The following is a 225,587-nucleotide window of genomic DNA, read 5'->3' as shown; positions in this document are numbered from 1 at the left end:
TTTTGGGCTCCAAAATCACTGCAGATGGTGACTGCAGCCATGAAATTAAAAGATGCTTACTCCTTGGAAGGAAAGTTATGACCAACCTAGACAGCATATTAAAAAGCAGAGACATTACTTTGCCAACAAAGGTCTGTCTAGTCAAGGCTATGGTTTTTCCAATAGTCATGTATGGATGTGAGAGTTGGACTGTGAAGAAATTTGAGCGCCGAAGAATTGATGCTTTTGAACTATGGTGCTGGAGAAGACTCTTGAGAGTCCCTTGGACTGCAAGGAGATCTCACCAGTCCATCCTAAAGGAAATCAGTCCTGAATATTCATTGGAAGGACTGATGCTAAAGCTGAAGCTCCAAACTTTGGCCACCTGATGCAAAGAAGTGACTCATTGGAAAAGATCCTGATGCTGGGAAAGATTGAAGGCGGGTGGAGAAGGGGACAACAGAGGATGAGATGGTTGGATGGCATCCCCAACTCGAGTATGCTCTGGGAGTTGGTGATGGACAGGGAAGCCTGGCGTGCTGCAGTCTGTGGGGTCGCAAAGTGTCAGACACGACTGAGCAACTGAACTGAACTGAACTGAGGACATAAAACTGAAAAATTCCTTTCTCCTAAGGAAGATTTAAGGGTAAATACACTAAATGATCTGCAAAATGGCTTTTAGCTCAAGGGGTTGCCCAATATCAGCATCTGCTCAACTAGAATGCAATTAACACATAAGCCTAATCTAAGAAATTGGGAACGTTCTCTCCCAGCATTGCTCTGTCTTTCTGGATGGGGGTGCAGCTTCAGCAAGAGCTAAAGATGAGGTTTCTTCTTACCTGAAACAGGAATCTTAGCAGGTCAGGTGTCCTCAGGTTGTTGTGATCTTCACAAACCCCAGGCACTTGCTCCCCAACCAGTGTTATGTGTCCCATCCATGTTGTCATTCATCTATTCCTCCACATGTGACAGGCCAGACCATTTCCCCTGTCATCTCTTTCTTTACATACTCCTTAGAGTATGCATGTATTTCTAACTATATATGATTGATATATACATTAGTCAGGATAAGATCAGCTATGAGACAATAACAAATAGACTCTGGCACAATGACTTGGCACAACTAAAGTTCATTTCATATGGACATAAAATCTGATGAGAGTCATCAGGCACGCTTCTCCAACTTGGGCAACTTGAGAATCCAAGCTCTTTCCATTTTGTGATGGCAACATCTCAACATGAGTCCCCAAGCTCACTGTGACAGGGGAAGAGAGAGCTGAAGATTGCCGTGAAATAGTTTAAGGACCAGTCTAGTGAGCAGTTTCCATCATTTCTTCTATATCCATTGACAAAAAAAAAGCAGTCCCATGGGTCCCATCTAACTGCAGGAAGGGTTGGAGATGTAACCTTCCTGTGAGCCCCAAAAGAGGAAAATTAAACAGGATTTGGTAAATACACAACATTGTCTCTGCCAGTGTTTATGTCTGTAGTTTTGTGCCTCATTATTCTTGGGGCTTCTCTGGTAGCTCCCCTGGTAAAGAATCTGCCTGCAATGCAGCAGACCCCAGTTTGATTCCTGGGTCAGGAAGATCCCCTGGAAAACGGATAGGCTACCCACTCCAGTATTCTTGGGCTTCCCTAGTGGCTCAGAAGGTAAAGAATCCAACTGCAATGTGGGAGACCTGGGTTTGATCCCTGGGTTGGGAAGATCCCCTGGAGAAGGGCACTGCACCCACTCCAGTATTCTTGCCTAGAGAATCCCCATGGACAGAGGAGCCTGGTGGGCTACAGTCCATGGGGTCACAAAGAGTGAAACACAACTGAGTGACTAAGCACAGCACAGCAAAGCAAAGCATTCATCTTGGAGCTTGGCTCATAGGGAAGTACCTTACTTCCTGATCCCCACACACAGAAGGGTGGATATAACTAGATACATTGGACATGAACCTTACCGCAAAGCTAATGTAATAGGTAGAGCATGGCATCGCTAAGGTCACAGTAGCATATGAAACTAATCTGCGCCTCTTTCTGTAATGGTAAACTGAGGATGTAATGCTTATCTTACAGTACTGTCAGGACTAAAAATATTCCATATTTGAAAGTTGCTGAGAGTAGATCTTAAAAGTTCTCATCACAAGAAAAAATTCTGTGACTGTGTATGCTGATGGATGTTAACTAGATTTATTGTGGTGATCACTTCATAATACATGCAAATATTGATCATTATGTTGTATACCTGAAACTAATATAATGTATGACAATTATACCCTGATATAAAATTAATTATTTTTTAAAACACCATATGCCAGACATAGGTAGGAAACAGATACACTTGCGATCTTCACTTTGCCCTGGTGAAGATGCGTGTTCCCCAGAGTGGTTCCAGAAGCTTTCAGCCTGGCTTCCCCAGGATGCAGTGCAGCCTAGAGCATCTTACAGTGAGCTCTTCTCTATGTAGGCTGTAGATGGCTGCCTGCCTGTCATTGGCAGCCTGGGTATATATATTTCACCTCCCTAAAGAGACTGGCTTGTTTTCTGATAGGCATGCCCAGCTAAGAAGATTATCCAACTATGCCCAACAGGGCAGTAAGGGTTTCATTAAATAGCAATAGAGAGCTCAACAGAGTTACTTTAAGGAATTGTAATATGTTTGCGCATGCTCAGTTGCTTCAGCCGTGTCCGACTCTTTGCGACCCTATGGACTGCAGCCTGGCAGGCTCCTCTGTCCATGGAGATTCTCCAGGCAAGAATAGTCGAGTGGGTTGCCATACCCTCCTCCAGGGGATCTTCCCAAACCAGGGATCAAACCCGTGTCTCCTGCATCGCAGGCGAATTCTTTACCACGGAGCCACCAGGGAAGCCCAAGGGATTGCAATAACTACCATTTATTGAATGCTACTTTATATGTATATTCTCATCTAATGTACATAAGCATCCTCCCAACTTTAAAACTGTGGGGAACCAAAGTTCAAAAGGGTTAAGAAAATTGCTCAAAGGTCATGCAACTAATAAGTGACAGATATGAAGTGTGAATTCAGGTCTGTCTAGCCTACAGTGCCCCTTGGTGGGGGTAAAAAGTGAGGGGGAAAGAATGCTTGTGCAAGAGTGGGCCCTTCTGCATCAACCACGTTTTTCCCTTCCTATGCTCTGGCTCTTTCCTCTGTTTGAACTCCCCCTTTCTCTCCTCCTTTTGGCCTTGATACTGCAGCTCCAGCAATATCTAATGGAGGACAGCAATTATGTTTAGAAGCAGTCTCCGGACCATAGGTACATCCACTTTGAAAGGGTTTCTGGATCAAGGGCAATCTTGTTTATGACAAATGGACAAATTGGTCTATTAGAGAAAAAGCATGTAGCTAGAGAGACATGGACAATCAGTGAAGTGACCTAGGGTTCTCGCTAACAGACCCCAGCATGAAGCACTCCTTGGTGATATTAATGTAATATAATGCACAGTTGTAGGGAAATGTAGTCCTGAGCTAATCTTGCTGAACCAGTGACCAGACAGGGAAGAGGGAACAGGGTGAACTGGAACAGAGTGAGACCTCCACCACCAATAAACTTGCTGGTAAAAGAGGAATGAGCTACCAGAAAAGACTTCATCAACCTCAGATGAAGCAGCAGCCATAGAATAAACAGAGACCCTCTTGGGTGAGGGGTGGGGTTGTGTGGGGAGGATGACAGAGTTACATGGGCCTATAGACATGTCTGGGCTTCCTAGGTGGTTCTACTGGTGAAGAATTTGCCTGCCAATGTATGTGACAGGTTCAATCCCTGAGCCAGGAAGATCTCCTGGAGAAGGGCATGGCAACCCATTTCAGTATTCTTGCCTTGAGAATCCCCATGGACAGAGGAGCCTGGGGGGTTACAGTCCATAGGATCACAAAGAATCAGACACAACTGAGTGACTGAGCACACACGCATGCATGCCCCAAAAAGATACTGAAAGATACCATCCTTCTGGGACTTCCCTGGTGGTCCAATGGCATGGCTAAGACTCTGCACTCCCAATGCAGGGGGCCTGGGTTCCATCCCTGGTGGGGGAACTAGATCCTGCATACCACAACTAAGATCTTGCATAGCTAAATATGATAAAATAAAAATAAATATTAAAAGAAAAGAATCATCCTTCCATCTTCCTACTTATCTGGCCCAGAACTTTGCTACCCTTCCTCATATCTGTCTGTTCTTCTGGAAAACTAACCAGTGTCTCTCCACACTGGCATGTAGGTGCCTCCATAAGGCTGAGATTGTTAGCTTTCACACGGACCAGAATTTTCCAAAAGCCAATGTGCGGACCACTTCCAGATCATGTTTCTACCAGGCTGTGCTGAAGTGAGATGAATCAAGGCAATGCAGTGAGTTCTTCATGAATTGAATTTAGTCTAAATGTATTCTGTTCTTCCTACCTTTTTGGAGTTCAAGTGTCACTGTTTAATGAAGTAGTAGAGATTTTTGCATGTAGAGGTGTTTTTTTCTTTTTAACAAAATAAAAGCTGACCACCCTATGCCATTCGCAAATTAAATGATTTGTACTCTTCTATGAAATTCTAAATTCTGGACAACACTGATATAAGCAACTCAAACTGTTTCTAATAATACATCTAGCCCCTCTCTGGGCCTTATTATCTCTGCTTGTTGCATATTTTCTTGACTTTGCTTCCTGCCCTGAAAGGTAAATCTTCAGATGCCAGGAACACAGCCAGTGTCAGGTATTAGTAATATCAGTGCTAATCACAGCTCTATCAAATGCTTAATGAGATGCCTAGAGGAAGGCACACACACCAGGCCTGTTTGTTAATGGCACTGAGGGGAGCCAAGGTGTTATTAATAAATTAATTGCCTCATGATGTGAAACTTACACACACTCAGGCTCATCTTCTTAGCAATTGACAAGATTAAAATAATTTGTTCCACTGGGGACACATCAAAAGGGAATTTGATGATGGCAAAGGGTGCAGTTAGAAAGTTGCTCAGGTTTTCTACTCCCACCTCAATGTTGTAGTCTGAATAAAAATAATTTCTTCTCATGATAGAACTGGGAAGCAAGACAAATACAAAACTCCTAGAGGAATGGAAACCTGAAAGCTGCAAGGCAAGAGAAGGACCCTTTTTAATGACTCAAAGTCTTCTGATCTCTGATAGGCCAGTGGTAGCCACAGGAGCTAAAGAGCCTCTTGATTGAGGGTGAAAGAAGACAGTAAAGAAGCTGGCTTGAAAATCAACATTAAAAAAAAATAACATCAATTGCATCCAGTCCCATCACATCATGGCAAATAGAAGAGGAAAAAGTGGAAGCAGTGATAGATATTATTTTCTTGGACTCCAAAAATCACTGTGGATGATGACTGCAGCCAGGAAATTAAAAGACACTTGCTCTTTGAAAGGAAAGCTATGACAAACTTAGACAGCATATTAAAAAGCAGAGACATCACTTTGCCAGCAAAGGTCCATATAGTCAAAGCTATCATTTTTCCAGTAGTATTGTACGAATGTGAGTTGGTCCATAAAGAAGACTGAGCACTGAAGAATTGATGCTCTCAAACTGTGGTGCTGGAGAAGACTCTCAAGAGTCCCTCGGACTGCAAGCAGATCAAACCAGTCAATCCTAAAGCAAATCAATCCTGAATATTCACTGGAAAGACTGATGCTAAAGCTGAAGCTCCAATACTTTGGCCAGCTGATTGGAAAAAACCCTGATGCTGGGAAAGATCGAAGGCAGGAGGAGAAGGGGGCAACAGAGGATGAGATGGTTGGATGGCATCACTGATTCAATGGACGTGAGTTTGAGCAAGCTCCAGGAGATGGTGAAGGACAGGGAAGCCTGGGGTACTGCAGTCCATGGGGTCACAAAGAGTTGGACACAACTGAGTGAATGAACAACAACAACAATAAGCCACAGGAGGAGATGGATACATGCCTGTGGTCTGACAAGACCATGTGCTTTGGTGTTCTCAGGTATAGGGTAAAATTAGGGATATTATATTATTTTTGGCTCCTTCCAGCTCTGCCAGTCAGTGGATCTATACATTATCAACTGCAACCTGCAGTGATCCTTGGACCTTCTGACTAGACTAGGACTTCCAGAAACAATTCCAGGAAAATTTGTACAATACTACTGGAAAAATGATAACTTTGACTATATGGACCTTTGCTGGCAAAGCAATGTCTCTGCTTTTAATCTGTTTGCAGGTCAAGAAACAATTAGAACTGGACATGGAACAACAGACTGGTTCTAAACTGGGAAAGGAGTACGTCAAGGCTGTATACTGTCACCCTGCTTATTTAACTTATATGCAGTGTACATCATGTGAAATACCGGGCTGGATGAAGCACAAGCCAGGATCAAGATTGCTGGCAGAAATATCAATACTTCAGATATGCAGATGACACCACCCTTATCACAGAAAGCAAAGAGGAACTAAAGAGCCTCTTGATGAAAGTGAAAGAGGAGAGTGAAAAAACTGGCTTAAAACTCAACATTCAAAAAACTAAGATCATGGCATCTGGTCCCATCAGTTCATAGCAAATAGATGGGGAAACAATGGAAACAGTGACAGACTTTATTTTCTTAGACTCCAAAATCACTGTAGATGGTGACTGCAGCCATGAAATTAAAAGATGCTTACTCCTTAGAAGAAAAGCTATAACCAACCTAGACAGCATAGTAAAAAGCAGAGACATTACTTTGCCAACAAAAGTCCGTCTGGTCAAGGTTATGGTTTTTCCAGTGGTCATGTATGGATGTGAGAGTTGGACCATAAAGAAAGCTGAGTGCTGAAGAATTGATGCTTTTCAACTGTGGTGTTGGGGAAGACTCCTGAGAGTCCCTTGGACTGCAAGGACTTCAAATCAGTCAATCCTAGAGATCAGTCCTGAATATTCATTGGAAGGACTGATGCTGAAGCTGAAACTCCAATACTTTGGCCACCTGATGCAAAGAACTGACTCATTAGAAAAGACCCTGCTGCTAGAAGAGATTAAAGGCAGGAGGAGAAGGGGATGACAGAGAATGAGATGGTTGGATGACGGGGAAGCCTGGCGTGCCGAATTCCATGGGATCACAAGGAGTCGGATATGACTGCATGACTGAACTAAATGAACTCCCTGAACAAGGCAACATACTTTTTAAAGCAGTGAGTTTTCTAACCTGAGTTTTACAAACCCTAAGCCCAACCCTACCGGGCTGCTTGGTGGCTATTCAGATTGGAGAAAGAGGTGTCACTTCCTATTGTGCAGAATTTTTAAGATAGAACAGTTGTCATAATTAACTTCCTCAGGTCCTTGGTAAAATGAAGTGGGGAGTGAACAAGTGAATGCTGGAAAGCAAGCTAAAAGTCTGACTCTACTGAACAGAGTTCTGAGAAGCACACATCAGGGTGTGCAACTCTTGGCTTCCACTATTTCTCCCATCGCTGAGGTTTCCTTACCGCAGGCTAAGTACCTGACCTCTACCCTTTCTCTGCTTCTTCACTGGTGACTCAAAGAGGACAACAGCTTGCGACATCTGTGAAGAGGTGGCAGGGCAAAGAGCTTAATGGTGAAAGGCTGTAGGATACTCTGAAAGATCTTGCTGCTACTACTGCGAAGTCACTTCAGTCGTGTCTGACTCTGTGCGACCCCATCATTCCAAAAATCTCTGACTCACGTATCTTCATCCCTTCCACAGTAAAAACTCTTAGTTAACCCCTAACCATGAACCCATTATGTAGGCATGTCACTTTTCTTGGTTGCATCTGAGGCTCGTCTACTAAGAGCTTTCTCTTGACTAAGTTGACTAACTTGACTAAGGCTTTTTATTTCTGGGAGAGGGGCCAAAGTAGAGTAAGTAGCAGTGTAGGAGGCACCCATTTAAAAAAATCAATATTTCACTAAAGACATTGGCCTTTTATATTTACCAAGACATCTTCTCTCTCAGGCTGGCGTGGATGTGGCTTCACCACAACCCAGAGTTTGCCAAATAAGCTAAGAATACTCAGCCTAGGCTCTAGGCTGCTTCAGTACAGCTTCCTGAGGTATAGGTGCCATATATGTCTCAGTATGTGTGTGTGCCCAGTTGTGTTCAACTCTTTGTGACCCCCATGGACTGTAGCCTGCTAGGCTCCTCTGTCCATGGAATTTTTCTGGCAAGAATACCAGAGCAGGTTGCCATTTCCTACTCCAGGGGGTCTTCCTGACCCAGGGATTGAACCCATGACTCTTGCATCTCGTGCATTAACAGGTGGATTCTTTTTTTTTTTTTTTTTGTCTTGCACTTTAAATGGATTTTTTATTTTTATTTATTTATTTTTTTAATTTTTATTTTATTTTATTTTATTTTTTTTTTAATTTATTTTTTTTTTGGTCATACTATGTCTTAGTAAGAACCTCATTCATGAACAACCAATTAGCTATCCAACACATGCGTTGCCACTCACCAGTAGGGATCTCAAAGCCATGACATGCCATCCAGGACTTTTTCACCTCCCCTAATTATCCTGTGGTCTGTAGCATCTGACATTACCAGAATTCAAAATTGAATTTCCCCGGAAATTTTAATGATCTGGTTGAATTGCTTGGACATCGAGTACATAGAAAATTGTCTGGAACTAAACATATCAAACCACTTATGGCATTAACTCATGAGGCAGTGACTGGGGAATTAAAGGGAACATTTTCCATTCTAGATTATACAGTCAGTATTGGTTGACGATTTGTCAACAAGCATGCTTGTCTTTTGTAATTTAAAATATTTAAAGCAACCTAATCTGTGAATGTAAATTTGGTGCCAATTTAAACTGGGGTTGAAGGAGGAGGGCAGGCTTAGGCCATAAGACTCCTGAGAGGGAGAGGTGCCAAAAGTATTTAGATCCCTGAGCCAGGCATGAGTGTGGTCAGCCAGAAGCAGAGCAATAAGGGCCCCTCCCAGGCTTAGCAGGGGCTAAGAGTTGCAGTTGACTCCTAGGGACAGTAATGGACTTGTTTCTTCACTGCCCTACTCCCACCATCCCCAGAAACAAAAGATCAAAGGGATGAATGGTTGAAGCAGAGATGGAATGGAGTGGGTTGTAAGCAGAGAAAATGAGGAGGTCTATTTCCTGTCCCCTGTCCTCTATCTCAGAACTTACCCTTAAATTATCACAGAGGCCTCAGGAATCGGAAAACTCTTTAGATGTCCCTTTTTCTCTTTTATTTAGAAGTCAGTCTCAGCTTTTACTCACCTTGTCCCCCCCCCACTGCCTTTAAAATCTCTCGCAGCATGAAGTTTTAAGTCTCATTTGGGGCATTAGCCAATGGCTGTGTAGTCGATTCATTTGAAACTTTGGGGGAAAGCAGATTTGTTTTCCTACTTCATCAAAGTAGCCATGCCAGCCTGCAGTCCCTAAAGGCATGCCCAGGTGATGGATGGGAAATGAATAAGAATCTTTGTATGTACAGACTATAGCACCTTTCACATGAATTTAATTCAGAGACTTCATCAACAGCTTGTTGTTTAGCTGTATTGGATTTGGGCTTGGAGCTGGCGAAAACCTGCCAGGACACCAAGATATCTGGTGACTTCTGATGACTTTTTCAGTGTATGTCCATGGCAAGCCAGAGGAGGGCAGAACAGGATGCCAGGAAAGAGGTCAACTGCTTACTTCCTTGGGTCTGGTCGTCACAGGCCATTTGAGAGACTGATAATTGCCTAAATCCTGAAGGATTAAGGGGCCTCCAGCCTGGTCCACGAGCTGGCTGAACCAAATAGGTCCTTGCTTTGAGTCCCTGTTTCAAATGTGCAGCTCATTTCAGGACCAGTGCAAGTTTTGGCAGAGAGAATCCATTTGGATTCTGGCTTCAGTTAGACTGGATTTTAGGCACACTCTGCCAAGGAGTAAGCCTGGCCAGGCCCACTGACTAGAAAGTTATTTTCTTTTCGTCCCCTGGAACTTAGTTCAGGAATATAAGAAGACAGCATGACAATTACAAGAGGTTAAACAAGTGAAAGAGCTTCCCAGTTGATGCTAACAGTAAAGAACCCACCTGCCAATGCAGAAAACATGAGATGTGGGTTCGATCCCTGGGTTGGGAGGATCCCCTGGAGGAGGGCATTGCAACCCTCTCCAGTATTCTTGCCTGGAGAATCCCATGGACAGAGGAGCCTGGTGGGCTACAGTCCATGGGATCACAAAGAGTTGGACACAACTAAAGTGACTTAGCACAGATGCATGCACAGAAACAAGTGAAAATAGCTTCTTACAGAAGACCTGACCTCAGGAGTCTGAAGAGAAACACACAAATCTAATACCTTATACTTTTCCAAGGACTTGCATATATATTATTTATCTTGAATCTCACAACATCCCCATGAACTATGTAAAGAAGAACCAAACAGTCCCATTCTACCAGTGAGGAAACTCAGCTCCAGAGAGGAAACATGATTCATCCCAGACCATAAGTTAATGACAGAGCTTTAATTAAATCTGAGGTCTTCTGACTCCCAGAATTACGTTCATTGGATTACACCACATTATCTTAGGTCATATTTCCTTTTTCCCCCAAATATTTCTTGAACACCTACCACATTCTAGGCACTATTCAAAGATCTTGGGATAGGGCATTGAACAAAACAGTGTTTGCTCTCTTAGAGTTTACATTCTAGTGGTGGGAGAGAACAAATAAGTAAAAGTTTGTGGCTGTTGTTCAGTCACTAAGTCATGTCTGACTCTTTATGACTCCATTGACTGCAGAAATCCAGGCTTTCCTGTTCTTCACTATCTCCCGGACTTTGCTCAAACTCATGTCCCTTGAGTCAGTGATGCCATCCAACCATTTCATCCTCTGTCACCCCTTTCTCCTCCTGCCCTCAATCTTCCCAGCATCAGAGTCTTTTCCAATGATTTGACTCTTCACATCAGGTGGCCAAAGTATAGGAGCTTCAGCTTTAGCATCAGTCCTTCCAATGAATAATGAGGATTGATTTTCTTCAGGATTAGCTGGTTTGATCTGCTTGCAGTCCAAGGGACTCTCAAGAGTCTTCTCCAGCACCACAATTTGAAAGCATCAGTTCTTCAGTGCCCAGTCTTCTTTATGGACCAACTTTCACATTCATAAATACTACTGGAAAAATGATAGCTTTGACTATATGGACCTTTGCTGGCAAAGTGATGTCTCTGCTTTTTAATACACCGTCTAGGTTTGTCATAGCTTTTCTTCCAAGGAGCACACATCTTTTATTTTCCTGACTGCAGTCCCCATCCATAGTGATTTTGGAGTCTAAGAAAATAAAATCTGCCATAAGTAAAAATAAAAGTATAATTTTTCAAGTGGTGTTGGATGCTATAATAAATAAAGATGAAGAGGAAAAGTATGATGGATGTTATTTTTGATAAGGTAGTCATAGAAAGCATTCTCCATTAAGGTCACATTTGAATAGAGACCTGAAAAAGGGGAGAGAGCAAATTATTTGGAGGTAAAATCTTTCTCTCAGGCAGAGGAAACAGCATGTGCAAAGACCAAGGGAAGTTTATACGTGATGTGTTTAAGAAACAGCATGGTGCGTGCATATATTATAGTGACATCTGTGTACATCCTATTGTATTTGAAAGCAGACAACACTTGTACCTCAGTCTGTTGCTCATGCTCTCTCACATTGTGGGTGAGTTTAGGGGTAATGTGATGCAAGAGTCTTGACTGAATTGCTCAGCCAAAGCAGAGATGAGCTCTCTGAACACAAAGTAGGGCTCTAACTCTGCAACCTCAGTGGCAACATCAATCAAGGCCTGAAACTGACTTGGACTAACATGTATATCAATTAACTTAGGCTTAATAGTAAGATTATATATTTTGAAGTTTGGTGTTAGTTTGGGTTCAATCATTTCAGAAAATATACAACATTGCTTTCAGTTTGAATCAATTCACTGTTTAAGAAAAAAAAAATAACAACAAACTTTGGTTCAGTGAGAATATTTGGCTTCAGTTGGTGAAGTATGGCTTGGCAAATTAATATGGCCAATCTTGGCATTTGGCTCTTGGTTTGGTTTCATCCAAATTCCAGTATTCAACATCCATCAGATGGCCCTTCTATAAGCAAAGGTCTTGAAGCATTGATGGTTTCAGTGATACGAAACTTTTTTTAAAAAAAATTTGATTCAGTAGATAGTTTTTCCTCTGACCAATGTTTTAAAACAAAACCTCTCTAATGGCTGAAGTTTCAGTTAAGAGCAAAGTGATTTAATGGTTTGTATTTGCTTATTTTGTTTCACGTTTTGAAGGAAGTCATTTCTACCTACCCAGCCAGACAAAACACAGGGAGCACACACTCTGAATATGCTTGCCCTCCACCCTTGCGTGTTCTCCAGTAGCTGCCTCATCCATCAAGTGTCTGTTGAACCAAGCCTCAAAGTTAGGAAACTGTTCCCTCAAGTGGGAAATAAATTCCTAGAATTCAGAATTCTAAATAGTCCACTGCCTTGCAAAGTCTGCAGGGAAAATGTTATTTGGTCTCCTTGGATAATTTTGCATCGTTTGAGTACAGTAGAATGTGAATCTGGTTTTGATTCCACTTTCCACGTAGTCTTGGGCAATTTATTTATCCCCTCTGAGCTTCAGTTTCTTCAGGTGAAAATTGGATTTAATAATAGCGCCTGCCTCCCAAGACTGCTGTGAGGATCAGAAAAGATCACGTACGCACAGTTTCTGCCACGAAGTAGGTACACAATGATAGTGCTTATGATGATGATGAGATTTTCTGCCAAAAGGAATAGATGAGCAATTTTCTGATCTGAACATGACATGTTATCTGGCTCATCAGAAATCTAATGATGCCTAGAATTAATAGCCACATTTGACATTTACTCCAAGGATGATGAGCTAAAGCTTTGAAAATTCTTCAGTTATTTGATTTCTCATAGACAACCCAGATCATTTCATCACCACTACCACAAACAAAAATCCACTTTGGGGATCTAGTTTGGCTGTTTCTGCAGACTTGATGAATAGGGTAGTTGCCCAGATCTCTTTGCCATATGTATCATTCTTGCGTTGATTCCTTGGTTCAGAGATGAGATTGGAAAAAGAAGCAGTAAAGAAACTCCAACTATTGCCCATTTGCCAGTACCTCTTTGACACTATGATTTAAAAATGACTGAAGAAACTTCCAAGCATATGCTCAAGATTGCCAGGCTGTATGAATATCCAGTTGATCTCACAGGATGCAGATTAACCAATGAATTAGTTACTTTACTAACGTCTTGGACAGAATCTAGACAACAGCCTATTCCAAATTGGTCTGTTGCAGTCGGGTAAGTGAATTAGACCTCTGAGTAATAATACTAACCTATTTACTGGTTCATATTCAATATATTAAATCATCCTTCTGGAAGCTAAGTTTATATTTATAAAGGACAAGAAGGACAGGTCAGAACTACAGTTCCATTGAAGTTGTGTCCCCATTGCCTACAATTGACTTTGAATTAATTCAATTCTCTCTTTCTCTTATTAGATGATACCACTCTGGTAAGTGCCCTAATTAGGTGAATTAGAACTCACTGGCATAAATACAAGATGGAATCTTAATATCAGTTAATGTAATATCGTGAAAGCATTATTTTAACTAGTCTGAAAAACTGGTATGTGGGAGATCTGGCAGCTCTTAACATATTCTCGTTCTAGTTGTAACCTTTCACAGTCAGAAGATTTGGGTTAGTGGATTTGGAAAATAATTGGTTGATATGTGATCCTAAACTGATCCATAGATTGATAAATTCAAGCCTCTCTCCCATGGGGGAGGAGAGCACTGACTAAATACATTACTCATATAAGCATGATTTACTTCCTTGTAAGGTCTAAAGACTAAGTCCATTTAGAAAGTATAAGTCAGGAAATTCTTAAGAGTGTAGACTAAATAATCAAAGGTTGAGGTCTTTCCTTTCTACTGATGTGATGTAACTAACCAACTGAGCTCATCCAAAAAAATAATTTGTGTAGCTTTTTCAATTGGTGCCAAAGATGAAGGGAGAAAATGCAAGATCATGGAGCAGGTTAGAAATGATAGTGCCACATGAAGATCTAATAATTACTAAGGCTTCATCAGCTTCATAATGGAAAGGGGTCAGAATATATTGGTGCCTTTTCAATAGTGGATACTCTGCCAATAGCCAGTGTTTGAATTTAACAGTAACTATGCACCTGAAACAGAGAAAAAGAAAGTAGTAGTCCCAGTTCTGCCACTAACCAGCTGTGCAAACTTAGAGAGGGTACTTTCTTCTCTAGGAATAGTTTCCCAGTCTTTCTTCTCTAGGAATAGTTTCCCAGTCTATCAAATAAGAAGCTGAACAAACTGATCTTTGAGGTCCCTTCAAATAAGAAGTTGAACAAACTGATCTTTGAGGTCCCTTCCAGCTTTGAAATTCTATGAATCTACTTGCTGGCACTGTAAAAAAAAAAGCAACAAGGTATGAAAACTGTATATGGAGGGGTCTGTAGGTGAGATATTTGGGTAGATGATTAAGGATGAACATCCTTTTCATCACCATTAAGCTTGATCTGCTTTTTCATTAATACATGCCAGAGCCTTTGCTAAGTACTTTAGACATTGTGCCAACACTGGTATGAATCACTGAGTTATTCTCATTGATATGTTTATGCAAACTACTATTTCCCATATCTATAATCAGAAGGCATATCTCATCTGGTATTGGCATCCCATGACTTACATGAAATAGTAAGGTTAGAAGGACCACATAAATGATTTACAGTCTTAATCTGGGTGGGATCTTGAAGAAATTTAGACATACTGTATACTTCCTGGGTCTTTCTAAAATACACAGAAGTTGACATTTCTTTAACTCTATAGCCGGTGTTTTAGAGCCATAAATGAGAGGATGAAAGTGTTTTCTCCACAACATTAAGGGGCTTTCAACTCAGCTTCTGTCTTTTAACCAGAATCTTTGCCAATAGATAACAATGAAAGGTGTGATCAGTTACCAAAATATTTACATTTGGCTTTAGAATTTGGGGTTGGGTTTTTGTTTGAAGAGGTATTCCTAAAGCTTGGGAATTTCATACCACAAGCCAAATATTGAGAAACTGCATCGCAAAGGGAAGACATAGGAAGCACTGGGAGGTTTAGTCCACTCTTCCTTGTTCCTTCTGCACACAAAAGATCATCTTTTAGAATGATATATACAGCCAGTCCAGGAGGAACCCCTGCCTTTCCACCAGGCTTTTACCTTTTCTCACCACATCCATAAGGAGGTTTTGTGATAATTAGCTATTGTTTCCAAGGGTCTTTGTTTCCAACTTTTGTGGGAAAATCTGTTCTATAAGTTGGAGTGAAAAACAAGAGAAATTGAGTTAATAACAAAAGAGTGAAAGTGAGTTATTCTGATGATCCATCTGTCTATAATGAAGAATTGACTAAATTTCCATGTTGTGGTGTGTAATGGGGTGAAAATTATTCATGTGTATATGTTAACAATCTTCTCCCTCTCCCAGTGCAACAAGGAGAAGTTGAGTTTTATTTTATCAGATTCTCAACATTCCAATATCTCTCTCCTATGTTTGACAAAACTAATTTTTGGCCTTTTGTGATACACAACCAAGAAGAGAGAACAGGAATATATCAGAAGCAGAGGGAAAGGATTTAGGCTGCATTCTAAGCCAATACACATAATGAAGTACTTGGAGAGAGGGAAACATTGAGAAAAGAGAACTGTTCTGCCGGGAAGTCCTGGAAAAGTTGGAAGTGTGGGGGACAAATTAAGGAGAGAGACACTGGAGACCTGCGGAATGTGATGCAAAAAAACCACAGGAGACAAAGGGGTATTTAATGAGTTGTTCTGAATCCCCTTCATGGTTTTTGATCAGCCTGAAAATTTGAATTATTTTGAAATTACTTTTGGTTGCTAGCCTATGTCTTTGACTAAGACCTACTCTGATACTGGACAATGAGAGTCCTTACTCTATCAAAGCTTCATTAATTTCTCAAAACCATCTTTCCATGAGGTTGGATGCCTTGCCCCTGTAGATGTGCAATGATACTTCATAGCAAACCTGACCAACTGACTTTTCCCAGTTGCTAACCACCAAAGCCCTACCAGAGGCCTAGGCCCTGGTGAGATGCAGTCTGGTGGCAATAACACTATATCCCTCACGCTTGACATATGGTTAGATATTATAACTTTCTCTTACAGTGCTTTGACATGTATTTTCACTTCTTCCATCCTCAGGGCATCTCTATTGGAGAGGTAGGACCAGGATGCATCTCTCTGTTGTCTTATGCAAAGGTTGCCGCTTGACAAAGTTATGAGCAGTGAACAATGCCAGGATTCTATCCGGGGCCAATGACAAGGCTTGATTGCTCAGAGCTTTTGTGCAATAAAGTTCCATTAAAGTATAAAAGAGATAGAGAAAGCTTCTGACATAGACATAGAGGGGGCCAAAAGAGTGCCCCCTTGCTAGTATTTAGCAAGAAGCTATATATATCAGCAAGCTGCTAATTAGAGAAAGGAAATGTCTCAAAACTCAGAGAGTGGCACCAGGCCCCTCACCCACAACATGCATTTTGAGATAGCATTGACACAAGGTGAGTCCCGGGCCATAAAACAATTGACATGAATCTTGAAGAAAGGCAGATTTCCAAGGAAATACATAGTTTCATAAACATAGCTTAAGAGAACATTTCCATGAGTAAAACATACTGGTTTGTTGAATCATTATTGCTTCTGAGACTTAGACTGAACCAACTTGAAGAAAGACAGGATCTAAGGTAAATACACAGTTCATTAACATAGCTTAAGGAAAACATTTCCATAAGAAAAACACATTGGTTAGCTCAAGGTTTGAGAAAAGTTAAGTTCAGGTGCAACCAGGTGTCGTCATGGCAACACAGAATTTTAAAAGAAACCTCCTTTTAATTTTGTATAGAGAAGGAAAAGAACGTCTGACACTTGCAGTCTATTTCCTCCTCTTCTGCCTGTTACCTTCTCACTTTGCCAGCAGGTAATTAGCAGGGAATATTTCATAAAAAGATGGGCACAATAAAGGACAGAAATGTGACAGACCTAACAGAAGCAGAAGATACTAAGAAGAGGTGGCAAGAATACACAGAAGAACTATACAAAAAAAGATCTTCATCACCCAGATAATCACGATGGTGTGATCACTCACCTAGAGCCAGACATCCTGGAATGCAAAGTCAAGTGGGCCTTAGGAAGCATCACTACAAACAAAGCTAGTGGAGGTGATGGAATTCCTGTTGAGCTATTTCAAATCCTCAAAGATGATGGATGCTGTGAAAGTGCTGCACTCAATATTCCAGCAAATTTGGAAAACTCAGCAGTGGCCACAGGACTGGAAAAGGTCAGTTTTCTTTCCAATCCCAAAGAAAGGCAAATGCCAAAGAATGCTCAAACTACCACACAACTGCACTCATCTCACACGCTAGCAAAGTAATACTCAAAATTCTCCAAGTCAGGCTTCAACAGTATGTGAACCATGAACTTCCAGATGTTCAAGCTGGATTTAGAAAAGGCAGAGGAACCAGAGATCAAATTGCCAACATCAACTTGATCATCGAGAAAGCAAGAGAGTTAGAGAAAAACATATACTTTTGCTTTATTGGCTATGCCAAAGCCTTTGACTATGTGCATCACAACAAACTGTGGAAACTTCTTAAAGAGATGGAAATACCAGACCACCTGACCTGCCTCCTGAGAAATCTGTATGCAGGTCAAGAAGCAACAGCTAGAACCGGACATGGAACAACAGACTGGTTCAAAATCTGGAAAGGAGTACGTCAAGGCTGTATGTTGTCACCCTGCTTATTTAACTTATATGCAGAGCACATCATGCAAAATGCCGGGCTGGATGAAGCACAAGCTGGAATCACGGTTGCTGGGAGAAATATCAATAACCTCAGATACACAGATGACACCACTCTTATGGCAGAAAGTGAAGAAGAACTAAAGAGCCTCTTGATGAAGGTGAAAGAGGAGAGTGAAAAAGTTGGCTTAAAACTCAACATTCAGAAAACTAAGATCATGGCATCCAGCCCTATCACTTCAGAGCAAATAGATGGGAACAGCAAATAGATGGCAAATAAATGGAAACAGTGACAGACTTTATTTTGGGCGGCTCCAAAATCACTGTAGATGGTGACTGCAGCCATGAAATTAAAAGACGCTTACTCCTTGGAAGGAAAGTTATGACCAACCTAGATAGCATATTAAAAAGCAGAGACATTACTTTGCCAACAAAGGTCCGTCTGGTCAAGGTTTATGGTTTTTCCAGTGGTCATGTATGGATGTGAGAGTTGGACTGTGAAGAAAGCTGAGCACCGAAAAATTGATGCTTTTGAACTGTGGTGCTGGAGAAGACTCTTGAGAGTCCCTTGGACTGCAAAAGAGATCCAACCAGTCCATCCTGAAGGAGATAAGTCCTGGGTGTTCATTGGAAGGACTGATGCTGAAGCTGAAACTCCAATACTTTGGCCACCTCATGCGAAGAGTTGACTCGTTGGAAAAGACCCTGATGCTGGGAGGGATTGGGGGCAGGAGGAGAAGGGGACGACAGAGGATGAGATGGCTGGATGGCGTCACCAACTTGATGGACATGAGTTTGAGTAAACTCCGGAAGTTGGTGATGGACAGGGAGGCCTGGCGTGCTGCAATTCACGGGGTCGCAAAGAGTTGGACACAACTGAGCGACTGAAATGAAAGAAAAATGAAAGGTCATGTTAACTATTCATTCTTCTAGTTTCTCTGTACTGGGTCTCCATATTGGGGCAGATCAACAGAAAGCAACTTAATCATAATATCTTAGCTTTCTGAGAGAAAAAAAGTCTTACTGGCTTAAGATTTACTTTTTACACACATTGCCTTTTTTGAAGGGGAAGAAAAGACATTTCCATTTAAAGATTATATTTGTATCTTTTGTAAAACCACACTGTCCATTATAATAAACACTACCTATTATACAAGGAATTACATTTTAAATTCCTCCTAGAATTTAGTGGCAGGAAAAAAATATCTGTCTGGGCAGATGAACTCACAGGCATCTTTTTTTTTTAACTTGACAGAGAACCATGTGACTCAATTTTGTTGATTTCTTCCATTTTTACCTTAACTACCAAGAAACTCAGAGTAAAATTTAGTGGTCAAAGACAGTAATTTATCATAATGCTGTCTGAACTTTCTAGTTCTGTTTCCTATAAACTTTTATTCTGTTTTCAATTTGAATTAATCTGTTCTTATATGTTTCTAAAACTTGAAAACTGCTTAGGTCTATTTTAAGGAGGCATGTTAGGGAATCACAGACCCAAATACTCTCAGAGTGGGAAGAGATCTTAAAGATCATTTATAGCAACCCCCCATACAATCCTAGAAACATCACCTACTTTCTGCCCACCACACAGTCATTCAGCCTCTATTTGAATGCCCCTCATAACAGAGAACTATTTCTAATGCCCAAACATTCATTTTTAGACTGCTCTGATTTCTAGAAAATTCTTCTTTATATTGACCTTATGTCTCTAGCTTTTGTCACCTGATACAGATTCTATCTCCTGAGGGAGAAGGCAATGGCAGCCCACTCCAGTACTCTTGCCTGGAAAATCCCACGGACAGAGGAGCCTGATGGGCTGCAGTCCATGGGGTCGCGAAGAGTCGGACACGACTGAGCGACTTTACTTTCACTTTTCACTTTCATGCATTGGAGAAGGAAATGGCAGCCCACTCCAGTATTCTTGCCTGGAGAATCCCAGGGACGGCGGAGCCTGTGGGCTGCCATCTATGGGGTCGCACAGAGTCAGACACGACTGAAGCGACTTAGCAGCAGCAGCAGCAGCAGCCGCTATCTCCTGAGACCTCATAAAGCAAAGTGAAACTTTGCTCTCCATTGTATCCTTTCACTATATCAAGAGAGCTATAATGACCCCCATTTAGTTCTTTAGTCTTCTTGGCTAAGTATTATAATTCCTAAAACTGGCCCGTCTCAATGCCTTAAGAGAAAACTGTAGTAATCAATAATTAGATTCTTTTCAATGCATGGATGGGAAACATTTTTGCTATTAAAGGTCAGTGGCCATCAAGAAAAAAAAAGTTAACCAATAATGGCATAACAAAAATGTGACTTAATTTATCTCTTGGAAATTTTATGAGGGGAATATGAAAACATGATTACTTTCTAAGTGAAAAGCAAGGTATTTAACCTCAACTTAATAAACACAACAAATACAAAATACATCTTGATTTTTCTTTTCCACAATTTTTCAACATCTTGATTTTTTATAATGGTTAATTAAATTATACATATATATATATTTATATAGAGATACAGAGAGAGAAGGGTGGTAGGAGACAGAAAGACGGATGGGAATACCAGAAAAACATTAAATAAAAAAGGGAAAGAGATTAAAATGCACAGAGGGAAGGTACACAGGGAGGCATAGAAACATTCATTTATTAATTCAACAAATATTTATTGAGTGCCTTTTATATATGTCAAGCACTATGCAGAGTACAAAGATGAATTGAACATGGTTCCTGTCATCAAGAAGCTTGTAACATTTATTTTTTTCTCTTGAGATCAAAGTAGAGACAATAAGTATACAAATAGCTATAAAACAAGTTAATATTATGTAGCCATTAAAGAGGTATAGGTAAAATTATTACAGAAATTGAGAAATAGGGACATATCACCATTGGGAACAAGGAAGGCTTTTTGGAGGAAGTGATATTTGACTAGACTTTGAAAGATTGGCCTCCTGTGGTGGTAGAAGGCCAGAGGGGATTTCAGGTAGAAGAAAAATTATGAATAAAGTCAAGGAATCAGAAAAGGTCAGGAGAAAGAGCTAGCAATAGGTTTGGGCTACAGCAACTATAGAAGGAAGTTAAAGAAAATTATAAGATCTAAACTTTAACCCCAGAAAAGTACAATGAAATTTAGATGGAGATATACACAGAGAGGGAAAAAATTTACTTCTCTAGAGTAACATGATCATCATATGACACACCTTTGGAATACTGTCACCACAACAAACCATTAGTTTTATACTTTATAGACATAAATAAAGGTTTTTCATGTTAACATTTGTCCTTTGGGGTCAGTGACCAAGTCAACTCAAATCTGACCAATGAGACAGGTTCTACAGACTCACAACCATCCCAATGAATTTAATCTGACTGTAGATTGTTCCTGGACCAAGGGATACCTAAAAGAACAGGCAGGTCTTGCTTCTTAATCACACCAAATATGTCCCAGTTAAGTTAATATACTGCCATTTATAAAGAACCTACCTCCATCAGCTAGTTCCCTAGAGGATTCTAAGCAACTGCTCAGGGCAATTGCTTTTCCTTTGATCTTTCATTCCAGAAAAGCATGATCATGAGGAATTTACCTGGGACTGCTGACCATGATGGGGTCAATCTCCCTGAAGCAGCTGGAGCCAGTGAGTGCAGGTCAAAGTCCCTCCCCGGCCAGTCTACTCTCACTGGGTACACAACTATACCCACAACGCAGATTTCACGACTCCGGAGGAGAAAGGTGGTGTCTACAGGAATAATCAGAATTGGATCTTATCTCGCTTTGAAGTTTGCAGGCTTGGTTCTCCTCTGACTTCCTTCATTATATACTGGAGCTCTTAGTTGGATGATCGGCACAGTGAAAATGTCCCTAAGATGTCCTCTGAAGTCAGGCCTCTTCTCAGGTATTTCTGAGACTTTAATTCTATAAATAGAACTAAGACCATGTGCTATCAACTACAAATAAATCCATGAGGCTGGACAGAACTGGAGGTTTGTTTTCTATCCACTCAGACCAAATCAACTTAGGAACATATATGGCTCTGGATGAGATCATATCTGTGTGATGCAGGTGATTTAGTGACCAAGGAATCTGCTATTCTCTCTGTCTGGACTTTGATGTCAATACAGTCAACTAGCTCAAAAACACCCCAAACCAAAGTATTACCACCAAGCTTATGCCCATTTTTACAGTTAAGGGTCTTACCCCAGGAATTCTAAGAGGTGTTCCTAAGGGTCAGGGGTTGTCCTTGATAACTCAGATCTCTTTTTGACTTTGTAAGAATAGGCCCTCTTTTCCTAACTAGAAGGTGAATTTAGGAAGATGGCTTCTCCTCTCTGGACCTTAATATACTCTTCCACATTTCAACAGGGTTGATGGTTTCCAAAGCCCTCCAGCTCTATAACTCTATGTGCACATTCATTTGTTTGGACTTAGGTCACCTTTGAAAAATCTTTAGTGGCATCTAATTTGCAGTGAGCCAAAGTTAGAGTATAGATTAGTGGTCACCTCTGCTGTCAGTGCCTCTTTGAAAGAGATTCACTATTGCTTGGCCAGCAGCAAATCCAAACTGGAAAAGAGGTAAGATAGCAGGGTTTTTACAAACCACTCCAGAGAAACCCAAACAACTCACAAATAACAGATGTATGTTTTTAAAAGGTACCTTGTATCTATGTCTGTGATCTACCTATCAATCATCTTGACCTGAGAAGATGACATGGACCAGAGAAAGGGTAAGAGAGAATCATATTGCAGATTCCATTATTTTAATGGGCTAGAAATAACCAGCCAGGTGGGAAATGTGCTTGATTAGGTCAACCAGCTTTGGCTATAGAGGAGGCTAAAATAAAAGGACCAATCCATTGTGGCCTTTTGTATAATTAATGCTTACTGAGTTTTCAAGTTACATTCAATTGCTTGATGTCACATAGATGTGACCACCCAGTGTACGAAGTATTACCATTTGGCTGTTTGCCACCTCCCACTCCTTGCAAGTAGATTCCACTTGGATTAAGGACAAGAATGTGACGAGATGAGTAGCCTGGTAATAAAATCGTTTATACTAAGACAATGTAGGCAGAATGGGAGTCCTTCGAACAACACTTCTTGGTAGAGTAGCTTTGTGTAGTAAACCGAGTTACAGATGAGGTAGATAGCCATCTGCTATCTCCTCCTGCTTAGCTACACCAAGTGAAATAAGAAACAAGTGGATCACTGAAAGCTGCCCACAATCTAAACAGATTCACTTCTACTGTCGAAAATACGAGTAACACTGCCAGCAATAAAAGTAAAATGGACTAATTTGAGAATCAGACTGACTTCAGGTAGTCTTTGGATGGATGAATATTATAATAACATGCAATAATCTATTAAGTGATCCCAAACAGGAATGATAAAATAGAATAAAGGATCTAAAGGGATTTTGAACAATTTTAATTTCCTTTGTGCCTTTCTGTGTTTTCTAAATTTTCTACAATGAACACGTATTGCTGTTGAGATCAGTAAGGAAAAAAAAACAACCTAAATGGATTTAAATAATCCCCATAGGATGACCATTTTGTTATGTTACATTTGTAGAGTACAGTAAAACCTCAAGTAAGCAGAGCCCAACTTGTAGTTCATCAGCATTTGGCTTTCTTTTTCAAATAATCCATCTTGAGAAGAGGCAAATCACAAGAAAACAAGCAGATATAAGAGATGTGATAAAAAAGTAATTTAAATATCTATTTTAAAACCTTGTCTAAATTGTTTTCCAAGTTGTTTTGTACAAATGAATACATGTTACTTAGAAAAACATCATTTTGAAAAAATCATTTTGGTCCCTCTTAACCACCAACTCAACCTCCTGTGTTATTAGCAACAGACGAATAGAGAAATAATTGGTTGTCTACAAGAATCGGGCTTTACTCCACTAAATAAATCAAATGGTACCTGAAAGTGGAGTGTTTTTCTTCTCCATGAATAATTAAAAACACTAAGGCAAATTGAAGAAAGCTTAGTTTTGGTCAATGCAGAAGGCTTTAATGAAAAAGAATCCAAGAAAGGAGGGAGTGATTTTAGATAGAGGTTCATGATAGAATCAAGCAAAGGAAGATATGATCACAACCAAGACAGGACTAGCAGGCTAGACAAGGTAGGCTTGGCTGGTATGCTGGACTACAGAAATACTAAGGAGGGAACTAAAGGGTAGGCAGGATTAGATCCAGAGCTAGCAATCACACTCTTAATCTTATGGCTCACTAAACACCATGGCTGGTCAGTCCTTACTTTACATGTTCAGCCCAGGGACTAGACAGTTCCTAGAGTTAAAGCACTAGACTATGTCTGGGAGAATCCTGATCCATAGTGCCTACAGGTGCAGCCTCATTGCGCCTCCCTTGCCCTCACTCCCCAAAAAATCTTTCCATATTCATAGAAGAGGGCAGTGCCACCTCCTCTAGAAGTCAAGTCATGTTTTGAGTTGATACCTTTCTTTGAAACTTCCCTCAGGCTTTGCCTCTTCCTAGAAGCCTTAAAAGTTCAGCTTTGGACTGACCCTTCTCACTGGTAGAGGATGATATTTCATGTCTCCTCCTCCTCTTCCATGTCTAGAAAAGGGGATTAGAAACTCAGTTCAGGGAGATTGAAAGGCAACTTGAGCCTTTCCTGCATCCTCTTGAAGAGCTTTAGCATAGTAAATAGACCACCCCAAGGCTGGGAGAAGTGAGCTTCTGTGAAGAAAGAAATAGTCCAAGGGTGCTTTGACTGAAGACTAAGGAAAAACTGCTGGGAAGAGCTTTTGACTCTAACCTCAGATTCAGGGTGAGTTGATAATGGAAAAATTAAATATTAGTGAGAAAGGTATCAAATTATACCTTAGGCATTTCTTTCTTTAAAAAGGTTTGTTCTAAAAGAATTAACTGCTTTACTAGCTGATATGTTTGGGTTCAGCTGTTTTAATAAAGAGATTATTTTTTATAATAAAAGAGAGGAAAAGCTTGCTTAACTATTTTAAACATGCCTGTGACTTAAGCCTTATTGCTTCAGTCCATGTGACTGTGGCAAGCCACTGCCAACAACCCCTTGAAAGTAGACTCTGGAAAACTAAAAGCAGAAAGTAAAAACAAATGTTCAGAGGGATTTATTTTAAGGGCAGGGTGGGCTTGAAAGGCAGGGTGGGCAGGAAAAGGGAGGGAAAGTACCACACTTTAAGGGAATTGCTCAAGTCGGTCTATGACTTCTATATCTTTTACCCTGACAGTATCTCTGCTCTGTCAATGTTCAGAATATGACCATGAGACCCAGTGAGCTACTCACCTAGCAAGGACAATTCAATTATGTTACCTAAATTCTCCTTACTTAGACAAGAAAAGAGACCATGGCAGTTTTGGAAAGATTTTGAGTAATAAGCGATCAGAAAACAAAGGAACTTCTTTTTAGCCCTCAGTTATCCAAACAACACAATCAACCAGATCCTTCTCCCCCCTCCTCCTGCCTATGCATTCCAGCCAACTGAGGTCACAGTGCACTGGGATTCAGATGTATGTTCGCTGGAAGATTTTTTTTCCTGGCACTAATCTCATAGTATCTGAGTTATAAATTATGCTCATTAAATACTTTCTAGAGATTCAAACGAAATGAAAAAGAAAACAAAGTGCCTCCTACTTTTTTCTGTGAAAATAGAGACCTTCTTATCTTAGTCCAAGTAGGGCCTGCTATTTTGGAATGACTAAACTTGGAGGTGGTTCTCTGCCCTTCTTTAGGGTTCACATTCATTGTAGTATACATTCAAATGGTCTTTTGGGAATAGATGTATAGTGAGCAAAGCTTATTAAGGTTATTTCCCAGGGGCCCCTTTTCAGTAGAATTAGGCTTGAGTAACCCTAGAGATTGGTCATCCTCAGAGGTAACATCGTTCACTAATTTCTTGCCCAGGCAGATCAATTTGTTGAACTGAAGCAAGCTTTTCCACTGCTTCACCAAGAGAAGATTCCAATCATGGAGCCCTTCACTCCTGGGTGGGAGAAAGAGGAAACAGTAAGTATACCTTCCCCATCCTAGGCCTTTCATAGGCTTTCAATATGAATGATTCCAACCCTGCAATACCATGCTACTCCACCAGCAGCTTGCAAATTGCTGAACTTACCTGGATTGTTGAACAAATAAACATCATTACATTTGTCAGGACTGCATAATTACAGTTGCATAATGTTGCTATTAACAAGGTTTTTTGTTGTTTGTTTGTTTTTTACCAATTTTAACACAAAAGAGGAGGCATATTAATATATAGCTAATTCTTAATTAACTAATGAGATGTGTCCTAAACATTTGTAAGTCAATGATTTGGAATTTGGAATGCCTTGCTGCATGGAAGCTGTTATATATGTGGTGGTCAAGTTTCTAGGCCAGTCCACAAAGGCTGCCCACACCACATGAAGCAGAGTTGTATTGGCTCTCTCATGGAGGTCCTAGGTCTTGAGAGCAGAAGGAAAAGCATGCTTTCTTCCCATTCTTTGGGTTCAAGGAAAACACAAAGCATAAGTTTTGAAGTAAGGGAATCTAAACAGACTTTCCCACCCTCATACTTGTTTTCACCCTTCTTCCATCTCCTAGGGATTCACTGCTTTTGTCTCGTCCCAAGGCCTCCACTGTGATCCTTCATTCTTCAAAACTGCCAACTTCTTCATTTCTCCTAGTCCACATGAAAATGAAAGTTCCCAGTCCTCCTGAGCATGTAGCTCAGTTCAACTACATTATAATATTAGATGAATTGCCCCTTCCTCTCCAAAAGGTATATCTGTGGTATATCTGGGCTTCCCTGGTGGCTCAGACGGTAAAGAATCTGAAAGCAATGCAGGAGACCCGGGTTTGATCCCTGGGTTGGGAAGATCCCCTGGAGGAGGGACTGGCTCCCCATTCCAATATTCTTGCCTGGAGAATCCCATGGACAGAGCAGCCTGGCAGGCTGCAGTCCATGAGGTTGCAAAGAGTTGGACAAGAATGAGCAACACTTAACTAATGGTATATCTAAGAGGAGGCTTGTCAATCCCACATGAACCACAGCTGATGAAATTTAAGGGAAAGTAAACAGATAAAGTAGTAACCTCGAGGAAGTTTTAGGAAATGGTAGATATTGGAGGACAAGAGGAAGAAGCTATAGTAGACAGCAGGGCACAGACTGAAAGGCAAGTCCTGGAGTCAGCTCACCAAAGTTATACCCCCTTTCTCAGGATCTTTCCTCCCACCCTGTCTGACACCACAGTGCTCTCTAAAGGTTTTTGAGTTTCTCCTCAATGGCTCCCATGGTCTTGCAGGTCTTTCATAAGTTGGCTCTATCTCACTAAGGGTCAACCTGAAAAGTCATAAAAAGTTGGAAACATTCTGGAATAGGTGGTGTTACTGGGTGACAGCAACATAGAACATTTAATGAGAGGTAAGTGAAATGTCTGGGAACTCTTGGATTTAGGTCAAGCCTTCTAAAATTTATTGGGGGTGCTCTTTTTGAGGATTTTTGTGATTTGCACAACCTGCCAAGGCCATTGTGGCCAATTAACATGCTGATTAAAGCCCAAGTGCTAATGACTGCGTGCCTGTTCAGTCACTAAGTTGTGTCCGACTCTTTGCAACCTTGTGGTTGCAAAGCTCACCAAGCTCTTCTGTCCAGGGGATTCTCCAGGCAAGAATACTGGAGTGGGTAGCCATGCCCTTCTCCAAGGGATCTTCCCAACCCAGGGATCAAACCTGTATCTCCTGCATTGCAGGCAGATTCTTTACCGTTAAGCCACCAGGGAAGCCCATGCTAATGAGGCCAGTGGTCAAATTCACTTTTGAGCCAATTGGCTTCAATCTGTCCCATAGACTCACGGCCCACAGCATCTTCCCCTCTAGCAAGGGGACCCAAATGAGTGAGTGTAATTGGCCTCAGTCACACCCAGCTGCAATGCTGGAAAAGTGCTACCCAGCACACAGCCAATGATGGTAAGCCTGCTTCAGTGTTTTCTGCTGCCAACTCCAACACATTCTTAGGAATGCATAGGTTCTTGTACAGTACCTCCAATGCCCATGCTACCCTACCAAAGGGAAAACCCTTCAAGAGCTTCCAAACCCTTTTCTGCTGCGAGAGAGAGTCAGAGAGACAGAGACCAGTTGCTTATTTGCTTGTACTGGTCAACAGAAAAGAACAGAGCCCAGGCCCAGGTAGCAGGGTGGCAGAGGGTGGTGCAGGGGCTGCAGGGCAGCCATGTGCTCAGTACAGGAGATTTCTGAAGCATAAATGTTCTAACTCAGAGAGGATACCTGTGATCATCACAGAAATGAGGATACCTTGGCTTTCTTAGGAGAAAAGCAGTCATCAACAGCAGACAAAGTTAACAGAAGCCACTGGGAAAAGAGGAAGTATATGGCCTTTGGTCGTTGTGTAGCAGCTAGAATTGTGATTATTCTGGAACATGTTAAAAAGACAAGGAAACAGGAGTGTGTGGAGACGCCCGAACGTTTACTTTAGAATCTTGTGATTTCCAAGGCTATGTGGAGGAAGTGATGGTCTGAGGGTCAGTGTCTCCGTGAATGAAGGAATAAGAAAGCAAGATAAGAGAAGAGACACTGACAGGAGCCCAATAAGGCACTGGATTCTTCCGAGAGAGATACATGGGGGAGAATCCTTGATAATTGATCTGTTGTTTTTGCTTGGGAATGATACCCTTCTTGTCAGGGAGGAGAGATGAAGGAAATTGTCCTGAATTCAAGCCAGGCAGTTAAGAAGTTGCCAGTCTTATTTTGGTTGGCAAGACCAACCTCAGAAGCAATCAGGCAGGGCTGCAAGAGGAAATGACATAAGCATCTTGCCGTGTGGCTTAGATAGAAGAATATCTCTAAAGGCCCGAGGTGGCCCACCATGTGGCCCAGGTGCTGGACAATGGGAGAGATGGGTGCACCTGCCTGAGAACTGGATAATGAGGCCAGCCTTTTAACATTCAAACATGTTATCAGTGCAGGAGGCAAGGAGCTCTCTCAGGCTGGGGCAGTCAGCCTCCCTCTGAGGCAGCTCGCTCTGAAACAGGCCTCCACTCAAGGTTTTTGCACAACTCAGTAGACCTTGGAATCTCGCCAACTCCATCACACTCTGCCAACAGAGTGTAGGCGGACACCAGCACCCATGCCAAAGGGAGCCCCAGCTTTGAAAGTTTGGCCAGCTCCTGGGCTCTGTTTCCCTGCCGGCCATTACCTTATGGCTTGTTTCTCACCAGCTGCTTTTCTGCTTTTCTTCTTTGGAAGGCTGCGATCTCTACTGGTTGCAGGCCATGGCCCACTTGCCTGTGGGGCAGGAGCAACGCAAAAATAGTTAGCGAAGAGGATGTGGCAGAGAGGGGCATGGGAAGACGCTAATTAGGTGTGATCTCCACTTACCCATCTTTGCCCACTGGTGGGGGCACAGGAAGGGGCTTCGTGAAGCCCTTTTTCCCAACCAGCCAGAAGGTCTCTTCTGTGCCTCTGCCCTTATTAGAGAAAAGATGGAAAATCTTAAAGGTACTATAATCAATGTTTCTAAAAAAGTCTTTCTGGTCAATAGGAATGGAATGTCTACAAACATTCCATTTGGCTCAGAAACTGCCTCTGCTTTCCCCTTGTCCCCACTCCGTGGCATCTTCCTTCCAATATGCTTCCTTGTCATATATACCTAAGGCTCAGACAAGGAAATGGCAAGTGTTCTTGCCTGGAGAATCCCATGGACAGGGGGGGCCTGGTGGGCTGCAGTCTATGGGGTTGCAAAGAGTTGGACATGACTGAGAAACTAACACACACACACACACACACACACACAGAAAAGCTCCATAAGCTGCCACCACAGCTAGATGAAAAGCGAACAGCATTTCAAGTTGTCATCTAGATGTTTTGCCTACCCGCCGCCACACAGCTCCATCTTTGGGAATATGTGGCTGTTTCGCTTCACTGCTGCCAAAGAGCTGTATGTTCAATCGAAGATTTTGTCTGTCATTTTTGCCCTGATCTTTTGGCATTAGTCAACCTGTTGTCTTTTGTACCCAGAGTACATACGTTCAGAGTCCACCTCCCTGCAGCCCTCCACCATCCAGTGGCTGTCACAAAACCCAAAAAGGGAATAAAAATGGAAAGCACACCATGCAACTTGGTTCTTAAGCCCAGGGCATCCTGGCTGCTTTGAGAAGTCTGCATTTCTGCAGTGTTTCTTTTCTTCCTGCCAAGGTCTTACAGGTAGAGAGAGACCCCAGGGAGGCCTCCGCCTACAGCCCCACTAGTCGACTGTCAAGAACCACAGGTCCGAGAAGAGAAAAAGAATGTAAACTCAAGTTCTTTGCCCCAGAGCCTGAGTGATGACTTCCAAAGAGCCACATTTTCTGCCCCTGCCCTGCCCTCCCCTCTTCTTCAATCAGTCCTCCTCAACAGCATGGTTCTCTCTCCTCCTTTCAATTCTGTTTTGTCTGTCCTCCCATTTCCCCCAATCCATAAGGGGAAAATGTGTTTACCAAGACTGAGAAAACTAATGGGATGTGTTTCCAACTCATTAATCTGAAATATGGTCTCACTCTCAGCAGATCTTATTTGGAACAGTTCTAAATTGCTTAACTTAGAAATTCCAATTTGGTTTGCCCCTTTAAATATCAAATCCATTATATCACATGTATTCATCCCTTAACAATCATGACAACAACCATAATAATTATTAGCATATTTAATTGGAGAATCTTAAAACTTTTCACAAATATTTGGTTCAAGGCTCTGAGTGAGCCCTCTATGAGGAAGAGAACACCACAACAGCCCAACCTCTCTGAACAGACAGCCAACCCACCCTAAGCTCGTATAATTGAACTATTTGGGACCAGAAGAAGTGAGCAACTTGAAAATATGCTCATATCACTCATTCTTAAATTTATTTCACCCTCATTGTGCCTGGGCTGAAAATACAGAGATGGATTTGTCCTCAAGGAGCTCACAGTGTAGTTAAATAAAAACAATTATCAGGCCATATCTTGGGCCCTAAACAGAAGCCCAACTCTTCTGCCTCTTAAGCAGTTTCTTTTCCTCACAGAATCTAGTTCGGCATCTCATATAGAATAGGTGCTCAATAAACAGAGACTATTCCATTCCCTGGCATTCTAATCGCTTGAGTATTTGGAATACTCACTGTGTCATTGGACCTCGCTTTGGTAAAACATACTCTCAAAACTTGACCCCAGGCCCCAGCCATAGTCAACTGTTTTTCTTGAGCTCTAGAAGCTATCAGGACAGCATGCCAATACCCAAGGGAACTTTTGCAGATGCCAGGACTGTCCAGATATTTGGGTGAGTCCTAGGACATGCTGGGATGCCAAAACTAATGGTTGCAAAATGGGATGGGACTGTTATGGACTCAGGCAAGCTTCCAAATCAAAGAATATGCTGGGGAGCTCCAGGGGTGCTCTGAGGTTTTGGAGCCCATCCAGGAGAATTCTTAGAATCCTAGCTCTCTGTTTACCCATCATACTCCAAAATTCTGCTGAAAGGAGAGAGAGAGAGTGGGGAAACAAGTAAGCAACAACTAAAGCCTAAAGCGAACTCTTTGACTCAGTATCAATCCCTAGGCAGTCCCAGAGACCCCCCAAATAATAGCACCTTCCTTTGGCCTGACACATTTAAGACATCTCCTGTCTTATTTAATCCTCATAAAAACTCTGGAAAACAGGTTTATTATTAACTTCATTCTGCAAATGGGGCCCTTGTTTATCATTATAAAATGACGTGGCATAGGTGGGACTTTGATCCCAACTCTGCTAGACTATAAACTTTATTTATTTTTTATTATGACTTTCTATATTTTATGGAGGTGGAATTGACATATAACGTAGTGGAGGACAGGGAAGCTGAGCGTGCTGCAGTCCATGGTGTTACGAAGAGCAACTGAGCAACTGAACAACAAACAAAGAATTATGTTAGTTTCAGGATCACAACAATAAGTCTAGTTAACATGTAGAAGCCAAAGTTTAAATGTTCTTCCCTCTCCACTGCATAACTTTTCCCACACACTGGAGTCAAGGGGCAGGTCTAGCAACCAAAAAGCAGCTGTTGGTAATTTTAAAGCTTGCAATTAATGAGTTTCCTGATAATCACAGGTCAGAAGGGGACTCTATGTTGAGAAATGGAAGCACAGGGAAGATAAAGTTATTTGTCCAATGTCACACGTTGAGTCATCGATGGGACAAGAATTACAGACCAGACCTTCTAACCTTCATGACTCTGTCAGTACAACTTCATTACTGCTTAGCTCAATTGCTGGTGTGTAAATGTCCACCTCTGGCAAAGACAACAGAAACCACCTGAGAACAACCATTTGGGAAAATCTTTTTAGAATGTAAATCTACCTGAGAAGTCCTGGCAAAAGCATGTGATAAGCCTAGATATATACAAAGTCTCAGCAAGGAGCTTCAAACTTGTCAGGAAAATGATAAGTGAAGCAGGACTCATTCATGTAAGAGACGAGGTAATAAGATGACTTATCACCAGGCTACTTGGAGAAAAATACTGCAAAAAAAAGAAATAGCCAGTTAAGCACTGATGATTTTTGTGCCACTGTGGTAGCTCAGCTGGTAAAGAATCTGCCTGCAATGCAGGAGACCCTGGTTTGATTCCTGGGTCAGAAATATCCCCTGAAGAAGTGATAGGCTACCCACTCCAGTATTCCTGGGCTTCCCTGGTGGCTCAGACAGTGAAGAATCTGCCTGCAGTGCGGGGGACCTGGGTTCAATCCCTGAGTTGGGAAGATCCCCTGGAGGAGGGCATGGCAACCCACTCCAGTATTCTTACCTGGAGAATCCCCATGGACAGAGGATCCTAGTAGGCTATAGTTCATGGGGTCGCAAAGAGTTGGACACAACTGAGCGACTAAGCACAGCACAGCACAAGAGGGGGTTGGAGTGGACAGTGGGACAACTTCCTAGAGAGCATGAGCTTCTCATCTCTCAATGTGTCTTCTTCTAAGCTTCCTTATTTTGGTGTCTTTCTTTGTACCCACCCCTCACCCACCCAATTACTCAACTGCTCTGTGTTTTCTTCTCTCAGCCAACCCAACCCACATCTTTGATCCCACTAAGAGAAACAACTTAAAGCGTCATCACTCCAATGGAGAGGGGATGGGGTTGGCGGAGGAGAGTGTTGTTGATGATGGCGCCAAGCCTTGAGCTTAAGAGAAGAGGCTCTGATGGAGGAATTTTAAGCATCAGCCAGCTGGAAGGAGAGGATGCTTTTGGCCATCAACTTTGAAATCACACCTGGCTCCCCATCAAATATGGTCCTTCTGACCCATGTACTAGAGCAATTCATGCTTTCCAGCAGCACAGAGTGGATGAGGGGTGGAAATGTTGAAACAGAGTTTTTGAAGTGTGCTGGAATATATTGCATATCCTCAAGGGACAAGGAATCCTCTGTCCCTCAGTCCCTACTAGGTGATAGTCAATACCTTTCCCTGGTGGGGAGGTGGAGGCTCAGAGACAGAAAAGATCTCCCCTCTTCTTCCTTCCTTCCTTTGGGTCTTACTTCCCATCCTTATCTTTCTTCTCGCTGGTCCTTCCTTTCCCCTGGGGCACCCTCACTTCTCTCTCAGTATCTCCCTCTCAATCTCTCTTCCTCAGGAAGCCCCTGATAACCCAATAACCAAGGCCTGATGTGGCTGGCCTTAGGGGGCAGCCTCTTGCTGCCTCTTCCTCCATATTCCCTGGGATAGGGGAAACTATGACATTGCAAAGGGCCCTTTTGAAGTAGTCCTGCTTTTGTCTGTGAACCACCCAAAGGTGTGATTATTCCTAACCAGTATGGCAGGAGGCAATAAAAATCTGGGGGGGGGGGGCGCGGGTGGTGAAGGCATATTTTTCCTTTTCAGTTGCATAAAGTGGCACCTCTTCAGTCCTTAAGTTCTCTCTTAAATGAGGGAATTTGTGTTTAGTAACATAGGGAGGCAAGTGCTTAAGGAAACTAAGCCACCTTTGTCCTCCTCTGCTGAGAAATGACCAAATATATAGAGGGATCACAAAAGCCTTGGGTGACTTGATTCATTGCCCATGTAATATCACCACTCCATCATATCTTTGTGTTCTCTGCAGAGGTGGGAAAGAAACCTCTGTCCCCTAATAAGTGATCTATTCCCCCTGCTAGAAGACATTAAGGATCTATTGGAAGGGACAATCTAGGATTAGCCATAGAAGGAATTAACTGATCAACTATAATCAGGCTTTTCGATCTCTGACTTCTGAAATTCCTTTATATGTAAAATGCAACCATTTGGGGAAGGCATACCAGTGACAGAAACAAATTATGCATCACTCAGTGCCCAGATTTTGCTTTGCCGGAGATTTGGGCTTCCTTGATGGCTCAAACAGTAAAGAATCCGCCTGCAATGAGGGAGACCTGGGTTTGATCCCTAGGTTGGGAAGATCCCCTGGAGGAAGGAATGGCAGCCCTCTCCAGTATTCTTGCCTGGAGAATCCCCATGGACAGAGGAGCCTGGTGGGCTATAGTCCATAGGGTCACAAAGAGTCAGACTTGACTGAGCAACTACACACAGAGAATAATCACTGAGAAAATAATTTTCATGCACAATGGTATCATAGAAAGACTACTAGGGCTTCCCTGGTGGCTCAGTGGAAAAGAATTTGCCTGCCAATGCAGGAGACATGGGTTCAATCTCTGGTCTGGGAAGATCCCACATGCAGAAGGGCAACTAAGCCCATGTGCCACAACTATTGAGCCTGTGTTCTAGAGCTGGGGAGCCTCAACTACTGAGCCCACATTCCCTAGATCCCATGCTACACAAGAGAAGCCACTGAAATGAAAAGCCCACATGCTGCAATGAAGAGTAGCCCCAACTCGCCACAACTAAAGAAAGTAACAAACACCTAGCACAGACAAAAATAAATAAATAAACATTATTTTAAAAGAGAAAGATTAATGAAGGAGAAGTCAGGCTTCCTGGGTTATGGCTTGACTCTGCTGTCAATTGACTATGTGACCCTGATCAAATTACTTCATCATTTTGGGCCTTGGCTCTTCATCTGAAATTTGAAGGCATTAAATGATCAAATCTCTAGAGTCTCTTACAGCTGGGACCACCAGGGACCCTAGGGCCATCCAGAGGAAGATGAAAAGAATCCAGTGGAAATGGTGAAAAAGAAAGAGAGAGATTAGTCTAACCCTGAATCCTAGATCAATTGATAGTCCTCACAAAGAAAAGGTGCTATGTTTGTCTTTCATCAGAACTGACTTCATTCTTACTGGTCCTTGGGGAAATACATAAAGCTTCTCTGTACACAGGGGATTGATGCTGTGGATGAAAAATGTGAAAGGAAGGCCACCAAGCCAATGGACAGAAAATCCAAACTCCCCAGTAGTGTAGTTTATTGAACAACACCTGGCACTTCCAGATACTAAATGAGATGGAAGTCAGACAATGTAAATAATAATGCAAAATTCTGGGCAATTTTTTAAGAGAGAAAAATGCAACTCACAGTCTGAAAAATGCAGAGGGACTTTTAACAATCCTTCTCACTGCAGCCATATTTTAAAGAGATGAAAACTGAGGCAAAGGGAATGATCTTTGGGGAACCACACATGGAATTGAGAATTCTGCCCGAATTACAGCTCTGAGTCTCAAACACCCAGGTAAACACTTTCAGCAGACCACGACCTCTCCAGAAGCAGGTGTGTCCAAGTGGTTTGACTCAAAAAACAAAAGGACATTATACCTTGAGCTCTGTTCTTCCTCGAAGCTCCACTTCATAGCCTTCACCCAGGGTTCGAAGAATTGTCACTGTGCTATGACTGATGTGAATGCGATAAGCTGCAAAAGCAAGAGAGGCATGACTCTGGGTCCTTTCAGGTAAAATCAGTGACAGAATATTAATGTCATAAATGTTCCCACTTCTAAATGGACGAGACCCTAAGCAGATTCCCTGAGAGAGAGAGTATGCTTCAGTTAGGGTTTCACAGGAGGAGGTAAGGGGAAGGGATGGTCTTCCTCACCAGGCCCAAATAAAGCATTAGCTGTAGCACCTGTCAGCCTCCTGGTCTACTATCTCAGATGAAAGGCCATGCAATAGAAATGGTTGAGATGAAGAAAACAGCAACCACTACTTGCCCTCAGCTGAAATGTGACCTCCTCTGAGGGAAGTTACAGTCTCACAGGCTGCTGCTGGGGCTGAACCCTCAAGGTTGGCATATCCTACTTAAGAGACAAAAGGGTATCTTTTCCATACACATTCATCCAACTATCTTTCAACACTGCTATACTTAAAATGAGACATCAATGAGAAATGTCCCAAGACCTCTGCCAACATTGTGTGGTGACTACATCTATAGCTATCTTTTTGGCAGATGCCTCTAGCTGTGTACACACATAAATGAATGATTTTCCAACTAATACCAACTTAGGATAAGAGACTGGGGAACTATGACTAAAACGTCTATTCAGAAATTAAGTGTAATTCTTTGGTGAAGAGCAATCATTTTACTGAGGTAGGATCCTTAACTGTCCTGAAAACTGTCTTCCTGGGAAGTAAGATCTTGTTCAGGCTGAGTGGTCAATAAAAGTCCAAGACAGTCCCACACACACTTGAGAAAGTATTGAGGCTGGCCAAAAAGTTCGTTTGGGTTTTCGCATAAGATTTAGTGGAAAACTTATCAGCTAACCTAATAATTCTTTTTCTTTCATTTATTATTTTTTGTTGGAGTATATTTGCTTTACAATGTTCCCAATAATTCTTTTAGAATCTGAGTATAATCCGAGTACATGGCATGAGTGAAAAGAACCGCAAGAAATTTTTGCTGTCTTCTACAATGACTTTCCTTCTCTTGACAGCTCAGTATTGTCATTTGTGTCTTCCTCACTACTTCATGGTCATCCCCAAACCTCCACTCCAAATGGTTCTTAAAAGTCACCTAGTGTGTCCCTAGCTAGCCCTATGTGTGACATTCCACCAGCATCTGGTCATGAGGGAATATCTCAATAGAATAATCCTCCTGATGGGGAACACATAGTTCAACACAGAGAGATAGCTGATTCCAACCACCATCCAGTTGTGTGGCAAGGAAGATCACTCCAGGGCTGGGTCACTAGTCACTTCCATTTTAGAATCAGCAGATTCAACTGAGCATAAAAGAGGTGTTGATGAAACTGATTTTTTAAAAATAGACCTATGATGCATCCTAATCTCATATCCAACACGAACTTAGAAGCTACCTCTTTACAGGTCTTCAGTCAGGAGTAGCACTTAATGTTATGTTTCAGTCACAGTCATTAGCTTCCAGAAAAGCACTCTAACCAGTTTCTGTAGTACACAGACTACATATGTATACTTCTCTATATCCCTCACAATGCCTTCCTTACAGAGTCAGTGCTTCATATACATCTGCGGTGCATGATTCACTCCATTTTCTACTTTCTATCTGATCCCTGGACAAGGTGCTGACTGAATCTGAAAATCCACTTTCCGCTCTCAGCTCTGTATTGACAACATAATGTGTGGAGTCTCCCTGGTGCAGACCAGAATATGACTTCACTGTTCTACAGGCTTACATCAGTCCAGACTTCTGTGCCAGTTTCACTTCCTCCTGGGTTGCACTTCCAGAGCAAAGTTATACGCCTGCAGCGGTTCCTGGATGACTACTCCCATGGCCTCTGCCATGTCTGCGGCATTTGAAGACTTTGCCAGATGTCAGAAAATTTATTCTGACAACAGCTTCTAAGTTCCGTGCTGCCTCCTTTATCATGGCTGCTTGGGCTAGATTGACTAAGACTGGACCTATTGTACAGGCCTGTTTCTGCACATGAGTGATGAGATGTGGGGTCAGACAGGGCACCACCCACTGTGATATAAGCCACCATATCATCAGGGACTAGGTTGCATACACTGCTGAAGTTTGAGAAGAGCTTGTCTTGCTTAGTAGCTGCCAGAGCCAGGGCTGCTAAGGGCTTAAGTGATTTTTTTCTAATATGTAATCCATGAAAACTGTATATAAAATCTATTGTTGTCTCTGTTTTTTTATATTAGCTTGAACAAATCACTTTGCCTAACTATGATATAGGTAAAGCACATTGTGATTCTGACATTGCCTTAGGAGTGATAGGAAATAAACAAGAAAGTGTTGTCAGCCACAGACAAATGGCATAATGGTTTGTATAGTTTTCTTCTCAAAGCAATGGGGGAGAAATGGCATCTTTGATACCATACCTGGTTTGATAGAAGCTAAGAGTTTTATATACAGGCAAGTTGAAATTATTTCAGAATTCCAAGCTCCTCAGATTGAAGAATTATTGCTAGCTAAATTTGAGGGTGCTTTGATGAAGCCAGACCTCCTGGGGTCCTAACTAGTTCAAAAGAGGACTGAAGCAGGAAACATCAGCTGGTTGGGAGGTAGTTGACTCTGGGTGTGTCTCTACAAACTAGTTGAAAAACTAAAACTGTCAGTGCCTTTCTTATTTCTTTTTTCAATATGATGCCCACAAACCCACCAGGCTGGCCAATTTTTTCCTTTACCCAAAGGATTTTTTTTGTTGTTTTGATCGAATTGCTGGCTGTTTCAGTGTCACCTAGCTACAGCTTCATTTCTAAAACAAGAAAGGTACATGTTCAGTCCAACATCACCCCCTACTGGTTTGCCATTAGAGACAAAAACCTGTGTGTTACATCCCCTTAAGATTCTCAAATTACCTTTTAATAATTCTTTGAAACATTCAAACATCTCTGTTCTCTTTCCCCTCTCTTGAGAAAGAATCACTTTCCCAGTAGCAGGAGATTACCATCCCATTCATTTCTCTAGAGGTACTCACGTAACCCTGTTGATTCCATCCGAGAAGCTGTGTTCACAGTGTCTCCAAACAAGCAGTATCTGGGCATGGTGAGGCCCACCACTCCAGCAACAACCGGCCCTATAGAGGAGCACAGGTAATCAGGATTATAGTCAACAGGTATGATCCAATGCTAATAGAAGGACACTGCCAAGGGAAGGAATGTAGCTGCAAGAAAGATTAAAGTTGCCACTTGGAATGCATGTAAATCCATGGCTGATTCATGTCAATGTATGACAAAACCCACTACAATATTGTAAAGTAATTAGCCTCCAACTAATAAAAATAAATGGAAAAAAAAAGTTGCCACTAAATAGCTCTGGGACTCTGAAGGAAGTCTTACGGTGAGTAATGAACTCTTTGCCCTACAAGAAAGCAAATTTATGACAATGCAGAAATGATTACCCTTCTAATTGATGCCTTTGTTCCAAGTAACAGTTACACCTAAGATGCTTATATCTGTCAATATGGACAACCAAGCATTAAACCCAATCAGGAAAACCTGGGCAGGGATTCAGAATCCAAGCATGTTTGTTTCAAGGGGAAAATGTGAGTCTTTCTTGTGCCTTAGGGTTGGAAGGAGGTATCCATGGGGTTATATGTCTCCCAAATTGTGTCTATAAAGAGAATTATTGCTAAGACAGTTGGAAAATCTGAAAAGAAGTATAGTTGACATTCAATCATTTGTGTTAGGGGCATGGAAGGGTAGTATATAAAGATAATTTGAGAATATTTTCTATTTGCCCTTAGAATGGTTTTTGCTTTTACGTTTTAATACAACCATGAAAACTGTTCAGAGGATGAACATTACTTGAAAGAAATTTCAGCAACCATACTGAAAATCTAGTTCAAAAAGATCTAGAAATGCCTCCAACCTCACCTTTCTTGTCTCTGTTCTAAGTGAAAATTGTTTAGCATTATCTTTTTGCTGTTTCCTGAGTTAGAGAAGGGCTTCCCTGGTCACTCAGATGGTAAAGAATCCGCCTGCAATGCAAGAGATCTGGGTTTGAGCCCCGGGTTGGGAAGATCCCCTGGAGGAGGGCATGGCAACTCACTCCAGTATTCTTGCCTGGAGAATCCCCATGGACAGAGGAGCCTGGCAGGCTACAGTCCAAGGGGTCGCATAGAGTCAGACATGACTGAGCAACTAAGCATGCACACACAAAATAATTATTTTTGCTCTAAAAAATTCCTTCTGAACATTCATTTGTAAGAATAAAAGTTAAAAAGAAAACTACAAAAGTTATGTTTCTCATTATAATTCATGTCTCACCCATTAAGAAGCATTCACTGAGCAATGACCTAGGCACCAAGGGGAATAAAAAAGAAATGTATCATGTAGCCTCAGTTCTGTAGGAATTTAGAGTTTAATCGAAGAGAGGAGACTACCAAACCAGAAGCAATTAAGCAACAATCCAAGACAATGTATGGCTGAGGCAAGATAAATGGTACAGGCAGAAGTTGCCTAATAGTTTAGAAAATGGGAGAGGGGTTGCTTATTAAGGCATGGTTCAGTCCAAAAAGATCCAATGGAGAAGGTAGGATTTGATTTAGATCTTGATGAGTGAGTTGGATTTGAGTAGGAGAAAAGGGACAAAAATCAAAGGTTTGTGGTTGGGATCGAATTTGGAATTTTGGGAAGCTCTTATAGAAAGCAGTCTGCTTAGTTCAGGTGCCTGGGGAGAAACTAGAGACAAGATTGGCTATTGGGTTGTACAAGATGGTGGACCTTGAACCACTAGAGAATTTTGAGCAGGGAATTACATGATGAAAATTCTTTTTCTTTTTTTTCTCACATCAGTGTATAGAATGCACTGAAAGGGGAGAAAGTAAAACCAGGGAAAACAGTTAAGTGACTATTGCAGTAACTCAAGCACAAAGTTGTAAGTACTGGAAAGGAGGTGATGATAGAGAGGCAAAAAGGAGTGATAAAAGAGAAAGACATTAGAGAAGGAGAACCAACAGACATGTTGACTGTCTGATTGACAACCATGAGAAAATTAGCATGTGGGCTTGTGAACTTATGCTGGTTTGTGGGAAAAGATGACTTGAAGTTTCAGAAATGCAAGATTTGAAGTAATGGTAAATCATCCAAGAAGAGTTGTGCCGAGGGGAGTTGTTAATGTGAAACTGAAGCAGCAATGAGAGATGAAGGCTCCTGTTTAAAAGAAAAGTAATGAAAATCATCTATGTGCTAAGCATTCGGGATATAAACATGAGTAAGATCTGGTTCCTGCCATCAAGGAGCTTATAGTCTAATGGATGGACAGGCAAGCAAAGATAGATTAAGATAATAACTATGAGAAGGATGGATAGAAAGAAGCAAGAGTGGAAGCAAGAAGATGTTATTGCAGTGATCCAGGCAAGAGATGCTGGTGGCCTAGACTTGAGTAGTGATAGTCAGGAAGAAACAAGACAGAATCAAGAAATATTGAAAAGGTAAAATGTAAATACTGAAAAGGTAAGACTTAGTAATTGGTTGAATGGTGAAGATCAGAGTGAGGGCAGAGTCAAGGAGGATGACTCTTAAGACTAACTGGAATAACTAGGTGAATGGTAGTGACACCAACTGAAATAGAAAATAAATACAGGAAGAGGAGATCATTTATATGGGTAGAAAGTCACTCTGTTTTGGATGTGTTGGTCTGATGTCCGTGTGGAACATTCAAATGGAAATGTCAGCAGTAAGCCTGATATACAGGGCTGAAGCTTAAGGGAGAAGACAGGTGTTGAAGTTGTGGAGTTGGAAGTCATCAGTACACAAGTGGTAGTTAAACCACAGACATGGATGAGATCACCCAGAAGAGCATAGTAGGGGAGAGAAACAGTGGATGAAGGACAGAACCCTGGGACGTATCAATATAGACAAAGACAGAAGGTTTTCCAGGTGGCACAGTGGTGAAGAATCTGCCTGCCAATGCAGAAGGTACAAAGGATGCAGGTTTGATCCCTGAATGTGGAAGATCCCCTGGAGAAAGAAATGCCAACCCAGTCCAGTATTCTTGCCTGAAATATTCCATGGACAAAGGTGCCTGGCAGGCTACAGTCCCTGGGGTCGCAAAGAGTCGGACACAACTGAGCATGCACACAGACAAAGACAGATGAGATTATCAGACAACGGTAGAAAATGAAAGCCAGTTTGGAGTGAGTTGAGAAATGAATTCAAGGTCAGGACATACAGAGAGCAAGGAGATCACAGCTCAGAGCTTTGCAGAAAATGTGGGAGCAGTTAGAGAGCAGGGATTGCTAAGGGAGCCAGTAAATGAAATAGACAAGAAGCATTCAGAGAGTGAGGAGCAGGTCATAAAAGCCAATTGGGGGGGAATTGTCAAGAATACCAAATGCTGCAGAGATAGGGGCAGACTAGGGCTGGGGAAAGTGGTGAGGGCTGAAGCCAGATGGCAAAGGGGCTAAAGAGGGAGTGGATAGTGAAGAAATGGCGTGATAAATGTCAATCATTCTTCTACACAATGGTAGGAAAGGGATGAAAATGATGGGAGAAGAAAAGGGGCCTAGAAGAGCAAAGATAAACAGGAGGTGAGTAGAAGCTAATAGATGAGAGACCTGAGAAGATACCTGGGAATGTATAAAGACAGATGGAAAGGGTACAATGAAGGGCCATCCTGAAGATGTTCAAGCAAGTGAGGAGGGAGGTGGGAGAAAAAAATACTCCAGCAGTTGAGACTTCAACAAATTAAAGGAATGATCCTTTAAATACTACATATGCAGGCTGGTCTTGTATCATAAACACGGAGATGTTGGCTCTAACAAGAAAGGTGGACTGGAAGGGTTTGGTACTTAAAACAAGAGCTTCTGCCCACTGGGGTAGGGTAGGTGCTGGAAGGAGAGGAAACTTGGGGAGACAAAAAGGAATGATGTAGCACTAGACACCTGGATAATCCAGCTGCCAATAATCAGGGAAGAACTACCCTCTTCCTCCTGTTTCCAGCCTTTCCTTGAGGTGCATAATGTTTTCTCCCACTTTAGCTGCTGGTTGTTACCTGAGTGCAGGCCTATTCGAATCCGGACTGGCACCTCTGGCATGTGCCGCATCTTGAAGGTACCCACGGAGCTGAGGATGTCTAGGGACATGTTTGCAATCTCGGCTGCATGCCTCATGCCATTCCTCTTTGGGAGGCCTGAGGCCACCATGTAAGCATCTCCAATGGTCTCTACCTGGGAATCAGGGGAAATAGAATTAGCAAGTAAATAATGTGTGTGTGTGTGTGTGAGAGAGAGAGAGAGCGAGCACGCATACATGAATGCACATGTGAGCTTTCATACAGTTAAAGGGTATGATGGACGCTAAGTGTTCTTCTTGTAAAGTGAGGTCAAGTCAGAAAGAGGCTCTCAGTGCCTCACAGGCCTGGCTGCACAGTAGAATCACTTAAGAAACTTATTTTAACAATACTGATGTTTAAGTCTTACACTCATAGATTCTACAGTTACTTCTCAGGTTCCTGTCTGGCCCTAGTGAACTATCTGGCTCCAAATAATTCCTGGGGCAAGGGAAAGGGGAGATTTCTGGGACTGTCCATGATATTCACTGGTGAGCACCCTTGGAGAAGGTGCTTTCCCAGCAAGCATTTCTCTAGACCATTTGGGGTCAAAGAGCCAGGGTAGCTTTAAGGCAAATACAGGGAAAAGGAAAGGAAGGAAGTGAAACAGTCTGTTTCTTCTGCTTTGCCTTGCTAATATGACAGTTTTGCAGCTTCCTCAGATATGAGAACTGTCTTTTCCCGCCAGCTCCCTGTCCTAGCACTGCCTCTCTAAGGAGCAGCAGTACTAGCCCTCTACTGCTTTGCAGGCGGCAGTTAGAGCTGGACACTTGTGAATAAAGGTGACTCAGTGCTCCTCGTCTTCCCCACAGAAGTGTATCCACTCTTTCTAGTGACTAAGGTGAAGTTTTGCAAGTAAATCCAAAAGATAAGTAAGCTGAAGGGATGTCTATGAAATGTGCCAGTCAGACTGCTAGTACAAGTTTCCATTCAGTTAAAACTTTATGTTCTCCTAGATACCCTAAAAAACTAGGAATAAAACTACATCACCCAGCAATCCTGCTACTAAGCATATACCCTGAGGAAAACAAAACTGAAAAAGATACACATACCCCAGTGTTCACTGCAGCACTATTTACAATAGCTAGAACATGGAAGCAACCTAGATGTCCATTGACAGGTGAATGGATAAAGAGGCTGTGGTACATATATATAATGGACTCAGTCATATAAAGGAACACATTTGAGTCAGTTCTAGTAAGGTGGATCAACCTAGAGCCTATTACACAGACTGAAGTAAGTCAGAAAGAAAAACAAATATCATATATTGACATATATATATATATATGGAATATAGAAAGAAGGCACTGATGAACCTATTTTTAGGGCAGCAATGCAGACACAGGCATAGAGAATAGACTTGGGGACACACTGGGGGAAGGAGAGGGTGGGGCAAATGGAGAGAGTAACATGGAAACATATACACTAACATATGTAAAACAGATAGCCAATGGGAATTTTCTGTATGACTCAGGGAACTTAAACCAAGGCTCTTTAGCAACCTAGAGGGGTGGGATGGGGTGGGAGGTGGGAGGGAGGCTCAAGAGGGAGGGGACATAATTATACTTATGGCTGATTCATGTTGATGTGTGGCAGAAATCAACACAATATTGTAAAGCAATTATCCTTTAATTAAAATGAATAAATTTTTTTAAATGGACAAAAAAAAAAAAAAAACCTATGTTCCTATGTTCTCCTAAATAACTGCACTCACAGGGCACCATGGTTAAGAGCATGAAACTCTGGAGTCACACAGCCTTGTTTAGAATCCCAGATGCACCTTTTACAAACTGTGTGGCCTTAGTCACATAACTTTTCCCCTCTGTGCTTCAGTATCCTTATCTGTAAAATAGGGATAATGAGAGCACCCACCTCATAGAGTGTTTTAAGGACAAAATAATATATGTCAAAACAATTAAAACCTGCCTGGGAGATGATAAGTGCCGGCCATTACCATCATCATCGTCACCATCTTCATCATAGCCAAACTGATGTGACTTGAAATAAACCATAGGACTGTGCCTATGACTCAGTTCCAGATAAAATTTAGTACTTGGCAGTAGGCTTCACATTATGACTTTCTATAGTGATCCTTTGCACCTATGGGGCTTTGTACCTCAGGATGCTTCCATTCAGGGCCTCCCTTACCTGATACAATTTGAGAAAAGGATTCCTGCTCTCAGATAAATAAGCATGCCTGCCCACACAGCAGAAGGCAATGGTACAATGCAAATACTATATGTACGGGAGGGAGAAACCCACTGGCTGGCTATTATCATTGACTGGTGGTTGATCCTTCAGCTTTAACGAGTCAGTCACCCAGGAGACCCCAGGGATATGAATGAGAAAATTAGAAGGACAGGGAACATGGGTGCTTCTTGGCCTTGGTGTGACGCTGGTATGGGGAATACGGGTTGCATAAATCAGAATAAGGACACAGAAAGGGTAGATGAGGCATAGAAAAGGTCTGGTTGAGATGCAGTGGTAGTAGGAAAACTGAAACTGAAAATAAATCACCAACTTCATAATTCTGCAGCAGCCTTCTCACTTCCACTTCAGATTATCAAGTGCCAGGGGAGGTGATTCCAATTTTATAGGTAAAGAAAATGAAAATACAAACGGATTTGGTTTGTATTTTATTGGTTCAACTTTTATTTCCTCTGTACTGTGTCGTTTTTATTAAAAAGGACTGAATACTTAGATGTAATTTTTGGATTCATATAGCCCTACTCTGTCCTGAAAACAGCCCACTAGCTTCCTATTGCAGCCACGAAGTATCAAAATACCTAACAGCCTCATTCCCAAGACCCCCAACAATTGTCTGAACAGTATCAGCTGGATTGATTAAACCCGTGGCTGTGTTACTGTCCACACTGAATCATCTTTGATTTTAATTTCAACTGAATTAGCTTTCAGTGATTTGTTTTTCTCTTCAGGCTGCTTGAATTCAACAAGTTAAGACAGGTAGTCTGATTCCATGGATTTTTCCTCCACCATGGTTTCCACGTGTGCTTCTTGATTAGTTTGCAACTCATGCTGATTGACAGGCATGATGCCTGTTTCTGAGCCCTATTTAGGCAGCTTGGCCTAGCCCTGAGGCTCTTTACTTGACCTGAAAGAGCCCTGTCTAATCTGAGATAGACACACTGCCCTGTGTGTGATTTGAGAGTTGGAACCTTTCAGGCTACTGTGAAGGATCCAATGAATGAAGCTACTCATTCTCCAGCTCCAGCTGGGTTCCTGGGACAGAGAAGCTGTCTAAAGTGTGGGATGCCTGGGGCATCTTTTTCCATTACTAAAACAAGTTTCAATGTTGCAGACAACATGGACATGTTCCTACGCAGCTATGAGATTTTTAGTCATTTTTCTGCCTAGAGACAGGGCAACACATAAAATCAAGGGGAAAGAAGCATGGCACTGAAATGAGTGAATATAGTCATCTGTTCTCCACTCATCTTCTGCCACCTTTGATAGAAATAGTGGAAAGTGACACGCTGGAGGGATCGGTGGAAGTGGGAGCAGCAGGTTACAACCTCACAATTAATCACTTCCTGAGACCTCAGACCACTAGGTGGGCTTTAGGTTACCCTGTAGCAATCCCAGAGAGCCTCAGGTCCAATGTTGAGTTTCCTCCTGTATAAAAACAGTACCTAAAGGAGGGAACCAAATTTTAACAGCACATATTATATATACAAACATTTTCCCAAGATGAACTTAGTCATCAACTATGGGCCAGACACTAACACTTCTGTATGCCCTTCCGTGCCTGTCCTGTGGGTACTTGGAAACTGAAGAACAATAATACTTTTTGGTTTCAATCTCTTCTTAGTCCCAGTTCTAGAAAACAGCTCAAAAGAAATCTTACCAGCAATCTCTTGCCATGTTGAGCTTGTTATTTTGAAAAATGTGACATTATATGCATTTTATTTGGCCTTTGTTTTCAAAGGGAGACCAATGGAAGTGGTATACTATTTAAATTTTAATTCCTAAATAACAGCATTCGATAAAATTGCATCCTTCCTTCAATTTTGGAGTACACACAGGTGGGCCTCATATCAAAATTGCTCTCTGGAACATATTGTCCTGATAAGTAACATACCTTATAGACATCATGACTGCCAATGATGGCATCAAAGAGGGTGTACAGGTCATTGAGAAGATCCACCACCTCAATGGGCTCACTCATGGCTGAGATGGTAGTGAAGCCCACAATGTCGCTGAAGTACAAGGTGACCAAGTCAAAGCCCTCTGGTTCGACTGTGCAGCCCTTTTTGAGAGATTCAGCAACTGATCTGAAAAGCAGACACAGATATTCCTCAGAGGACACAGGCCTCCCTCCAGGCCACATCTGCTAGAACACAATTTCTCCAAAATTCACTGCCAAGTAGGTGAGAAGGAAGAAAATGTCACCGGGATGCAAACACTCATTCTTTCATTTATCTTACAAACAGATATTGAGTACTTACAATGTGCCAGGCAATGTGCCAGGTGCTGGAATACATCATTGAGCAGAGAGTCCTGGTTTGTTCCTTTGTGGACTTTTTCCAACTCTCTATCCTTCTTTCTCTGCTTCCCCCTGACCAAACCACTCCACCCCACCTGGGGGCAGGAAATGTTCCCAGGAGGTTGCCTTTGCAGGAGACTAACTTCCCTGATTATCTCCTAGCAGATCATGATAAGGGGACTTGAAAAATTTGGAAATGGTAGCAACACATAAGGCTCTCACTCTAAGGAAGGAAAAGCTTAGAAAAACAACCCAGCTACTTCCCTCTAGGAGCTCAAAAAACTGTCTCCTTTTAATTGGTCAACTTCCAGGCAAAGTCATGAAGTGACAAACAGAAAAACCAAGGCACCAAAAATGTAAATGACTAGCATGATACACAAGAAGTGGAAAATCAGGAAGTGTGCTCTGCTCCCTGGGTTTTCCAATTCTTTGATTTGAAGGTGTGACTCAAACCTACTGGGAGTAGAGGGGGTACAGGACACGTGGAGGGAGCAGTTAGCTGATGGGCACTTTTTTTTTTAGTATTTTTAATAGAACACACTGTTACAAGCATTCACACTCCTCAGGTGTTCACACATACGGTGGTAGCATCTGTGTTAGGAGCTTTTCCGTTTTCTGTTTTTCAATTTCCAGCTCTTCAGTTCGCTCCTGGATCAAATCTTCCAAGTTGCTAGAATATTGCTCCAGCATCCGAAGCATAGAGTCAATAATATTAGTCTTCTTCCCTTTATTGAAAGTTTTAAACTGGAAGTAAAGCAGAAAGAGAGCCAGAGAATTCTTACTCCTTAAACTTAGAGGTGATGGAGCAAGACCCTTTATCACACATTCCTTCCTCTAAAATGCCAGGGCAAGAGATGTAAACCTAGGTATAAATAGGAAAAGTCACTTCTCACTCTACTGTTACCCTGGCCCATTCACAGGGCTCTTTTTCCAGAGTAGTTCTTCCCCTACCCTTCTGGTTCTTTCAAGTCTAAGCAAAGGTGCTCTCTGGTCAGTATCCTTCAGTTCTGAGGTGCTAACACATAAGCAGTAGCCACTTCAAAGGCAAGAGGATTTGGTCTGGAGCTTAGGCCAGTTGTGAAGTGGGATAAGGGAAAGAGGAGGGCTCTTTTACTTTTCTAGATCATCAACCTATAAAACTATACTTATCTTCTAATGCCACCATGTTACCAGTTCTTAGACAGCTGGAGGTTCCTTGACCTCTTAAATGTAACCCAAGATTTACAATTTTTTTAAAATGTTTGTTAGTCACCCAGTCATGTCTGACTCTGTGATCCCATGGATTGTAGCCCTGCAGGCTCCTCTGTCTATGGAATTCTCCAGGCAAGAAGGCTGGAGTGGGTTGCCATTTCCTTCTCCAGGGGATCTTCCCGACCCAGGGATTGAGCCCAGGGCTTCTGCATTGCAGGCAGATTCCTTACCATCTGAGCCACCAGGAAAGCCTGGTAAGATCTACATCATAAGATCTATACTTATTTCTCACCATGGGGCCCAAGAACAACGGTGTCTCCTAACACTTGGCTTTCATGTCAGGGTCATGTGAAAATTCAACTGGTCTTGCCCCTGATCCTTTAGAGGTGGCTGCATGCCACAGATATGCAATATGCCCTCCTGGGACCCTGTTCATCTACAGGGACAAGGAGCTTATCATAACATTGGTTCAGTTCAGTCACTCAGTTGTGTCCGACTCTTTGCAACCCCATGGTGCAGCACACCAGGTTTCCCTGTCTATCACCAACTCCCAGAGCTTGCTCAAACTCATGTCCATTGAGTCGGTGAGGCCATCCAACCATCTCATCCTCTGTCATCCCCTTCTCCTCCTGCCTTCAGTCTTCATGAGGGGTAGCCCCTCCTTACTGCTGTATTCAGCAGGCAAAAGGCTGGGTTGACACCAAGAGAAAACTGGTGGTAATTTTGCTCGACAAACACCTAGGAATCTGTCCCAATGAGCCCTTTAACACACATAAGGGTTCACACGTGTTCTATGTAGCACTCAATGCCCCAAGGCTAACACTATGAGCTTCTTTCTGAGCCTGGTCTGTATCTACCTGTCCACCAAGGTCCTGTTGGTAATCGCAGGAGCAAACTCAGATGCTTTGGTGCTCAGATGCTCAGTTGTATCTGACTCTGTGTGACACCATGGACTGTAGTGCGCCAGGCTCCTCTGTCCATGGGATTCTCCAGGCCAGAATACTGGAGTGGGTTGCTGTGCCTCCCTACAGGGGATCTTTCCAATTCCCCTATTGCCTAACCCAGGGGGCCTCCTCCTCTTCCCATTTCAGTTGGATTAGCTGCACGGATTGGGGAAGCATTTCAGTGAGGGCAGCCCCAAGCCATCCTGTTTGAAGGTCATATGATGTGCACTCCTATCTATCACTGGCTTCTGTGCTGCCTTCTGAAATAACATCTCTAGCATCAACACCAGGGTGAATGCTTTTCTTCCTGCCTCATGGTAAGTTTTCAGAAATTTGACCTCCATGGTTCTGTGTCTTTTCCCTATTACTACTGAACACCTGTTTGAGTGTCCTCAGGAGACTCAGCCAGGCTAATGGAGGCGTTCTGAGCCAGGGACATGGATGACTTAATATTCAAGGCCCCCCAGGCTTTCAATCCAACTGTTACCGTTTTCCACCTCAGATACCTGCCACTCACTGAGCATCTCAGCGCGGTACACCAGCCAGGTTCAAAAGCCTCTCCGCCACCACTGACACAGCACTCCCTCAGTTTCGGTATCCTTTCACTTGAACAAAGCCCTCAAGCGCATGCTCTGACATAGGAACTGCACCCTAGCAGGGCTCCCTTAGCCGGGCTCTCTCTCCCCGCTCCTCATTTTCCCTGTTGAATCCCAAATTCTAGGGAAAGAGTCAAGCTCTTTAGAAACTCAGTATCTTAAGGAGGGAGCTTATCACTTTTCATGTACTTTATTGCCTCAAGCAGGGCTTCCCAGGTGGCTAAATGGTAAAGAAATCACCTGCCAATGCAGGAGACGCAGGCTTGATCCCTGGGTAGGTCCCCTGGAGAAGCAAATGGCAACCCACTCCAGTATTCTTGCCTGGGAAATCCCATGGACAGAGGAGCCTGCAGGTGACAGTCCATGGGGTCACAAAGAGTCAGACACGACTGAGCTCACAGGGCTTATTGCCTCAAGTAGTTCCCTGGGAACCAAAGGAATCTCCTGCTTTTGTACTCCATGTTTGCACTTCCTTCCATCTTGAAAACCCTTTCAAACTCCTCATATTTTTCCATACCCTCCAAAAACAATCTGGCTTCACTTAAACAAGATACTCATCAGAGTTCTCTGGAGTTTCCAAAGCAAACAGGGCTCTATGAGGGTCCCCATCTATTCCAGGATCCACCTACTCCTTCTACTAATGGTCTCAATGACATGGCCTTGCAAATGCTTAGTGGTTCAAGTTCATCTTTGAAAGGTCAGTTAGGTCAGATTGTGGATGGTATGGAGCAGAGGTTCAGATACAAGAGAGACCAAAATGAAGCCTAATGCTCTTGGGGGATATACTGGAGATGATCCAGCACCAAAGGGCCTTCAAATAGCCAGTTCCATGCTTCAACCCCATGATGAATGCTTTTTTCTCTTGCAAGATGTTCCTTCCACAGTATGATGAGAACCCAAGGAGTTCGTTTTGGTAGGCTGGCTTCAGGATGGCTTCTGGGCAGTGCTAAGTTTCACAGAGTCCTTACCTGGTTAAATATTTCATCAAATGTTGGTCGTTGTTCTGCAGCCTCAGCCCAGCACTGCTTCATCAGCTGGAGACATTCTGAGGGTGCATGCTCAGGAGGAACCACTGGTCTGTACACTGGAGGAGGCTTCTTAAGTCTTTCTATGATTTCTGTCAGGAAGCAAAAAAAAAAAAAAAAAAAGTCTACAAATTGTGGGGAAAGTACCAAGATTTGGTAAAGATAATTGAGTTTTAACCAAGAATGACGTTGGGCAAGAGAAACCACAAAAAGGCCATCTATTTCACTTTCTCCTTAGGTGGCCTGAATCTAAATTATATCTGAGCAAAGGCTATATCAATCAGTTGAGAAAGGGAGTGAGAAACTATTAATAATTAACTGAAGTATTTGGTATCATTTAAGCAGGCTTCCCTGGTGGCTCAGTGATAAAGAATCTGCCTGCCAATGCAGGAGATGCAGGTTCGATCCCTGGGTTGGGAAAATCCCTTGGAGGAGGAAATGGCAACCCATTCCAGTATTTTTGCCTGGGAAAGCCCATGGACATAGGGCCCTGGTGGCCTACAGTCCATGGGGTCGCAAAGACATGACTTAATGACTAAACAATAACAAAAATCATTTAAGCACAGCTTTGCTCTGCTTATGCTACATATTATTTATGTTTTTATTGAGATATAGTTGATTTACAATGTTGTGTTAATTTCTGTTATATATCATAATTATATATGAAAGTCCCTCAGTTGTGTCTGACTCTTTGCGACCCCATGGATTGTAGCCCACCAGACTCCTCTGTCCATGGAATTCTACAAGCAAGAATATTGGAGTGGGTGGCCATCCCCTTCTCCAGGGGATCTTCCCGACCCAGGGATCAAACCCATGGAGATAAAATCTCCTGCATTGGCAGGCGGATTCTTTACCACTGAGCTACCAGGGAAGCTTATGCTATACAGTGGGACCTTGATATTTATTCATTGCATCAATGATCTGGCTCCTTTCACCCACCCCAAATATCTAAGCCTTTCAATCCCCACAGGAGACCCAATTAGCCCCCTCTGAAGGCCCAGGTTATGGGCCCTGCCTGGTCTCTAGGGGAAGGGACTTAACACCATTAAATCATTCAGGGCTTCATTGGGATCCTCCTGGCTGCTAGTACTTGACTTCCACTCTGAGTGGAACATTTACTATGTATCAGACTTTGCATGGTCTCTCTGCTTCCAGCCTAGCCTTCTCCAAACCATTCTGAAAACATTAATTTGGCCATGTCACTTCTTTGCTTGAAATCTCTTTATGGATTTTCACTACCCACAGGATAAAATACAAGCCCTGACTATCGCTTCAGCTCATTTCTTATCCCTAGTCCCCTCTTCACACCCTTGACTCTCACATCCTCATCATGAACCAAACCTTGCTGGCACCACCAGTGTGTCTTTCCTACCCTTGACTTGGCTATAACCCTCCAGCAGTATGACTTTATACCACATAAGAAGTATCACCTAGCCTCCATGAAAGAATTTCAGTTGTTGCCTCTGCTCCTTGTGACATGACACCTTCTGCTCTGCTAACTCAGGCTGGCCCATAGAGTGATGGTTTCTCCACCACATCTCTCACCCTGGCCCCAGTGCAATAGATTCCATGGAAATTGACCCTATGGAGTGCAACTGCCCCACCCAACTCACTAGTACAGGGAGTCTCTATTCTCAGAATACCATCAAGTTCCCTTGTCCCTGTATCAGGATACTGACAATGAACTAGGTCACCTCTGTCCTTAGGCCCATCATGGTTCATGTCCTTGAGGAGCTCATAGTTTAGTTGGAAAGATAAACAAGGACCAGAAATATAAGTGCTCTAGCAGACATATGCACAAGAGAGCACAGAGGGGACATCTATCCCACACTTAAACGGTCAGAGAAGGTTTCCCAGTGAAGGTGACATGAGTTAGATGAGGCAAGGTGGGGAGAAGGCACAGGCAACACATGAGGAGGCACCAAGGTGGGAGAGGTGGTGGTGATTTCAAGGCACTGCCAGTCACATAGCTTAGCTGGAGTATGCGGAATGATAGAAGATAAGCCTAGAGACGCGGCTAGGGACCAGACTGTGTGTCTTATGTGAGGAGACTGGGCTTCATTTGACTTGTGATGAGGAACTGTTGGGGTGGGGGTTTAAGTAGAAATAAAACTTTGGTTGGGGCAAAAGACTACTAAGTATTTTAGGTTTGGTTTGATTTTGCATTTTTAAAATCTTGTATTTTGAAATACATATAGACTTCCAGAAAAGTTGTAAAAAAACTAAAAGTACAATAATTGCCTATATCTCCTTTACTCAGCTTCCCCCTAATGTTAGCAACTTATAAAACCACAGTACAGAGGAAGTTAATATCAGTACAATGCTTATTACTAATCGAGAGTCTTTATTTGAATTTCATTATTTTCCCCCAATATCTTTTTTTTTGTTTTGTTTCACAACCCAATTCAAGATCCATATCATATTTCATTGTTATGTCTCAGTCTCCTCCAGTTTGTGATGGTTCCTCATTCTTTCCCTGTCTTTCATGACTTTGATACTTCTGATGAGTACTGACCAGTCAGAATGCCTCTCAGTTGGGCTATGTCTGATGTTTTCTCATGGTAAGATTGAGGTTATGCATTTGGGGGCAAGAAGACCACAAGGGTGGTACTGTGCCCTTCTCAGTGCATTATGGCAGGGGAGACATGATATTGATGTTCCTTGATCACTTGGTTAAAGCAGTGTCGGCAGGGCCGACTATTTTTCCATTCCTAATTAGTTAATATCTAGTGAGTTCATACTTTTAGAATATGTCAGCATCCTGTTTCCCCTCAAACTTCTGCCTGGTAGCCAAAGATTCTGATGGGAGATAAGGATGAAAGACTATGGCGGGTCACAAGGAAAGAAGGGGAGGATTCTGACATCCAGGAGCATCATGGAGGGGGCACTGAAATCTCTGGCAGGGGGTATCTGAAAGGAATTGTAGGGGGCTGCTAAAAAAAACTAACATAAAAGTCCTGTAGGCTCTTGGCTTCTGTCATAGTTCAGAAAAGGACCAGCTTCTTGGGTGGGGGGATCTCCTTCCAAATGCCTAAAGTGTCCTGGCTCCAAGTCCCACCTGCACACAACACAGGCTGTTTGCAGACCAGCAGGCAGTTAGCACAAACATAGGACCGTGTTCACTCTTTTGGCAAATCACAACAGCCAGGTTGGCCTGATGACCTGGATCATGGTGGGGTCCTGGTACCTTTTTCGCATCTCCTGCTTACCTTTGGCAGGCAGATCCATCATGCAGAATGGGGTGCCCCGGACCATCACTTCCTGCATGATGATGGCAAAGCTATAGACGTCTCCTGCAAAAGAACGTAACCTGCTGCCCCTCGGGGCTCTCAACAGTTCAGGGGCTGTCCACAGCAACTCTGAAAAGAAAGCATTGTGTAATGAATCCAGGGAGAATTAACTGACAGCATTTGCAATGCCCTCGAGGGCTCCAAGGGTGCTGTTTTATTGACTGCTTTATATTTTTATTAAGACAGACTGGCATGCTAGTGCTGCCCTCCCGCCCCCAGGGTCTGAATCTATGAATCTAGGAATTACTCACAGCAAAAGCATACTACTTTCCCCACCCCAGGAGCATTCAGGCAGACATAGCAGAGGTGTGGGGAAGGGCACAGAAGCCCGAAATAGAAAAACTATCTAGTGCTCGCTTTCTTGCTCTGTTGAGCCTGCAAGTAGCAGTTGGCCAGCTTCCAGGGAAAGACGAGTGCACTGCCAGACTGGTTGCCATGGATTTGCTGTGTGCTGAGATCTACATGTGTCTGGTAATTTGAATGTGCTTGGGCTCGGGGATTCACAAGTTGATTTCTCCAGGTCTTAACTGAGGATTAGAAGATCCCCAAGCCTCCTCTATTCCTTGCAGAGCAAAAGGGTGCAGCAATTCCTTCAACTCATTTCCGCAATTATTTATTGAGGATTTACTATGTACCAGGCACCGTGCTAGGGATGGGGCAGTGGCAGAGATGAATTAGACCTTGCCTTTGCCAATGCAGAGTTCATAGACCAGTTGGCAAGACATGCATGTGCACCCCTAACTGCAATACAACAGAGATGGTGATGTGGACCACTGTATAGTGTATGCATAGTCACCCAGTCATGTCTGACTCTTTGTGACCCCATGGGCTGTAGCCCATCAGGCTCCTCTGTCCACGGGATTTCCCAGGCCAAGAATACTGGAGTTGGTTGCCATTTCCTTTTCCAAGGGATCTTCCCAACCCAGGGATCAAACCCGTGTCTACTGTGGCTCCTGCATTGGCAGGCAGATTCTTTACTACTGAGACACCTGGGAAGCTCTATAGTGTAAGGAAGGAAATCTATTAAAAGCCAATATTAAGCACCCATTAAAAAAATATAATCTCTGCAGGTGATGCTAGTGGTAAAGAACCTGCCTACCAATGCAGGAGTTATGAGACTCAGGTTTGATACCTGGGTCGGAAAGATCCCTTGGAGGGCACGGCAATCCACCTCCTGTATTCTTGCCTGGAGAATCCCATGGACCGAGGAGCCTGGCGAGCTACAGTCCATAGGGTTGCAGAGTCGGACATGACTGAAGAGACCTAGCACACACACGCATGCTGCTTTCAAAGAGTTATGGCAATCAGAGACTCAGAAATTTGGGGGGAAGGTCCCTTAAGCAATATATAAAGAAATACCGATTAATAATGGGAATGTTTTACATTGAACCATAAGAAATTACTGTTTCTGTAGCTCAAAAAATAGTTCTGTATTGGCAATTCCATGAGATTCGAGCTAATAAAAAAAAAAACTGAGTTGATCAAATTATTCCAGGAAGGCTTCCTGGAAAAGTTAAATCTTAAAGGAGCTTGTTAAGAAGGTCAAGGATGCAGTTTCCTAGAGCTGAGAGGGTAAGGGCTTTGCAGGGAGAGGGAACATTGCGTGCAAAAGAATAAGAGATAGAAAGGAACAAATTGTGGATGTGGGTGATGATAAGCAGATTAGCTTGGCTGAAGAGAAGGGCTCTGTTAAGGAATAATGAGAAATGAGAAATGAGGTTGATGAAGTGGGGAGGGAGGGTCGCTGGAAGAATGAGGGCAGGAGGTGAGAGGCCCCGAGAGCCAAATGAAGGCATTTGGAGTGAATACAAAAGGCAGTAGGGGTGCTGGAGCTGGAGAGGGATTTGATGAAAGTTGTGTTCAGGAAGATTAATCTGGCAACCTGCACAAACTGGATTGAAGAAGGAGAGAGGCTGGAATCAGGGAAACCAGCTAGGAAATTATTGCAGTAAGAGCCAGAGGTGAGGTGCAAGGGGTGACAGCAGCAGGATGAGGACCGAGATATATACGAAAGTTAAAATGGACAAGGAAGGGACAGGGCGCTCCTCCACGGGAGAGAGGTGGAATAAAACAACAGGTTGACAACCAGACAGGGAGGCTGGAGAAGACTGTCTGCTGAGGGTGGGGATGGCAGGGAAAAGCACTGGCTAACTTTTTAGCTTGTCAAGTTTGGGGTTTTGGGAAGACAGTCCAAAGGACAAGGCCCTAGGAAGCAGGGAGGAGGATAAAAGGTCAGATTATTTTGGTTTGTTGCTGAAACCCAGGAAAGAGAAACTCACCCTGGAAATTCTTATTTGGAGCCCATTCTGAATGGCAACCCACTCCAGTACTCTTGCCCGGAAAATGCTATGGACAGAGGGGCCTGGCGGGCTACAGTCCATGGGGTTGCAAAGAGTTGGACACGACTGAGCGACTTCACTTCACTTCACTGATCTAAATGGTGGTCCAGGAAATTCTAGCCTCACCCCAAGCACATACTCATCTCACTTTGTCTTCCAGATGTCCCCAGACTTTGTCCCCCAACTCCCCTGCCCACTCCTGGAGTGTTTTGCCCATCAGTCACCTTGCCTAGGTGAACTGATGCTTGCAAATAAAACTGAAAAGACCGAATAATACTTTAGTCAAAGGAATACATTACTGACCGTGGGATTTCAGGCATATGTTTGCGGGGGGTGGGCAGGGAAAATGGTATGCAGCTGCTTGTTCCTGGCATCCTCTCCCTCTGCACATTTAACAGCACAAGAAGGGAAAAGAGGACACAACTCTCGGTTAAAAAGCTGGGTGATTAAATACAATCATTACCAAACAGTATTTTCAGAGAGCACTTACATGTATGTTGCTAATGACTAAAATGCTTTTTCTGCACTATACTTATGTAATTGAGAGTCGGCAGTAATGAATCCACTTACAACATGCCCCCATCTCCCACTTCCCACTCCAGAGCTCAGTAAGAGCCACTGTCTACCATTAGACTTGAACCCTTAGAAAAAAAAACAAAACTAAAAAAAATCACATTGGCTTGCTTTGTGTTTACTGGAACCAAGGCTAACTCTTAGCCCTGCTATGGTGATAAAATCAACCTTGGAGAGCCAGTGATGTGATACAAGAGAACACAGAGCAAAAGTCAAGAATCCTGGGTTCATGATCTCAACTGGGTCACTAATCAGCTCACCTTCCTAAACCTTGGCTTCCCCGTCTGTAAAATGGAAATTGAGCCAGACGATCTAAAAGGCTTTCCAATTGTAAGATTCAATTAGCCCTGTCGTCTAAGGTAGGGAGCAGCAAGTTTCTTGATTTTATTTCTTCCATTCATTTGTTCAACAAACATTTATTCCACCAGGTATGGTGAAAGGCACTGTGGGAGGCAAACTTATCTCTTGCCTTCACAAGACTTATAGTTTAGGGTGGGAGAGAAGACAGGTAATTAAAAATGTGATGCCAACGAAATGTGGTGTTAAAACAAAGTTCAAAGCCTTAAAGGATCATAAAGAGGATAATTTCACCAAGCCTAAGGGATCATAGGAAGCCTCTTGAATCAGTTGAGCCTTCTGGAAGGAGTAGAATTTAGCCAGACTCAGATGAGTGGGTAACAGTGGGAAGGGAAGAGTGTTCCAAGCAATGAACAAGGTATATGTAAAGTTCTGGAAGTAAGAGAGAACCTAGTGCAAATAAACAACTGGAAGGTGGTCAGCACTGCTGGAATATAGAGACAGCGGTTAAGCACAAGAGGTCCTCACGTCAGACCACGAAGGACTTATAAGCCATGTAAAGGAGTTTGAACTTTATCCTAAGAGCAATGGGAAGCCATTCAACGAGTTCTGGCACAGCTGTAACATGATCAGATTTGCAGTTTAGGAAACTCCCTCTGGTTTCGGTGTGTGAAGAATGGATTGAGCATCCAGATTGCCCTTGCAATTTGGAGAATGGAATGAAAGTGTAAGAGGGAGAAACAGGGAAAGAGACAGACACAGTACGTCAAAAAAACAAAAACAAACAAGAAACCACTGCGGGTACCCTGTCCTTACTCTAAAACTAGAGTTTCTTAAGCTTGAAAGTTGCCAACCTGTGAGTTAAATGGAATTCTAGGAAGCTGGACATTGTGTTTTATTTTATAGGTGAGTAATTTTGACAGGAAGATAAGTACTTCCCACTCAGCAGCTGTCATCCCAACATCCTAGTCCTAACACTGGGCAACTACTCCAAGATTTCAAATTGGGATTAGCCAAATAATAACCACATGACTCAGTTGTCAACAAGAACAGGTCCACAGAGAAAATAGAGGGAAGAAGAGACAGAGACAGAGAGAGACATAAAGAAAGACAATAGCACATGTTTCTATTGTGATTACCAAGAGCTTCAAGTCCTTTAAAGCACTGATGGTCAGAGAAAGAGGAAATTGTTATTAAATGTTTTCATTTAGCTTGGTATAGGAGCTAGTCTTCAGAAGATCTGAACTGATGCTGCTAAGTAGGTACACAATTTGAGCAAATCTTGAGACTCAGTTATCTCATTTGTAAAATGGGTGAGTTGGACCAGATGACTCCCTAAAGGTTCATATTCCACTGGCTTTATTAAGCGCAAAAATGATGTCACTGATGACTGGACTGTGTCTCTATCTGTGCGTGTGTCCCTGTGTGCCCTTCAGTCTTCATTTCTCCTATAAAGTCAGCAATTTTAAAAGTTTTAACACCAAAGATTCTTTTAAGAATATGAGTATATGTTATCATTTTGCATCTCTCTCTGTCTCTTTTGGGTTGTCTGCTTTTTCATTTTTGTGTTATTTCCCCTCTTCCCCCTTGCAATACTGCTTAAAACATTAATGTGCTAATTTCCTGCTAAATAAATGTGCTATTTATTTAACCCTATTCATTTTCTCTCCTTACATCTTTTTCTTTCTTCCTTCCTCCTTTCCATCAGTTCATTCCCTCCTAGCCCTGAAGTCTCAGATTTCTCCTGTTTCTTTGATCTGTTGTGACCCCTACAGGCATTGTCTGGTGCTGCCAAGGGTACACCAAATAGAAGACAAAAACACAATATGGGCATTACAGCCATGCCTACTGATTTCCTAGAAGGCCATAGTTCCGACTGACGCCATCCCACACAACCCATGGAGCATTTACTTGCTGGGGGGCCCCCTCCTTGCTTCTTCTCTCTAGACAGAGACAGTGAGAGTAGGCTTTAGTGACATCCCATTCCAGAACGGGCTTTGTGGGAGTCCAACTACCAAATTACCTTCCATTCAATCTGACAAGTATTTATTGAGCACCTACTGTGTGCCTAGCACTCAGCAAGTTCCTCCAGGGACACCTGGGGTCTCCACACAATATAACCTAATCCTACCACAGCAGGAATTCAACATTATTGCACTGGCTTTGTTCAGAAGGCTGGGCTGTGTGGAGATTACGGCCTGCAGATTTCATTCAACTCCTTTGGCTCGGAAATGAGGCTGATTTTCAACAAAAGTGAGGAGTTGAATCAGCCTGAGGCTTTAATCCAAGGCATGCTCTCTTGTGAACTTCGGAGTACCTTGTGTGCGTCACAAGGGCACAATACATTGCTTACCTTCCACAGAAGGTTCCTCTTGGGAGAGTCTTAGCGTTTCCAAGATGTCATTAAAGCCATAATCTGTCACTTTGAGTACAAAACGCCCATCCACCACACAGTTCCGAGACTTCAGCCTCCCATGAGCAAACTCTCTGTGGTGTAAGTACTTCATGCCCTGCAGATGATACAAACAAGATTTATTTAGCAACTTACTTAACTGTTTTGTGCTTTTAGAGCCACTTTCTGAGATTGTTCACAGCTACTATGTTCTGGAATTCAGTTTTTTTCTCTTATATGCAGGCAAAGTAAAACTTTTGACAAGAATTGTTTCTAGGTCCCTTTTAGCACTAAAATTTTACACTCTGAAGAAGAATCATATTTTGTGGATGTAAAGAACTGTATGTTGTGGCAAGATTTATTGACATTTCAAACACAGGATGGATCTATACACATATAATTGCCAAGAAATGGAAGATTCTGATTTTCCCCCCAAGGTCTAGCCCAACTCTCATCCACTACTGGTAGGAATGGAAACTGACACAGCCTTTTGGGTGGGTAATTTGGAAACAGTAATCAAAATTGAAAGTATGCATATATACCCTGTGACCTGGGAATTTTACTTCTCCAAATGCTTGCACATGTACACAAGGAGACACACACAAGAATGTTCTTTGCATCTCTGCATTATATTATATAATTGGATATATAATAAATAGCTATCAAGAAGGGATGTCCAAATTGTGGTACATCCAAACTATGAAATATTTTGCAACAGCTAAAAAAATAATAAGACAAACCTGTATGTACTAATAGGGAGCCATATCTAAGTCACAAAGTAAGTGAAAAAGAGGAAGTTGCAGAACTATGTGACAGTATGTATTTTAAAGAGCAAACAAAATCTATAATGTATGTAAATACACACAAAATGAATTGCAAGGCTAATCACCAAACTGTGATTAGCAGTGATGAAGTTGGAGGGAGGATATGAAAGAGGGTTGAGTAATTGTCAATACTTTTCCCATATATATTTATATCATTCAACTTTCAAATTTAATTGAATACATTATTTTTATAAATAGAATTATTTTATGTTCATAATTTATATAAAATATATAACTTTCATAAAATATAGAAGTGTATAAAACATATGCAATTTATTTTATGTGTCTTTATAATTTAAAATAGATGATGAAAAAGAAAGCCGAATACTACTTACTTCTGCAGTTTGTTTGGCAATCTTACATAACATTCAAATGTGATGTACCAGGACTTTTTCAGATGACTTTAATCATTCAAAACAAATTCACCCATATTCTAGTGCAGTAATCTCAGGATTGTTTATGCTGAGTCCTTTTCAGTATCTGGCTCTATTTTGCAACTTGACACTCCTTTGTATTTGTACACTTTACATCTTGCACCCTGGAAATTCTGTAGTCCCCAGTACTTCCAAGCAGAGTCTACAGTGGGTGAGATTTCTCCCAAGATGCTTGGGTTTCATTCATCATGGGCCTCAGAGGACTCATTTAGAGGACTCTCCCTTAACTCATGGGACTTTGCTCACGGAGTGAGTGGACAAAGTATTAGAATAGGAATTAGGAGATTTAAATTATATTATCAGCTCTGTCACTGGTTGATAAACCAGCTGGTTGATAAATATTTATTGAGCACCTACTATGTGTGGTAGACACTATATTTTTTAAAAAAACACCTCATTTTGCTTCTCAGAGCCTCCATAAAAGGAGGCTAATGACAATTCTTTTATGCAAAATTGGAACGAGATAATGTCTATAAAGCTACCTTAAAAAGGGTTAGGCCACAATACAAGGGTCAAGACTCTGATTAACATACAGAAAGCTCAACCAGTCATTGATTATCCAGATCAGCTCACTACAGGTGCACACAGACACAATTTTTATATCATTTCAGGGATTTCATGGATTCCACTGGAATCCATGCACACATGGACCCATCTGTGAACCCCACTGACTGTTAACAGTCCTGGCCTCTGAGAATGGAAGTGCTGCCTGATAGAACCAATGGTCTTTTTGGTCTTATAGAGTTCCACATCTATAACTATGGCATAGAACTATGCAAAGACCTATCACCTATTTCTAAACTGAACCACCTTTTAGAAGGTGAAAGCCAGGAGATGGGGCTAAGCAGAACTAAACAGCCCAGGAATGAGCCCATCCCCACGTCCAGAAAGCAGAGAAATGGGATGGAAGAGGTGTGCTTAAGGCAGAAGAGTGCTCAATGGCTATAGCCATGCGTGCTCAGTCACTTCAGTCATATCTGACTCTTTGTGACCCCATGGACTGTAACCTACCAGGCTCCTCTGTCCGGTTCTCCCAGTAAGAATACTGAAATGTATTGCCATGCCCTTATCCAGGGGATACTCTCCACCTATGGATCAAACCCACATCTCTTGCGTCTCCTGCACTGGAGACAGATTCTTTACCCACTGAGCCACCTGAGAAGCCCAATGGCTATAGGAAGTACAGATAAATCTGGCCCTCAAATTGGTAGTGGGGGGAACAAACAAATTTTTTCTTTATCAGGACCTTATAACAGATTATATATAAATAGTTAACAAATAAGAAAGGTGCTGTGAGAAGAGGTGGGGGCCAACACAGGGAAGGAAGGTGGAGGGGTGATCCAAGGAAAATGACCGAAGGAAAATAAAACATCCCAAAATATTGAAGTTCTAATCTATGGGGAAAATCTTGGATTTTCAGTCTTTCCATTAACCTTGATGAGATCCAGCAGGAGTGATGATTTAAACATCCAATCTAGTTTCACATCCTGATTCATCAGTATGTCTTCCAGGCTCCTTCGGGAACAGAATTCTGTCACAATGGCAAACATCCCCGAATCATAGAAGAAACCCACCAAAGGGTTAATATTCTCATGACGCAGGTCCTTCATCTGGAAACAGAGGGAGAGAAGAGAGTCACAGCTGTTCTGTCTCAGTTGGGAGTTGGGGCCTTCTTCCTGTTTCTTTAGGGACTCTGACAGAGTGGAGCTCAGTGACCTAGGAATACTAAAAAGTTAGTACAGTAAGAGGTGGAATAGATTGTCTTTCTGTGAATATTTATCTAGGCAGCATCTATTAAAATAAATAGCTTCTATAAACATCAGGCCAAAGTTCATAAAATTTGTTTCAGAAGAAATATTTAGAATTTGGACAACATTTTGCTTTTGCATTCGTTCATTTTTTTCACTAACATGAGAAACATTTAGGGTGTCCCAACAATGTCCAAGGCATTGGACTGCATGCTAGTGATACAAAGATAAACAAACTGAAATCAATGTCCTGAAAGGGCTCACATTCAAAGAGAGGTGATAGACAAACTGACTGATGCATTTCCATGTGAAATGAGTTCTTATCGAAGGGAGAGCAGGATGCTGGTGGAGCTCAGATGGGAAGTGTTTAATTTAGCCTTGGAGATCAGAGAAGGCTTCCCTGAGGAGGTAATGTCTTAACCATCATGAAGGGCAAGTAAGAGCTGACCACATGAAGGTAACATGGTGGCAGGGGGCGGGGCAGCCAAGAGAAAGAGCATGTCATGCTGAGGAAACTGCAACAGGTTTAGGGTGGCCAGAACACAGTGTAAGGGAAAGAATATGAGGCACGAGGCTGGAGAGATAGACAAGAGCCACATCCTGTGCAGCTTTGAGAACTCTACTATAGAATTTAAAATTAACATTATGGGCACTAAACAATTGTTATCTATTATTATTACTATTTAATGGGGGATGAGAGAGAAAAGGGCTCCATGATTACTTCTAGATTTCTTCTTGGATTCCTGGATAGATGGCTGTGCTATACCTCAATATAAGGAATTCAGGAGGTTTAGTAGTGAATATGTTGGTTCAGTTGAACTCAGTTCAGTTGCTCAGTCGTGTCCGACTCTTTGCAACCCCATGAATCACAGCACACCAGGCCTCCCTGTCCATCACCAATTCCCGGAGTTTACCCAAACTCATGTCCATCGAGTCGGTGATGCCATCCAGCCATCTCATCCTCTGTTGTCCCCTCCCCATATTCCCTTTACCTTACCGTGCATCTCCCAGCTGCTGTAAATGTTAGCTGATCATTCACAGTTGCTCCATTGTCTTGAAAATTGTCCTAGAGCCCAACCCAAAGGGGAGCTATCTTACTTGAAATGTTAGAGCCCACCCACAGATCCCAGGTAATGATTGACTGAGTGGGAGTGGTACAAAAGTTCAACTCCCTAAGCCTCAAAGGGGGACTCATGGTATAACTTGTGTGGCAGTATTTCTCCCATAGGCTCATAGTGAAGCTAGTCTCAAGCTGAGATCACATACTTGCTGAGCTTTTACTTCTGCCTTATTCTGCATTCCACTCCCTTTCTCTTGAGAGCATTCTTTCAATGAGTCATTTGAACAAGAATTCCCATCTCAGGCTCAGCTTTTAGAGAATCTGACCTAAGAGAGTGGGAAAACAAATTTTGGGTGATGAGGAAGACTGATTAATTCAGTTTGAGACATGTTAAGAATAAAGGGCCTGTGGACCATCAAGTTGGAAATATTTCAAAGACGGTTGGAGATAATCAGAGTTTGAAGCTCAGGAGAAAAGTGTGTTCTGGATAAATAGACCTGGGAATTGTAAACATGTAAATGGCAGATGAAATTAATGGGAGTGAATGAGATAACTCAAGGAAGTATATAGAATAAAAAGAAAAGGGGGGAATTTCAACATTTAAAGGATGGGGAAAGGAAGAATATCCCACATTAACACCTAGAAATGAGACTAAAGAGAAAGGCTTATTTAGAACATTATGAACACCACAAGAAGAGTTTCAGGAAGGTGAGATAAATGTTGGAAGGAATTTCAGGAAAATGTGATAAATACCAGAAAGGTCAAGTAAGATGAGAACAACTACACCTAGACACATCATAATCAAACTCTTAAAATCTAAAGATAAACTTTTGCAGGCAGTCAGAGAATATACAGAAACCTCTTCATCATTAAAAAAAAGTTAGAGTCAAAGGGACATGTGAAAAAACCTTCAGGTAATATCAAATTCAACGGTAAAACATTAAATTCTTTCCCTCTAGAGTCAAGAGTAAGACAAGGATGTCTTCCTTCACCATTTCTAGTCAGTATTGTAAATCAGTATCAAAACATTGGTGAGAAGATTTAAAGAAAACTTAAGCAAAGATCTGTACCACATTAATGGACTGGAAGACTCAATATCGTTAAGATATCCATTTTCCCTAAATTGATTTATAAATTCATATAACTCCCCATGAAAAATTCCAGAAGGGTTTATTAAAGTAATAGACTAGTAGATTTAAGAACTTATTGAAAATTAAAATGAACTATTCTAACAAAAACAATCTTACAAAAGAACAATTTGCAGAGCTTACACAACTTAACTACAGGACTTACTCTAGAGCTATGATAATCAAGATAGTGTGATATTGGCAGCAGGATACACTGATGAGTTAATGAAACAGAGTAGAAAAGTCTAAAAACATACCCACACATATATAGTCAGTTAATTTTTCATCAAGTTGAAAAGTTAATTAAATGGAGACAGGAAAGCCTTTTGTAAACAATTGTTACTGGAACACTGGACATCTCTATGGAAAAAAATTAACTGTGACCACTACTCTCAGTCCATATATAAAAACAAATTCAAAATGGATTATAACTCTATATTTAAAATCTTGGAATAGGCAAAGATTTCTGAGCCACAAAATACAATAAAATAATAAATTGAGATTTCCTCAAAATTAAAGTTTGCTTATCAAAAGACACCATTAAATAAACAGGTCACAGATTGAGAAAAAATATTGTAAAACATATATCTGACCAAAAGCAGGATATATAAAAGAATATCTACATGTCAACAATTAAAAGACAAAACTCTCAATTTTTTAAAAATGGGCAAAAACATAAAAAGACAAGTAACAAAAGAAGATATAGAAATGAATTATAAGCACTTGAAAAGGTGCTCAATAACTTTAGTTATCAGGAAAATGCAAATTAAAGTCACAATAATAAAACATTTTCTACACACCGGAAAGTTTTGCAGTATCAGAAATCTGTATCAAAAAGACAAATGTTGCTGAGAATTTAAAGTAACTGGAACATCTGTACATTTCTAACAGGAGAGTAAAATTTTATAACCAATTTGGAGAACTGTTTGTATGTTTCATGTAAGTTATACTTACATCTACTCTATGACTCAGACTATTAAGTATTTACCCAAGAGAAGTGAAAATATATGTTCACAAAAATACTTGTGCAAAAATGTTTACAGTTGCTTATGAAAAGACAACCCAACACACTAATCATCAGAAAAATGCAAATCTAAATTAAACTGCAGTATCATCTCCCACCCACTAGGACGGCTACTATAAAATTTTTTAAAAATAGATAATAAGTGTCAGCAAGGATGTGGAGAAATTAGAACTCATGTGCACTGTTGGTAGGATTGTAAAATGGTGCAACTGCTATGGAAAACAGTATGGAGGTTACTCAAAAAATTAAAATTAGAACTACAATATGATCCAGAAATTCCACTCCCCAGTATGTATACAAAGAATTGAAAGGAGGATTTCAAAGAGATATTTGCATATACATATTCATAGCAACCCAAATGTCCATCAAGAAATGAATGAATAACATAAAATGGAATATTATCCAGCCTTTAAAAGGAAAACTATTCATACGCTACCACATGGATGAATCTTGAAGACATTATGCTAAGTGAAATACATCAGTCACAAAAAGACAAATACCATATTATTCCACTTATATAAGGTGTCTAAAGTAGTCAAATCCATGCAAACAGAAAGTAGAATAATGGCTATCCAGAAATACAAGGAGGGGGAAAAGGTGAGTTGCTGTATAATGGGAACAGAGTTTTATATTTGCAAGATGAAAAAGTTCTAGAGGTGTGTTTCACAGCAATTTGAGTATATTTAACACTGTCAAACTGTACATTTAAAAATTGTTAAGATGGCAAAATTTACATAATGTGTTTTACATAATTAAACAAATATATATGGTTGCCTTAATCATAATGCCAAAAAAACTAGAAACAAGCCAAATTTTCATCAACAAGAAAATTATAAGCAAACTGTGATATATTCATAAAATGAAATACTACTCAGCATTTTTTAAAAATGAGCTGATACTGATGTATGTAAAAACATGCATTTATCTTAAAACGTGCTATGTTGAGAGAAAAAAGGAGTGTACGCTCTATCATTCCATTTACATGAAATTCAAAAACAGAAATAAAACACTAATTCATGGTGATAGATATCAGAACAACTGTTGCCTCCGGGGTAAAAAAAAAATTGACTGATAAGGGAAACAGGGGATTTTCTGGGGTGATGAAAATATTTTGTATCTTGTTTTGAGGAATGGTTACATAGATAAATGCAATTGTCAAAATTCATTGTACAGACCATCTAATTATACCTAAATAAAAAGCATGTTGGAAAAGACCCTGATGCTGGGGAAAACTGAAGGCAAAAGGAGAAGGGGGTGGCAGAGGATGAGACTGTTAGATGGTATCACCAACTGACTCAATGGACGTGAATTTGAGCAAACCCCAGGAGATAGTGGAGAACAAGAAAGCCTGGTGTGCTGCAGTTCATGGAGTCACAAAGAGTCGGACACACTTTAGCAACTGAACAACAAAAAAATGTACTTCCAAAACACACTGAGACATTACAGGAAGTGAAATAAGCCAGTGACACAAACACAAATACTGTATGATTCTGCTTCTGTATAGTATCTAAAGTAGTCATATTCATAGAGACAGAACATAGACTGGTGGTTACCAGGTATTGAGGGTGAGTGGGGAAAAGAAAAGTTTTGTTTAGTGGGTACAGAGTTGCAGTTTTACAAGATGTAAAGTTGTGATGATCTGTTGTAAAATAATGTGAATATACTTAACACCTAGAGACGGTAATTTTTGTTGTTTCTATCTAATTAAAATAAAAATTTTGAAAAACAGGAGATACCCGTAGAAACCAATTATGACTAAAACAAGAAAAACTAACAATATGAAACATTGGTGATGAGGTAGAATAAAGGGGGTTCTCATAACTTGTGTGCAGGAAATGAAAATAGTAAAGGTTTGGTAGTGCCTTATAAAGTTAAACATGTACTATATTATAACATCCCTGGAGGAGGGCACGGCAACCCACTCCATTATTCTTGCGTGGAGAATCCCATGGACAGAGGAGCCTGGCGGGCTACAGTCCATGGGGTCACACAGAGTCGGACTCGACTGAAGCAACTTAGCACACACACACATATTTTAACATAGAAATTCCACTCCTAGGTATTCACCCAAGAGAAATTAAAATATGTGTCCATAAAAAGACTTATCAAAAGCACATTCATATCAGTTTTATTCACAATAGCCCAAATTGGAATCAGCCTAAATGCCCATCAGTAGGAAAAATACATACATTGTGTTATATCCATACAATTGACTACTACTTAGCAATGATGAGAACAAGCTATTTATACTTATAACATGAATGAGTCAGTCAGTATGCTGTGTGATTCCACTTACATAAGGTTATAGGATAAGCAAAATTAATTCAAGATAGGCCAAAAACCCAAAAACCCAGAACAGTGGTTTCCTTTGTGGTGTGGCAGGGGTGGGAGGGAGCATGAAATAATTTATTGATGAACACAAGGGAACTTTCTTGAGAAAAAGAAATGTTTTATATCAGAGGTCAGCGATCTTCTTCTGTAAAGGTAAATATAGTAAATATTTCAGGCTTGGCAGATTATATATGATTTCTGTTGCAACAATCTTTGTTTTCTTTTTTAAATAACCCTTAAAAAATGTAAAACACATTCTTAGCTCCCAGGATGTAATAAACAGGCCAGGGGCCTTATTCTATTTCATAATAGAAGTCTAGATTATATGCACATATCCCTTCATCAAAATTATATATCTATGATATGAGCATTTCAATGTATGTATTTTACCTCAAAGACACAAAACTGAAAAATAACAACAACAATAATAATAACCAAGTTAGAGATGTGGGAAGTGAGTGGAGGTATAGATGAAATAATAATTGTAGAGTGTTGATAATTGTTGAAGTTGGGTGACGGGCATATGGAGTTTAGTTATATTAATCTGTTTACTTTGTATGTGTTTGTTATTTTCCATAATAAACATCTTTAAAAAGAAACACATCTAGGATGTAGCTGAAGCAGTACTTAAATGGAAATTTCTAGCTTTAAGTGACTGTATTAGAAATTAAGAATCAATTATAAAAACTTCCAGCTCAAAAAAAACTAGAAAAAAAACAACAAATTAAAAACAAAGAAACTAAAGGAAATAATCAGAATACAAATCAATGAAATAGAAAGCAGACATGCAAAAGAGAAAAATCAACAAAGCCAAGTTTATTTCTGAGAAAGATTAATAAAATTGATAATCTAGCAAAACTGATCAAGAAAGAGAAAATACAAATTATCAGTATCAGAAATGAAAATGGGAGCATCACTACGGATCTTAAAACTATTTAAAAGATTGCATGAACATATTATATACAACTTTATGCCGGTAAATTTGATAAAATATATGAAATGGACAGCTTCCTTGTAAGCTGTAACTTACTAAAACAGGTACGGGAAGAAATAGAAAGTTTGAATAGTCTAATATCTATTCAAGAAATTGAATCTGTAATTTAAAATCTCCACACAAAAAGAACAATAGGAATATATTTAAAGAGATTTAAGCAGAGAACTGACAAAATCAGGTTTGATTTTGATTCAGACTGCAGTGTGGAGAAAAGATTTCACCAATGGTGAAAATGGATGTGCGTAGCATTAAAAAAAAAAAACTGCCAGTGGTTGCCAGTGGTTAGGGGGAGAAAGATGTGAATAGACAGAACATAGAGGATTTTTAGGGCACTGAAACTATCCTATATGTTACTGTCACTATAATGGTAGATATGTCATTATGCATTTGTCAAAACTCATAGGATATACTACCTTATATGAGCCCTAATGTAAGCTATGGACTTGGAATGATAATGATGTGTCAATGCATGCTCATGGGTTATAATAAATGTACCATTCTGGTTCAGGATGTTGAATAGTGTGGGAGGCTGTGTGCATGAGTGGGGGCAGGGGGTGATGGAAACTCTCTCTACTCTGCTCAGTTTTGTTGTGAACCTAAAACTGTTCCCCCAAAATTCTCTCTTTAAAAAGAAAGACAGTAGCAGTAGCTCTAGTGGGTGATGATGGGGGCTTGGACCAGGATGATAACAGTAAAAATAAAGGAAGAGAAGAACATAGGAGGTTTAAGAAAAATGGAGAAGCTTTGAAAAATGGATTGTAGAAACCAATGAAGTACTGTAATGGACTTAAAAGACAATGCTAAGGTGCATTCTAAGATGAGAGACATGAATTTATAGTGGAAACAATATACTTTGCATGACTTTCTGCCATAATGCTTGGTTGTTCAAGTGCAGGCACAAAGAAAGTTAAGAGTTAGGGTCATCCAGAATGTGAGTTTTATAAATTTACCTGACCAAAAAGACAGAAATAATGTTTTCAAATGATCAATTATGTAATCTAAGGTGGACCTGAAAGAAGATGAAAGAAGGGCTTATGGGGTGGGAGACAGTAGAGGTCTGGAAGACCCAATGAAAGTATAGGTACAGTTCAAAGAAGAGAAGGCTATAGTCAGAGTGGGATGTTTGAATCTGTGATTTTGGAAGTAAAGCATTTTCAGTAGCAATTATAGATAACAACAAAGCCCAAGGTATAATGAGAGCAGTGGGTGGCTAAAGTGAAATGGAAGAGATGATCAGAGATTACATGGCAGGGAACTAAGTAGCCAAGGTATTAGATGACACAGAGAGTATGCTGCTCAGTTCCACATGATGGGAAAGAACATGAGGCTGAGAGACAGACAGAGCTTGACTTACCTACATACACCTTTGCAGAAGTTGGGACCCTAAAAGATGTTGGAAGTCATCAGTCCTTTGGCTTCTGACTCCAGCTGCTTCTCTTTCAGGAACATCAATCTGACTGTTCAGGACTCCCTTCTGTAGCTGGCTCACCAAGATGTGTTTTCCAGTCTGGCCCCTGGTACCCAGACCTCAACATTTCAAGGTCATGAAAGCACAGAAGCAGTCAAAGCAGTGTTGGACTCACAGTGATAGCATCGTCAGATCACCTTCCTGCTTCATAGAAGTACTGCTGCTGCTGCTAAGTCACTTCAGTCGTGTCCGACTCTGTGCGACCCCATAGACGGCAGCTCACCAGGCTCCTCCATCCCTGAGATTCTCCAGGCAAGAATACTGGAGTGGGTTGCCATTTCCTCCTCCAATGCATGCATGCGAACCCATAGACGGCAGCCCACCAGGCTCCTCCGTCCCTGGGATTCTCCAGGCAAGAATACTGGAGTGGGTTGCCATTTCCTTCTCCACATAGAAGTACTAGAAAGGAATTAAGACTTTTTACAAGGTAAATTCTGAAAAACTGTCCTACACCCTAGGACTGAGTTAATATCTGCACCTGACATGGCAACACAAGTTAGTAAGGGGGCACAAAAAGATGTCATAAGGATAATGGGAGCCAGTTTTCTAACTGTTGGAGAAAGGAGTTACAAGTGTGAAAAGGAAAAGAATAGAATGAACTCTGTGGCATTCATTTATAACGGGAGGTTATTAGATATGATAGATACATAGATATATACATAGATAAATAGATATACAGATAGATTGAATGAAACTAAAACCACTGATATAAATGAATGAATAAATGGTAAAGAAGGTAAGGCTCTTTCTTACTGTACAATCCCAACAAATAAACATAGAAAGAATGCTAGAGTTAGAGGGTCATTAATGGATGACAAAATTAGTAGTACAAATTTGATGAAAAACAGGATATTTATACAGACTCAAAGTATTAATTACAATAGAGAAAAATAACAGTAGCCTTACATTGGCAAAATCTGGTAGACACCACCTAAACCAAGTAATCAAAATTAATATCATGCACATCCAAATAAGAATGTCTTTGTTTTTAGGAAATAAACACTGACGTATTTAGAGGTAAAAAGGTATGGTGTCTACACCTCACACTGAAATGGTTCAGAAAAAAAGAATATATAGTCATTCCTTGGTATCCATTGGGGATTGATTCCGGGACCTGTGAGGATACCAAAACCCATGGATATTCAAGTCCCTTATATAAAATAGTATAGTGGGCCCTCCATTTCCTTGGGTTTTACACCTGCATATTCAACCAATTCAAGGTTGGTTAAATTGGGGTAGTGGAACCTGTGGATTCTGAAGGCCAACTGTACATAAATTTATAAACAAAGAATGAAAAGCACTAGGCAAAATGTAAACAATTGTTGAACCTGGGTAGGATATACAGGAGTTCCTTGAATTATTTTTGTAGCTTCTCTGTAAGTTTGAAATTATATCAAAATTTTAAATTACCCAAAAAAAGATATCATGGATGCACTCTACCTTGGGCCTTCTTATTTCCATATTTCTAACTTAGTAGCTCCCCTAGGTCTGGCCATTTTGGCTCCATACTTTGGATCTAGCTCTTTGTTTGGCATTCCAGATCATCAGACCAGTGTGGAACTACCCAATCTGGCTCTGGTCTTGGTCTCCCTTCTGGATTCCTCCTCATTATTTTTCCTTCAGCTCCAGGCATCAAAACCACATGCAGGGCTTCCCTGGTGGCTCAGTGGTAAAGAATCCACCTGCCAATGCAGGAGACACAGTTTCGATCCCTGATCTCAGAAGATCCCACATGCTGAGGAGCAATTAAGCCCATACACCACAACTATTGAGTCTGTGCTATAGAGCCCACAAGCCACAACTACTGAAGCCCACATACCCTAGAGTCCATGCTTCATGACAGGAGAAGCCACTGTAATGAGAAGCCCGAGCACTGCAACTAGAGAGTAGCCCCTACTTGTCACAACTAGAGAAAAGCCCAAGCAGCAACAAAGACCCAGCACAGTGAAAAATGAATAAATAGTTTTTTAAAAAAACAACTACATGTAAAGGAAATACCAAATCATAACATCTCATTGGGATCCATGGGTCACAGCTGGTCTCCCATAGGCCACACCTCTTCCATGTCCCCGTTTCCTTTGTTTTCTCACTAGTTCTGAATATAGCATGGGCCTCATTCAAACCTATTGGATTGATTTGAACTTGCCTGATTCAGATATGTGAAGGAATCCATCATTATCTTCTAGAAATCCCATTTTCATGAGTCTGAAGGAACCAGACAGTCTCCACAAATCTTTTATGAACTCAAAGTTCAAGGAGTTGATCTTAAATGGTTTGAGAGGGAGCATCATCATCTCTGCCTCATCTATAGGCTGCTTCCTTAAACAACCCATCCAAGGACTTTTTGAATATAATTGGTGGGATTGGGAAGTCACCATTTGTCTTATATAAATAGAAATTATTTATGACTATTTATGACAGATGACTTTTCTAGGTATAGCAGCTATAGAATATGAAAGATTATGGGACATGTACTTAATAATAATCATAGTAGCTACCATTTTACAAAGAAGCTATATGTCAGGAAATGTGCAAGACGCTATATATGTATTATCTTAACCCTGGGAAGCAGACATTAATATACTCCTTTCACAACTAAGGAAAGTAAAGCTCAGAGTTTAGGTGATTTGCTCAAGTTAATACACCTCTTAAATGCAGAGCTGGGATTGAATCCTTCATGTCTTTTTGATTCCGGAGTCTATAGTTCTGCCATTCCATCATATAGTCATAACAAGTCAGTCACCTCCCTGTAGTTTCCCTGTACTGATTTGTTAAAAGATCTTCCTAACAGTTGGTATTTGTTACTTTGGAGAAATTATTGGTTTCAGTGGGAATATTAAACATATTTAATATTATGATATTTAATAATATGAGAGAGAGTTTCTCATACCATTTCAAATATGTCACTTGCACTTGACTCGATGGATTTAATGTCTCCAAAATTTCCAGAGGGGAATTTTTTCAGCCATACCCAATCACCCTAGAAAGAAAAGGTAAAGAGTGTTGAGGAGCCTTAGTTGCCAATAGCTTTAGAGCAACTCTTCCCTTCCACATGAAGAGTTTATAGTTAGACCATCAACACACACAAGCTCTGTTCCTTTTCCTCACCCTCCACCCCATGGATATTCTGTATTCCAAGCTAAAAAGGATGTCATACAGAGAAGTTACAGTTTAAAATTCCAATTAACTAAAGACAGGGAAACAATTGCAGGAATGCAGACCCCAGAAAAGGAATGATACTGATCTCTACAACGACTACCTGAATTCACTGCAGAAAGTGCTGGGTCATTTCACTCATTCATAGCTAAGTGATGTAGCACCAGGTTTCCTGCGATTAATGGTGATGGTTAGTGGTTGCAATTCTGACTGCCTTGAGGCGTCTGTGGTGAGAGAAGTAGGGCAGGAGATGCAGTGCAGCAAATGTTGCCTGCATTTACCTTGATCCATTTTTCTCTCATGGGACAGGCCATTTGGGGGCCTTTTATGCTTTAATCATAAACCAATTGGCTTCAACACCAATTAAACATTTTTCATTTGGATGTACAAGTGTACGACCACAGTAATATGAGTAATCTAGACTTTTTCAGAAGTCTATTTCTGACTTTTTAAGCACAAAACAGTGATTTTCTAAGGCTGCCTGTCAAGTCAAAAACAACAATTATTTTATTGTCTTCACTTTAACACCGGTGCCTGCTAGATAATTTTCTCCTACGTGCACAGCCTCAAGGATTCATCAGTCACCAAGCCCTATTTAGTTTCTGTCCAACCCAAATTTGAAAAAAGCAATACTTATATAGATACCTTTTTCTCTGTAATAATAATAATGCCTGACATTTGCACAGCACTCTCTCCTCTTCCAAGTGCTTTCACATCTATTACCTATAGCCTGGAGATTCCATTTCAGGCTGCACCAATTTGTCATCAAGTAGAGATAATAAAGCAGAGAGCTCTATACAGTCAAATTCCAAGAATAAGAGAGTGTAGCCACTCTCTTATTAAGGAATATATCCAGCTGTGGCATTGCATCTGGAGACCAGCCGGAGGCGAAGGCTAATAACAGGAGCTGCGGGCATCTGAGTTACTTGCCTCTACTGTGTGTCAGAGGGCATCTTCTAGTAAGGAACTCAAAACCCTTTAACTAGGAACTTGCTTTCAGGGGCCTTCAGCAACTGAAAAGAACTATGCCAATCAGGCTCATGCTCACAAAGTTCAGAAAGGTAGTCTAGGACCAGCGCCCGTCTGCACTAGAATGGTAAGTACCAATTCCTGGTCTCTTGCCTAGCAACTCCCCGTATGTGGCCCCATACCAGCTACATCACAGTCACCAAGGAACTGGTTAGGCAAAAGACACAGACTGGCTGGGCAGATGAAAACATATGCATGTATGCACTTACCACATCACTCTACTTAACCCCCCAAATTGTATGCAATTATTTTATATTGTTAGGTTAATCATGTTTCCATTATGGCTTGCAATTACAATGATCTTTTATTTAAAAAATAAAAGGAACTGGTTACAAAGGCCCATTCTAAGTGCCCCCCCACACTTACTCACTTAGTCATGAGAGTCATGAGGGCCTGACAGCTCAAAGCTTTAGCCTTCAGAGGACTTTGTATTTTGTGCATTTGTGCTCAGTCGCTCAGTTCTGTTCAACACTCTGCGGCCCCGTGGACTGTAGCCCTCCAGGCTCCTCTGTCCATGGGATCTTCCAGGATAAGAATACTGGACTGGGGTGCCATTTCTTCCTTCAGGGGATCTTCCTGGCCCAGGGATCAAACCCATGTCTTCTGTGTCTTCTGCATTGGCAGATGGATTCTTTACCACTGAGCTACCTGCTCCTTTTCAGAGGACTCTGCCCAGCATCAAAGGCTGAAGTTTAAGCTGAAAGAATAAACTCTAATGGGAATTTACAAACTCAGCTCATATGTGGGTTATGTGTGGGTTATACACTGATGGTCATTAATGCCTTCCAGCACCTTTGCAATTCTATTACTTGGATCATGGTCACTGCTAGCTTCTATGGCTCCTTTGTGCTAATTAGCAAAGTTAAAATAATAATTGTGTGAGACTGTTTATTACTGTGCAGCCTGTGGAAGCCCGGTGATGCTGGGCAGCAGCCCCAGCTGTATGTATCTATGCATATACCACATTTTCATTGACTCATACATTCTCCATATGCCAGAAAACACACTCCCCCAGCAACTTCAGTACTCTGGGTACCACCAAACCCTGCCTGACAGGTAAGGCCTCTTCACAGGTTTGGAATCAGGCTGTAGAGGTGCTGGTGAGAAGCTGAAATCAGGTCTATAGAAAGATTAGGCGGGAGAAAGAAGTAATCTAAAAAAACTCCAGGGGTATTGTCAAGGTAGCACAAAGTCAGGTGCATATTTGTTTACCAGTGACTATGTATGTGCATAGTCAGGTATGCTGGTATAAATGTAGATACGTGTGAAAGTTGCCCCCACCACCTCATTCCAGAACTAGGCTTGGAGGCCAGAATCTCTCTGCTCACTCCTGCACCACTCTCACTTTAGTTAGTATATGTCTACAATGTGAATAGTACCCTCTTAGATGCTGTCCCCTTGTGCAGTGTACAACCTGAACATCAGTACTGGCAGCCCTGACTCTGCCTATAGCCAGTGCCTATTACCTTCTTCCTGGAATCAGCTCTATTACAGACATGGGTTAGCTGTCTCCCTTGCTTATTAACTTTTAATAAGTAGTTAAGCAGAGCTTTTTTCCTGCCAAATCACCAAATTTGAGAGCTTCATAGTTAAAGAAATTAAAGCCTGAAGAGATTAAATGACTGGCCCAAGGTCAGAAGGCTAGGTAGTAACAGAAGCAAGGTCTTCCATCTCCCACTTTGTTGCTCTTTCTTCCCATGGGCTTTCTTTAGTTTGGGGGCTTTGTGTGTTTGTTTTAAGATTTAAATACTTCTCACGAACTTTATAAGCAAAATTTTATTGAGTCTGTGTGTGTCCTACTTTATTAATAATGAGGAAAAGGGAGGATATGGGCAGGTTTTATTTTTGCCACGCATGCACCATTTGTTTTGTTTTGTTAAGAGAAAGAATGATAAAATATCAATACTTCACTCATCATTCATTTTTGAATTAAGAGGAAGAAACATCAAACTCTATCCACTGAAGTTTTTAAAGTCCATAAATTTTGCACTAAGGCCATGTTGTATTAACTAAGAGCCAAGAGAATTGGGTTCTACACCTGGCTTTTTCTCAAATTCAAGGGTGGTCTTAGGGTAGCTGGGCTTCCCAGGTGGTGCTAGTGGTAAAGAACCCGCCTACCAATGCAGGAGACATAAGAGACGTGGGTTCAATCCCTGGGTCAGGAAGGTCCTCTGGAGGAGGGCATGGCAACCCGCTCCAGTATTCTTTCCTGGAGAGTCCCATGGATAAAGGAGCCTGGCAGGCTACAGACCATGGGGTTGCAAAGAGTCGGACACAACTGAAGTGACTTAGCATGCAGGCACTCATGCTTAGGGCAGTCACTTCATTGGCCTGAGTCTCAGTTTCCACACCAATAGAGCTGGGCCACTTAGATGATTTCTAAGCTCCTTTTCAGCTTTGATGATCTGATTCTGTGATGAGAGAGAGAAGATGGTTGTGGAAAGGAAAGGGGTGGAGAGAGAGAGCTACATGGGATCTAGAAGATAGAAAAAAAGGTTCTGGGAAAGAGAGATGGATGTGGACGATGTGTGAGGGAGAGACAGAAATGGGACAAAGAGGAAAACACAGGCGGATGTGAAGAGGCAGAAGGAGTCAGAGAATGAAGAGGAGGAACAGCTCAGTGGGTTCTCTCTGAGTGTGTCAGGGCGGCAGTACTGCTTGCCTCACCCTTCTTCCCTATACAGTGGCTATTAGAACAGATCCTGACATGTTCCCTTTGCATCTGCTGGTCACAGCTCTTTCTCCCAAGCAGCCTGCTCAGCTAGCTTCCCTGTTACATCTCTGAGTGTATCTCTGAGATAAGGGCTGAGTTTCCTGTACAATTCCGGAGGATATGCACCCGTGTGTCCCATCAAAGTATGAATCTGTGTCAGTGTATTACAATGACTAGAAAGGCATGTCCTAGAGAAGCCTGTCCTTTGTTACTAGGTATCTGCTACTCCAGGCACATTGTCTGGAGCTTCCATATCTTCCAATAAAAATCTTATGAAAATTCTCTTTAAACAGAAACTAGATAATGAATCTTCTTTAAAACACGCCTAATAGAGGGCTGTTTCAGAAGGCATACTGAACCTCTTTGTTTGGTCTGTTGATTTGATTGACTTCTGCTCTTTCCCAAAGTCCTCCTCAACTCTAGCTAGACAGTTTTCTAGCTTCAGCTGTCTTTCTTTGCATGCTGACCTCGCAGTGTGGTATTATTCTCACTAATACCCTCCTTTTGTGCAGATAAACTTCCCCTATGGACTATGCGGTTCAGAAATACCCATGATCTGAATGACCAACAACAATCATTATGGCAACTAACTCAACTGTCTGCCTCCTTCCAAAATGAGGAAATATCTGACAGATTCTTAAAGGCCAATTACATACAGATGTTTATTTTTTTCTCCTTCTTCATTCTATACTACAACCTTTCAGCTCCACCAAATAAAACATACCACAATTTAACACATAAACTCTTCTGCAGAATCAGAGAATCATAGAACATTTGAGCCCAAAGAGGCCCCAGAGTTCTCTCAGTTCAGCAATTCTCAACCCTGGCTACACACATAGGGGAACTTAAAAAAAAAAAATAACACTGCCTGGGCCCACCCCAAACCAACTGAACCAGAGTTACCAGGGGTGGAGCCTCATAGATATTTTTTTTGTTTCCCACAGGGCTTCCCAGGTGGTACTAGAGGTAAAGAACCTGCCTGCCAATGCAGGAGACATAAGACACACAGATTCCATCCCTGGGTCTGAAAGATCCCCTGGAGAAGGAGATGGAAACCCACTCCAGTATTCCTGCCTGAAGAATCCCATGGACAGAGGAGCTACAGTTCATGGGGTCGCAAAGAGTCAGACATGACTGGAGCCACTGAGCACATGCACACACAGAGATTCTGATGAGCAGCCAAGATTAAGAATTTAGTTCAACCCCTCAATTCACAGATGAAAAAACAAGAGACTGCCTTAGGTGTTGAGATTTACTTCAGAATCAGAGGCATCAATACATCTGTAAAGCCAGCAGCCTCATTCCATTTGACGTTCAAAAGATTATCTTGAAATTACCTTATCTTTGGTCTTTGAGAGTGTAGAATTTTCAATTCCCCAATAACTCAAGTTTACATTTGAATCAGATCTCCCCTTTGATTAAATTAAGTTCAAGGCAAGATCCAGAGGTCTCCTGCTCCAAATTTAAGGTCAACACACTTCCTGTAAACTGAGCAACGATATACCATACTAACCTTGGTGTTTTAAGTAGCTATAAATTATTTATCAAATGGATGAGAGCATTCAGCTCCATAATCCAATGATGGAGAACCTAAAAATTCATTCTGACTTGTTTTGGACTTTCTTTGTAGTTACTATTAAAGTTGCGAGCGTTTGCTGCTTTGGGGAGTGTCTTCAAACAAAACAAGGAAACCACACTGGAAAGGCCTCACTTTGGAGAGAGAGAAAGGCAGTCTGGTTTCCCTTTTATCCACTGCTTAACTCTTTCCTGGGTTTCCCTGATAGCTCAGTTGGTAAAAAAAAAAATCCACCTGCTACATTGCAATCGACCGCAGTTCAATTCCTGGGTGGGGAAGATCCCCTGGAGAAAGGATAGGCTACTCACTCAAGTGTTCTTGGGCTTCCCTTGCGGCTCAGCTGATAAAGAACCCGCCTGCAATGATGGAGACCTGGGTTCGATCCCTGGGTTGGGAAGATCCCCTGGAGAAGGGAAAGGTTACCCACTCCAGTATTCTGGCCTAGAGAATACAGTCCGTGGGGTCGCAAAGAGTTGGCCACAACTGAGCAACTTTCACTTTAACTCTTTCCTGCTGAGAAAAAAACAGTTCATCTCTCCAACCGATGCGAGATTTATTCTGGTCACCAAATGCCAGTATTTTAGATCAAGGGGTTGGACGTAGTCTTTTAAAGCTTGAAAGACAGAAATGTAAGTGAAATAAAAAGGATTTCTATTTTAGACAACAGAAAGTAACCTGTTACTCCATGAATCAGTACAGACTGAGAAAAGAAATGAATAATTTTTAAAAGATTTCCATAATATCAGAGAATAACAGGTATAGGAAGAAGAACCATAATATGAAGAGAAGAGCTTGTCCCAATCCTTACTCTATATAAAGCATATCTCTAGACATCACATCACAAACAGTTCACCAGGAAATCATTTCTTCTATTATTATACCTATGTCTTCTGGAATGAGTGACATGGTTAAGTGTTAAGTCTGAGTCTCACAGACTTTTTTCCACATTCATAGTAAATAAACAGCGTGGAAAGATCAGTGAAGTTGTAAGTTAAGTAGATTAGTTGCCGAGGAAAATGGTCAGCTGAATGAGTCTGTAAGGGGATAGTGGACAAAAACTTACCAAAAGGAAAGACTTAACAAAGCCTCAACATTTTTGCACAAAGACTAAGCAAGTTCTAAGTCACTGCCTCGTTTTAAAACCCAAGAAGGCAGCAGATTAGATAGCTGTTGGATATCCTACCTCATAAATCGCTATGTTGGAGTTTTCACAGGTAGCTGGAGTTAGACTCCCTGAAGAAAAGGAGAGTCTTGGGGACCTTCCACTCTGGACCTCTGACATGATCTGGAAACTTACACTGGCGCGACTTCCTCTCTGTGAAAGGATTAAGAAAGTTTATGAGCAAAATTATCATGATTAAGGACAGAGCACAGAGCTATGATATAGGTACTATGTTTATCTGGTATTTTTTTCTTTTTTTATTCCTAAGAAAGTAACTTTCTGAGCTGAGCTCTATAAACATGACATTTATTCATTTTTCCTATTGCCAGCATTTTTTAATGCTAGAATTGGTTCTTTGCTTCACCTCCATATGCCATAAAAGAAAGGCAGAGATTTCCAGATATTTCCATCTCCTAGAGAAGTTAGAGTGATTCTGGGGGACAAGAAAGAACACCAGTCATAATTCAGTGTGGGACCCTCATTTACAAACAAAAATGAGAAAAAGATGAAAATCTAATGTTTTGAAAAAATCAAGCACAGAACTAGGACAGAATCCCACCCTTCTGGCTGTTAGGCCTAGCTCTTTATGTTACACCATCTTGCATGCATGCTCACTTAGTCGTGTGCAACTCTTTGTGACCTCATGGACTATAGCCAGCCAGGTTCCTCTGTCCATGGAATTTTCCAGGCAAAAATACTGGAGTGGGTTGCCATTTCCTTCTCCAGGGGATCTTACCAACCCAGGGATCAAACCCACATCTCCTGCATTGGCAGGCAGATTCTTTACCACTGAATGACCTGGGAAGCCCATACCATCTTGAATGACATCCTTTTTCCATGCAGGCAAGATTCATGACACAAGGTATCTCAGAAAGCAATAAGATGGTAGAGAGTAGATCATCTACCCATGATTTATAAGTCTGATGCTTTCTAAGTCCAGGTGGCGCTAGTGGTAAAGAACCTGCTTGCTAATACAGGAGATGTAAGAGATGCAGGTTCGATCCCTCGGTTGGGAAGATGCCCTGGAGGAAGGCATGGCAACCCACTCCAGTATTCTTGCCTGGAGAATCCCATGGACAGAGGAGTCTGGTGGGCTACAGTTCATAGGGTCACAGAGTTGGACACGACTGATGCAACTTAGCACACACGTAAGTCTGATAAAAGGGCTAGGAAGTGCAGTTAAATGACAAAAGGAAGGATTGTCTGAAATCTTTGTTAACTTTTAAAATTGAACATCTCCAACTGAACTTAATATCTTCACCTGAACCAGCAAACTTATTTTATATGAAGAAATATCTTCTGACCCAGGGATCGAACCCTTGTCTCTTACATCTCCTGCATTGGCAGGCAGGTTCTTTCCCACTAGTGCCACCTGGGAAGCCCAATAAATCAACAGATTCCTCATATTCTTCTCCATGTCTCCAAATATGCCTTTTTAGAATTATAGCAATGCAGACTTAGTAGTCACATTTGGTATTGTCTAGGCTATTCCCCGCCCCCAACTCTAACACTCTCATTTTACAGTGAAGAAACAGCGACCTAGGGACTGGAAGAAGAATGCGGATGTTATATTTCTGGTCCTGTGTGTTCTTTCTACCATATCATGCTTTGTTTCACTCTTGTTTGCCAATAAAAATTAATCTTAAGTACTGTCACACACTCTTCCCTTAATAGTCTTTGATAAACTAAAAATTACCAGTTGATTTAGCCCCAAGTTCAGTTCATTCTACCAAGACAAGACTATCACAAAGCTCCAAGGCAATGGTAAACTACACCCAGCTCTTAATGTGTTGAAATCCCAACAGTTCAAGATTCAGACAAGATGGAAAACGTGACTCTTCACATAACCCTTGCATCAACCTGAACTCTCCTCAAGAGAGCAAGGCTAGAGAAGAATCTATTTCCCTTTCAGTCTTTATTTGCCTATCTCAGCAGGAGCACTTAAATTAGTATAATGAGTTATAGACCTCTTCGTGAAGGCCAAAGGAGAAAGCAAGAGAATCTGCCAAAATCCACATACATTTGGACTTCAGCTTCACTTTCTTCTAAAAATTTCCTTTCCTGACCTGACTTCTCCTGACCTGCCAATTTTTCTAGACTGAATTAATTTTATATTCACCAAGAGTTTATGCTTTCAGACATTCCATTTGGATGGAATTCTTGACTTGGCTTTGACCGATTAGACCCAGCCAGCTGCAAGTTTGTGACTACACAACATTTAAGGAAAATGTATGCTTCCCCATCTTTTCCCATCAGAACCCCTGATACAAGCCAAGTGCCAAAAAGGATGTGAAGGTTAAGAGCTAGGTTCTCCTATGGTAGTGCCATCTCTTTCTACCTGGGCCAATATAGTCAAGAAGAAGAAGAACACGCCCTCTAAGGCTATCTATTTCAGTTGCTATTCATTTTTATCACTCCTATGGTGAAAAGTGATGATGATTGTTTTTTTAAACTCTCATTATGTCAAAATTTATGCACAAGTGAAAGAAAAGATCTATTATCATGAACAAGATTTTAAAACTTTAGGTACTTTGTTCATCTGGAGGTAGCACTATTCTGCTATTTATGGTGGTTTTCTGAGGACTAGTATGAAAGCCAAACATGTTTTGTGTCTTAGTAGAAAAGAGAGAATGGGCTTCCAGGGGACTCAATGGTAAAGAATCCACCTGCAATGCAGGAGACCCAGGAGATGCAACTTCGATCCCTGGGTCAGGAAGATCCCCTGGAAGAGGAAACGGCAACCCACTTCAGTACCCTTGCTTGGGAAATCCCATGGACAGAGGAGACTGGCAGGCTATAGTCCATGGGGTTGCAAAGGGTTGGACATGACTGAGCATGCACGCAAGTACAGGAAAGAAAGAAGACATAGGTGAAGGAGGTTTTATATTTACTGGACCCCCGCAAGGCCTATACAAAGGAAAGGATAATTCAGTTCAAAATTGTTTATTGTTTTGATACTTTAGACCCAAAATATCTAGGCAATTGACATGAATTGTCATTTTGACATTTCAAATGTCAAATGAACATGGAACAATGGACTGCCTCCAAATTGGGAAAGGAGTATGTCAAGGCTACATATTGTCACCCTGCTTACTTAACTTATATGCAGAGTTCATGTGAAAGGCCGGGCTGGATGAAGTACAAGCTGGAAACAAGATTGCCAGGAGAAATATCAACAACCTCAGATATGCAGATGACACACCCTTATGGCAGAAAGCAAAGAGGAACTAAAGAGCCTATTCATGGGGGTGAAAGAGGAGAGTAAAAAAGCTGGCTTAAAACTCAACATTCTAAAAACAAAGATCATGGGGTCCAGTCCCATCACTTCATAGTAAATAGATATGGAAACAGTGACAGACTTTATTTTGGGGGGCTCCAAAATCACTGCAGATGGTGACTGTAGCCATGAAATTAAAAGACGCTTGCTCCTTCGAAGAAAAGCTATGACAAACCTAGACAGCATATAAAAAGCAGAGATATTACTTTACTGACAACGGTCTATCTAATCAAAGCTGTGGTTTTTCCAGTAGCCATGTACAGATGTGAGAGTTGGACCATAAAGAAAGCTGAACACCAAAGAACTGATGCTTTTGAACTGTGGTGTTGGAGAAGACTGTTGAGAATTCCTTGGACTGCAAGGAGATCAAACCAGTCCATCCTAAGGGAAATCAGTCCTGAATATTCATTGGAAGGACTGATACTGAAGCTGAAGCTCCAATACTTTGGTCACCTGATGTGAAGAACTGACTCATTGGAAAAGACCCTGATGCTGGGAAAGATTGAAGGCAAGAGTGGAAGGGGACAACAGAGAATGAGATGCTTGGATGGCATCACTGACTCAATGGACACCAGTTTGAGCAAGCTCATGGGAGTTGGTGAAGGACAGGGAAGCCTGGTGTGCTGCAGTCCATGGGGTCACAAAGAGTCAGACATGACTGAGCGACTGAACTGACTGACCAATAAACAAGTAAAGATTTTAAAAATAGGTTTATTTCCTTTGACCAAAACTTTACTATATATTGCTTCATTTGGACAATGACTACTAGCCATCTGCTTTTATTACTGACCACCCATTTCAGGATAAAATACTTTGTCACAGAATTGAATACTTGTTCTCTTAGTATTAGGTTACCTATTTGGCTTGGTTTAGAGCTTGTACTTCAGTATCTACCCTTCCTAATTGAGGTGGGAAATTTCATACAAGCTATATTGAATATGACAAATCTAGACAAGTTACACCACATGAGTTCCAGGGTCCTCTAGTGGCTTCAAAATTAGAGACTAACGTCAATATGCTTTGATGGCATAAGAATAGAATGTACCTTTCAGTCACTGTGATCACTTTGGCATTCAGCAATACATTTCCAGGAACATGATGTCAACCTTACAAAAGGATCCGGTGATTTAAACACATAAGGGTTAGGGTTGTAATTGAGACTTAAAGCAAACAGCTGAACATTTCATTTGATTCCAGATGTACAAGGTATTATCTTGTAAATCCATTCTCACCCAGACAACTAGTTAAAGCACGCTTTTTACTGTCACATTTCAGCAAATGATCAGTTCTGTCACAGAGATAATTATTTCTCAGCTCTTGTATGCTGGTGTAGCAAAAATAGCACATGGGGGCAATGTGAGGTGTTTGCATCCTCTCCAGACACCCTGCCACCACCATACTAGAATTTGCAAAGACTACTGTCTTTATTTCAACCACACAGACTGGGCACAAAGAGGCATGTGCATGCTTATGTGCTAAGTCACTTCAGTGACTGACTCTTTGTGACACCATGGACTGTAGCCCGCCAGGATCCTCTGTCCATGGGATTCTCCAGCCAAGAATACTAGACTGGGTTGTCATGCCCTCCTTCCCAACCCAGGGATTGAACTTGTGTCTCTTAAGTCTCCTGCTTTGGCAGGTGGGTTCTTTACCACTAGCACCACCTGGGAAGCCCTACAAAGAGGCACACTCTCCCACTACTAGCTAAATTCAACAAAACTCTTCCCTAAACATTCTCTTTCTCAAACTTTTTTATGCTGTTTTCTCTGCCTAGGATGCCTATAGGAGCCAGGCAGGTAATATAAATTAATGAAATAAGCTGAGTGCATGCATGCTTAATGGCTCAGTCATGTCTGACTCTTTGTGACCCTATGGACAGAAGCCTGCAAGGCTCCTCTGTCCATGGGATTCTCCAGGCAAGAATACTGGAGTGGGTTGCCATTTCCTCCTCCAGGGGGTCTTGCTGACCCAGGGATTGAACCCACACCTCCTGTGTCTCCTGCATCACAGATGAACTCTACCTGCTGAGCCATCGGGGAAGCCCCAACAGGCTGAACAGAAGACAATGGAGAGTGATGGAAAGTGTGTCAAACAGCAGTCACTGTTTTTACAATTTTTTCCAAAATGGCAAACCACTGCAGAGTTCCAGCCAATTGCCACAATGATACCCAAAGTTGATAGATCTTCCAACTTGTAAGGAATACCCAGAAATCCAAGATTTTATGTGTAACCTCATGATTCCAAAATTCTGGCTACAATTTTCATAACCATAAAGATCAAACAAAAGTGGTTACCAGTTTGTGACCTGGGACCTAGACAAAGCCCATCCTTCCTTCTTTAAGACCCAGATTTGGTTCTGGGTCTCTGAGAAGTCTTCCTCCAGTAATCTGTCTCCTCTGAAGTTCTACCATATGTCTGGTTTCCTTTGTGCAACATGGCATCTACTCACTCTTCTGTATGGTATAACTTGTCTCTCTGACTTGACTGTAATCTCCATGAAGGCAGGGACTATGTGCCATCTCTTACAAAACCTAGCCCAAGGACAGGACATAGTAGCAGGCATTAATTACAAACAGCCAATACAACACAATCACAATCAGAACACCACCCTGTGACACTTAAATCTCTTTCACTAGTTGATTGATCCACCAAGCTTTTACAAGCACCTATTACCCCATCAGCACCACATCAGGTACTATGGTTGACATTAAAAACAAAAGATGTACCTCCGCCCTTGGGGAATTAGCAATCACATGTTGAGTCCAAATGTACAAAGAAGGGCTATTCAAAGTCATTGCTACCCTATTGTTCAAGGTACTTCACTTTCTCAAAACTGTTCTAAGCCAGCACTATCCAACAGAAATGTAATATGAACCACATGTGTACTTTTAAGTTTTCTAGTAGTCACATTTAAAAAACCTAAAAAGAAACAGATGAGATTAATTTCAGTAATGTTGTTGAGTTGGTCGTTCAGTCATGTCTGACTCTTTGAGACTCCATGCAGCACTCTACGCTTCCCTGTCCTTCACTATCTCCCAGAGTTTGCTCAAACTCACGTCCATTGAGTCGGTGATGCCATCCAACCATCTCGTCCTCTGTCACCCCCTTTTCCTGCTCTCAATCTTTCCCAGCATCAAGGTCTTTTCCAATGAGTTGGCTCTTTGCATCAGGTGGCCAAAGTATTGGAGCTTAAGCTTTAGCAATAGTCCTTCCAATGAGTATTCAGGGTTCATTTCCTCTAGGATTAACTGTTTTGATCTCCTTACAGTCTAAGGGACGCTCAAGAGTCTTCTCTAGCACCACAGTTTGAAAGCATCAGTTCTTTGGCACTCAGCCTTCTTTATGGTCCAACTCTCACATCTGTACATGACTACTGGAAAAACCATAGCTTTGACCATTTGGACCTTCGTCGGCAAAGTGATTCTCTGCTTTTTAATACTCTGTTCAGGTTTATCATAGCTTTCCTTCCAAGTAATATAGTAATACACTTTAACCCAATATATTCAAAGTATTATCATTTTGACATGTCATTAATATTTTGAAATATTAGAATGAAATATTTTACATGTTTCTGTACTATCCTCTAAATCCAACATGTATTTTACTCTTACAGCACATTTCAATTCAGCCTAGCCACATGCAAAGTGCCTACAAGTCACCTGTGGCTTGTGGATACCACCAGGGGCCACACAGTAAGAGAAAGGGATGCTCCTTACCTTACTGCCAAAGTGGGGATTGATAAATGTCACATCCTCCAAAGTCAGTAGAATTCTGTTGGGTCCTTTAATCAACTGGATTTTATTTATACGATGTCTGAAACAAGCATAAAGTCAGAAGGTCATGGGGGTTGGATATTTTGCAAACCAGGGGGTAAATTTGCCCTATGAGAGAAGTTAAAAAAATATACAAGATAATTGAGAGAATAAACACACAGGGATGTTTACCACAGTATCCACAGCAAAGAAAGAGAGCAAGTCTGGGCCTCATAACTTGCAATATTATAAAGACCAAAAGAGAAATGTGAAAATGCTATTAAAGAAGTATCAGAAGGGAGGGTACTGCATAGGGATGGGTATCTCAGACTATTATAACAGTGATTCCATATCAAGGGCACATTCAAAACAACACCTCTGAATACTTTTAAAGAATATAACACCTTTTCTCATTTGCCATAGTATATATTCTAATAATATCAGGGCCAAGAATCATTAATCTCAATTTTACAAATACAAAAAATATTAAAGAAACAAAACAAAATTAAGCAAATTGTGTAAGATACCATTGCCTGAGGCAGAGCTGGGGCTTGAATCCTGGGTGTTTGGCTATGGGCCCAGATTCCTGCTCACAAGACCACTTGTCTTGCAAAGTTGCATCTACGTGTTGCCAAAGCAACAGGTTGAAAAGTGGAAAAATTCAATCAGTTGGCTGCTTTGTCTACATGATTCCAAACAAATGGGCTGACTGGTTTTTTTTTTTTTTTCCTGTGACTGAATTGGTCTCTTGTCTGAGCATTACATAGACACAGTTTAAACCTGATTCTCTCCAAACATGCCCATTAATTTGCGGTGAATGCAATTATTTCTTACAAATCAATTAGTAGACACAGAAGTTTGTGATGTCTACCCACACAGTCAGGTAGGTCCTCAGCTGAGCTAACTGGTCAACTTGAGGATCTCGAGGGAATCTTGGATTAGTTCGTGTGGTTGTTTTGTTCTGTTTCATCTTGGGGGCTCTGATAGCTAGAGTTCGGATTCACTTTTTCCATAATCCCTTAATGGTCACCCTGTGGAATGTATTAAAGCAGACAGCCAGAATGGGGGAACAATCACTGAATCAAAATGCTTTGTCAGAAAAAAAAAATGCTTTGTCAGATTGCTCTGAGAAGTCTAAGGTGTCACTGTAGCTTTAAGTACCAACAACCCAGACAGTTTTTCTCAGTGATTCCACTGATTTGTAAACAAACAATTAATGTGTTTCTAATTGTCTGCCAACAAATATGTCCCTTATCATTGTGGGAGCTGCTGCCCTGCAGAGAAAATTAAAAGAGCCCTTTAGTGAATTCTTGGGTAGAGTGCATGAATCTTTCGGCAAAGTAAAGCATCACTCCCTAACTTATCTATTTCATATGTGCAATGAATTGTCTTAAGGCAGGCACACCTGTAAAAATAATCATGCTACAGAATACACTCTAGTAGAAAGAAAACTGGACCCCCCAATCCAGAGATCTGAAGTGCAGTGCAGATTCTGTCATTAATTAACCAGATAACCTTGGATAAATAATTTAACCTCTTCATGCACCAGTGTCCTCATCTCTCCAGCAGGATAATAGTCCTTGCATTACTCGCTTTATAGAGTTGTTTTGAAAATCAAATGAGATAATATATGTGAAAGTGCTCTGAAAAGCATGAAGCACTATGAAAGTATAAGAGCTCATTATTACCATTATCATCATTAGTATTACAAAGCACGGGAGAGCTTTATAGAAAGGCGCGGCAATCTGTTTCGGAGTAGAGAGAAAGGAGGAGTTCAAAGAATCCTTTGTTTTGGGGTGGCTGGGTTCTTTGCACGTCTTTCTTTTTGAAAAGAAAAAAAACAACAATCAAAACACAGAGAAAACGAAGGAACAGAGAGCCACTCTCCTGCAAGTAATCACCATCTATTACCGAAACTCATCAGCCGCTCAGCTCTTCTGATTGCAGCCGTGGTGGGCAGAGAGAGGGAGGAAGGCAGTGAAGAGGGGGCACCTTTTGTGCTTTGTTAGCTGGAGACCCAAGACCCAAGTGACTCTGGGAAACGACGTGCCTCTCTCCCGTCCCTGAGTTTTCTGTGGCCACTTGAAGCACCAATTGTCTCAAACTCATTTTCCTCTCCAATCATTTTCCTCTCTAATCATGTCCCTCTCCAATCATCTCCCTCTCCAGCCTTCTTTGCCCTTCAGCCCACAAGCTCCAAACAAATCCCCCCCCCTCCATGATTTTTTTTCTTTTTTTCTTCCCTCCCTAAGAATTACAGGTCAGGCTCCCTCTGAGCCCAAAGAACAGTCCATTTCATGGGAAAGACCAGCCAGATCAGTCATTTGCGGGGGGCGGGGGGCAGTTGTCAAATAACATAAGCAGCTGAGTGACTCCATTTTCCACCCTGCCATGGCATCTTTTGCCATTGGGAAGTCAGAGCCTACTCCTCTTCAAATCTCTCTAGAGGGAGAAGATTTTGATTGGAGGGCATTTATATTCACTAAAAGTAGCTCATGATGTTAATTAAATACTTTATTCCTTGGCAGCAGTTAAACATTAAATTTATGTTCTGAGTAGGGGTATGTCACAGTCACAGAAATTCAAAGAAAAACTTTAAACTGTCATCTTTATCCAGTGTGCTTTAACAATTCATAAGCTACCTACAACTTTGTGTGGCTTTATCAAGTCTCTAATACTGGGGAGACTGGATAATAGTGGATTTTCACAGTGATACTAACATACTAAACACTAGGAATAACACCTGTCGGTTTCAACCCAGGATTTTACATACTTGTTAGAATATCAGAGCTGGAAGGGCTCTTAAAGATCATCTAATCCAATTCCTTCATTTTACAAATAAGAAAATTCTGACCAAGAGAAATTCAGTGTCTTGTCCAAATTTACACAGATACTTAAGACACTCTATAGACACTTTTTTCCTTGAAATTTGCCCAAATAGCTCCATCCCCGTTCTCCATCAAGTTCTTGTCATATTGTTGTTAGGACCACCCTTAGAAAGAGATAACAAAGTTGCGGTTTACAGAGTAGAAAGGGTAAGTAGGAGGGTTGTGGTTGATTTATTTTTTCCAAAATCATCCTACTGTGGGGAGGAACCAACTGTTAAAGTGTGAAGATTATGAGAAAGGGGTGTCATATTATAAAGCCAGCTTAAGCCATTTATCCCTGATCCTGAATTAGTTCATCAGAGTAGTTGGTCATGAATTTAAGGATCTGAAGAAGAAAGATAAAGACTTGATGGTAATGATGATGGTGATGATTAGCTAGGACTGATTTTGTCCAAGCAAGAATGATAGTAAAAATCTGCAATAGGATACCCTGGGCAAAAGTGATGACTCTCAAAGCAAGGATTCTCAGTTCCCAACAATCAGCAGGAGAGCTCCAGGTGCTTGAGAAGGAGTTGAGATTTACCATTTCTTGGGCACCTACTATGAGACAAGTATTGTTCTAGGTACTTTATTGGCTTTGGTTTATTTAATCCCCTCTACAGTCCTGTGAATTCATACCATTATTCCTAAATCTTAGATTCTAGCCAAAGTTTGCCTAATTCTTGGAACTTGTTAAAATATCCCAGTCCATACCACTTGTGGAGGGAAGTGTTTATAGGAGACTCTGCCAGTGGAAAAGGTAGCACAGATAGGGGGTAGGCAGTCCCTAAAGTACTAGCTCTCTTATTTCACAATAGTGTTGAGAGCCAGATCTACTCACAGGCAATAACACTGACAACACAGCTGAGGAAGTTATTCTTGGCATCATGAAAACACTTCACTCTAAATGGGGCCGGTAGGGATGGTAAATCACTATGGAAAAAAAGAAAATCAGTGGGTCATGTAATGAGGCAATTGTACTGAAACATGACTTCCCAGAAATCAATATTAACAAGGCTATTATGGGCTTGTAGTTTTATATACAAAAAGAAAAAAAAAAGTGTACCTTATAAAGTAAGCAAATCCATTAATAGACAGCAGGGCTATAAGCAATGCAAGGCAGACCATCACAGCAAAGGTAGGGTTGATGCCTGCAGAGAGAAAGAGGAAGAGAAAGAATGGCATCAGAAAGAGGCTGTATATAAAGGGCACCACAGAGCGACTCCTCGTGCTTTCTGGTGACTCTAAATCAAGCTACATCTACCTAACTTATTTCTATTCTTCTCCAACACAGTCTGTCTTGTTGACTTTATGGACACAGAAAGCAATTTCACTGTTCTGAAGCAAAACTACTCACCACTCTGACAATAACAAATCACATGAATGAAGGCTGACCCGGGTGTTTCTTTGGAGAAAAAAGTTCACAAATGAAAACTTTGAGTACGTTAATTTAAGTTGAACAGCAATAGAGTTCTTGAGAACAAATATGTTATCTCACCTGTGAAGGGTATTATGTTGCCTTCATAAAATAAAAGATCTTTTTAATCCACCCAAGCCCACAGACCTCGTGAGTTATAGATGAAAAACGTAGCACTTGTCCTTCAAGGGTGAGCCTGGTTTTGATAATTAGTATTTTCACTAGGATGTAAATTGTCCTCTGCAAAAGCTAAGTGTTTGGATGGATTACTAAGATCTCAGAGGGAAATGATGCAAGTGAAGAGGTACTGAGGTGCTAAAGCAAAAGAGAAGTTGAAGTCTAATTCAAATAGATGCATTTGGTTTTAGAAAGGTGTGGGGTATACCTGCATAGGAATAATATAGATCTTCCAAATTTCTCCTCTGGCTCTCAGAGATTTGATGGAGTGTCCTCACTTCCACAAACTAGAGGGTTTTCATCAGTCAATCAAACTGCCAGTATTATGGGAGGCCGACTGTGTTGGGTGGTTGGGGGTGGGGCATAAGAATTATTAGCTCTGGTCCCTGCCCTCCAGGAGCAGTCCATTTGGGAGGAAGAGACACAATCAATACACAAGAAACAATTGGAGAGCAATTTTGTGCTAAGCTGTGAGGTACAGACTTTTAGTTCAATGGGAGTTCAGAGAGGAGAGGGTGGAGAAATTGTATTTCCGTGGTGGAACCTGATTGACAGGATTTGGATACATCAAGGAAAGGACAGGTGAATTGTCCAGCAAGGGAAACAATTGCAGATCATAGCATATAAAAGACCAAGATAAAGAGTCGTGCCTTCCTCTTACTAGAAAAACCTCTTTGGGAGTGGGATCCTTTAACGACTGTGGGAGGCTTTTAAATTGTGGATGGTTATTCAAAGCTGCAAAGTACCTCTCATTGTCCTTATTATTTTAAATTAACTACATAGAGTTCCAAGCTGTTTATGTCACCTGACTGCAAATGATTGATTCTGTGAGTGTCCCAATATTAAAACATGCCCTCCCCTAAACAGGTTCCCTGTAACCCAAGCTGAGCCAAATTGACTACCTGTGATTTTCCATTCCTTACCTCCTTGACAGATCTTCCCATCTGCAAACCAGCATTTTGCATCTGCTTGAGGGGGCCTGCCACCAGGAAAGTGAATAGGGGTCTCTCCGAACCGTAGCAGCTCCATTTCCATGTCCACAGTGTAAGTACTATGGAGTTCCCATTCTTTCCAGTTGGTGTCCAGTATTACATATTCTGAAATTCCATTTCCATTTGAATCTGTCCTTATCAACTGGTTGAATCCATAGAACTGCATATTTCTGGAATGCTGAACCAGGCTGGCAGTACTAGCCCATCCATTTTCTTTCATAGCATTATTCATGGCTTGTGCGATAAAGTAAATTGAATTGTAGATGGTTCCAAACAACGGTGAAACCTATTTTTAAAAATTACAATTATCTTGAGCCCTAGTTGCCCTAGAGCAATCTCAGAGTGTATTCCAAGCCTGTGTTCATTATTATGGGCTGCACGTCTGAGTGGAGGTGAGCTATGAAGACCCAGAGGAAAAAAAAAAAAAAAAAAAGATTGTTTCTCAGGACTTGCTTGGTTTCTCCCCTGATTTTTTCTGTTTTTTTCCCCCAGGCCTTCACATCTTTAAATATATCAAATATGACAATTTTATGAGCAAACCAAGTCATACACAATATATTTTTATGCTTCTAAACGAAGAAAGTGATTTAGAGTTATAAAGGGGCTAAAAAAAAGTATGAAATAGATAAGAGGCACTCAAAAGAAATTTACCAGGCTAATTACCGGGACATTATGGATGGTAAAATCATTTGGTAGTTGGTAAAATCATTTGGTTCCCTCTCTCTGGGCTTCAATTTCTTCCTCTCTAAATTGAGGATACATAACCATGAATGGAGTCATCCAGTCTAGCTATCTTACTTCCTAGATATGAAAAGGAGTCCCAAAGAAGTTAAGTGATTGGTCAAGGTCGACTAGCAAACATTTGGTTTGCTGTTCAAAACAGTCATATGGGCTTCCCAGGTGGCTCAGTGGTAAAGATTGAACCTAGGGTTCAATCCCTAGGTCGGGTAGATCCCCTGGAGAAAGAAATGGCAACCCACTCCAGTATTTTTGCCTGGGAAATCCCATAGACAGAGGAGCCTGGCTGGCTACAGTCCATGGGGTTGCCAAGAGTCAGACATGACTTAGTAACTAAGACAACAAACAAAAACAGCAAAACAGTCATAAGATTTGCAGGACCATTTGTTCCTGTCCAAAATGTCCATGAGCATATTCTGTCCATGTAAAATGGTTCTGGAGAAGACCAAATATCAAGGACATTTTGGCATGGACCAAATGTCTTATGGCTGTTTTGAACATGACTATATGGTCCTGCAAATATCAAGGACCATTTGGCAAGGACCAAATGTATTATGAACCAAATGTAGATAGATGTTTTGGTCATGACCAAATATCAAGGGCATTTTGGTGTGGACCAAATTTCTTATGGATATTTGGGACAGGATCAAATGTCCTGCAAGGGTCATGGTCACTCACCTAGGCATAAAATCAGGACTAGAACCCATGTCTGTTGATTTGGTTTATTTTAGCATTCTTGACTGAAACACATATTCTCCATGGTCACTTCTAGTTCTGAACTCCTGTGAAACTTCCCAAATCTTGATCTAGTCCAGGGAGCAAATTTAGCGTGCAGACTTTTTTGTTTGGCTTGTTTATAGGTTCTTCTTAATTCCTCTGACCTTCTATCATTGATGTGCCCTACAGCTCAGTCCTTGGTCCTTGGTCCTTGGTCTTCTCTATCTAAACTCACTCCCTTGGTGATCTCTTCTGCTCTCCTGGCTTTAATATATCACTCTATGCCATAAATCTCAGATTTACACTTCCAGTTAAGACCTGTTTCCTAAATTCTAGATTCATACAGTCAACTGCTTACTTGGTATCTCTGCTTAAATTTCAGTGTACCCCAAATCAAACTCCTGATCTTTACCTCAAATCTTTGTGCTCCATTTACAACAAGGCTTTCCCATTTTTGTTAAAAGCCACTCCATTCTTCCAGTTGTTCAAGCCAAAGACCTTGCCCCAGCAACAGAGCTAACTAATAGCAGAGAAGAAACCAACATCTCAATCTCCTGAGCTTTATTCCAATGACCCCCCTTCACCACCCTACCTTAACACACACTATAGAAATAAGCATGGTGAATGGATGACATGTGCTGCCACTAAGGCATCCACACTTAGTTGCCTAGCACACACTGAGGTCCCTTTAGGGGGCTGCACTAACTCTCCCTCCTGACATTCTCAGATGCTCCAGTTAATTGTATTTAGGATTTCTGCAAGAGTCTGCCTGTTCCCTGGGGCTTGAGTAGGTTATGACAATAACTGAAGGCTGGAAGGTAGAGGATAAAATCAATACTAGTAAAACAAATAAGTAAAAACCCTCAGGGCAGCAAGTTCCTGAAAATAGGGAAAATGCTAGTATTCTGTTTCGAAAGGCACAGAGCCTTCTGGGAAAGGGACTGCATCTAACCTACCACCAAAAGCAAAGATTTGAACTCTTAAAAACATTATCCTCGCCTCTAGGCTGACCCATCCCATGGGGTTTTCAGCTGGCCAGCCCTCGCTGCCCTCAGATCTCTCGGATTGACCCCTGTTAAAGCTCACTGACAGTAACTCCCCAAGATGAATGAAACCTGAAGCTTATCCTGCAGGATTCTCGAGCTTCCACCACATATCACACACATATACACACACATGCACATACTCACACACAAAGAGCCACAAAAGTATGGTAGGGGGACTTGAAGCTAAGGGAAAGAACACAGCTGTGGCAACAGCATTCATTTGCAAAAGAGAGGCTGTCACTATGACCCACTTTCACTATAAGGGCTTAGATTTGTGTTCTAGCTGGTTTATATTGCCATTTTATCTGCTGTGCCCTTCAACAATGTAACTGCCCCTTCCCATAAGCCAAAGGCATACTCTGTTAGCATTAGTAGCAAAAGCTCTGTAGTTGCAGCTGTTACACATAATGAGGAAAACAAGAACTAGAGGATGGGACAAGGGAAGTAAGAACACTCTTTACAACCTTCTGTGTTGGCTTCTGACTATAGTTCCAAAGAAGCAAGACAGGATTAGCAGGACCTACTGTCAGGCAGATGACCTTGTCACAGATCAGAATGGTGAAACCACTGGTGACTCAGCCTATTGGTTTTGACTACTGTATAGACCCGAATCAGAATGAATGAACTGTGAATAAATGAATGATAATTGAGATTTAATCTTTCATTGTTACTCAGAGATTTTGGGCTTCCCTTGTGGCTCAGCTGGTAAAGAATCTGCCTGCAATGAGGGAGACCTGGATTCGATCCCTGGGTTGGGAAGATCCCCCAGAGAAGGGAAAGGCTACCCACTCCAGTATTCTGGCCTAGAGAATTCCATGGACTGTATAGTCCACGGGGTCGCAAAGAGTTGGACACGACTGAGAGACTTTCAGTGATTTTGGTCACCCTAGGCCATCTGGAGCTTGTGTCCAAGAAACCAAGGTCTGGGTCAGGAGCAGTGATATTTGAATTTGTTCAGTGCAATGATTCTTGCTGTCATTAAGTTGACTATTATCAGTTCAGATTTACTGTGCTTAAAAGACACAAAACGCTTCCAAAGAATTTTGTCCTTGGAAGTACATTAAAAAAAAAAAAAAAAGATACCTGGCTTGGAAAGCACCATTTGAAGGACAAAATGGCAACATTACCTTTGAACCAAAAGCCAGGTGCATACAGAGATCAAGAAACCAAAAGGTAACTGAATTCTTGTTATTAAAGGTGATACCTCCAATAATGCATTTCCTGAACTTAGCCAAGAAATGGCTAATAGCCTAATCTGTTTGGCATGATACTCATGAACATCACACTCTTATTTTATATAGAATAAAGCACAAAGACAATTGTAGCTACTATGAGCGGCAGGCAACCTTTTCGGACAACCTGTCTGGTAGGCCCCATCCTGGAAAGCTCTAGTCTTAACCACATCCCCATCAGCCTAGCATTCCCCTGCTAACCACCCGTATCTATGGTAATGGAAAACAATAGGTGTAGGAGCTTCAGGTCCCCCAGGCTTGCTGAGAAATCCAGAGGACTTCTTTTGCTTAGCCAAATAAGGTCACATTTGGAAAAAATATTCAAAATATGTGTTCTAGCAACATGTATTTGTAGCCAATAGAATTTCAATGAAAACAAAGATTGGGAATACAATGAAAAAGAAGAAGGCAGGAACTAAAACCTTATTTCAGAAGTCTTTTTGTGCCAATATATAAAGGTACAAAGTGTAATCCTTGTCCAATCATGCTGAGACCAAATTAGAAAGTTTGTCACTGATGTCCCACCTCCCAATCTCTCCATTCAGATTTATTTTTATCTTTTCACAGGTTGCCATAATGTTCTATCACCTTCTCTATTAGAGGAAAACAATTCAATGTGTGTGTGTCTGTGTGTGTGTGTGCTCAGTCGTGTCCAACTCCATCAACCCCATGGACTGCGACCCCACCAGGCTCCACTGTCCATGGTATTTTCCTAGCAAGAATCAAGAGTGGATTGCCATTTCCCCCTCCAGGGGGTCTTCCCAATCCATTGATCAAACCCATGTCTCCTGCGTCTCCTGCATTGCAGGCAGATTCTTTACCACTGAGCCACCAGGGCAGCCCCAAACGTTACAATAAATCCATTCAAATCAAAGTATTAGTCACTTAGTAATGTTACTTTGAGTAAAGTACTAGACATGGGAAATGATCTAATTTTTTAAAAGGCTATTGTGTGGTTAAATGGTCAGGTTCTGGTACTTCTGGTATTAGACTTGGGTTAGAATCCTAGTTGGTTTATGGACAAGTGGACAAGTTACCTTGAGCCTCAGTTTCATCATCCATAATATGGAATTCAATCAGTTCACTTGCTCAGTCATGTCCAACTCATTGCGACCCCATAGACTTGATAATACCTAATTTGTAGGCTTGGACTGAGGATTCAATAAGACCATTTATGTAAATTACCTGGTACAAAATAAACATAGACTACATGATAGCTGCTATTGTTTGCATTTCAGCAGAGGAGCATAGGGCTCTGGTAATATCATCCTAGAAGTTAGTATTCAAGATCCTCGTTCCAGTCTTGAATTCATCACCAATAAATAACAAGAGTCCCAGTTTTAGATCCAGTGTCCTTAGCATCCTGAAATGGTAAAACTGTTCACCTTATTGGGGGAAAGATCTTGTTTCTATTTTGTTTTCCATTACATTACCTGCAGAATGCCTAGGCTATCATAATAATAAAAATAACAACATTAATAATAACAATAAACATTTATTGAGGAGTCATTAGGTGCCAGGCAAGCTCTTTTATGTGTATTAACTCATTTAATCTTCACAACAACTGTATGAGGTAGGTACTGTTATTATTCCCAATTTAAAATTAATGAAGATACAGTGAGCTTAAGTAAATTTGCAGCACTTTGCCCTCAGAGCCCATGCTCTTACTTACCATGTTATAACTGAGGTTAATAAATACATGCTAAATTAATTAATGGATGGTAGTTAAACTCACCAATAAAAGAGTATCATGTATACCTTTTGTAACTTCTTTTTTTCCTTTCATGGCTTCCTTATTAAAGACAGAAAAACCAAATTTTTTTCTTCACTCTCTTCCCCTTCTCAGACATCACTCCCAAACAAGAACAAGAACCAGAAACAGTAAACCTCCACATCTAATGGTATTAGGAGACATCTATAATCTTGAACCACAGAATATGAAGATAGAAACCTGCTACAGGAGTGGTAACTGATTTAGCAGAGTGGAGGGTGATTAAATTTAAGTACCTGAAGAGGGGACTATTGGTAAGCAACAAAGAGATTTGCCCTTGTGAATCCTGGAAGGGCTTAGAAGTTAGAGGCGCTATGCACAGAAGTAGGGGTTAGGCAGAGCACTAAAAGAGGGGTAGTTTTGAATGTGTGTGTACAGAATAGATTTCTGCCATCTACCTCTACCAAGGAGAGCCAAATCTCTGCAGGAAACAGGTTAAACGGATTCAGAGCAGCTCCAGAGCTGGAACACTTGACCCAAAGGACAGTGAAAATGAGGTGGGCCATAGAAAAATGAATAATGAAGCTTAAGTGTTCATACTTAATGATGAAAATCCCAGTCTACTTCTCCCAACATGGCTCCTAGAAGAGTGACAATCAGGATTACAACTCCCAGGAAGGAGATTGAAGCATTCTTCTCTGAAGAAAGTGACTAGCCCAAGAAGCAAGATCTACAGATATTCACACACACACACACACACACACACACACACACACACAAACAGCTGGCAAGTCAATTCCCTGATATTGAAACCTACAGGTCAACATGCCCACCATGGACCTTCAAATCCTTCTTTTAAAGCTTCACTGTTAAATATGACTAGACAGCCAGGATCATCACTTAAGGAAAGCTTCCAAGATTAAATAGACCAAAACAAAGAAGCATGAAAAATTAGGAACTGAGGGAGACACAAAGAGCAAAGGAAAACTTCAAAGAAACTATAATGAATATTTTCAGAGAAATAAGAGAAAATGATATATTCTTGAAACAAAAGCAGAATGCTATAACAAAATAGAATCAAACAAGAATTAATTCTTGGAAATAAAAAACATGATAGCAAAAAAAATTAATCAGTAAAAGAGTCAGAACACAAAATTGAGGAACTTTTTCAGGAAGAAACACTAAAAACAAAGATATGAGTGATACAAGGGAACTAATAAGACAATTTAAAAATTCAACCAAGAAAAAAAAATCAACCCAGGCAATCTTACATCAACTAGTGGTATTTCCAGAAAGTACAAAGACAATGTTGCTGAGGAAATTATCAGACAAAAAGAAAAGAAAATTTTCTAGGCAGAAGGAACTTCTAGATTGAAAGGCCCTACCAAACATACAGCACAATACATGTCAAAAATCCAGGCATAATCATGAAATTTCATTACACAGGGAATAAAGTGAAGTGAAGTCGCTCAGTTGTGTCCGACTCTTTGCGACCCCATGGACTGTAGCCTACCAGGTTCCTCCATCCATGGGATTTTCCAGGCAAGAATACTGGAGTGGGTTGCCATTTCCTTTTCCATAAAGAGATAACCTTAAAAGTTTCCAGGGAAGATAAAGAGGAGTGAAAACATGTTGCATCAAAGGATCAGGAATAAGAATAACACTGGAGTTCTCAACACCAATGACGGCAATAAGAAGACAAAGTGCTGTGTCTTCAAAGTGCTAATAGAAAATAATTTTTAATCTATATTTATGCTATGCTGTGCTAAGTCACTTCAGTTGTGTCTGACTCTTTGCAACCCTATGGATTGTAGCCTGCCAGGCCCCTCTGTTCATGGGGATCCTCCAGGCAAGAATGCTGGAGTGGGTTGCCTCCAGGGAATCTTCCCATCCCAGTAATTGAACCCGTGTTTCTTAAGTCTCCTGCACTGGCAGGTAGATTCTTTACCACAAGCATCACCTGGGAAGCCAACTTATATTTATTACAAACTTAGTCAAACTATCAATCAATAGTGAAGCTAGAATAAAAGTTCACAGTGTAAAATTTTGAAAGTTTAACTCCTGTATATCTTTCTCATAATCTGCTAAAGGATGTGCTCCACCAAAATGAGACCATAAACAAGAAAATGGGAGTCATGAGAGTCATGAATAGTGAATTCAACACAGAAAAAAAGAGAAAAAGGAATTTCCAGAGTGGCAAAAAGGAAGATCCTATCATAATAGTTGTACAGCAACCTTAGGGAGCAACAAGTTTAGATTGGAATAAGAGGACAGAGAGCCTCAGGAAAAACAAATGAAATTGATAAGGGATTTAACAGATTTTGCCATGTATAAAATTGTTTTCAAAGGATTCTATAGTTTTATCAGACAGTGCAAAAAGACTTGGATATCCAGATTAAGGGAAAAAATTAAAAATAAAGCAATTATTAACTCCAGTAAAAATCAAAAGTTATAACTGAAATGAATTCTTATCATAGTATACCACATGGATTATATATGAGTGATATTTAGACAGGTAAAATATTAAAAACATAAAATATGAATTTAACTAAAAGGTGTGACATAACTGAAGTCTGAAGGAGGGTAAGAAAGTATATAAGAGCTTTAACTATAATGGGAAGTGAGCAAATAATATCCAAAGTAGAGTAATCAAGAAATCTGTAGCAGTATGATATTTAGAAATATAAATACCACAATAGAGAACTAAAAGACATGAAAGTGGTTGTTTCTGATAAAGAGCGAGAGGAAGGCCCAGGGACTGCCTTGTTGATACAAAACATTTTAGTATTTCTTGACTTTTTTATTTCTTGACTTTTAAAACTATGTGCATGCATTGCTTTCATAATTTTGTTTTTTTAAATTTTTTGAAGACATGATTGTATAAACTAAAAGGATGCAAACCATTGCTACAAGCAATATAGCCTCTATATTTGGAATTTTCAACTCCACTGGAAGTTATTGGGCAAGGGAAAAATATAGCCATCTTTCTCATATATTTGTTTACTCATTTACAATCTCTCTTTCATTAGAATTTAAGCCCCATAAGATTGGGAACAATTAATGTGCTAGTAAATATTAGCAATAGCTCTAAGAGAAGGGAAAAAACCTCTTATTTGTAGCATTTACCAATTTACGTGGCATAAATATTTTCAACGCCTGATTCAATCTACCAATATGATGCCACTGAACACAGTGTTGGGAAAAGAGGCACACAATTGGCTTTTATGAACTGGCTCCAATTCTACTGCCAAAAATCCTGTCTTGTTTACTCTTTTATCTGAAGTTCAGCATAGTGCATGGCACATGGTATGTGCTTAATAAACAGCTGTTGATCTGTTGACTGAACAAGAAAAAAAAAAAATACAGGAGTCCAGGGATAAGCAAGGGAACTATTGAGTAATTCTTTGCCAATAATCATAAAACTTCAAGGAAGTAGGAAGTTGAGGTCAGACTGGAACTTAGAGGCTAGGTCCCCATCAACCATTAAGGCGAAAAGGAAGTAGCTGTAAGTCAAGCACTCTGCTAGTCACTTTACCCACATTGCTTTGTTTAATCTTCCCAACAATCCTAAAAGCTGTAGATTACTAACCTTCTTTACAGATGGTAAAATTGAGACTCAAATTCGCCCAAGGGTACACAGCTAGCAAAAGGAAAAGCTGAGATTTAAACCAAGATTGTCTAACTCTTTACCGTATGCTCTTTCTGCTATACTAGCTGCCTTTAAAAATACCTTTTAGCAAGGTAATTTAGGGGAAAGGCAGTTTTTGTTTATCAGAGATGAGAAAATAATTATCTTACACTTCTATCACTCTTTGGTTATGAAGGTAAAGCCAAGGCACCTGCAAAGTGGGGGCAGAAATGCATCTAAACAAGCTTCCTTTATATATAAGCTTTAGAGCCTTTGTTTTCGCTCTATTTCCTTGTCTAAAGCAGAGTACAGGCTGCCTAGCAACCAAACTAATGGTGTCTTTTTTTACCTTAATTACCTTATGTTTTCCACAAGCTCAAAGAGATTGGATCAACTATTAAGAGTGAAAGGTCTGAAATTTTTGTATCAAAATATCTGCTCACATACACGTATTACACACAGAGATACACACACCCATACACACACAGACACAGACACACACACAAACACTTCTTTCTATTTCCCTCAATCCTGTGATTAAAGTAAAAAAAAATGATTTAGTCTTGTATCTATATGATACCATATCATTGGATAAAAAGTACAAAAATTCACCATCTGGTTGCTCGCCTGTGAATACACCAAACAACTGGTTTGAGCAACCATTCTTGGCAGTTTGCAGGATTCTTGCCACTCTTGACCAAATCAACGAGTTGTTTTTAATAAATATATGTGTGTCTCCTAAAAGAAAGATTTATTATAAATATATCAGTGGCAATAATGTTCAAATCCAAAACTGTTAATATCTCTGCTAGCTACTTTTTTTTTATTAGAACAAGAATCAGCAAAATCTTTGCTATCAATACTCAGGACAGAAAGAGATAAGAAAACCTAAAGTTGACCTGAATCATTTATTCAGATAGAAAGGCAATACACAGAATAAAGGAATAAATAGTATACATAAAGGAGAAGATTATGGAGAATGTGTTAGGCACAATCAATTGCCTACACGACAGCCTTCTTCCTTGCTAATGGAATCTCAATTTTAATTGTGCATACTTTTCCAGCAGCCATAGGGTCAGTCACAATGGTCTCATTCTTCTTTCTAAATTTTCAATTTGGCATGAGTATGGGACATGACGGATCAGGAAAGTGTGGGGAGAAGTCTGCTTGAAGACATTCTTGGCAAGATTTCCTCACTTTAAAAAAGAGACACAAGAAAGGGACATTTCTCACTTTCATTTGTAGACAGTTCCACTTGGATGTGCTGTCCGGAACTGTAGCAGTCATCTTGGGACCAGGAAAGCAACCAGATTATGAGGGCAAGCCAGCATGCTATGGTTGTAAAGTGAAAAAGTGAAAATAACCTGGTTCACTGATAATGTCATTGAACAGCTGAATTAACTGACTCTGAGACAGTGGAAACAGTGTCAGACTTTATTTTTTTGGGCTCCAAAATCACTGCAGATGGTGATTGCAGCCATGAAATTAAAAGACGCTTACTCCTTGGAAGGAAAGTTATGACCAACCTAGATAGCATATTAAAAAGCAGAGACATTACTTTGCCAACAAAGGTCCATCTAGGCAAGGCTATGGTTTTTCCAGTGGTCATGTATGGATGTGAGAGTTGGACTGTGAGGAAAGCTGAGTGCCGAAGAATTGATGCTTTTGAAGTGTGGTGTTGGAGAGGACTCTTGAGAGTCCCTTGGACTGCAAGGAGATCCAACCAGTCCATCCTAAAGGAGATCAGTCCTGGGTGTTCATTGGAAGGACTGATGCTGAAGCTGAAACTCCAATACTTTGGCCACCTCATGCGAAGAGTTGACTCATTGGAAAAGACCCTGATGCTGGGAGGGATTGGGGGCAGGAGGAGAAGGGGACGACAGAGGATGAGATGGTTGGATGGCATCACTGACTCGATGGGCATGAGTTTGAGTAAACTCCGGGAGTTGGTGATGGACAGGGAGGCCTGGCGTGCTGCGATTCACGGGGTCGCAAAGAGTCGGACACGATTGAGCGACTGAACTGAACTGAACTGAAAGTGCCCATATCTTCCAGTTTCGAAAAAAAAAAAATTACTTGGGCTATTTTGTGTTGAGCTCTCTGTTAGTTACAGCCAGAGCATTATAACTAATACAATATGCTAGCAAATGCTAGAACTTTTCAATTTATTTATGTGCCACTCTAAATACTTCTAAAAATGAGTGCCTTCTATGTCTGGCCTCTAACCTACAAACAAAAACTCCCTCTGTATTTTTTCTGATATAACTATCTTTGGCCTCCCCATCTTCCTCTCATATTCCTTGTCTTCTTTTTATTTCTCCCTCTTTGTTTTTGTCTTTTGTTCATTTTTTGATCCATTTTGTTTTTGTCCATTCATTTCTCTGCTTTCTTCCCATCTCCACTATTTTTTCTTCCACTAGTCCCTCTGGCTGTGATTTGAATCTGAAATATACTCATCTATACATATATACATACTCATCTATACATATATATCTCTATATTATTTCTAATGTATTATTAGGGAGGAATTCTTCCCCATTCCCAAAGATTCCTTTCATATACAGATAGCCCTACTAGCAAAAAAAACACCTAACTTCTTCACCACCTTACTCATTCCTTCCCACAAAGGAGGAGTGACTTAGTCTGACTGGTTCATTTGGAAAGAGAATTAAACATGTGTATCCCAGGCTATCCTAACTTCTTTCTCTTAGGAGTGAGCTACCTATGGGGAGTACATACTCCACTATGCTCTTCTAGGTTACACATTTAAATGAAAGGCATGCCCTCATGGGGCAGGAATATAGGGGTCTGGTAATGCTGGTGACTCGATGGAGAGGGCTGATCAATCTTCAGATTCAGCAGTGGGAAACACATAGACAGAAGCTGTATTCCCCAATACCAGCTTTATCAATAATAAAGCCAGTATCTTCTTACATACCAGCTCTTATTGTTGACTTGATCAGAACTTGGGTCAGAAATAGGATTCATTTTTACTAGGCGCCCTTGAACAGCACTTATATGTATATGTATATATATATGTATGTATATAAAAATATGTATTTTAGCACTAGTATATATTAAAGTTTTGTGTCCCTATTCTTAAACACATTTTGTTTCTTTTTCATGGCTGTATGCTGTTCTTGCGGGTAGCTTGAAGATAAAAAATAAAAATAAAACTCCAATAATGTGTGTTTTACAAAAGTTTTTTTGCAAACGAAAGGTGTTTTTAACTTGTGTGCAGTTGCCTGTTATTGACTGAGTTTCCTCAGGAATAGAGGCACCTGATAGGAAAAATATTCACTTTCCTGATTTTCGAGTTTTTCTGATCATGATTAATTTGTGAATCTGCACTTACTTGATCTGACTCCAGCTTCTCAGGAATTTCACCTCTAGCTGCTGCCTCCGCAAAGGCTTGATAGAAGGTCTTTTCTTGGGACTCTACTGTGATGGTCAACACAGCATCATAGGCTTCCCGAAGTTTTGGGTTGTTCCTTAGAACCTGGTAGGGGGTATGCTTATAAGGTAAACTGTAGAGCAGGGTGTCATAGGGAACAAAGACATAGGTGCCATCAGTCATCTGCAGGTCGTGAGCCCATTCCAAGAGATGCCTCTGAGTCTCTCCCCCAATCAAAGTCGAATGCATACACATGATGATTACTGAAACCAACAAAGCAGAGAGGTTATGGCGGCAATTTGTTAGATACAGAACTAAACACTACAGTCTGGGACAAACAAATAAATGTACTATAACCAATTTGCAAATGATATCTGTCTTACGTCTTCAAGATGAGCAAGATGTTGAACCTTGAGCTGAAGCTCAGGTATTTTCAGGGACTCTGATTAGGCAATAGGGAAAAATCAGATATGTCTACAGGCTGCAGAGTCTAACACTAGATGGGAATAAGAACAAAGATAGCAAGTGGGAGGTAGCATAATGAAAGGCTTTGGAGTTAGAAGACCTAGGTTTATATTCTAATGTCACCACTTACTAGCTGTATACCCACCCTTAGGTAAGTTACTTAACCTCTCTCTGCCTAAATATTTTCTTCAGAAGATGGTAGTGATGACTTAAGGAGGAATCCATATAATGGGCTTAACACACAGTGCTCAATAAATGGTGTATGTGTGTGTTAGTCTCTCAGTCATGTCCAACTCTTTGTGACCCCATGGATTGTAGCCAACCAGGCTCCTCTGTCCACAGGAATTCTCCAGGCAAGAATACTGGAGTGCTAGCCATTCCCTTCTCCAGGGGATCTTCTCAACTCAAGGATCGAAACAGAGTCTCCTGATTGTATGCAGATTCTTTACTGGCTGAGCCACCAGGAAAGCCCTCAATAAATGGTAACTATTATTATACCTAAGAATAAGACACCTAGAAGAAGATGGGAGATTTTCCCATAGCCACTGTTGCTTTTTATTGCCTACCTCCTACAAACATACATTCTAACAGATGTTGACCAAGTGTTCCCACACTTACCATGGCCATTATAGAAAATGAATGGCACTAACTCAAACTCTGCTATAATAATATTACAGGTGATATGTTCAATTTTTGAAAATCAAACTTCCTTATAATTAGAATTACTTTGCATTCACTCCAATTCTTCCTAGACTTATGAAACTATGTTGCTTGGCAAGGCTATGCTAGAATAGAGTGGATTGGCCACGGTTGAAGAATGGCAGCTAGATCATGAGACGGAAAGTCTTATATCCAATTTCGCCCTTGGCATGCTAAATGAGTTTAGTTTAAGTCCACTTGTGCTTCAGTGCCCACATCTTTAAAACGTAGATTCCAATGCATTTCACAGGTACATTGAGTGGTTTAATTAGATAATGCCAGGCAAGTACTCTGAGCTCCTTGAAGAAAGGCAAAGACCCTACTGCCATTGGTAAATATTAATTATACATGCTTACACGGAACCTTTAATCTCAGGAACTGAGTATGCTTAAACTATGTTCAATGACTAATGTTGGGCATTTACATATTGCTTCCTCTATTTTCAAAAACCTTCTTTGCAGTTGTTAAATACCCCCAGAAAATTTATTCTTTGAGGCAGAGCTAGTACCCTTCATTTTTTAAGGCATACCTAGTAAGTTATGAAGTTGATTTAAACACCAAACACACACACCCACACCCATACATACACCATAACTTGAATTTTCAAATGACCATTAGCTCCTTCAATATTATTATCCTGAGAGGTTCTACATGTATTCTGATGCACAAACTTTCCGTTGAATACTCTAGGGATATCTCAGGAGCTATTTCGTGAGCCACACGAGGAATTCAACCTCCCTGATTCATAATCACACATTGTATAATGGGGAAATTGAGTGACAGGGAGGTCTGACAAGGCAGTGATTGGATTTAGAAGAAAAAATAGGACCGAAGGTCCGGAGCTCCCTAAATTTGGCTACACCATTAAATACGAATCACTGTGGTCAAGTTAGTGTAGTCACATGTCCATTGAGGGGAAAAATTGAGTTTTGTCAGGTGCTTCAGGTAGCTGGCCAGTTCTTCCAACAGTATCTCTGGCAAGTAGGTTAGTATTGGCATCTTTCTTCTACAAAAACAGATCAGTTGATGAGACCAAGGTTACCCAAGAGAGATAAAATTCATTTAATTAACTTGTGCATGCATGCTGAGCTAAGTCGCTTCAGTCGTGTCTCTTTGTGACCCTATGGACAGTAGACCACCAGGCTCCTCTGTCAATGGGATTCTCCAGGCAAGAATACTGGAGTGGGTTGCTATTTCCTTCCCCAGTGGATCTTCCCAACCCAGGGATTGAACTCAGGTCTGTTATGTCTACCTGCATTGGCAGGCGGGTTCTTTACTACTAGCGCCACCTGGGAAAGGAATATTAAAATTACTTCACTGAATGGAAAAATTATATAAAACTAAGTGCTTCGTGTTGGTTGAAATACAACAAATATTTTAACATAGCTGTGGTGTGCCAGCCAGATGCAACCTTCAGTAATGAAACATTCTTTCTCCTAGCTTTTGGGAATGTTTGGAGATAATAGCTGATACCTCCCTGGGAACTAGTCTCAGGTGAGGAGAACCACCTTTCCCAAGATTGTATCCCCTCAGCAGTGTACTAGAGCTGGCTCATGCTGGTTCACAAGAGCCAATGGTTATATTTTCAGGAATTTTCTGAGCTAGTTAATGTCATGTTGGTAGCTTGAAATTGGCCATGGTGGGTGTTACAAAACTATGGGAATCAGCAAATGCTACAAATCAGGGCTTTTCCCTCCTCCCCCATAAACTGGCTGTTAAACAATTATTATCACACTGTGAAATGAAAATATCTCCTGCCATATTAATCAACAAGAAATGTCACAGCCATCAGAGATTTCTGTCCTCCAAATGTGAATGAGGGCTTCCAAAACTGCAAACCAGAGGGTGCTGCCACCCCCCACGGTGATTGCTGAGGAGCTGGGGGAATGCAAGAAGCAAGGTGAACAAGGAAACAGGATTGGCCCAAGACAGCTGAGGTACATATGAAAGGAATGAATTCAGTGAGCCCAGAGGCTTGCATCTTCCCATACATAGAATGCTAAATTCCTTAACTTGATACCTGATCTTTGATGATCAGACTGCCTACTCCCTTTGTTGCAAACTTGTGTATAGCCTGACTTCCCCTCCTGCCTCCTTGAAGCAGTTTTCTCAGAGCTGCTGAGATGCTGTCTCCCAGGCTCAATGTCCTGAACATTCCTACCAAATAAAATAATTCTTTATACTTTCAGGTTGTGACTATCTTTTTTAAGTCAACAACACTGTATGCCTTTCTCTGCATCAGCCTGTGCCCAGTGACTGGTTAATATGAAGGCATAAAGGCCAACACTCCTTGCTACTGCTACTGCTAAGTCACTTCTGGACAATTCTGAAAGGCCATCCCAGCTCCAGAGTTCCCACTGGGACTGGCTGGGGCCTTTGTTGTGGCTGCATGACAGTTTAATTTCTCTCTTTCCAATCCTACTTCTGTCTCTCCTTCACAGACGTTGTCCTTGAAAGCAATCCCCCAATAAGCTTCCTGCAGACAAATCTCCATCTACCATACTTTTTTCCAGGGTACCAACTTATGACACTGGTTTAGATACCCACTGTACACTGAACTGACATCCATCATGGCACTTACAAGATGTATTGCCCTTATTTATTTATGTCAGCCTCTACTATGAAACCATGAGTTCCCTGAAGCAAAAAAAAAACTGTATTTTATTTATTTTTGTATCCTGGTACATAATTATGCACCAAGTATACAATGAATATTTGAAAATTTCAGAAAGAGAAGTTAGGAATTGGGTATCTTTTGTGGGTTCCTTGAGATGTGAGACGTGGGCATTTCAGATTGTTAGTATGGAGGAACAATTCAAAGGGATATTTGCTGGGCAGGTAGATACTAACATGCCTGTCTTTAATGTTTAGTGCCATTAACTATGCTCAAGACCTTACCCTCAACCTGAACCTCTCCTCTTAATTTTCCTTTCATTGGCCCACATGGAGGTCATTTCAGGCAAAGAGTCAGAATTTTTATGGCTGGAAAGACTCTTTGAGACCATCTACCTCCTCTTACTCCCTTACTATTTTACAGATGATGAAATGGAAGACTCAAGAGGGAACAATCACAGTATACTCTATTTTTTGCAAGGTAAGACTTTGCTACTGACCATGATTAAAACAGAAAGCATAAATACGGAATTCAAACAGCATCATCTTAATTTAATAGACTGTGTGCTTCGTGAATAAGGATTTATGGATGCATCTGTTCTACATGATTATTTTACTAAATAGCTTTATTATCTCAAAATGACATTCATTAAAATGGGATTTTACCTGTAAGTTGTCAGGAAAGGATTAGTAGACAGAAACCTTAAATCCTTGACAAGGTCTAGGTCAACAGGTAATCATTGAATAATATTAATCTGTAAGTTTCCATCCTGATTGTTAACTGTCAAGCCACTCTACGGCCTAAACAAGGACCAGAAAATACATCCTCCTGAGATCCCATCTCACCAGGATATGATACTAGCACTTTCTCTGAGCCACCTGAGCCCCACTTGAGTTGTCTAACAGCTATGTCTTCATACTGTGGTACACATTATGGCAGAGTGCTCAGAACCCTTCAATGCTAGCAGGAAATGTCATGAAACTCTAGAAGCTAATTCCCAAGTCACTCAACTCCTACTTCTTTTCCTATATTAAAATACTCTATCTAATATTTCCTTGAGATATAGGAACTGTGTTTCTCTAAAAGCAAAGTTTATTTCTCCCAAATTCCTGGCTATAGAGTGCTTGGTGGAGGAACCTGAACCCAGTCTCACATCTTATGAGATGAAAATGTTCTCACTAGCTACTGCTGAAGAAGTTCTTAGAAGTCCTATTCACACTGTGAGCCTACAACACTGCTCCCAATCCACAGAAACCCTCCATTCTACTGTCCTTGATTTTCATTTTAACCTTTTGTGACATTTCCTACCACTAGCATTCATCTTAACGTATTTCATGTTAAAGGACATTGAGAGAGATGGGAGAGAATAAGCAGTCCAGAGTGGGAGAGGGGTATCCAGTGTGATTTATCCCAGGTCTCACATTCCCCCAGGATTCACACCTATGGGGCCACAGCCTGATAGAAGTAGATTCACACCATCCTCCTCTCAGCTCTCCCCCACCCACTCTATAAAATGGATACATAACTAGAATCTGCATGTTTCCCAACCACCACCCCAAAGTGTGATTCAGTGCAGGAGGCCCTCAAAAACCATACTTTTAGAACACCACAGTACATGATGTGTGCCTATTTCTATCAATTGAGGACACCGCACACATTTTTAGCATTAAGTCCTGAGACTACCACTTATGTACCTGCCACCAGTGTTGAACTGGTTCAAGAAGCTCAGCATGCTGTCAGATGCACATCACATTCAATGGCCATTCTGTCTGTATTAGATCATGCTTTTTCATACCCAGTAAAACTGGTATTACAAGTACTTTTACTGCCTTCACATTGCTGCTCAGCTTCCATTTTTAATATTCCTTCATATCTTGCAACATATGTTTTCTTCAACTTTTCCTAAACTGCTATGCAGATGTGTATATGTATGTTTGTGTGTGTGTTCAGACACACACAAGAGTTGTGTCCGACTCTTTTGAACCCCATGGACTGTAGGCCGCCAGGCTCCTCTGTCCATTAGATTTTCCAGGCAAGAATACTGGAGTGGGTTGCCATTTCCTTCTCCAGGGGATCTTCCTGACCCAGGCATCAAACCCGTGTCTCCTGGATTGGCAGGCAGATTCTTTACCACTGAGCCACCAAGGAAGCCCAGCTAAGGGCTTTTAAATGCAGGAAGCCTAGATGTTTATAGGTTTTCTCTTGGGCTGGGTCTTCAGTAATTATATCATCACTGATAGTGGACCCATTAATGAGAGCAAGTTGTCCTTTCACCATTCACAGTGATTTACATTTAACTATACCAAATTCCCCATCAGCACTAAGGTTCTTGGTCATAGTATTATACTATCACTATTGTTATTACTGTAGGAAAAATGGGATAATGTTTATCACTTTGAGGCACTTAAGAGAATTTCATCAGTGGGCCCAAAAGTTAAGAGAGAAAAATGGAAGGGCTGAATTATACACCATGGAAACACAGGATCTCAAGTGAGTATGCCTTAGGGGCATCCCTCAAGTACACAAGAGGCAGTAGAGCTTAAGTCTTTCATTAAACCAGTGATTCTCAAAGTATGATCCCCGAACCATCAGCATCAGCACTACCTTGAGCTGGTTAGAAATGCAAATTCTAGGGCCCTATCCCGGCCCTATTCCAGCCCCCCGAGTCAGAAACTCTGGAGGAGGGATGTAAGCCTTCCAGGGGATTCTGCCCACACTTAGGTTGGAGAGGCACTACTTTAGATCAACTTGAACATGTAGCCTAGACCTCCTACTCACTAGTTACGTGATATTGGGCAACTATTTAATCTCTCCTAGCCTCCAAATCGGAAAAGGCAATGGCAACACACTCCAGTACTCTCACCTGGAAAATCCCATGGGCGGAGGAGCCTGGTAGGCTGCAGTCCATGGGGTCGCAAAGAGTCGGACACGACTGAGCAACTTCACTTTCACTTTTCACTTTCATGCACTGGAGAAGGAAATGGCAACCCACTCCAGTGTTCTTGCCTGGAGAATCCCAGGGACAGGGGAGCCTGGTGGGCTGCTGTCTATGGGGTCGCACAGAGTTGGACACGACTGAAGTGACTTAGCAGCAGCAGAAGCCTCCAAATCTCATCCATGAAAGTGAAAGTGTTAGCCACTAAGTCCTATCTGACTCTTTGCAACCCCATGAACTGTAGCCTGTCAGGCTCCTCTGTCCATGGGATTCTCCAGGCAAGAATATTGGAGTGGGTAGCCATTCCCTTCTTCAGGGGATCTTTCCGACCCAGGGATCAAACCTGGGTCTCCTGCATTGCAGGTAGATTCTTTACCAGGCTTCGTTCACTCACTAGTTATGTGGTATTCAACAAGTATTTAATCTCTCTTAGACTCCAAAGTCTCATCCTTAAAGTGCATTTAATAGTAATTGGCCTTACTTTATAGGGCTGTTGCAAAAATTGAATGAGATGGTCCATATAAAACCCTTGCAAAATGACCAACATATAATAAATACTCAATAAATATTAGCTTTTATCATTGTTGTCATTATTACTGGTGGTTTTTGTTTTTTTTTTTTTGGTATGTGTGTGTGTGTCAAGAATCTTCAACAGATGGCAGAGGCTGGCCAGATCCCTGACAACGAGGTAGTAATAAGGTATCTGATTTTGGAACAACAAGAGAAGGACATTCTGACAGTGTCCTAGTTACTGAACATCATATTGTAACTAAGCACTCCCAATTTGGAAGGATTTAAAGGAATCCCCAAATGGTTCAACAGCCTGGAAAACCCAAATTGAAAGGATTTCACAATCAGCCAAGCATTGATAGTCAAAAAGGTGAGGAGAAGGGAGGAGAGCTTGAAATAGCCATTTGAAAAGTTCTCTAAAGAGCTTTTCAGTGGGGCCTCCTGCTAGTCTTTGTGAGAATTAGCAAAAGAACTTCTAGGTAATTGCAATTCCACAGGTGCTCAGTCTGTGAGAGATGCTCTTTTCTGCCTCTGGATCAAAACCTCCAACAGGACTCATGGTTTAAGGAGTGGAGAGTGAACGAATTTTGGCCCTCACATCCACTCAGCTAGGTTCCCTTGTGCAGGGCACAATTTCCATAACCACACACAGCAGCACTGACCATAAGTTGAGGCCTTTGTCTTTGATCAATATCTCTCCTTTATGACTTTTTTGGAAACAAAGATAATTGGTAATTGCCTCTGAAGCTTAAAGGAAACGAGCTGACAATCTGGGAGAAACAGAATACCGACTTCTCTGGGACTTCATTTACCCCATTCTTTGATTTTAGTGATGTCTGCATCTACCTACTTGTTATGTGAGATCCACAGGTGTTGTAAAACTTAAAAGAGAGTACCTTTCTCCTGGATAACCCAGAGGATTAAATAATATTATCTATATGCAAATACCTTGTAAACTGTAGAGTTTTCATTGTCTCAGTGGCAGCCTCTAATAACGCCCCCGCTGTTTCCCCTTCCGAAAGCCCACAACCATTATTATTTTTATGATCATCCTTACAATTAAATTTTATCATTGTCTTGCTGTCGTGTAAGCACAATTTAGACTGGTTTCTAAGAAAGACATTCCTTCTGACTCCAGTAAGTTGCCAGTAAGCACTCACGCTTATGCTCATGTTCAGTAACTCAGCTGTGTCTGACTCTTTGCAACCCTATGGACTGCAGTCCACCAGGCTCCTCTGTCCGTGGGATTCTCCAGGCAAGAATACTGGAGTGGGTTGCCATTTCCTTCTCCAGGGGATCTTCCTGACCCAGGGATTGAACCCATGTCTCCTGCTTTAGCAGGCAGATTCTTTACAACTGAGCCACCCAGAAGCCCAGTGAGCACCAGAAACACAAATTTATGCGAAAGAGAAGTGGCATACCAGCCAGTAATAAGCTAACTTTCTCTACCCTCCCTCCTCACCACTACGTCTCACTGCCATCACCACTGCCATGTCACGTGGGGCAGTGGTCACTGTTATTGTAAGCAGGTCAGACGAAATCAGCCTTCCAACTATTTCCATTACTTCCAAACATTGCCAGTCCTCTCCAAAGGAAGGGATCCCTTTCTACTATATTTTGTACATCCCAAAAGGTCCTACTCTGAAGGTTTGTTTGCGGGTCCATAGTGTTAAGAAGTAGCTTCATATCCAGCAGAATAAGGAAGAGGCCAGGTCCTGCCTTGCTCAGTCCTTCTCAGCTGAGGTCACCACGAAAACCTTAGTGCTTTTTCAGTCATGATAGTTAACAGCTAGGAATACTATTACAGTATTATACTGTACTGTATAAATACTATATACAGTATTACCATATTTCTAGTCCCAGTCAAAAGGTGCTAGAAAATCAGCTAGAGATGTCAACCACAAATTGGCACTTGTCATGGGCGCTTGCCATCTACTTCTACAAGGATTGAATCATGTGCTGCTGCAGTTGCTGACCTTCAACACCCCTTGAAGGAGTTCAGGGTGGAGAGCAGAGATGAGCCACTCTGTGCTTCGGGAAACTGGCAGGACAGGTCCTCAGATAGTTAGATATTTTCAGGAGCTGACTTTATGAGCCCAATTCTTGTATCTCCTTGTATCTAGAAAAGCACTAAAATCATTCAAGGTGATGGCTGTTCCTCAAGACTAGCAGAGGCTTTCCAAGACCAGCAGAAACTTTCTACAAAAAAATAAGTGCTTGATTGCATGTACTCCTTCACCAAAATCACATATATACTGTCCTTTCCCCGGATCTCTTTGGAGCAGTTTCTCAGAGATATCTGAGGTGCTGTCTCTCGGGTTGCTGTCCTCATATTGCTCCAGATAAAACTTAACTTGCAACTCTCACATTGTGCTTTTTTTTTTTCCAGTCAACAGAGATTTGATCTAGTATGTGCTGAATCTGGTGTACTATAACTGTCCTCACTTGTTCTGTTGGCCCAATCCATACTCATTGGGGCTTCCCTCATAGCTCAGTCGGTAAAGAATCTGCCTGCAATGCAGGAGACCCGGGTTCGACTCCTGGGTCAGGAAGATCCCGTGGAAATGGAAATGGCAACCCACTCCAGTACTCTTGCCTAGAGAATCCCATGGACAGAGGAACCTGGCAGGCTACAGTCCATGGGGTCGCAAGAGTCAGACACGACTTAGTGACTAAACCACCACCATACTCATTAGCTTCCAACTCAGTTTCTCACCAGATCTCCATTCTCTGAGGGGACCAGAGATGTGCCCTGAACCTCAGACTTCGTGGCTAAAGTCCCGATACTCAATTTACATTTATACTCTGAATCTTGCTTCTCATGCTCCTATTGGCTGGTGCACTACTCTCAATGATCAAGCGGACAACAAGTTTACCTTATGACTCACTCCTCTTCTGCAAATCCTTCTACCACATTCCACCCACCACCTGGGGCACCCTCAGATACCAACAACTAGCTGTGCCACGTGTGAGTACCACACACTCTTGGATACTGCACACCGAACTGCCAGAGGTCATACTCAAACCACAGGTCAACCAATGGCTCAGTTTCCCTGCATCCACCCCCAACCTACCCACATTCTGATTCATGTTGCTGAGGTCCCAGCATGCCTCATCTGAGTCTGCCTATGTTTTGTCAGAAACCCAGGGTAAAATCCTTGCAAGCACAGCTTTGTCTTCACTCACTTTGTCTTTCTGAGTCCTTACTGCACTTTCTGTTGCTTCTCTCCCTATTCAGGGTCTTCCTTTGCTCCATAACCACATACCTTCCTCTCTAGGTTTCCAGGCTCCCACCTCCATTCTGCCCCCATCTACTCTCTCACCCCCATCTTAAAATTTTCATTCCCTTAGTGAGCTGATACAGAAAGAAAAAAATATCTGGTAACTTAAAGTAGGGAAAGTTTATTTGCATTTTCATGAACTTGAAGCAGTGGTTCTTGACTCTAGCTTTATTTTGCAAGCACCTGGGAAGCTACTTAAAGTACCTTTACTAGGCCCTCACCACCAGAACATTGGGCTATCTGGAGGTGGTATTCTGGCTCCAATCATTTTGAATAGATGTCCAGGTATTTCCAGTATGCAGCCGGAGTAAGAACCATTGACCTAAGGGAATGAATCTCTAATAGTAGGGCAATAATGTGTATTTGCTACCTCCCTGCCTCAAAAGAGTTGTGGGTGCTGAGCACTCAATCCTAACTTCTCTCAGTCTGAAAACCCAAAGAGCTTTGGGGCCTGGATTTATTTAACATTTCATGGTAGAGAACAAAATGTCATTTTAAAGAGTATACTATTTAGAATGGGTGGGATGTGAAATGCTCATGGAATGTAAACTTGCAGGAGACACGGTCTTCATGAAGATTTGTAACATATTATAAAGTTATGATATTAAATATGTTAGCTTGTTTCTGGCATGACTCCTCCCTGGAAATGGTTTTATATCTTTGAAAATAATTTTGTGCTCTGCTTTGAAAGTATCAGACTCTATTATGAAGTAATCAGAGCCACACTGATTGCTTAACATTTATAGGATCTTGTAGACTTGAGCTAGAAGCAGACTACTGTAGTTCCTGGAACTAAATATTCTTGCCCTCATCCTCCCATAACGATCATAATTAAGGTCCAATACTGGAGACACTCAAAACTTAAACTGAGCCTCTGGGTATAGGCCAGCCTCAAGCTGGACCATTCTCTGACAAGTGCATTGTTATGTTAAGGAAATGACTGGGACCAGGACTAATCCTAGAAGTAATCAGTTTGACAAGTAGTTTCTGAGCTATCTGTCTTAAAGTGATGGAATGACTGCAGTAGAGGATGAGCAGTGTTCCCACAAATCTTTGCTACTTTCCAGAAAAAGGTAAGGTGGAGATTAAACAATTAGAATAGAAAAAAAAATCAGGACCCAGTGTCACAAGGGCTTGCAGTAAGTATATGTAAAACACATCCATCTGATTTAAGAAGACCAGGAAGAGTCCTCCCCTTCCCCAAAATGCACCCAACTCGCCCTTAGTCAGTGGGTCAGTCCTCTGCTTCACAGTTGCTCCATGGTCTCTGCAAGAAACATCTTTGAACAGAAAACTTCTCTTGGAAGGGGAATGGTTACAATTTCGGTAGGTTTCTCATTTTAATATGCTTTCTTTTATCAGCTAGGTCCCTCCATATCAGCTCATTGTGTGCTGCAGAGAGAGAAAAACCCTGCTTTCAAGGACTAGAAAGCAAGAAGGGGTGGGTGTGCATTTTGGAGTCCAGAGAAGACATGTTCTAAGAGAGTGTCTTAGAGAGGTGATGACCCAGGGATACTGGGCACCTATGAGGGAAAGTACCCAGAAGGGAATCAAAGGTAAATCTCACTTCAGTGACTAGATTGGACAAAAATAAAGCTCTAAGAACACCCATTCTTGGCTAATCTGAAACTGCCGAGGTCCTAAGAGCATGGAGGGTATGTGGCCACAGCTGCTCTTGATGCTAATCTTCCCCACCGAGGTGCTGAAAGCAGGCACTGGCACCCAAGGGCATTTGAACCACAGAGGTCTTTGTACTCAGTTCATAAAATAGGCTCTGTTGAAGCAGGACAGTCTTGGGGCCTGAGTGTGATTGAAAGGGGGCAAATGCATGAAGAACTGGGTAGTAATGTGCTATCCTAGGCTGTGAGGGTCAGAAACCTTTCACTGAAGCCACATTGAAAGCTGAGCCCCGAGAAAGCACTCACTGCGAATTCTATCTGCCTGGCGAATCTGCTGGAGAGCTTTCTGGATGCTTTGGCTGTCTTGTCCTGTGGTCAGGACGACCCCTACTGGTAGGCCGCAGCTTCGAAGAGCACTTGCAACTCGATAGGCTGTGTGCACCCAAATGTCTTCATCTGAGGAAATGACTCCAGCATGAGCCCACTGGAAATATTTCATGACAGTTAGCAGCACCCGGATGGGAGAAGGGAGGGTTCGAGAAAAGGTCGGGTGGCTATTTTTACTGTCTAATTCATAATTCACGCAAGCCCAAGAGAAAATCCCTTTGTCCCAGCTGTTTCCCAGGAGCGAGGCTGCCTCACAGTAGCCGGGGTTGGCAGGTCCAACAAACCCTGAGGCCATCTGGTGGTGGGAAATGAAACTGGAGAGAGCCCTGGAAGCCTGGCAGTCTTCATTGAAAATCACATATTCAAGAGAGTGACCCAGATCAAAGGCTGGGTCGTTGTTGATCCGCTCAGTGGCTAACCGAGCAGCAATCTCAGGCAGGGCCTTTGAGAACAACGGATCACAAGTCCAAGGGCCCACCACCCCTATCTTGTAGGGTGGAGCCCACACCTGCAGTGGGAGAGACGTAAGGACCAAGAGCCACAAACACCGCAGGAGCTTGAAAGATGCAAGGCCATGTTGTCCTCGCTGTCTTCCCAGAGTCGCGAACCAGAGCATAAGGTGGGAGAAAGGCCAGGGTCCCAAGAACATAGCCCTCCTGCTTTCAGCAGGCTAATGAAGAAATACTGGAAGGTGATTCTGTTGTTCCGAGATGGACAGTGGGGTGTCCAAGTGCCTGTCAATCAGAAGAAAAGGTATATTACTCCCATTATTCCTGAAGCTTCTGGAAATAAAAGTTATGAAAGAAATGTGTGTGTTAGTTGCTCAGTTATGTCCAACCTTTTGCGACCCATGGACTGGAGCCCACCAGGCTCCTCTGTCCATGGGATTTTTCAGGCAAGAATACTGGAGTGGGTTACCATTTCCTCCTCCAGGGGATCTTCCCAACCCAGGGATCGAGCCCGTGTCTTCTGTGTCTCTTGCATTGCAGGCCGATTCTTACCCACTGAGCCATGAAAAGAATGGCAGTCCCTAAACTGTAAGTTTCTCTCCCCGACCTTGATCAAAACTCTTCCTGTTCCTCTAGTTCTTGTAATCCTTATCTCAGGAGATGACACCTCCATCTATACTTGCTCTGGTCAGAAACCTGGCAATCAGCTGAGATTCTTTCTTCTTCTGCCTCTCACTCAACCCATCCCCAATTACTGTTGATTCAACTTCAGCAATAGCTGCTCATCTCATAGTGTTGTAAGGATTACATGGATTAAAACATACAGCAAATGCTTTTAATATTTAATATTTTAACATAATAACACATCATTAATGTTATTTTAGTGATATTATTATTATTATAGTTTCAAGTATGTCCATTGTTCTCTACCACACTGCCCTCTTGGGGCCAGATGCAGACGTTAATAGATAATGGCAATGCAGAGTAAAATGTGCTATGATTGAAGCAGCCCAGACAGAGGAAGATAGAGAGGGTCATCCAAGCCCAGATTTCAGGGGAGTAGAAGAGGGACTTCCATTCCTTTCATGGCTCAGTGGGTAAAGAATCCTCCTGCAATACAAGAGACACAGGAGACACGGGCTCAATCCCTGGGTTGGGAAGATCCCCTGGAGAAGGAAATGGTAACCCACTCCAGTATTCTTGCCTGAAGAATCCCATGGACAGAGGAGCCTGGTGGGCTCCAGTCCATGGGTCGCAAAGGGTTGGACATGACTGAGCAACTAACACACACAGAAGAGGAGGAGGAGGGAAGTCTCTCTGAGTTGAGCTTCAAAGAAAAGTTAGCCTGGTGAATGGGGTTGCCAGGGGGTTGGTGCTAAGAGCCTTCCAGGCAGAAGGAACAATATGCAGTAAGGACCAGAGGTGGAAAAAGGAAAAGGATATATTGATATTAGATTCTCAGAATTCCAAGACATTTGTTCTGCTCAGGTCTGTGGTATCAACCAAGGCAGGTGACAGATCACCAAGAGTCCTACATACCATTTATAAGCTTTTAGATTTAATCATGTAGATAATAGCTTTAAGCAGAGAACTGGTATAATAAGATTCCCATTTTTTGAAGATTACTCAAATAACAGTGCAGAGAATGGGTTGAAAGGGGGCAGGAAGACCAGTTTTGAGGCTATTGTAGTAATCCATATGAGAAATGATGGCAGGGATTTCCCTGGTGGTCCAGTGGTTAAGAATCTGCTTGCCAATGCAGGAGATGCACATTTGATTCCTGGTTGGGGAACTAAGATCGCACATTCCTCAGGGCTATGGAGCCCACATGCCACAACTAGAGACAAGCTGGTATGCCACAACAAAGATCCCGCCTGCCTCAATTAAGACCCAATGCAGCCAAATAAATAAATATTTTTTAAACCTTAAAAAATATCACTCACCTAGAGCCAGACATTCTGGAATTCGAATTCAAATGGGCCTTAGGAAGCATCACTATGAACAAAGCTAATGGAGGTGATGAAATTCCAGTTGAGCTATTTCAAATCCTAAAAGATGATGCTGTGAAAGTGTTGCACTCAATATGTCAGCAAATTTGGAAAACTCAGAAGTGGCCACAGGACTAGAAAAAGTCAGTTTTCATTCCAATCCCAAAGAAAGGCAATCCCAAAGAATGCTCAATCTACTGCACTATTGCACTCATCTCACACGCTAGCAAAATAATGCTCAAAATTCTCCAAGCCAGACTTCAACAATACTTGAACCATGAACTTCCAGATGTTTAAGCTGGTTTTAGAAAAGGCAGAGGAACCAGAGATCAAATTGCCAACATCTGATGGATCATTGAAAAAGCAAGAGAGTTCCAAAAAAATATCTATTTCTGCTTTATTGACTATGCCAAAGCCTTTGACTGTGTAGATCACAATAAACTGTGGAAAATTTTGAGAGATGGGAATACCAGACCACCTGACCTGCCTGTTGAGAAACCTGTATGCAGGTCAGGAAGCAACAGTTAGAACTGGACATGGAACAACAGACTGGTTCCAAATAGGAAAAGGAGTACGTCAAGGCTGTATATTGTCACCCTGCTTATTTAACTTCTATGCAGAGTACATCATGAGAAACGCTGGGCTGGAGGAAGCACAAGTTGGAATCAAGATTGCCGGGAGAAATATCAATAACCTCAGATATGCAGATGACACCACCCTCATGGCAGAAAGTGAAGAAGAACTAAAGAGCCTCTTGATGAAAGTGAAAGAGGAGAATGAAAAAGTTGGCTTAAAAATCAACATTCAGAAAACTAAGATCATGGCATCCGGTCCCATCACTTCATGGCAAACAGATGGGGAAACAACGGAAACAGTGAGAGACTTTATTTTGGGGGGCTCCAAAATCACTGTGGATGGTGATTGCAGCCATGAAATTAAAAGTTGCTTGCTCTTTGGGAGAAAAGTTATGACCAACCAAGTAGCATATTAAAAAGCAGAGACATTACTTTGCCAACAAAAGTCCACCTAGGCAAGGCTATGGTTTTTCCAGTAGTCATGTATGGATGTGAGAGTTGGACTATAAAGAAACCTGAGCGCTGAAGAATTGATGCTTTTGAACTGTGGTGTTGGAGAAGACTCTTGAGAGTCCCTTGGACTGCAAAGAGATCAAACTAGTCCATCCTAAAGGAAATCAGTCCTGAATATTCATTGGAAGGGCTGATGCTGAAGCTCCAATACTTTGGCCACCTGATGTGAAGAACTGATTCATTGTAAAAGACCCTGATGCTGGGAAAGATTGAATGCAGGAGGATAAGGGGACGACAGAGGATGAGATGGCTGGATGGCATCACCGACTCAATGGGCATGAGTTTGAGTAAACTCTGGGAGTTGGTGATGGACAGGGAGGCCTGGCGTGCTGCAGTCCATGGGGTCACAAAGAGTCAGATACGACTGAGCAACTGAACTGAACTGAACTGAAACCTTATAAACGGAAAGGACGGCACACAAAGAGAGTAGTAAGGATTAAAAATATAAACGAGATTAAGAAGGTAAAACCAATAATAACTTAGTGACTGATAAGATGTAGAAGGTAATGGGAGAAAAAAGGAGGACTCCAAGATGATTTTGAGCTATGCAACTGGTTGGAAAATGATACAAGTCTCCAAGATAGAGAACACTAAAGGAAGGGGTGGGAAGTATATCGTATTCAATTAGACATGTCGAACTGATGATGTCTGTAGACTAATCAAGTAGCAAGTTCCAAGTAGCAAGTCGACAATTTGACATACTTGATCTCATAACAGAAAGCTGAGCTAGATATATAAATTTGAGTGTAATCAATTGATATAGGGCAACTGAAGACATGGCAGTGTGTAAGATCAACAAAGGAGAGTTGCAGAGTAAAGTAAGAAGTCAGAGGACAAAGCCCTGAGAACCCACAACACAAAGTTCAGGCAGAGAAAAGGAAGGTCATAATGAAAACTTCCATGAATGGTATGGAGAAACAGCAAAGTCCAGGAGCTAGTGGTGTCTTACAATCCAAGGAAGATGACACTTTCAGGATGAAAAGTGTTTATCACATCTCACATTCTGTTGAGAAGTCAGGTAAGCTAAAGATAGAAAGGTATCTGTCCATCAGATTTGGATTCAGAGAGTAAGGCTGCAAGTGGAAGGACCCACAATGAGTCAAAAATGAATGGGAATTTTTTACAATGTATTTTAAGTTATTTATTTATTTTTACTTATTTGGCTGCTCCAGGCCTTAGTGTTGGCCCCAGGGATCTTTGATCTTCATTACGGTATGTGGAATCTTTTAGTTGCAGTGCGTAGGACCTTTTTAGTTGTGGCATGTGCAATCCAGTTTCTTGACCAGGGATCAAACCTGGGAACCCTGTATTGGAAGCTTTGGAGTCTTAGCCACTGGACCACCAGGGAAGTCCCACTGAATGGGAATTAATGAAGTGGAGTCAGTAAATGTGGAGAACTCTTTCAACACAATGCATGCAAAGCCTTTCTCCATTTGACCCTTGTTTTTCTCTATACCCCATCTCCCTGTTCTCATCTGATGCTATAGTAAATTTTTTTTACAGTTCTACATACATGTATCACATAGTTTGTCAGGCATAGGATTTGGAAAATGCCATTCCTTCTGCCTGGAATGTCCTTCTCCTTCTTCCCATACTCCACTTTCAGATTCTCCTGATGAACCTTCTACCAGCAAAACCCAAATGAAGTGTTCACCACTCTGTTCAGCCTTAGTTAACACTCCCAGATTGAGTTCATTGTTTTTCCATCTGTGCTTCATACTTACACCCATTAGGAAAGGTGTTCCTTTGATTTATAAACAGCCCCCATTTCTGGTCTATGTTGTGACAAGGATACTGAACTGTTTGATATCTCTGTATTTACAAGACCTCACACTTTCAACTATGAGGGGTGGGCAATGAGGGCAACTTTCTATGGGGAGCAGAGCCCCCTGTAATGGAATTTCCTAGCGATCTTCTTCATCATCCTAATGCCTAGCCAACGCATAGTAGATACCAGATAAATGTTTGTGAAATCAATTAATAAAACATTAAATTTGGTCTAAAGTTAAGAATAGCCTCACTGGATATAAAAAGAAAAAGAATTACTTGCTTGGGAGTGATGTTAATGAGGAAAATCCTTAGTGAACTGCTAATTCCAAACAAAGATCAAAATAATGGTATGACACTCTTCATGCTAACAATCAGCACTGGTATGAACTGGGCAAACCCAACTGGTTGCTTATTGCCAGCAACAATTCTGCCTGTGCTAGGTCTGTTGGTTATTATCTTGACTTTCATCCCTCACTTTCAGAGAAAATTTAACTCTTCAAGAAACCAGCCAGAGGAACATCTGCTGGATCTTACAGACCTACCACAATAGTATGCTCCATCATCTGTGAGCAGGTGAAAGCTCATGGAAAAGATGGTCAGAATGACAGTTGAGGAGACAGATCGAAAAACAGCATGAACTGGGTATGTAGGTTTGAGGGGGAAACTTCCAACTTTGCTTTGGAGGTGGTAGAAAGGTAGTTCTGCACTGCTTATATGCATAAAGACATCAAATTTATTCCTAGACTTTCGAAAATGATCTAGTGCAACCTTCCTCCCCTGAAACAGATGCATTCTGTGTGCTCTGTTGAAAGCATCTGGGTGAGATTTATGATGGACAAGGTGTTGAGATGGGGACTCAACCTAGCTCTCTCAGCCTAGCACTACAAGGTGAGCTCTAGTCAGGAGCCACATACTTCTCTCTCCATCCTCCCCTAGCCCTGATCCCTTAATTTGGCATGACAAAACTTGGGAGCCAGGTCAGTCTAAGAGCAGCCCCTTCTCTGGAGTAGCATGGGAAAGGTCCCTATTTTTGTACTGGGACAATGACACTGAGCTGTAAGATCTGTCTTTTTAGGACCTCACTCTTTCAACCACTAGGATTTGGCAGAATGAAGGCCATTCTATATGGGGAGCAGAGCTCTGTTGACAGCAGCAGAGCCAGGAGGCCAATTAACTGCCTCTTCTTCCCCAAATATACCTAGTTTGATGGGTTATCTCCCAGAAGTTATACATTTAAATCAGAAATTAGCACTAGGAGATAAAAGGCTAAGACTTACTGAGTTCTTGCTATGTATCAAACACTGGGCTAAATTCTGCATGTATTACCTTATTTTTAAAACTCAATATCCATCAACAGATGAATGGATAAAGAAGATGTAGTGCATGTGTGTTTTATATATACATATATATGTATGTATATATACATATATATAATGGAATACTACTCAGCCATAAAAAAGAATGAAATAATTTAATTTGCAGCAACATGGGTGCAACTAGCTGGAGGAGGAAATGGCAACCCACTCCAGTATTCTTGCCTGGGAAATCCCATAGACAGAGGAGCCTGGTGGGTTATACATAGTCCATGGGATCACAAAAGAGTCAGATACAATTGAGTGACTAAGCACTCATGCACAGGAACAGCTAGAGATTATCGTACAAAGAAAAGAAAGTCAGAAAGAAAGACAAACACCATATGGTATCACTTATATGTGGAATCTAAAGTATGGCAAAAATGAACCTATCTAAAAAACAGAAACAGACTCACAGACATAGAGAACAGACTTGTAGTTGTCAAGAGGGTGGGTGGGGAGGAAAGGACTGGGAGTTTGGGATTAGCAGATTTAAACTATCTTATATAGGATGGACAGACAACAAGGTCCTACTACATAGCACATGGAACTATATTTAATATCCTGTGATAAATCATAATGGAAAAGAATATAAAAAAGAATGTATATATGTATACAACTGAGTCACTTTGCTGTATAACAGACATTGGTACAGCATTGTAAATAAACTATTCTTCAATGAAAAATAAAATTATGATAGTGATAACTAAGTAAAAACAAACAAAAAATAAATAAAATCAACTCATCACAACCTTTTGAGGTAGGTACTATTATTACCCTCATTTACAGATGATGAAACTAAGGCTCAGAAAGGGTAACTTTCCTAAGAGCACATAGTAGCAGGATGGGGATTTGTACCCCAGTTGATCAAGCACTGCCTGCCAACAGCCCCTAATCTATGAAATCACTGAGACCATCCTTATTGTACCCTCTATAGTACCCAGATTGAACCTGAATGATTCATTGGTGTTTTTTTTTTTTTTAAATCTCTTGTTCCCCTTGAAATAATAAATTAGGTAATAAGAGGGATGGATGGAGTAAACTGGGAGGGATGAACAGAAATTTATCATCCAACTGGAGGAAATTTGTCACCGGTGTTCCAGCCAAACCTGGAGACCCCTCACTCAGGGTGCAGTATTGCACAACTGGGGGAATGGGCCTCCAATCACATTGTACTCTATATGAAGCTAATCCTAGTCTTTGAGAGTGGAAGTCTTGGGAGTATGACCTTTGGCACCTTAGTTCTGCTTCTTAACTGCCTCATCTACAAAATAAGAGGTAAATTTAATGCCTTTGAGGTAAGGGATTAAATAAGACAGAATGTTGAGCACGCAGCTGTCCTTCAGTAAATATAGTTCTTCCTTGCTGTTTGGGAAGAGGACTGCATTAGGAATTGGAAGACGTGGATCCTTAACCCAGGACTGCCGCTGACTCACCATATGACATTGAAGATATCATTACCCCTTCTAGGTTTCTCTTTTACTCCCTCAGTTGAACTAGAGGATCTTCAAGTCCTTTTCTTCTCTGACCTACATTGATCCTGGGATTCTGTACTTCTTCCAAGCAGTACTTGGAAGAGGTTTTCTAAACCTCTGCACTATTAAACTGCTTTCTGAATTCATTCAACATTTCCTAGGCTTTGCTGTTCTAATTAGATTTTGCTAAAGGGTTTAGCACTTGCTTCTACCTGGCAGATCCAGTTCCTGATCATTTTAAATTTTGGTCTAGAATCCTCTATCAAGTACTTACAATGTGAAGTTCCCCCCACCCTTGCTGGAGTCATGCCACACTGAAAATCTGGACTCCTAGAACCATTCACTATCATATCATCATTATGAGGAAGGATACATTGAGAACCTGGTTTGTCCTAGGCATGTGTGAGTGCTCAGTGGCTCAGTAGTGTCTGACTCTTTGCGACCTAATGGACTGTAGCCTGCCAGGCTCCTTTGTCCATGGACTTTACCATGCAAGAATAGTGGAGAGGGTTTGCCATTTTCTCCTCCAGGGGATCTTCCCAACCCAGGGGTTGAATCCATGTCTCTTGAGTCTCCTGCATTAGCAGGCAGATTCTATACCACTGTGCCACCTGGCAAGCTAGGCCTGTAGCTACAAGAAAAAAAAGTGGGGGCATATAAGGCTTGGCCAAGAAATTTTACCAGGAAAAGAAACTATACACACATCAGGAGGAAAAGGGCAATAATGTCCATCAACATGGCTTTATATAAAGTCAAATTTGTAAGTTCCCTGCTTGTTTTTGCTCACTATGGTATCTCCAGGGCCATGCCCAGCCTGAAACATTATAGGTATTCAGTAAATATTTGTTGAATAAAATAGTGAAGAAGAGACATGGAGTACAAGTAAAATGTTTTCTATTACCATGTTCTTGAAAAGGCTCTATTTTAGGCCTTGGTTAGAAACCACCTTTGGCAAATTATCCAGCAGGCAAAGTTTGTGTTCAAGCTTCTAGTTAGGCTTTCTTTGCCCCCTCTATTAATGGAGAGGAAAAGCAACTCTACAGAAAGAAACTCTTTAAGTGATTTCCACTGATATATAAAAGAATAATAATATTTGATACTTTCCCCTTCTCCCCCCCAATAAATGGTGTTTGTTTTTAAACATGGGGTGAGGAGAAATTTATGACAAAGGAATTATTTTATAATATTATCATTTCAATTTCAAGCATCAGTAGCAGGTAGGCAAAGGGGGATGGGCCACTTTTTGAATAGAAAAATAAAGGGAGTTTTGGCACTTCTCAGATCAAAGTGATCAGCTGTCTATTCTAGTTGTAAGGTTGGCATTTTTAAGTTATAATTCAGGTCATTCCACCTAAGCAGAATGCTTACCCATTCCAAGTTCTAAAAAGTTGGTTTTTCAAAAGCACTTTAAAGATTTATATATCATGATCAAATTGGATTTATCCCTGGGATGTAAGGATGGTTCAAATTCATAAATCAAAAAACATGATACTGCATGAACAAAACGAAGAATTAAAATCACATTATCATCTCAATAAAAGCAGAAAAAGCATTAGGCAAAATTCAACACCCTTTCATGATAAAAACTCTCAACAAAATAGGTAAAGAAGGAATGTACCTCAAAACAATAAAGGCCATATACAATAAGCTCACAGTTCACATCATTCTCAAGGGCGAAAAACTAAAAGCTTTTCCTCTAGATCACAAACAGGACAGGGATGCCCTTTCTTACCACTCCTATTCAACTTAGTACTGGAAGTCCTAGCCAGAGCAACTAGGCAAGAAAATGAAATAAAAGACATCAAAATTGGAAATGAAGAAGTAAAGTTATCCCAGTTTCTAGATTACTTGACCTTATACTCAGAAAACCCTAATGACTCAAAACAAAACAAAACCCCCACCTATTAGGACTTAAAAGTGAACTCAATAAAGTTGCAGGAATAAAATCAACATACAAAAATTAGTTGCATTTCTATATACTAACAATGAACTATACAAAAAAGTAAATTTAAAATTTAATCCTATTTACAATAGCATCAAAAAATAATAAACTACTTAGGAATAAATTTGACAAAGGAGGTGAAAGACTTTCACACTGAAAACTATAAAACAATGATGAAAGAAAATCAAGGAATACTCTCAAATAAATGGAAAGATATCCCACATAATGGATTGGAAGAATTAATATTCTAAAGATGTCCTTACTACACAAAGCAATCTATAGATTCACTATTATTCCCATCAAAATTCCAATTTTTTTAATAGAAACAGAAAAATAATCCTAAAATTCATATTGAACCACAAAAAAATCTGAATAGCCAAAACAATCCTGATAAAGCTGGAAGTATCACACTCTTGATATCAAAATACTTTACAAAGCTACAGTAATCAAAACAGTGTGGTATTGGCATAATGACAGACATATAGACTGATGGAGCAGAATAGAGAACATAGAAATAAACCCGCATATAGAGTCAACTGATCTTTAATAAGGGAGCCAAGAATACACTGTCCTCACTGTCCTGTGAGGAAAGGACAGTTTTTTCAACAAATGATAATTGGAAAACTGAAAAGGGATGAGTTAGACTCTTACTTTACACTATATACAAAAATTAACTTGAATGGATCAAAAATCTAAATGTGTAAGAGCTAGAACTGTTAAACTCCTAGAAGAAAACAAGCGGAAATCTTCCTGGCATTAGTCTTGGCAATGACTTCTTGGATTTGAGGCCAAAAGCACAGTAAACAAAAGCAAAAACAGAAAAGTAGGACTACATCAAATGAAAAGCTCTGCACAGCCAAGGAAATAATCAACAGGATGAAAAGGCAACCTACAGAGTGGGAGAAAATATTTGCAAATTCTAAACCTGATAAGTGGTTTATATTCAAAATATATAAGGAACTCCTACAACTCAACAGCAAATAATAAAAATGTGATTTAAAAATGGGCAAGGGACATTAATAGATATTTCTCCAAAGAAGACATACAAATGCTATGTCTACGAATATAGACAGATGGTAGATGAAGAGGTGCTCAATATTACTAATCATCAGGGAAATGCAACTCAAAACCATGAGATACCCCTCACACTTGTCAAGATGGCTATTATTTTTTTTTAAGTGATATCAAATGTTGATAAGCATGCAGAGAAATTGGAATCCTTGCATACTGTTGGTGGGAATGTAACATGGTGCAGCAGCTGTGGAAGACAGTATAGACATTCCTCAAGACATTAAAAATAGATCTACCATATAATCTAGTAGTCCACCTTCTGGATATATATCTAACGAATTGAAACTAGGTTCTCAAAGAGATATCTGACTGAACTCCCATGTCCATTTCAGCATTACTCACAACAGTCAAGATACAGAAACAACCTAAATGTACATCAATGGATAAATAGAAAAGAAAATGTGGTATATACATAAAATGGAATATTATTAAGCCTTTAAAAACAAGGAAATCCTGCCATATGCAATTACATGGATTAACCTGGAGGATATTACGCTAAGTGAAATAAGCCATGACAAATATTGTATAATTCTACTTATATGAGCTATCTAACATAGTCAAAAGGATTAAAGCAGAGAATAGAATAGTTGTTGCTGAGGGCTATGAAGAGAGGGAAATGGTGAGTTGTTGTTCAATGAGTATAAAGTTTCAGTTAATCAAGTTGAAAAAGATCTAGTGATTTACTGTACAACACAGCACCTACAGTTGACAGTATGTATTTTGCACTTAAAAATTTGTTAAGAGAGTAGATCTCATGTTAAGTGTTCTTATGATAAAAATTTAAATTAAAATTTTGCTCTTTCTGTGTCGCATTTTTCAATTTTACACATTTACAACATGGATCCTTCCTCAAGGCACATGTCAGAAAATACCTTTCTATTTGTATTGGTCTAGGTGTTGCCCTTTGTTAAACCATTTCCAAGCTGAAGATTTGTCCCTCAATTCTTCCTGGGCTCTATTTCATGCCTTGGGTGGTATTTCTAACTCTTCTAGGACTCCCTTGGAGACCAGAAAGTTCTGTGTTGCTATAGTCTTGACCCCTGATCCCAGGATTTTTCAGAAGTAAATTTAGTCTGAGAAAACATGTGGGAAGACAGAAAAGAGAGGAAGACAAGGAAGGAAGGAGGAAAGGGAAAAAAAGGAAGAGGGAGGGAGGGGTGAGAGAGGATACCCTAACCCTTCTTCATTGGGTTTAAAAACAAAATTATAAAGTTCTCATGTAAAAGACACCGCCTTCACAACAAGCCTGTTGAAGCCTTCCTTTGGGTTAAAAGGAAATATGGATATAACTGAAAGTTTGAAGGTATGAAATTTTGAAAGTTGAATACTACTGACCCACAGCGCTTCTGGGGCTGTTGCCTAGGTAACTTAGGTTTGAAGTCCTGCATGGAATCGGACTTCCATGGAAAGTAACTAGAGCACAGGGATGCAACATTTTATTTCTGGTAACTTTCATAATTTGACGGGAAGCCTGATTTCACAAGGGAAATGATTGTTCTTTAAACCTGTACAAAGAAAGACTATGACAAATAGCTCTGAGGAAAATGGTTCCTTATCCTAACTTGTCAAGCTGAAGACATCTATGGATGATTGATCTTTGCAGTTACAGCCTGAGTTAACAGTTTGTGTATGACAACATCAGGAAGAAATAAAAAAGAATCATGAGAGAAACTAAATGAAAACTTGGATGAGAGCCTTTGAGCCGAAATCTTGATTTAAAGTGTCCTGAAAGCTCCTTTTCCAACCCTTTTCTCTCATTCTTTCTCCTCTTCCATTCTTTATTTTTTCCCCCACTACATATTGCTGTAAAACTGATGTATCTCAGTCAGGAGTCTGAGCTGCCAAGTGGGCTCTGTTTTTTCCCCACTACAATCTCTAATAAACAAGAGCTGTCAACTACTCACCATGTAATTCACTGCTCAAATGTCTTCAATTCACCATCTGCACAGGCAAATCTCTGGCATGGCTACTCAGTGTATCCATTTTGGTACATCCTCTACAGGTTCATCATCCTGCCAAGGACTCCAGTCTGTTGATAAATTCCATTAATGGGGTAAATAATTGAGAGGGATAGTAAACTGTTTTTAAAATTACTCTTCAGCATCCCTAGCCCAAGACTAGGATTAGGATTTAGAGACATTTCTAATCCTTTAAATTGATCCCACCTGTAGCAGAGTTAGTGCTGACCTAAATGCATTGACCCAGAGATTAACAAACAGTCCCCCGGATAAATTCGTCCTCAACAGACTACTTACTGCCTTCTTCTACCTTTCAAAGTTGGACTCATATACCCTCGGATTTTGCCTCTGAGTTCTTTGTTCTTCCTTTTTCCATTCTAATAGTCACATATCACCCTTTTTCCGAGATGGCTTTAAATGCCAGAACATTCATCAGTTGTGATTCCAGTCCAGGATATGAAAGGTTGCAGGCTGACTCCCTACAAAATTCAAAGTAGGTGAAGTTTGTCTCCTTCTTCTGTTGTCCTTGAATGCCTTCACTGCCTTTCCTTCCAAGAGAAACCCCCAACTCCCTCCCCTCAACTCTGCACATACCCTCACCCTTTAAATCTATCCATTTTCCCTTAGCAGTCTTCCTTGTTGTGAGCGTCATTCATTCAGGGAACTGTTCTGGAATCCTAAGGTAAGAGCTGAGGTGTTGGTGGCTAAAAATGACTTCTGTTAAATGATGACTACCACATGACAGACATTAAAAAAACTAACAGCTTTATTGAGACACAATTCACATACCATAAAATTCACTCCTTAAAAGCATACAATTTGGTGGCTTTGATATATGTAACCACACGGTTGTATAACCATCACTACTGTCCAATTCCAGAGCATTTTTATCACTCCCCACAAAGAAATCTTGTATCCATTTAGCAGTCATTCTCTATTCTTCCCCTCCTCCCAGCCATTGTCAACCACCAATCTACTTTCTGTGGATTTGCCTATTCTGGAAATTTCATATAAATGCACACATACAATATGCTGTCATTTGTGACTTGGCACAGTGTTTTCAAAGGTCGTACATATGGTAGCATGGATCAGTATTTCATTCGCTTTTATTAATATCACTGAATAATTTTCTACTTTATTGAATATATCACATTTTGTACACTCATTTATGAATGGATGGACATTTGGGTAATTTCCACTTTTTAGCTAGTATGAATAATGCTTCTACCAACATTGTGTACAAGCTTTTGTGTGGACATACTTTTTCAATTCTTTTGTGTATATACCTAAACATAAAATTGCTGGGTCATGTGATGATAACTCTGTTTAGCTTTCTGAGAAACTGTCAAACTGTTTTCCAAAGAGGCTATACCTGAGATTTCCCTGGTGATCCAGTGGTTGGGACTCCGTGCTTCCATTGTAGGGGGCCCAGGTCCATCCCTAGTCAGGAAACTAAGACCCCACAAGTGGCACATGGAGGTCAAACAAACAAATTTTAAAAAAGCTAAAAAAACAAAGAGGCTGTACCATTTCACATTCCCACCATAAATATACGAGTTCTTGTTTCTCCACCTGTTCTTGCCAATACTCATTATGTGTCTGCCTTTTTTTTAGTAAACATTTTTACATGTATATGATCTCATTTTATATTCACAATAACCATGAAAGTAGCTATTATTCCCCCCATTCTGTAAGTGCAGATACCAAGACTCAGATAAGTTAGACAATAATAATATTTATTGAGTACTGATGATATGGCTGGCATTCCTATCTTGGAATCCCTAGTTCCTTTAATCTGCACAGTGATCCCGTAAGGTAGATACTGTTTGAATTGCAGACATAAAGATAGGAGGTTAAAGTAACTTACCCAAAGTCTTACAGCCACTAATCAGTGGAGCCAGAATTTAAACCCAGACAGTCTGATTCTGAATAAGTGATGTAGTTAAAATTCAAACCCGAGGCCATATGGCTCCAACAAAGCCCATTCTTATCCTTGCCACATTCCACTAATGCATCTCTTGTGCTCTGCCTCCAAGGCTGCTTGCATCTTAACAGGGGCTCCAGGAAAACCTGGTGACTACCCAAAGGAAACAATCCCTAACTGTGGAATGCTGGGTAACCTGATGGAAATATTCATGCAAGTGAGGACCTTCTAGATCTACCTACAGTGCCAGCAGATTCTTCATAGGAGTGTTCTGATGAGGGCTAGGATGGATGCTCAAGGGGCCATATTCAAGAAATGCTCGAAAATCCTGAATAGACATGAGATTCCAAATTTCTAGGCAGGAGTAGCTGAGAATTACATGAATAAAATTATATAAATAAAATGTATATAAAATTATATAAACTTCTAAAGAGATATTTTTACTGAGATCCATAAACATTTGTCTCTCTCTTGTTAATGATAACTAATAGTTACTAAAGGTTCACTATGTACTAGGCATTGTTCTATGGGTTTTACATATACTAAATCACTGAATCATCACAATAGTCCTATAGGATTTGTAGTATTATTATCATCCACATTTTATAGATGAGGAAACTGAAGCACAGAGGTCAAGTAACTTGCACAACTATGTGGTGGAGCCACATTGTGAAAACAAATGGTCTAGCTTTAGAGTCAAGGCATCTTAAAAGGCATCATAGGGTGAGGCCATTGGATTTATCCATAAGCTCAAAAATATCCATTGGATCTCTAGGCCTCCCTCAGTGACAGTATAATTAGTGATAAAATAACAATGATTCAAAACCACTTGGGTTCCTTGTGAGTCTAAAAATTGCAAAAATTTTACATTCATTCATGAGTACAGTCTCAGGGATCATTCCTATGGACCATTTAGAATCACTGTGTCAGAAACATCAGCTACATTGTCTGATTAAATATTGTCCCTCAGGAATCTTGTTGAAAAACATTCATGGGATTCTACTGGATTTTATTGAAGCTTGTATCAGTTCCCATTCTATGTTCCCTATATTGAAGCCTAGTGATTAACAGAATTCAGGCATCTCTGGATGATCTTTACTTCCTAAGGAGCCATGGAACAAAAGGATCCAAAGGGATCCAACCCTCTCTCCCCACAAGACTGATTGTGAAGCCAGACACATATCTCTAAATTCCTTCTTAACTTTAGCTGCAAAAGCAGAAACACAATCCCTTAATATTTAATAATTCTTTTTTGTACTGCTAAACACTACAGGAAACCTCCAATTATACACATCATGGGAAAGTGGCCAAGGCTTTTCATGACATTACCCTGGGATCTCTGCATTCTTTTCGAGACACAGGATGAATAGTTCTGCAGGGCTGGGGCCTCAATTATAAAAATAGGTCCAGAATGATGTGTTCCTAGTTAATTATCCAGAACAAGGCTTGGACAAGTAGCTCTTTGCAGTCAGGAAATCATGTGAGAGCCTAAGGAGCAAGGGAGGTAGGGGAAGATGACTGAGAATGACAGAGGAAAACTATAAGAAAAGATGTTTAAAAATCATACACATTTTGCCACAAGGGCTGCCATGTCATGTGTAACCCCACTGAGGATAAGGAGAAAAACAAAATTTAACAGTTGTTGTGAGCTCTACATGTGCTACAAGCCTGAAAGGCACTTTCGATTTTCAATTATCACAAAAACTCTATGGTGCACATAGTATTATTTTCTTCATCTTTGACAAATGAGGCATAGACAGAGCACGTAACTTGCTTGGGCTCAAGCCAGATCTTCCTGATTCCAGTACAGGCTCTGAACGGCAATTTTCAACTTCTCTTTAAATGTTTCATATAAACCCGATCCCACTGAAAGTTCTTTTGTGAATTCAGTAATAATGACAAAGTTCTCTTTGCTTATAATGCTCAACAAGGTATATAATGATTCTTAAAGGAAGGATAGCTTTGGGCAGCAGGCAATATAATAATTACCAGTCATTAAGCACCCCCCAAATGACACTGTAAGTATATTATTTCATTTCTTTCTCACAAAACCCTAACGGGACAATTCTTATCCTCACTTTAGAGATGGAGAAAAAGATAAAGTACAGAGGGGTTGTGTGAGTTGGCCAAGATCACAAAGCTAGGAAATGCTAGAGTCACATCTCATATTCAAGCAACATGGATCCAGGGCTGGGAGCTTAATGACTTTGCTATATTGTTTCAAGATGCAGAGAAGCTATTAGAGAGTATTTTCTTTACCTATTTATCTGTCTATCTATTTATCTATGAGTCAGTGGCAGTTCCACTTCTTGTGATCTTCTCTCCAGGACCCAGCTAGTGGAGTAGCCTGTCTAGAATACACCCAATCAAAGCATTAGTGAACTTTTCCTGCTGTGGATTCCTGGCAATTTTGTGAAACTTACAGACCCTTCCCAGAACAATATTTTAAGTATAATAAAATCACATTAAACTCTACTTAAGTATAATTGCTAAAAAATGACATTATAAGTTTTCTTCTCCAATTTTGAGAAAAAAAGTGGAATCCTGACTAAGTTTTCTGCCACATTCAGCCCAGAAATCTTGACCAACATAAAGCTCAGTGCTGCCTTCAAGCAGTCAGTGCCCAAACTGAAATTAAAGCTAAGACTGCAATGACCTCCATATATCCACAGGATGTCACTATTGTGCAAGTATTCTCCAACTCAATTTTTTTTAAGTGTTGCATGACTTGTAAAAATATTTTAGAAAATGCAGAACAGTAAAAATCAGAAAAAATTTGTTCTTAATGAATACTGTATTTTTTTCTAAAGTCACAATCAAACCACATATACAATTGTGTAAGTTCCTTTAAAAAAATAACACCATAACATACATTAACTTAAAGGTTCAGAATACGGAGTCAAGCCAACCTGCCTTCGAATTCCAGCTTCACCTTTCCCAGCCATGTGATCTTGAGATACTTGCATAATTCTTCTTATGAAAGAAATGATGATTAAACAGAGCTACAAACCAGCACTGTTGTGGGGATTAAAGATGACGCATATAAAGAGCTTGGCAAACACTAGGTACTAAAAACATGGCATTTCTTAGGCAGAACATTTTAAGACCATACTAAATCCCATGTACTCTTACTTTTGGAGGCCCACTCTATATATTTCCACTTATACTTTGAACATGTACTCACATCCTACATTAAATATATTTTTTGCTAAATTGAAGTAACTTTTAAAATTCTGTTTTTGAAATTTAGAACTTATGACTTCTTAGCAGAGATCAGGTACACTCAGGAGTTCTTACAAACGAATATAATCTAACCATCAATTTTTTTCTGATATAACATTTCTGGGGAATACGTGTAAATCTATGGCTGATTCATATCAATGTATGACAAAACCCACTGAAATGTTGTGAAGTAATTAGCCTCCAACTAATAAAAAAAAAAAAACACCAAAAAAAAAATTTCTGAATACAAAAAGAAATAATTTATAAAATTGTGTTACATTTTTAACATTTACTTAGACATTTTTACTTTATTTTTGCAGTTACCTACATAATTTGAAGCCAATAATTTTCATCAAGTGTAAAGCACATTTGCAGGTCCTTTAAAAGGTCAGTCAGTCAGTTCACTAGCTCAGTAGTGTCTGACTCTTTGCGACCCATGGACTGCAGCACACCAGGCTTCCCTGTCCATCATCAACTCCTAGAGCTTGCTCAAACTCATATCCATTGAGTGAGTGATGCCACCCAACCATCTCATCCTCTGTCATCCCCTTCTCCTCCTGCCTTCAATCTTGCCCAGCATCAGGGTCTTTTCAAATGAGCCAGTTCTTTGAATTAGGTGGCCAAAGTATTGGAGCTTCAACATCAGTCCTTCCAATGAATATTCAGGACTGATTTCCTTTAGGATTGATTGGTTTGATCTCCTTGCAGTCCAAGGGGCTCTCAAGAGTCTTCTCCAGCACCACAATTCCAAAGGATCAATTTTTCAGCGCTCAGCTTTCTTTATGGTCCAACTCTCACATCCATACATGACTACTGGAAAAACCATAACTTTGACTAGACGGACCTTTGCTGGCAAAGTAACGTCTCTGCTTTTGAATATGCAGTCTAGGTTGGCCATAGCTGTCCTTCCAAGGAACAAACGTCTTTTAATTTCATGGCTACAGTTACCATCTGGAGTGATTTGGAGCCCAAGAAAATAAAGTCTGTCACTGTTTCCATTGTTTCCCTATCTATTTGCTATGAAGTGATGGGACCAGATGCCATGATCTTAGTTTTCTGAATGTTGAGTTTTAAGCCAGCTTTTTTACTCTCCTCTTTCACTTTCATCAAGAGGCTCTTTAAAGACTTCTTTAAAGAAGTCTTCGCTTTCTATCATAAGGGTGCTGGCATCTGCATATTTGAGGTTATTGATATTTCTTCTGGCAATCTTGATTCCAGCTTGTGCTTCATCCAACCCAGCATTTCCCATGATGTACTCTGCATATAAGTTAAATAAGCAGGGTGACACTATACAACCTTGATGTACTCCTTTCCCAATTTGGAACCAGTCCATTGTTCCATGTCCAGTTCTAACTGTTGCTTCTTGACCTGCACACAGATTTCTCAGGAAGCAGGTAAGATGGTCTGGTATTCCCATCTCTTAAGAATTTTCCACAGTTTGTTATGACCCACACAGTCAAAGGCTTTAGCATAGTCAATAAAGCAAAAGTAGATGTTCTTCTGGAACTCTCTTGCTTTTTCGATGACCCAACAGATGTTGGCAATTTGATCTCTGGTTCCTCTGCCTTTTCTAAATCCAGCTTCAACACCTGAAAGTTCTCAGTTCACATACTGCTGAAGCCTAGCTTGGAGAATTTTGAGCATTACTTTGCCAGCATGTGAGATGAGTACAATTGTTCGGTAGTTTGAGCATTCTTTGGCATTGCCTTTCTTAGGGACTGGAATGAAAACTGACCTTTTCCAGTCCTGTGGCCACTGCTGTGTTTTCCAAATTTGCTGGCATACTGAGTGCAGCACTTTAACAGCATCATCTTTTAGGTCATAAACCTAAAAGGTCATAGACCTTAGATATTATGCCTTTAGTATTTAATGGATTAAAATGAAAGTTTCTGGCTAACATCATTATCATTTCACTTATGCATTATTTTATGGCTGTGGAATATTTAATTTTGTGTATGATCCAAAATTGACTCAACCATTCCCCTATTATTATAAACTTAGATTGTTTCCATTTTTCTATTATAAGTGATGCTACATGAGTATCTTTTAATATAAACTTCTTTTCAGTATATTAGGATTATTACCTTTGAATAGATTCCCAGAAGTGAAATTACTGGGTCAGAGTATATGAACATCAATAATGATTTTTGACACACATGGTCTATTTTCTAAAATATTTGGGCCAATTTATGCTCTAATAGTGAATAAAATGAAAAGTGCCCATTTTATTGCTTTGTCATCAGCTCTACCTTGTTTCAAATTTATATTTGCTAATTTCACAGCCTCCCCGACAAAATGGTATCTGATTTTAATATGCATTTTTGGAATACTGGTGAGTTGTTCAAGCATTTTTTTTGCCATAATTTTTTAGTGATATGAATTTCCTGTTTTGTAAAGAGTCTCTTTGTCTCTTCTCCCACTTCTAAGGTCCAGTGGTATCAAGAGACTCAGTTCAGTCGCGCAGTCATGTCTGACTCTTTGCAACCCCACGAATCACAGCACGCCAGGCCTCCCTGTCCATCACCAACTCCCAGAGTTTACTCAAACTCATGTCCATCGAGTCGGTGATGCCATCCAGCCATCTCATCCTCTGTCGTCCCCTCCTCCTCCTGCCCTGAATCCCTCCCAGCATCAGGGTCTTTTCCAATGAGTCATCTCTTCGCATGAGGTGGCCAAAGTACTGGAGTTTCAGCTTCAGCATCAGTCCTTCCAATGAACACCCAGGACTGATCTCCCTTAGGATGGACTGGTTGGATCTCCTTGCAGTCCAAGGGACTCTCAAGAGTCTTCTCCAGCACCACAGTTCAAAAGCATCAATTTTTCGGCACTCAGCTTTCTTCACAGTCCAACTCTCATATCCATACCTGACCACTGGAAAAACCATAGCCTTGCCTAGATGGACCTTTGTTGGCAAAGTAATGTCTCTAGTTTTTAATATGCTATCTAGGTTGGTCATAACTTTCCTTCCAAGGAGTAAGTGTCTTTTAATTTCATGGCTGCAATCACCATTTGCAGTGATTTTGGAGGCCAACAAAATAAAGTCTGACACTGTTTCCACTATTTCCCACCTATTTCCCATGAAGTGATGGGACCAGATGCCATGATCTTAGTTTTCTGAATGTTGATGTTTAAGCCAGCTTTTTCATTCTCCTCTTTCACTTGCATCAAGAGGCTCTTTAGTTCCTCCTCACTTTCTGCCATAAGGGTGGTGTCATCTGCATATCTGAGGTTATTGATATTTCTCCCGGCAATCTTGATTCCAACTTGTGCTTCCTCCAGCCCAGCGTTTCTCATGATGTACTCTGCATATAAGTTAAATAAGCAGGGTGACAATATACAGTCTTGACGTACTCCTTTTCCTATTTGGAACTAGTCTGTTGTTCCCTGTCCAGTTCTAAATGTTGCTTCCTGACCTGCATACACAGGTTTCTCAACAGGCAGGTCAGGTGGTCTGGTATTCCCATCTCTTTCAGAATTTTCCACAGTTTATTGTGATCCACACAGTCAAAGGCTTTGGCATAGTCAATAAAGCAGAAGTAGATGTTTTTCTGGAACTCTCTTGCTTTTTCAATGATCCAGCAGATGTTGGCAATTTGATCTCTGGTTCCTCTGCCTTCTCTAAAACCAGTTTGAACATCTGGAAGTTCACGTATTGCTGAAGAGAGAATAGCCCCTAATTAATGTCTTGCCCAGCATTATACAAAATTGGGTAGTTAGTAATAATGTATAATAACTATAGACTGTAGCTAGCAGTATGGATTGGTTTACTCCATGTCCATTCCACCACAGAGTTCCCATCCAGCTAGGATTTTGCATGTAAGTTAGATATCACCCACCGAGATTCACTTATGTAAAAGTCTGGCAGACGGAAATGGGCTGTTGTTCTTGTTTAGTCATTAAGTATTGTCTAACTCTTTTGCGACCCTATGGACTGTGGCCCACCAGGCTCCTCTGTCTGTGGGATTTCTCAGGCAAAAATACTGGAGCAGGTTGCCATTTCCTTCTCCAGGGAATCTTTCTGACCCAGGGATCAAGCCCATATCTCTTATGTCTCCTGCATTGGCAGGTGGAATCTTTACTACCGAACCACCAGGGAAGTCCCTGACAATGGGTTGACAAGCTAGAAATTGTAGTCCTGCTTATAGATATGAGGATTCTCTGCAGTGTTTCATCTCCAGCTTCCTGGGTATCAAGAGGAACAGAGGGGTTACCCCCAGAAAAGGCAGCAAGAGCAGTTTCTCAATGTGGTTTCTAATCACTGGATCACAGTTATTGATGCTCTTCGTCTACCTCCCTGGGTACTCAGAGAGAGCTGTACCAGATACCGAGGTGACAATGGCAGGTCCTTGATTCTGGCAGGGCTCTAGGGGTGACAACAAAAGGAGGAAGTCCCTTGAGGTTTCAGTTCAGTATTTTTTAGAACTATTCTTTTAAATCTAGACTCCACTCTCCTCCTTTAGACCTTTCAGCAATTTTGCTAGTACTCATTTCTCTGTTTTAAATTCATTCCTGTAAATTGTTATAAACTTTCTAGAGTGCAGTCTAACTATATCTATTACAGCTTGAAAATACACATACCCTTTAACCCAGCAGTCTTACTTAGAAAATTCTATTGTACAGAAATAAGAGCATCAGGATTCACTGCCACAAAGACATTTATTGCAGTGTTATTTTCAGTGGCAAGAAAAAATAACCCTGGAGACTACCTAAATTTCCATCAATAGAGGGATGGCTAAATTCATTACAGTAAATCTACACTATGAGATATTTTAGATCAAACTGAAAAAAATGCTGTGTATGTATGTCATGATATATGCTGTATTTAATAAAATAGGTTACATAATTCCATTTTTGTAATAAAGAGGTAAAGATATCCATTCCTGCTTAAACTTCTTAGAGTGGCTTCTCTTTCCTACCCTAAAATCTGACTGATATACACATTGTCACACTGGCACCATCATCATTAAACATTATGTATTTCAGGAATTGCTAACATCTGGTTTCCAATTCAGTTATGGGCCACATAACTTAGAGAAATATACAATAAAATTCCAGGCCCAATACTTATGAAAATATTGTACTATACAAGGGACTTCTCATTCAGGATGGAATAACTTGTAGCAGACCAATGTTTTTGCTGAGAGTAACTTAAAAAATCAGGTAAAATTCCAAAAACCAAAATCCTTTTTGAAAGTATCAGGGAGCCAGGACTTGGGAAGGGAGATTCCAGAAAGGAAGGAAACTCATCAAAGTAAACCCAACTTCCTACATGTTGTTTTTTCCCTTAGGATATGTTAATTCTTGGCCCAGACACTGAGTAGAGGATGACTCTGACGAGGCAGAGAGGCCATCAGAGCTTTAGGTAATATCACAAGACTGGAGGGATAAAAACTGGAGTTTATGTTGTGCCAAAGTCTTAAGTGGCCACCATCTGGAGGGAGGAGAAGCACAAAAAAGTGAGCATGATATTCAGCCCAGGTTTTTTTCCTTTCAGAAAATTGCCAATTAAGTTGCATGGGGCAAACAATTAGAGAAGTTAAGCAGAGTGGCTAAAAAGTAGAGTGGAGTTTGGGAAAGTTTCAGAGAGCTGAGGAAAAAAAGGTTGGAGTCTAGAACTTCTCAAGGAGGAAGGTCCTTATGAAACATTCCCCCTTTGGCTCTCATTTGAGACCCCTTAGAGAGCTACATCATTGGAATGGGGCAAACTAGAGGCAGACTGAGTCTAGCAAACCCTGTAAAACAGCTTCAAGTCACTTCAGTGGATGATTGGATTACAGTAATCTGCCCTTCTGCTGCCTTGCAGAAAATAAGGTGAAACCTCTTTGGAATGACACGTGATCACTTAGACCATGCATGGCTTTCCAGGCATGAAGTTTGGCAGTTAGTAAAAAGTTAGTGAAAGTGAAAGTGTTAATCACTCAGTCATGTCCAACTCTTTGCAACTCCATGGAGCCTGCCAGGCTCCTCTGTCCATGGGATTCTCCAGGCAAGAATTACTGGAATGGGTTGCCATGCCCTCCTCCAGGGGATCTTCCCAACCCAGGGATCGAACCCATGTCTGCACTGCAGGCAGGTTCTTTAAAAACTTAACTGACATACAAATAAACGAACCCAAGAAGAGAAAAAAAAACAAACAATAGAAACAGACTCATGGTGATCCAGTTATTGCAGTTGTATGACAGGGACTATAAATACTCAAGAAAATAAATGACAACATAGTACATGTCACCTGAAAGCTAGAATATATTAAAAAAAAAAGCCATGTGAAAAACCTAAACTTGAAAAGTAAAATAACTGAAATTAAGAATTCTACATGGACCACATAAAGCAAACTGTTTGTTGCTACTTTTCAGACATTCCAAGTGCCAGCTTGAAATTCCCTTTGGATTACTCCCCTTCCCCACTATATGTAACACTTGAGGGACTGCCAACTAGTATGTCCTCCACAGATTCTCTGGTCACCAAGTGGGCATGAGGTCCAAGCCAAACGAACTGGCTCCCCCTAGGAATTTGAATTTTGAGCTGAGCAATGCAAAGACAGGAAAGAGTTGGAGCTGATTCATAGTGCCAAAGGTGCCTGGAAAAGTGGTCCATTAGATCCTTTTATCTAGATTTCAGACGCTGCCTGTTTCTAAGACCTGGTTGTTTAGTTTTTCTTTCTGTGAGCTAAACCATTGCATTTCAAGTGTATTTCTTGATTAGCCAGTATATTCATTTAAGTAATAAACAAACTCCTAAATCTTTGTGACTTTAAAAAATGTTTATTTCTCATTCATATCAATCTAAAGCCAGTCAGCAGGAAAACGACACTCCATAGGGACCTAGGCTCTTTCCATTCTTTGGTTTGGCTCTCCTCTAGGTCTTAAGAGTTGCTATGACTGAATGATTGTGTCTCCCCTCAGAATCAGGTGTTGAAGCCCTAATCCTCATTGTGATAGTATTTAGAGGTGGGGCCTTTGGGAGGTAATTAGTTCATGACAGTGGAGCCCTCATGAATGGGATTAGTGCCCTTATAAAAACAGACACAAAAGAGATGATCTGGGGGCCCGCCCCGCCCCCGCTGGCCTGGGTGCTCTAGGCGCCGCACAGAGACCCTCTGCACCCGTTCGAACATGGTGCTGCGAGGGGTGCGGAGCGTGCGGGCCGCGGTTGGCAGCCTGTAGGCCATGTCCGCACCCAGCGCGCCCTGCTCACCGCGGCCCTGGGGACTGCGGGCGGGTGCCGCCCGGGCACTGCGCACTGGCCCTGCTCTGCTGTCAGTGAGGAAACTCACAGGAAAACACGAATGGGTAACAACAGAAGACGGTGTTAGAACAGTGGGAATCAGCAATTTTGAACAGGAAGCTTTGGGAGATGTTGTTCACTGTAGTCTGCCTGAAGTTGGGACAAAGTTGAACAAACAAGAGGAGTTTGGTGCTTTGGAAAGTGTGAAAGCTGCTGCTGCTAAGTCACTTCAGTCGTGTCCGACTCTTTGCGACCCCATGAATCGCAGCACGCCAGGCCTCCCTGTCCATCACCAACTCCCAGAGTTTACTCAAACTCATGTCCATCGAGTCGATGATGCCATCCAGCCGTCTCATCCTCTGTCGTCCCCTTCTCCTCCTGCCCCGAATCCCTCCCAGCATCAGGGTCTTTTCCAATGAGTCACCTCTTCGCATGAGGTGGCCGAAGTACTGGAGTTTCAGCTTCAGCATCAGTCCTTCCAATGAACACTCGGGACTGATCTCCCTTAGGATGGACTGGTTGGATCTCCTTGCAGTCCAAGGGACTCTCAAGAGTCTTCTCCAACACCACACTTCAAAAGCATCAATTCTTCGCACTCAGCTTCTCTACACAGTCCAACTCTCACATTCATACATGACCCACTGGAAAAACCATAGCCTTGCCTAGATGGACCTTTGTTGGCAAAGTAATGTCTTGCTTTTTAATATGCTATCTAGGTTGGTCATAACTTTCCTTCCAAGGAGTAAGCGTCTTTTAATTTCATGGCTGCAATCACCATCCACAGTGATTTTGGAGGCCAACAAAATAGAGTCTGACACTGTTTCCACTGTTTCCCATCTATTTGCCATGAAGTGATGGGACCAGATGCCATGATCTTAGTTTTCTGAATGTTGATTTTTAAGCCAACTTTTTCACTCTCCTCACTTTCATCAAGAGGCTCTTTAGTTCTTCTTCACTTTCTGCCATAAGGGTGCTGGCATCTGCATATCTGAGGTTATTGATATTTCTCCTGGCAATCTTGATTCCAACTTGTGCTTCCTCCAGCCCAGCATTTCTCATGATGTACTCTGCATATAAGTTAAATAAGCAGGGTGACAATATACAGCCTTGACATACTCCTTTTCCTATTTGGAACCAGTCTGTTGTTCCATGTCCAGTTCTAACTGTGGCTTCCTTGACCTGCATACAGGTTTCTCAGGAGGCAGGTCAGGTGGTCTGGTATTCCCATCTCTTTCAGAATTTTCCACAGTTTATTGTGATTCACACAGTCAAAGGCTTTGGCATAGTCAATAAAGCAGAAATAGATGGTTTTCTGGAACTCTCTTGCTTTTTTGATGATCCAGCAGATGTTGGCAATTTGATCTCTGGTTCCTCTCCTCTGCCTTTTCTAAAACCAGCTTGAACATCTGGAGGTTTGCGGTTCACGTATTGCTGAAGCCTGGCTTGGAGAATTTTGAGCATTACTTTACTAGCGTGTGAGATGAGTGCAACTGTGCGCTAGTTTGAGCATTCTTTGGGATTGCCTTTCTTTGGGACTGGAATGAAAACTGACCTTTTCCAGTCCTGTGGCCACTGCTGAGTTTTCCAAATTTGCTGGCATATTGAGTGCAGCACTTCCACTGCATCATCCTTGTCTTAAATTAGTGGTGGATAAATATTTAAAAAGCCAACTTTTAGCAAAAGAAACTACTTGTAACAATGTTTCCTGAAGAAAATACCCCTTAACTTTCTAATGACTTCAGATAAACACTGTGCATGTTTTCCACAGGATCCTGTGATTTTTAGGCTAGGCTCCAGTTATATATTCAGAATTCCTGAAATTATCTCTGGAAAATTAATTACAAAAATTATGTAATTCAAGGATAACATGGTTATCTTAAACCTTATATGACATTGTAACTTGCTTACAACTATCCTTGGATTTGGGTCAAAATGATCTTCCCACTAGAAATAACTGCCAGTGGAGAAAAGTTTGTTAGTTGTATAGTGTCCAATGAAGAATATTACTATCTTAATTTTGCAGTATACAGTGTTTGCTGGTGCTATTTTTATACAGTGAAGCAACAGCCTTGCAGGAGAATAAACAATTTAATAATAAAGTATTTAACTTCTTAAAAAAAAGAGAGATGATCTCTTGCTACCATGTGAGAATACAGCAAGAAGGTGGCCATCTGCAGACAGAGAAGAGGGACCTCATCAGGAACTGAATCAGTCAGCATCTTGATTTTGAACTTCCCAGCTTCAGAACTGTGAGAAGTAAATTTCTGTTGTTTATATCACTCAGTTTATGGTATTTTGTTATAGCAGCTTGAGTTGACTAAAACAGGCATTCTCTGCATTCAGCTGGCAGGATCAAAGGTGGGAGGTTTTGATGGAAAATAGCACATGTCACTTCTGTTCATATTCCACTGGCCAAAACTCAATTACATGGCTACACTTCACCGAAAGGTGGGCTGGGAAATGTAATCTAGATGGGCATCCAGAAAGAAAAAGACATCTAAATGGGCATCCAAAAAGAAAATACTGATGAGTATCCACAGTCTATACCACAGCCAAAGTCAGTTCTGTTGCTTGCAAAGGAACCTAATCAATACAGATACACAGGACTTCAACAGACAGAGCTTGAAGAGGAGGGCAATTAAGATAGAGGAACTAGGGTAAACAAAGAGAACAGAGCATCACCTGGTTTGGCTGGAGTGTTCAATGGATGATTGGTGTTGGAGGACATGACCACCAGTTGACCCGCAATCTGGACTTGAGCAACTGGAGGCTCCTCCTTATCCTTGGAATGTGCATTCCGCTTGTCTTCCCCTGGCCACAGGCTATCCCAAGAACACAGCCTTGAGATAGTAATGTGGTGGTTAGGCCATCTGAACTGTATATGTTACTAAACCCAGTTAAGGCCTCAATATAAACTTTGAAGATTCTGGAGGACAGATGTAGATATCTACTCATCTTCCAGACCTCCCCCCCAAACACAAAGATAAGCCTAGTATATAAGCTCCCTTGCTCATTAAATCTGCCATCTACCAATCTAGAGTGCTCTGCCTGCTTTTTGATGTCTCTTTACCCTCTGTGTACAGGGGCCAGTCTGTGAACCAATAGTTGAGAGCAAGTGGAAGCAAGGTTGTAAGAAGCAGGTAGGGTCCTGAATGCTAAATTAATTCTGTAGACCAAGGGTTGACAAACTCTGGCCTGTGGGCCAAATTCAGCAACCCCCCACACACCGCCCACCCATCCTAGGTTGGTTTTGTAAGTAAACTTTTATTGGAATGCATTCACACACATTGTATTATGTACTTTCTATGAATGCTTTTACTATACAATGGCAGGGATAAATAGTGGCAATGGAGAACAAATAAGCTCACAAAGCCTAAGAATATTTACTATGTGGCCTTTTACAAAAAAAACAAAAACAAAAACATTAGCCTACTCCTGCTTGTAGGCAATTGGTAACTATTGAAGGATTTTGAGCAGGTGAGCAGTATGTAAGATAACAATGGCAACCCTGCATTGAAGTAAATGGGAATATGTAAGCTGGTTGTGTGGTTTGGGGGGAAGGTACAGCTGGAGAGAGAGGAGTCAGGTAGGTGAGTTAGGAAGCTATTACAATAGTATACAAGATAATAATAGTAGCTGCCATCTATCAAGTGGCTAGTACTTGGCAGGCACTGTGATACATACGTTGCATGCATTATAAGATTTCATCTCCACAAAATCCTTGTGAAGCACAATATTATTTCCATGTTACAAATGAGAAAACTGAAACTCATGGAGTTGATACTACTTAATTTCTTTTACAGTTTCTTCCTTCTCTCTCCTCTTGGCTAGGTGGCTTAGGAGGGGACAGTATTCTTCAAGGAAGTTAAGAACATGGGTTACAAAACAAGACTGCCTAAGTCCAAATCCCAGTTTTACCATTTGCTTCCTATATGACCTTAGGCAAGTTACTAAACCTCTCTGTGCCTCAGTTTAATCTTTAGTAAAATGATGGTAAGATAAAAATGATACCCTCTAGGGTTCTGGCAAGGATTGAATGAATTACTGTATGTAATGCACTTAGGACAGTGCCTGGCATTTAGTGAGAACCACAAACACATTTGTTCTTCTTTTTGCAAACCTACAAATCCTGGCATGCCCCAGAGCTTAGCCACAACCCTTTTCTCTTTTTCTAGCCACACTTCCCTTACGACTCTAAGATTTTTCTTCCTATAACAGTTATTTCCCATTACCCCATTTTGTTATCATCAGAGTATAATCTGAAATTATCTTATTTGTTGTTTTGTTCATGTATCTATAATCTGTCTCCCTCATGTAAGGAAAGCAAGACTTAGTCTTGTTCATTACTGAATCCCTAGGGCCTAGCACAGTATCTGGCACAAAGTTGTTGCTCAGTAAATACTTCTTGAATGAAGGAATGAACTTGTCCAAGTAAGTGGCAGACATAGAATTCAAACTTAGGTCTCAGTGATGAATTATGGACGGAGGTTCTTGACATTGTACAGGAGACAGGGAGCAAGACCATTTCCAAGAAAAAGAAATGCAAAAAAGCAAAATGGCTGTCTGAGGAGGGCTTACAAATAGCTTTGAGTAGAAGAGAAGTGAAACGCAAAGGAGGAAAGGAAAGATATACCTATTTGAATGCAGAGTTCCAAAGAATAGCCAGGAGAGATAAGAAAGCCTTCCTCAGTGATCAATGCAAAGAAATAGAGGAAAACAATAGAATGGGAAAGACTAGAAATCTCTTCAAGAAAATTAGAGATACCAAGGTAACAATTCACGCAAAGATGGGCTCAATAAGGGACAGAAATGGTATGGACCTAACAGAAGCAGAAGATATTAAGAAGAGGTGGCAAGAATACACAGAAGAACTGTACAAAAAAGATCTTCACAACCCAGATAATCACGAAGGTGTGATCACTCACACTCACCTAGAGCTGGACATCCTGGAATATGAAGTCTTAAAAGCATCACTATGAACAAAGCTAGTGGAGATGATGGAATTCCAGTTGAGCTATTTCAAATCCTAAAAGATGATGCTGTGAAAGTGTTGCACTCAATATGTCAGCAAATATGGAGAACTCAGCTGTGGCCACAGGACTGGAAAAGGTCAGTTTTCATTCTAATCCCAAAGAAAGGTACTGCCAAAGAATGCTCAAACTACTGCACAATTGCACTCATCTCACACGCTAGTAAAGTAATGCTCAAAATTCTCCAAGCCAGGCTTCAGCAATACGTGAACCGCAAACCTCCAGATGTTCAAGCTGGTTTTAGAAAAGGCAGAGGAACCAGAGATCAAATTGCCAACATCTGCTGGATCATCAAAAAAGCAAGAGAGTTCCAGAAAACCATCTATTTCTGCTTTATTGACTATGCCAAAGCCTTTGACTGTGTGAATCACAATAAACTGTGGAAAATTCTGAAAGAGATGGGAATACCAGACCACCTGACCTGCCTCCTGAGAAACCTGTATGCAGGTCAGGAAGCAACAGTTAGAACTGGACATGGAACAACAGACTAGTTCCAAATAGGAAAAGGAGTATGTCAAGGCTGTATATTGTCACCCTGCTTATTTAACTTATATGCAGAGTACATCATGAGAAACGCTGGGCTGGAGGAAGCACAAGTTGGAATCAAGATTGCCAGGAAAAATATCAATAACCTCAGATATGCAGATGACACCACCCTTATGGCAGAAAGTGAAGAAGAACTAAAGAGCCTCTTGATGAAAGTGAAAGAGGAGAGTGAAAAAGTTGGCTTAAAAATCAACATTCAGAAAACTAAGATCATGGCATCTGGTCCCATCACTTCATGGCAAATAGATGGGAAACAGTGGAAACAGTGTCAGACTCTATTTTTTTGGCCTCCAAAATCACTGTGGATGGTGATTGCAGCCATGAAATTAAAAGACGCTTACTCCTTGGAAGGAAAGTTATGACCAACCTAGATAGCATATTAAAAAGCAGAGACATTACTTTGCCAACAAAGGTCCATCTAGGCAAGGCTATGGTTTTTCCAGTGGTCAGGTATGGATGTGAGAGTTGGACTGTGAGGAAAGCTGAGTGCCGAAGAATTGATGCTTTTGAAGTGTGGTGTTGGAGAAGACTCTTGAGAGTCCCTTGGACTGCAAGGAGATCCAACCAGTCCATCCTAAGGGAGATCAGTCCTGGGTGTTCATTGGAAGGACTGATGCTGAAGCTGAAACTCCAGTACTTTGGCCACCTCATGCGAAGAGGTGACTCATTGGAAAAGACCCTGATGCTGGGAGGGATTCGGGGCAGGAGGAGAAGGGGACGACAGAGGATGAGATGGCTGGATGGCATCACTGACTCGATGGACATGAGTTTGAGCAAACTCTGGGGGTTTGTGATGGACAGGGAGGCCTGGCATGCTGTGATTTATGGGGTCGCAAAGAGTCGGACACGGCTGAGCGACTGAACTGAACTGAACTGCTCCTTGGAAGGAAAGTTATGACCAACTTAGCATGTTAAAAAGCAGAGACATTACTTTGCCAACAAAGGTCCGTCTAGTCAAGGCTATGGTTTTTCCAGTAGTTGTGTATGGATGTGAGAGTTGGACTATAAAGAAAGCTGAGCACCGAAGAATTGATCCTTTTGAACTGTGGTGTTGGAGAAGACTCTTGAGAGTCCCTTGGACTACAAGGCGATCCAACAAGTCCATCCTAAAGGAGATCAGTCCTGGGTGTTCATTGGAAGGACTGTTGCTGAAGCTGAAACCCTAGTATTTTGGCCACCTGATGTGTAAAGCTGACTCACTTGAAAAGACCCTGATGCTGGGAAAGATTGAGGGTAGGAGGAGAAGGGGACGACAGAGGATGAGATGGTTAGATGGGATCACCGACACAATGGACATGGGTTTGGGTGGACTCTGGAAGTTGGTGATGGACAGGGAAGCCTGGCGTGCTGGGGTTCATGGGATCACGAAGAGTCAGACATGACTGAGCGACTGAACTGAACTGAACTGAGGTCAAAGTCCATGTTCTTCATCACCATGCTGCATAGTATAATAATCATGAGACTAGAGAGGAGAGAGTGGATGGAAAAAAACACTTGAGGCAAAATTGACATAACAGCAACTGATCTGTTAGCAGTGGAGGTAGGAGTGGGCGATATGAGTAATATATGATTTTGAGATTGAGGCCTGGATGACACTGAGCTGTAGATTTGGGTGTCATCTGCTTACAGGAAATAGCTGAAATTATAGGAAATACAGTTAAGGGAACTGGAGGATGAAAGGAATAAGACAGAGAGAGAGAGAGAGAAAACAAGGAGAAGGGACCTAATAGGGTCCCAATAGGAAACAAATGATACACTCAAAACAGGAAAATTCAAGGATGGTTTAAAAAAGGGATTGTTTGCAAAGATATAGGCAGGGTGTAGCAAAACCACAAGGGATAACACCTAGACTGGAAGGAATGAGGGAAGGAAGCAATTACCAGAACTCAGAAAGATTCATATGGAAGGATTACTCTGAAAAGAATTGTTACCTTTGGTAGATAAACAGAACCAGCTCTAGGTCACTCTTCAGGAAAAAGCTAGGGGTAACAAACAACTTAAACTCACTTCTCCTTCTCTTTATGATAACCTGCTATGGACATCCAGTGGACAGATCTAACTGGAAATTAACTAAAAGACAGGGAGTCTGTTGATGTAGTCCATAAAGATCATTCTCTCAGGGATGAGAAAAGAGTGAAGAAAAGAAGAGGAGTGGATCTGGAGGAGCAAGTGGAAGCTATTCAACACAGTCCACCCCTCAAGCCCTTGAGTATCCACTCTTATCCTTCATCTAGTGAATATTTTGTTTCACAAGCACAGGATCGCACAAAGACCTGCTACTATATAAACATAGGGTGATGTGGATCCAGTCAAATTTCCACCTGAAACCTAAAACAATGGCCACCACTACTGCTCTTCACATAAGTTAGCAGGGATTAAAAATAGGGTTTTAAAAAAGTAACATAAAACATAGCAGCTGCAATCTCTGTTTTTGTGGCTTGCCTAAAGTAATAATCAAAGCTGCCTTCTCCCACCACCATTCTATATTCCCCTTACCCTCTGCCAGCATCCAGGCTAGAAAGGATACTTAAATTCATGGGAAAACCAGATTCTAATTCCCATGATTATAACTGTAGGATATAAGTTCTTTATGTATGGTATTATACACATTTTGGGTTGCTTCAGATTCCATTTACCCAGTATAATTGGGCAAAGGGGTATAATAAAAACTCAGAATCATCTGGGTTCCAAAAATAGTCCTCCTTTCCCCCACTGTGTGTCAGTCTCAGGTAGTTGAATCCCATCACATTCAACCCGGAATCCTGGGAGAGTGTACCTCTGTCAATGTATTTGTCTTGACCAAACTTACGTTTTCTTCTCTATGATCTAATAAGTTTAGAAAGTAGTAAATACGTGAATAAGCCAAAATAAACACTGAATGCATAAAACAATAATGATGTCTAATTTATGGAGTCAAAATATAGGACAAAACCATTGGTCAATAAATACTTATGTCAGGACAGGACAATCTGAGTTAAAGTGTTCTGTGGTCCTTGCATTGTTTAGGAGAATGGCAAATACGCTGATTTACTTTCAGTTTTATTAAATATGCTCATTAACATTTCTAGGTATCCACTAAAAGAATAAAAACATAGCCCATAACTTCAAAATAGAAATGGGAAAGTAGTTAAGATAAATAAGACACATATTATAAAATATAAATCCAAATGGAAGCAATAAATAAGATAGTGGAAGAGAAACAAAAGGAGCAGGACAATGAGAAACATCAAAATAAGATGTTAGAATGTACAATTAAATCCAGATAGATCAGTAGCCATAATAAACATAACAGAGTAACCTCTTCAGTTGAAGTCAAAAGCAAATGGGAAAAAAGACTTCCAATTACACCTGCAAGGGACTAGCCTTTAGCAGACTAACTTTCCCACTGGAAATAATTATAAAAGTTACATAAAATATGCTGTAGATGCTGATAAGTGAACAATACAAGCAGGACTTCTTTATATGCTACATGCCTTCAATACAGGATACACACAAGGTGTAAAACAAAAGATACCAAAGCTTATGCGATGCATCAAAAGCAGTGCTACAACATGGATGAACCTCAAAAACATTATACTCTGTGAAAGAAGTCAGACAAAAAAATTCACATAATTCACATACTACATGATTTCATTTATATGAAATATCCAGAATCAATAAATCCACAGAGACAGAGAGCAGACTGATGGTTTCTTGCAGCTGGGAAGAAGAGGAAACTAGGAGTAACTACTTAAGGTGCACAAGGTTTCTTTTGGGAGTGATGAAAATGTTTTGAAATCTGATAGAAGTGATAGTTATACAACATTGTGAATATACTAAGTTGTTCACTTTCCCCTTCAGCTTTTTCAGATATATTGACATATTACATTGCATAAGTTTATCATGTACACTGTGATGATTTTATACAGGTGTATACTGCAAAATGTCTACCACAATAAGATTAGTCAGCACATCCTTTACTTCACATAATACTATTTTGTTGTTGTTATGGTGAAAACATTAAAGCTCTACCCTCATAACAGCTTTAAAGTACAGAATATAGTATTAACACGAGGGACAATACTGTTCACTTTTATATGGTTTTGTTGTTCAGGTGCTCAGTGGTGTCTGACTCTTTGCGACCCCATGGACTACAGCATACCACGCTTCCCTTGTCCTACACTATCTCCTGGAGTTTGCTCAAACTCCTGACCATTTGAGTTGATGATGCCATCCAACCATCTCATCTTCTGTTGCCCCCTTCTCCCCCCTGCCCTCAATCTTCCTATCATCAGGGTCTTTGCATCACGTGGCCAAAGTATTGGAGCTTCAGCTTCAGCATCAGTCTTTCCAATGAATATTCAAGACTAATTTCCTTTAGGATTGACTGGTTTGATCTCCTTGCAGTCCAAGGGACTCTCAAAAGTCTTCTCCAGCACTACAGTTAGAAAGTATCAATTCTTTGGTGCTCACCCTTCTTGATGGTCCAACTCTCACATCACTGGAAAAACCACAGCTTTGACTATATGGACCTTTCTCAGCATTGCCCTTCTTCAAGACTGGAATGAAAACTGACCTGTTCCAGTCCTGTGGCCACTGCTGAGTTTTCCAAATATGCTGGCATATTGAGTGCAGGACTTTCACAGCATCATCTTTTAGGATTCGAAATAGTTCAGCTGGAATTCCATCACCTCCACTAGCTTTATTCATAGTAATGCTTCCTAAGGCCCCCTTGACTTCACACTCCAGGATGTCTGGCTCTAGGTGGGTGACCACACCATCATGGTTATCCGGATCATTAAGACCTTTTTCATACAGTTCTTCTGTATATTCTTGCCACCTCTTCTTAATCTCTTTTGCTTCTGTTAGGTTCTTACCGTTTTTGTCCTTTATTGTGCACACTTTTGCATGAAATGTTCCCTCGGTATATCAAATTTTCTTGAAGAGACCTCTAGTCTTTCCCATTCTATTATTGTCCTCTATTTCTTTGCATTGATCACTAAGGAAGGCTTTCTTATCTCTCCTTGCTATTCTTTGGAACTCTCCATTCATTTGGGTATATCTTTCCCATTCTCCTTTGCCTTTTGCTTCTCTTCTTTTCTCAGCTATTTGTGAAGCCTCCTCAGACAACCATTTTGCCTTCTTGCATTTCTTTTTCTTGGGGATGGTTTTGGCACCACTTCCTGTACAATATTTTGAACCTCTATCCATAGTTCTTCAGGCACTCTGTCTGTCAGATCTAATCCCTTTAATCTATTTGTCATGTTCACTCTATAATCACAAGGGATTTGATTTAGGTCATACCTGAATGGTCTAGAGGTTTTCCCTACTTTCTTCAATGTAAGTCTGAATTTTGCAATAAGGAGCTCATGATCTGAGCCACAGTCAGCTCCAGGTTTTGTTTTTGCTAACTGTATAGTGCTTCTCCATCTTTGGCTGCAAAGAATATAATCAATCTGATTTTGGTATTGATCATCTGGTGATGCCCATGTGTACAGTCATCTCTTGTGTTGTTGGAAGAGAGTGTTTGCTATGACCAGTGTGTTCTCTTGGGAAAACTCTGTAAGCCTCAACCCTGCTGCATTTTGTACTCCAAGGCCAAATTTGCCAGTTACTCCAGGTATCTCCTGACTTCCTACTTTTGCATTCTAGTCTGATATGAAGAAAAGAACATCTTTTTTATGTCAGTTCTAGAAGGTCTTGTAAGTATTCACAGAATTATTCAAATTCAACTTCTTTAGCATTAGTAGTCTGGGCATAGTCTTGGATTACTGTGATGTTGAATGGTTTGGCTTGGAAACGAATGGGGATCATTCTGTTATTTTTGAGACTGCAAGACTCTTTTGTTGACTATGAGGGCTACTCCATTTCTTCTAACAGATTCTTGCCCACAGTAGTAGATATAATGCATGCATGCTCAGTCGCTTCAGTCATGTCCAACTCTTTGCAACCCCATGGACTGTAGCCCACCAGCCTCCTCTGTCCATGGGATTCTCCAGGCAAAAACACGAGTGGGTTGCCATTTCCTGCTCCAAGGGGATCTTCCCGACCCAGGGATTGAACCCACATCTCCTGTGTCTCCTGCACTGCAGGCAGATTCTTTACCACTGAACCATGGGGGATGGACATCTGAATTAAATTCACCCATTCCCATCCATTTTGGTTCACAGATTCCTAAAATGTTAATGCTCACTCTTGCCATCTCCTGTTTGACCACATCCAATTTACCTTGATTCATGGACCTAATATTCCAGGTTCCTATGCAATATTGTTCTTTACAGCACCAGACTTTACTTTCACCACCAGACACACACAGCCACAACTGGGTGTCATGTCCACTTTGGCTAGCCTCTTCATTCTATTTCTCCAATATTCCCCAGTAGCATGTTGGACACCTACCAACCTGGGGGGCTCATCTTTCAGTGTCATATCTTTTTGCCTTTTCACACTGTTCTTGGGGTTCTCAAGGCAAGAATGCTGAAGTGGTTTGCCATTCCCTTCTCCAATGGACCACGTTTTGTCAGAACTCTTCACCATGACCCATTTGTCTTGGGTGGCCCTGCATGGTATGGCTCATATTTTCATTGAGTTATACAAGGCTGTGATCTATGTGATCATTTTGGTCAGTTTTCTGTGATTATGGGTTTTCATTCTGTCTGCCCTCTGACAGATGAGAATAAGAGGCTTGTGCATGTTTCCTGATAGGAGGGACTGCCTATGCGGGGAAACTGAGTCTTGCTCTGGTGGGCAGGGCCATGCTCAGTAAATCTTTAATCCAATTTTCTGCTGATGGTGGGGCTGTGCTTCCTTCCTGTAGTTTGGCCTGAGGCAGCCCTCTTGGAGTATGCAATCTCTATGGTAGGTCTATAGGCTCTGTGGTGGGGCTAATGGCAACCTCCTCCAAGAGGACTTATGCCAACAGGCCATGCCTCCCAGGACTGCTGCTGTCAGTGCCCCTAACCCTGCAGCAGGCCACTGTCAACCCATGCCTCTGCTGGAGACCCCCAAATATTCATATGCAAGTCTGATTCAGTCTCTTGTGGGGTCGCTGCTCCCTTCTCCTGGGTCCGGGTGCACACAAGGCTTTGTTTGTGCTCTCCAAGAGTCTCTGTTTCCCCAGTCCTGTGGAAGTTCTATAATCAAATCCCACTGACTTTCAAAGCCAAATTCCCTGGGGTTTCCCAGTTCCTTTGCCAGATCCCTGGGTTGGAAAGTCTGTTGTGGGGGCTAGAACTTTCACAACAGTGCGAGAACTTCTTTGATACAATTGTTCTCCAGTTTGAGGGTCGACCATCCGGTGGCTCTATGGTAGAGCTAATAACGACCACCTCCAAGAGGACTTATGCCACACACTGCACCTCCCAGGATTACTGCTGCCAGTGCCCCTGTCCCCATGGCAGGCTACTGTTGACCCACGCTTCTGCCAGAGACTCCCAAACACTCACAGGCAGGTCTGGCTCAGGCTCTTGTGGGTCACTGTTCCTGGGTTCTGGTGTGGACAGGGTTTTGTTTGTGCCCTCCAAGAGTCTCAGGTGGGTATGAGGTTTGATTTTAACATGATTGCACCCTTCCTACCATCTCGTTGAGGCTTCTCCTTTGTCCTTGGATGTAGGGTATCTTTTTTTGGTGGGTTCCAACATCCTCTTGTCAATGGCTTTTCAGCAGCTAATTGCAATTTTGGTGTTCTCACAGGAGAAGATGAGTGCATGTCCTTCTGTGAATTTCACCTCAATAAAAAAAGATTTTCAAATAAAAGTTGATTCTTTTCCAGGAGCTATACATTATAAGAAATATGAAAGGGGACACTTCAGGCTGAAGGAAATGATCACAGATGGAAGCATGCACCTTCAGAAAGGAAAAAAGTGCACTAACTGGTTAAAACGATGATAATAATGTCCTGTAGGGGGGTTGTATTGTGATAAAATATACATAACATAAAAAATAACTCCCATGGGGTTTTTACATACATAGAAATACAATATATAGCAAAGACAGCACAAAATATGAGAGGCCAATAAAAGGAGTGAAACTGTTATATGGTTCTTAAGGGTTCAGCAGACGGTAAAAATACTAATTTAAGATAGACTGGAATAAGTCAAGGATGTATATTATACTCTCCATGGTAATCACAAAAGAAATTATAAAATTATACAACTAAAAAGTAATAGAGGGTAGACTCGATCAAGTCCTCAGTGCAAACACATCACAGATGAGAAAACTGAAGGACAAAGTTCAAGGAACTTAGCCAAGGTGACACAAACCGGAACCTGATTTTCTCAGCCACATCTGATTGAACCAGACAGCCTAGCCATAATGGTTTGCCACATCAGGAAAAGAATTTGCCTTCACCAATCAACTCAGATTGGAGTACTGGATGGGTCAGCTGGTGGCAACCAAAGAGATCAAACCCTGAGCCTTTGGAGTGGGAGCACTGATCCCAAGACCCTAGACTACCAGAAAACTAACCCTGAAGAAGTGAAGCGAAGTCACTCAGTCGTGTCCAACTCTTTGCGACCCCGTGGACTGTAGCCTACCAGGCTCCTCCGTCCATGGGATTCTCCAGGCAAGAATACTGGAGTGGGTTGCCATTTCCTTCTCCAGGGGATCTTCCCAACCCAGGGATCAAACCCGGGTCTCCCACATTACAGGCAGATGCTTTAACCTCTGAGCCGTAACCCTAGGGAGTATCAAACAGTGACAACTCCCACAAAAGAAACCACTTGAATAAAAGACCTGACATCACCCGACCACCAGTAGCACCCTGTGCAGGACACCTTATCCAAACAACAAACAAAACAAAAATACAAAACCAATCATCAGCAGACAGGATTACCACCTCACTCAGCCTTGCCCATCAGAGGAAAAAACAAATAACAACAACAACAACAACAAAAAAAAACAGCACAAATCTCACGCTATACAAAGCTTACAGAAACCACTGGACCAACCTTAGGAGGGCGGAAACTAAATGGAAGACAAAGAATTCAATCTTGAAGCCTAGGAAAAGGAGACCTCAAACACAGTAAGTTTTTAAAAAATTAATGAAAAGGCAGAGAAACACTGCACAAATGAAGGAACAAACTAGAAACACAGAAGTCCAAATAAATGAAGAGGAAATAGACAAACTACCTGAAAAATAATTCAGAATAATGACAGTAAAGATGATCAAAACCCTTGAAAACAAAATGGAGAAAATGCAAGGATCAATTAACAAAGACCTAGAAGAATTAAAGAATAAACATACAGAGACAAACAACACAGTTACTGAAAATAAAAATACTCTAGAAGGAATCAATAGCAGAATATCTGAAGCAGAAGAACGAATCAGTGAGCTGGAAGATAAAATGATGGAAATCACTTCTGAAGAGCAGAATAAACTAAAAAGAATGAAAAGAACTGAGGATAGTCTCAGAGACCTCTAGGACAATATCAAATGCACCAACATTCAAATTATAGGGGTCTCAGAAGAAGTGAAAAAGAAAGGGTATGAGAAAATTTTTGAAGAGAGATTATAGTTGAAAATTTCTGCAACATGGAAACAGAAATAGTCAATCAAGTCCAAGATGCGCAGAGTCCCATATAGGATAAACCCAAGGAGAAATACACCAAGACACATACTAACCAAACTAACAAAGACTAAACACAAAGAAAGAATATTAAAAGCACCAAGGGAAAAGCAACAAGTAACATACAAGGGAAACTCCAAACAGTTAACAGCTGATCTTTCAGCAGAAACTCTGCAGGCCAGAAGGGAGTGGCAGGATATATTTAAAGTACTGAAAGGGAAATACCTACAATCAAGATTATTCTACCCAGCAAATCATTCAAAATTGATGGAGATATAAAAAGTTTTTCAGACAAGCAAAAATAAAGAGAATTCAGTACCACCAAACCACCTTTACAACAAATGTTAAAGGGACTTATATAATCAAGAAATACAAGAGAAAAAAAATCTACAAAATCAACCCCAAACAATTAAGAAAATGGCAATAGGAACATATATATCAATAATTACTTTAAAGGTAAACGGATTAATGCTCCAACCAAAACACACAGACTGGCTGAATGGATAGAAAACAAGACCCATATATATGCTGTCTACAAGAAACCCACTTCACACCTAAAGACACATAGACTGAAAGTGAGAGGATGGAAAAACATATTCCATGCAAATGGGAAGCAAAAGAAAGCTGGAGTAGCAATCCTCATATCAGACAAAACAGACCTTAAAATAAAGAAGATTACAAGAGATAAGGAAGGACACTACATAATTATCAAGGGACCAATCTAAGAGGAAGACAAAACAATTGTAAATATCTATGCACCCAACATAGGAGCACCTCAATACATAAGACAAACACTAACAGATATAAAATGAGAAACTGTCAGTAACACAACAATAGTAGGAGACTTTAATACCCCACCCACACCAATGGACGGATCATCAAAGGAGAAAATTAATAAGTAAACACAAGACTTAAATGATACATTAAATGAGATGGATCACATTGATATCTTCAGGACATTCCATCCAAATGCAGAAGAATACACCTTCTCAAGTGCACATGGAACATTCTCCAGGAGAGACCACATCTTGGGTCACAAACCAAACCTCAGTGATCTTCAGAAAACTGAACTCATATCAAGCATCTTTTCTGGCCACAACACTAGGAGACTGCTGCTGCTGCTGCTGCTAAGTCACGTCAGTCGTGTCTGACTCTGTGTGACCCCATAGACGTCAGCCCACCAGGCTCCCCCTTCCCTGGGATTCTCAAGGCAAGAACACTGGAGTGGGTTGCCATTTCCTTCTCCAATGCAAGAAAGTGAAAATTGAAAGTTAAGTCACTCAGTCGTGTCCAACTCTTAGCGACCCCATGGACTGCAGCCTACCAGGCTCCTCCATCCATGGGATTTTCCAGGCAAGAGTACTGGAGTGGGGTGCCATTGCCTTCTCCAACTATGAGACTAGATATCAATTACAAGAAAAAAACTGTAAAAAACACAAACACATGGGGATTAAACACTATGTTTCTAAATAACCAACAGGTTACTAAAGAAATCAAAAGGGAAATAAAAAAATTTTCTAGAAATAAATGACAATGAAAACATGACAACTCAAAACCTATGGGATGCAGCAAAAGCAGTTATAAGAGGGAAGTTTATAGAAATTCAATCCTACAAGAAGCAAGAAAAACATCAAATAGACAACCTAACTTTACAACTATAACAACTGGAAAAAGAAGAACAACAAAACAAAAATTAGCAGAAGGAAAAAATCATAAAGATCCAAGTAGAAATAAATGAAAAAGAAATGAAAGAAACAATAGTAAAGATTAATCAAACTAAATGCTGGTTCTTTGAGAAGATAAACAAAATTGACAAACCTTTAGCCAGACTCATCAAGAAGAAAAGAATCAAATCAACAAAATTAGAAATGAAAAAGGAAGGTTACAACAGACAATTCAGAAATATAAAGGATTATAAGAGACTATTATGAACAATTATATGGCAATGAAAGGGATAACCCGGAAGAAATGGACAGATTCTTGGAAAAGAAATAAAAATTACGAACAACCCAATTAGAAGCACTGAAATTGAAGTTGTGATCAAAAATCACCCAAAAAACAAAATCCCAGGACCAGATGGCTTCACAGGAGAATTCTGTCAAACATATACAAAAGTGCAAATGCATATCCTTCTAAAACTCTTTCAAAAATTGCAGAGGAAGGAACACTTCCCAACTCATTCTACAAGGCCACCATCACCCTGATACAAAAACCAGACAAAGACAACACAAAAAGGAAAACTACAAGCCAATAACACTGATGAATATAGATGCAAAAATCCTTAACAAAATTTTAACAGAATTCAACAACACATCAAAAAGCTCATATACCATGATCAAGTTGGTTTATCCCAGGGATGAAAGCATTCTTCAATATATGCAAATCAATCAATGTGATACACCATATTAACAAACTGATAAAAACTGTATGATCATCTCAACAGACGCAGAAAAAGCCTTTGAAAAAATTCAGCACCCATTTATGATTAAAACTCTTCAAAAAATGGGCATAGAAGGAACCTACCTCAATATAGTAAAGGCCATATATGATAAGCCTACAGCAAACGTTATTCTCAATGGTGAAAAACTGAAAACATTCCCCCTAAGATCAGGAATAAGACAAGCGTGTCCATTTTCACCACTATTATTCAACATAGTTTTGGAAGTCCTAGCTACAGCAATCAGAGAAGAAAAGGAAATAAAAGGAATCCAGATCAGAAAAGAAGTAAAACTCTAACTGTTTGCAGAGGACATGATACTGTACCTAGAAAACTCTAAAGATACTATCAGAAAATTACTAGAGCTAATCAGTGAATTTAGCAAAGTTGCAGGATACAAAATCAATACCCATAAATCACATCACTTCTATATACTAACAATGAAAAATCAGAAAGAGAAATTAAGGAATCAATCCCATTCACCACTGCAACAAAAAGAATAAAATATCTAGGAATAAAGTTACCTAAGGAGACAAAAGAACTGTGCACAGAAAATTATAAGACACTGATGAAAGAAATCAAAGATGACATAAACAAATGGGGAGATATTCCATGTTCCTGGGTAGGAAGAATCAATATTGTGAAAATGACTATACTACCAAACACAATCTACAGATTTACTGTGATCCCTATCAAATTACCAGTGGCATTTTTCACAGAACTAGAACAGAAAAATTTCACAATTCATATGGAAACACAAAAGACCCTGAATAGCCAAAGCAGTCTTGAGAAAGAAGAATGGAGCTGGAGGAATCAACCTTCCTGACTTCAGATCATACTACAAAGCTATCAAGACAGTATGGTAAGTGGCACAAAAACAGAAATATAGACCAATGGAACAAGATAGAAAGCCAAGAAATAAACCCATGCACCTATGAGTACCTTATTTTTGACAAAGGAGGGAAGAATATACAATAGGGCAAAGACAGCATCTTCAATAAATGGTGCTGAGAAAACTGGACAGCTACATGTAAAAGAATGAAATTAGAACACTTCCTAACACCATACACAAAGATAAACTCAAAATGGATTAAAGACTTAAATGTAAAAGCAGAAACTATAAAACTCTTAGGGGAAAACATAGGCAGAACACTCGATGACATAAATCAAAGCAAGATCCTCTATGACCCACCTCCTGGAGTAATGGAAATAAAAACAAAAGTAAACAAGTGGGACCTGATTGAACTTAAAAGGTTTTGTGCAACAAGGTGAAAAGACAACCCTCAGAATGGGAGAAAATAATAGCAAATCAAACAACCGACAAATGAAAGCAAAGCTGACAAATTTCCACAATATACAAGACCATACAACTGAGTACCAGAAAAACAAACAACCCAATCAAAAAGTGGGAAAAAACCTAAACAGACATTTCTCCAAAGAAGACATACAGATGGCTAAAAAAAACATGAAAAGATGCTCAACATCATTCATTATTAGAGAAATGCAAATTAAAACTACAATGAGATATCACCTCAAATCAGTCAGAATGGCCATCATCAAAAAGTCTACAAACAATAAATGCTGGAGAGGATGTGGAGAAAAGGGAAGCTCTTGTACTGTTGGTGGGAATGTAAATTCATACAGCCACTATGGAAGACGGTACGGAGATTCTTTTAAAAACTAGGAATAAAACCAGGGGGCAGTCCTAAGATGGCAGAGGAATAGGACAAGGAGACCACTTTCTCTCCCAGAAATTCATCAAAAGATCATTTGAACACTGAGCAAATTCCACAAAACAGCTTTTGAACGCTGGCGGAAGACACCAGGCACCCAGAAAGGCAGCCCATTTTCTTTTTTTTTTTCCTCCCGGGAGGGAGTTGTGAAGGAGGAAAAGTTTCCAAACACCAGGAAACCCTCTCACCAGCGGGTCTGTGGGGAGTTTTGGAATCTCAGAGGGCAACATAACTGGGAGGAAAAAATAAATAAATAAAACCCACAGATTACATGCCTAACCACAACTCCCAGCAGAGAAGTAGCCCAGATGCTCACGTCCTCCACCTGCAAGCAGGGGCTGAACACAGAAGCAAGGGCTGCATTTTTTAGGGTAAGGACCGGGCCTGAATACCCTGAGGAGCTAACGTGAGATAGCACCCAAACTGTGGGACAGCCAGAAAGGAAAAAAAAAAGAAAGAGAGAGGAAGAGAACTTTCCCATGAAAAGCTCTAACCTAAGGCACTGCCTGCCCACTCACAGAACAAAGGACTGAGCGAATACCAGAGGAGAGCTAGCTGGCTGCGGACTGGCCCATCCCCCACCAAAGGCAGACAGGCAGGCGGGCGACAGCCAAAGCTAGCGAGGGACAATCTCAGCCCCAGAGACGGCATCCTCTACCAAACTGTGAGCAGGCTCCCAGTTGCTAACCAAGTCTTCCTGGGATCCTGGATGGTTGACATCCACCAGGAGGGTCGCAGCCAGAGATCAGCTCCCCAGAGGAGACGGACGGCACACCTGAGATGGCGCTCCCACTGCACACGCAGGAAACTGAGCAGCTGGGACCGGGGAGGTGATAAGACACACCACCCTACCTGGGGAGAGTGTACTCACCAAGCACCTGGTCGTCTGAGCTGCTTGGATGTGGGAAGGGCACAAAGTATAGGCCCAACAGAGTCTGTGCCTTTGTGGAGTACCCGAGAACCTGAACCTGAGTGGCTCAGACCTGGGAAGTGCACGCAACCCAGGGCCCGCTTTAGACAGATCCCCTGCAGAGCAACCTGGGGCCTGAGCAGTGTAGACTGGGAAAGCACACATGCCATGAGTGGGGGCAAACCCAGTGTGGCCCAGACACTGCGAGCACTCCCCACACACGCCAGTGGTATTTGTTTGCAGTGTTCCTCCCTCCCCACAGCACGACTGAACAAGTGAACTTAAATAAGTGACCACCTTCGCCCCCTTGTGTTAGGGTGGAAATTAGACACTGAAGAGACTTGCAAACAGAAGAAGCCAAAATAAACAGAGGGAACCGCTTGAGAAGTGACAGGTGCAACAGATTAAAACCCTGTAGTTAGCACCAACTACATTGGAAGGGACCTATAGACCTCAAGAAGAAGTATAAGCTGGAACAAGGAACTATCTGGAACTGAACTGACCACACACTGCCAGCAACAGCTCCAGAGAAATTCCTAGGTATATTTTACTATTATCATTTTTTTATTAATTTTTTTTATTTTTAAGCCCTTTATTACTCCTTTAATTTTCATTTTTATAACCTACTATTACCTTGCAAAAAAGACCCTATTTTTAAAGCAAATTTCATATATTTTTTGTAATTTTTGTGATTTTATTATTTATTTTAATATTGTATTTTTGAGAGTCTAACCTCTACTCTAGATTTTTAATCTTTGCTTTTTGGTATTTGTTATCAATTTTTTACCTTTAAGAATCTAATCTTCAGCACCCATTTTTACTTAGGAGTGCGATTACTGGCTTGACTGCCCTCTCCCCTTTTTGACTCTCCTTTTTCTCCTCTGAGTCACCTCTATCTCCTCCCTCCCCCTTCTCTTCTCTACCCAACACTCTTTGGGTATTTTGGGCTGTGGAGAACACTTAGGGAACTGATTACTGGTTAGATCTGTCTCTCTCCTTTTGACCCCCCCTCTTCTCCTCTGGTCATCTCTATCCCCTTCCTCCCTCTTCTCTTCTCTATGTAACTCTGTGAACCTCTCTGGGTGTTTCAGGCTGTGGCGAGCACATAGGGAATTGATTACTGGCTAGATTGCTCTTTCCCCCTTTGATTCCCCCTCTTCTCCTTCTGGTCACCTCTATCTCCCTCCTCCTTCTTCTCTTATCCATGTAACTCTATGAACCTCTCTGGGTGCCCCTCACTGTGGAGAATATTTTCCCCATTAACCTAGATGTTTTATCATCAGTGTGGTATGGATGGGGAAGTCTTGAGGCTACTGTAAGAATAAGACTGAAAACCAGAGGCAGGAGGCTTAAATCCAAAACTTAAGAACATCAGAAAACTCTTGACTCCAGGGAACATTAATAGGCAAGAGCTCATCCAAAAGCCTCCATACCTACACTGAAACCAAACTCCACCCAAGAGCCAACAAGTTCCAGAGCAAGACATACCACACTAATTCTCCAGCAACGCAAGAACATAGCCCTGAGCATTAATATACAGGCTGCCCAAAGTCACACCAAACCCATAGACACCTCAAAACTCACTACTGGACACTTCATTGCACTCCAGAGAGAAGAGATCCAGCTCCACCCACCAGAACACTGACACAAGCTTCCCTAACCAGGAAACCTTGACAAGCCATTCGTCCAACCCCACCCACAGGGAGTAACCTCCACAATAAAGAGGAACCACAAACTTTCAGCATACAGAAAGACCACCCCAAACACAGCAATCTAAACAAGATGAAAGGCAGAGAAATATTCAGCAGGTAAAGGAACATGATAAATACCCATCAAATCAAACAAAAGAGGAGGCGATAGGGAGTCTACCTGAAAATAAATTCAGAATAATGATAGTTAAAATGATCCAAAATCTTGGGAAAAAAAATGGAGTTACAGATAAATAGTCTGGAGACAAGGATTGAGAAGATGCAAGAAATGTTTAACAAGGACTTAGAAGAAATAAGAAAGAGTCAATCAATGATGAACAATGCAATAACTGAGATCAAAAACTCTCTGGAGGGAACCAACAGTAGAATAGCAGAGGCAGAAGACAGGATAAGTGAGGTAGAAGATACAATGATGGAAGTAAATGAAGCAGAGAGGAAAAAAGAAAAAAGAATTAAAAGAAATGAAGACAACCTCAGAGACCTCTGGGACAATGTCAAACGTCCCAACATTCAAATCATAGGAGTTCCGAGAAGAAGACAAAAAAAGGCCATGAGAAAATACTTGAGGATATAATAGTTGAAAACTTCCCTAAAATGGGGAAGGAAATAGTCACCCAAGTCCAAGAAACCCAGAGAGTCCCAAACAGGATAAACCCAAGGCAAAACACCCCAAGACACATTTTAATCAAATTAATAAAGATCAAACACAAAGAACAAATAATAAAAGCAGCAAGGGAAAAACAACAAATAACACACAAGGGGATTCCCATAAGGATAATAGCTGATCTTCCAATAGAAACTCTTCAGGCCAGAAGGGAATGGCAGGACATACGTAAGTGATGAAAGATAAAAACCTACAACCCAGATTACTGCACCCTGCAAGGATCTCATTCAAATATGAAGGAGAAATCAAAAGCTTTACAGACAAGCAAAAGCTGAGAGAATACCACCAAACCAGCTCTTCAACAAATGCTAAGGGATCTTCTCTAGACAGGAAACACAGAAAAGGTGTATAAACTTGAACACAAAACAACAAAGTAAATGGCAATGGGATCATATTTATCAATAATTACCTTAAATGTAAATTGGTTGAATGTCCCAACCAAAAGACAAAGACTGGCTGAATGGATACAAAAATAAGACCCCTATATATGCTGCCTACAAGAGACCCACCTCAAATCAAGGGACATATACACACTGAAAGTGAAGGGTTGGAAAAAGATATTTCATGCAAATGGAGACCAAAAGAAAGCAGGAGTAGCAATACTCATATCAGATAAAATAGACTTTGAAATAAAGGCCGTGAAAAGAGACAAAGAAGGACTCTACATAATGATCAATGGTTCATTCCAGAAGACGATATAACAATTATATATGCACCCAACATAGGAGCACCACAATATGTAAAGCAAATGCTAACAAGTATGAAAGGGGAAATTAACAGTAACAAAATAATAGTGGGAGACTTTAACACCACACTCATACCTATGGATAAATGAACTAAACAGAAAATTAGAAAGGAAAAACAAACTTTAAATGTTACAATGGATCAGTTAGACTTAATTGATATCTATAGGACTTTTCACCCCAAAACAATGAATTTCACCTTCTTCTCAAGTGCACACAGAACCTTCTCCAGGCCAGATCACATCCTGGGCCATAAATCTAGCCTTGGTAAATTCAAAAAACTGAAATCATTTCAAGCTTCTTTTCTGATCACAATGCGGTAAGATTAGATATCAACTACAGAAAAAAACTATTAAAAATACAAACATATGGAGGCTAAACAACACACTTTTGAATAACCAACAAATCACAGAAGAAATAAAAAAAGAAATCAAAATATGCATAGAAACGAATAAAAATGAAAACACAGCAACCCAAAACCCATGGGAATCAGTAAAAGCAGTGCTAAGGGGAAGGTTCACAGCAATACAAGCTTACCTCAAGAAACAAGAAAAAAGTCAAATAAATAACCTAACTCTACACCTAAGGCAATGAGAAAAGGAAGACATGAAGAACCCCAGGGTTAGTAGAAGGAAAAAAAATCATAAAAATTAGGGCAGAAATAAATGAAAAAGAAACAAAGGAGACCATAGCAAAAATCTACAAAGCTAAAAGCTGGTTCTTTGAGAAGATAAATAAAATAGACAAACCATTAGCCAGACTTATCAAGAAGCAAAGGAAGAAGAATCAAGTCAACAAAATTAGAAATGAAAATGGAGTGATCACAACAGAAAATACAGAAATACAAAGGATCATAAGAGACTATCAGCAACTTTATGCCAATAAAATGGACAACTTGGAAGAAATGGACGAATTCTTAGAAAAGTATAACTTTCCAAAACTGAACCAGGAAGAAATATAAAATCTTAACAGATCCATCACAAGCACAGAAATCAAAACTGTAATCAGAAATCTTCCAGCAAACAAAAGCCCAGGACCAGACAGCTTCACAGGTGAATTCTACCAAAAATTTAGAGAAGAACTAACACCTATCCTACTCAAACTCTTCCAGAAAATTGCAGAGGAAGGCAAACTTCCAAACTCATTCTATGAGGCCACCATCAGCCTAATACCAAAACCAGACAAAGATGCCACAAAAAAGGAAAACTACAGGCCAATATCACTGATGAACATAGATGCAAAAATCCTTAACAAAATTCTAGCAAACAGAATCCAACAACATATTAAAAAGATCATACATCATGACCAAGTGGGCTTTATCCCAGGGATGCAAGGATTCTTCAATATCCGCAAATCAATCAATGTAATAAACCACACTAACAAATTGAAAGATAAAAACCATATGATTATCTCAATATATGTAGAGAAAGCCTTTGACAAAATTCAACATCCATTTATGATAAAAACCCTCCAGAAAGCAGGAATAGAAGGAACATACCTCAACATAATAAAAGCTATATATGATAAACCCACAGCAAACATTATCCTCAATGGTGAAAAATTGAAAGCATTTTCCCTAAAGTCAGGAACAAGACAAGGGTGCCCACTCTCACCACTACTATTCAACATAGTTTTGAAAGTTTTAGCCACAGTAATCAGAGGGAAAAAAAAGAAAAGGAATCCAGATTGGAAAAGAAGAGGTAAAACTCTCACTGTTTGCAGATGACATGATCCTCTACATAGAAAACCCGAAAGACTCCACCAGAAAGTGAGTAGAGCTAATCAATGAATATAGTAAAGTTGCAGGATATAAAATTAACACACAGAAATCCCTTGCATTCCTATACACTAACAATGAGAAAACAGAAAGAGAAATTAAGGAAACAATTCCATTCACCAATGCAATGAAAAGAATAAAATATTTAGGAATAAATCTACCTAAAGAAACAAAAGACCTATATATGGAAAACTATAAAACACAGATGAGAGAAATCAAAGATGACACAAATAGATGGAGAAATATACCATGTTCATGGATTGGAAAAATCAATACAGTGAAAATGAGTATACTACCCAAAGTAATCTATAGATTCAATGCAATCCCTGTCAAGCTACCAATGGTATTTCTCAGAGAAGTAGAACAAATAATTTCACAATTTGTATGGAAATACAAAAAACCTCGAATAGCAAAGCAATCTTGAGAAAGAAGAATGGAACTGGAGGAATCAACCTGCCTGACTTCAGGCTCTACTACAAAGCTACAGTCATCAAGACAGTATGGTACGGGCACAAAGACAGAAATATAGATCAATGGAACAGAATAGAAAGCCCAGAGATAAATCCATGCATCTATGGACACTTTATCTTTGACAAAGGATGCAAGAATATACAATGGAGAAAAGACAATCTCTTTAACAAGTGGTGCTGGGAAAACTGGTCAATCACTTGTAAAAGAATGAAACTAGAACACTTTCTAACATCATATGCAAAAATAAACTCAAAATGGATTAAAGATCTAAATGTTAGACCAGAAGCTATAAACTCCTAGAGGAAAACATAGGCAAAACACTCTCTGACATAAATCACAGCAGGATCCTCTATAACCCACCTCCCAGAGTAATGAAAGTAAAAGCAAAAAATAAACAAATGGGACCTAATTAAACTTAAAAGCTTTTGCACAGTGAAGGAAACTATAAGCAAGGTGAAAAGACAGCCTTCAGAATGGGAGAAAATAATAGCAAATGAAGCAACAGACAAAGAATTCATCTCAAAAATATACAAGCAGCTCCTGCAGCTCAATTCCAGAAAAATAAATGACCCAATCAAAAAATGGGCCAAAGAACTAAACATTTCTCCAAAGAAGACATGCAGATGGCTAACATGTGAAAAGATGCTCAACATCACTCATTATCAGAGAAATGCAAATCAAAACCACAATGAGGTACCATCTCATGCCAGTCAGAATGGTTGCTATCAAGAAGTCTACAAACAATAAATGCTGGAGAGGGTGTAGAGAAAAAGGAACCCTCTTACACTGTTGGTGGGAATGCAAACTAGTATAGCCACTATGGAGAACAGTGTGGAGATTCCTTAAAAAACTGGACATAGAACTGCCACATGACCCAGCAATCCCACTGCTGGGCATACACACCAAGGAAACCAGAACTGAAAGTGACACATGTACCCCAATGTTCATCGCAGCACTGTTTACAATAGCCAGGACATGGAAGCAACCTAGATGTCCATCGGCAAATGAATGGATAAGAAAGCTGTGGTACATATACACAATGGAATATTACTCAGTCATTAAAAAGAATGCATTAGAATCAGCTCTAATGAGGTGGATGAAACTGGAGCCTATTATACACAGTGAAGTAAGTCAGAAAGAAAAACAGCAATTCAGTATATTAACGCATATATATGAAATTTAGAAAGATGGTAATGATGACCCTATATGCAAGACAGCAAAAGAGACACAGATGTAGAGAATAGTCTTTTGGACTCTGTGGGAGAGGGCGAGGGTGGGATGATTTGAGAGGGTAGCATTGAAACATGTATATTATCATATGTGAAGCAGATCGTCAGTCCAGGTTCGATGCATGAGACAAGGTGCTCAGGACTGGTGCACTGGGATGACCCTGGGGGATGGGATGGGGAGGGAGGTGGGAGGGGGGTTTTGGATGGGAAACACATGTGCACCTGTGGCTGATTCATGTCAATGTATGGCAAAAACCACTACAATACTGTAAAGTAATTAGCCTCCAATTAAAATAAATAGTTTATTAAAAACCAGGAATAAAACCACCACATGACCCAGCAATCCCACTCCTAGGCATATACCCTGAGAAAACCAAAATTGAAAAAGACACATGTATCCCACTGCAGCACTAGTTACAACAGCTAGAACATGGAATCAACCTAGATGTCCATCGACAGATGAATGGGTAAAGAAGTTGTGGTATATATACACAATGTAATATTACTCAGCCATAAAAAGGAACACATTTGAGTCAGTTCTAATGAGGTGGATGAACCCAGAGCCTATTATACAGAGTGAAGTACATCAGAAAAAGAAAGATAAATATTGTATACTAACAGATATATATGGAATCTAGACAAATGGTACTGAAGAATTTATTTGCAGGGCAGCAACGGAGAAACAGACATAGAGGATAGACTTATGGACATGGGGAGAGGGGAGGAGAGGGTGAGATGTATGGAGTAACATGGAAACTTACATTTCCATATGTAAAACAAATAGCCAACAGGAATTTGCTGTATGTCTCAGGAAACTCAAACAGGGGCTCTGTATCAACCTATAGGGGTGGGATGGGGAGGGAGATTGGAGGGAGGTTCAAAAGGGAGGGGATATATGTATACTCATGGCTGATTTATGTTGATGTTTGACAGAAAACAACAAAATTCTGTAAAGCAATTATCCTTCAATTAAAAAATAAATAAATTTTTAAAATAAATAAATAAAATAAAATGTGTATAGTTGCATTTACTTCAAAACATAGAGAGGACTTCATTCAAGATTTATAGATATAAATTAGTACCAGTATTCAATGATACATAAGCATGGCATTTTGCTGGAAACAGAGATTCACTCCATCTAGTATTGCTTAGTGCTTTTTAAATAAGGTTATATTAGATTTTTACACTGCAACTTGAAACCAAATGAAACTTTCTTGATGCAGGGTTTGTTTCGAGAGGTTTGGGTTTTTCTATAAATTCTAAATCCATGTGTGGTTCATATAAAATGTTGGTAAGACTCAATCAACTTTTAGAAAACCTGGATAAAATTTCAAGCAATTAGGAACAAGAGAATAAATGTGCTTTGTTTACTTTAGGCCAAATTTTATGGCTTTTGAATTCTGAATTGAACAATTAGGCTTTAAGTTCCATCCATTCACAGGGAAATCACGAATTCCTAACAGAAAGACCTGGAGAAAACAACTTTTATTTTGGAAAAATATAAAAATTGTTCACGCATAGGCTCTGGAACAAAACATCATCGTGGTTGAAAAGAGGTCGCCTGAGAAGAATTTAAAGAAATTGTGTAATACAGTATGTTACTACCGGTTGTCATGCTCACTATTGAAATGAATTCCCAGAAGCTATAAGAGTTGTCAACACACATAATCTTGAGCAAAAAAATGTTAACATAAGTCATATATTAATAGACAAAATTCAACAAATTGCTCTTAAAATAAACAGCATGCTTTGAAAAGCAAAAAAATAAAGTAATACAGGATAAAATAGGGTAATAAAATAATTTAATAATAAAAAGGTAAGAAAGGAAAACTAAAAATAGGTAGGCCAAGTAAAAAACAAGTAGCATGATGGTAGCTATAAGCCCAACCATATTCAATAATTATTTTAAGTGTAATGGATTAAACACTTCAATTAAAATAAAAAGATTATCAGATTGCTTTTTCTTTTATAGAAAACAATGCAAATACGGGCTGCTTAAAAGAGACTCAGATTAAATAATAGGTACAGAGAAGTTAAAAGTAAAAAAGGTGGGAATATATACAATGCAAACACCAAAAAAGAAATCCAAAGTAGTTGTATTTAATGAGGCCAGCAGAACACTGATACCAAAACCTAATAAGGAAAAAAACAAGAAAAGGAAGAATGCAAGTCAGTATCTGTCATGAAGACAGATTCAAAAATCCTAAACAAATTTTAAGAAAATAAATCTAGCAATGTATGAAATGAATCATGACAAGTGAGGTTTATCTCAATAACAAATCTTGGTTAAATATTTAAAAGTCAACCAATTCAATTTATTATATTAGCTGAATAAAGGAGAAGGCTGCCGATACTTGCAGAACAGGCATTCGATAAAATTCAACACCTGTATATAATTTTAAGGAATAAAAAACATACACACCAAGCGAGGAATGGAAAGAAACTTCTCTAAATCAAGGACATTTTTAAAGCCAGAATACAATTTAATAATGAAATATTGAACTCTTTCCCCCTCAGATCAGTTCTCTTCTTCACTCTCCCTTTTGAAGCTGTTATAAAGAGTGAACTATTGCTAAAATGCAAGAACTTGCATGCTCTCATACTAATGCTGAGTGAAAGAAGCCAGTGTTAAAGAGTACATGCTATATAAATCCATTTATATGAAAAAAGTGATCTATAATCATCAAAGTCATTATACTAGTTTCCTTTGGGGATCATTGACTGACAGTGGACAAAATGGAGCTTTCTGGGCACTGAAAATATTATTTTGATGTAGTTAGTGATTAGCTATACGGCTGTATGCTTTTGTAAAAATCCATGATGTAGCACACAAGCTTTATGAACATTACTGTAGGAACATAATACATTATTTTTAAAAGACATACTATCAAGCCCAGAAAAACCAAGCTATATGAAATCTAGGACACTCTGCAACATGGCAACTCAAAAGGTTGAAAAGAAAATGATGAGAAAATGTTTTGTCATGAAAATAATAACAAAAATTTTTGTAGATCTATGTTAATATCAGGAAAACATATACTTAATGGTAAAAAGAATAGGGAAAAATTGAGTGACTACGTTAAGCCCCTAGCAGCATTTTTTTTCCTTTCCTTTTTTTGAGGGGTGGGGACAACTTTTTGTTTTGTTTATTTCTGTTGAATACATGGAAGCAGAAAAGAAGTTGGAAATAGATGGAAGAGAGAAGGTAAGAAAATGTACAGATGTTTATTACAAAGACGACTTCTAAGATAGAGCCAAGTAAGATAAGAAAATTTGCAGATCTTAGTTTCTCATCCTGCTAATTAACAGTATGCCCCTGTCTGAACCTTACATTATGGTGTCTTGACAATGATGATTCATATTTTTCTAAGAAATTTTTAGACTGGTTGAGCCAGGATGTTAGTCAGATTTCCCAAAACCTGAGTGCTCAGCCAATACAAAAGCCTTATTGTACATTTTGCTTCTGAAAATAATTACCTGAAAGAAAAGAAGTTTGCAACAGAGTTGAAAGAATTGTTCTCTCCTAAAGATAAGGCTTGTGAATACCCCATAGAGGAAGCAATTGAAAAGTAACGAGGTAAAAATTGATTATTCTCTCATTTTTATCATGGTAGGGAGAGAAAGTTCCCTTTATAAGAAATTAGGTCACATTCTCATTTTTTTCAGAATGGATTCAGAATGAGGCTAAAGGAGGATGAAATTTCATTTGGACATTCACTTTTAACTACCTACTACTCCATGTAAAGTTTTTACTCAATACCAGTGGTATAAGTGAGTGTTTAAGGTATGAAAAACACATACAGTTAGCCACAGGAACTTCAAATCTAATAAAAAATATAAATACATAATAACAAAAGGCAGACTACAATAATGCCTTTTAAAAGATTACACAAGGGCTATGCAGGCAGGGTTTCTGGAATGGTGGTGTGAGGACTTCTGTAAGTCCACCCTTCAATAAAAACAATAAAAACACTAGCAAAATTGTCAAAATTAACTTTTTCAGAGCTCTAGAAATTAAGCAAACACTTGCAAATTCTAAGGAGTACTTATTCAAGAGGAACTGCTAAACACTGACAAACACTTCAGGGTTTGTAGTGTTATAACTTGACCTACTCACCTATTCCCATTCCCCTCTCTACAGCTCCACAGTAGTGAAAAGACAATCTGCAGAATGAGAAAAAATATTTACCAATTGTATATATGATCTGGGACTTGTTTCCAGAATATAAGAAGAATACTTAAAACAATGATAAAAAATTTTAAAATAGACCTTATTTTTAAAATAGACAAAGAAAAAAATAAATAAATAAAATAGACAAAGGATCTGAATGTACAGATTTGAAAGAAGATTGTTGTTTTTCAGTTGCTAAGTCATGTCTGACTTTTTGCGGCCCCATGGACTGCAGCACACCAGGCTCCTCTGTCCTCCACTAAAGAAGATCTACAAATAACTAATAAGCTCATGAAAAGATGCTCAATATCATTAGGTATCAGGGAGATGCAAATCAAAGCTTCAGTGAGATACTACTTTGAATTCACTAGGATGGCTATAATTAAAAAGATAGGCAATACAACCACCTGAAACTAGAACATTTTCTAACACCACACAGAAAAATAAACTCAAAATGGATTAAAGATCTAAATGTAAGACCAGAAACTATAAAACTCTTAGAGGAAAACATAGTCAGAACACTCTCTGACATAAATCACAGCAAGATCCTCTGTGACCCACCTCCCAGGGTAATGGAAATAAAAACAAAAATAAACAAATGGGACCTAATTAAAAGCTTTTGCAAAAAGAAGGAAACTATAAGCAGAGTAAAAAGACAGCCTTCAGAATGGGAGAAAATAATAGCAAATAAGACAACTGACAAAGAATTCATCTCCAAAATATACAAGCAGCTCCTGCAGCTCAATACAAGAAAAATAAATAACTCAATCAAAAGTGAGCCAAAGAACTAAACAGACAGTTCTCCAAAGAAGACATGCAGATGGCTAACATGTGAAAAGATGCTCAACATCACTCATTATCAGAGAAATGCAAGTCAAAACCACAATGAGGTACCATCTCACGCCGGTCAGAATGGCTGCCATTCAAAAGTCTACAAACAATAAATGCTAGAGAGGGTGCAGAGAAAAGGGAACCCTTTTACACTGTTGGTGGGAATGCAAACTAGTATAGCCACTATGGAGAACAGTGTGGAGATTCCTTAAAAAACTGGAAATAGAACTGCCATATGACCCAGCAATCCCACTGCTGGGCATACACACCAAGGAAACCAGAATTTAAAGAGGTACATGTACCCCCAAAGTTCACTGCAACACTGTTTACAATAGCTAGGACTTGGAAGCAACCTAGATGTCCATCGGCAGACAAATGGATAAGGAAGCTGTGGTACATATACACAGTGGAATATTACTCAGCTATAAAAAAGAATGCATTTGAGTCAGTTCTAATGAGGTGGATGAAACTGGAGCCTATTATACAGAGTGAAGTAAGTCAGAAAGAAACACCAATACAGTATATTAACGCATATACTATGGAATTTAGAAAGACAGTAACAACAACCTTATATGCAAGACAGCAAGAGACACAGATGTAAAGAACAGACTTTTGAACTCTGTGGGAGGAGGCAAGGGTGGGATGATTTGAGAGAATAGCATTGAAACATGTATATTACCATATGTAAAACAGATGACCAATGCATGTTCAATGCATGAAGCAAGGCACTCAAAGCTGCTGCTCTGGGACAACCCAGAGGGCTGGGGTGAAGAGAGAGGTGGAAAGGGTTTCAGGATGGGGGGGACACATGGGTGTTGTACACCCATGGCTGATTCATGTCGATATATAGCAAAATCCACCACAATATTGTAAAGTAATTAGCCTCCAATTAAAATAAATTAATTTAATAAAAAAGAATTTTTTAAGATAGACAATAACAAGCATTGGTGAGGATGTGGAGAAACTGGAACCCTCATGCATTGCTGGCAGGATTGTAAAATGATTCAGCCACTGTTGAAAACAATCCAGCAGTCCCATAAAATGTCTATGTTTAAAAACAAAACAGGACCAAAATGGAATGGTTTATGCTAAGCCTCAATGTCACCAAACCAAGGCTTAATTACACTTTGGGCTCTCCCCAAAATAAAATAGTAAACCAATCAAGAATCATCTGATCACTACTAGTCAGGCAATCTGCCCAATAGTCCCCTGGTGGTGGTTTAGTCGCTAAGTCACATCCAACTCTTGAGACCCCATGGACTTCAGCCTACCAGGCTCCTCTGTCCATGGGTTTCTCCAGGCAAGAATACTGGAGTTGGTTGCTGTACCCTCCTCCAGGTGATCTTCCCAACACTGGGATTGAACCCACAGCTGTGACTCCTGCATTGAAACTGGTTTCTTTACCACTGAGCCACCTGGGGAGCCCATAAATTACAATATGACCCAGAAATTCCACTCCCAGATATCTACCCAAGAGAACTGAAAGCATGTCCACACAAAAACTTGTACACAAACTTTTATGGGAGAATTATTCATAATATCCTAAAATGGAAACCACCCAAATGCCCATCAATGGATTAATGAATAAACAAAATGTTATATTCATACAGTTGGAATATTACTCTACAGTTAAAAGGGAAAGAGTACTGATACATGCTACAACATGGATGAACTTTGATAACATTATGCTGAAACACAAAGAACCATATATTGTATGATTCCATTTATATGAAATGTCCAGAATGGCAAATCTATGTAAGTAAAAAGTGCATTGCTGGTGCCAGGAGCTGGGGTGAAAGAGGAATGGGAAATGATTGCTAATGGGAAAGGGATTTCTTTTCAGTACATTCAAAAAGTTCTAAAATTTCATGATGATGTTTTCACAACTCTGTGAATATACTAAAATCCACCAAATTCTACACCTTAAATGGGTGATATGAATTATATCTCAAAAAAGTTGTTTTTCAAAAGCACTATTTAATGTGAACAGGCCAAATGTGCCTGGCTAACTCTGTGGGTAGAGCAGGAGACTTAGTGAATGCTGGTCACCAGTTAGAGACCTGAGAAGAGACTGACTGCTCAGATCACTTCCCTGATTGACCTAGACTAGTCCTTCTCGAATCAAGACCAAGGGGAAGGTTCAGATAAGAATGGTGATAAGTCCAAAGAGCTTTGGTTCCATTAAGTCTACAATTGACCAAGAAATGGCTGAACAGAAAAGCCATAAGCAGCCCTACAACCCAGTTTATTGCTCCTACAGTCAGCTATTCCATGCCCCTTAACCATCTCCTGAATTGTACTGATGCCTCTCAACACACCAAAACTTATCTAATCAGTCCCAACTTCATACACTCAAATAGGGGGCTGGCTGCATAATCTCCTCTGTCATGGGTAGGAAAATATTTCTGAATCAGGGACTGTATACCAGACGATCACCTATAAAGCAGTAAACATGAGTCATTTTTGGTAAACAGTAGTTAACTTTGCCAGTGTTAGCAAATAATAGGAGAGAAGTCTGGAAGGGAAAATTGAGGCTAGACTGAGACAGGTCTTTAAAAACTAGAAGAATTTTGGAAAAAAATGAGAATAGAGCAATCAGTTTGTGTTGAGGAAAGAGAAAGAAAGGCAGAACAGGCTGGGAGGGAGGGAGAATGAGCAGAATTGGGCAAGTTACTTGGAACTCCTCTGTAATCCATTGTTTCATTTATTGTCCATTATTCCCAAATATATTGTGAGCTTCATGAGGGTATGCTGCTGCTGCTAAGTCACTTCAGTCGTGTCTGACTCTGTGCGACCCCATAGACAGCAGCCCACCAGGCTCCCCCTTCCCTGAGATTCTCCAGGCAAGAGTACTGGAGTGGGGTGCCATTGCTGCTGTATAGATCATGCCTATTTTGCTCATCACTATATATCCAGAACCTTGCACAATGCCTGTCCCATAGTAGGCATTCAATAAATATTTGTTGAATGAATGAATGAACTGCAATGATGGAGGAAGGAGGGGAAAGACACCAAATAAATTAAATATAAACATTCCAAAAATTCACGCACGGATAACAGAAAGCATACAGAAGATTATAAGTGCGGGAAAAAAACGCATTCAAATTTTGGACTCACCAAGTCTGAGAAGCCTGTAGTGCACGTCGGTGTTCATATTTAGTGAAATTCAATAAATAGAATTGCAACCCAGAGACGAGTTGGAGGGCGGTGCTGGACACGTGTTATTGAAATTCATTAGCATACAAGTAACAATTGAGACCACGTAGGAGGAGAGAGGTGTTAAACGGAAGGCACCCCGGAAGTGACGTCAATAGAGGGGCGCAGAGGTCATAGGGTACGGGGAGGAGCCGTTGCTTCAGTTAGAGACAGACCGAAGGGAGGAGAGACAGGAAAAAGGCAGATTGAAGTATGAAAAAATTCAGAAGTGAGTGGTCTCAGGGAGACAGAGAACGACACCAAAGAAGAAATGATTTTTCTGAGGAGCCACACACCAGCTATTTGTGGTAAGACTATCAAAATATCTGACTTGACTGCCCAGAAATCGTTGGGGACTTTGAGTGGTTTTGAAGTATGTTGGGGAGTGGAGTCCGGTGGCAGTGGTAGTTAAACTACTTAAACTTGAATTACAATTAGTTTTGTGACCCTAAGCATGTTATTTAATCATTCTTTGTGTTCAATGTATAACAGAGATGATTACCTCATAGCGTTATTGTGTAAGTGATAAATGAATATGTGTTAAAATGCTTAGAAAAGTACCTTGCTCACGGTCACCACTCAGTAAAATTTTAGCTGTTTTTAGAGAGTACGTCATGGAAAGTGGTGAAATCCTTCATTTGAGGTCTGCAAGACCTTTCATAATAGAAGAAGTAAATGAACATTTTCCACTGAATAGTGCCAAATCAAAGTAGTGAATAATTTTAGGAGTATTACTGATACACTGGGGTAAATTCAGTTAAGATTGAGTCTTTGAGAAGGTTCCAGAACCTTACGCCATTTTCTACCAGTATAGTCGCACGCTTTTCCCCGAGCTCCACCCATTTTTCGTAGTCGCTACAGATCTGGTAGGTTTCCTCTCCTTTTATCAGCTAGCCCTTTCCCCACCCCCTGGAGTAAAGAAGCCCCCACATTGGACGCTTTAAATAGGTCTCTTTTTTTTGCTGTCCTTGGACGTTTTGGAGAAATGGATACTTTTGTTAAGATTATCAAATTACAAAAGCTGAGTGTTTTTTTTTTTCCAAACTAAGTTAACAAATATCAAACAAGTGAATACATAAGGCAGACGGGACGGGACGGTCGGAACTGAAGAGAACTGTACTTAAGGTTGGTACATCGGGGTGATTTTAACATCGGACCGAGTTACTTCCGGGAGAGAATGGGCGGGCAGAGAATTCTGTACGTTTGGCGGGTTTCGCTGTCTTACTAAGTATTTGATCATCCCACAGGCGAGGGAACCAGGGACGAGAGGACGTAGTGACGCCGCCACTGCAGGAAAAGGGCAATTCGGAATCCCCGATGGCCATGGCTGTGGTGAGTGCCCCGGCCGCCGCAGGGTGCCGGGCGCGGGGCGCGGGCGGCTGAGGGGAGGGGCTCTGGGGCGGGCTGGTTGCTGGTCACGTGGTCAAGCGGCGAATCAGGGTTTGGCCCGCCAGGCGCCGGGGGCGGGGCCCGCTCTCTGAAGCCCCCAACTATTCCCCGACCGCCGACCCCCGATCCTCCCCACCTCCCCACCTCCCCAGCTCCAAGGGCTGTGCACTTGCTTTCCGATCCTGGAAAGGACCCTAAGATGGGAACTAGCGAGTGTCGGGAATGTTGGGGTCTGTTGCTTATGGCTTGTTATCCTTTCACGATTTAAATAACTTTCAATTACCTGAAAGTGAAATGAAATTAGTTCTTAAGTCAAATAATAGTTTGGTCTGGTAAATGGCTGGGGAAGAAAGTAATTTTCTCGGAGGAGAAAACCGCAACAGCATTTCTTTTTCTTCCGTTTTAAAATCCTTTATATTGCTCGCTTTGGCAGCACGTATGCTAAAATCCTTTACAAACTCCTGTAAATTTTTACATAATGTGAGGACGTTTTCTGAGTACCTAATTTTTCAAACAAGTTCATCGAACATACTCAGTTTTTTTCTCATTCAACAACTTTTGAATAACTTATCAGTAACTTACCAGCTTGAAAAGGGAACGCAACACTTTGCTAACTTATTCAATGGCAATTCGCGCCTGCCCGCACCGCCCCCCCCCCCAACGCTTCTTTTTTTTTTTTTACGGTTCAGAACCCATCGTTTTTTGTTAAGGTAAATGTTTTCTAAAATACTGGAAGCCTAAAACACCAGTTGCCATGCAAAGATTGTAAATTTATGTTTAAAGTAAGAAAAAGCTGAAATTCACTAATGAATGGTTAGTATGTCCTAACCATAATGTACTTAAAAATAGTGAAAGTTGGAAACTTAGGCCCTAACCTTAAAAATGTCCAAATTTATATGGAAGAATGTAGACAGTTTATGGAGTTATAAAATGATTGAAATCATCAGCTTTTGTTGGTGATATGTTTGTGAGGGGTTGGAGGGTTGGTAATTACATTTTAATTAAATTTTTCTTGTAGGAATTTAAAACTTATGTAGATCAGGCGTGCAGAGCTGCTGAGGAATTTGTCAATATTTACTATGAGACAATGGACAAAAGGAGACGGGTGAGTGTTACAGACTACTATTCTTTATTAAATACCATTTCCTTTTTTTTTTTTTTTTGAGCCATCCATTCATCCGAATTTCATAAGTGATAGCTATGTTCTCTAAAAGCACATTGCTTAGGAAAGGGTTGGTATGGCATTATGGATGTGTGAACTCTGGAATCATACCCCAGCTTTGTGTTTGCCAAGCTCTGTGACCTTGGGCAAGTTTCTAACCTCTCTCAACCCTGTTTTATTTTTAGGGTGGTAAATGGGAATTAAATACTGCACTTAACATGGGACCCAACATATATTTACTTAAATTCATTACATTTTCTTAATCACATCATTTAACCAATATGGTTAAAATAGTATTAGTGCTAGTGAAGGGGCCTGTCATTACAGAGGATGTTCCCTGATTTGCCCCTTTAATTTCATATATTAATTGATAATTTTGTGTTAAAGCTCACAGCTGTATCTGGCACTCACAAACAGAATCTGCCTGGCTTGGATACTTTTAGTCTTCCACAGAGAAAGTTCTCACTTCATCAGCTTTTTTCCTTGCGATGTGTTCCTGAGCCATATCTTTTAAGGATTTCTGTATGTGACCTAGAATCTTCCCTAGGTCTCTTATCAGTATAACACTGTGTTGTAGAGAACTCTGTCTATGCTGCAGAAGTTAATATCTCTAAAAGCTATTTTGTTAAGGCAGAAGACTAAAAAGTTCTTGATACTGATGTTTGATGATGTGGGACCCGGCACAGGATGTAACAGTGGACATCTGTTGGGCCTTGGTGCCTTCAAGGACAAAGTAGCAAAAAAAGAAAGCAACATAGTTCATGTCCAGAGTCCAGATATGTGTTGGCCCTTTAAGTTAAAATTTATTTATTTATTTATTTTTTTCTTAAGTTAAAATTTAGAGCTAAGCAAATAATGTCCCTTGTGACACACTAAATTCCTGTGACTGACTCCAGGGACTAAAGAGTTAATGGTTGGATTCTGCCTTATTTGAGTTTTAACTTACTTGACTTATCAAAGACTTTGCTTTAGCAAGTACTACTGATTCTTTTGGACTGAATATGCTATTTCCACAGCGATAAAGGGAACTAATTCTTCTTAACACATACAACATTAAATGGTTCAAACATTAAAGGGCTTACATGTATATAAACACTAGGATTGAAAGGTACAGGTAGAGCCTGACAGACAGCTTTTTTTACAGAATTAGAAAAGGGAGGGAGATTCAAACTGGTTCTGGGCTGCAAGGGCTTTGAAACCTGTGATCATTTAATTCATTTTAATTACAGAAAGCAAAACTTAAAAAAAAAGCCTCTCTTTCCATTTGATACAAAGGTTTCTCAGTGTGGTAACAGTGAAATATGAAAAAAAAGTAGCTAGCTGCCTAGTATATTAAGAGGGCTTGCCTGGTAGCTCAGCTGGTAAGGAATCCGCCTGCAATGTGGGAGAACTGGGTTCGGATCCCCTGGAGGAGGGCATGGCAACCCATTCCCGTATTCTTGAGTGGAGATTCCCAGGGACTGAGGAGCCTGGAGGGTTACAGACCATGAGGTCGCAAAGAGTTAGATACAACTGAGCACAGCATAGCACAGGATAATACCCATTTAAGCAACTTTATAAGGCAGATACCTTGTTCACATTGTCCTCCATGGAGGGGGCAAGGGAAGGAGAGATGGAGGAAGAAATATAAAAATGTTTAGACACTCACTGTAACCTTTCAATCCGTCTCTACAAGATAATTTGCCCAAAAGCAAAAATATTTCCCTCTTTTTTCTTTCTTTTTAGGCACTAACCAGGCTGTATCTGGACAAGGCCACTTTAATATGGAATGGAAATGTTGTTACAGGGCTGGAAGCCCTAGCCAATTTTTTTGACATGTTGCCTTCTAGTGAATTCCAGGTCAATATGTTAGATTGCCAGCCAGTTCATGGTAAGATCATGGTCTTTTGAGGTACTTATTTTCCTTTAGTGGGCACTGAACTTTAACACCAGAAGCAGCTAGCAACTTTCAGTGGTAGCAGTAATTACTTTTTTGAGTAAGTTAAATATGAAAAATTCAGCTGTCAAATCAAAATTTTGATCTTCGTTTAGATGCATCTAACTCCAGAGAGCCAGTGGTAGGTTTTGGTGGATTGAGTGATTGTGCAGCTTATTAAAAGTCATGTGGCAAATTGAGCCTTACTATGATTTCTGTTGGAGAGAAACAACTGTCTGTTTTCCCTAAATAAATAGTTGCCTTCTGTACCTTGAAATGTCTCAAGAGAAAAAAATATACCATGTCTCTGATTAATGTGTTTTATTATCTTAAAACCTATTAAAATTTCACAGCAATTTACTCTGTTATGTGAAAGGGTAGCTTTTGTCAAGGCAGATTTTGATTCCAGGCAGATTGATGCAGTTTATAAGATTAACCTCTAGGTGGGGTCCTAAGCATCTTAAGCAGTAGTTTCCTGAGTGATTTTTTTGTCTTTATAGTTCTTGAAAAGAATGACAACTTAAGAAACAAAATTTGACAAAGTTCTGTTAAAAAAAAAAACAAGGAGATATTAACACAGGAACCAAAAAGCTAGATATTGAAATTTTAGAGTACCCAAAATCTTTCTGGACTGAAAATAATGTTAGTATCTTTGAAATGGTTATTGAGTTTTCTGGCTTTGGGTGTGCATGCTCAAGATTATGCTTAAAGACAGTTTAGGAAACTTTTTTTAGTGTTTAAGTTATAGACAATGTGTTTAAGCCTGAAAATCTGCTTATGTAAAGAATCCAACCACTTCTCTTTTCTTGTGTGGGTGCAGAGCAAGCTACTCAGGCCCAGACCACAGTTCTTGTTGTGACCAGTGGAACTGTGAAGTTTGATGGCAACAAGCAACACTACTTCAACCAGAACTTCCTGCTGACTGCGCAGACTACTGCTAACAATACTGTGTGGAAGATTGCGAGTGACTGCTTCCGTTTTCAGGATTGGGCTACTATTTAAAGGGGGCAAAAGTCCATTCTTTTTTGGTCCATTAGTTCCAGCAACAGAAATTTATGTGAGTTATTAGTTCATTTCATTGTGGAAGCACTAAAAACTAGTATGTGCTGAAACTAAATTTCTTTAATATTTTTTTATTCCTAGCAGCACCTTTTCTAGCAGCTGCCAATTTGAATCATTGCCCTTAAGAGCTTTAATGCTAGTTTTCTACATGCCTTATACATGTTTCACTAATGACATTCTTACAGTAACATCATATCCATGATCTCTGTATTAGCATACTCACTGTGAGCCCAGCATATCGCAAAAAGGAAATCTTTTTATAGTACTATCTATGGGATATCAGCACAATGTAACTTTCTGGGAGGAAGTGGAGTGTTTATTATTGTTGTTAGATTAGGTTAATTTTGTAGTATAAAGTGTACCTTTTTTGTTTAACACTGGTAATGCAGTTTATATATAAGGCTTTTTCAAAGCAATTCAATGAACACATTACTAGTTTAGGTTTACATAACTACTCTGACATACTAGAATCACATGTAGAGATGTTCAATAGTCTTTTTATGTTAAGTAATTTTTTTCACGTTGGCATGTTTTCTTAGGAAGTGAATTAATCTACTTGAGAGATGTAAAATGTTCTCAATTGATACCCGAGTGTTGGATACACTCAGTGGCTTAAAAGCAAGACTTCTTTAAAAGCTTTTTCTTGGCAGCTCCAGGTCTGCAACTTTAGATAGTAAATGGTAGTAGGACTAATAGCTTTAACGGGAGAATGAGGAGTGAGAAATGTATAGATCCGAGGTTGGCCACAAGTAAGAAAGGATGGCCAAGTGGTACGTTTTGGGTATTTGTTTTCTACCTCCTAAAAATGTAGCCTAATTTTAGGATTTAAGTCATTAAGGTAATAAGTATCTTTACCAAAAGGTCATGACTGTCACTTTTGTTCTAAGAATTATTTTTAAGTGTTTTTCTAGTTCACCTCATGCTTATCACCAGTATATGTTTCAATTTATTTAAGAACTTGTTGGGGAAAAATGTCAGCAATAAGCCTGACCCTGCAGCAGGGTCTGACAGAAAAGTTGGAAACAAAGCCATGGCTCTCTCTTTGGGACCCTTAACTTCTAAGTCTTCCATGTGAACTTCAGACCAAAAGTCTGCTACATACTACCCACCCCCAAAGTGAGTGATTTGTTCCCTGTGTTTACACTGTCAACTGCATGATCTCTTTACTACTTAAAGCTAAAATTATTTAATCTCATGATAGTGTTCTTCCATACGGCATTGAGCAAAAAGATCTGTTATAAAACATGTTCCTGTTGTGTAGCTCACATTTTCTTTTTGGAAAAGATAGAGAACAGACGATCTTCATAAGCCTATAAACTTCAGAAAAACCAGTTGATTCATTCTGTGTCTCAGCATCTAAAGAGAAAGAAAGCTTTGTTTTTTGGTTAAACTTTAAACATTTTTCCATTCTTGAATTCATCATTCTCATGTTTTTACACTAGATGTGCCAGCTTTGTTTCCACATTCCAACTCAGTATTTCTTGTTACTTAATTTGAAGATCAACAATTCATTTACTCTTGTCGCAAACTACACATCACATTTCTGATATATTCATAAAATAGAACTAAGTAGGAGAAAGGGATGGAACAGAAATTTAGACCACACCTTGTAGTACTGACTAAAGCTTACACATATTCTACTCAAACTGAGTTTATTCTAATTTTGGATTGACTTTTTAAAACCACAGCTTTAGTAGCAACAGCCAGATTGCCCAAATACTGCCTTTTCCCTAAAGGAGAACAGTCTCAAGTAAAAGTGGCATATAACTAGCAATAACTGAATTGACTGGTTGTATGTATACTGTTCGTTAAATGAATGTTTTGAGACTTGTGTATGAATTGCTGTTTCCAAACTCTGTATAACTTTTAAATGGCTGGAACTACTCTTATATGGACAAGACTGTATTTTTGACATGTGCATATTTTTGTAACTTAAAAAGGTAAATAAAATTTGCCTTTAACAAGTTTTCTCAAGCTTGGTTTAAGGTCTTTTGATTAATAAAAATGGATATATAACAAAAAAAAAAAAACAAAAAATAAAATAAAAGTTTTTGTTACTTAAAAAAAATAATAATAAAGGCTCCAGAACAGTTAGTTGTTTCTTCTTACACTATAAGGTTTAAAAAATAATTTTAAGTTAAGATATTGAAAACAGTGATTAACAACTAGGACCTTGTCTTTTCTCTAGCCTATCTTGTTCTTCCTCTTTTCCTACCAAATACATTCCTGAGATCACCTGTTTGACGTAACAGTGAAGTTTCTAGTGAAATGTTAGAAATTTTAAGTTTGAAAAGCTAGCCAAATATTAAAAAAAAAAAAAAAAACTAGCCAAAATTCAGTGGGCAGTGAAACCAAAAGACAGTTCATTTTCAGGAAAAAAAAAATGGTCCCATTAACTTTAATTCTACATTAAAAATATGTCAACAGACACTTGAGGAGTGAGAAGAGGCAACAGCCTTTGAAATCAACCCCTGTACTTCATCTCTTCAATGAGGCACCTATTTTTGACAATTTAATACCCCTGAAATTGATGTATTATAAATTCTTGCTAAAGCATACTTTAATCAGCCTTTTTTTCCTTTCTCAGTGGTACATAAAATAGTCTTAAAATCAATGGTGTCTTAGATTGATGAAATACAGTAATGAATTTTGCTAGATAAAAATGATTAGGAATCTACTTAGGTGTAAATTTGTAGACATTAGTGAAAGTAAAAGACTGTAAGCTTAAAAGGTTAATGACTCATGACTCAAACTCTGTCACCAAGTTAGTTGCTTTTCATGTCTACCTCATAAGGCTGAAAGAGCCACAGACCTTATTTAAGTATGTAAGTGCCTTGGTGAATAGGAATCAGCATTTTCCTAGTTTGAAATTTCCTATTAATGTATTTGTTGTTTAGCTAAGTGGTGTCCAACTCTTTTGCAGCTCCATGGACTGTAGCCCACCAGGCTCCTCTGTCCATGGAATTTCCCGGCAAGAATACTGGAGTAGGTTGCCATTTCCCTCTCCAGGGGATCTTCCAGACCCAGGGATCGAATCCCCATCTCCTGTATTTGCAGGTGGATTCTTTATCACTGAGCCACCAGGGAAGCCCATTAATAACATACAGTGTGTCTAAAAAGATAACTCTTGATGTGGCTGAAGGATAAATGCAGTGTTTGGGAAAGGAGCAAGAAGTCAAAGTCAAGAAGGCATTTTATTCTGAAATGTTGCTGGATTGACTTGCCTGAAATTACTGATGCAGGAAATTTGATAGCAGGGGACTTCAGTTGCTGGGTTTTGTTATAATTTAATTATTTAATATTAAATTATTGATATATGATAGAATAAACATAGATGTGCTTTAACATAACCTTATATATCTAGGGAGAGATGGTAGGGCATATTTAGCTTTTTATTTAACAATTGTCTCTATAATAAAAATACTCCATCAAAACAGTTGCTACCAAACTCTGCTGTATTCTATTAGATATTTGCCCTTCTACGTCAAGTGCATCTTTCTATACAAAAGATTTCTTGGTGACTTATCAGTGGGCTATATACATCAATTTTGCTTCCCAGAGAAGCCCTAAAAAGTAGAGAACTGTAGAATATTGTTGGAATAATGTGTCAGATGGAGGGTCTTAGACTACAGACTCCATCTGAGGTTGAAGTATATGCACCCTCTAGATCAGTGGTTTTCAAAGTTTTGCTCTAATGCACAGAGTTGTAAAATGTCACAAGCCAGTATACAAATACATCTACATATAATAAACTAGGAATAAAAATTATGTGTCTAAAATAAAACTCTTATTTTGTGATGTGCTTCTGGTATTTCTACTTCATTTTATTAATTTTTAAAGTGCTGATCATAGCCTACTTAATTGATTTTTACAACTTCCTGTTAGATTGTACCAGCAGTTTGGAAAGCATGAAAATAGAGGAAGCATAATATTTTCACCATCACTTTCTAGTGGGGGGTGGGGAGGAGGGTTGGCTTTTAAAAAGCAGTGTTGTATCGGTGATGTCACCTGGGGCTTAGAAAAGATCAAAAACTTCCTCTCAGGCGTGTCATATTTGTGGAGGACAATGAAGGAGCAGGCCTGTTTTCCTCCCATTCCTTATCTTGCACCTGAAGTTCAAAGCTAAGAAAATAACTGGTTAGGCTAGTCTTTAGGCAGAATCCGGGAATAGGATGTGTGGCAATGAAATAAAGATGAAACGGAGGAGGCTGCCCTATTTCAGATGTCCAAGCAGAGAACTGAGAAGGCATTCCAGCAGAACCATTTCTGAACATGGTTTGATACCAAATACACTGTATTTCAGCCTATTTTAAGTCAATTTCATGTGTTTTTCTCTTTCCCTCCCTTCTTGGACACCCCAAACATCTGCATTCAACCCTCCTGGTTGGGAATTCCTTGGAAGACTAGGGATTAGGACTCAGCACTTTCACTTCCAAGGCATGGGTTCGATCCCTGGTTGGGGAACTAAGATCCTGCAAGCTACATGGTGCATTGGGAGGAAAAAAAACAAAACATGGTTTAACAAAGGCTATGGTGGGCTCTAAGGTGTATATCTTAGCAGGACTTGTCCAGCTCCACAAAAAGCCTAGGATTAGATTGATACAGATAGAGACAACTTTTTTTTTTTAACTACGAAAGGAGCTTCAGGGCCTTTAAGAAAAGCAAGGATAGCAATTCGCAAATGTATTTTTGAGAGGCGTTTCTGTAAAGGGGAAAAAAATGGGCCTGAACATTATTCATTCCAGTTCTCTTACTCAACAGCAGGATATCAGCAAGCGGTGTCTGCAACACTTAGCAAGTGCAGGTGCTCCAGTCCGCCTTGGAGCCCCAAGCTGCCTGAGGCGACCAGCCTAATTTCTCTTCCCCTAACCCTTCCGTGTTGTTTCTGAAGGAGCCTCTAATAAGCTCGTCTGTCCATTGGTGGCACCCAGGATTCCCAGTGGTCCAAGTCCAATCTCGGGGATAAAAATTCATTGTCTCTTGATGTTGCCAGTGAGAAATTGCAAGCTTGGGACAAGGGACCAGAAGAGAAATTAGCTGGGGGGATGTGGAGGAGCAGTTGGATAAATTTTGCCTTCTAAACAAAGTAAAAGGAGGAAGTAGGGGAGAGAAACTAGAAAATTTAGTCTCCCTTGAATAGGAAATTTATCATCACTGCATGACAGTTAAGGATGCCCTTGTATCTTAGAATGAGAAATGCAGCTAAAATATACATATATGGGACTTCCCTGGTCGTCCAGTGGTTAAGAATCCACCTTCTAATGTAGGGGACATGAGTTTGATCCCTGATCAGGGAACTAAGATTCTTATATGCCACAGGGCAACTGAGCCTGCATGCCACAACTAGAAATAAGCCCATGTACCGCAACGAAGAACTGAAAGTGTAAAGTGAAAGTGTTAGTTGCTCAGTTGTGTCTGACTCTGCAACACTATGGACTGTAGCCCGCCAGGCTTCTCTGTCCATGGAATTCTTCGGGCAAGAATACTGGAGAGGGTTTGCAGCCAAAAATAAATAAATAAATATCTTAACAAATACAATATACATGCATATGCTTACAAATCTCTGGGAGACCAGTGCAAAACTAATAATGGACACCTCCTTCTTCCATGTGCCCCTTCCTCCCAATCTTCTGAAGTCCTACACTGTTTTTTTTGTTGTTGTTGTTGGCAATGTAATGTCTCTGCTCTTTATTTATTTTTCATTTATTTTTATTAGTTGGAGGCTAATTACTTTACAATATTGTAGTGGTTTTTGCCATACATTGACATGAATCAGCCATGGATTTACATGTGTTCCCCATCCTGATCCCCCCTCCCGCCTCCCTCCCCATCCCATCCCTCTGGGTCTTCCCAGTGCACCAGCCCTGAGCACTTGTCTCATGCATCCAACCTGGGCTGGTGATCTGTTTCACACTTGATAATATACATGTTTCAATGCTATTCTCTCAGATCATCCCACCCTCGCCTTCTCCCACAGAGTCCAAAAGTCTGTTCTATACGTCTGTGTCTCTTTTTCTTTCCTGCATATAGGGTTACCGTTACCATCTTTTTAAATTCCATATATATGTGTTAGTATACTGTATTGGTGTTTATCTTTCTGTGAAGCCCTACATTGTTATGCTTCCTAAAAATCTCCCCAATTTCAGACTCTGGTCCTATCCTGCCATCCCCTCAAATCCCTCTTTCCATCCCACCCAAACTTCTTGTCCTAAGAGTCATCACCTCGGGCCCCACCCTCCACTTTCAAGTTAAGTTTAACTCATAAACTCACCATGGAGATGATTGGCTTCTATCTCTTGGGGTTGTTACATTTTGTCTGGAAGTATCTGGAACAATACCATAATTCAAAGGAATGGCTTACTAATCTTGGCTCTTCAGACATATTTTGTGTGTGAGGAATGGGAGAAGTTTGACTTGAAGATCCAGAGAGAGGGACGTTTGGTACCCCTCCTACTATACCACGTAGAAGGGGAACTCATATATATCATTTGTCATGGCATATAAATGAGCCCACCATATAAGCTCCCAAATATCTTACTGATCATATTTCCTTTTGACTTCTGTTCACTGTTCTAAATGGCTTTCATTCCACTGCTGCTCTCTCTGTCAGTGGGCTGAGAACACTCCCAAACTTGATTTCTCCCTGATGCTGCTTATGAGACTGCAGAGCCCCTCTGGCAGCAGCCAAAGAAAGCTCTAGAAAATGGTTTTGTGTGAGCTAATGGGTCTGGACTCTAAAGTCAGAGAACTGGACATGAATTGCAGACTTGCCAGTTGCTAGTTGTGTGATCCTTCAGTAAGTCACTAATCCTCCACCAGAGCCTCCAATACCTCATCTAGAAAAGGGAGATGATAATACTGATATGACAAGGTAATTGTGAGGCCTGAATTAGATACGGCTGTACTGTTCCTGGCACACAACAATAATATAGCTGACCATCACTGACCACTTACATATGCCCCGCTATGTTGAGCACCTCACATGCATCATTATCTCATCTGACATCACAATAGCCTTATGAGGTAGGTATTATTGTCATGATCATTTCACAAATGAGGAAACTGAAGCTTAAAGAGATAGTCACTTGTCCAAGGCCATTCGGTGGCAGAAGTGGTTTTCAAAACCAGTCCTTTATGATTCTAACAATAATGATACCAAAATTACAGGCACTTCACCAATAGTAGCAATTGCTATAATTGCTGTGTGTACATTCTTAAGCAAAAAGGAACTAAAGAGCCTCTGGATGAAGGTGAAAGAGGAGAGTGAAAAAGCTGGCTTAAAACTCAACATTCAAAAAACTAAGATCATGGCATCCGGTCCCATCACTTCATGGCAAATAGATGGGGAAACAATGCAAACAGTGACAGACTTTATTTTTGTGGGCTGCAAAATCATTGCAGATGGTGAGTGCAGCCATGAAATTAAAAAGACGCTTGCTCCTTGGAAGAAAAGCTATGACAAACCTCAGTTCAGTTCAGTTCAGTTCAGTTCAGTCGCTCAGTCGTGTCCGACTCTTTGCGACCCCATGCACCACAGCACGCCAGGCCTCCCTGTCCATCACCAACTACCAGAGTTTACTCAAACACATGTCCATTGAGTCGGTGATGCCATCCAACCATCTCATCCTTTGTTATCCCCTTCTCCTCCTGCATTCAGTCTTTCCCAGCATCAGGTTTTTTACAATGAGTCAGTTCTTCACATCAGGTGGCCAAAGTATTGGAGTTTCAGCTTCAGCATCAGCCCTTCCAATGAATATTCAGGACTGATTTCCTTTAGGATGGACTGGTTGGATCTCCTTGCCATCCAAGGGACGCTCAAGAGTCTTCTCCAGCACCACAGCTCAAAAGCATCAATTCTTCGGTGCTCAGCTTTCTTTATAGTCCAGCTCTCACATCCATACATGACTACTGGAAAAACCATAGCCTTGCCTAGATGGACCTTTGTTGGCAAAGTAATGTCTCTGCTTTTTAACATGCTGTCTAGGTTGGTCATAACTTTCCTTCCAAGGAGTAAGTGTCTTTTAATTTCATGACTGCAGTCTCCATCTGCAGTGACTTTGGAGCCCCCCAAAATAAAGTCTGTCATTGTTCCCACTGTTTCCACATCTATTTGCCATGAAGTGATGGGACCAGATGCCATGATCTTAGTTTTCTGAACGTTGAGTTTTAAGCCATCTTTTTCACTCTCCTCTTTCACTTTCATCAAGAGGCTCTTTCCTTCTTCTTTGCTTTCTGCCATGAGGGTGGTGTCATCTGCATATCTGAGGTTATTGATATTTCCTCCTGGCTATCCTGATTCCAGCTTGTGCTTCATCCAGCCCAGCGTTTCTCATGATGTACTCTGCATATAAGTTAAATAAGCAGGATGACAATATACAGCCTTGACGTACTCCTTTCCCGATTTGGAACCAATCTATTGTTCAATGTCCAGTTCTAACTGTTGCTTCTTGACCTGCATACAGGTTTCTCAAGAGGCAGGTAAGGTGTGGCCGCGGCGAGCAGGCCGCCCAGAGACAGATTGCGTGGAGGCGGAGACTGCACCGTTTCCCGCTTCCCCGCCTGGCTCTGTGGACCGGCCAGGCAGGCTGGGATCCCCTGTGAGTTCGGGAGAAGCCGCAGCCAGGCCGACTGCGCGTCCCGGGAACACGGAAGGGGGCGCGGAGCGCGGGGAGCCCTGGCCGATACGGCCCTTAAAGCATCCCTTCCTCCCCCGCCGACCCCGGGCGCCCGCCTCCTGGCTCCAGAGCCGCGGCCTCAGGACCCAGAAGCACAAGTCTGCTTTGCTACAGAGACTGGAGAGGCTCTCTGAGGGCAGGACGTTTGCTCTCTTCTGCTCAGATAGTCTTGGGGACAAGTGCCTGCCGCAAACTGAGAAGAGAATCGGGTTTTTGCCTTTGTTTCCTCGTGATGCTGCTGTGTCCAGAGGCCAGGAGAGTTCAAGCTCCTGCGTCAGTAACATCAAAGTGCTGTCTCCTGATTGGACTGTTTTCAGGAGCTGACATCAGTTTCATACAGCTTAAGCTTAAAAGGTGAAGAAACTGAAGCATGAGAGAGCCACGTGATTGACTGAGTATCATGAAGCCTGGAAGGTGGCAATTTCTTGGTTTCTGCTTTCTCCATCTGACTTAGCAGCACGTTGTTTTCTGGCTGTTACATGAAAAATTTATTTTGTATTAATCATACGTGAAGCAGTAAGAATTTGCTATTTTGTGATCACATGGACCACAGCCTTATCTAACTCAGTGAAACTATGAGCCATGCCATGTAGGGCCACCCAAGACCGACAGGTCATGGTGGAGAGTTCTGACAAAATGTGGTCCACTGGAGAAGGGAATGGCAAACCACTTCAGTAGTCTTGCCTTGAGAACCCCACGAACAGTATGAACAGTATGACAAACCTAGACAGCTTATTAAAAAGCAGAGACATCAGTTTGCCGACAAAGGTCTGTGTAGTCAAAGCTATGGTTTTTCCAGTAGTCATGTATGGATGTGAGAGTTGGACCATAAAGAAGGCTGACCACTGAAGAACTGATGTTCTTGAACTGTGGTGTTGGAAAAGACTCTGCCTAGATCGGACCATGATAGCTGTTTTCTTGGGGTTAGAAAAGGTAAGAGGTTGTGTCAGCTAGAGACAAGGCTTGATTAGCCCTTCGAGAAAGAATTAACCTTTCAGTTCTGAGGAGGACAGTTAACTGATATCCTCCAGCAACAGTGTCTGCAGGATCCTCTGCAGTATTTGAGCTGATGTCATGCTCTTCTGGGGCAGCCTCTAGCCCATGACTGAATACAGCGAGAGGCTAAAGCCTGGCTATTTCAGCCCTTTGCAAAACTTCTCTAATGGACCATCCTTGCCCTGCAGCCCTCCCCTAGATTGGCCAAGCCTTTCAGGTCCGCATCACAGGCCTGCCTAGCTCTGCTTTTTCTTGTTTTTCTGCTCACAAATATCAGATACACATCATTGTTTGGGGACTTCCCTGGTGGTCCACTGGCTAAGACTCTATGCTCCCAGTGCAGTGGGCCTGGCTTGTATCCCTGGTCTGGGAACTAGTTCCCAAATGCTGCAATTTAGACCCAGGTAATTAACGTGTAGAGACTTTACTGCCCAACATTGTTTACTCCCTCTTTATCGTTCACAGGGTTAACCCCTAATAAGCCTTTTTCAAATCCCTAACTCCATCTCAGTATCTCCTCCTTACAGAACATAAACTGACCCAAAGGGGTTTGTTGCCTGTCCTTTGCTGAACTGAAGCACTGGATCAATCTTGAGAGTGAGTGTCTGGTGGCTTCTCAGGCAGATATCCTAGTAGCCTGCTTGACCATTGCCGTGGAAACTTCCCCAGGAAAGGGGGAAAAAGAAGGAGACAAGGACTCATTGTAAAGTCCCACACTCAGCCTATGGGAGAGGATCCCCAATCACTTGGACCAAAGGCTTGGGGTCCTGGCCAATTGCATTTGGCCCTGTGAGGGTTGGAATTGAAGAGGGGAAGGAGAGATACTTAGGCTGACCAAGTCTGAAAGAGATGGAGGATGGGGAGGGAAATGCTGGGGAATGGGAGTGTATGGCCCAGAGAGCAGTTAGTATTCAACAAGGAACCATGGCATCCTCAAGTCTTAGCATCCTGGCAACAAAATCTGCACTTAACCAGTACCTTCCACACAGAAACTGGCCTGCCAAAAATTTCTGTATGCCCTGGCCTCTTCCCCACTCTACCTCCAGCTCTTCTCTCTGTTTGTCCCAACACCACTGCTCCAGAACAGACTCTGAACCTAGTCTAGGGGTCCGCAGACCCCCAGAGCTTCAGGAGAGGTCTGGGATTCCCCCAGAGAAGCATGAGTATTTATCTGGGGACAGAGCCTGTAGGTTTCATCAGCATCTCAAAGATAAATATAATGCTATAGAGATTAGGAACTATTGGTCCAGGGAAAGTGAGTCCATTTTTATGGATTTAGCAGGCAGAATTAGCACACAGTATTGAAACTGCCTGACAACGTAGGAGATGTAAGAGTCACAGGTTTGATCCCTGGGTCAGGAAGATCTCCTGGAGGAGGGCATGGCAATCCACTTCACTATTCTTGCCTGGAGAATTCCATGGACAGAGGAGCCTGGCGGGCACACAGAGTTGAGCAACTTACCAATGCAGCATACACAGGTGCCCCCAAATAATTGTTGCGCGAGTGAATCAGTGACTAGAAAAAAGAAATGACTCTGAGTAGCAAAAATTAATTTAAATGAGGTAAGACATAAAACACTGTCACATAGTAAGCATTCAGTAAGAAATAGTATCATTATCATCACATGGTCAATCTTTTGAACAGGAATCTAGTACTCCAGGCTGGCTGAGCAATAAGGTATTTAACTACTTTCTGTCATTGGATATACCAATTGTCTCCATTTATTTTCTTTTTAAAAAATTTTATCTATTTATTATTTTTATTTTTGGTTGTGTTGGGTCTTCATTACAGAACAGGCTTTCTGCAGTTGCAGCGAGTGGAGGCTACACTTGGTCACAGTGCACAAGCTTCTCATTGCAGTGACTTCTCTCATCGTGGGCACAGGCTCTAGGGTATGCAGGCTCAGTAGCTGTGGTGTGCAGGTTCAGCTGCCAGATGGCATGTGGAATTTTCCTGGACCAGGGATCGAGCCTGTGTCCCTTGCATTGTCAGTTCGGATTCTTAACTCCTGGACCACCAGGGAAGTCCTCAATTTATTTTCTATTACAAATGATGCAACATTGAACATCTTATACACATAGTTTTGCTCACAAGTGTAAATACCTAGAAAATAAACTTTTAGAAGTGCAACTGTTGGGTTAAAGGATATTCACCTTTTAAACCTTGACTGAAACTACCAAACTTCCCTCCAAAAAGTTCCAGCAATTGTACTCTCACAAAATGAGTACAAACACTTATTTTTCCATACCCTTAGCTACATTGGATATTATTGATTTTTTAAAATTTGCCATCTGTGTCTCCATTCCGTCCCTGCAAATTGGTCCATCATTACCATTTTTCTAGATTCCACATATATGCATTAGCATATGATATTTGTTTTTCTCTTTCTGACTTACTTCACTCTGTATAACAGGCTCTAGATTCATCCACTTCATTAGAACCAACCCAAATTCGTTCTTTTTTACGGCTGAGTAAAATTCCATTGTATGTAGATGTACCACATCTTCTTCATCCATTCATCTGTAGATGGACATCTAGGTGGCTTCCATGTCCTGGCTGTTGTAAATAGTGTTGCAATGAACATTAGGGTACCTGTGTCTTTTAGAATTGTGGCTTTCTCGGGGCCCAGTAGTGTGAAAAATAGATAGCTGGTGAGAAGTTGCCGTATAACACTTCTGTTATGCAGAAACCCAGCCTGCTGCTCTGTGTTGCTCTAGTGGGGTGGGATGGGGGAGGGGAGGGAGGCTTACCAGGGAGGGGATATAGGTATAATTATGGCTGATTCATGTTGTTGTGCAACAGAAACCAACACAACACTGTAAAGAAATTTTCCTCCAATTAAAAAACAAAATTAAATAACAAAAAAATTTGCCAACCTCATGAACAAAAAACCAATATTTTGCTTTAGTTTGTATTTCTTTCATTGTTAGGTAATGTGATAATTCTTAAATTTATGCCTTTAGCCATGACCTCCACATTTGTACTCAAATCAGTTGCTTTCTTAGTGTCTAATGGACAATTCTAACTTAATTTGGCATATCCAAAATAAAAATCCTAATTTAGATGAATTTTTTTTTAAACACAGATATAAAATATAGATGAGAAAACATTTAAAATGAAAGGCAGTTAACTGGTCCAAACTAAACTCCTGATCTTATCCTCAAACCTGCTCTTCCTACACAATATCCCGTTTCTGTCAACGGCAACCCCATTCTTCCAATCTTCAGACCAATATTCTGGAGCCATCCTCGATTCCTCCCTTTCTGTCATACTCTACAGAGTCTGATCACTTCTCACTACCTCTACCAATGCCACCCTGGTCCAAGCCACTACCTTCTTCTGACTGGATTATTGTTCAAACCTTCTGCTTGGTCTTCCTGGTCCCCTTCTACTGTTCCCGTGCTGTGGATACCATCGCAGTCTATTCCCAACACAACAACCAAGTGATCCTTTAAAAAGCGCAAGTCACAGCATGTCACTCCTCTGTTCAATGCCTGCCCCCATCTCTAATGCCTTTCCATCTCTAAGTAGAAGCCACCATCCTTTCAGCAGCCTGCAAGGGCCTCATGGTCTGCCCTCTGCTGCCTCCCTGACCTCATCTTTGTACTCATTCCACTCCAGCCACTTGGCCTCTTTGCTAAATATGGACCACGCTAAGGAAGACATCACCTTATAGCATTTGTGCCTGGCCATAACGTTTAACCAGATATCTTTCCACTGCATCTTCAGACTTCATGTCTCTTCTGATCAAATGTCATGTAATTAGAGATTCTCCCTAGCCATCTGTATCAGTCAGGGTTCTCCAGAGAAAATACACACACACACACACACACACACACACACGCACAGAAACATCTCTATGTCTATATCCATATATAACTGGATATATATAGATCTATATGTCATCTATCTATCCATCAAGAGAACATAAGAAATTGGGTTACACAGTTATGGAGGCTGAGAAGTCCCAACATCTGCAATTGGCAAGCTAGAGCTCCAGGAGAGCCAATGATATAGTACCAGTCCAAGTCAGAAAGCCTAAGAACCAAGAGAGCTCATAGTATAAGTTTCAATCCAAAAGCCAGCAGGCTCAAGACTCAAGAAGAGTTAACGTTTCAGTTCAAGTTCAGATGCTGGAAAAGACCAATGCCCAGCTCAAACAATCAGGCAGGAGGAGTTCCCTTTTATTCAATCTTTTTGTCCTATTTAGGCTTTCAGCTGATTGGATGATGCCCACCTACATTAGTGAGGGCAATCTGCTTTACTAGTCTACCAATTCAAATGTTAATCTCACTCCAAAGACCCTCAAATACACAGCCAAAATAATGTTTGACCAAATATGTGGACACCATATGGCCTTGTAAAATTGACACATAAAATTAACCATTACACCATCCTTTCTTAAAAAGTAACTTTCCACATCACTCTCTATCATCCTACAGTACTTAATTTTGTTTCAGAGCACTTTTCACCACTGATATATTATGTATCTCAGTTTTTACTATTTGACTCCACTCATTGGCATGTAAGTTCCAAGGAGGCAGGGACTTTATATATTTTGTACACTGCTGAATCTCCGGCAGCTATTAGAGTGTTTGGCATGTAGAAGCTGCTCACTAAATATTTGTTCAATAAATGAATGGTTGAAATTGAGCAATAGTGAGTATGACCATTTAAAGTGCTTGATCTGTGAACTGCCACTTTGTGTCCGTTGCCTGTTTTTACACTTAATTTTTTCTTTTTCTTGTTGATTCTTATATGAGTCCTCTAGAGCAAGTGGATATTAACCCTTTGTTACCTATATTTTCTCCTTTCTGTCATTTACCTTTTTATTTTGTTTATACTTTTGGCCATGGGATCTAATTGCCACCATCCATTGAATCATCAAAAAGCAAGAGAGTTCCAAAAAAAATCTACTTCTGGTTTATTGGCTATGCCAAAGCCTTTGACTGTGTGGATCACAATAAACTGTGGAAAATTCTGAAAGAGATAGGAATACCAGACCACCCTACCTGACTCCTGAGAAATCTGTATGCAGGTCAAGAAGCAACAGGTAGAACTGGACATGGAACAACAGACTGGTTCCAAATTGGGAAAGGAGTATGTCAAGGAGGCATAGTGTCACCCTGCTTATTTAACTTATATGCAGAGTACATCATGTGAAATGCTGTGCTGGATGAAGCACAAGCTGCAATCAAGATTCCTGGGAGAAATATCAATAACCTCAGATATGCAGACGACACTACCCTCATGGAAGAAAACAAAGAAGAATAAAAGAGCCTCTCGATGAAAGTGAAAGAGGAGAGTGAAAAAGTTGGCTTAAAACTCAACATTCAGAAAACTAAGATCATGGCATCTGGTCCCATCACTTCATGGCAAATAGATGGAGAAACAGTGGAAACAATGACAGACTTTATTTTGGGGGGCTCCAAAATCACTGCAGATGGTGACTGCAGCCATGAAATTAAAAGACACTTGCTCCTTGGAAGAAAAGCTATGACCAACCTCGACAGCGTAGTAAAAAGCACAGACATTACTCTGCCGACAAAGGCCCATCTAGTCAAAGTCATGGTTTTTCCAGCAATCACGTATGGATGTGAGAGTTGGACTATAAAGAAAGCTGAGCACTGAAGCATTGATGCTTTTGAACTGTGGTGTTGGAGAAGACTCTTGAGAGTCTCTTGGACTGCAAGGAGATCCAACCAGTCCATCCTAAAGGAAATCAGTCCTGAATATTCACTGGAAGGGCTGATGCTGAAGCTGAAACTCCAATACTTTGGCCACTTGATGTGAAGAACCGACTCATTGTAAAAGACCCTGATGCTAGGAAAGATTGAAGGTAGGAGGAGAAGGGGATGACAGAGGATGAGATGGTCGGAGGGCATCACCAGCTTGACGGGCATGAGTTTGAGCAAGCTCTGGGAGTTGGTGATGGACAGGGAAACCTGGTGGGCTGAAGTTGAACTGTTGAATTAAAGTGGAAAGTCCATGGGGTCACAAAGAGTTGGACACAACTGAGCGACTGAACTGAATTTGGCCACGTGGATGTTTTATGTCTTTTATCTGGTCAATCATGGTACTTTTTTTAACTTCTGATGTTCATGGCAAGCTTAAGACAGTATCCCCAATCCCAAAATTATAAATGAATCCTCTCATAGTTTCAAGTGCTTACATAGGTTTGGGAACATTTGTTTTCCTTGAGCTTTTATAAAGTATAGATTCATCTGATTTTTTTTTAAAAATTGTTTTCTAAGTATATGTTATAAGTAGAGGTCTATTTTTGCATTCCTATTTTAGGAAAATGCATGTAGGGATCACAGATATAACTGAGCACCAAGCACTGAGTTCATGATTCTTATAATGGACCTTCCTACCAAACCATGCCCTGTGGAGAAGAGAGCTATCTTCACCCACCACCACTTTCTTCTGAAATCAGGTGAAATAAACCAAGGGATTAGGAAGCAAAGGAACCAATTTTCCTTCATTCTCCATCAATTTTGGAAAGCTCTGGACTATAACTTGGGACAGAGGAGGGATGGATGTTTCATTAGCATTATATGTCCACTCCCAAGTGCCTGTTTTTCCCTTACACCTGTTCTCTGAGTTCCAGTCTCAAATAGCGAACTGTCTGATTGGTATCCCTTGTTGGATGGATAACCACTATATCTAACTTATTATGCTCAAAATTGAGCTCACCATCTCCCTTAAAAACCATCCCCTTCCCCATGTATATTGTTGGCTTAGTTGCTCATTCAGAAACCTAGGAGTCCACCTTAACACCACTCTCACTTCCTACATTCAATCCACTGTTAAGTCCCATCAGTTTCCCTCTCTAGAATATATCTCAAAAATATCTATAGTTGACCTTCACTATTCACAGATTTCATATTTGTGGATTTACCTACTTGCTAAAGTGCATTTGCAACCTCCAAATTAATATGAGCATGTGTGCTTGTTGTTGGTTGCTCAGTCATGTCTGACTCATTGCAATCCCATGAACTACAGCCCACCAGTTTCTTCTGTCCATGGGATTCTCCAGGCAAGGATATTGGAGTGGGTTGCCATTCCGTTCTCCAGGGATCTTCCCAACCCAGGGATCGAACCCAGGTCTCCTGCATTGCAGGCAAATTCCTTACTGTCTGAGCTACCAGGAAAGCACTGATATGAGCACAGAACAGTGAAAAATGTAATTCAAGCAATGTGCACATTCCCAGCTGAGGTCAAACAAGGTGATGCCTTCTTTTTTTAGTTCTCAATCTGTAGACAAATGTCTTTTTCATGGTTTATTTTAGTACCACATTTTCACATTTTTGTACTTTTTTTTGCTGACAATTTCTGTTTGAAATGGCCCCCAAGTGTAGTGCTCAAGTGCTTTCTAGTGTTGGTAAGTGCAAGAAGGCTGTGATGTGCCTTTCAGAGAAAATACAGAGTTATGTAACCGTTGTTCTGACATGAACTATAGTGCTGTTAGCCATGAAGTCAATGTGAATGAGTCAATAATATATATTAAACAAGGTCTTTTTAAGCAAAGCACACATGAAATTATGGATTCATCAGTTGATGAAAATGTTATGACCAAAGGTTTGCCAGAACCTAACCATTTTTAATTTCCTTTAGGAACAACAGTTCCATCTTTATTGATGGCAGTGTTCATAGCAACTTTATAGACTATAACTATTATGAATCATGGGAATCACCTGTACTTTACTCAGTTTCCACAGCCTTTACCCAAGACCAAGCCACCATGCCACCATCTCTTGTCTAAGCAGCTGCAGCATCTCCTAGAGTGATATTCTTACTTCTACTCTTGCCTCACTAGAGCCCATTATCCATAAAGCAGCCAGAGTGATCTTCTGGAACAGAAAATCAGATGATATTACTTCCCTCACAAAACCATGGTAGGGGAGACTTCCGGTTGCACCTACAATTCATGACTGTGAAAATTCTGCTCTTCCTTGGAGGTTTGGATACCCTCAGGTCCCAAAGAATGATGAGATACTTTATTTACTGCTTTTGTTAAGCTGCCTTTTAGCCAGCACAATGCTCACAGCTCATGACCCCTAGAAGTTCCTCCTCTCTATTTACTTGTCTTCCTATTTTACCACCTCTCTCATTTCATACTGAAGTTGTCTCTTGTGTTCAAGGTTGTCAGTTCCATTTCTATCTCCTTGCTCTTTATGTTTTGTGGAAGGGAACTTTAAAAATTTTTTATTTATGTATTTATTTTTGGCTGTGCTGGGTCTTCTCTCCTGGGTGTGGACTTTCTCTAGTTGCAGCAAGTGGTGGCTACCCTTTAGTTGCAGTGTGTGGGCTTCTCATTGCAGTGGCTTCTCACTGCGCAGGCTCTAGGTGCTTGGGCTTCCATAGTTGTGTACATGGGCTTAGCTGCCCCATGGGCATGTGGGATCTTCCTGGATCAGGTATCAAACCAGTGTCCCCTGCATTGGTAGGCAGACTCTCAACCACTGGACGATCAGGGAAGTCTAGAATAAATTTTTTGAGATAGGAATTTATATTTTATTTTCTTCTTGTTTTCTCCATTTCCCTTCTTTCTTCATTTAAGCAAGTAATTGACCCTGTTCTCCTTGTCTCAGGGGAGGGATGTGTCACAGTGCTTTTTTCTGGCTCTTGTGTTATGTTGAACTGCCAGGGCCATCAGGCAGTCTGAAGCTTCGAACCTGCCTTTCAAGGTAGCTGCCTAAAGGTGAGGCCCTCATGTCACATCAAACTCCTTCTGAGACAAGGCAATTCAGTTTTTCCCCTGAATGCGAAGGAACAGTAAGTGAAGCTAGTGTCATGTCTCTTGCTAGTATGAGGAGTGGGAATTCCACCAGTGTGTTGCCTAGGATCCTTTGGAGCATTCCTGAATAGGCTCCTTGGCGGGCAATATTTTCCACTGATTGTATCCAGTCTACTTGTAAACTTTTTCTTGGATATTCTTGATCTTTTTGGTTCAAATATCTACCCCATAATTACTTCTGGCATTTCTCCATTCCCCCCAAACACTGCCCTCAACACTCCAGGGCTTTCTTTCCTAGGCTACAACTGCTTCCACAATCCATCTAAAGGACACTATAGTACCCTACACATGGACCATCCATTAGTGAAAGTTTTTCATTCCCATGAGATGAAAGCTTACATCTGGAGAGCAAACTTATATCATCACCTCTCCAGCAAGACTCCTTTCCCTCCCACTACTGATGATTGCTGTAACAGTACCTGCTGATCTCTGTATTAATCCTCCATCCAATGAAACAACAATCAGTTTAGGGTTATTTAATTCATGGCTGACACTGTTATCATAGTCTTTCCAAGATAGTATCTGTGTGTAGTATAGAGGACATATTAGAATCCTAAAAAGTCTGAAATAGTAATTGGCTAGTTGATCCACTGGCATCATACATGCTTGCTTGCAGTCAGCCCACAATCTGGAATCTTTACATCTTTGCAAATCAGTTGTACACAGTCCCTAGTGTAATGTGATAGAAACTGATAGGTGTTCTCCAATATATACTACTCACTTCTTTTAATAATAGAAACCCCAAGTTTTAGCTTGGTACTTGGCTTCCCACTTGAAGGTTAAAATTTTAGAAGAAAACATAAGAGGATATCTTGCTAATTTTAAAGTAGTAATAGATCTATTGAACAAAACAGACATACACACACACACACACACACACACACACACACACTAACCATAAAAGTGAGGTATTAGACTCTCTTAATGTTGAGAACATTTGTCAAAAGAGACCATAAAGAAATGAAAAGATAAGCTACAAACTTGGAGGAGATATTTACAAAACATACAACCAAAAAAGGATTCCTGACCAAAAATACAAAGAATTCTTACAAAATAAAAAGAAAACAAATGTAAAAATGGGCAAAGGCCATGAACAGTCATTTGACAGAAGAAACACAAATGGCCAATGAACCTATGAAAAGATGCTAAACTTCATTAGTGTTCAGGGAAATGCAAATTAAGACCACAATGAAACAATATTTTGTGCCCATAGTAAAATCTTAAATGTTTGCTAATACCAATGTTGAAGAGGATGTGGATCAGTAGGACTTCTTGTTTGTTTCTGCTGTGATTGTCAATGGGTACAACCACTTTGGGAAACAATTTGGCATTATTTTGCATTTGCATACTCTATAATTCAGCAGTTTCACTCCTTAGTCTGTTCTCTTGCACATGTGTATCAGGGGTCAAAAATAGAAATGTTTATAAGTACAGTTCATAATAGGAAATATTTGGTAGCAACCCAAATGTTCACCAGAAAAGGAATAGATAAATATATTGTGGACTATCATGCAGCAGTAAAATTGAATGAAATAGTTACATTAAACAATATGGATGGATTTTAGTAACATTATGTTCAGAATAAAGAAAGTCCAATAAAAAAACCATATACAGTAGAATGTCATTTATAGACCTAAAAACTTCTTTTGGCATGCATAAATATGTCATAAAACTATTCCTTAAAGCAAGAGTATAGAAAACATAGAATTCAAGATACTGGTTATCTCTGGGTCTAGGTAAAGAGTGAGATGGTATACATAGATATTAATTATGAATAATGTTCAATTTTTTAGTTGGGTGATGAATTAATACATATTTATCATATTGTTATGAATTTTAATACATATATATGTTACATACATAGTTTTATTCATTAAATAATATATTTAAAGAGATACAGGAAAATTAAGTGTGAGAAATAAATTATTTCATACTTCAGTATGTATTTACATTCTTGGTCACAATTTTACAAAGGTAATATTGAAGTATTTAGTCATTTACACCTTTATGTCAAGCAACAATGATCCCAACAGCCAGAAATGCAGAGTGATAAAGATTTGTGTTATTATTAACTCAATATCATGACTCATCAGTATTATGGTTTCCCCAAAAGGTAAATAATTGTTCATTAAGTTCCAAAGAAAACAAAGCACAGTTTTCTCTCGATTTGTATAATAATTACAGTCTTGGGAAATTCAATATGAAAGCTCTTAAAAGCTCCTTTCTGCTTGTATTTAACATAGTGTTAGATTTAGGACTTGATCATTATAATCAGGCTTTGCATCCAACTTGACTATCCTGCAAGACATTTGAAAGTCTTATGGGACAATTCTTTGTTGTGTGGGCATGCGCCGAGCATTACTAAAGCTAAGTGATACATGTATATGTATAACTGAATCACTTTGTTGTACACCTGAAACTAACCCAACATTGTTAATCAACCATACACCAATAAAAAATTAAAAATTAAGAAAATAAAATATCCTCAGCCATCATCCATTTAATGATAATAATGTCCCACAATCATTGTGAGAACCCAAAATGCCTGTACAGATCTCTCAATTGCCCCCTAGGAGGAGCAGTACCACCAGAACCACTGTCCTTGTGGAGAGTGTGAGGGTGGGAAACCATCAGCTTTTCAGTGACTTGGGCTCTTACTTGAATAAGCCAATCAGCTCATCAGAGAAGCTGTCACACCTGGCCATCGAGAAGTGATGTGAAGTGCAAAGTGTGAAAGAGTGTTTAGTTTGAAAGAGAAAGAGGGCAGGGGCCGGAGCCAAAGAAGGCAGAGAAAGAAGACTGAATGCCAGGTCCCCAAACTGGGAAAGTCACTCAAGACAGAGTGCCGTGGATCTCTGGTCTAACACTGTAAACCTGTCAGGACCACTTTAACACCTAAGGTGACCTTGTGCATGCCTGCATGCTAAGTCACTTTATTTATTTATTTTTTTTTAGTTTTTTTTTTTTATTAGTTGAAGGCTAATTACTTCACAACATTTCAGTGGGTTTTGTCATACATTGATATCACTTTAGTCCAGTCCGACTCTTTGCCATTCTATGGACTGCAGCCCTCCAGGCTCCTCTGTCCATGGGATTCTCCAGGCAAGAATACTGGAGCAGGTTGCCATTCCCTTCTCCAGGGGAATCTTTCCAACCCAGGCGTCAAACCCACGTCTCTTATGTCTCCTGAACTGGCAGGCAGGTTCTTTACCACTAGTGCCACCTGGGAAACCCAAGGTGACCTTTGGGCACCTAATGGGGTGGAGAGGAAGAATCTGTACCTGTGTTGGGGTTGGGAGTGGGGGAGGTGTGCAGAATTCGATCCAGTCTGCAACAGCAGAAAATGGACCTCACAGTTATAAACCTTTATTAAATATGTGGGGATGTTGTGCCCTGAGCAAAGGAGGCAGTGAAGCTAACATGTGTCTTTCCTGGCAATGCCCACACATGACACCAGGAAGGACTCCACCAGCTTTGCCCTCCTTCACTCCTATTTGGACAGGAGTCCCAGCTGTCCACTGACCTCAGCTTTGGGGTAGGGGGCAGGGTGAAGAAGGAAACAGGCTTAACAGATATGCAATTGAGCCGAAGGATAAGGTGGCCCAGAATAACCTAGCAAGGCAAATAAAGCACTTGATATACAGGTACGGTGCCAGGAGTCAAGGACCGGAGATTGGGTCCAGTTGCGGAAACTGGGCATCCTGAGTCTGTCTAAGATAGCTGAGTGTTGGAAGGGCACACTGTATGTGGTAGGGGAAAGCAAGGATGACTGCCAACATATAAAGTCCAGCCTGGGGGCAGCCAGGAATAGGGGGAAGCAGCTGTCAAGGTTATATATTGTAATAATCATCTGACCATTAGGCAGCTGGAAAGAAGAGATCAGGTGAATACACTGTGAGGCCATTAGTCATTGGATCACAAGAAATAAGTTATGTTAAAAGAAGAAATATGAATCGCTTTTGTAAATAAGATCAGGGTTGTCAAGAAGGAAATTAATTCTTGCAGAATCCACAGTCTAGAGTGGGAGGCTTCCTCCTCACACATTGGAGTTCATTCAACCCCACAACCCACACAATCAAAAGACAATGAGTTGACCTACTGTTTGGCAGGGCAACTTGCAGAACAATGTACAGAATAAAATCTCATTTAAATATTTCATCTACCATGGGGAAAACAAACACAGGCACATTTGTAAGAATGTAGAGAAAGTTATGGAAGGACATACACCAAATTCTTAACACTGGCTACTTTCAGGGACTGTGGCTGGGGATAGGGGTGAATAAAGGGTTCTGTGTTTTTCTTTACATACCTCTGTATCACTTGACTTGTTCAACTATCATGTGAAGAAAAAACTTTTTAATTAAATCTGATAGATTAGAGCCTACCCTCTCCCCTCTGCAGACTCAGCAGAAATTGGGCAAGGGAGGAAAGTCATTGACATTCAACAAACACCGGAGGCAGCAGAGACATGGGACATGATCACTTTTGTAGGGAGGGGTGGGGCATGTTCCTGGAAAAGAGGAGGTACGGACATGGGGCAAGAAAAGGGTGAAAGGGAGAGGACTTAAAGGAGGGGATGAAGAAAGGGGCCAATCAGTGAAGGATGGCCTTCTTCTGGAGGCCTGGGGAGCTTCTGTATGTGATGCCCCCAAGGACCAAGGCAGTGAGGACTCCCTCATCTTCAGCTTGGTATGGCTTTGGACCAATCACCTGAGCTCTGAGAACTGCTTAAACTTGCTTCAGGATTCAAGATATATAGTATACTTTAGAGAAAAGGAAATGAGGCAGCGGAGGAGGGAGCCAAAGAAGGAAATGGCTGCTTCCTCCCTCCATGGATATTGACAGCACCCTCACCATGGACTGTGGGGTAGCAAGGAGTACCTACCTGCAAATGACTGTGGGCAACAAGGTTTCGAGGATTAACCACCCATGGATGGTGATCGAGCTGAAGAGACAGTAAGGTCCATTTCCCCTACTCCCCCTACAGACTCACCTTGAGGGCCAGAAAGCAGAAGGAACCACCACCCACATGCAGCTGCACCCCGAAGCAGATCAGTTCCTTAAGGGCCTTCTGCATCATCAGAGAAAGAATGATCTGTTCGGGTATGGTTCCAATGCTGTCTTTTATTTTTGAATATTATTAATGTCATGTATCAGCTCAGTAATTCTCCCCAAGTGAAAGTTGTTCAGAATTATCTGAGAGTGGGGGGAGTGCTTTTTAAAACCAGATACACTGGTTCAGAGCCCTACATGAGAATCCCTGCCTCTGTGAGCCATTGCTATGAGGAGGAGTGTGTCATAGCACTTGGATGTGTCGGGTCAGAAATGAACAAATGAAAAGGCAGGAATCATTCTTCTAGCCCTATAGTTCTCAAGGTGTGATTCCCAGGCCAGCAGCCTTGGCATCATCTGGCAACTAGGCAGAAATGCAAATTATTGGGCTCTACTGCAGACCATACTGAATCAGAAACTCTGGATGGGACCCAGAAATATGTTTAACAAAACCCCCAGGTGATTCTGCTGCATGCTTAAGTTTGAGAATCGTCTTTAAACATTATCACCCTCCTTGGCAGACCACTCATCTCCAAACCTCCCTGTAATAAGCGAAACTATCAACCACCTCCTTTTGTTTAAATATCTCATTCCTCAGTTTTTCTGATTGCTCCTGTCTTTTATTTCTCCTTCAGTGTCTCTTTTTCCTCTTCTCTTTCACAAGATGTGAATCTATGCCCAATGCTCAGCCATCTGCCCTTGTATTCCCCCTTCTCCATTCTTCTCCCTTCATCCACAGTCATGACACCACTGATCATTTCTGTGTTGATGCAGCTTGACACTTAGGCCCTCTATGACCAAATAACTATAGTCTAATACCAAACAGTATTTTCCACCAAGTGAATTATCTAGTCATTGCTTCAAATTCAACATGCCTAACCTTCCCATAGTAGCCACTCTCCATAGTAGCCTTTCCAAACTAAAAAATCTCATGTTTACCTTTGATGGCTCCTTCTTCTCTCTTCTCACCTAATCCACCCAAATATCTTATTTTTAGTAGTTCTTCATAGTATCTCCTGGATGTGTCACTCTCTACTCCTTTTCCCTACCCATGTCTAAATTCTCAACATCTCTCACTTGAAGACAATTTCCAATCTCTCTTCCTTGAGTCCTTCCAAACAGCTGTTCAAAGTAACAGCTGTTCAAAATAACATCATATTACCTCCCTGATCAAAAATCTATTGATAGCATTGATTATTCACTGCTTCAAATCTAAGTTGCTTGGTATGGTTTTTAAGACCCAGAAAAATCTGGCCTTTTTCTTCCAACCCACCCTTCCCTCATCTAATGAGCAAGTCCATATGTAGGTGCCATATTGTAGCAAGCACCTAAATGTTAACCATGACTACAGCAAACAATCTCTCTGGACTATTCCTGGTTTTCCTTCATCAGCTACCTCTTATCTCCCTGCATCTCCAATCCCTGAACCTTTCTAAACGTCTTCTTTTGGTCCTTTAGTCTTGATGAATTGGCCCAAATTTCCTCTCTGCCTTACCAGACTCAGTTCCCTACTTGACCCTTGGTCTTTATACTTTTCTGGCTTCAAGATCACTCTCCTACCACTTAGGGAAAGTTTGTTCCACCAGCATCAGTCCTAAGGAATTCTTCCAGCCATATGACTCCTCCTTCATCTTCCACTCCCTCCCCATTAGAGGACCTTCTTGGACATTACCTCTATATTAACCTATTCCAGTAAGTCTGACTATTCACTGAGCAAGCACACACATACACATACACATACACACAAACTCTCACAGGCACACGTTAATCTCATCCTCAAGGTGAGCTCTGTACTCTTTCTGTTCTTCTCATATCCTACCCATCTTTAAAGATCCATCATGTCCAGCCTTCCTGGATTCCTCACACTCATAGGGTAGACTGGTTTAGGTACTATCTGGGAGACCAGAGTCTGAGGTTGGGTTCCAAGGAGTCATAAAGCAGGTATACTCTTCCAGGTTGCCCAGATCAGGAAGATAGAGAGTAGCAGGTCCAATCCAAGCCCAAGAGTTTAAAAGGGAGAAGAAAGGCCAAAAACTAGTGAGACAAGATGCAAACATCCAGGTCCAAGGAGGAGAGCAGGGTCATAGATAAGACACTGATTTTCTTAACCAGATTGCAACATTTATAAGTAAACAGCAGTTCAGGGGGAAAAAATGAAAGAATATCTTGGAGCAAGGGGCATGGTAAAATATTTGCCAGGAAAAATGTTGGACATTCATGGTTCATTTTATAGGATGGCAGAAGTACAAGAATGATGTGTTGACTTAAAGTTTCAAGGTTGAGTCAGACCAATTCCATGCCCTTCTTGCCTTCCAGTTTATGGCATACAACTTATTTTTTCCTGTCCACAATGACTTCTCCATCTGTAAGTTCTTTTGTATCTGTAGTCTGCATTTAATGATCAGCATTTTTATTTTTTTCATTCTGTCCCTCTCTCTATCACTTCATTTTTTTGATAGTCTTAATAACTTTATTGGATTTTACTATAAATTGAATGATAAATATAATTTATATGTACTAGGTTTAGAGAACATTTTAAAAAGTGACTGAAGACTGAAATTAAGTGATGCCAATATCAAAATTTCAGTAGAGACATGATTTCTGCTGAAAACAAAAGTAACTTTCCAGAGGATAAAATGGAGAAATAACCCACAATACTACAGCAAAAGCACAGAAAAACTGAAATTATGACTGAAATTATAAGAGACAGAGACATATCCAGAAAACTTGATGGATAAAAAATAAAATATCAAGAATAATAAAAATGAACAAGTTATTGTTGTCTAGTCACTAAGTCATGTCCAACTCTTTTGTGACCCCATGGACTATAGCCTGGCAGGCTCCTCTATCCATGGAATTTCCCAGGCAATAATACTGGAGTGGGTTGCCATATCCTTCTTCAGGGGATCTTCTCAACCCAGGGATCAAACCCGCATTTCCTGCATTAGCAGGAGGATTCTTTACCACTGAGCCACCAGGGAAGCCCAAGAAAAAAAATGAATAGGTACAAATATGATAATCAAGAAAATGATAGAATAAAATGTCTCTACTTACAAATTTCATGGATAAAGAGAAAAATCTTACAAGCTTTCAGACAAAGAAGCTTCTTCTTTTCAAAAAAAATTTGATTTTATATTTACCAAGGAAAGAAGCAGACTAGAATCAGAGGTCTCACCTTCCTCAGTGAAAGCAAAAAAATGATGAAATAATATCTATAGACAAGTGAGAGGATTATCATTCAGTAATTTTGTACTCATTCAAGATAGTATTCATTGTGTGGGCAAAAGACATTCTCAGACACTCAAAGACAAAAAAATTATTGAAGAAATGACTAAGCAAATTAAAATGAAATCAAAACAAAGATTTCAAGATTAATAAATATTTAGGGATTTAAGTTTCAAGAAGCAGTGGTTATAATATTTACTGCTAAATATAAAAGGATGCTGATAATATGACAGCATAGTATGTATTAAGTAAGAATACTTGAAATGAAAAATCAAAAAACACATACACTCCATGGAAAAACTTCTTATCTTAGTCATAGCAATTACTGCCTAGTTGGTCTCCCGATTTCCTGTTGAATCCTCTCTAATCAACTCACCTTGGAACAGCCATTGATCTTTGTAAAATGAGTGGTTGAGTGAGAAGAATATACTTATTACTAAATTTTGATATATCTAAGGAGAAAAGTAGCTTAAATGTGATTGTTAAAAATAGGGGTGTAACCACTAGCAAAATAGAGCTCTATTTAGAGAACTTCTAAATTCCTCGGGGAAAGAAAAAGGGCAAATAAAGGATTTTTAAAATTTTGATTAAAAAAATTTGATAAACCTTGAAAAGTAAGGAAAGAGAAAACTGGAAACAAAAAGTGTAGTGAACAAACCACGAGAGAGGAAATAAGATCAAATATATTTGTTTTTGCAATGCGTATGCATGCGTGCTAAGTTGCTTCAGTGGATTCTGATTCTTTGCAACCCTATGGACTATAGCCCAGCAGGCTCCTCTGTCCATGGGATTCTCTAGGCAAGAATACTGGAGTGGGTTGCCATGCCCTCCTCCAGGGGATCTTCCCAACCCAGGGAAGATCTCCTGCACTGGAAGGCATGTTCTTTACCAGTAGCACCACCTGGGAAGCCCAGGCTTAAATTCTTTCCTAAAAAAAAAAAAAATGGATTTTCAGTTTTTGTTTTAAAAAAACAATGATATGGTACATATAACGAATACTCCTGGAAGAAAAGAACAAAGAAATACTAAATATAAAGCAACAGAAAGACATATGAGATGAGTGCAAGTAAAAATAAAGCAGTATTAAAGTCAGATAATGTAAAATTCAAAGCCAGAAGAATTAAACAGAACAAGGATATATTCATCTAATGATAAAAGACACACAGAATTTATATGCCATAAACTTTATGCACTGAACAATGTAGCAGTGAATACATAAGGAAAAAAACTAGAAACAAAAGACAACAGAAAGCCATAGTTATAGTGAGAAAATCTATATACCTCTTTAAATATTTAGCAAATACATGAGACAAGAAATAAGCAAGGATATAAAAAAATCCAAGTAATACAATGAACAGATGGATTTATTATAAAGTTGAACCTTACAAAGAAGACACATTCTTAACATATCTATAGAACATTTCTAAAAATCAGTCAGGTACTTGGCAACAAAGAAAGTCTAATGAACTCCAAAAGGGAGAAATGTATATACTGTATTCTCTGACTAAAATAAAATAAAACAAGAAATTCACAAAAACTGTAACTCTCCAAAATTTAACATTTGAAAATGAAGAAATACTCTTCTGAACAGTCACTGGGTCAAAATGGAAATCAAAATTGAAGTTAAAAATTATCTAGAAATAATTTAAAGAACATTCCACAAAAGAAAATCTGTAAGACGTGGCTAGAGTTAAACTCTGAGGGAAATTTTTAGCCTCAGATATTTTTGTTACTAAAAATAACCATGAAAATAAATGAACTAAAACTTTAACTTACAAATTAAAAAAAAAAAAACAACACTAACTTAAAGAAAGTGGAAAGAGAGAATTAATAAAGGCAGAAGCTAAAATTAAAGAAGTCAAAGCTACTACCACCACACAATCCTACTCATCTCCCACAGACACAAAGGAGAATGAATAAAGCCAAATCAACAGACCTATAAAATAAAACTACTTCCTTCGGCAGCCTATTTTCTTTTTTTTAAGAGCAAAGGTTAAAATGTATTATTAGAAATGAAAAATGAGGTATAACCACTTAGATAATACATTGACATAATTATAAGCAATTTTGTCAACAACGAAACTCTAAAGCAAATGAACAAATTTCTAGCAAGACAAAGAATATAATACACTCAAGAAATAGTAGGAGATCTGAACAGACCAGTAATCAAAGGGAAACAAATAGGAAATTTCTGAGTTCTATCTAACCTTCAAAAAAACTTTCTGTTAATCAAACTGATCCAGGTTTATATAGAGCACCCCAATGTATTCTACACATAACCTTTTTAAAATGTGATTAAAGAATACAACAAAGATAAAACTAAAGACATCTTTTACTTATGAATATAGATGCAAAATGTTTTAATAAAATATTAGCAAACACATTCCAGAGTAGCAGCAAAAACCTAATTCACTCTGATGAAACAAGGTTTATTTGAAGAATGCAAATATGGTTAAATCAAGCAGTCTATCAATATAATTCATTACATCCACAAGTTAAAGGAGAGGAATGTTATATAATTGTATTAAAAAGTAATGGAAAAGTATTTGATATAATTCAGGAGGCATGGATAATAATAAAACCTTAAAAAAACAAACTTAGAAACCACTTCAATCTAATAGACTGTTTAGCAAAATCCAATGAATACTATAAGAAATACTTCGAAGAGAAAAGGTAACATCAAGCCTAGGCTGTTCCTGGCCTCTGTGAGAATGACCTTGATCTACCACAGTGTTGAAACTGAAGAGTTAAGATAAATGGGAAGTGTTGTGTCTATGGTGGTAGCCTTATGGAACTGCCCCCAGGTTTGGCCTTTTGTGAGTTGCCTCAGGCCTACATGGCTAGAGCTAAATATAAGATTAGCAAAAGCTGTTTTTCACTGAGAAAGAATGTCCTTTGGCTAGATAACTGGGATCAAATTGTTAGACTGTTACCTTGTGTTACTCACAAAATAAATTCCAGATGGATTAAATATTTAAATGTTCATACGAAAACCTTAGAAGAAAATTAAAAAGAATATTTTTAGAACCACAGAGTAGGTGAGGCCTTCTATGTAAGAGAGGAAACTTAGAAGCCGTAAAGATTGGCAATTTTGACAACATAATTTAAAATTTGCTGTGGGGCAAAAGAAAAAGTAAAAATTTCACTGAGATGAAATATCTGCAATTAAAACAGACTCATAATCCTAAAATATAAAAGAAACAGATTTATAACCCTATAATAAAAATATAAAGCCTATAATATAATCCTAAAATTTTCTATGAAAAACCCAACAACCTGAAATTTATGGCAAAGGTAGTGAAGAGACAAATCATAGAAGTGGAAATACAGTTATCAAACATGAGAAGTTTCCAGCTTCATAGGTTGTCAAGGATAAAAATATTATAAATGATGGGACAGCACTTTTTACCCTTCTGACTGGCACCATTTTAAAATATTGATAATATTCAGCACTGGCAATAGCAACTCTCTTACTCTATCTTTGGTAGACAAGGGAGTTGCTACAATCATTTTGGAAGGTAATCAGGTAGCAACTACTAAAAATTTTAAATGTACAAACCTGGTGATACCTCTTACAGGACTGTAACCTAATATGTTATTTTTATAAATGAGCAGAGGCATATGCCCAAGGATGTTCACTACAGTTGGCAATAGCAAAATAAAGGACAACAATCTGAAGGCTCATCAAAAGGGAAAAAGTTGAGTAAGTTATAGGAATATGGAAAAGCTGAAATCAAGCATGAGTGCTAGCTCTGTATCTGTCTGCCAAGAGAGCTCTCCATGATATATTATTGTTGTTTTTAAAGATGCTGAGTATAAAACATAGTAAGATGCAATTTTATTTTACAGTCGGTGGGGGAAGAGACCATGTATCCCTGGGCATTGAGCTGAACTCAGAGGAGGATCTGTCTGAATTTGGCTCAATGCAGTTCAAGCTTACAATTGAACATGTGTACGGGAAACATGCCCTTGTGTATCAAACCAAAATGCTTCACTTCTGTCACAAGATTCTGGTACTGTGGCTATCTGGCTATATTTATTAAAGGGCTATGTAACAGGCCAAAAGTTTTCAAATAACGAAGAACATCTGCAATTTGGGGAAATCTTCAAATCTAAAGAAAGACTGTGTCAAAACTTAAACTAAGGTGTGTGGGGTGGGGGAGAAAAGTGTGAAAGGGTACACAGCAAACTGAACACTGAAATTGTATAGGAAGGGGAAGCTTCTCCCCCAATATATCTTTGTATTGCTGAAGACCAAGCACATAATCTTAAAAACCCTTAGTAAAAAGAAATTCAAGAAGATGAGAAAGAGAGTGAGACAGAAGCCAGTATAAAGCAGGGGAGAGGGGGGATAAAAGGAAAGAAAGAAGGGAGGAAAAAAGAAGGCAGGAAGGAAAGGAAAAGACGAGGAAGGAAGGAACGAAAGAAAAAGAAAGGAGAGAGAGAAAAAGAGAAAGGAAAGGAAAGAAAGAAAGAAAAAGACAAGCCGGCAAGGCGTGCAGAGGCAGGCGTGCAGGGGGACCCAAGCACGGAGCACAACGGCACTGGAGGTGAGCCGCAGCCCGGAGCTGCTAATCCCCGCTCGTCTGAGGCCAGCTGCCTGCAGCGGCCTGAACTGGCGGGCGCTTCGCAGTCATTTTCTGAAGGCAAGGAGAGCAAGTCTCTGACTGCAGGCAGATGGGAGCGGCTGCGGCAGAAAGCAGAGAAAAAAAAAAAAACATATATATATATGTATACACACATAGGCTGGTGTAGCCCGGGCACCAGCGCTCAGAAACCGGGTCGTCGGAGAAGCCCGCCTGGAAGCCCAGGCTGCATCACATCCTGCCACCCCACCCCGCCTTGAGCCATTAAGCAAGGAGGTGACAAGCACCTCTTGTCACAAGAGGGTGAGAATCTGGGGGAGGAGGTGAGGAAGCCCAGAGGATCACAGAGGAAGGGAATGGGACAGAGACAGGCCAGCTATTCCTACTCCGCTTTCTACTGCGCCCATCCCTTTAGACTGGAGTCATGGAAGGCTCCTATCCGTGGACAAGCCCTGGGGGTTTAGGGATGGGAGGATTACTGCCAGGAGATAAAGAGATGACGACGGAGAGGCCTGACTCTGAGAAGGAAGGGCTTGGAACTGAAGACATCCCTCGGGAATTGAGCCCCTCATCCTGCCAACCCCGACCATTAACGCTGAGGCCTCTCACACAAGACAGAAACTTGAGCGCACAGGCCCTGAATTCAAATCACAACTCGGCTACTTGCTAATTGTGACCTTGGGCAAGTTAGGTAACCCCTCCGGGATTCAGTATCTCCTTTGTGAAACAGAGGCGATAATATCGATAATATCGTTACCCTTCTGCCAGGGTATTGAGGAAGGAGAGAAAGATTAAAGATGATAACGTTTATGAAGTCTAGCTCCTAGGAATATTTGAGTGCTCAATAAATCTTCGGTATTATTAAAACATTAAGTAATACGTCATTCGTGGGCAGACTCCTAGGCCAGGTGCTGAGTTTTAATAGCCAGTGGAGGCTCCTAGATTCCGTCGCTTTCCACTATCTCCAACCGCTCCCCATCTCTTCTTCCTGCCCTGACCAGTGCTGGATCTAAAGTTCTCTCTCGCCTGGGAGTGTCTCCAACTGCTCATTTTCCACTGGTTCCCTGTGGGCACCCCCCCCAACACACATACACACACACATTTCCTTTGGGCACACCTTCACTGGGAGAGTGAAACACACCCCCCCCCAAGTCTCCTCCTTTCCAAATCCCCGTGGAATCCCCCCTCCCCCGGAGGGGGGGCGGTGGAGCTGGACGGGTGGCGAGGGAGAGGAACAATCTTAAGCCGCCAACAGATAGCCAGAGAAAATCAAGAAAAGATACAGAGCCCCGCTTGAGAAGCCTTTTGGGATGCTGGGGGCAGCCAGCAAAGAGCAAACGCGTCATGTTGGTTTTTTTCATCAAGCATCAGCAGTTGCTGGGAGTAACCCTAGGCCCCCTCCTCTGTGAAATAAGTGAATGTGCTCTCGTCAAGCGTCCCACATACTGATTCTCTCACATTTCATTGACTGGATCCCTCTTGCCCCGTCAACCCCACGTCCTGGGCACTTGCTCTTTCCAATCCCGCTCGACCCCAACAGATGGCTAAGTGTTCTGATGGTTAACCAGCCACCACACGCTCCCTGTCTCTGCTTAGACACCACTCTGTAGAGGAAAACATGGGGTATACGAAGGAGGCCCAGGATTATTTCTTTGAACCTTCGCTTGTTTTGCCAGAGTATAAATATGATGCTGTAGAATATGTCCAAATGTTCCCAAAATAGACCCAGTGCTGAGGCTGTGTTCAAGCCTGGACATTCCCAGAACTGGTTTCACTATCCAGATTCAAGTCGCTATCTGCGCAGAAGGTGGTGAGGAATTCTCACTTGATGTGGTGCTGAATAGTCAATCCTTCAAGACTAGAAAAGCTTCTTGATTTAGGAGACATTTGTTATGGAAAGATCTCAGTCCCCTTTGGGGAATCTCTTCCCTCCAGCCGCCACCGCCAGCATCTTCTAAAACAGGTTATAGCCGCAGCAAGGATATGCCCACGTTTGGTCAGCCTGGACCACTCTGGGCAATCGGAACCTTCCACATTCTCATGTCTTATCTCCTCAAGTTGCTCCAAGTAGACCTGCTTCTTTTAGTTCCTTATAGTCAGCCACCTCACTGCTCGTCATCACCACCTACCATCATGCTTTTAGAATCTACATCTTTATTGTCTCATTACAAAAAATTAAACATGATAATTATAAATATGGAAACACTGCAAAACCACAGTCTAACCATAAGAAACACATCAGACAAGCCTAAATTGAGGGACATTCTATAAAAAGAGTTGACCTGTGCTCCTCAAAACTATCTAGGTTATCAAAAACCAGGAAACCCTTTGAAATTGTCACAGCCCAGAGAAGCCAAAAGAGCTAGGATAGCTTAATATAATGGTGTATCCTGGATGGCATAGTGGAACAAAAAAAAGGGCATTAGGGGAAAACTAGCAAAATATGATTAAATTGTGGGCTTCAGTTAATAATTATGTATCAGTATTAGTTAATTAGTTATGACAAATATACTGTGTGTGTGCTGAGTTGGTTCAGTTGTGTCCAACTCTGTGCAACCCCATGGACTATAGCCCACCAGGCTCCTCTGTCAATGGGATTCTCCGAGCAAGAATGCTGGAGTGGGTTGCCATGCCCTCCTCCAGGGGATCTTCCCAACTCAGGGATCAAACCTGAATCTCCTGCATTGGCAGGTGGATTCTTTACCATTGAGACATCTGGGAAGCCCCCTATTCTAAACTTAAAGTGAATGTAAAATATATGAAGGGATGGCTAGAGGAAAAGGTAGTTCAGGAGATACATGTGATAAAGCAAGTAAAGAAAAATGTTAATAGCAGAACCTAAGTGTGAGAAAACAAGTGTTCACTGCACAAGTCTTTCTAATTCTGTAGATTTAAACTTTTTTTATGGCACAATGCTGGGAAAAATTCCTGAGAAACATTAAGTAGAAAGTCTTTATAATCACCCTCCTAGGAGTAACCACTGTTAAGTTTGTTGTGTATTCCTCTATATGTTTTCCTACTGTACACAGATATTTTTAAAGGGGATACAGTTATACTGGTCTACACTCACTATGTTCCTTTAATCATTTATCTTGGATTATTTCTGTGGCATTCTTTTTAATGTGGCTGCATGGTAATCCATCATATGTTACATAATTAATTTTCTTTTGAAGGAAATTTTAGTTCTGTACAAGGGTTTTTGTATGTTGGCTTGTTTTTTACTGTTACAGACTTTGAAGTAGTGGATTTTATTACACATATATCTTTGTGTGAGTATATCTGTAGAATAAATTGCTAGAAATGGAATTCTTGGCTTAGAAATATTGTGCCAGCATGCTTTCCCATCAACAGTGTACAAGAATGTTTGGGTCCTCACACCTCTGCCAACACTAGTTATTAAAGATTTAATTTTTGTAAATCTGATAGGTAAAAAATATAAGACAATGTTGTTTTTTTTAACATTTTTTTTGATGTGGACTATTTTTAAAACCGTTTTTTAATTTGTTATCCAACTCCATGGTAGCTCAGTTGGTAAAGAATCTGCCTGCAGTGTAGAAGACCCAGGTTCGATCCCTGGGTCTGGAAGATCCCCTGGAGTAGGAAATGGCAACCCACTCCAGTATTCTTGCCTGTAAAATCCTATGGACAGAGGAGCCTGGTGGGCTACAGTCCATGGGGTGGCAAGAGTTGGACCCAACTTAGCAACTGAACCACCACCACCATTGAACTTGTTATAATATTGCTTCTGCTTTTTTATGTTTTGGTTTTTTGACTGCAAGGCATGTGGGATCTTAGCTCCCTGACTAGGGATCAAATCTCACATGCCCTACATTAGAAGGCAAAGTCTTAACCACTGGACCACCAAAGAATTCCCTGTTGTTTAATTTTAATTTTTTATTAGTGAGGCTAAACATCAATTCTCTGTTTATGACTGTAGTTCTATTAATTGCCTATTTATTCTTTTTGCCCATTTTTCTACTTTCTTTTTGATTTGCAAGAGTCCTTTGTGTAGTAAACTCTTTGTAGTATGTGTTGCAAATGTTTCTTTTTTTTCTTTTAATTTTTCCACAACTTAGGTTTTGGAGAAGGCAATGGCACCCCACTCCAGTACTCTTGCCTGGAAAATCCCATGGACAGAGGAGCCTGGTAGGCTGCAGTCCCTGGGGTCACTGCGAGTCGGACACGACTGAGCGACTTCACTTTCACTTTTCACTTTCATGCACTGGAGAAGGAAATGGCAACCCACTCCAGTGTTCTTGCCTGGAGAATCCCAGGGACAGGGGAGCCTGGTGGGCTGCCGTCTATGGGGTCGCATGGAGTCGGACACGACTGAAGCGACTTAGCAGCAGCAGCTTTCAGTGTTTATCATGGAGCCGTTTTTCATTCTCTTTGGTTTTACCCGTCACCTTTCTTTCACTTAACAACCCTTTGAGGTAGATAAGATAAAAGATATTGAAAAGTCACATTAGCTGTCCCATGGTCACACAGATGATGATAAAACCACTGCCCTTGGACCCAGGCCTCCTCAGTCCTGGTCCAGGACCTTTTCCATGACCAAGAAAGAGCAGAAATATTTCCACTTGAAAGAAGGGAAAACTTCTTTCTCCATGCCTGTTGCAAAATGCTGCTGGAGAAATATTAATACATAACTGGGCAGCCTTTTACATACCCTCCAGTCATGACTACCAATCTCAACTGGGCCCTTCTTGCTGCCATAGTACCTAATTAGCTTGTTCAAATCTCCTCCACAAGGTTGCTCACTCCAAGAGAGCATTTACTCTCAGTATCTCTATGAAGTGAGCACTGATGTTATTTGCCAGTCCCAGGAGATGAACCTCACAAGTGCCACTGTATGCCTTGGGCACTGGCAGAATTTTTCCCTGGGAAACTGACTTGGGAGACTGGTCAGGCTCCTATTCCCCTCCTTGTTCACTGAGCTGAGCTTAAAGCCCATTTGGTAAAAAAAAAAAAAAAAAAAAGAGTGGCCAGAAACCAGTGGGGACTATGTGAACCCTGAGGCTCAGAGGCTGGGAAAACAATTCACTGGGGACTTTATGAGACTCTAGGCAGAAGCAGGCCTAACTTTGGGCACCCCTAACCTAGTGGGGAAGAGAATTAGAGAAGGATGTTTTGTCAAGCCCATTTCTCCTGGCTCACACAGGAATGTCTGGTGCCAGGCAGGTCCCTAGGCATGGACACCCATATGCCCCTCATGGCCACCCTCAGAAGAAATAACTGATGTGGACAATGGTTTCTGGAGTAGAACAAAAAGATCAGGATAATGAGTACAGCTAACAGAGCTGAGTATAGGCACACGGCAGGCATCACTCCAGGGGATACTCAGAAAGTAAGTGGGGGAGTTTCTGAGTGGGCCAGCTTACTACCTGGAACAGCTGAGGGATGGGAAAATATAGAATCTTGAACATAACTCTAGAGGTGACCCAGATTCACAGGCTGGAGGACCTGAGAGGCCTTTGAGTAACAGGACCATGCTCAATCACTCAGAGAATCTCCAAATATAGAACTGACATTACAGTCCAAGTCTAGAACTCTACTTCTCCAACATACCCTTTCTGTCCTTTTTTTCACAGCTAATATTTTTTCTTTTTTTAAACTTTTTATTTTATATTGGAGTATAGTTGATTAACTATGTTTTGATAGCTTCAGGTGTACAACAAAGTGATTCAGTTATACATATACATGTATTTATTCTTTTTCAAATTCCTTTCCCCATTTAGGTTGTTACATAACATTAAGCAGAGTTCCCTGTACTATACAGTAGGCCCTTCTGGTTATCCATTTTAAATATAGCAGTATGTACATGTTCATCCCAAACTCCCAAACTATCCCTTTCCCTTCCCCTTCCCCTCTGGGAAGCGTAAGTTCATTCTCTAAGTCTGTGAGTCTGTTTCTTTTAGTAAATAAGTTCATTTGTATCGCTTCTTTTTAGATTTCCCATCTAAGTGATCATATTTCTCTTTCTCTGTCTGACTTACTTCAGTCAATATGACAATCTCTAGGTCCATCCATGTTGTTGCAAGTAACATTATTTCATTCTTTTTAATGACTGAGTGATGATATTCCACTGTGGGCTTCCCTGGGGTCTCAGTGCTAAAGAAACCATCTGCCAATGCAGGAGATGTGGGTTTGATACCTGGGTAGGGAAGATTCCCTGGAGGAGGGCATGGCAACCACTGCAGTATTCTTGTCTGGAGAATCCCATGGACAGAGGAACCTGGAGGGCTACAGTCCATGGGGTTTGTATGTATGTATGTGTGTGTGTGTGTGTGTGTATATATATATATATATATATATATCCATTCTTCTGTTGATGATATGTCTTAGTTGTTGTAAACAGTGCTGCAGTTGACACTAGGCTGCATATATGCTTTTGGATCATGTTTTTCTCCAGATGTATCCCTAGGCTTGGAAGTGCAGGATCATATGGTAGCTTTATTTTTAGTTTTTTTAAGGAACCGCCATACTGTTCTCCATCGTGGCTGCACCAATATTCATTCCCACCAACAGTGTAAAAGTGTTCTCCACACCCTCTCCAGCATTCATATTTTTTTGTAGACTTCTTGATGAAGGACGTTCTGACCAGTGTGAAGTGATATCTCATTGTAGTTTTGATTTGCATTTGTCTAATAATTAGCAGAAGAGATTCAGAAGAGTTGGCAAGAATACACAGAAAAAACTATACAAAAAAGGTCTTAATGACCTCAATAACCATGATGGTGTGGTCACTCACCTAGAGACCAGACATCCTGGAGTGTGAAGTCAAGTGGGCCTTAGGAAACATTACTATGAACAAAGCTAGTGGAAGTGACAGAATTCCAAGTGAGCTATTAAAATCCTAAAAGGTGATGCTGTTTAAGTGCTGCACACAAAATGTCAGCAAATTTGGAAAACTCAGCAGTGGCCACAGGACTGGAGAAGATCACATTTCACTCCAGTCCCAAAGAAGGGCAATGGTAAAGAATGGTCAAACTAATTGTACTCATTTCACGTGCTAGCAAGGTTATACTCAAAACCTTTCAAGCTAGGCTTCAGCACTACATGAACTGAGAACTTCCAGATGTACAAGCTGGGTTTAGAAAAGGCAGAGGAATCAGAGATCAAATTGCCAGCATTCATTTGATCATGGAGAAAACAAGAGAATTCCAGAAAAACATCTACTGCTTCATTGACTACACTAAAGCCTTTGCGTGGATCACAACAAACTGTGGAAAATTCTTAAAGAGATGGGAGTACCAGACCACTTTACCCATCTCCTGAGAAAACTGTATGCAGGCCGAGAAGCAACAGTTAAAACTGGACATGGAACCACTGACCAGCTCAAAATTGGGGAAGGAATACAACAAGGCTGTATATTGTCACCCTGATTATTTCACATATGTGAAATACATCATGTGAAATACCAGGCTGGATGAATCACAAGCTGCAATCAAGATTGCTGGGAGAAATATCAATAACCTCAGATATGACTCCTCTAAGGGCTGAAAGTGAAGAGTAACTAAAGAGCCTCTTGATGAAAGTGAAAGAGGAGAGTGAAAGAGCTGGCTTAAAACTCAACATTCAGAAAACTAAAATCATGTCATCTGGTCCCATCACTTCATAGCAAAAAGAAGGGTAAAATGTGGAAGCAGAGACAGATTTCATTTTCTTGGGCTCCAAAATCACTGCAGATGGTGACTATAGCCAGAAAATTAAAAGACACTCACCGCTTGGAAGAAAAGCTATGACAAACCTAGATGAAGTATTAAAAAGCAGAGACATTACTTCGCCAACAAAGGTCCGTCTAGTCAAAGCTATGGTTTTTCCAGTAGTCATGTATGGATGTGAGAGTTGGACCATAAAGAAGTCTGAATGCCAAAGAATTGATGTTTTCAAATTGTGGTGTTGGAGAAGACACTTGAGAGTCCCTTGAACTGTAAGGAGATCAAACTAGTCAATCCTAAAGGAAATCAACCCTGAATATTCATTAGAAGGAGTGATGCTGAAGCTGGAGCTTTAGTACTTTGGCCACCTGGTGCAAAGAGCCAACTCATTGGGAAAAGACCCTGATGCTGGGAAAGACTGAAGGCAAAAGGAGAGGGGGCAGCAGAGGATGAGATGGTTAGATAGCATCACTGACTCAGTGGACATAAATTTGAGCAAACTCTGGGAGATAGTGGAGGACAGGGAAGCCTGGAATGCTGCAGTGCATGGGGAAAGCCAAGAGTCAGACATGACTTAGCAACTGAATAAGAACAAGAACAAAAGGCTTTATTCTTCTACATAATTATGCCATTGTGTATACCTGAGACTTCCACATTTGCCTGAGCCTATACTTAACATTCGGAGAAGGCAATGGCACCCCACTCCAGTACTCTTGCCTGGAAAATCCCATGGATGGAAGAGCCTGGTAGGCTGCAGTCCATGGGGTCACTGCGAGTCGGACACAACTGAGCGACTTCACTTTCACTTTTCACTTTTATGCGTTGGAGAAGGAAATGGCAACCCACTCCAGTGGGGTCGCATGGAGTCAGACACGACTGAAGTGACTTCGCAGTAGCAGCAGTATACTTAACATTTAACCTTATATGTCAACATTATACATCATTATACATCTATGGGCTGTCTTTTCATTTTGCTTATGATTTCCTTTGCTGTGCAAAAACTTTTGAGTATAATTAGGTCCCATTTCTTTCTTTTGTTTTTATTTCTGTTAGATTCAATGACAGATTGAAAAAGATATTGCTGCGATTTAGGAAAAAGAAAAAGAGTGTGCTGTCTACATTTTCCTTTAAGAGATTTATCATGTCTGGTCTCACATTTAGGTCTTTAATCCATTTTGAGCTTATTTTGTGTATGGTATTAAAGAATATTTTAGTTTCTTTTTTTTACATGTAGCTATCCAGTGTTCCCAGCATCATTTATTGAAGAGACTGTCTTTCCACCATTGTATAGTCTTGATCCCTTTGTCGTAGATTAACTGGCCATAGGAGCATGGGTTTATTTCTGGGCTTTCTATACTGTTCCATTGGTCTATATTTCTATTTTTGTGAAGACATCCTTTCTTCTTTTTCAAAAGGTGACCAGCACACACTGAAGAGAAGGCCCAACAGTCTGTGGATGGACAGACTCTGCATATTGTATTTGCATTGGGCCTGGTCTTAAAGGAGAAATGCCACTTTTCTCTAGCTAGATGAGAGCAGGTTTGTTTCACCAAAGCCGGGGACTCCCTTCAGATCAGCTGACAGCGCTCAGTGGCACGTGTCCCTGAATCTGCTATAGGAAACCCTTGCCCCTACATCTTCCCTTCCAGGCACGTTGCTTGAATTCCAGTTCTCTGTTGACATAGAGTCCTACTTTTAGGAAAGCTCAAGTCAGTGTCACCAGATATGCATAGGTAGCGATGTCAGCCTTGAGAAAGAGATCCTTCCAACTAGAAACATCTCTGAGATTGACCTAGATGAGAGGGCAGGAAGGGTTGTAATTGTGGGTGGTTCCTCCAACGACTCAATGGAAAGGAGCAAAAGACCAGTGGCAAAGGGAGCTAAAGAAATGGGTGGGATAGAGAGGGAAAATGCAGAGAAGAAACCTAACATCCCTTCCCATGTTAGTTGCTTTCAGATGGAAGCTTCTAGAAGCCAGAGTCTACATATTGCTCAGAGAGCATTGGGTTGGCATTTGCTCTCTGTATCACTGTGAGGTGGGCACTGATGCCAGTTGCCAGTCCCAAGAGATGAACTTCACAAGTGCCACTGTATGCCTTGAGCACTGGCAGATTTTTCCCTGGGGAAAGAATGTTCGATCCCTGGGTCAGGAAGATCCCCTGCAGGAGGGCATGGCAGCCCACTCCAGTAATCTTGTCTGGAGAATCCCGTGGACAGACGAGACTGCCGGGTTACATTCCATAGGGTCACACAACGTTAAACATGACTGATGTGACTTAGCATGCATGCACACATATATAATTATTGTTGCTATTATTATTATGAAGAAACTGAGGCTCTAAGAAGTTAACTCACTTACCCAAGGCCACCCAGCAAGTAAGTGGCAGAACAGGAAATCTGATCTGTCTGCATGATCCAAGAGGCCATGCTGACTCCTTCCAAAACTTTATCAATCATCATTCCCTTTCACTTCATTTCCAACATTCCCAAAAGAATAGTTCATACAACTGTTTTCTGTTCTACCACCATCTCACTCCTTACCTCTTTCCCTTGGACCTTCCCTGTCCCCCACTAACTAGTCATCTAGAAGGTTACTAGTGACAATCACAAGCAGGATCAGACACGCCCTCCTTCCTGAAACTCTGTCTCCTTTGGCCTCTACGATTTCCCCATTTCCCTGTTACCTTCCTATCTCTTCTTCTCTGTTTTCTTTTTTTTTTTTTTGGG

At 40.7% G+C, this 225,587-nt stretch overlaps 2 protein-coding genes across 3 annotated transcripts; one reads left to right on the top strand and one right to left on the bottom strand.

Moving 5' to 3' along the window:
* Window positions 1-25,641: 25,641 nt before the first annotated feature.
* GUCY2F (guanylate cyclase 2F, retinal) lies at window positions 25,642-149,543 on the bottom strand. The gene is made up of 22 exons (XM_043459087.1): window positions 149,533-149,543; window positions 148,797-148,800; window positions 130,922-131,112; window positions 117,802-118,616; window positions 105,334-105,635; window positions 92,838-93,192; window positions 91,387-91,471; window positions 87,418-87,514; window positions 80,446-80,577; window positions 73,679-73,768; window positions 62,470-62,646; window positions 59,740-59,896; window positions 54,097-54,246; window positions 50,831-50,979; window positions 47,712-47,875; window positions 46,727-46,919; window positions 42,571-42,745; window positions 38,552-38,650; window positions 35,469-35,563; window positions 29,128-29,216; window positions 28,946-29,034; window positions 25,642-25,735 (listed from the first exon to the last, which is right to left on the bottom strand). The coding sequence occupies exons 4-21, from the start codon at window positions 118,529-118,531 to the stop codon at window positions 28,947-28,949; spliced, it is 3,327 nt and encodes a 1,108-aa protein (XP_043315022.1). The 5' UTR covers window positions 118,532-118,616; window positions 130,922-131,112; window positions 148,797-148,800; window positions 149,533-149,543; the 3' UTR covers window positions 25,642-25,735; window position 28,946.
* A 28,986-nt stretch (window positions 149,544-178,529) lies between these two features.
* Window positions 178,530-185,838, top strand: NXT2 (nuclear transport factor 2 like export factor 2). Of its 2 annotated transcripts, none has more exons than XM_043459674.1 (5): window positions 178,530-178,644; window positions 179,584-179,668; window positions 180,744-180,830; window positions 182,613-182,757; window positions 183,623-185,838. In XM_043459674.1, the coding sequence occupies exons 1-5, from the start codon at window positions 178,550-178,552 to the stop codon at window positions 183,802-183,804; spliced, it is 594 nt and encodes a 197-aa protein (XP_043315609.1). In that variant the 5' UTR covers window positions 178,530-178,549; the 3' UTR covers window positions 183,805-185,838. The 2 variants fall into 2 exon arrangements, with proteins under 2 accessions (XP_043315609.1, XP_043315610.1); XM_043459675.1 differs by lacking the exon at window positions 178,530-178,644 and adding an exon at window positions 179,320-179,461.
* Window positions 185,839-225,587: the final 39,749 nt, after the last annotated feature.

The sequence above is a fragment of the Cervus canadensis genome, chromosome X, assembly GCF_019320065.1.
Source record: "Cervus canadensis isolate Bull #8, Minnesota chromosome X, ASM1932006v1, whole genome shotgun sequence".
NCBI classification, from domain to species: domain Eukaryota; kingdom Metazoa; phylum Chordata; class Mammalia; order Artiodactyla; family Cervidae; genus Cervus; species Cervus canadensis.
Note: the sequence above shows the minus strand (reverse complement) of the source record. Positions and strands in the feature narration are given on the sequence as shown.

Coding starts and splice junctions, on each gene's coding strand:
- GUCY2F (XM_043459087.1), bottom strand. CDS start 118,531: ATGTTCTTGGGACCCTGGCCTTTCTCCCACCTTATGCTCTGGTTCGCG. Junction 93,193..105,333: donor AGAAGCTGGAGTCAGATCAA/GTAAGTGCAGAT, acceptor TTTTAAAAATAG/GTTTCACCGTTGTTTGGAAC. Junction 73,769..80,445: donor CCAACATAGCGATTTATGAG/GTAGGATATCCA, acceptor TTTTCTTTCTAG/GGTGATTGGGTATGGCTGAA.
- NXT2 (XM_043459674.1), top strand. CDS start 178,550: ATGAAAAAATTCAGAAGTGAGTGGTCTCAGGGAGACAGAGAACGACAC. Junction 178,645..179,583: donor CCACACACCAGCTATTTGTG/GTAAGACTATCA, acceptor ATCATCCCACAG/GCGAGGGAACCAGGGACGAG. Junction 180,831..182,612: donor CAATGGACAAAAGGAGACGG/GTGAGTGTTACA, acceptor CTTTCTTTTTAG/GCACTAACCAGGCTGTATCT.